The sequence below is a fragment of the Carassius gibelio genome, chromosome A5, assembly GCF_023724105.1.
Source record: "Carassius gibelio isolate Cgi1373 ecotype wild population from Czech Republic chromosome A5, carGib1.2-hapl.c, whole genome shotgun sequence".
Lineage (NCBI taxonomy): Eukaryota > Metazoa > Chordata > Actinopteri > Cypriniformes > Cyprinidae > Carassius > Carassius gibelio.
Window position 1 is genome coordinate 7037862 of NC_068375.1, and position 247680 is coordinate 7285541.

At 37.8% G+C, this 247680-nt stretch overlaps 7 protein-coding genes and 1 long non-coding RNA gene across 16 annotated transcripts; 3 read left to right on the forward strand and 5 right to left on the reverse strand.

Moving 5' to 3' along the window:
* The first annotated feature begins 3039 nt into the window (after window positions 1–3039).
* LOC127990482 (phosphatidylinositol 4,5-bisphosphate 5-phosphatase A) lies at window positions 3040–25303 on the forward strand. 2 transcript variants are annotated; one of them, XM_052591501.1, is made up of 13 exons: window positions 3040–3366; window positions 6116–6549; window positions 9630–9737; window positions 12715–12823; window positions 14080–14196; window positions 17268–17443; window positions 17872–17983; window positions 18199–18308; window positions 18639–18840; window positions 19402–19539; window positions 19656–19739; window positions 19842–19946; window positions 20820–25303. In XM_052591501.1, the coding sequence occupies exons 2-13, from the start codon at window positions 6122–6124 to the stop codon at window positions 21087–21089; spliced, it is 1959 nt and encodes a 652-aa protein (XP_052447461.1). In that variant the 5' UTR covers window positions 3040–3366; window positions 6116–6121; the 3' UTR covers window positions 21090–25303. The 2 variants fall into 2 exon arrangements, with proteins under 2 accessions (XP_052447461.1, XP_052447462.1); XM_052591502.1 differs by lacking the exon at window positions 3040–3366 and adding an exon at window positions 3818–3881.
* A 13002-nt stretch (window positions 25304–38305) lies between these two features.
* On the reverse strand, window positions 38306–42325 carry LOC127990557 (UPF0561 protein C2orf68 homolog). Its single transcript, XM_052591505.1, has 4 exons — window positions 41911–42325; window positions 40651–40772; window positions 40246–40397; window positions 38306–39387 (listed from the first exon to the last, which is right to left on the reverse strand). The coding sequence occupies exons 1-4, from the start codon at window positions 42009–42011 to the stop codon at window positions 39277–39279; spliced, it is 486 nt and encodes a 161-aa protein (XP_052447465.1). The 5' UTR covers window positions 42012–42325; the 3' UTR covers window positions 38306–39276.
* Window positions 42326–42349: 24 nt separating this feature from the next.
* Window positions 42350–50318, forward strand: LOC127990524 (U4/U6.U5 tri-snRNP-associated protein 2). The gene is made up of 13 exons (XM_052591503.1): window positions 42350–42526; window positions 43121–43202; window positions 43275–43369; window positions 43458–43594; window positions 43691–43843; window positions 45025–45250; window positions 45390–45464; window positions 45564–45631; window positions 46630–46818; window positions 48608–48750; window positions 48831–48966; window positions 49054–49140; window positions 50046–50318. Exons 1-13 carry the CDS (start codon window positions 42475–42477, stop codon window positions 50097–50099), a joined length of 1497 nt encoding a protein of 498 aa, XP_052447463.1. The 5' UTR covers window positions 42350–42474; the 3' UTR covers window positions 50100–50318.
* Window positions 50319–50942: 624 nt separating this feature from the next.
* Window positions 50943–56612, reverse strand: LOC127990540 (prosaposin). The gene is made up of 10 exons (XM_052591504.1): window positions 56469–56612; window positions 56181–56224; window positions 55254–55328; window positions 54794–54910; window positions 54466–54603; window positions 53665–53745; window positions 53350–53533; window positions 52167–52300; window positions 51669–51746; window positions 50943–51571 (listed from the first exon to the last, which is right to left on the reverse strand). Exons 1-10 carry the CDS (start codon window positions 56521–56523, stop codon window positions 51542–51544), a joined length of 936 nt encoding a protein of 311 aa, XP_052447464.1. The 5' UTR covers window positions 56524–56612; the 3' UTR covers window positions 50943–51541.
* A 2033-nt stretch (window positions 56613–58645) lies between these two features.
* Window positions 58646–74644, reverse strand: LOC127990573 (NLR family CARD domain-containing protein 3). Of its 2 annotated transcripts, XM_052591506.1 has the most exons (8): window positions 74576–74644; window positions 73621–73802; window positions 68018–68185; window positions 62250–64118; window positions 61795–61977; window positions 60513–60686; window positions 59977–60023; window positions 58646–59890 (listed from the first exon to the last, which is right to left on the reverse strand). In XM_052591506.1, the coding sequence occupies exons 2-8, from the start codon at window positions 73755–73757 to the stop codon at window positions 59355–59357; spliced, it is 3114 nt and encodes a 1037-aa protein (XP_052447466.1). In that variant the 5' UTR covers window positions 73758–73802; window positions 74576–74644; the 3' UTR covers window positions 58646–59354. The 2 variants fall into 2 exon arrangements, with proteins under 2 accessions (XP_052447466.1, XP_052447467.1); XM_052591507.1 differs by lacking the exons at window positions 68018–68185; window positions 73621–73802; window positions 74576–74644 and adding an exon at window positions 65008–67029 and having other exon boundaries at window positions 58647–59890.
* A 14986-nt stretch (window positions 74645–89630) lies between these two features.
* LOC127990599 (uncharacterized) lies at window positions 89631–95238 on the reverse strand. Of its 2 annotated transcripts, XR_008163700.1 has the most exons (6): window positions 93376–95211; window positions 93209–93274; window positions 92855–92923; window positions 92587–92684; window positions 90303–90430; window positions 89631–90150 (listed from the first exon to the last, which is right to left on the reverse strand). It is a non-coding gene; the product is annotated as an uncharacterized LOC127990599 (long non-coding RNA). The 2 variants fall into 2 exon arrangements; XR_008163694.1 differs by having other exon boundaries at window positions 92855–93274; window positions 93376–95238.
* Window positions 95239–96096: 858 nt separating this feature from the next.
* LOC127987688 (nodal homolog) lies at window positions 96097–100186 on the forward strand. Its single transcript, XM_052590040.1, has 3 exons — window positions 96097–96434; window positions 97813–98579; window positions 99493–100186. The coding sequence occupies exons 1-3, from the start codon at window positions 96155–96157 to the stop codon at window positions 99643–99645; spliced, it is 1200 nt and encodes a 399-aa protein (XP_052446000.1). The 5' UTR covers window positions 96097–96154; the 3' UTR covers window positions 99646–100186.
* A 4402-nt stretch (window positions 100187–104588) lies between these two features.
* On the reverse strand, window positions 104589–240168 carry LOC127990615 (ankyrin-1). 6 transcript variants are annotated; one of them, XM_052591509.1, is made up of 45 exons: window positions 239851–240168; window positions 187311–187403; window positions 172862–172963; window positions 169715–169813; window positions 168468–168566; window positions 168119–168217; window positions 167150–167335; window positions 165507–165605; window positions 165331–165429; window positions 165147–165245; window positions 163950–164147; window positions 163737–163835; window positions 162974–163072; window positions 162704–162802; window positions 161416–161613; window positions 161214–161312; window positions 159088–159186; window positions 158801–158998; window positions 157793–157891; window positions 157588–157686; window positions 157245–157343; window positions 157077–157169; window positions 156912–156984; window positions 156773–156793; window positions 155070–155166; window positions 154756–154834; window positions 153462–153577; window positions 153145–153369; window positions 152905–153059; window positions 149558–149769; window positions 147867–148071; window positions 145392–145488; window positions 145022–145250; window positions 144467–144595; window positions 143402–143521; window positions 143200–143284; window positions 142984–143058; window positions 141972–142103; window positions 138783–138944; window positions 126994–127645; window positions 125083–125422; window positions 112425–112508; window positions 108402–108545; window positions 106564–106661; window positions 104589–105088 (listed from the first exon to the last, which is right to left on the reverse strand). In XM_052591509.1, exons 1-44 carry the CDS (start codon window positions 239974–239976, stop codon window positions 106587–106589), a joined length of 6087 nt encoding a protein of 2028 aa, XP_052447469.1. In that variant the 5' UTR covers window positions 239977–240168; the 3' UTR covers window positions 104589–105088; window positions 106564–106586. The 6 variants fall into 6 exon arrangements, with proteins under 6 accessions (XP_052447469.1, XP_052447473.1, XP_052447474.1 ...); XM_052591513.1 differs by lacking the exon at window positions 187311–187403 and having other exon boundaries at window positions 239851–240167; XM_052591514.1 differs by lacking the exon at window positions 156773–156793 and having other exon boundaries at window positions 239851–240167.
* Between the last annotated feature and the right edge of the window lie 7512 nt (window positions 240169–247680).

Below are 247680 nucleotides of genomic sequence, written 5' to 3' on the forward strand. Positions count from 1 at the left end.
ACTCACACATCCATTCACTGCGTGAATACAGACAAACATATCAAACACATTTTATTGGCTATAATTGATTTTAAATGTTAAAAAGGTTTTCATAGGTTTAGAAATGTACAAATAAAGAGTGAAACGCATAACTAGTGTAAACAATGTATAGAGCCTAACTGCATGAATTTTGTGTAGTGGACTAGCAGTGCCTCTGTTTGTGCAGAAGCCGACACAGCTCTGAGACTCAAGTCAACTGTGCACCAAAGTGTGAAATAGGCTACTGAAGAAGACTCATAACCAGTGGCAGTTTCATCTTACATAATCACTCTCACAAATTCACAAACATCTCATCTTATTAAAATGGCTCACTTTCTGATGCTATATATTGTTCAAAACACACTTCAGTCATTTGTCAAAATATGTTTTGCTAAAGCTGGCAAAACCCTAGAGAGATTCAGGGCAAAATACAGATAAACCCATTGCAAATAAACATACCTAACATGCTTCTGGGTATATGCACACATGACATACGTTGGTCTGCTGGGGTGATATTCACACACGGTGGTTTTGAATAGAAGGAGATTTTCTTAAAAAAACATTTAGTGGTCTCTGATTAGATGACCTCAGAGACCTGTAAATGGAGAGCAAATCAGACATATATACAGGTTCTAGACCATTCAAACATTTAAAAACCAATAGCAGCACCAAAACAGATTTGGATCCAGTGCATTAAAACTTGAGTAATATGTTCTCTTTTTCGGTCAGAGATGACTGATTAATGCCCATATAAAGAGAGTTCCAGTAGCCTAATCCTGTTGAGACGAAAACATTAATACGTTTTTCTAAAGTTCTTAAAAGTAAGAAATGGTTTTACCTTGGCTAGGACTGGCTTTAAACCACAGAACAAATCTGATTGTCGGATTGGAGAGAACTATCAAAAAACACACCCAAATTCTTCATTAATGGTTTGGCAAATGGAGACAGCAGACCAAAATCTAAAAAAGAGGAGCTAAAGGCTTATGAAGATTCAAAAACTATAATCTCAGTTTTGTTTTCATTGAGATTAAGAAAATTTACGGATATCCATGACTTCATGTCAGATAGACAAGCCAACAGAGTATCCATGCCCCTCTTATCAGATTCCAGGGGTAGATAATAAAATGAAATATTGTGTTTCTTAAAAATTGACCCCAAAGGAAGCATTTACAGTGGAAAAAAAATCGTAACAAGGATAGAGCCTTGAGGAACGCCGCAAATAAGAGGAGCAGCACCTGTTGTGAATGCTCCAATATTAACAGAAAAGCTTCTGTTCTGTAAATTTTCTGTTGTAATAATAAGACTGAAACCATTTAAAAGCATTGCACAATACCCCAGTCGTGAAATGAGAACTGCATGGTCAGCTGTGTCAAACACTGCACTCCTACAGCACAGAGTCAGCAGTTAATAAAATATCATTTAAAACCTTTACCAGTGCTGTTTCTGAAGAGTGGTATTTTCTAAAACCTATATATTGGAATGCTTCCAAAAAAAGGGAAAAATGATCTCCAGAATTTTAGACATAAAAGAAAGAAACTGTAGAAACTGGCCTAAAATTTGACAAAACTGTTGAATCTTAATCAGGCTTTTTAAAAAGTGGATGAATAATGGCATGTCCTCGGGTATAAAACCATTCACAAGGAAATTGTTCATAATCATTTGAACATAAGATCCATTCATCTCAAAACTTTCTTTAAAAAACTTAGGGGGAAGAACATCAAGGGCCGATCCCGATGGTTTAAGCTGACTTACGATATCTTACAAAAAAGGCAAAGTTACAGGTTCAAACTGGTTCAGAATACTAGTTGTATTGTAATGTACATCTTAGCAGTGGATTATTGAATAAGAAACGTGCCAGTTCTATCAATCAGTTGTCGATTGGATAGAGACAAATCTGAATGTGATTTTGTAGTGGATTGTAAAAAAGGGGTGTGGTTTAAGCAGACTAAATGATTACAAGTATGGCATACATCACCAGAGAAGAGTCTGTCATTTCACTGGAAGACTGAGAATTTTAGATGAAAATGATTCAAAGCATTTGATTGAGAAGCTGAAGGAGTGAATTAAGTAATCTAAACTAATCTGTATCGTCAATAACAAGACTGTAAATTTTTAATGAATCTTCTAAGTGTAAATTTTGTCATTGGGTTGGAACAGCCAATTATATATTATATATTATATATATATTAAAATTATATATTCATTCTGAAAGCCGCAAAACTCACAAATTGTAAAATAATCTAGTCTACAGGAGCAAAGGAACCAAAGTCTTCTCTTGGCTTATATCAAAATCTGACATTTTTCTTAAATTTTTTGGCACATACCGGTGTTTTGTTTTGCTCTCTCCTCTGCGCTTCCGTGTTCATCACTTCACACCGGAGCTTACACTACGTTCTACGTCCTACAACATCCGCTAGAACGCCACTTTCTCATGTACCCGCGTATGACAGTTAGCAGAAGCTAGAGATTATGGTTTATAAAGTTTTAAATATGGGTATTTTTCTTACAAAAACACATTGATTCGCTTCAGGAGGCTTTTATTTACCCCCGGAGCCGTGTGGAGCACTTTTTATGATGGATTGATGCGCTTTATTGGACTTCAAAATCTTAACACCCATTCACTGCCATCATAAAGCTTGGAAGAGCCAGGCCATTTTTTAATATAACTCTGATTGTACTCGTCTGAAAGAAGAAAATCATATACACCTAGGATGTTTGAAGGGTGAGTAAAACCTGGGCTTATTTTCATTTTTGGGTGGACTATGCCTTTATCTGCGCTCGGTATTTCTTTAAATGGCTAAAACAGTGTTGAGAGAACTGAAAAAAATGACGCGCGCTGGTTGTCATTTACACTGAACCACAGCCTGAAACCAATGATAAATGATAAACATAAATCTTTAACCTTTTGGCTGCAAATAAATAATGCAAAAAAAAAAAAAAAAAAGCTGTTTGTGTAGTGGAGCTTCAGTGGAAGCCCATGTGACAAGCGTTACGTCCTCGGTCATAATAATAGTGGATGTATCGAGCAGAAGCACTGGAGGACAGCACGCACGCTCAAACCAGTTCACGTCGAAGAGCATCCGAAGATGACATGCATCTGCCCCCAGCGACCCATTTCCTCCTCTCGCTAAAGCTCAAGGTCCTTCGCCGTTAATGTCACCGGAAGACACACAGTGGATTGGGTGAACGCGCGTTCACGATTATCAGCTCGGACAATATCGTCGCATAATGATGCGCTTCGTTTGATGTCTGCGAAGCTGTCTGAACACGAATATATTTGTCAGTTAGTCTGGTTTCCTGACTACATACCAGCAGCTCTCTTCAGTCTTCCTTGATAGAGGAAATTGGGTAAGAAGACTGATGCACACACTGCAATGACTTACTGTAATATATAATAAAGCAAACGTGTAGAGTGATTGCTCAAACATGATATGATTTATAAATTGTACATAATGTAATAGTATATGTAATGTTATTGTTATTACAATGTGTCTCTGCCATTGCTTCAGTGGTGTTAAATTGATACTGGATTGTTTACTTGTTGTTGTTGTTGTTTTTTTCTGCCAGTTTTTTATTCAATTTTACAATATGTTTTTATGAAAGTATAAATGTTAGGAATCTGTGTGTTTGTTAGTGTTCATTTGAAAGAGAGACATGCATGTGCATCTGTGTGACAGTGGCATTATTCAGAGGCTGAGCAGCCATCACAAACAACCTTGCAGTTTAATTTGCACAATCAAATATCGAAAGATTTCAAAGCTTCTCCATCCGTCCTCTGTTGAAACACACACAGACACAGAAGCAGGTCATAATGCACATTACTGTAAGGTCACCTTCAGCATTTTCTCAGTCTCCAGCCTCAGGTGTGTAACCATGATTCAAAAGTATTGCAATATTTACACTGTTTATATACAACCACTAATAAAACAACAATGCACCATGTGTAGTTAATAAAATCTATTCAAATGCATACACAATGACTCACTGCTGGAACTGTGCATGCATCCATTCAAGTGGGTCTATTTGTGTGTGTATATATGCATATTCAAATACATACACAATGACTCATTGCATCAGGTTCATTGCTAGGTGGAGTCTATATGTTTGTCTCTTTTCTTTTCCTGCTGGTTAGATGTTTTGCATTTTTCCACACTGATAAGCAAATACATGCAGATGTGTGCTTGACTGTAACAATCAATACAGAAAAAAGCAGAGCACAGCGAGATGAAGAGCATGTCGACTGTGCAGAAACATACTATTTGAAAATCTGGCTGTTGTCTCAATATTCTTGTATTAAGTCGGCTTAAGTGTTCTTTTTTCATCTTCACACTGCGCTTGGATAATTGTGTTTGTATTGTTGAGAGTAGTGTGGGGTTTAAGTGATTTTAACCCTGTAAAGCCTGCCAAATGAAATACAAGTCTGATTTTATTTTATTTTATTAATAGAACAGACTATTTGATACATCAGGCATTTATGGCTTCTATAAAACACCACAGTTTTCTTCAGAGGTGCATTTGTGGTTATGACCAAGAAGTACAATGAACTTCTGGTAGTAATGTAAATCAATGATACCTTCATAACAGACTGCTTACACAAAATGCATAAAATATATTAGTTGTCCCTCTATTTCTTTTCTTAAAAAGATGACATTTAAATCCTCAGCATTGTGATACAATGCAATGCAATACAGCGATGACTGAAAGAAGAAATAAATCTATTTGATGCTCACATCTGACCAGGTTCTTTCATGTTTTGATCATGCCGATAATCATACAGAGGTGTTTTTCACGGTGTTTAGCACACTGCAGTCACTTCCCCAAATGTTAACTGTATGCATTTCGTAATTTTGGGCATTTGGTGTATCATGGAGTGTTTCGAAATGAATGAGGAACTATAAGCAGTGTCTCCTGCGGGGAGGGACCTTTCACAGCTGTGTGCCTCTGTCTAGTCTAGATTTTTTGTCCAGCCTGTCATCCGTCATTTCAGAGAGAGTCATTTCAAACTAGAATAGACTTCCCTGAAGCTAGAGATGAAACCCATCACCTTGGAAGAACTTCTGTAGTACATTTAACAATTCATCCAACTGAACAAATATTAACCGAGTGTTTAGTCTACATTGTTTTTGATGTAATCACATACTGAATACTTTACTGCAATTATTAAAAAATGCAATTCTGAACAGAAAAATCATTCAAACCAAAAAAACCTTCATTCTAATGTTGTATTTCTGTTGAAGACGTCTTCAAAGAACTTTCTAAAATTACACAACTCCGTGTTATTATTACTGCTTGTGTGGGTTTGCTTCCTGTTCCTGTTCCTGTTTTAATGGACAAACCTAAACCAAAAGGATTTCAGATATTTAACCCTTTAAGATAAAGCTAGGCAATGCAAAGAATTGCCTTTAATAGTATTAAATGTGCACACACACACACACACACACAAAAAGATTGAATGACATAAAAGACCATTTAAACACTTTCATGACTTTTGAAAAGTACACTTTGTATTAATGTCAAATTAAAAGTTTTGAAGAACAATTTAAATCATTTTTTAAAATAATCTATGAAGTATACTTATTTTGATCAGTTGAATAGTATCCTAAAGCACATGTAAGCACATTTTGCATTTAAAGTTAATATATTTTTAATGTACTAAATTGCAACTTGAATTTAAATCAAGTAGTCTAAACTTATTTACTGAGTGCTTTTTTTTTGTTTGGTATTATGTGCACACTATAAGCGTATTTAAAAGACAAAAATAATAACAAAATTGCATGTGGACTTTGACTGCAAGTGCATTTTCATTTCATTGTAATTAGCATGCAATTAAGTGTCTGGAAGCATTACATTCAGTTTGTACACGGTATTATTTCTCTACTCTTTTGAAAGGTTTGCTAAAGTCCGCTTTTTTTAACAAGGTGTTGCTGTTTACATGAATTCATTCAAACCATTCAGATTTTGCATATGGAAATGAAGGGAGCAGCCTTTGACATGCCCCTTTAGTTTTTAAATGCCACACTGTGAGGAGAAGTTAACAAGTTAAACAAGGTCAAAAAGCATGCGCTGATTCATGGACTGGTGTGCTACTTTTTGCTAGATAAGGATGGATCCAGAGCAGCAGATTCAAAGCCAGTGCCAGACTAATGATCTGGCATCATCTGCACAAGCAGAAGGACCAGCAGATCCATCCTCCACATCTTCTCCGGCTCCAGCCAGGCCACGCCGGCCCCAGAGAAGCCCACGAGTGGAAGGATCTTTTGAGGTATCGGAGCTCAGACCTCCAGAGTCTGCTGAAGCGCAGCCACTGAGCAGCTCCAGTCAGCCCTCGGAGCTCAGTGTTGATCATGGACATGAACACAAGCTTTTAGGACACGCTGCAGTGTCCCGGAGCCACATGGCAATGAGGGCCGCCTCTCTTCCTCAGACCCCGTCTTACAGACCCCCACTGTCTGATGCCCCCCTGCAGCCGCAGAGAGCCCTGTCCGTCGCTGGGACCGCCGACACTCAGACGCAGCTGCTGGAGGATTTCAGGTACCATTTCAACTCTGTGTTGTATTGTGGTTTCAGTTTCTGGCCAAGAGTGGAAATATTACTTTGAAAATGCTGCACAATTAATCTGATTTCTAATCACGATTACAATTACGGATGTTAATCGCTCAAGTTATTCTGTGTGCTTAAGATGCTTTTGCTTCTTTGTACGTGTTATCTTAAGGGGTTTTCCATTGTTTTTATTTTAGTTTTATAATACAATTCATGTTTTTTTTTTGTTTTGTTTTTTTATTTAAAGAAACCAATTCGATGTATCGTTGGCATTTTGAGGCTTATTAACACTATAGAGAAGAACTACGTTTTTCAGTTAAACAGCATTAATGACTTTATGAACTACTTTACTTCTAAGATCAATACTATTATTGGAGTGTTTTCAGCTTATTTTTAGTTGAACGCATCACTAATTTGCATAATGCATCAATATTAGGTAACACTTTATTTTAAGGACCAATTCTTGTTGTTAATTTCTTGCTTATTAACATGCATATTCTAGCATGTTGGCTGATTAAAGCACATATTAAATTCTTATTCTGCATGACCATACTAACTATTAATAAGCAGCAAATTTTGTTAAGAAAAAGTTTGTTCAGGGAAAGCTCTTAGTTAATAAGTCAACATGTGTTCCCTATTTTACTAAACATGTATTGAGTTTTTGTTAGAGTTTTATCACAGCACTATATAAAAATTATATATTGAAATTATTGAAATTATTTAAAAGCAGTTTGAGATTCCATGGAACAAATTCAGTTTCCATGGTAACAGCAGCTGATTGGTGCTGTGATTGGTGGAGCTCTGTGTAGGATTATGGGTAGTGTAGTTCTTAAAAAAAAACATTATCATTAAAACGCAATAACAATAAATTACGTTTTTGACATTAACATGAATTATGATGAATTTTGAATTTGCTTAAATGAATATTTTCCTTTCCAAATGTGGACGCTGAATGAATAAAATACACACTACTGTTCGAATGTTTGGGGTTGGTAAGATTTGGCAATGTTTTATGCATTTATTTGATCAGAAACGGTTAAAAAAGTAATATTGTAAAATACTATTGACATTTAAAATTACTGTTTTCTGTTTTAATATAGTGTCAAATGTAATTTATTTCTGTGATGCTCCGCTGTATTTTCATCATCATTCCTCCAGTCTTCAGTGTCACATGATCTTCAGAAATCATAATAATATGATGATTTACTGCTCTGTTAAACGATTCTTTGATGAATGTAAAAAAAAAAAACTGTATTTATGTATAATAGAAATCTTCTGTAATATTATAAAATAATTGAATGTCACTTTTGATCAATAAAATTAAATATAATCAATAAATATAATATATTATTATGATTATCAGTCCTGAAAACAGTTTAATATTTTTGTGGAAACGGTGATACATTTTTTTCAGGATTCTTTGATGAATAGAAAGCATTGGAATGGAAATATTTTGTGACATTATAAGTGACATTATATAAAAAGCAAAAAAGGAATGGACCCCAAACTGCTGACCAGTGTTTTTCTCCATTAACCTGCAGCAGTCCAGTTAGCTTAATCAAATTTGAAATACATTTGAGATGGTGCAAAGATAAGTGCTTTTCTCCATCAGCTTATAAACAAGACTTGCTTGTGTAAGTGTGTGTGTTGCTTCTCCTATTTCAGACTTTTAAAATCATATGCAACACAATAAAAATGGTTGAATGAGTTCTGCACCAACATTAAAGAATGTTAAACATCATGCAGTTAGTGCATAGTCAATTTCTTTATATAATAGTCTTTATAAAACACTATTTCAGTAATAGTACACATCATTTTAACTTACCTCAGTGAGGTGAGAGATCAAGGCAAGATTAGATCTGAAGCACATACACACTCTCACACACTTATTAACCTTTTGAGATATTTAGGAATATAAACAGATGAAAGGAATAATTCACCCAAAAATTAAAGTCTGCTGAAAATGTGCTCACCCTCAGGCTATTCAAGATCAGGATGAGTTTGTTTCTTCATCAGATTTGGAGAAATGTAGCATTGCATCAGTGTCTCATCAATGGATGCTCTGCAGTGAATGGGTGCCGTCAGAATGAGAGTCAAAACAGATGATAAAAACATCAATTTAATTCACACCACTCCAGACCATAAGTAAATGTCATGTAAAGTAAATTTAAAAGAAAAAAATTGGATTGAGGACAGTTTAAAGTTAGAAACGTCCTAATGATGGATTTGTTTCTTACAAACATGCAGATTTTGGTCTTCTCAAGACAGTAACTGATGGTCTGGAGTGCTGTGGATTATTGTGATGTTTTTATCAGCTGTTTGGACTCTCGTTCTGACGGCACCCATTCACTGCAGAGCATCCATTGATGAGACACTGATGCAATGCAATGCTACATTTCTACAAACCTGATGAAAAAACAAACTCCTCTACATCTTGGATGACATGAGGATGAGGAAATCCTTTTTCTGGAGTAAACTATTCTTTTTAAATAGATGTATATTTTAAAATTAATTCTGTCTCTTTGAAATAAAAGAAGAGTTTTAATAGTCGAGAGATGATGGTGCAATTATTGAAAAATATACTGAATATTTATAAATTGCTAACATTGTTTGGGTTTTCAGTGAGATGATTTACTAATATATTTAACTGCGAAGTGATGTGATGTGACACGACAAAACTAGGTTGCTTTTCGCGACTGTGCAGTGTTGTGTGTAATTGTCCTGATGATGTTCTCACTCCCTTTTCATTTCTTTACCTTGTTTATTCACTAATATGCCGCAAGGCTACTTGTTTGCATACCATCTTTCATGCTGTTTGTTAATTGAACAAATTAATTCTAGGCCAAATCCACAATCTGTCAGCGTCAACAGTCACAGCTTCATTCTTTCAGTGTCCCAATTAAAAGATATCCAACATTTACAAGAGAAAACGCTCACATTTGCCTTGGTACAGTTGCATACTAAATCTGCTGGATACTGTGCCTACTAATAACCAACAGCAGAGACTTGGTGACTGTCAGTGCACACCTAACTCAGAACCGCCGATGTCTAATGTCTCATTCTGCCAACAGGGTGCACATTATCACGTGGAACGTGGGCTCAGCCATGCCTCCGGAAGACATCACTTCATTACTGGGGCTCAATGTTGGCGATGGGAACACAGACATGTATATTATAGGGTGAGATTTCCATTGAGAGCCTTCACTTTTCTAAATGAAAGGTGCTCGGCATGAAAAGTGATCACAGATGCATTTCTGTTGAGTTATGTCACTGTAGAATTTTTAAGAAATTATATTTGTCTTACACTCCTCTAGTATTCGTAGTAGTAGTCAAAAGGCATGGTTTTCATTCAATCCTGTTACTAATGGTTTTCGGTTGGATGTCACAGGGTTGAAGTGTTTAACTGGACAGTAATGGCCTTAATTAATAATTTCAGTGCACCACACAACATGTTAATATTTATTTTTAAAATACCAAGAATCTCTGTGATTTTCTTGAGTTTGGCGAGGTCAGTGTACTTGTAACCATGATGAAATACAAAGGAAGAAACTTATGATTTATCTACACTTCCATTTGAAGGTTTGGAAGATTTGTAAGATGTTCTTGAAAGTTTCTTATGCTCTTTATAGGATCAAAAACAGTAAAAACTGTGTTTTGCAGGTTAAAGTTGCATTTTTTTCTAGGTTAATATATTGTAAAATGTTTTTCTATTTAGTATTTATTAAACTGAATTTACAGCATCATTACTCCAGTCTTCAGTGTCACATGATCCATCAGAAATCATTATAATATGCTAATTTACAGCTCTGTTAAACAATTCTTAAACGAATGTAAAAAAAAAAAAAAAAAAGGTTACGTATGTAACAATGGTTCCCTGAGTAGGGAACGAGACACTGCGTCCTCTAGGGGTCGCTATGGGGAACACCTCGTTGTGACCCATGTCTGAAGGATACATTGAAAAAACACCAACTTGTTGGCCGGCTACAGCCTCTGACGTCACTACCGGCGCGACTATAAACAACCACCGGGAGAACATGTCATTCTCTTCTTCTGAAACTTGTGTCCAAAGCATGGCAGGGAGCTAGAGGACACAGTGTCTCGTTCCCTACTCAGGGAACCATGGTTACATTCCTAACCTCGGATGTTCCCTTTCAAGGTAATTTCGAACTGCATCCTCTAGGGGGCGCTATTGGGGACAGTATACCCACGCCGCCATGCTAAGGGGACTGCAGGCCAGAATCATGGTGAGCACTAAGTACCAACTCTACCTTTTCCGCAGGAGTTGCCCCTGGGACGTTTAGACGGCTGTCTGTGACGGTACCCCTTACGGCCAAAAGCACATACCCAACTTAATTGTTAGGGCCTCGGCCCAGGGTAGAGCTGGAGGCTTGGAATCAGGAAAGATTCCTTTAAAGGGATACGGCTAAGAACCTAGCATTTTATACCAAGTCTCGCCTGTCACACAGGGGCTACCGCTAGCTTTCGCATAAGCTTGCTGAAGGAGCTGTCTCAACAGATCTCTAGTAGCAACACCCTGTTTATATAAGTATCCGAGGATACATGGGTGGAGTGGCACCCAAGATGAACGGGGCTTTAACCAACTCAAGAAAGTGCATGGAGCAACCGCACAAAGCCCTCACCATATATGATTTTAGAAAGAACGCAGAATACTTGCGTGTGATTTTACCACAGTGTGGATTTCAGAAAGTGTGCAAAGACTTCACGTGCACACTTACTTACCATAGCATGGATTTTCAAGGAGGGGCTCTTGTGGCGCTCTGATAGAGCAGCTCATAGATGGAATGATGCATCTCAAAACAGTATGATCAGTCTGATATGCTTGGAGCACCACCATCATGTGTTACAAAGCCACAGCCTGACCTGCTGCTGCGTATGCCTTACCATTTAAGCCAGATTAATTTCTGAAGGGGTTTAGATGGCAAGGAGGGAGATTAAGAGAGGATGTCTCCTCCACAGAAAGAAATTCTTCTTCACCATCCTTAAATATCTCCTGCTTTCCCTGGGTAAAAACCCAGCAGAGCACTAACCTCAGTATCAGAAAGTGTTAAATATATAACATCATCCTCCCGAGACTCTCTCTCGTCCACCGCCATTACGAGCGTGAAAGGAAAATCCCTCTTTAAAACATTCAAACAGATCCAGCTGTATTCTCACAAGCTCATTCTCCTCCGTGCCTCAGCAGCAGCAGGTCCTGAACCGCGGGAAGCAGATGGCTGCCTTTTTTTTCCTTTTTTTTTCGGAAGAACGAGGGCGGAGCTTTTTTCCTTGAAAGAAGGCTCACAATGCACGGCGATTGCCTCCTCAAAGACATCGCGTGCGTGCTCTGCACCCAAACAAATGAAGCAAAGATTGCGTGTCATCAGGTGTCAAATAACGCGACACGGATGCACACATTGTCTAAACACTTGCTAGTAGTCGCCATGATAGACGGAGAAAGATCGCTCTTACCAGTTCTTTCAGATGCTTCAAACAGAACAGTCAGTGAAGATGAAGAAGAGAATGACGTGTTCTCCCCATGCTTGTTTATAGTTTTTCAATGTATGCTTCAGACACGGGTGACGACGAGGTGTTCCCCATAGTGACCCCTAGAGGACGCAGTTCGAAGTTCCCTTGAAAGGGAACAGTATTTATGTGTAATATAAATCTTTTGTAATATTATAAAATAGTTAAATGTCACTTTTGATCAGTTTAATGCATCCTTGCTAAATTAAAGTATTCTTGTCTTTAAAAAGAGACAAAATGTTACCGAGTTTGTGGTTGAGAATACTTCATGTAATGGATTTGAAATTGCATGATTCATTTTAGAAAATATTTTAATTTTAATAACAGCAACATATCAGCTGCATGCGACTTAATGAACTGCTAATAACTGAATCAGCTGAATCTCAGATCCACAGCCTCGAGCAAAGCCATGGTTGTGTGTAGAGCAAGAGTTGATCAGAAGAGACGAGGTTAGTGTGTTATAACGCTGTAATGTGAAGGTCATAATGTAGCACATGACCTACATAAGCACACTAGAGATACAGAAACATCTAGCCTCTGCCTCGAGCTCTGTTCTGCCTCTCCTTTCTGAGATGTTCAGTCCTTGAATGTCAGCTTCATCTCCTGTCTGTGTTTTCTTGCTCCCGCTCTCAGCTTACAGGAAGTGAACTCTATGATCAACAAAAGACTGAAAGATGTTCTTTTCACTGACCAGTGGAGCGAGGTCTGCATAGACGCTCTCAGCCCCTTTGGATATGTACTGGTCAGTAATGTTCCCTTTAAACACACACACACACACACACACACATCCGTGATGTTGTCATTAGAGCCTCAGGGGTCATTATGTAATAGTGGCTGAGTGGCTGCGGATGAAAATCTCTTTGCTGGTATTTGTCTCTGTCATACGGCTCATGTTTCGAGAATCCGAGAATCATTTTATCATGCTTTTTTTTTCTTTGTGGAAAAATAATCTCATATAAACACAGCGTGGCATACTACACATCATGTTGCATGCAGTATTTAGTGTGTATAGAAAAAATAAGAAGATGGTCAAAGTTAGTAGAGATGAATCCCTAAAGACTAAAGCTGGAATTAAAGCAAAGGTTGGTTCAACAAAACGTGTGTGGTTTATCTTTAACTTGGATGTTTGATTATTTTTAAAGGGGGCTGATTCTTTTTTATACAAACTGTGTGTCTGTATATACACACACATATATATATATTTATGTTTTGTGTTTGTGCGTGTGTGAGAGATAATTGAAATCACTTCTGTTTAATCACACTGGAAATTACAGATACTTTATTACAGTTTTTGTTAATGTTTGTCCTGTTATTTTATGTTGTATATATAGTTAATTGTATGTGTATAGGTTTAAATGAATTAATTTAATAGTTTCAGTTTATTTATTTTGGGTTATTTTAGCACTTCAAGATAAAGTAAGCAACAATGAGAAAAGTTGGCTTGGTAATTTAAGTTTTTCATATTTAATTTTATTTTATTTCAGATAACATTTATTTTGTATCAAGTAATGGAATTTATTTTATTTTTTTAGGTTTTACTTTATAATAACCTGATTGTAGAATAACTTCTGATTATCAGTCATTTGAGTTATTATTTTTATGGTCTTTTTTTCTGCTTGTTTATTTTAATTTTTTGTTTTATTTTTATATATTTCAATTTAGCTGTATTTTTTGTTTTAGTTTTACTTTTAGTAAGTGTAGTGCTTTAACTTATTTTATTTCAGTTAAACAGTTTTAAAACTTTTCAACTTTTAAATTTGGTTTTATTCTAATATTCATACTTTTATTTCCGCTTTATTTTAATTAATAAAACAGTCCCTAATGGTTCTAGTTTTCTTTCTTCCTCTGAATTTGAGAGCAAGTGATAGGTTAAGGACATTTTAAGACAATAAATTATCTGGATGCAGGAAATATGTCCATTTCTTCTGATTCACTTCCATTCCTCTCATCTTCTGTGTGTGTGTGTGTGTGTGTGTGTGTGTGTGTGTGTGTGTGTAGGTCACCTCTCAGAGGATGCAGGGAATGCTGCTGCTGGTCTTCTCCAAGTACTTCCACCTGCCGTTCCTGAGAGGCATTCAGACACAGACCACTCGCACCGGCCTCGGTGGGATCTGGGTACGTTATCTCTCCACGGCCAAGCTCACACTTCCCCTTTCTGATGCAAACGTGCGGTTCTCTATCAGAGTCTTCCTCAGCTGATATGTCTGCCAGTGTATGCTGAGCATTGAGTCCTTGTCTGCAGATATGAAAGGTTAAAGGAAGCTGTTAACGAGGTTCTGTCAAATATCTCATGCAGTGCGTTACTGAAATATTAATAACACGCTGATCACCTAATGAATATAAAATGATAAACTCCGCTCTCAAAAGCTGGAATTACAATGTCAAATTTGAAAAAAAGTGAATGATTAAACTACAGAAGCCAGATAGTTTTTTTCCCTGGGTATTAATAAGTTATAAAGAAACCTCCTATTCATCTGAATTCATAGTGCATAAACCTCTATAAGGTTTGATGAAAACTGCATAATATTTAAAGCTGCTTAATAATAATTTGATAAATAACACTTTACCTGAAGCCTTTTTGTATATAAAATGTACTATAAAGGTATTTAGATGCATTAATAGTGCCTTGTAATGCACCTAATAAAGCATTGCATGATCTAATAAGTAACGTCTCGGTTACGTATGGTAACCCTCGTTCCCTGAAGAGGGAACGGAGACGCCACGTCGGTGACCGACGCAAAATGGGATATCGCTTCGATAGACTAATCTACTTTGAGTGTAAGCTAAACGAGCCAATGCACATTGGCATGCAATTATTGCATCCTGCTGCCGCCGATCACTGCGTGAGTATAAGAGGGCAGCAGGTGCAGTGCATACCAGCTTTTCGCTGAGGAGCCGAGCCGGGGACGCAGCAGCTCAATGGCGGTACAGCAACAATGACGACAGGACGTGGCGTCTCTGTTCCCTCCTTCAGGGAACGAGGGTTACCATACATATGGAGGTCTCGGAAGAAAATACACATATAGCATTTAGGTGTATATGGAGAAATTTGAGGTGATTAAAACCCTCTTGGGAAGGCAGAAGTCTGCAATGGAAACATGGGCTCTAAGGCTATACCGTGGACTATACACATACGAGTACCGCTTAGGTCTCAATATGGAACCCACCCTTCCATGGTTCTCACGGATTCATCATGAAGGTCTGGCGGCGGACGTTTCGCCGTGTCCAGCTGCTTAGGGTGATGGAGGATCTCAAGGTCTACAGGACGGACACTCTTGAGCAGTTTAAGCAAGCCGACACTAACCGGGGCCTCTCGGTGCCACTACCCGTTTGAGGTGAGAACACAGGAGGATACCGGCTCTACACGAAGGCTATAGAACCTAGCGAATGTGTTAGGGGTCGCCCAGCTCGCAGCTCTACAAATATCTGTCAGTGAGGTGCCACAAGCCAGCGCCCAGGAGGATGAAACACTTCTAGTTGAGTGAGCTTGTAACCTGAATGGGCAGGGCACACCCTGAGCCTGATAAGCCAGGGTTATGGCATCCACAATCCAGTGGGCCATCCTCTGCTTAGAGACGGCATTCCCCTTCTGCCGGCCTCCATAACAGACAAAGAGCTGGTCTGAGGTCCTGAAGCTTTGTGTCCGGTCTACGTAGCACCTTAATGCTCTGACGGGACAAAGCACAGCCAGGGCTGGATCTGCCTCCTCCAGGGGCAGCGCAGGTTCACCACTTGGTCTTTGAAGGGTGTAGTGGGAACCATGGGCACATAGCCAGGTCGGCGCCTCGGGATTACCTGGGAGTCAGCCAGTCCAAACTGCAGAGTTTTCAATGAAAGAAACTTGAGCTCCACTGAATGCTGTAGCGATTTAAGCACTAGAGTCAGGTCCCAAGAGGGTATAAAGGGGGGCCGGGAAGGATTTAACCTCCTGGCCCCTCTAAGGAACCTGACGATGAGGCCATACTTACCCAAATACTTCCCATTCATGGGGTCATGGTACACAGCAATAGCGGCAACCTGGACTTTGAGAGTGGAGGGAGCCCTTGCTGCAGAAAGGAAGGAAGAACACCACTCGACGATCAGGTTCCACTTCAAAGGCAATAGCGTGTCTCGTAGACGGTGCTCTTGCCGAAGTGATGGTGTTCACTACCTCTTGGGGTAGGTCACCTAGAGATGGTCATGTTCCCGCAGTGAGAACATGACTCATCCACGAAAACCACCTCAGCGACAACGACTGCACCCAGAAACGCACGGGTGAAACGGCATCCTTATAAGGACAATCCGTCGTCTTGACAAAGACGCACCCGTGAAGCTCTTTTAGAGAAATTTCCTCCTTAGGAAATGCTCTTTTAATGCTGAGGCGCACAGGGGAATTGCTGGGGTAGTGCAGCCTGAAGTGTGCAATCCACTCGACACAGGAACGACCGCCGCTGAAGCGCCAAAACACGAAACTTCTGAGAGCGTGCTGAACTCGTAGTTCACAGCAGACACGGCTGAGCAGAACGAAACTAACGCTCGGCTCTGAAGTGAAAAGCTGGTATGCATTGCACCTGCTGCCCTCTTATACTCACGCAGTGATCAGCGGCAGCTGGATGCAATAATTGCATTTCAATGTGCATTGGCTCGTTTAGTTTAGTTTAGATATATCCCATTTTGCATCGGTCACCGACGTGGCGTCGAGAGTGACCGATTGAAAGGGAACTGTAAATACAGTTGTAATACATGATAATCACTCATTGCTGCACCTTTAGAAAGTATAATGCATTAAAAAGATAATGTTTTAAAACTTATGAACACTTGTGGTTGTGAAACGTGATGGAGTATGTTCATAGTTAATGTGATCCTCTATACTTGTGGTTACTGTCATTCACTATAAATCACCAGTTTGTAAAACCTCATTGCAATTAAAAAAAAAAAATAGATAAGTATTATATGGCATTATAACTGTGGTTACTATAATTCATCAGATCATACAATGCATTATAATGTGCATTACAAGACATAATGAATTCATTAAAACTACTTTTATAATGTATTATATTTAAAGGCTTTAAATAAAGTGTTTTAAGTAAATATAATGTCTTCACTCTTATTAGCTTCATGGAAAAACAGTCTTATCAAGAAACATTTTAGAACTGTTTAGAGATGATCAGGACTTCATGAGAAAAATGCTGTGGTCTCTGCAGGGAAATAAAGGAGGCGTCAGCGCTCGCATGAACGTGTTCGGCCACTCGATCTGTTTCTTGAACTGTCATCTGCCCGCACACATGGAGAACTCAGACCAGCGCATGGAGGACTTCGAAAGCATCCTTCAGCAGCAGCAGTTTGAAGTACAAGCTGCTACAGGCGTCCTGGATCACGAGTGAGACACACACACACACACACACGCTCTCTCTCTCTCACACACATTCTCTCTCACACACAATGAATATATTTTGTACGTTTCCTACCATAAATATATTAAAACTTCAGTTTTGATAAGTAATATGCATTGCTAAGAATTAATTTGGCCAACTTTAAAGATGATTTTCTCAATATTTTGATTTTTTTTGCTCCCTCAGATTCCAGATTTTCAAACAGTTGCATCTCAGACAAATATTGTCCTCGTAAAAAACCAGACATCAATGAAAAGATGATATATTCAGCTTTCATCTGATGTATAAATCTCAGTTTCGAGAGATTGACCCTCATAGTTTTCATAGGTCCAGGGTCACATGACCAATCCATGAAATTGATTTGCTATATGACCCGGAAACTGATATTGAAATCTGTAAATATAAATGTTTTCAGTGTGGTTTTCTGGTTTGGAGACCTGAACTTCCGAATCGAGGACCTGGACATGCAAGTTGTGAAAGCAGCCATTGACAGTAACAAACTGTCCACATTATGGGAAAAAGACCAGGTCAGTCTGTCCAAGATCATTTTTTTCACATTATGTCAATATTATAAAAATAGGAAATCCCTTTGAAGAAGGAGCGACTGTCTTGCAATCTTTTAGTTTAGGCCAAGACATTGACAAAACAATGCAATATGCAAATATGTTTGTTTAATCTATATAGATTTCCCTGTGCTGGTATAGTGACACTAAACGTAGATTTGTCCTCTTTTGTCCTGCAGCTGAATATAGCTAAAGACAGTGAGACTGTGCTTGAAGGCTTTCACGAGGGGCCGCTTAAATTCCCTCCCACGTATAAGTTTGATGTGGGCACAGACACGTATGATACCAGGTGAAGGAACATTTCATACTGTTAGATCCATGCATTTTTCAATTGAATCAAATCATGCTTCTAAACAGTTTCAGCTGCAAAGACTTGCAAAGGGTTAATTCTTTAGTGCACTCACGTCAAGTAATATACTGTATACTATGTATCAAATTCACGTCTTATTTTTATTTAAATCACAAAAAGTATCAGAGAGTCCTTTATACTGTAAGTACTAATAAAGAGCCAGTATGCTAGTAATATGCATGCTAATAAGCAACTAGTTAATAGTGAGAATTGGTCCTTAAGTGTTACCACTGTTGCATTGTTACCTAAGAGATAGTTTGTCTTTCTAAGTGGTAAGAAGCGTAAGCCAGCGTGGACGGATCGCATACTCTGGCGGTTGAGGCCGATGGCTCCGGTCAGCACCAGCGCATCGAAGCGCAGCTCCTTCTCAGGTCTAAGCAGCAGAACCAGTGTGTCGCAGCATTTTTACCGCAGTCACACGGAGTACACCATCAGTGACCACAAGCCCGTCTCCTCTATGTTCACTCTGCAGGTCAGCACACAAACATGCTTCCGATTCAAATGACTTGTCCTGTTTTTGGGTGATCTGAAATAGATTGTTTACGGTGGTCAGAAGAGAGAAAGAAGTTTGCCCTCAGCTATCCAAGAAGGAGATGAGTTAGTTTCTTCATCAGATTTGGAGAAATGTAGCATTGCATCACTTGCTCAGCTGTGGAAGTGAATGGGTGCCGTCAGAATGAGAGTCCAAACAGCTGATAAAAACATCACAATAATTCAGCTTTCACTGGAGGAAGCGTTATTAGTCAAGCTTTATTAAGATCTCTTACGGGCAATTTAGATGCTCTCATTCTGACGGCACCCATTCAGAGGATCCATCACTGAGTAATTTCTTCAAATCTGATGAAGAGACAATCTCATCTACATCTTGGAATGGCGTGAGGGTCAGTACATTTTCATCTAACTTTCATTTTTAGGTAAACTAATGAAGTTAAAGCCATGCTGCACAGACTGTAGGTTCATCAATTTTTGCACGTATTGAGAGTAACTTTAATGGTGGGTTTGTGCGATGTGTTTAATGTGATGGCCCTTGCAGTTCCCATGTAAGGCGGACATGCCTTTGGTAATGCTCTCTGTGGAGGACGAATGGAGAGAGGTATCAGATGCAGTGGCCAAATTCAAGGTGGCACCCAACTTTCCCCGAAGCTCTTGGGACTGGATTGGACTTTACAAGGTTATTTCAATCATCTCATCAGTTCTGAGCATCTACATGTCAGAGTAAGATGGTAAATGTAGACATATAGATATAATTTGTGTCATTTGAGTTGTACAAAAAATGTATTTTCACAGGTTGGGTTTAAACATCATAAAGATTATGTGACTTACGTTTGGGCCAAGCAGGAAGAGTCTGATTTCCTGAGACAGGAGCACGAAGTAAGGGCACATCATACATTTAGTCACTCAGAAAGACTTTGACTTGTGTATGTAAGTCACCTAGTGCATTTTAATGAGGCGTTTTTGATTTGGACTCTCCAGGTGATTTTTACCGAGGAAGAATTGCCAAAGGATTCAGGGGACTTCATACTGGGTTATTACAGCAACAATATGAGCTCCATTGTGGGCGTCACCGAGCCATTCCAGGTACACTTTCTCTTTAGCTTTTAACTCCAGCATGCACCATAAAACTCTTCTCACTGAAACTATTCAATGTATTTTCGGAAACTGAAAAACAGCTAAAATAAAATATAAAAATTAGGTTAAAGATTAGGTTAAAATTGTACAAATTGTAAATGACAGCTAACTGAGATAAAATAAGATGAAGCGCATAAATGCAAGAATACCTTTTTTATTATTATTAGTAAATGTCAATTTAAGATGAACACATACACAACTTAGAAACATGAGGAAAGTTTATTTGTTAATATTTGAATCATCATTACATTGCACTGCATATGCTTTGCATTTAAAATAAAAATATAGGTAAGACACATTATTGGGAGATACAGAGTGACAAATTTTAACAAAGTTTCCAGTCACCGCCAGCATTTTTGATCATTTGAACAAACTTCGTGGCCCCCGGAATATGAATATCTGTTGTTTTATGAATATCTGAACATGCAATGTGTCAAAAAGAAAGAACAGAGACTCTGCTAAAAAAAATTCTAGCTTCAATCAACACATATGAATGTGGGTAAGTTTCATGAAAAAACAACCACATTTTAAACAAAAAGCAGAGAATATTTTGACAAAGTCTACGTCCAGATCTGATTCAGAACGATGATGAAAACATGTAGTCGCTAAACCACTAATGTAATGTAAATGTAAACCACTTCCTGGACCGACACTTCATTCTGTAACGTTAGGACGTTTTGAACTATGTGTTGTTTAATGTTTGATGGTCACTTTATTTTACATATGAATGTTCTGAAAATGAGTACATAATATAAATAATACTAAAATAACACATTTATTTATATTAAGTGAATATGTTTCTGGTCTTTAATATCACCTTAGATCCAACTGCCGGTGTCCAGCGCAGCCGGTCTGAGTCCGTCTGACAGCTCTGACTTCACGTCTGATGATGAGCTGAAGAAGAGCGACTCCTGTGACTCTGAAGAGCAGCAGAGCAGCAGCTGGAGCTCCAGACGAGCCCGAGAGCTGACGGCTGACCCCCACGAACCGCACGCCAAACTCTCCTCTGCACCGTCCAGCTCCAGCAGGTCCTCAGACGCCCCCGTCGCTGCGGAGGACACCTCGAACTCAGCCCAACCAGAGGAACCTTAGCTAAGCACAGCACCGTCTCTGGAGGAAGATTGGTGGGGTTTCAGGGTTTCTGCTGGGTCTGTGATGTCGATGTACGTGTGATGTTGTCTTGTATGTTGCAGGGCAGAAATAAGCGTTCCCTTCAACAAACACAAGAGGGCAGACTAAATTGTTTGTGCCTGTTCTGTGTAGTCATTCTATTCATATTCTTCTTCTCCTGATCCTCTCAAACTGCACAAGACTAAACCTGACACACTAAGAAATAATCTTAGGTATACAGTACATGTTAATTGATTCATATGGATTTCTTCCATCTGGTTCTTATTGGATTTATTGGAGCAGATCCCTTTAAGTTTTCCAGTGCTCTGTTGTGAACATTAGTTGAGCTGTAAGCTATGTTTCTATCCAAATTTGCTAATTTAACTTATGTGCAAAATTGGAATATCGCATAAAACATTAATGAATATAGCACTGTTTCCATCCAGCGTGACAAAGAGAACAAAATCGTCACTTCCTGATGAAGTGGAACCAAATATCACTAAGAAAAAAGTAATTTTCTGCAATTCGAGAAGCCTCTGTCTTTTTTTTTATATGATAAAATGTGTCTCAGAGCATGCAGACAGAATGCAATGAATGCAGTCATGCATTTGAAGGCCGATGTCTGCTGTTTGGAAATGCAATTGTGAAAATGTTCTGACGACAGACTTTTTGTGCAAGGTCACATGACTTTTTTGATGCACATCAGTGTATCTAATCTGCAAATTGATCTCAGTCGTAGTTAATATATACAAAAATGTATCTGCTTCAACAGAGCACTTACATTTTTATGCACATTTTTGGAATTTATGCTCATCCTGGCGTTTTTAATGAGATATCCCAAAATGCGCATTAAAAATAGGTGGATGGAAACATAGCTGTAGATTCAGTCCAGACTCCTAGATTTGATGCTGTCTGGAAAGATATCTGTCTTTGGCACAGCAACCCCTCAAAGAAAAGAGAAATCCCTTAATGCACTCTAAAAATATTTTTACAAATCTGAAAAATAGCTCTGTCTCATTGACTATTTCAGGCAATAATTATGTGTGCTACATAATGGTTCTACATCAGAGTAACCTGACCCTGTCTGAGGGAATCAGCTGCATGCATTAGTCAGGCTGCTCTTGTGAAGTGGTGCATTAACAGACTTACATTTGGCTTAGGATGCTGCCTTGTTAGGTAGAGAGTAGAGAGCGAGGCAGTTCACTAGGCTCATGACTTTAAAGTGTGCTGCCATAGAAGACGTCTGCTAAAGGCTGATAACTAGATAATAAGGTGTTTGACAATATTCACATGCTCTGAAAATGCAAATATGTTCTCTCCTCAGGTTCACACATGAAGGGATGACTCTTAGCAAACGCAGCACTCTGTGAAGTACAGTTTGTATATTATTCATGTGGATTACCGTCTTAACCAACTCTTAGCGTTTTACGATATTATAGGACAGTGAAGATATCTGACGCTCTCAAAGTAGTGACTGCTGTGCCGTCATGTTCCTGTGGTAAATGTTCTCGAAAATCATTTCAAAGTTATGACCTGCTTGTTTAAAGTCAACATGAAATGCAGTTCACAAACCAAATTTGCATCATGTATTTCAGAGCAAAACAGGAAAGTCAGCCAAAAGAAATCCAGGACGTTGTCGACTAGTGCTTTGTGACATCAACTGAAAAAGAAACGTATATCAGATGGAAGAATATAAAGACACATTTTTTTATATAACGTTCATGAACCCTGCACTAAAAACGTATTTTGTTTAAAAACTCAAGATGCAGGACAGTGTCATGCATGAGAAGCTGCACAAGGTCAAAAACATCTGTGCATGTTTACATACAAAAACACTGGAAAAGAAACGCAGCGGGATGCTAAAACGCATTCTGTGTGAACAGCCCTCTTTTGGAACTTTCTACAAACTTTTTAATACAATTTGATGGAAGAATAAAAAAAACAAAACCTTTTTTTATGTTGCATTCAACCAGTGACTTTTGCACTATAAGGACTGGTTCAAAGAAAGTGGTTCTGCTTTTTAAAACAGTGGCATGAAAAATAAAAACGCAAGGTCTGGAGACATGAATAACTTCTAACTTCAGTGCTATGTGTTTATGTGAGATGCAGCAAAAAGATGCATTGGTCAGAAATGTCAGTCTAGGGCAGGTTTATGTAGAAAAAACATTGGAAAAGAAGAGCAGAGGAATGCAAAACGCATTCTGTGTGAACAGCCTCTTAAGGGGCATTCATGCTTGAATCGAAGGAGCTGCCAAATCGCTGTGCTGTTAGATGCTAGGCGTTCCTGTATTATCCAATTTTAACAGACATTGCAACATAATGTTGCTGCATATTTGCATAAAGTTAAACTGTGTTCAACTTTGTTGCATAGACAGTGTTTTCGCCAAGACTTTGTCAGTGCAACACTGTCAGTATGAACACCTCTATAAACCAGAATTGTGCTTTGAGAAAGCAAACAGCATCAGTTTCATGACCTCATGTTGACTTTAAACAGAGATTGCATGGTTTCTATCTGATCTCTAGTCTGATTTGTGTCTAGTATTGTATCATGACTGTACTTGTGGTAGCGATCCTAGTGTATGTGTTGTGTAGGGCTTTCTTCTACATGGTAAGATCTCTCGTCCCCTTCTCTTCTCTCATTCCTCATCTTGTCTTTTGTCTTCGGGGTCACAGTATCTGTTTTGACGTCGTCTACAGGGCTCTACTAAGTGCTCCGATATCGTAGTCTATTGGATTAGTAGTTTGTAACCCATAGAAATGTTCGTACAATGACTACTTAGCCTTAGGACACGTGGCGTGCCGTCTCACTGTTTACATGGTTAGCTGAGTGAGAGTAAGCGTGTCAGTGTCAGTTTTCTGCATGAACGTGTCAAGGGTAATCACAGTATCGTGTGGCCTGCCACCTTTCAATATTGTCGAGGAGTCGAGAAGCGATGGGAGACATTCAAGACAGTTGTTCTTTGACATTCAACACTTTTTTTAACAACTCTTTGTAGTTCGCTGTTGGAGTATGTTTGGAAATCACAATCAGGCATTCTGGAATAAGATGCTTTTTATTAGAAAAACTATAAATTAAAAGTCTCTAGCTAGAAAACCGCTTTCTTTTGACTAAACTGGAAGCAGCTCAATTCTTGATATTTGTAATGTGTTTCAGGTATGTGGTCTCTATTTTCTGCACACTTCTCAAGGCTGATCCTGTGTATGTTTTAACATGGTTCATGTAAAGCACAGAAAGCGTGTTTATTAGTGGTGCTTGCTAATGCAATGATCACTTTTAGGGTTGGTATTTTGAACAAACCCTTGTCTTTGGTACAGAACTCTATTCACACTCTTTGAAAACGAATGGCACCACATTAGGATAAGTGCTATTTATTAACAGTTTTTTATGATCAGACTCATTGATTTTCCCTATCAGTGGTAATAGAGCATCATATCAATGGCCAAGCATCCACTAAACAGTGAGTTTTGCACAGAGATGTTTTATTGAAACCTAGTTTCATTAGCAACGCTTAAAGTTGACAAAAGAAACCAAAACCAGGATCAGGCCTGTTGATACTCGTTATATTTTTATACTCCATTAACCATATGAAATTTGAAAGCTAATATGAATAAGATGCAGTATTGGAAAATAAATTCTCATTTCAAAGCCAAATAAATGTTTGGCAAGTGCGAGTGTATGATACTTTGAATCATTTTGGTTGGATAATTAATTTTTAAGATTATTTTATTCTGAAAAATTATTACATAAGCATGCAAAAGGAATGTTACTGGATGAAAAGATTATTATTATTAGATGAAATGTGATGTAGAACAGATGACAATCAGTGCCAAAACAGAGAAGAGGCTTTATTTAAGATTATATTTATTTTCTTATTCATGATATTATGTGCATATTAGATTCTGCTGGTCAGCGTGCTTAGAAATCATCATAAAGAAGGTGATTTATGATTATATTGAAAATATGAATTTATATATTTTTTTTCAGGTCTGTGTCTTTATTGTTCATTAAAGCAAATGTCACTGGCCGTTTGCTTCATATTCACCCTGATTATGATGAAACACTTGTATGGAGCAGAATGCACTGTTTGGTAGGCTTGCGAATCGTTTTTCTCGGTTGTTGTTGTATAATGTGTCTTACCTTAGACCACTGTCAAACATCGGTGTCAAAATGAAAATAAATCCTTTTGAAAGTGGAATATTTGTAATACTGTTTCATAGAGAAAATGTATAACCTACACTTCAGTTCAAAGTTCATCAAAAATGCAGCTTTGGTGAGGATAAGATACTTCATTTAAAAACATCTTAAAGAATAACCTTGTCTTGAAATTCACCCATGTAACTCAATTTTTAGATCTTTTTTATTATTATTAATTGTAAAAAAAAAAAAAAAAAAGAAATGGTGCCTTTAGATTCCAGATTTTTAAATAGTTGCATCAATGGAAAGCATGTTTTTCCAGCTTTTAGAAGATGCATACACCTTATTTTTTTTTTAAATCAACCCTTATGCATGTTTTGTGCTCTAGGATCAGATATATGAGTGAACTCCTGATAGACTGAAGCCTGATTTGTTCACGTTTGTGTATCTGCATGAACAACAGCTATGTAAGTTAACCCTTTCTATCAGCTCAAAGCAGTTTGGCAATTCTCCGCTGGCATCAACAAGGCATTTTCATAACAGGGTTTGCCTCATACAACATTACTGAAGAAAACTTCCCTCTGTGTTATGTAATGCTAATTCACAGGGTGACTGATAAGAAAAACAACATGAACAGTTATCACAGAAGCGTCTGTATATACTGTACAAGTGTGTGATTGTCACCTGTTTCTGATGCAACACTTGCTGGATGGAGAGATGTGGGGTAAATCAGTGCCATTGTGCAGAGATTTGTGTCTATAAATTGCTGTCTCATCCTGACCGTGTCAAGAACACACACACACACACACACCCTAGTTTGTTCATACTGAGTCATATTCAATACAAAAACCTGAGTCATCATCAGTTTAAGATTGCATTTGAGTCTGAATTGCTGCTGCGATATGACACAGCAGATTTTCAAAGTAAAATGTGTGTTGTGTGTCTGTGCTTCATCAGAGATCTTACTAGTGATGGAGTGGTGTAATGTAATTCTCAAATCCCAGACCTGTGCGAATTTCAAGATCATTCTGGGTCACATTTCTCCCCAAAACAAAGATAAAGAAAATATACCTGCTGGAATGCAACAAATATCACTTTAATCTCCGCAATGATAATATATTATTATTATTCAAATGACAAAGTTCTATTAAACATATAGATTTCATCATGGTAGTTTTGAATAAAATTCTACTTTACCTGTATTATTATCCTCTAAAAAGCAATATATGCATGGACTATGTAACTATTAAGGACATAAGCATTGCACTTTGGTATCATCAGGTGTCGGATGAGGTGTCATGCCTTTTCATTTAGTTGCTAAACTTGACTATTGGTAAATAATATTTCATTCAAAATGATCATTTTGAAAAATCAACACGAATACTCATCCTCAGCTTTTTCAATATTGATTTCAGTGCGTTTGTGTGGCTTCAAAAGATTTTGAAGTGATGTTCTGAAAATATCATTATAATTTAAATGATTAAATTATAATTATAAAATAATTTTTATGGGAATATATATTAAAGTGTAATTTATTTCTGTGACGTGCAGCTGTATTTTCAGCATCATTCCTCCAGTCTTCAGTGTCACATGATCTTCTTGAGCAGGTGCCAGGTCGTGCTGAAAAACTAAATCTTCATCTCCATAAAGCTTTTCAGCAGATGGAAGCATGAAGTGCTCCAAAATCTCCTGATAGCTAGCTGCATTGACCCTGCCCTTGATAAAACACAGTGGACCAACACCAGCAGCTGACATGGCACCCCAGACCATCACTGACTGTGGGTACTTGACACTGGACTTCAAGCATTTTGGCATTTCCTTCTCCCCAGTCTTCCTCCAGACTCTGGCACCTTGATTTCCGAATGACATGCAAAATTTGCTTTCATCCGAAAAAAGTACTTTGGACCACTGAGCAACAGTCCAGTGCTGCTTCTCTGTAGCCCATGTCCTGCACACGCCTGTGCACGGTGGCTCTGGATGTTTCTACTCCAGACTCAGTCCACTGCTTCTGCAGGTCCCCCAAGGTCTGGAATCGGTCCTTCTCCACAATCTTCCTCAGGGTCCGGTCACCTCTTCTCGTTGTGCAGCGTTTTTTGCCACACTTTTTCCTTCCCACAGACTTCCCACTGAGGTGCCTTGATACAGCACTCTGGGAACAGCCTATTCGTTCAGAAATTTCTTTCTGTGTCTTACCCTCTCGCTTGAGGGTGTCAATGATGGCCTTCTGGACAGCAGTCAGGTCAGTCTTACCCATGATTGCGGTTTTGAGTAATGAACCAGGCTGGGAGTTTGTAAAAGCCTCAGGAATCTTTTGCAGGTGTTTAGAGTTAATTAGTTGATTCAGATGATTAGGTTAATAGCTCGTTTAGAGAACCTTTTCATGATATGCTAATTTTTTGAGATGGGAATTTTGGGTTTTCATGAGCTGTATGCCAAAATCATCAGTATTAAAACAATAAAAGACCTGAAATATTTCAGGTGGTGTGCAATAAATCTAAAATATATGAAAGTTTATTTTTTTATCATTACATTAAGGAAAATAATGAACTTTTATCACAATATGCTAATTTTTTGAAAAGGACCTGTAGATGTGTTTTGGCAAATCTTAACAAATGTTAGTTACATCAATTGTGTTTGGGTTCAAAGTAGGGAGTGGAGATGTTGTTGACACTAGGGTTCGCTCTTGGGACACCTCTGACATTTATGTTAAGTAAAAATAACAATAAATACTACTTAAACTAGGCACAAAATGTTAGATATTATTTATGCTTAAATTCAGCAATTTGTACCTCTGTGTACACTGAAAAATGTTTTGCTTCGAAGCAACTTTCACTCAGAAATTGCTAAGAAATTTCATTAAAAATAAAACGCAAGTAACGCACAGAATTAAACATTTACAAAGACAGTAGAAAGAGTCCTAGAAATAGTATTTTCATGTAACTCTTTCTCCAATAATCTTTGTTTTAATGACAAATTTGTAGGGGTGGGAAAAATACGTCGACACAAAATATGCGCATCTATTCGTCTATTCTGTTTTTATTTCTCTAAAAAACATTTGCAAAATGTTTACCTTATGTGCGCTGAATATACGCGATGGCCGGATCAACATTCTGTCCAACGTAATATAACCAATCCAGGGTTTTTTTCTGCATGATCTTTTTTTTTTTTTTTGGCGGCTGTCAAAGCCATAGACAGTAAAAGAAATGCACACAGCGACCCCATTGGAACTCAATTGAGACAAGTGAAGCCCTTTTTTTAATCGTTTTTAGCACTTCCGTTTCTGACGCGCAGACTCAAACGAAGCTTGACGACGTCGAACTGTCTGACAGATGTAAATCTTCTAGTAGCTGTGCGTGCAAACTGCCATCGTTAATCTTGCAGAGACGGCGAGCTTGAGCGGGGAGTTCCTTGTCGTGACTGAGCAGGAGTAAGTATTCTGATTAATTATTTTGTATAGTATTTTAAAATGTAACGCCAGTACGCCATATTAAGTTAATTCCCTGCGAGCTTTTCCTCCTGTCTGTACGGTAATGCGACAGAGAGTCAAGTGGTTATGACACAATCGTTAGCCTATTTTTTACAAAAACTGTTTATACGGGGCCATAATGTAACATAGAAGGTAATGGAGCCCTTTATACATTGTCGTGTATCTTTAGAAATAAATAATGGACAAACGGAGTCTTTAAACGCCTCAGATGTAAAGTTATTCGCTGTCAAAGTGACGCCAAAATGAATGGGAGTCAATGGGAATGCTAACGCAAGTGAAGTTCTGCTAAAAGATGGCAGCCCCCACCCGACTTCAACTTCCGGTCGAGTTCCTTGCCGCCTGGTCAAAGCCTTATTTGATCGGTGAGTGATGTAGAATAGAATGACAGGGCGAGTACGAGAGAGAGCCCCGGCTGCACGCGCACTCACAGTCTTCAAACAACACGAGCGCTTCTTGCTCTCTCTCTCCCTTGTGCATATTAATCAAAATCATTAAACACGATAGAAAAAGGGCGAAACGCCAAAGTTTCACGTGCGCTCGCACACTCACAGTCTTCAAAGTACACGAGCGCTTCTTTCTCTCTCTCTCTCTCTCTCTCTTTCTCTCTCTCTCTCTCTCGTGCATATTAACCAAAATCATTAGACACGATAGAAAAAGGGCGGAATGCCAAAGTTTCATGTGGAGCATTCAGAGATTTTTTTTTTCTCCATGACAGGCTGCTGGCTCCCACTGTTCATTTTTTATTTTTTTGGGAAAAGCACTCTCTGTATTAGCTTAATACATCGGAAAAATAATTGCTAGATTAATCGTTCAAAAAATAATCGTTTATCCCAGCCCTACAAATTTGCTAAATCATGTTTTACAGTGAAAAAAAGCATCCAAATTGTTCTTATTTTGTGTCTATGCAGTTAATTACAAAAAATTTAAAATTTGGGTCAAATTGACTCCAAACACAATCAAAAAATACAGTAGAAATAAATTAGTTTTTAGTATCTGACGAGCTACAGTACATGACCTGGATCTTCAGTGTTTGGCAGATTGCATGGAAGCCAATGAGGGCTCAATCTGACTCCAAACAGACTTCTCAGATTTTCAGCACGTATGATTCTCCATTCTCTTAAGCCCCTTTCACACTGCACGTCGGACCCGCAATATTTCCGGAACATTGCCGGGTCGCCTTCTGTGTGAAAGCAACCACGTCCCGGAATTGATTACCGAATTGAAACCGGGTCGGGGACCTAGTAACATTGCGGGGTTCGACCCGGGATGAGCGCTGTGTGAACAAAAGCCAGATCTAATTCCGTGTCGAAGTGATGACGCGCGTTATCGCGCGACTCTTTTATCGGCTGTTTTGAATGAAGATCAACATTCGCGACGAAAACACATGTGCAAACTGTAATGAAGCAGAGATCAGTTAGTTCCTCACTTTCCGCGCTGACGCCGAGACCGTTTGCTTGCTTCAGTGAAAGTATAACGTGCCTAGCGTTTTCGACTCGTACATTACACGTCACGCGCTGATGTCACGTGTCGTTACGGGATCTTCAAGGGTTGTGTGTGAAAGCACGCACATATCCCGGGTCATCACTGGCAGTGTGAAAGTACCAAATCTAGCGACCAGGGACCAATTGCAGGAACACTTTACCCCTGTATTTGCCGGAATGGCAGTGTGAAAGGGGCTTTAGGGTTATGCCGGCCTGACCGGTCGTAAGATTATTGTCAATACCTATGGAGGCTAGGGAGCCCATGGTGGAGGAGCTTTCTCTGGAAAGGACAACACTAAAGTGGACCGTTCTGTGGTGAACGCTGCCCGCTGGGTGGCCAAATCTCTGGTGAAGGCTAGACTCTGCAGGAGAGTTCTGGTGCAGGTAAGCTGGCCACATATTTTGAATTCTGCTGAGAAAGTATAATTCTTTGAATTTGAAGTACATACATGTATCGTCTTCTCCAGGTTTCTTATGCCATCGGAGTGGCCCATCCTCTTTCCATTTCTATCTTCCACTATGGCACATCTCAGAAGAGCGATAAGGAGCTGCTTAAAATCGTCAAGAAAAACTTTGATCTTCGTCCAGGAGTCATTGTGAGGTAGCAGCTGATCTCTTAACACATTACCCTGTGATCGAAGCCTTTCATATTGCTTCGTTTTTCAGTTTGACACAGATTTTCTTCTGCTTCTGTCTTTGCATCCCCTGATTCCATCAGACACACGATAATAGATCTAGCAACCTTTGCCAAATAATTATTCAAGATTCAGTACAGTACAAAAAGAGATTTAAATAAAATACAAAGCAAGAAATGAAATACAGGCATGAAAACAAACAAAGAGTTTATTTAACTTAATTAAAATAACTGTAGTTTGAGATTAATTTAAATAAACAATGACAATTTTTTGCAAATTAATTCTTCAAATATATAGTGAACTACACTACTTCCCTCAAGTATTAAACATTCCGAAACTGAAAAGTAAATGTAAAACTAATTAATTATTGTCATAGTTTCCTCTGCATGATGATCACATAAAGTAATTAAAACTGTGTGCGTATGTTAATACCAAATATTTATTTTGATATTCTTTTAAATACATGCTCTTCTATTTTAACGAGTCAATAATCCACGGCCGATGTGTTCTAGGGAGCTGGAGCTGAAGAAGCCCATTTATCAGAAGACCGCTGCTTACGGCCACTTCGGCCGTGAATCTTTCCCTTGGGAAGTGCCCAAAAAGCTGGACTATTAAACCTTTTGTCAAGGTTGTTCCTCTCTAGACCCTTCTACAGAGAAGCCCACATGGCTTACGAGGAGAAGTCTGGGTATTCTTGTACAAGTCTTGCTGGTCCCATTTCTCCACTATATCGCTTCACCCATTTAACTTCTTAGTCTTTTTTGAGTTTTACATGTGATTATGATTCATCAGCATTATGGTGAAGGAAGTGTACTACACTAAATGACGCACAAATTGCCATCGTAGGAATTGTAAACTGGTTAAATTTGACGTCATGCAGCATTATCAAGCCCTTCACCACTGTATCATAAGCATTCCAAACTGTTTTAGTACTTCTACACCTTGTGTATTAATGAATCGTGCAGTCCTCTTTGCACACGTGTTGGACTCTGTAATCTGCAGGTCATCTCTTATGCAGTATGTCCAGTAACTTCTCTTCTCCAGTGCTCTGTGGTTCCTGCCGTGCCATTTATTTTGGCCAATACTAATGCATTATTAGACACTTATTTGTCTGTGTTCTTTCACATTCTATTCTTTTCTAAAAACAGAGGGATAGCAATTTTGGCTGGTGTTGTACAGAGAAACTAGCCTCGTTTACATGCATCCCTCTCGCTCTCTTTCAATTTCTTTTGCTTTCAACAGTTTTTATTTATTTTTATCCATTTGTATCCGTTTACCCGTTTGTATATTAGGTTTAGGTTTGAATTATATGCAATAAAACAGTATTTACTTTACAACTTTAATATGACCATAAATGAACTGGCAGGTCTGGGAATTTGTGAGTTATAATTCATATTTACTGATATAAGATGCGTTATGTTTACTATATGATCCTTGTTTGATATGACAATCCCACTTAAAAACATTTAATGCATCTTTACCTATTAAATACATAAAGGATAATGCACATCCAGTCAGTTATCTCAGAATAAACCCCGACAGGGTGTTCATGACGCAAAGCAGAAATAACATCTTACTTACAGAGATAACCATACTTATTACACGGCTAAAAAGATTTGTTTTTGCCATATATGTTGAAATAAATGCTGAAGTCTTCCAGTGTTTTTTTGAGACATGTTCTTAGGACTGTGCGTGCACACTGGCTGATCTCTTCTAATAAATCTTTTTATAAAGCTATTGGAGCAAAAGTAACAACATTTGTTGTTGTCAGATTTCTTTGGTGATTTCAGATTTGAAATGTAATCCTAAACTTAGTGGACAGTTTTGGAGAATTTGATGTTTCCCCATTCAAAGATATAGGAACTGCATTAGATGCCGAGAGGTGTTTCAAAGATGACCGCCGAGTGACATGACTGTCTTAAAGAGACTTTGGTAGAGCTGTGTAATGAATACTAGTAATTATTATTAGATATTAGTACTTTTTCCTATAGTGCCCCCCCCCCCCCCCACACACACACATTGTAAAGTGCTTTGAGTGTCTAGAAAAGCACTACATAAATGCAACAAATTATAATTGCGCGCATGCAGAATCATATTCATATTTTGCTCTTCACTAACCCAGTTTACAGTTACACTGTACCAGTGAGACACCATGAAACATATGGGTGTTCATCTTACGTCTAGAGTGTTTATTTTCCAAATTTAAATATTAATTACTAAACATGCCTCTTTTGCCAAAGGAACACCCTGAGTGTGTATCACTTGCTTATATTTATATCTTGCATTTCAGTGGCTTGTACAGTACTGATATGTGCTGACTGATATGAAATAATATATTTTATCTTTTACTAAAAATAAATGTTAACCACATTAAAGGTTAGATCATAAACAATCACACAACCTGTGAGGCCTACAGTACCATTGGGAGGATTCACATACCGGCCATCAAGCCATGGGACAAAAGAGAAGCCAGAACATGCTATGTTACATGCAACAAAAATAATTTGTTAGTAACTGATTAATGGTTTAAGTGAACTGAAAAGTCTTCATGCAGGAACCTCAGACTGAGCTCAATCCAAGTGAAATATCGATAAGATTTACAAGGGTGGTGTTAGCCAATAGAGTAGCACACATGTGCAACTCTATTGGGGTTAGACAACACGTTTCAGGACCTACTCATTGTCGAAATCATACTCTAGATTTAATACTGTCACATGGAATTGATGTTGATAGTGTTGAAATTATTCAGCCAAGTGATGATATCTCAGATCATTATTTCGTTTTGTGCAAAGTTCATATAGCCAAAATTTTTAATTCTACTTCTTGTTACAAGTATGGAAGAACCATCACTTCACCCACCAAAGACTGCTTTTTAAGTTATCTTCCTGATGTATCCAAATTCCTTAGCATATCCAAAAGCTCAGAACAACTTGATGATGTAACAGAAACTATGGACTCTCTCTTTTCAAGCATTTTAAATAAAGTTGCTCATTCACGCTTAAGGAAGGTTAAGGAAACCAGTCTGACACCGTGGTATAATGAGCATACTCGCACCCTAAAGAGAGCAGCCCGAAAATGGAGCACAGCTGGAGGAAAACAAAACTAGAGGTATTTCGTATTGCTTGGTGGGAAAGTAACCTATCCTACAGAAAAGCATCAAAAACTGCTAGATCTGATTACTTTTCTTCTCTTTTAGAAGAAAACAAACATAACCCCAGGTATTTATTCAATGCAGTGGCTAAATTAACGAAAAATTAAGCCTCAACAAGTGTTGACATTTCCCAACACCACAGCAGTAATGACTTTATGAACTACTTTACTTCTAAAATCGATAATATTAGAGATAAAATTGTAACCATTCAGCCGTCAGCTACAGTATCACATCAGACAGTGCACTATAGATCCCCTGAGGAACAGTTCCACTCATTCTCTACTATAGGAGAGGAAGAATTGTATAAACTTGTTAAATCATCTTAACCAACAACATGTATGTTAGACCCTATACCATCTAAGCTCTTAAAAGAGGTGCTTCCAGAAGTCATAGATCCTCTTCTGACTATTATTAATTCCTCATTGTCATTAGGATATGTCCCCAAAACCTTCAAACTGGCTGTTATTAAGCCTCTCATAAAAAACCACAACTTGACCCCAAAGAACTAGTTAATTATAGAACAATCTTGAATCTCCCTTTTCTGTCCAAGATACTAGAAAAGGTGGTATCCTCACAGTTATATTCCTTCTTAGAGAAAAATGGTAAATGTGAGGAATTCCAGTCAGGATTTAAACCGTATCATAGTAGCTTTCACTGTTATGCTGATTATACTCAGCTCTATATTTCTTCGCGAAATTACTGGACGACGAGTAATTTCTTACTGCTAAATTCTGAAAAAAACAGAGGTGTTAATTATAGGACCTAAAAACTCTGCATGTAATAACCTAGAACACTGTCTAAGACTTGATGGTTGCTCTGTCAATTCTTCGTCATCAGTTAGGAACCTAGATGTGCTATTTGATCGCGATCTTTCCTTAGAAAGACACGTTTCTAGCATTTGTAAAACTGCATTTTTCCATCTCAAAATTATATCTAAATTACGGCCTATGCTCTCAATGTCAAATGCAGAAATGTTAAAGGTACCGTTCTTTGTGATCCCATGTTTTAAACTTTAGTTAGCGTGTAATGTTGTTGTTAGAGTATAAATAATATCTGTAAAATTCTAAAGCTAAAAGTTCAATGCCAAGTGAGATATTTTATTTAACAGAATTCGCCTACAAAAAAAGACCCGTTTGGACTACATCCCTCTAGTTCCTGTAGTAATGACGTCACTAAAACAGTTTTTTGACTAACCTCCGCCCACATGAATTCACAAAAAAGGGGGCGTGGCCTTGCGCTTTGACGTAGAAGAGGAAGAGCTGCGTTTTTGCTTGTTGCCATGTCGTCGAAATTATTAAGTTATTTTCATCTCGGAGTCCAATCATCTTTGTTTGGGCTTCCCAGGCACGCTGTACTTAGAGATTAATGGTTACAATGTTTAACTTGGTTCCCGAAAATTATAATCCACATATAAAACTATTTGCAGCAGATTTTGCTGAGGACAGCGAGCTTCCTCAATCTCAATCAGTTTAATGCCGGATTCGCACAAAGATTATTCTTGAAAGATGGAGCAGTTCCCTCTTTGTCTGGAGAAGGCGTTGTTTATGGACCACAACCAGTAAGTGCATTTTATTATTTAAGTTGGTGCGTTTAACAGTTTCTGTAACTTATTACACAAAGGGCAACGCTGTTTAGCTTTGTTAACTAGATGTTAGGGCTGTGCAAAAAAACGAATGCGATTTTCATGAGCATCTTGTCAGTAAAGGTGTTCTGTGATTATAAGTACATCTCCAGCACGTGCGTTCTTTTACTGTCTATGGTTCAGATCAGGATTGCCAGGTTTTCAAAACAAATCCTGCCCACTTGCTTCTCAAAACTACTACGCGTTTCCAGGAGGGCAGCGTGTGCTAAGCTGGTGTCGAATCACAACACATGAATATCCTGTTAATCTTGAGTACCTATAGAGTAGTACTGCATCCTTCATAACTCCAAAAAGTCTTTATTTTTATTATATTTATAAGAGAAAGATAGTCTGTACCGATTTTTCCCGGAAAAACACGAGCGCCTAGAGGTGTGACGTGTGGGCGGAGCTAAAGAATCACGAGCGCCAGTAGGCTTTTGCAGTTGAGAGCATGTGGAAGCTGTGACACAGATCCAGAGGCTGAAATTTAACAAGAGCAGCATCAGCAAAGGCGGTATGCTATGTGGTATGTACTGAAATGGTATATATTTGCTTAGCGGTTTTGGAAATTGACTAAGTTCCACTTTATGGCGTCTTTTTTTTTTTTTTTTTTTTTTAAACTGTACATGTGGAAAGTGCAGTTTGATGACAACATCGCATGTTGTTTACTTGATGTGCTTATGCGCTGAGAGCTAAGTTAACAACACAGAGATATTTGAAGCAGTTTTACTCACCGCATGCGGTTCCAACACACAATCGTGACACTTTTCCATTGGGACTGCATTATCCTTAAGAAATAAACAATGTGCAATCCGAAATGCAGGGAACAAACACAATCACTTGCACAACTCCGTTGATGCTCTGTAAAAATAAACTCCATCCACTGGTCCCTTAATGCTGTTTCTCTTTTGGTAATCTGTGCAGGGTTGTCTTGCCCTGGCAACCAAAAACACACTTCTTTTGTGACTTTTTGCGAGGCTCTCGCTCTGATCAGGCTGTGCTCAGCCTCTCAGTGCTGTGCTATACGGGAGCGCGCGCACTCAGGACCCATATAAGGAAATTCCGCTCCATCTAACGTCACACAGAGCCATACCTTGAAAAAAATTTCCGAAACTTGTGACAAACCGGAAGAGGTTTTTTTGGAACAAAAATACTCCTTTAAACGTACAACTTAATTTTTGAAACTTTTTCCATGTTTAGCATGGGAATCCAACTCTTTAACAGTGTAAAAAACTCAGTATGCATGAAATAGCATTTCACCCCCCCTTCAAGGTTAGATTATTGTAATGCTTTATTGGGTGGTTGTTCTGCACGCTTAGTAAACAAACTACAGCTAGTCCAAAATGCAGCAGCAAGAGTTCTTACTAGAACCAGGAAGTATGACCATATTAGCCCATATTGCTACCTCATTAGAAGATTGGCATCTACGCTAATATTTGTTTGTTTCTCTCTTGTTCCGAGGTCACCGTGGCCACCAGATCCAGTCTGTGTCCAGATCAGAGGGTCACTGCAGTCGCCCGGATCCAGTACGTATCCAGACCAGATGGTGGATCAGCACCTAGAAAGGACCTCTACATCCCTGAAAGACAGCAGAGACCAGGACAACTAGAGCCCCAGATACAGATCCCCTGTAAAGACCTTGTCTCAGAGGACCACCAGGACAAGACCACAGGAAACAGATGATTCTTCTGCACAATCTGACTTTGCTGCAGCCTGGAATTGAACTACTGGTTTCGTCTGGTCAGAGGAGAACTGACCCCCCAACTGAGCCTGGTTTCTCCCAAGGTTTTTTTCTCCATTCTGTCACCGCGGAGGTCATGTGCGACACAGAGGGAGAGAGAGTTAAACACAAGCCCAGAGGGTGGTCCGGACTGCTGAGAGAATCATCGGTACAACCCTGTACTTATCCAGAGTGAGCAAAAGGGCTGGCAAAATCACTCTGGACCCCTCACGTCCAGCACACTCTCACCTTGAACTGTTGCCATCTGGTCGACGCTACAGAGCCCTGAACACCAGAACTACCAGACACAGGACCAGTTTCTTCCCTCAGGCAATCCATCTTATGCACAATTGATATCTAATGAACAATTGATTACTTATGAACAGCTGATAATAACCGTGGAACACACTACACTTTATATTTATGTACACATTCACTTATTTATCTAATAAGTACATACATACATAACTGCTTTTTGTAATATACCTGCCTACAATTGTCAATTTGTATATTGTCATTCACTATCTACTTATTTGTATTTTTTATTCTTTTATTATGTGTTTTATGTTCTGTCGCTGTCCTTCTGTTGTACTGCGGAGCTTCTGTCACGAAAACAAGTTCCTCGTATGTGTAAATATACCTGGCAATAAAGCTCATTCTGAAACCAATATTAGAAATTACAATAATGTTTCACAATATTAATGTTTTTTTTTTGATCAAATAAATACATCCCTGATGAGAATAAGAGAATCCATTAAAAAAACAAGGTAAATTATTAATTAGGTTTATAATATAGGCCTAACATAATAACATATATAACAATATATCAAAACAAACTGAAGCATTTAAACTGAGACCGCCAAATTATATAATATATAGTAAAGGTGAATTCTTAAGACCCCTATGAAGTACAGTTTTCACAAAAGACACAATGTTATATTAGTTAAAAAAACTATTTATGGAATTGATGGGTTTGCAATATACCTTTTATTGAGAGGTGTGTTTAACAAAGCTGTTTAACATAACATAACAACATAACCAAACATGATTATTTGCCTATTGTGCCTTTAGTTTAATGTGAACTCCTTTCCTGTGGTGACATCAATGAATGAAACTCAGAGGCAGCTGAAGAAAAATGTATCTTTTCACTGTTTACATGATGTAAACAGTGCACACTGCTATCATCTGTCTGCATTCATCCTGCAATCTGAACAAGAACATGATTTTCAATAATAAAACAACTACCTGTACAATGAAGAGGTGAAAAAAAAAGACATATCGGCTTTTATGTTTCCACAACATCATGAGCACCAACAGAGGAAAAGGGGATATTTATATCAGTACATCGACATGAATATTTACGGACATAAAAGGACAAGACAGATATCCAACTGCAAGGAAATCAACATCAGAGCCACGAGGACCTCGTCAGCACTCTTTAAACTCAGTTTGAACTTCCTCAGCTGTTTCCACCAGGATCTACATCACAGGAGCGATTCCTTCAAACCTTTGCTTAGACTAAAACAGACCGGACGCATTCGAAGTTTGCTTTAACTTCTGTGGGGATTTAGCCTAAACCATATATAAAAACACTCTTTTCTGGAAGTCTATCAGTCACCTGCGAGCTCTCAACATCTGTTCAGCGTCTTTCCTAAGTGTGAAGTCACAAGGATTTCAGTTTCCAGCTGAAAGAACAATTCAGATCCTGTTTTCTGTAACACAAACTGTTAGATCAAAGAAGATCAGATTCCTGCTTAACAGTGTCATTTCTCTTGAGGTTGGAGTCCACTCTGTTTGGAGAAGGCTACACCTTCACATGTTAGGATTCATGGCATCTCCGAGACATCTGTGAATGCTTTGTGCCGTCTTACAGAAGTGCAGCTCAGCGGTGTCTCAGTGCCTTCTCCTCCACTTTTATCAAAGCTCCTCTCTCTTTCTCTCAGCGCTTGTTGATTTCCTGTCCCACGCGTGCCAACAGCGCCGCCCTCATGGCCGAGTCCAGAGCGTTCTTTTCTGCCACACGCTGCACAATAACTTCTGGCTTGTCCTCCTGCTCGGAAAAAAAATATTTCATTGTTGCTTTTTGCTTCAACACATACAACTAACTTTAAGTCAAGTGCTTTTCACAATACACACTGTTTTCAATCATGAAAATCACAATGTTAGTATTTATCTTCATGCTTTTAAAACTGCATGAAAAAAAAATGTGTGAATGCATTTTATTTATCTTTTTGTAATTGATTAATCAAAATATATAAACTTAAGTAATCCTTTTACTTTTTTTTTTGACCATAACTTTGCCTCCGGCTGTAACATCAAACGTTGAAAATCAAAAACACATGATGATTTATGATTAAGCTACTCAATTTAGCTTGAAAAATCTTTGTAGCCTCTGAATAATATCATACTGGATAAACAACGAGAAAGAAAAAAGGTTATTGCAGCTTATTTCACACTTCAGACTTTTTTTCAGAACCGAAAGACACAAACGTGTAATTGTGAGACATAAATGCAGAATTGCAAAAAATTAAGTAAGAACTGTGAGATATGAACTGGGGATTGTGATATATAAAGATATCAATTCAGAATTGTGAGATAAAAGTCTCAATGACCTTCTTTCTTTTCCTGCAAAAAAACAGAACTGCAAGAAAGAAAATTCTGAATTCAGAGAGAAAAAGCCAGATTTTCAAGAAGAGATTCAGAATTCTGAGTTTATATCACAAAATTCAGAATTTGTTCCTATCTCAGAATTGGAACTCCAAATTATGAGATAAACTTAACATTGCTATATATATATATATATATATATATATATATATATATATATATATATATATATAGTTACATAAGTTGCAATTACAGGAGGAAACGGGCTTTCATAAGAACCTCAGTGCACCTCGACACAAACCTTATGGACAATGAGAGAAGTTATGTGGCCGTTGTCAGCTTGATAGTCGAGCCAGAACAGCTCTGTGCAGGTGTTCTCCTGCTCTGTGCCAGAGCTGCTCTCATTCCAGTCCTCTGCCTCCGCACTCGCACCAGCTCCAGATACAGATCCATCTGAAATCAACCAGAGGTCCATACCTCAAGCTCCAACATATCTCAACATCTCAGAAGTACTCGCTCAGTGTTGATGATTCAAAGACCACTTTATCAGCCTCACTTATAACTTTTAATCCTCAATCAGCTAGTTATTATTTAGATGCATTAGTTAATCTGGATGATTTCTTGTCATATCAGTGCAGCCTGAGCTGGTGGATAATATAAATAGTAATAATAATATAATAGTGAGTTGCACGCTGGTGTATCTTACTCTGGAGGCGAGGGTGATACACCTGTCGGTTGGGTCTGCGAGGACGCTGAGGGGTGCTGCTGCTGCCGTGTCTGCGCCTCTGTTTCTCCTTAGCCTGCTTTACTTCTCTGTCATAATCATCCCTGCAGAAGAACAAATGTTAATGCATCACATAACCTATTGGACACAATCTACTACATGCCTTAGTTTACATTTTCTTAGCAAGTGAAACGTCTTTTCGTATACTTGTAAAAAAGCCCACCTTCAGCTTTACTGATTTTGAACTGAACAAAACACACATATGGAAACATGTTTTTCTGAGACTGTCTTGTATGCTTTGTTTAAAGGTTCTATAAACATTTCCAATAATTTAACCCTCTAGCGTTGTTCGGTCACTTTAGAACAGCATGTTTTTTTTCTCAACGGAATGGTAAGAAACTCAATGACTTTAATGTGACCAAATTTTTTTTTTATATATATATATATATAATTTTTTTTGTGTTGTTTGCACCATTGGAAATAAAAAAAAACTAATAATTAAAGGGGTGACACTTTAAAACATCAAGAGACACACAGTTCAACTGGTGTGGCTGTAACAATATAGCAAAATTGAGCCAGAAGACTCAAATAATTAACCTCTGATAAAGCATTCATGTTCATTTCTGTTACATTTTTTTACTTTGATGCTGTGTTGCAAAATGCCTTTCTGTGTCCAGGTTTGACTGTAGAAAATAAATGTAAAAACTGAAAATTTAAACAAAAAACATTTACAAAAAGTTGTCTTTGAGAATGTCTAAACGATATGTCCAAATCTTAATAATAAAAAAAGGTATTTATGTCTAAAAACAACTATAAAATGTATAAGCCTTTTTACATAGAGCTCTAGGAATCTAGTGGTTAAAACATGAAATTTCAGTTGTTTTTATTTTTTCTTCCGAACAGATGGCACTAAAAATGGCAATGTCTCATTGTATTTTATTTTAACATAATATACTGCCATAATTGAAAAGTAATATAAAATATTATATATATATATATATATATATATATATATATATATATATATATATATATATATATTTCAATTATGGAAAATAAATTATGGAAAATAAATATCACAAATATTGAGAAAATATTGACCAGTACCATAAAAAATTAATTTTAAATACGAAATAAAAATAATATTACCGAACAAAAATATATTACACTGAAGTTACATATGTATAGTTAGATCAGAGCGGCCTCAGAACACACAACAGTCAGCTGGAGACAGACAGAGACCTGGCGATCTGATTCCTCCTGATGTGCCGCAGGAACCCGTGGCTCATGTCCAGACGCCCGCCGGGCTTGTGTTTAACTCTCTCTCCCTCTGTGTCACACATGACCTCCGCGGCTCCTGTTATGTGGCTCTGCGCGATCCTCACAATAAACTAATTTCGGCACAATATTACACACTCCTGCACAACATCTCTCCGAGCACTCATGCGAGCGCTGAACAAAACACGCTGGACAATAAAACGCGAACTCTGAGTTGTCGGAGTTGTTTCCACAAACGACTGCACTTCTATACTGTCCTTCCTACAGCCCAGTAGTGCGTATATCTGTATTAAAAAGTGAAATACATCATACGATAGGTAGTCAGTGGTCTAGAAATTACGTTACACGACAAATCCAGTGATAGCGTTTGCTTCAACCCCGGGTTACTGTGCTCGTGGCCATCTAATTTTAGAGCGGAAGTGGAGGCGGGAGTTTTGTGTTACTCGCATTCGGCGACGTTTGTAGCCTGGTGCGAAGTGTTCATTCAGCAGTGAATTCGCTTGAAATCAACTTGTTTTTAGACGTAAAATGATCGCAGGCGTGAAACGGGAGAGAGACATTGATGAAGACGAAGAGGAAGGTATGTTTGGAGCGCTTATAGTGATAGTTTAGCAGTAACGTTAAATCTGCAGGCCCATGTTTTCAACGCAGTCGCTAAAACACATTAACGTTACTGTTATTATTGTTATCTAGCAGATACTTTGATCTAAAGCAGCTTAGAAATGAGTTTTAAACACGATAGTGATCTGAAGGAGATCGTGAGTAACGATAATTGCTCGGAAAGATATTATGGTATATCTGTTTAATATATTTATGCATAGTATTGTGAGTTTAAGGGGACTAGTTTTCTGAAAAACAGCAACATTTTGTAGTTCTGTCCAAAACACGTCTGAAATCTCGCTTCTTAGTATCCAAGAACGGAGATTATGCTTTTTTTTTTTTATAGAGGCATTACCTCTGCAAATAGAAAATACATTAAAACCGTGTTATAGTATCAGGAAAGGGACTTTACACATTCATAAAGAAGAAATGATGAATAAAACTTTTTGAATGTGTTGTAATAAGTTGTGAATCTACTGTAAACAGTAATTAGAGCTGATCATGTATGGATTGGAGAATGCTATTACTGTAGAATTGGATGTATAGAATTGATAATCTTCTGTGGTGTTTTCAGAGGTGCGTGTGAAAGTTGGTCGCTCTCATGGTGTTGAAGACCGAAGGAGCCGCCACTGTCCATATCTGGACACAATCAACAGGTAAACGAAGGACTGTGAGCGTCTTCATCACTGTGTCTTCTGCTGTAACCCGTCCTCTTCTCTCTTCTGCAGGAGTGTCCTGGATTTCGACTTCGAGAAGCTTTGTTCGATCTCGCTCTCACATATTAACGTCTACGCCTGTCTGATCTGCGGGAAATACTTCCAAGGTGAGTGTGACGGGTAACCTTGTTTTTATGATTGGTTTGTTATTATATTGACTAAAATCTAAATGTGTTTTATTTGTGTCTCTGTCAGGTCGAGGTCAGAAGTCTCACGCGTACATCCACAGCGTTCAGTTCGCACACCACGTGTTCCTCAATCTCCACACGTTAAAGTTTTACTGCCTGCCGGACAATTACGAGATCATCGACTCCTCATTAGAGGACATTACGGTGAGTGCAGTTCACATCTGACGTGGGTTCCCATCAGTGTATTACTGCTCTATTACACTTTAAAGCGCAGTGACATCTCTGGTTTCTTTATTCCAGTATGTGCTGAAACCCACGTTCACCAAACAGCATATCGCTGGTCTGGATAAGCACGGAAAGCTGTACAGAGCCTACGATGGCACGACATATCTGCCAGGAATTGTGGGTCTGAATAATATAAAGGCCAATGACTATGCTAATGTGGTTTTGCAGGTAAGATAAGCAGCCAGTTATTAATGTTATTTTGGTGTTAAAAGGCTTGCTTCTCTCACAGCTTAAATGTGCAGAGGAGCTTTTGACTGAGACATCTGTGGGTCAATGTTTATGGTGTCTTTGTTACAGTGTAATTATACATTTAAGTAGTTCGTAATATTAATTAGCCACATGTGCATACTAGGGATGAACCGATATAAAAAATTTGGCCGATACCGATAACCAATATTTTACTTTTATTTGAAATCTGATAACCGATATGTTGGCCGATAAATCTATATCCAAATTTGTATATACTTTTCTAGAGCCTGATTATAAAAAAAACGCTTCAACATAAGCAGCCTAGTTTGAACAGTTTACATTTTACTCTCCCATTACCAAATTTAATCATAAAAAGTCTTACAACTAAATAAAAAATGCATAAATAATGCAAGCAAGTCATCTCAAGTCAAGTGTTTCTGAAGGAAATAATGCATTATTTATCGCTTGTAAGATATCGGCCACATTTTCTTATTGGGCCGATACCGATAATCATATTTAGCCTTTATCTGCTGATACCGATATGGTGACCGATATATCATGCATCCCTAGTGTGTACTATATAGTTAGGATGAGGGTTAGTTGCATGTAATTATGCATAATTTATTGTTGTTACTATAGCATGTAAGATGTGAAAAGGACAATGGGAAATAAAGTGATAATTTTATTTTTATTTAATATTTTCTAAAACACTCATGCTAGAAATTTGTTTTGGAGACAGTCATTTATATTTTTGGATTAAAATAAGCTTTAATGTTACATGCTCCTTGATTTATTCTAATTTTTAACCGTTTTTATGTGCTCTTTGTTTCTGTTCAATGAAAAAAGTATTTAAGCCTATATATATATATATATGTGTGTGTGTGTGTGTCTGTCTGTGTTTGAATTGCTTATGAAATTTCCATCAATTTGGATCACACAGTTTTAACAAACTTATAACCTTAATGTGATGCATTTTTTCACTCATACATAAAATAAAAGGGTAAGATTTCTGCATTCAGAAAAGTCATGGCATCTGGAAATCTGACCTGTTGCATTCAAGCATTACTGACAAACATACATCACATAAATACAAGTGGATAAATCTTTAAATTAGGAATAAACATGTCACCACATGTTCTTTCTTTCTCTCTCTCTCTCAGGCTTTGTCAAACGTGCCGCCTCTGCGGAACTACTTCCTGGAGGAGGAGAACTACGGCAGGATCCGCCGGCCGCCGGGTGACATCATGTTTCTGTTGGTGCAGCGCTTCGGGGAGCTCATGCGCAAGCTCTGGAACCCGCGTAACTTCAAAGCACACGTGTCGCCGCATGAAATGTTGCAGGCCGTGGTGTTGTGCAGCAAAAAGACCTTTCAGATCACTAAACAAGGTAGAACACCAAGTCATATATTAGTGCACTGAATACTGTCAAATAGTTCTTCCTGAGTATCTGTTGCATGTGTAGTTCAAACGCCAATCAAACAGCATCCTCTGTTATTCTAATTTAACCTGCTGCTCTTTCTCTCTAGGGGACGCTGTTGACTTTCTGTCCTGGTTTCTGAATGCATTGCATGGTGCTCTTGGTGGGACAAAGAAGAAATCATGTGAGTTTGTGTTTTGATGTAGATTTGATAAGAAGCGAGTGTTCCTCCTCCTCAGGTGCAGGGGGAAATCCACTCAGCTGATGTGTTTCTCTTTTATAGCCATCCTCACCAAGGTGTTTCAGGGGTCCATGCGAATCTTCTCAAAGAAGCTTCCCCATCCAGATTTGGTAGGTGTCTGCGGAACAGTTCCTTACATCAGTAATGTCCTAATTCGTTCATCATTTAAAGGGATAGTTAGGGCCCTATGATTTTTCTGATGCAGAAAACGTGGACGGAATCACACAATTCTGTCATAACAATGGAATTTACAGTTTTTAAACAATTTCTAAATTTTTGAATGAATTAATCAAAATTTGGTCATTGCACTTGCATCAAATCAAGATGTGAACTAATATCTGTAAATATTAAGTCTATTTAAATATGAATCCTGCATGTTCTGCGTGTCTGTGTTAATGAATGGCACAGAAGAACAGCTTCGTTTATTATACACACTGAAGCATGCGTCATGCTCACGGTGATCATCACATACACAGAACTATAAAGGTGTTAACGGGAATCCCTTCAAAATAAAAGTCCGGTTTAACTTAAAGACAAGCATTGCCAGAAATGTGTTACTATTGTTGAGCAGAATGCCCACAACTACTACCAAAAAATAAACAAACATTTTTTTTTAAGGTTTAATCACACAACATTTCTTCCATGTTTTATTTTTATCAGTAAATCCCCTTTGTTTACCAAAAATTATGTTTCAATAATTAAAAGAAAAGAAAAGAAAATAGAAATAAATTGTTTAATTAAAATGGAAAACAATTATTTTAAATTGTAATACTATTTCATAATAGTTTTTTGTGTGTTTTTTTTCCCTGTATTTTTTATCAAATAAATGCAGGCTTGACATTCATAAGAGACTTCTTTCAAAAGCATTTAAAACAGTAATGTGTCCAATCTTTTTAAAACATAAATATAAGTAAAAATATACAAAATGTAAAATGAAATGTTGTTTTAAATAAAAAGGTTAGGAATTGTTTCAAGTGCTTTTTATTAGGGTTGGGGGCCTCCATCATGCATTTAGTCTTGGCCGTGTCCAAGGAAAGAAAGAGATCAGTATTTGCAATGTCAGATTGATTTGTCGGGTCTCGTGAGCTTGCGTGCCTGTGTCTCACAGCCTGCAGAAGAGAAAGAAGCCCTCCTCCTGAAGGACGAGTATCAGGAGGAGATGTCCGAGTCCACCTTCCTGTACCTGACCCTGGATCTGCCCACCGCACCCCTCTACAAAGATGAGAAGGAGCAGCTCATCATTCCCCAGGTCCCTCTCTTCAACATCCTGGCCAAGTTCAACGGAAACAACGAGAAGGTGCCCATCCACTTTCACTCTCATTTGTTTGCTGTTGTTTATACTCTGCATCATCCACTAGCCTTAGCATGGTGTGTTGCATCTGCTAACGTTAGATTTCACTGTGGTGTTATTGTTAACTAAAAAACTGAACCTGTTCAGTGGAATGAGCAGAAATATGACTGAAAGACAAGAAAAATACATATAACGTAATGATAATATAGGTTTAAACTAAACTTGAATGTAAAATAAGTGCAAATTCAAAATATTAATCAATACTACAATATTATGGAACTGGAATAGCTGTTTGGCTTTATGACAAAATGTGTTTGTTTATTTGTTTATTTTCCCCTTTTTTGCATTCAGCCACTTCTATAGCTGTAGCAGGAGTATGACGTATATTTTGGAACCATTAGTATGATTAAATTTTTACTGACTTATGTTGTTGCGAGTAAAATACAGCGTCAGCTTTGGAATAGAATTCCTCCAGGAGTCAACACATTGTGAATTGTGACATTGGAGCACAAAACCAGTCAGAAATTGAGATTTATACATCTTCTAAAAGCTGAATAAATAATCTTTCCATTGATGATCGGACAATATTTGACTGAGATACAACTATTTGAAAATCTGGAATCTGAGGGTGAAAAAAAAAAATCTAAATATTGAGAAAATCACGTTTAAAATTGTGCAAATGAATTCGTAGCAATGCAAATTACTACCATATTTTTCGGACTATAAGTCGCACCTGAGTATAAGTCGCATCAGTCCAAAAATACGTCATGATGAGGAAAAAAACATATAAGTCGCACTGGACTAAGTCACATTTATTTAGAACCAAGAACCAAGAGAAAACATTACCGTCTCCAGCCACGAGATGGCGCTCTATGATTTCAGTGTAGACTACAGCAGCACTGAGCAGCATAGAGCGCCCTCTCGCAGCTGTAGACGGTAATGTTTTCTCTTGGTTCATGTCAAATTAATTTTGATAAATAAGTCGCACCTGACTATAAGTTGTTACACATATACCTCAGAGATTTCAGACTGCTTTTGTGCTGCAAGTACACAATTGTTTATGTGAAGTAGGGCTGTCACTTTTGTGAAAAAATCATTTTCGATTTTTAAGATAAGTGTTCATTGAATCGATTGTAAAATCAATTTTCCATGTCTAAAAAAATCTACATTGACCTAACATTGAAATCATTCGCACCTGACGCTCTATTCACGTTTGGTGTGAACGCAGCATAAGAGGTCGCTTTCGACGTCACTGGGTCTTATAGCGCTGGTATTTTCTGTCTAGCTTTCGCAAACGCAGACTGCACTTTCGGAATTCTTTATTTTCTTTTTCTGCTTGGTTGTGAGTTTTGTTACATCGATATTTTTTAATTGTTTACTTAATTTAAAATTAATAGTGTACATATTTGGTTAAAATCGATTTTAGATTTTCATTTTCGAAACTTTTTTTGGGTTGGTCCGATCGATTGTGCAATCGATTTTCGAACTAAAAGTGACAGCCCTAATGTGAAGTGACATTCAGTGAAGTGAAGAACTGAATGTCACTTCACATTAGGGCTGTCACTTTTAGTTCGAAAATCGATTGCACAATCGATCGGACCAACCCAAAAAAAAAAGGGCAAAATGTCTGATATTGAAATGTCTGATATTGAATGTGAAGACAAAAGGGCAAAATGTCTGATATTGAACATACTCATTAAAGTATTTTCATATAAAATGTCATATTATTTTTAGCTGTTTAAAAAAATATATATTATCAATATCTTATAAATGATTTCCTTTGCCTTTGTCCCAGGAGTACAAGACGTACAAGGAGAACTTCCTGAAAAGGTTCCAGCTCACCAAACTTCCTCCGTACCTCATCTTCTGCATCAAGCGCTTCACCAAGAACAACTTCTTTGTGGAGAAGAACCCGACTATTGTCAACTTCCCCATCACGTGTGTGACCGGTGCTCAGGGTACGGGGGGTCCGCTCTCTCAGACCTGTATTTTGAAATGTTGTTGTTGTGTTAACACAGGAACGTTGATTTGCGCGAGTACCTGACGGAAGAGGCGCAGGTCACAGAGAAGGTCACCACCTACGACCTGGTGGCCAATGTAGTCCACGACGGGAAGCCCACTGAAGGATCCTACAGGATTCATGTCCTGCATCACGTGAGTGTGTCGCCGGCGCCTGAATCCGTTCAGAGCTCTGTTGTTGGGATGGTGTGTGTGATCCGGGTGCTTTGTGATGTGTGACAGGGCACAGGGAAGTGGTACGAGCTTCAAGACCTGCAGGTGATCGACATCCTCCCACAGATGATCACGCTCTCAGAGGCTTACATACAGGTTTGCTGCTCATACACTAACAATAGTTGATGGGCTAGGCTCAGTTAAGGTGGATAATACATGAAAACTCATTCACACCGATTTGGTTTGCTTTCGATGTTTTGGTCACGCAGCAGCAATATGATTACATACAGAGTCATTCAGAAGACTGGAAGATTAGCTTCCATATTAAACATCAGACAAACGTTTTTGTGATTCTCAGCACTTGTGGATTATCATGCATCTGCTGAAATGTTATAATTGAAGTACTCTTGTAGACATAATTTTATTAAATCGTAGTGCATCACGTAAGATGATGCTGTAAACATTGTCTTCCAAAAGATTGTTCATTTATAAATCACAGGGTTTTACAGTTAATGAAGGTAAATGTAAGACTCTAGAACTTAAGACCAATTAAGAATAAATTGGAATAAAAGGAATTAAATAAACAATGTTGTAGTTTTTAATTTATATATATTTAGTTTAATGATGTAGTAAAACAAAACATACACTGAAAAAAAATATATACATATATTTATTATTATTATTATTATTATTATATATATATATTTTGTCAGTTTATGTTTTACTACATCATTAAACTAAATGACACTAAAAAAAGTTGCCTAATAAAATATAAATAAAAAATGTGTCTTTAAAAAAAAAAATATTTCAAGAAATGTTTGATGTTTTAAATGTTGATTTCAGGATGTTTTGATTTCTAGATTGGAAAATGACAAAAATAAAAAGTAGGATTAAAAAAATAAAAAAATTGGCAGTGCATGCAACATTTAATGTCATCACTTCATGAATTGAAGACTCTCTGTTCTTTAATTTGTGGAAAGGCAAATAAAGACGTTTTGACCTGCAGAAACCCTCCTGAATCTTCATCACCAGCTTATTTCACCTCATGCTTTTCTTTGCAGATTTGGAAGAGACAAGATAAAGACGATGTCGCAGAGCAGCATACCGGGGCGTAGGAGACCCCGAAACACATCAGTGGAGAGATGTAAAGGAAGGCTTTAAGAGAGGAGATATTAAACTAAAACCCTGATGTGTTTTATTTCATGCAGCTGCTGAAGAATCTGTAACACCGGTGATCTTTTGTAATTATTTCAGTTTGAGTGTGACTGTTCATTTGCCTTTGAAGTGTAGTATGTTTGTAGTATGAGACCTTTTATTAAAGATATCAAGACTAATATACAGTGTCTTTCATCCTTCAGCTCTGAACACGTATAGTGAATAAAAAGCCAGATCGAAGCCTCCAAAATGAAAATACAAGATACATTTTTTGATGTCTGTTGTGTAATTTAAATGCAATGAAAATGGCAAAGAAATATGTGTGGGTTTTTCATGGTGAAATTAATAATAGGACTTAAAGATGACTTTTTTTATTCTACCTTATTTCTTTGAGAGATGCTAAATGTTTTTTTTAGTGATATAAGTTTTATTGATAGGGATGATGATTCACTAATATACTTATAGAGCAGTTGCATATCATTGCTCTTTTGTCGGTTTTGACTGTCCTCATTTATTGCTTTGGATAAAAATGTCTGCTAAATGACTAAATGTAATAGAATATGTAAATGTAAATAACAAAACTAAATAGAAATCTTAAAACAAGCCCCAAATCAAATAAGTAACACAAATAAAATACATCTCTTCATATAAACAAAAAAAGGGTTTTCTCTGTGCTCTTTTCTTTTTTTCAAAGCAACCACTGCATTTTAATCATGATCCAAACAAAGATGCTGCATAAATGCTACATTAATATTTTTTAATTTAAATAATTTCACTGGTTTCCGCAGTAAACAAAGCAGCGCTGCACTTATGAACTTTAATGTGCATTTTACAGAGGCAAGATGAAAATAAAAAAATAGCATTAAACATTTCTAAAGCCAGTAAGTTCCTGTCAGACATGCTTTCATCTAAACTCCTGCCCCTAAATGAACAGCAAATTGTTTAGCATCTCAACCGGTTTGAATCGATTTACAGCCGGCTCACGGTTAATTGTTAAATCATTAATAAGTGAAGATAATTGTAAAAGGCTTTGACAAAAAAAAAAGTCACTGTCAAGAGAGTTTAATAAAAATAAAAATCGTAAAAAAATCACAAGTGCTTTTCTACCAATGAACTGCTTACAATGCCTTAAAATGTTAATCTGTTTAATAGTTTATTTCTGCATCATCCCAACACAAAAATGAGGAAGCAGTGATTTTATATAATGCACACAGTGTTAGGATTTCCTATGTTATTAATTGTAGTAGGTTTGTATTAAATGTTTACCCAGTGTGGCACATTAAGCTCATTTGAGACAGACTGAACAGTGATTGTCTCAAAGTCCTCTCGGAAAGCGCAGAGAAGAAGCTTGATCAAGGAAAGTAAGGTTGTTGGTTTTTGGATCTAGTTTGTTTGATCACTTTCACTTGGGTCCCTGGCAAAGGAAATCTTCCTGTTAAAACACAGAGTTTCTCACGTCAGACTCTCTAGAAACACACAAACTGTTCGACAGCCCAGAAGTGAAGTTAATTCTAGAGAGTAGTTATTACCTCGCATGCAGTGATGGGAGGATGTTTCCCATCGCTCTTCAGGATCCTGTGGCCATGGAGCATCACGAACACTTCGCACTGGAACAGAAAAAGGAGAAACACTTCAAAGAGTCCGACTACTGCTTTTTTAGTAATACATGTGTCACTTTTAAAGATCACCGCAGGTGTATTCTGCACATCTTTGAATTCACTGCTCAATTCGATTTTTAAAAGAATATGCTCTCATTTCATGTGTCTTTAAAACTAAGTACAATGAGAAAAATGTATGTATGCAATAAGTGCATTATACATTTTTATGTTTGCACACAGTAGTTAAAGTTACATTACTTATATTAATTACATTGTTGACCCTTAACCCTAACTATACCACCAAACCTGTCCCTAACCTCAACAGGCATCAAAGTGTTTTACAATGCAATATTAACATTAGTACATTCTACCGAACAAATTTACTTATAGAAGTTAGTTAACGACAACTTATATAGAGTGGGCCATTACTTGAGGAATAGCATTAGGGTGCAGGTGACACATCTTCTGGAGCAGGTCAGAGGTCTGGATCTCAGTTGCATTGTGACCCAAATGAAACTGGGAGAGGATCGCCAGTGTCTTACAGGAATCACAGTCGTTTTGCACTGAAGACACACAAAATACATATTATTCATGATCACATTATTCATGCTCTGGCCTGAAAAAAAACAAACTTTCCACAACATTAGAATATAGTTTGAATTCAATGTTTTGAAGAAGCCCAGATGATGCAGTGTTTGTCATCAGCACAGTGTGCATGCATGTGTTATGTTTTAGGGTTAATGGAAATAAACACAGAATGTAAGGAATAGTTTTTTAGTGATTTATTTACAAAGCAAATCTTGGTTGACCAAAGTGCTGGACAAAATTGCGTATGTCCATCACACAAATTAAAACAGACAATCACCAGATTTTAAAAGCAGGAGTACGGATAGATTTTACACTCAGGCACTGTAGTCGCTGTTCTGATACAGTAGATAATTAGATAAGGGCAGTTTGTTCCACATCTTGGGGCCTGGATACCCAAATAGATGACTAGAAAATGCCTGAATAGATAATGTACTGGTAGCAAATTATCTGTACAAATTATTATTATTATTAGTAGTATTATTATTATTTTTTACATTGCATGTGTTACTGATTTATCTACTTGTTGAACGTTTGTTTTCAAGTACACAAAAAAGTCCTCTTTTGTAAATATCCAACTTTATTTTTTAAATTGTTTATTTATTAAAATTTTTTTGTTGTTGCAATAAGCCTGTGGTCAGTATGGATACCCGTTTCTACCACTGAATAAAAAAATTGAGGCTATATTTATGTTTATTTCTGAGAAAAAAAACAATTTAAATTGAGAGTTCATGTGAGATGTAAATTCGCAATTGCGCAATAAAAAGTCCAATTACTTTTTTTTCTTTCTTTCTTTTTTTAATTCAATGGCTGAAACGGCTTCGATAGGCTATTATCCTGATGTCATGAGAAAACACAACTATTTTATGAGGTGGAGATTTGCATTCATTTGCATGATGTGATTCACATGAAAACAAGCAATTTTTAGAGGAAAAAGAGATCATGAAGCTCCACCTCGAAACCTTACTGTCAGTAGAGTGTAGGCATGATTGTGAGATATGAGTTGATGCTCGTTCCCGTTGCTCACCTGACAGTGGCGTCTGTGGGAAGATACACAGGCCCAGCGCAGTGCAGATGGCATGAGGAGGGAGGGAGGACAACAGCAGGTCAATCAGCTGCTTTCCATACGTCTCTACAAAGTTGTCACACTTGTCCTTGTATTGTGAGGGCAAATAGTCACAGATTTTCTCCAGAAGATTCACTATAGCCGCCTACAAGTCGGGCAAGCAAAATGAACAATAACCCAGGAGCAGTTTATAGTCAGGCATTTTGCTGATCAATGACATTATGAAAATTTTGCTTCTTAAAATGTGAACTAGATTTCCGACAGAAGAGACCTTACTTCAGTTCTCTCTTTTGGCAGCATGCTCTCTATTGTCTTTATGAAGAACATACAGAAGGTACAGAGGGGATTGACTTGAACCTAAGAAAAACAGTACAATTTGAGTCATGTTAAATATGCATGAATTAAACCACCGCAGAAGGGCATTGTCAGGCACGACACACGACAGGGGGCACTTTTTTTAATTGAGATCTAAATGCATTTTATTATTCCAACAGCTCACCCTTACAGACTGATATTCTGGAGAATGAGAGCTTTCATTAGATATGGGACTCGGTTATGTTTTGGTGAGTTTGTGTGATATAAATATGAAACTGAATATGATTTCTATGTTTTTTCATAATTCAGACAACATACATGTAACAAATGCAAAAGTGACTGGGTTTATACAAACCTGAGATTCTAGGCTTTTAAAAGATACCATATATGCCTAGTTTTGTGCTTCACAACTTTTTAACAATAATTATGATGATGCAATATTGAATACAGATGTGGGTCCGATTGAGGGCGCAGGGTTCAATTATCTTGGATTAAGATTTTGGTTGCATCGTCAGCCCTAATAAATGTGATCAAGAAGTCGATTGGAAGTCTTTAGTCCCCAAGTGTTTAAGCAACCCAAGGAATGAGACACTCATTGATGGTGGATAGAGGAGAAAAAATGGTTGCTAGATTTATATTATTTCTTTTTCATGCTTACCTAAAATCAGAGTTTTGACTCAAAACCTTTGATATGTTTTGTTTTTGTTGTTGCAAAGTGATGTTTAATCCAAATCTAAACCCATTAATCTGTCTAACACATACCTCATGACTAGTTCCTCTTGAGGGCTTTGAATAGAGCGAGCCCTGCTCATTCAGGCCAACAGTGAGCTGAGACGGGGCTTTTCTCTCGGACTGACCGCCACACAGTCCCAGCACTGAGCATATGTCATCATTTTGATTCTGCAATGAGGGAAAAAACAAGTGTTTTTCACTGTATGTATTCTATGCAAGAACATATATTACTCATGTTAAGAAATGTTAAGTATTTAGACTTCTCCACTGTAGTCAGTTATATTCTGCCTAATACGTGAATCCCCTGAAATTGTTCTGAATCACTCACTGTCATGATGTTAAACCGAGAAGTACTCACTGCAAATGCACTGAAATGTCTGATAACCAAATGTACGTATGTCTTTGCTCCATTCATACACAAAGGGATGGCGGGGTGTTCATGACAAAACTTGTCCAGAGATTTCTCAATAAGATGCTGTGAAGAGGGAACAATTCAAGATCAATGTATGAACAACTCTGAATCATTCTCATAAAACATGTAGTTTAGCTGAAGTTTCTAATCAAAGCAACTTGTTGTAGCTGCCATTAAAAAGTGAAACTAGCTTTCTTGTTTGAAAATCTTGTTTCGCTTCTCTAAAACAGAAAACAAATATGCCATGAGATTGTATTGCAATGGAGGATTTTACTTGGGTTGGCATATAAAAAAATAGAGCAAATGTGCAATTCAAACTGAAATGGACTGAAATTATTTACCAAGAGGGCTCAAATAACTTTCAATAGAATTGACATGTTAGTAAATATCACAAACACAGTTTCACCTGTGAGTCTTGACTGGAGAGGATCTCTGTCAGCAGCTGGACAGTCTTTTTGCAGTCGGTGCACATGTTGTCCATCTAAAGGAGGAGGACAGTGGAATACCATGTTGACCTACAGTTGTCAAAGTTACATTTATATGCAAGATTTGATGCAATATGAATAAAACCTGACTAGATATTCAAGCAAATTTCAATATTTGTGCATTTCAATGCTTAGGCGGCATGACAATGTGAAACTGTTTCTAACATAAAACCACAAACTCTCACAACCTCTTTTTTAGGGTTGTATGGGTAAAAGAGAAACCCCTCTTTAGAGAACGAAGGAAGTGTGAAAATTTACATATTCTCAGATCTGCTTTTAAGGTTCATATGTTGATGTGATCTATTATTTTACATCTTTAGATATATATAGTGGTTAAGTTGGTGTAGTAAATAAGACCTTTGATAAATCTTAAAAAAAGAAGTTTAGTTGACTTCCACACACCCTAGTCTAGTTCCTCTCTAAATGTTCAATTTCCCTTTTTTTCCATAGGGGAGAAAACAAAGAGTAATCTCTTCAAGTGACTTGGTTTCTCACGAAGTAGTTGAAAGAGAAAACTAGTTATTAAAAGAAGAAGAAAAAGGAGAAATTACCCAGAGTCTCCTGCAGAAACAATAGCAAATGCAATGCGTGCTTGTGTTGTTAAAAGCATGTATGTTTCTATGAAGTAAACTATTAAATATAAATGCACTTAGACCCGGTGTATGCTGCCATGCCAGTTTATAAAATAAATCAAAATGTAGGCAATGTAATGGGATAGTAGTGGTACTCTCATTTTATGAACAATGTACACTTATTTGCTACTGATCCACACAGAATATATATATATATTTTTAATCTGAATTTTACTGTACATGCAAGTAGTAGTTTTTCAATCATCGGTCACTCACCGTTTGCACTTCTGTGAGCTGAAGGTCTACAGTTCTTGCCCATCCTATAGAGGAGCCAGAACATGTGAAGTATTTCTATGTAAATAATATGGAAACTTATGAAATACTTGACTTATATCCCTTGAAAATAGCAGAGAATCGACTGCCTTTGGGAAACCTTGCAGTCTTTAGCTTTGAAGACTAATTTAACTCCGAACTTCTTTTTTTGGTAATATTTTGCATTTAAATTATTTATTGCATGTGCATATGTCATAGCCAGCTTTATTTAATATTTAAACTCTCTCTTACCTGAAGTCAGGGTAGAAGTGAAGAGAAAAAAAGTGATGAAGGCAAACTGCATCATGTTTTAATCAGTGCACCACGGTGAATGTACCACAAACCTGAAGTCTCTGCGTTCAGCTCATAAAGTGGCCGAATGTTTTATAGTATTTGATGAGGAAGTAGTGACAGTAGTGGGGAAGTAGGTTTCCTGATTCATCTGAAGTAGGCTACATGTATATCTATCTGTATAGGAGTCTCACATAGTGTTAAAAACTTAGCATTCATTCTATTGTTATATAAGTCAGTCATAAGTTATGGGCTTTTTAGTATTATTTAACTTGAATGGGGGATTGGAATGGGGGATTGGCTTTGGTCACTGGCTATATTAAGTTTAAGGAAATTGCACTTTAGTTTATTCCAAAAGACATTTTGATGAGTATCAAGACATGAAAGGATATTGAACAACAATAATGAATTGTGTATGGTCAAGTTCATTCAACTGAATCTCTGCTCGGAGATAATTATACCCTTGTGATTTTGGCTAATATACAAAAGATACATTGTTTAGGAATCTGCATACACTTATGCTCAGAAGTTTACATACCCTCCCAGGATCTGGAAAAAGTCTAAATAGCAGCATAAAAGTGGAAGATTACAACAATCCAACTACTTAACCACTTTTTACCAGAAAGATATTTACCAGAGATATATTTACTCTGTTTAAAATTATTTCAGAATCTTTAAAAACTTTTACGATGCATTGCCCTTACTGTACAGGTGCTTCTCAATAAATTAGAATGTCGAGGAAAAGTTCATTTATGGGTGCAGTGAATTTGGTTTTCAAAAAACACAATGGACCAACACCAGCAGATGACATTGCAGCCCAAATCATCACAGACTGTGGAAACTTAACACTGGACTTCAAGCAACTTGGGTTATGAGCTTCTCCACCCTTCCTAGGACCTTGGTTTCCAAATGAAGTACAAAACTTTCTCTCTTCTGAAAAGAGGACTTAGGACCACTGGGGAACAGTCCAGTTCTTCTTCACCTTAGCCTAGGTTAGATGCCTCAGAAGTGGCTTAAAAAGAGGAACATGACAACTGTAGCCAAATTCCTTGACACGTCTGTATGTAGTGGCTCTTGATGTCTTGACCCCAGCCTCAGTCCATTCCTTGTGAAGTTCTCTAAAATTCTTGAATCCAGTTTGCTTGATTGCTTTTTTTGTCCCCCTCAACGTTCTGTTAACATGCTTTGATACAGCACTCTGTGAACAGCCAGCTTCTTTGGCAATTAATGTTTGTGTCTTACCCTCCTTGTGAAGGGTGTGAATGATTGTCTTCTGGACAACTGTCAGATCAGCAGTCTTCCTCATGATTGTGTAGCCTAGTAAATAAAACTGAAAGACCATTTTGAAGGCTCACGAAACCTTTGCAGGTGTTTTGAGTTGATCAGCTGATTGGCACGTCACCATATTCTAATTTGTTGAGTTCGTGAATTTGTGGGTTTTTGTTAAAAATGAGCCAAAATCATCACAACTGTGTGCATTGAATTTATTTAATACATGAGATTAACAATTTGTGTTGAATAACTGAAATAAATGAACTTTTCCTCGGCATTGTTTATATTGAGAAGCACCTGTATGTGGCTTTGCCCTTGCTGTCAAGCCCATAGGTCAATAAAAGTTACATAAGTCATAAACATTATCAGAATAACACTGAACTGAATTCTGAATTCAGCCTTACTGTAGCAGTGGAATCTATAGTTATGGCCACACCCTATATTTTCTAAAAAAAAAATTATTAAAATATATGTGTTGTGTGAGTCTGGGGGGCGGGGGGTGGGGAAAAAAAGACTTTCTTATATTGTCCTCTACTGTCTGATTGAGACATTAGTATTGCAATATTGCAAAATGTGGGCTATTCAAGGGGCAAATCTTGCTTTATAATATAAAGTCAGTAGCATACTGTGTACGTTCAAATATTTATTAAATATATTTTCATGTTCACAATATAATTTAGGATTCAATTAAATTAAAGGTTATTTGTAAAGCGCTTTTCATTACTCATTACTCACAAATCATAAATAAAAAATAAAAAAAATTAAAAAGATAAATATGTTTTTACAGACAAATAAAGCTTCTACATTACATTTAGTAATATCTTATCAATGGTGCCTGGTGATCTCAAGTTGATGTCCATATGGCAGAAATGTATGGTAAAATCAAGCAGTTAGTTAATGTCATGTATTAGAATAGACAGTGAACACTACTAACAGTAATGATTATATGTTGCAAGCAAATCTATTGCTTAAAATTTGTTAATTTATGTGTCTTAAACTGCTTTCCAGTTCAACAGTGTTTTCCAGAAACTCAATCTTTCTCACCAGATTCACTGTAAAACCAATGTGTATTCAACACTTTATCAGTCCTTTAATCAGTTTTCACAGAATGTATTTGATCTTAAGATCAAAGTGATACAATTATAGTGTTAATGAAACTATTTATAAAAATAAAAAAATTGACTGCAGAATGTAACAGATCAGACAAAACAATCAGCATTTTTTTTTAAATGTTTTTATATTGCTTTTTATATATTAATACATGAGTTTCTCACAATATTATTATCCACTGTCTTTCTGTTCAATTAAAAACACTCCAACAATTTATAAATAAATATATATATAGTCTATAAGTATATAATTAAATAATTCAAGCTTCTAAACGTATTACTCCAGAGCTGACATTGTAACCAGTCTCCATTCAGATTACTATACATTTATGAGTTTTATAGACTTTACTGGATCAGTAAAAACATTTATGTATATCATGGATGTGTTTGTGTACAACTTGAAACTCTAAGGTAAGGTGAGACAGAGACGTGGTGTGTGATCTTTGTTGGTCTCTCCTGTAGATTGCTAAATCTGACACAGACATACAGAGCAGTTATTATAAAAAACCCCAATCCCAGCATAGAGGGGTTCAGTGAATGTGGTGTTGAATGTGTGTAAGTGTGTGAGTGTGTGTGTGTCAGAGATGCTGTAGAAGGACAGAGAGCCAGCTGACCAGTCCAGATAGACACCAACTCTGTTAGATTGTGGTAGAGGCACAGGAATATCAATGCTGATTTTATCGTACCAGACAGTGTATCTGCCCTTAATGCAACTCAAACTCCAGGACTTATTATTAAGTCCATAATCACAGTCATCACTTCTTCCTTTCCTGCTGATGCCTTTATACGTCACTGCTATGTCAACCCAGCCGCTCCATTCAGCCTCCCAGTAACAGCGTCCAGTCAGCCTCTCAACACACAGAACCTGCTCGTAGTGCTCAAATCGCTCTTCATGACCAGGATACAGCTGATGATCTTCCACAAGCGTCGCCTTCCTGTTGTCCTCAGACAGGATGAGTTTAGTGTTTGCTGTGTTTGGATCCAGTGTGAGATCACAGGCGTCTGAACACAAGAGGAGAGATCAGAACTGAATCATGGACAGTTTTTAAGTGATGCTGCATACATATGAGTGTTGTGTGAAGACCTACATTTTTGCAGTCCTGGTCTGATCCTGGAACGTTCTCCATGATTCAAACTAGACAAATATTTAAACACAGCAGACATTTAAAAACTGTCAGAGAAACAAAATCACTGGCAATCACATTTCAGATTGATCTAATGACTTATTTATCAATATCTACAACATCCAACCTCTTAATACTGTAGCTACAAAAGTTAATTATTATTATTATTTCGTACAATGTAGACTACCAGTGACATTTGTTTATGTTTTTAAAGAAGTCTCTTCCGCTCACCAAGCATGGATGTAATGATGCTGAAAATACAGCTTTGATCACAGAAATAAATGACATTTTATAATATATTCAAATTGAAAACCCCTATTTTTTATAGTACAAATATTTCACCATATTACTGCTTTTACAGGCTTGGTGAGCAGAAGATGAAGATATATATATATATATATATATATATATATATATATATATATATATATATATATATATATATATATATATATATATATATATATATAAGCATGCACACAAACGTATCATAAACATACTTGAGTATCTGCAGCTGACAGTCTGGATCCTCCAGTTTGTGTTTGAGCAGCTGGTTTCCTGCCAGCCCTGGGTGATTGTAGCTCAGATCCAGCTCTCTCAGGTGTGAGGGGTTTGAACTCAGAGCTAAAGACAGATAACCACAGCCTTCCTCTGTCACCATACAGCCTGACAACCTACGGAGAGAAATATATTATGTTGCATTACAATTACACATTAACATTTAGGAAGCTTTTATATGTCAGTCTCTCCACAGAATGTTGAAGTCAATTGCAAAATAAGAATAAAGAAATAAATAAATATAAATCTGTGTACTGTATGTGCACAATGCCAAAACAAGTGAGTGTTATTGTCCACTGAGCAGCTGACAGAATTGGTGATCAATTTATACTACTGTCTCACTTAAGAAAAAAGCTTTGGATGAATCAATTTAAACTGTGAAAATGTTTTCCTATCTCCAGCCAGGTGCAACCCTGAGTCACGAGAAACGAAAAAACCAAAAGGTATTTTATGTTTTTACAGTACAAATGATTTGAAGATTTTTTTGTTTCTGGTCTGAGTATATAGGCAAAGTGACAAAACACTACTTTGTAATATAATCTATTTTAGTAGATTATAGCATAGTCTGGTGTTTTCGCAAATCTGTGTTCAGGAGAGATCATACTGAAGTACCAATGAGTGGACTATGGGGAACATCATTTTGATTTTTGACAGTCACCGGCTAAACAAGTTACAGTTTTCATGATCATAGAAAAAATGTACACTTTTTGTTATGTGCCAGCATGGTGCAGCCTACTTGTATTAAAATCACCATGTATCCTCTGAGTAAGTACAGAACTGGCATGTTTGTACCGTGCATTCACTGTTGGCCAAGTGAATTGCTAAATGATACTGGTTTCTTAATGAATGAATAATTCAAAGTAATGGATTTCTAGAATAATCAAATATGTAAATGAATAAACAATGAATATTTGTGATCAGTTTTTAATTAGAAATATCACTTATTTTCAATTTAATGATCACTAGAAATGGGAGTCAGATTGAACAAGGAGCCAAACTAAAATTTAAGTAAAAATAAAACAGCTGGCATCACATGTAAAAAAAAACACACACACACACACACACACACACACACACACACACACACACACACACATTATGTTTGAACAGTTTCTAATAAATCATGTGAGAAATAGCAAGAATGGAAAATTATTTGCCACTGTAAAAAAAATATTCCCATATTTGAGTGGTGATGGGTGTGAATGCACCACTGTGTTCACAAACCTCAGTATCTGCAGCTGACAGTTTAGACTCTTCAGTCCATTCGAGAGCAGTTTCACTCCTGAATCCTGCAGGTCATTGTTACTCAGATCCAGCTCTCTCAGGGCTCTCGCAGAGATTTTAGGGGCTTGTAGAGCTGATGAAACAGCTTCACAACATTGAGCAGTTAGATTACAGCCAGCAAGACTGAAAGAGATTAAAACAAAATTTTCAGTGAACAAAATATAAACCTGACTGTACTCTTATCAAAATGTATATGTTATACATGTATATGTTACTGTTGTATTGTGGAAATTATTGTGAACCTCATAAATTATAATTTAGAACTCAGAAAGAGCTTTATTGCCAAGCTTGTTTACACACAAAAGAATTTAAAATATACATGATAATGCAGACAGACCTTTCAGAGAGGATAGTCACTTTGCACAAACATACGATTTTGTCATTGTAACACTCACAGAGCTTTTCTGCAGTTGATCACTGCTGGAATCAGTCTTCTTCTGCCCTCATCTGATGTGTTGTATTTCATGGGGTCCAGCACATCCAGCACCTCCTCTGATATCTGAAGCATGTAGGAGATTGTTGAGCAGTGAGAAGGAGAGAGTTTCTTCTCTAAATGTTTGTCTGATTTCACAAACTCCTGAATCTCTCTAGACAAAGTCTGATCTTTCACTTCCAGCAGACAGAGGAACAGACTGATGGATCTTTCAGTGGAGAGTCCATGACCATCTTTGATCTTCTCTTTAATGTACTGTGTGGTTCTCCAGATGCTCTCTGAGCTGTTCTCTGTGTGCGTCAGTAGATCCTGTAAGAGTCTCTGATTGGACTCCAGTGAGACGCCCAGCAGGAACCGCAGGAACAGATCCAGATGTCCACTCTCACTCTCAAGGGCTTTTTCTACTCCTCTTTTTTGCAGATTATGCAGTGAATCTAAACATGCTTCTGTACTGATGCCAATGTGGTACTTAAACACATGGAAAGCAGCGAGAAACTCCTGAATGCTCAGATGAATGAAGCTATAGACTTTCCTCTGATGAATCACAGATTCCTCCTTAAAGATCTCAGTGCAAATCCCAGAATACACAGAGGCATCAGTGACATCTATACTGCTTTCAATCAGGTCCTCCTCATAGAACATCACATTGCCCTTCATCAGCTGTTTGAAAGCCACTTCAGCAAGTTTCACAATCACTTCTCTGTTGGATTGCAGGAGTTTCTCTGGATCTCTCTCTTCATACTTCTGGTTCTTCATGTTGATCTGAATCAGCAGGAAGTGGATGTACATTTCAGTCAGAGTTTGAGGGATTTCTGCACTCAGATCTTCTTCCAGGAGCTTCTGAAGCACAGTGGATGAGATCCAGCAGAAGACGGGGATGTGGCACATGATGTGGAGGCTTCTTGCTCTTCTGATGTGTGAGATGATTCTGCTGGCTTGGTCCTGGTTACTGATTCTCTTCTTGAAATATTCCTCCTTCTGAGACTCATTGAATCCCTGAATTTCTGTCAGACGGTGGATGTATTCGGAGGGGATCTGATTGGCTGCTGCTGGTCTGGAGGTGATCCAGATGAGAGCAAAGGGAAGCAACTCTCCTTTGATGAGGTTTGCCATCAACACAGACACTGATGAAGTCTCATTCACATCACAAATTTTTTGATCATCTGAAAACATCAGTGTGATTCTGCTTTCATCCAGACCATCAAATATGAACACAACTTTACACTCCTCATAAATCTGTGAGTCCAGATCTTGAAGTTCAGGATGAAAGTCCAGCAAAAGTCTGTGAAGACTGTACTGATGATCTCGGATCAAGTTCAGCTCTCGAAATGGAAGCACAAACATGAAATCTACATCCTGATTGGCTTTTCCCTCGGCCCAGTCCAGAATGAACTTCTGCACAGAGACAGTTTTCCCGATTCCAGCGATGCCTTTAGTAAGAACAGTCTTGATTTGGTCTTTCTCCTCACATTCTTGTTCAGATGAGGCTTTAAAGATGTCATTGCAGTAGATTTGAGTGTCTTGTGAGTGTTGTGTTCTGGCTGTTTTCTCCATCTGTAAAACCTCATGTTCTTCATTCACTCCTTCTCTTTCTCCCTCTATGATGTAGAGCTGTGTGTAGATCCTGTTCAGGAGGCATTCATTCTCCTGGAGTTTCAGTCCCTCAAATAAATTCTCATACTTGTTCTTCATGCTGGTTTTGAATTGGTCTTTGAATCTCTGTAGTTCATCATCTACTGGTTTCTGCAGGTGTTCAGTTTTATTTAGCAGGGCTGTTTGTGTGATGTTGGTCTCATAGTTTACAGATCTGATCCGACTGTCCCTCTTCACTCTTTAAAAAAATAATTAAACAGACAATGAAAACACCATGAACAAAAATGTTTAAATTAGTGCTGTCAATTGATTAAAATGTACTAATTCACTGAACTTTCTTTTTTTTTTTCATTTTAAAAAAAATAATTGTGGTTAATCCCACCTAACAGTACAGTTTTTGATTATTCTTTTATATCGCAATCATTTCACATTCAGTTTTCAAATTAATATACAAACATCATGAAGACAGCATATTTTTTAATATGTATTTACTGATTTATCTTTTTTATGACTGAAGGTGAGTATCACTAACAATACTACTGATATCTCTGTGAAATAGTTTTTCCAAAGACAGAGCCATGAGCACTTCTTTCTATATGTTCTACATTTCATGTATTTGCGTAACTCATATTTTACATTAAAATACATTTAGAATGAACAATAACTGCCGTACTGTACAAAGAGTAAAAAAAAATTGCATAGATGACCACATTTTTTCTTTTATCTCTTCTATCAAGTAGTTTTATGTGTGCTAGATCATAGCCACTTTGTTATTCTCCTCATGACTGAGAAACATATTTCTTGAGTAGCAGAACTACAGCTCTGCATTTCAGCCTGCAGGTCCAACAGTCCCAGATTTTTTTATTTGCTTCTGGACAATTTTCAATTGTGTGTGAATTTTGAGACTCCCCTGACTCCTGCTCAATACACAAATGCTTTTTTTTAAACAGGGAATGATCAGCAACCAATCAGATATCTCCCTTCTTTTAGCCAATCACAAGAACGCACTCCACGTGGGGGATTGTTTACTTATAAGCCAATCAGCGAACAACTCACTTTCCTCAGTGAACAGCTCACTTTCCTCACGCAGCAAATGACTCACTTTCCTCAGTGAATGACTCACTTACCTCACGCGGCCGGCGACTCACTTTGCGCAGGCGGACCACCCACTTTGCGCAGCAGGAGACTCACTTTTTGCAGCCGGATAGTCATTTTCCTCTCGCAGCAAACGACTCACTTTCCTCATCGACGATTCACTTTCCTCACGAGTCACGCAGCGAACGACTCACTTTCCTCAGCGAACGATTCACTTTCCTCACGCAGCGAAGTTGAGCGAACGATTCACTTTCCTCACGCAGCGATCAACTCACTTTCCTCAGCGAACGACTCATTTTCCTCACGCAGCCGGCGACTCACTTTGCACAGTCGGAGACTCACTTTCCTCTGGCAGCAGACCACTGACTCTCTCTTCATGTAGGGACCGAATATTATAATTAAAGTGACTTCTATATTGCAAACAAAATAATATTTAGATATACTTAAATATTCAAAAAGGTGTAAAATGTTTTTTACTTTCATTAAATTATTTCAATAAAATGAAATAATTGCCTATTGCAAATTTATGAAACCATGGTTAACTTTTTTTCTGCAGTCACTGGGCTATATGTATTGAGACATTTTTAAATTTATATTTTGTAAAAAAAATAATAAAAAATAAAGCTGAATTGTAATGTAAACATCTGTATTTTCATATCTGAATTGTGTTTATTTCTGAACTTTGTGTGGATTTCTGAATTTTGTATGCATTTGTGAATCTTCTGTTCTTTTTAAATTTTGTGTGTGCAATTGTAAACTTTGTGTGCATTTGTGTATCCTGTGTGTGTATTTATGAATCATATGATTGCATGTATGAATCCTATGTGCATTATGTGAATGTAGTGTGTGCATTTATCTTTATTGAGACTCTTTTAGCTCCATACAGAAAAAGTAATTACTCAAATGTGTCAGTGGAAAACAGTAAGGAGATTTTTTTTTATTTTTTATTTTATTTTTATTTATTTACTAATAAAGTGTCTTTTGAGACTGTGTGGCAAGGATAAAGTTGCCATTTCCAACTGGCATCTCCTTATTAAACAGAGAGAAGTGCAACTTTCCGATTATGATTACATTTAGGATTATAATGAAAGAGTTTTTGTTTTTGATTTGTATTATTTCGTTAAGTAGTAATTTAAAGCTCTCTATTTCTCACTGAGTTTCAGTTCATTTCTGTGAAGCAGTCCTGTTTTTTTTATATAAAAGCACAATGTTTTGTTGATATTGCGAGTGAACAAAAAAAAGAAGAATCTTCATAGTTACGAATTATGTATTTTGCGAGTCTTACCTTTATAAGGAAAAATTAGGGCATATTCACTGAAAAAAATGCAAGTGATCATGCTAGTACCTCTTTGACCCGCAAAGCATCTCCGCACAAACTTTTAGATATAGTGCACATTTGTCTATGTTTAACGTTTCAACATTGTTATATGCTTGAACTTTTTATACCTATAGATTCTATTTTAGGCAAGTCATGATGATTTGAGAAGGTTAAATTGATCAAACATAGGCTTACTCGTTGCTGGCTGCCTGGTCATTACTTTGAAAAACTAAAACGTATATTTAATGAACAAAATTCTCCAAACGAACGTAATAAAAAACAAAACAAAATACAATAACTTTGCCATTACATACAAAACTGAACCATTTTAATAGCTGAAACAGTAGTATAAGCTGTTTTGAGAAATAAGGGGGATATATACGCTTCATGTGAAAATCACCTGTCCATTCTCAGTCCAGGACTCAGTCCACCACATTTTTATTTGTGGGATTTATTAAAATATACCACGGATTTCAATTATTCAGTTACCTTGCTAAAGCAGGAAAATAATGAAAAGAGAGTCCTCTCATGTAGCCTTTTGAGACAAGTTAAGAATCATGATGACGAGTCACGGCTCGTGCGGATGTAGCTTAAATGTCATAGATATTAATTTATCCCAAAACGTATGCTACTTATTATATACACTAAAATAACATGATAATATAAAAATATGAGAATATTAATTATTTAATTGGTATATTTTATTTATAGCTCAGAAAAAAAATATTATTGGCTCTCTTCTGCCCCCCCTAGACCCCCCCACCCAAACTCCGCCTATGATCTTCACATGTACAAAAATTCAAAATGTTATCAAACACATAAAATCAAACATAAAAATTAAATACACTGCAGACCAACCCTAAAACCTCACAAGTTATTGGTTTCCTCATTTTTCTTTTGTTCTTCAATTAAAAGACATCACAGCAGCTGTTTTTTTTGTGTGTGGCTACTATTACTTTACAAGCTGCCTCTACTAAACATAAATTGATCTGACAAGGATCATATTTTCTCAGAACTCTTTATCTTTTCTGACCAATTTGAGGTCTTAAAGGGTTAGTTCCCCCAAAAATCTAAATTCTCTCATTAATAACTCACCCTCATGTCGTTCCAAACCCATGAGATCTCCGTTCATCTTCGAAACACAGTTTAAGATAATTTAGATTTAGAGAAACTGTGTGTACGGTCTACTGTCAATGTCCAGAAAGGTAAGAAAAACATAATCAAAGTAGTCCATGTGACATCAGAGGGTCAGGTAGAATTTTAGTCCAAAAATAGCAAAAACTACGACTTTATTCAGCATTGTCTTCTCTTCCAGTTCGCGACCGGATCTTATTGAACCAGTACACCAAATCGAACTGAATCGTTTTAAACGGTTCGCGTCTCCAATACGCATTAATCCACAAATGACTTAAGCTGTTAACTTTTTTAATGTGGCTGACACTCCCTCAGAGTTCAAACAAACCAATATCCCGGAGTAATTCATGTACTCAAACAGTACACTGACTGAACTGCTGTGAAGAGAGAGCTGAATATGAACACCGAGCCAAGCCAGATAATGAACAAAACATTGACTCATTCACGAGTATAAAGTATAAGAACTGATATAATTTCTGTCCCCCTCACTTCTGAAAAGATGGCTACGCCCCTGGCTCCTGGCCCTAAGGCGAATTGGAATGCACTTCAGAAAAGTCTCCTGTTAGATGTGGTTTTAAAGACGTTCTTACTTGGGGTCAGAGGTCACTGTTCCATCACTCAGTACAGGGGGTTCCCTCATAGAGTCAGCACTCTTTAAAGACACTGCAGATGCTGCTGTCTGAGTCTGATCATCTCCCTCCTCATAAGGACTGATTGTAGAGGTAGTGCCTCCTGCCTTTCTCTCCAGAATTAGTGATCTGTTTGAGGAAACACAATACACAACATTTTATCACATTAAAAAGTATCTGTAAATTAAAAATTCAATATTTTTAAAGTCAGTAACTCTTGGCTTTTTACTCCATACCACATTGAAAACTCAGATTGAGTTTTTTTTTTTTAAGGTACAGCATGTGTGTAGGAATGTCTTTTCACACAAACACAAAGGGTTGCACTTGTGTTTGTAGCCATGTCGTCGAAACGCTGTTATTTTCATCTCTGAGTCCGATCACCTTTGTTTGGGCTTCCCAGGGATGCTGTACTTGGAGATTAATGGTTACAATTTATGTTTAACTTTGTTCCCGAAAGTTATAATCCACATGTAAATCTATGTGCAGCCCATTTTGCTGAGGACAGCTTCCTCAATCTTAATCAGTTTAATGCCGGATTCGGACAAAGATTATTCTTGAAAGATGAAGCAGTTCCCTCCTTGTCTGGAGAAGGCGTTGTTTATGGACCACAACTGGTAAGTGTATTTTATTATTTAAGTTGGTGCATTTAACAGTTTCTGTAACTTATTACACAAAGGGCAATGCTGTTTAGCTTTGTCAACTAGATGTTGGGGCTGTGAAAAAAAAATCGAATGTCATTTTCATGCGTATCTCATCAGTAAAAATGCTCCTGTGATTATAAGTACATCTCCTCTTGCCCACTTGCTTCTCAAAACTACTCCAAAACTAGTCCAGTCGCGTTTCCAGGAGGTCAGCCTGCTCTAAGCTGCTGTCCAATCACAACACAGGAACCGCTGGCACAATTGTTACGTATTTCTGAAGGAGGGACTTTATAGGACATCAGCCCGTTTTTATTACAGATAGGTGAATTGTGTGAAAAATACTGTGTTTTTTTACACGCGAAACATGAACACGTTATATTGCACACTGTAAACACAATCAAAGCTTCAAAAAAGCGCAAAAAATGGGACCTTTAAGACACTGAGCTAAGTAAGTTTATTTTGAATTCTCTAGCGGAAACATGAATGTCAATAATGTTGATGTTATCACAAACACTGTAATGTGTTGTTGTTATTTTCAAAGGTCTAGCAGAACAATACAGAGGTTCCACATCTACAATATGCATAAATTTCATGGCATGTTATTAGCATGACTTATTGCCATCTAAAACAGTTTTGTTACAAAAAATTCTTATGAATAATACATTATAGTACATCTAGGCATGCACCGAATGTTTGGCAACTGAAATTCGGCATTCAGCCCAGCGTTTCATTTTGTTCCCAATAATTTTTATTTGGGTGCATCCCTAAGTATGTTAATGTACAATGTCGATTTTAATCAGGGCTACAATATATAAGAGAATAAATAAATAGGTAAAATATTTTTATATTCTTAAAGATCTTATAAATAATCCATTCTTTGCAGTATGACTTGAATGCAGACATTTAACAGTGCAACAGATAGATAGAACAAATAAACAGGCAAAATGCTGGTACACTGAAAAAAAAAAACAATAAGTAGATTTACTTAATATTTATTTTGCAGGTTTTTGCACAAATTCAATGTAACGAGGCTGCCTCAAGCGGGGATTGAACCTGGGTCTCTCTCTAAGAGTGTGAATTTACTCACTGAGCTACTCCCAGACTGTTAATCCGAAGAGCGGAAGAGCAAAAGACCAAAAAAGGCCAAGGGGCTTGAATCTTCAAAAAGTAACAATAATCTTTACTAGAGAAAACAAAGTACAAAATAAACGTAGCAAGCTTAGCTACCATTAAACAAAAAAAGACACAAGGGTCCAAAAATACAAGCACAATCAAACTTAACTTAGCAACTGGATACACAGGAAGCATAGGCTCAAGACTGAACACAATAGCAGGGAACAAACAGACTTTAGGGATGTGCACATCGATGCTGCAGTATCAATATATCGATACTCAGAAGCTTCTATTGTGGTATCGATATTTTCTGCAAAGTATCGATACTTAATTATATTTATAATTTCTTTATAACTAAATGTTTTAAGCAGTGTGTGCAGGCCAATCTGGACGGTGTGTGTATGATCTAAAAAGAAAAGGTCTTGCGGTCGCGGTGGTATGACGTTAACACCGATTAGTATGCGGCTTGCGCGCAGTGCAATGTGCCATTAACCATCACAACACGGCATGCACGGTCGCGACCTGCGCGAAAGATGACAGCAGTACCGCCACTCGGTATACGCAGAATACGCAGTCTGCTGCATAGGGCTCCAAATCTCGGAGGGGTTTGGACTGCACCATTCTCCCATCCGCGCCCGCGACCGCTCGCACCTCATGTTTGCGGCTGAATGTTCATAATTGATGGATGGACATCTATGCCTGGGTAAAGGACATCACCAATCCGGTGCAGAGAAAAGAAAACTATGAAAAAATGAAGTTGGCTTGACGTTGGACGTTCGAGAGTCTCAAATTTAGGTATCATCTCTAAAGTTACATGCGATATTGGTATACACTTTTCTAACATCAGTAGCATTTGAGGAGAATGACTTACAGTCATAAAAACACACAATTGAATTGAATGTTTGATATTTATTAAAATAAACTGCAAATCATATGTAAACTGTGCTACTTTTTCACATGGGCTCAAACACGCATTTTTTTTTCTCAGGTTCCCTTACGAAAATTACCCATGGCTTTAACAATAACACCACAAATCATTGTTCTTGTAGCCATGGTAACTGCAAATTTATATATATATATATATATATATATATATATATATATATATATATATATATATATATATATATATATAAATATATATATATAAATATATATATATATAAATATATATATATATACTAAATTAAGATTATTTTGAAATATCACATACACTTTTAAAATTATAAGCAGTATCGGTATTGGTCTCGGTATCGTTAAAATTGTAACAGAAAGTATCGGTATCATATCGCATGAAAAAAATGTGGTATTGCCCATCCCTAACAGACTTATAAAGGGTCAAACACAGGCAGAGATGTATAGTAACGAAGTAGAACTACTTCACTACTGTACTTAAGTACTAAAAGGCGGTATCTGTACTTTACTTACTCGTTACAATTATAATAATGTTATGAATCATTCCATTACAAACCACTGCCAGAACTGTAGATGGCAGGTTTGATGAAGCTGGCACATCATTGAGCGAATCAAGCGATTAAGAAGACTGCGCGTGCTGACTGAACTGCTGTGAAGACAGAAATGAACACCGAGCCGAGCCAGATAATGACTCGTTCACGAGTCAAGAACCGGTTGCATCGATTCTCGGGTGACCAGTAACGTTAGTTCTTTCTGACAGTTCGATTCAATAAACCAGTTAAAGAAAACAGTTCACCGATGCTTTTGCGCTCGACGCAATGGCGTCATTGGCATTGACTGCACCTGGGCTCATAACATTAACACAGAATCAGTTCAGAACCAATCACCAAAAGAATCAGTTCGGTTCAGATGCTCTGTGTGTCGGTTTGCTTCACGCTAAATCACACATGCGCAGTATCATCAGCTCCTCGGTTCACGAATCGGACGCGTCTGACAGAAACGGTTCTTGACTAGTGAACGAGTCATTATCTGGCTCGGCTCGGTGTTCATCTTCAGTTCTCTCTTCACAGCAGTTCAGTCAGTGCACTGTTTGAGTCAATGAAATGATATTGGTTTGTTTTAACTCAGAGGGAGTGTCAGACACATTAAACAAGTTAACAGCTTAATTCATCTGTGGATTAATGCGTATTGGAGACGCGAACCGTTTAAAATGATTCAGTTCGATTTGGTGAACTGTTTCAAAAAGATCCGGTTACATCGAATTATTTGTTTGCGAACCAGATATCACAAACTGCTTTGTTTTTAACAGACAGAGAAGAGAAGACAATGCTGAATAAAGTCGTAGTTTTTGCTATTTTTGGACCAAAATGTATTTTCGATGCTTCAAAAACTTCTAAATGACCCTCTGATGTCTTACGGGTTTGAAACAACATGAGGGTAAGTTATTAATGACATAATAAATTGGGCTAACTAACCCTAGTAACCGTTCTTTGTTTACAAGAAGTTACAGTCAAAGGAATTGTGATTGTCCTTTAGGTTAATCATTTGAAATAGTAAAAACTATATGTTCAAACTTTTGACTACTTTCTTTAATAGCTACATAACACAATACTTCTACTTTTACTTATAGTACTTGAGTAGTAAATTTTAAAATAGACTACTTGCAATACTTAAGTACAAAAAATGTTGAATACTTTAGTACTTCTACTTAAGTGTGGTGCTTAAAGAGCACTTCAACTTCTACTCAAGTCACTTTTTTGATAGAGCACTTGTACTTTTACTCAAGTATGGGTCTCTAGTACTTTATACATCTCTGAACACAGGTGTGAGGAATCAACACTGATGAGCAGAGAACTGAACATGGTACAGGGCGATGACGCCCTCTGGAGGAGCGGAGGGACCATAGGGCTAGAGTTCATAGGGCAAGAGCCAAGGGGCAAGGAACTCGACCGGAAGTTGAAGTCGGGTGGGGGCTGCCATCTTTTAGCAGAACTTCACTTGCGTTAGCATTCCCATTGACTCCCATTCATTTTGGCGTCACTTTGACAGCGAATAACTTTACATCTGAGGCGTTTAAAGACTCTGTTTGTCCATTATTTATTTCTAAAGATACACGACAATGTATAAAGGACTCCATTACCTTCTATGTTACATTATGGCCCCGTATAAACAGTTTTTGTAAAAAATAGGCTAACTATTGCGTCATAACCACTCGGCTCTCTGTCGCATTACCGTACAGACAGGAGGAGAAGCTCGCAGGCAATTAACTTAATATGGCGTACTGGCGTTACATTTTAAAATACTATACAAAATAATTAATCAGAATACTTACTCCTGCTCACTCACGTCAAAGAACTCCCCGCTCAAACTCGCCGTCTCTGCAAGATTAACGATGGCAGTTTTCACGCACAGCTACTAGAAGATTTACATCTGCCAGACAGGTTGCTGACGTCGTCAAGCTTCGTTTGAGTCTGCGCGTCAGAAACGGAAGTGCTAAAAAACGCTAAAACCGGGCTTCATTTGTCTCAATTGAGTTCCAATGGGGTCGCTGTGTCCATTTCTTTTACTGTCTATGGCAAGAGCCCTCTGCAGTTCTGGAGGGAACATGACACAGTACTCATTGAGAGTGACCCCTGCAGGCCAGGATGAAAACTGCAATGCAGATATGAGCCCATTACATTTAAGTTTAAATTTAAGTATTAATTACAGTTTTTCTCAGTCGCTTTTTTAATTAAACATTGTTTCTTTCTGTTCATCTTTTATGAAAGAGCCATTGGAACAGGCATTGTTTAAACTAACAATTCATTGAGCCAAATAATGGATTTCTAGTATATGAATAAAAGTACTATTTAATTAAAATCTCTGTGTTACTGTGTTTGTTTTGTAGCATCTTACTTGGTGTCAGAGGTCACCGTTCCACCACTCAGTACAGGAGGTTCCCTCATGGAGTCAATACTCTTCAAAGACACACAGCTGGACACTGCAGACACTACTGTCTGGGTCTGATCATCTCTCTCCTTGTGAAGACTCATTGTAGAGGCAGTGGCTCCCTCCTTTCTTTACAGAATCAGTGAACTCTTTTGGGAAACACAATGTATAGAATATGCATAACATTTTCACACATTATGAAAAAAACAAAACAATACAGTCCAACAGTGCACATCAATTAGGCCAAAAAAGCTCTACCACGCTTAAATGAGAACAAAACATAAAAGTAAGCACACCACAGCTCTAGAGAGAGAGAGAGAGATTTAACTGTGTTCTCACCACAGGTTACGTTTAGAGTTTAAATGCTCTTCATCTGAATAAAAAAAATCTGTAACTTACACTTGACCAATTTCTTTACCAATTCTCTATTATACACAATTACTTGACAGTTACTGAACTACATAACTATCATCTGGAAGTAAAATGAAGGTAGTAGCTACGAATTATCATTACATATTATATGCAAGCCACAATCCTGAGGACAAATATTTCATTAGATTACAGTAGATGTTTTATCAGTGTCCAAAAGGCCTCTGACTATGGTTTCATATTATTGGGTTGTGTTGTAAAATTATTTAATTTTGCTGCTGTGTTTATAGTTATGTCACAAAGTACAGACTCAAATCAAACTTAAGTGCTTTGATATAATTTAGAAAATTCCTTTCTAGAGAAAGTATTAACTTCATGTAAACTCATTTTTAGGCCGCACGCATGTGTCGGTCTATAACCAATGCATAATAAAAACTATACATTTTTACCATGTAAGGTCTGTAGCTTGAAAAATTATGTAGACATATTTATAGACCACGTCGCTCTCTTTAAACAAAACAATTACTATTTGACAACATTTTAAGGAACTTACGTGATGGCTTTTTAGGTTCTGGTAAAATGTCATCAAAAACGTCGTTTTTATGTGTGCTTTCGCTTTCGGTTTATGGAGGAAATTGAACTCTGCCCACAATGCGTGTCATCGCGGTCTCTCTTGCGTACTAACAAACATTTCTTAAAGTCTTAAATGGTAAATTTAAGGGGGGAAATAATTCAAACTAAAATGCAAGATTCGTTGTTGATTGGTAATATTGGTAATTTAAAAGAATGTGGAATTGTTTTGTTTTCTAGGAGGGGATTTTCAATGCAATATGTGATTCTGAAAAGGATTGTTATCCAGGGTCCGTGTATCATCCGATCATTCAATTATTCCATTAAATCTGGCAAACCAAAAACGAAATAACGAATCAATATTTAGTTGATTCTTTGTTTTTCTGTATGAACCAAATTTGAAAAACTGACGTTTGTTTCGTTGCTTTCAGCTCGAAATGGGAAATATAATAAACAAGGAAACCAAAACGAAATAATGGATCAAATTTACGTTGTCTCATTTTTTCTTTATTTGTTGTTGTAGGTCTAACTATTTCCCACGGTGCCCGCTCTCTTGATTTGCGCATGCGCAGTGGATAGTTTCAAAGTAGGTGGCTGAGCGCCAAAAGCGGAGGGTTAAAAGTTAAAAGTTAATGCAAACAGATTTTAATAGAAAAGTTTCAGTCAAATATTTATGTTTTATGCCTATAATAAAACCCAGTGTTAAAGCAGAGCGCAAACAATTATATCTGGAACATTATATACTGTAGACTATCCAATATGCGCTCACTTCCTTGTATTCATCGCGGGGATAAAGAACACGTTTTTTTTTTTTTTTTTAGCGATCGCAGGCATAGTTACAGTATGTCCAATAACAATACAACACGCTATAATAAAAACCATATATAGTTTAGATGTCCTTTGAAATCAAGCTAGCCAATTCGTTTGGTAGGCTACAGTATGTGAGGCATTATAAGTATATCATTAATTATTAAATACTCTATCTATCTATCTATCTATCTATCTATCTATCTATCTATCTATCTATCTATCTATCTATCTATATATATATATATATATATATATATATATATATATATATATATATATATATATATACACCCACACACACACACACACACACACACACACACACACACACACAACACACATCCATAAATACATACACACATACAATACAAATAAAAAAAATAGATAAAATATAATTAGAATAGACAGTGCTAGAGTTCGAGGGTCAAAGATGAAAGAGATGTGTTTTTAGATGTTTCTTGAAGACGCATGTACTGCATGTAATATATATTTAGCTTTGCAATATAATAATTTTAAAGGTAACAATGTAATTAAAAAGGCAATGGTTGACATACTGTAATAATGTTTGTAATAGTATTCTACCTGACAATTACTGTATCAGTTAAATAGATTACACCCTTTAATTATACTGAATTTATAGAATAGAACACCTTTATTGCACAGATGTACAATACACACTTACAAACGGTTCTAGTGCACATGTAAACAAATACTGTATGCACAGAACTACGAAGTTACATATTTACATTATTTTAGAGTTACATTGCAATCTGTACAAATAAAACAAATTAATTTATTCCTTGTGTTATTTCTAAACTAGCATCAGCTTATCTACTGCTGTGTGCCGTTCTTCAGTTATCAAATTATTGATGTAGTATCAGGGTTGAAGTAACTATACACTTAGTAGGCCTACTGCTTTATCAGATCTCGTCTGAATTGGCAACAAGTGAGTAGAATTCTGCTGCCTATTTCCTTAGGTTGGAAAGGCAGCAAGTGAAAAATTATATTTAGCAGCTATGTAGGAAAATAACTAATTACTTTAAGATAAATGCAGATCTTTGTGCTTTAATGATTTGTATTCTTCCAAATTCTGCCAGCAGATTTTTTTATTCTTAATTCTCACATAAAATAAATGAATAGCCTAAAGAAGACTGTCGTTTTTTTGTGAAGAATCAGCATAGAATCAGGGTTTCATCCCCATCTTTTTTTATTTCATTTTGAAATCTGAAAAATGAAATTAATTTACTTCAAACCTGCACTAACCAAAAATTATTCTATCAGTGTCATTTTCTATCACAAATCATTTTTATTAACCATTTAAACAGAATGTCGTATTAGGCCTAAATATAAAACCCGATTCCAAAAAAAATGTGACAATGTGAATAAAAACAGAATGCCATGATGTGGAAGTTTCAAATTTCTGCATTTTTTTCAGAATACACCATAGATGACATATCCAATGTTGAAACTGAGAAAATGTATAATTTTAAAAGAAAAATAAGTTGATTTTAAATTTCATGGCATCAACATGGGAAAAAAAGTTGGGACAAGGCCATGTTTACCACTGTGTGTTATCCCCTCTTCTTTTTATAACAGTCTGCAAACATCTCGGGACTGAGGAGACAAGTTGCTCAAGTTTAGGAATAGGAAGGTTGTCCCATTCTTGTCTAATACAGGTTTAGTTGCTCAATTAGGTCTTCCTCTTTATGATGCGACAAAAAAGATCTTGACTGCAGGCTGGTCATTTCAGTGATCCTTCTTCTACACAGCCATGATGTTGTAATTGATGCAGTATGTGGTCTGGCATTGTCAAGTTGGAAAAGGCAAGGTCTTCGCTGAAAGAGACGAGGTCTGGATGGGAGTATATGTTGTTCTAGAACTTGGATATACCTTTCAGCATTGATGGTGCCTTTCCAGATGTGTAAGCTGCCCATGCCACACACACTCATGCAACCCCATATCATCAGAGATGCAGGCTTCTGAACTGAGCGCTGATAACAACTTGGGTTGTCTTTGTCCTCTTTAGTCCGGATGACATGAGCCCCTTTTTACACTGCACGTCGGACCGGCAATATTTCCGGAACATTGCTGGGTCGCCTTCTGTGTGAAAGCAACCACGTCCCGGGATTGATTACTGAATTGAACCCGGGTCGGGGACCTAGTAACATTGGGGGGTTCGACCCGGGACGAGCGCTGTGCTCTAAGAAACTCCTTTCTGATATTGCTCCACTATTTTTCCCCGCAGCATTGGGGGAATTGGTGATCCTCTGCCAATCTTGACTTCTGAAAGACACTGAGAGGCTCTTTTCATACCCAATCATGTTGCCAATTGACCTAATAAGTTGCAAATTGGTCCATTTAACTTTTCCGGCCTCTTATTGCTACCTGTCCCAACTTTTTTGGAATGTGTAGCTCTCATTAAACCAAAATGAGCCAATACTTTCAACATTTGATATATTATATATATTCTACTGTGAATAGAATATAAGTTTATCAGATTTGTAAATTATTCCATTCCTGTTTTACTCACAATTTGTACAGCGTCCCAACTTTTTGGGAATCAGGTTTGTATTTATGTCAACCTTAATGTTAAATTGTTAAATGATAATGTTATATTGGAATACATGTAATAATTAAATCAGTATTAATCAAGCCTTCAGAGATAGCTGCGTCTGAAGTTGATTTTAGATGTATAAGGCCTGTTTACAGTTTAATGCTGATCAGAGGTCTGTACATGCCTTTACATAGCAATTACAACTGTATAATGAAATGAGAGAAATGTTTAATACAACATTTTTAACACAGAAATATGTAATGACAAAATGAAATGATAGGCCTACTTTATGATACTTATGAAAGTAATGTCGCCACTAGGTGTCGGTAAGTCATTGTGTAAATAAAAAAGCATTTTATTCAATCTATTCATCCAAGATTCAGATTCTTTCAGGAATAAATTCAAGTGTCTGTGTTTAATAATTTGCCACTGAATTGTCTATAATAATGGGTCTTTCAAAGACTGATTCATATCAGGATTCAGGAATGATACATCACTCTATACGCTTACTGTGACTTTGGTTTGATGACGTCAAGAAAATACCCCCCACCCATTCTCATCTGAAAACTACTACTTCACACAATTTTACTGTAAAAATAATGTAAATATGTAACTTCACATAATTCTGTACATATTTGTTTGAATGTTTGCATTTAAATAAAGAGATCTCTTGACCATATATCTGCTCTCTTTTCGTTTTCTATCTAGGCTGCTTGTTTTTCATTAAAAAAAACACTTTCTTTATATATTCTAAATATTTTCTTGTTTTCTTTGTGTGTGTGTGTGTGTGTGTGTGTGTGTATGTGTGTATACTGTAGTCAACGTTTGAAGTGGATCAAATCCTTTAATCATAGCTGTCCTAAAACCAATACGTTATTTATATAAGGTATATATATATATATATATATATATATATATATATATATATATATATATATATATATATATATATATATATATAGTTTTGATTGCTTTTATTGATCTCATTAATAAAATAATCTGCTAATATGTTTTAATGATCGCTTATAAAGCCTCACATACCAAAACAAGTGGTTAGCGTGATTTCAAAGGACATTTTAAACCATCTATGATTTTTATTTTAGCTTGTTGTATTGTTATTGGACATACTGTAACTGCCTGTGATCGCTAAAAAAAAACGTGTTCTTTATCCCCGCGATGAATACAAGGAAGTGAGCGCATATTGGATAGTCTAATTGTTTGCGCTCTGCTTTAACACTGGGTTTTATTATAGGCATAAATATTTGACTGAAACTTGTCTATTAAAATCTGTTTGAACTTTTTACCCTCCGCTTTTGGCGCTCAACCACTTACTTTGAAACTATCCACTGCGCATGCGCAAATCAAGCAGGAGAAATAGTTATACCTACAACAACAAATAAAGAAAAAATGAGACAACGTAAATTTGATCCATTATTTCGTTTTGGTTTCCTTGTTTATTATATTTCCCGTTTCGAGCTGAAAGCAACGAAACAAACGTCAGTTTTTCATATTTGGTTCATACAGAAAAACAGAAAAACTAAATATTGATTCGTTATTTCGTTTTTGGTTTGCCAGAATTAATGGAATAATTGAATGATCGGATGATACACAATCAGGGTATCTTCCGTCCATTCCAAATCCGTTTCAAATTAAAAAACAGAAAACGAAAAACTCAAGAGGATTCAAGTGAGATAACATGAATTAAATAAGGAGAAATGGAAAGATGGCTCGTTTATTCGTTATTCCATCTAGGTTAACAAACGGAAAATGAGTTTTTAACTTGATTTCTCATTTTGTCGTTTTGGGTTTAAAAAACGGTTTATGGCTTCAATATTTCATTCGCACTTGTGGGCGGTGCTGAAACGCTTCTTTCATCTGATTGGTCGGATCGCTCCGCCTTCTACTCGGGCTCCTCAGTCTTTCAGAATAAGAGTCTTACAAGAGTAATATCTGAAACCAGATGTAGACACATAATTCGCGTTGTTGCGACTTGCAAGTCACCCTTTAAATTATTTCTAGGTTATAGTATTGTATGAATATTGTCCCACTGTAAATACAGTGCAAATAGTTCTGTCTCCTGGGATAAAAGTGAAGAGGAAATAAAAATCAATAATAGACCGAACATTTCCATGATAATATGTCTGTAACATTTACCACTCTCATCTTTTAAGTCTAATGGCACTAGGTAGGTGTGTGTGACATTAATAATTAATTGTGGAAATTAATATAGTTAAATTTATTAAATAAATTAGAATTATTAGTTTTATTACAGACAAAATTGAATGATGTTTCTCTTTTAGTCTTCTTTGTTGGCCTTGACAACGACTAAAATTTTATTGTTTCACCAAATTCAGCTCAGATCTTCAGACTCGTTTGACTCGTTGCTGTAACTGGTCAGACTTTTTCCTTCTCAAAAAATCCTAGTGACTTTCGTTATCTGAGCGATGAAGGTCTTACACTTAAGGTCCACTAGAGGGGGAGACAGGATTTCTGTTTATGTAAGTTTAAATGACAGATAAATACATTAATTTCATGTGTACTACCATGAATATGTCATATCTGTGTAACACAGGTTCTTCAATGATAGATGGGGTGGTAGGGGGGTATACCTTAGCTCAATGATAGCTGTATAACATAAAACAACATTAACTACTGCAGCTGGTACCAAATAAAAATGATTAAGTTTTGGAAAAACTGCAAGTCAAATGTAATTGCACAAATGACTTGCTGTTACATAATACCCCATATGCGTTGTTGGGGACGTTTTCGTCCACTAGGGGGTAAAGTTGAGTCTTATTTTGGCCACAACTTTCTCTGTGTTTCAGCTAATGGAATGATTGGTGACAAATCTTATTTTGACACTTATTTTGGGAAAATGCTTGAAATATTTCAAAAACTCAACAGTATACTGTGGGTAAATTCACTACCCTTTTGTTATGTTCGGGATGAAAACACCCACTAAATTAAAATGCTGTAAAAATGTCTCAGATAAAGATTTTTTTTTTTTGTTGTTTTTTTTTGCATAAATCTATTAATCAAATCAAAATCAAATATTTTAACTCTTTAATTACCAAGTTCATAAATTATGTCACTGATTTGGGAAGAAAAAACACACACAAAATGACATATTTTCAATATAAAAAGTAATTGTGGACTGGATATTTTTTTTACCTTCTTTTATATTTTTTTTAGTCTTGGGCATGTCAAAGATTAATAACTGTAGATTAGCTTTGATGTATTGTTAGTTTTGTGCAGCATTAGATTTTAATTTTTTCTCCCTCATTTATTGTTGGTGGCTGTTTTTGTCCCATTGACTTCCATTATAACGACATTTTTTGATTGCAAAGCCATGACACCATATAATCATGCACTCTTGATTGTTGGTGGTTTTCCCTGTTGGGAAGAGGTAACATTTGTTATTTTTACAGTTGATCACTAGGTGGGACCATTAACCCTTTAGGCTTGTACAAAAAAAGGCTTAGTTTCTGGCCTGTATATAGAGTTATATGGAGTTTAACAGCAAATTATAGTGTGTGTGTCTGTGTGTGTGTGTGTGTGTGTGTGTGTTTGAGAGAGAGAGAGAGAGAGTGTGGGAGAGACCTTTGTTTACTTACCTTGATGTATCTGAAAAAATCCAAATATGCACCTCATGCTCTCAGAACTACATGGACTAAACAATAAAAAAAAGAAGTGTGTTTATGCACCTGCTGACTTTTGATGGTGAAAAGAACGGAGGGCCTATGTGTGAAATACTTGTCTTTTCTTGATGGTGAAGCCAGTTTAAAACCTTTAAATCTTATTAAAAAAAACTACTTTGAACATAATTGATTATGGACCAAAATGCAATACCAACTTCAAATAAGCAGCAACTCGCTGGAGGGGTCAAGCTGCATAATCATTTCTAAAACTCTGGTTCAAGTCAAGCCCTTTCTCGTATTGCTTGCTGCTCTTCTCACCATCAAATGACCAGAAGGATGGCATGCAAGTGTTTAAATCCATGTACTGTTTTTGTTTAGTCTATACTTATCACCACCATTAAAAGGCAGCAGGTGCATAAATACACTTTTGTTTACTCCATGTAGTTCTGAGAGCTGAGGTGTACATTTAGATTTTCTCAAATACATCAAGGTAAGTGAGCAAAAGTCTCTCTCTCTCTCTCTCTCTCTCTCTCTCACTCTCTCTCCTACACACATACACACAATATAATTTGCTGTTATACTCCACATAACTCTATATACAAGTCAGAAACTAAGCTTTTTTTTGCACAGGCCTATCTAAAGGGTTGATGGTCCCACCTAGTGATCAACTGTAAAAAATAACAAATTTTACCTCTTCCCAACAGGGAAAACCACAAACAATCAAGAATGCATGATTATGTTTCATGGCTTTGCAATCAAAAATGTAATTATAATGGAAGTCAGTGAAAAAAAAACATCCACCAACAATAAATTAGGGGGAAAAAAAATTATCTAATGCTTATAGCAGTTTAATTGAGTGAATGTTTTCATCCCGAACATAACGAAAGGGTAGTGAATTTGAATAATGCACAAGGGATACATAATAATTTTTATTTGGCACCAGCCGCAATTAATGTTGACAGCTAGCAGGAGTGTGGTGGGGTGCGAGGTCTGTTTTGACCAATGGATGGAGACCTCAAGGCAGTGGCCTTAAGGCTTATCTGAAGATTTTGTCTTTATAGATTACAGTTTACATTGTACTTACTGAAGTACACCTCTGCATGCAGACACCCAACTGTACAAATTCATTTATAGATTTAAAACCCAGTCCTGAACCGGGAGAACCATGTTCTGCAGAGTTCAGTTCCAACACACTTGCTTGGACATTGCTACTGATCCTGAAGACCTTGCTTAGCTTAGGTGTGTTTATTTGGGGTAGCTAAACTTTGCAGGACACTGGCCATCCAAGAGGAGGACTGAGAGTCCTGACATTAGCATTTACATTCAGTGCATGTGATTTATCAACACTGAGTACATCTTAAAATGAACAGCTCATGAAAAATAAAAGTTCCAGATGGACAAACATTAAATGCATAAACCAGTGTGAATAAAAAATATCTTAAATCATATCTTAAAATAAATTTGGAGGTACGTTGAAAAAGCCAGAATGGAAAGTTTTAAGTACAGCTTGAAGTGTGAAGTTTATTCTTGTACACAGATATGGCATATTCATGGTAATGCACATGAAATTAATGTATTTATTTGCCATTTTACGTAAATAGAAATCCTGTCTCCCCCTCTAGTGGACATGAAGTGTAAGACCTTCATTGCTCAGATAATGAAAGTCACTAGGATTTTTTGAGAAGGAAATTTGGTGAAACATTAAAATTTTAGTCGTTGTCAATTACTCTCATAATAAATGATAATAATGTTCAAATATATGTTGGCTTTCTCAAGGCCAACAAAGAAGACTAAAAGAAAAAACCATTCAATTTAGTATGCAATAAAACGAATATTACTAATTACTTGCGTTAAACTAATTAATTTTACTTTGTTGGATCAGCAGCTATGCTAATTATGTCTCTATTTGTTTATATGTTTTGCCACGGGATTCACACAAGCTCCAGTCTGGATCCAGAACACCTGAGAAGAGATGATGCTGACCCTCAGAGGACCTCAGATGATGCTAACCCTGAATCAACAAACAGAACTAACAATTATTGCTAAATGTGTGACTGAATCATATAATAATTGCGGCTAATAATGTTCATCGTCTGGCTGACTACGTCTTGTATAAATTTTTCTAAAAATCCTGTCATACGCGCACAAACTGACAGTCACCACTTATAAGCTACTACTAAATATTGTAGAAATGTAATTTTCTGTAAAGTTGCTTTGTAACAATTTGTATCGTAAAAATCGCTACACAAATAAACTTGAATTGAATTGAATTGTGTTCATTGTTTTATAAATCACCATACTCTTACAAATAAGAAAATATTGTAATATATTAAAACTGTTGTTATGAATAATCATGAGATGATACAACATATTATAATTTTATTTTTTATTTTTTTATATAATGCATTATGCAGTCAATATAATGCCTTAAGACTATTCTTATAATGTATTATAAATAGAGGCTTCATATAATTGTTACCGAAAGAGTTTTATGAGGAATTATATTCCTATGATAAGAAGTTGAGTAATGCTCATTTTTGGAATCTATTAAAAATGACATTCAAAAGATTCTTCTAGTAAAATGTGTGACCAAGAGAATTCTTTAAATAAAGTATTTCACACTATTAACAAATTAAAAGACAATAAGTCACCTGGAAATTATGGTTTAATTACTGAATTTTGTAAATATTTTCAAGAGGAATTATCACCTTTTTTTGTTAGGTGTATTTAGTGAAGCTATTCAACTCATTGAAACAAGGCTTGATCACTTTATTACGAAAGCTCAATAAAGATTTATTATTTCTAGAAAATTGGCCTCCAATTACACTAATTAATAATGATTTCTGCACATATATTAGCAGAGAGATTGAAGAAATGTTTTAATCCTATAATTGATGATTGTCAATCAGGATTTATGAAAGGTCGATTTATGAAAGGTCATGCATGCTTAATGTTGTAATAACATTAGACTCATTTTAGATTTAATTAACAAATTTATTACAGATAATAGTTCTGTTTTATTTCTTGATTTTTTTTAAGTATTTGATACTATTGCTCATAACTTTATGTTGGAGACTTTCAATTTGTTTGGTTTTGGAGAATATTTTTAAAAAGCTATTCAAACACTTTATAATGGCTGTAACAGTTCAATTAATTTATCATGTGGAACATCATCCAGTTTAAAATCAGAAGTATACGTCAGGGCTGCCCCATTTCTTGTTTGTATTCCTACTTGTAACACAAACCATGGCAATTCATAGATACATTTTGTGAAATAATACTTTTGGAGAAAGAGTTAAAGTGTTCTCAATTAGCAGATGACACTGACATTTAAAAAAAAAGATGAAACTGAAATAAAAAAACTACTGAGTGCCTTAATACTTTTTCGTTTGTAACCGGATTATGTTTAAACATAAAAAATGTGTGTTATTTCCTTTGAAAACATGTAATCATAATAACATACTTTGCATTCCAGAAAACAAGATAGAAGATAAACTATATATATATATATATATATATATATATATATATATATATATATATATATATATATATATATATATATAGATAGATATAGATATATAGATATATCTATATCTATATATATATATATATATATATATATATATATATATATATATATATAGATATATCTATATCTATATATCTATATCTATATCTATATATATCTATATCTATCTATCTATATATATATATATATATATATATATATATATATATATATATATATATATATATATATATATAGTTTATCTTCTCGTTTTCTGGAATGCAAAGTATGTTACTTTCATGTCCTTTGATCATATTTTATAAAAAAACATTTAATTTTGAAAAATTCACACTTTCATAGTTAAATTTACAATGAAAGTAAATTAAAATTAAATTAAATTAAAATTAAATTAATTTAACAATGAAAGTACTTTAGGAACTTTTTGCCAGTAGTCTATAATTATTTTTTCACCTTTTTAAAAATCATTAAACATGCAAACATTGCTGTTTTGTGCTTGTCCCACGCCCAGACTTCTGATCTTCAATAATGAAAAAGAAGTGTAAAAAAATTATTCATCCATTTTTGTTTTTTAATTGATTGAATAAAGTATCAGTAAAGGAATCAACACATAATTGAGGATTTTAAGGTCAGACAACTATTAATGTGATTTTATATACAAAATGTAGTTGTCCCACAGTATTGCCGTCATTTCCACCACAACGCTGTAATGTCCTTTTAAAAAGTTTTTTTGAAATATTGTTTGGGTAGTTTCTATGGAGATGAACAATGACATCACAGCACATGTCTGACATGGAGGAGATTTTAAATTTCTTCAGCAACTTGGAGAAGAAAAACCAAGGTAAATATTGCTTGAAATGAAAATATTTTTTATTGTATGTCATTTCCAAACATGGCGTAACATCAAATGAGTCTATAAATAAATTGATTTTTTAAACACAAATAGATTTATTTTGCATGCATGGAATGCTTGCTACCAATTCATAACTAATCTGTAATACTAGCTTGGATTTTTTTTTACAAAATACTGTAGAACTGTCATTTCCATCACTGTCATTTCCACCACATTACCTTCTTGGGTGGAAATGACAAAGGTGAGGTGGAAATGACATTTATGCTTACAAGGTGCAATTCATAGAATGAGTGGCTACATATGAATATTTTTTTATTGAAATGTACAACGCTTATGTTTTTATTCAAATATATATTTGTTGAAATTTCATTTTATCTAATTTTAAGATGCCGCAGAAGTCAACTGGAGAAAGGTCTCAGTGGGGCTCAAGTGAAAACAATTACCGGTATTGGGATCAATCCACTGATCTATATATATAACTGGATCGCTCATCGCGTTCTAAACTGCCAACAGGCAGTGAAGCCACCGGAAGTGTTCAATCCGCCATTTTACTAATCCCTACCAGCAGAGAGCACCATTGAGTTACATTCAAACCGCTGTCCTAAAATAACTCGATTTGAAGCTAATCAGTCAAATGGGACTCGTTTTAATGTTATGTGTAATAAAGTAATGTTTACTTCAGATGTTATCTGCAGTGTTTACGGTCTTTTGGGACAGGATAAGCGATATATTTAAATCGTGTAGGTGCGCGTGTCTGCTGCGCACTGACGACAACTGGCTTATTTCTTTATGAACAAAATTATTCAGGAATTATTAAACGAGCGTATTAGTATCAGAAATTGATTTTAATATATTACAATGAATAATACAATTATGTTGTTAATATTGCTCTGTAAAACTTTGTATTTATTTCTTAAATCCGTACTGTAGTTAGTTATTTCTCTGAATAAATTCAAATTTCAGAACGAACACTTTGTAGTTTTTTATATGTGTTGAGGTCGTGTCCGTCTGATGTTTATCATGTTCATGATGCTCACTACTGTAATGAACGTAGCTTTTTAATAAGTAGGGGAAATTCCCGACATTTAAAAAATAATCATTCACATGCCTAGGGTTTTGGTATTTTTATAATGTACAGAGATACTTCATATTTATAAACACTGACTTGTTAGGTGATGTTTTCTCATTAAAATCATTAAAATCTTATTAATCTCATTAAATTCCTTTTAATTCAATGGAATGTTTTCGCACACTAGGGATTACCAATATGGCGGCGCAGCGGCTTCACTTTAATGACGTCATGAGCAATCCAGTTCTATATTATAGATCAGTGGATCAATCGCTTTTATTGGCCACTGAGAGATGATGTCATCTGGTACCAACCCATGGATATAATAGGCCTCATCCCTGAGCCCATACCAGTGATAAAACGGCACAAGGAGATTATGGCCCAATCCCAATTCTATTTTATACCCCTTCCCTTATGGTTTAGTGATTTCTAATTATGTCTACGGCAGTAGACACTATCATGTCTGTAATGATATGAAGTTGGCAAATATTAGCGATTTTTTTGTAAACATTTCTTTGAGTAACAAGACCGTTAATATGAACTCACAATTGAATGTAACATAAAACAAATGATTACTTTTCGTTAAAATATTTATTTATGCCAAAAAAGCTTACCTTTATGTGTCTTTTTGTTTGCTGTAGCAGCCATGTTGCCGAGTTAATTCATACCCCTTCGTTTAAAGTGTGGTCCCGAAAAATCTTCATTTGAAGGGCTATCTGGCCCTTCCCCTTACCCCTACCCCTCCAACCAAAAGAGAATCAAGATAACCCTACCCCTTCACGTGAACTAGCCAAACGTTGGGGTTGGGGTAGGGGAAAGGGGAAGGGCTAAGGGGTAAAATTGGGATTGGGCCTAAAACAGAAGTTTGGAAATAAATCTACAAGATTTGGCCTTGAATCACATCTCTCTCTCTCTCTCTCTCACACACTACCTCTCTCATAAACTCTTTCACACACACTACCTCACTTTCATGCACATTATCTCTCACACACATACCCTCTGGTCACCATAATCGCCCTCTGGACAAGCCTCCATATTGCTCTCTCTCTCTCTCTCTCTCTCTCTCTCTCTCACATACACGCACAGCCCTCGTGATCTAGGTGCTTTACAGTTCATGTTATATGATAATTTATATGTTATAGTTTAAAGTGTATTTTAATTGTTCTCTTCAGAGCATTGTTCATCTAAGAGACCGATTAGAATTGTACAATACGAAACTAACTCAAATACAACGTGTGCATGCTCAAGATGCTTAACTTACATTTTTCATGTGATTATTTGTGGTTAGTTGTTTACAGTAAGGTTGTAACTATTCATCTGGTTATGGAACCAGACAGACTAATGACTAATGATTTGTTAAATGTGTTTCAAATATATGTTTTGTGTTTTTCTACATGGACGTCCATTCATTGGGTCTCATTCATGAAACACGAGCAGAACGAATTTTTGTGTAAATCGCGTGTAAAGTGGTTTTGGCGTAAATTTTCGGATTCATTAAAACGTTCGTATTTTCCAAATGTTAGTTGGTACGAAATAAATCTACACCTGCTCCCAGCCACGCGTAAATAGTGTGTTTAACATCTGAATGTTTTGCTCATTAATATGGCTGCATTTTAATTCACCTTAATCGGGTACATATTTACACAGCATTTTGAAAAAAAAAAATATATATATATATATTAATTACATACGGTTTTTCTTTTAACTTTTATTATGAGAGCCAGTAATAGGATCTGTAATGTGCTGCCATACTTCCTTTTTTAGGACCTGATACGCCACTAGTACGCTTGAAAAAAAAAAAGTGGCACTTTGAATGAACTTCTGATAATAAAACTTCAATTTCTGCAGATGAGAAATGTTTCTTTTTCAGTCGCTTTTGAGAAGACATGTTGAAATCCTTCGTTTGGTGTCATGATATGATGCTCACATATAGCCTAGTTGTCAGTCGGATTTAATATGGTAATTGAGAGTGAGCGTGCACGCGCGTCCCATTTACGACTGATTGGAATTCATTAACACACACACACATTTCACTATCACATCTGACGTTTACGAAGTTTTTGTGAATCAGGAGAAGAGTTTTCGGGAAGTTCTCTTTACGTGCAAATCACTCAGATATTTACTCGTATATTTACGAATGTTTCATGAATGAGACCCATACCCAGATAGCAAATGACATGTGGCCCAGTTCTGGCCCACATCTCCCATATTCTTCTGGCCCACATACCGCGCGGAATGACGGCGATGACTCAACCTGAGTCTGGCTGACATATGTCAGCCACAACTGAACCAGATCTGGGCCACATCTCAGAAATGGTGTGGGTGACATCTGGGCCAGATCTGGCCCAGTTTTGTCTGACAGAAGTCAGCCACAACTGTACCAGATCCATGCCGCATCTCCCAAATGGCATGGGCGACACCTGGCCCAGATGTCAACCACGCCATTTCTGGGATGTGGCCCAGATCTGTTCCAGTTGTGGCTGATTTCTGGGTTAGATATGGCCCATATTTACCCTTTCTAGACACAAAAGAATATGTAATTCATCCAGAATAAATAAAACACTCATGTAGTCTAAACTGCTTTATTAAAATATAAAAATTAGACAAATCAATATACATACATGAATACAACTGCATGTATAGATATAAAACACATACATTTACATTATTACAAAATAAAAAATACAGATAAATATTTAAAAATATAGTTAAATACACATTAACATTACATTTACATTTAGCAGACACTTTTATCCAAAGCAACTTACAAATGAGGACAATGGAAGCAATCAAAATCAACAAAAGAGCAATGATATACAGGTGCTGGTCATATAATTAGAATATCATCAAAAAGTTGATTTATTTCACTAATTCCATTCAAAAAGTGAAACTTGTATATTATATTTATTCATTCCACACAGACTGATATATTTCAAATGTTTATTTCTTTTAATTTTGACGTTTATAACTGACAGCTAAGGAAAATCCCAAATTCAGACGCGGCAGAGAGGAGTGAGTATGAGAAACATTCAGATACACAGGCTGATTCAGTCTTCTGAATTGGGAGTAGCGAACATGCATTATAAACTTCTTTCAAATTAGAATCTGTTGGGGAGATAAAATGTGCAAGATAACGTATATGTACTAATAAAAACATCAAACAAAAAAACAATGTATCTGTTACTCTCCAGGACTGAAAGCAGAACTGATAAAGGAGCCCTTGATACTGTGACACAGCTCTTTCAAATTAACATTACCTTTTTTGCAGTGGCGGTAGTTTGTATGTCCATCTATAGTTGCCATCATCTAAGGTCTTTTGAGTACTGGTATCATCTGAAGTCCTCACAAGTCCTGCAAGTCCTGCGCTGTGCAGTTTCTAATAACCCTGGGATGGACATTTGCAGAAACAGGAAGGCAAAGGGAGAAAGATTAGCATAGCTGCTGTTCATATCATTTCAGGCAATGTGCACTTTTTACTATTTCATCAATGGAGTACATTGAGTACTATTTTTAATCTAGTAGGTTTAAACTGAAATAATTTTTCTAGATCCCTTAATAAACATATTATTTGTTGTCTGTTTTTGGGGAACAGACACAGTCTCTATAGAATTGACTGCATATGCCAGAGTAACATTTAATACATTTTAATAAAATTTAACTGGGAGGAACATCATAACTGTAATTTACACAACCATTCAAGAGTTTGGGGTCTGTAAGATATTTTATGCCTTTGATCAAAGCTGAATTTTCAGCATCATTACTCCAGTCTTCAGTGTCACATCTTCAGAAATCATTCTAATATGATGATTTACTGCTCAAGAAACATTTCTGATTATGATCAATGTTAAAATACAGACGTGCTGAAATTTTTTTGGATTCGTTGTTACAGACTCCAAACATTTAATGTTAGTGTTACATGCATCAAATTGTTCGAAATCATCTGTTTGAAACAAATGCAGGTCTTTTGAACTTTGTATTCATCTGTGAATCCTGAAAAATAAAATGCATCACGGTTTCCACAAAAAAAAAAAAAATGAAGCAGCACAACTGTTTCAACGCTGATAATAAGTTTCTTGAGCAGCAAATCAGCATTTCTGAGGGATCCATGTGACACTGAAGACTGGAGAAATGATGCTGAAAATACAGCTGCACATCACAGGAATAAATTAGTTTATAATGTATTCACATAGAAAACAGCTATTTTAAATTGTAATAATATTTCACAATATTACTCTTTTTACATATTTTAATCAAATAATTACTACAGAGGTGAGCAGAAGATAATTATTACAAATTGTATCAACTTCAATCTTTTGAACACTAGTGTAGTGTATATTTGAGGTTTGACTTACTGTTAGGGGTGTAACGATACGCGTATTCGTATTGAACCGTTCGGTACGACGCTTTCGGTTCGGTACGCGGTACGCATTATGTATACCGAACGGTTCGTTGGAGTAATTAATTATATTTGAAAAAAAAAAAAAAAGAGAGAGAAAGAAATATAATGATATGCGTTCAACAAGGTAGCCCAATAACCCAAACAACGTAACAGGCAACGCCCCTGACACTCCCGAAGAAGAAAAAAACACCATCTTATATGTTTATGTTAGGCTACTCAGCAGGCGCTCGCTCACTCAGTACGCGCTGAAGGCTCGTTCCAAAATAGCCAATGCGTTTAACAGACTAGAAATGAGAAGATCCTCCAATAACCAACAGGTCTGGTGTTTGGGTGCACTTTGGATTCCCTTTAAGCTATAATGGTGATGGCAAGAGAGTGGTGGATAAATAAACAACGGTATGTCGCATCTGCAACATGACAGGGTACACCAGCGGGATTACAAAAAAAAAAAAAAAAACACCAGCGGGAATATCTGGGATATATGCGTCAGTACTATCTGGGAAAAGACGAAAAAAAGGAGAAACATGCACGCAGCAAACTATCCCTGCAGCATTTAGACACTATAGCTTACAGGGAATCCAACCCAAACACCAGACCTGTTGGTTATTTTAGGATCTTATATTTCTGGTCTGTTAAATGCATTAGACATTTTGCAACAAGCCTTCAGCGCGTGCTGAGTGAGCGAGCGCCTTAGGGGCCGTTCACATATCGTGCCTAAAAACGCATGGAAAACGCTAAGCGCGTCTTTCTCCTGAGGCGTCTGTCTTTGCTAAGCAACAATGACGTGCTCTCTCCATGAGACGCGGAAATTTCAGCGAAGGATAAATGGATTTGCATCTCTAAAAATCGCTTGCAGTAGCTCTGCTACTGAATTTATTTCAAAATTGCAATCCATATACAACTATGATCAGCTGTTCCTTCATCTTGGCTGAGCTCTCAACGTTGTTACGGGAAAGGATGAAGCTGATTGGTTGGTTCTTGTCACATGACCCGCGGTGCGCTTGCGGCATTCTGAAAAGTTGAGATGTTTTTACATTTTGCTGTATCTAAAACGTATCGAACCGAACCGAACCGAACCGTGACATCAGTGTATCGTATCGAACCGAACCGTGAATTTTGTGAACCGTTACACCCCTACTTACTGTACTAGTCTTGTGGTCAATAGCATCTTGGAGATGTTGTCTTACAGTAGGTTCACTCCGACTCTGCTGGATGCAGCAGGCCATCAGCACTGAAGAATCTAGGAACAAAACAAGCAATTTGACACAGAGCCAACAATATTTAGTCTGCAGTTCCAGGTTTATTAGATGGAAACAAGCTAGAGCAGGTGACATGCAAAAAATAAATAAATAAAGTAACAGATTCATTGCGATATATGTTGTGAAAAAAATGCATATTAGGTTACTTAACCTTTTCAGCGCTTCCTACATCTCTGTCAGCAGCTCCCTTCAGAAATATTGAAATCTTGGAAACTCCCTCCTGTTGTAGAAGGTTTATTTTGTCACTCTTGAAATCGCAGAACAGTTTTATGTTTCCCATAGAAGATCAAAACAACTTTAGTTTTTTGCCAATTTTCGCGCTCCTTGATAACGTGACGTCATCGATAAACAGTAAAGTGTAAATGTTAAGATTAAATAAATTAAGCAATTTCCAATCATCCATTGAAAGATTACCAACAAAACAGTCAAAAGCTATCATCTACAGATGAAGCTTTGATTAAAAGCCCAAACTTTCATAAATAAGAGCACAATAGAGTTATCATACCTGACCATACGTCGTCTGAAAACGGTAGAAATGCTAACGGACTTTTTCGAAGACATTAAACCATTCCTATAAAGTAAATAAACAACAGAATCGAGTCAAATACAAGTAAGAGAAGTGTCAACAACAGTTATAAGTAATATTTGTGTGATTTTATGGACTTCACTCACCTGAAAACAGTGAAATCAGCGAGAAACGGGGTGTTTCCTCGTGACATTTGCAGTGTTGCGCTCCGTTTCCATGGCAACTCCATCCGGTCCGCGCGCACGCCCATGAAAGCACGTCACGAATTAAAAGTCACACGCTTACTTTACATAAATAAAAATATGAATAAACATATATGCCCCTTATTTTTTTTCTGTAAGAGGGGGCGCGGCCATTTGTAAATTTAATGTGTCTGGCTTTCGGTGTCATTCCAGCTATATTAGCTGTACAAACAGCTTGTTTTGCTGTTTACTGTTGCAAACTGCTGTATCTCACCATGTTATTTTTAATGTATTGTCTTAATTATGAACGTACTGGTTTGTAGTGCAAACAGTTTTACCGTTTACTGCACTTTGTTCTTCATTATTTCCCTATAACCATGACCATAAGTCTCACACATTCACATACAATTGTTTGGTGAATAGAATTAGATCACTACATAATTCAAAATGTCATTCAGTTATGATATTGCTAATTTAAAATTAATTTTGTAGTTCTATAGCCCAGTGCAAAATGCCAGGCCTGCACATAATAGTGGGACAAAGTGGCACTTTTATAGTTTAAGATTTTGTATTGTTGCTTTTACGAACACTCATATATGTATGTATGTGTGTGTGTGTGTGTGTGTGTGTGTGTGTGTGTGTATAAGGTGCATCTTGAAGAAATGTGAATATCATGAAAAAAGTTAATTTTTTGTAACTTTTTTTATTAAAAAGTGAAATTTTCATATATTTCATATATTCTAAAGATTCATATTTTTTTTGATGATTAGAGCTTAATTTAATGAATGTAATTATTGCATTTAAAAGTATAAAAAAGGAGTTAAACAAATATTATTTAATTATTTAAAATTATTTTTAAATAAACTTTGTCCTGTGGTGTGACAGTACAGGTGTCACAATGGAGGACTTTTTTTTTTTTTTACACCAAAGGACGTTTCAGCCTTTTCTGTCAATTAATGACCTTGCTATTCCAAGCTAACCTGTCATTAGTGGCAAGCAAGACACATTTGCAAACTTTTCTAGGATTATGTAGCTTAACATGCACTTTTTAATAAAAAACATATATATAATTTAGGGGTGTCATATTAATGCACAAGAGAGCATAAATAATTTGTAGTGGTTCCGAAAAAGTTCAAAGGACATGGTGTCACACCAGAGGACATGGTACAAAAATGTAAAAAAATAGAATAACATTGCAGCTTCATAACAGGTCCGTTTAGGTCAAATAAATGTGTGTATGTATTTATATTACGTGTCCTAAAATATTATGGGCGTCCAGTACTCAAAATAGTTTTAGAACCACTGACCGGTAAAGTAAGGTGATCTGCCAGGACGTGTCTTCAGAAAATGGCACATCTGGTCACCTGGTATAGGCCATATCTTGCCCACATACAACAAGCCAGAACTCAACCTAAAACCGGCTTGTCACACACAGGCCAGATCTGGCCCACACACAGCAAGCCACGACTCAAATTAAAGCCGGTTTGTCACACACGGGCCAGATCTGGCCCACACACAGCAAGCCACGACTCAAATTAAACCCGGTTTGTCGCACACGGGCCAGATCTGGCCCACACACAGCAAGCCACGACTCAAATTAAAGCCGGTTTGTCACACACGGGCCAGATCTGGCCCAGAAACAGCAAGCCACTACTCAAATTAAAGCCGGTTTGTCGCACACGGGCCAGATCTGGCCCACACACAGCAAGCCACGACTCAAACTAAAACCGGCTTGATGTGTGTGGGCCAGAGATGGCCCATATAACCTCTGCTGCTGCCAGAACTGAGCCAGATGTGCCATAGTTGGCCCAGATGAGGCCCGGATATGTATGCTATCTGGGATAGTCATTTCCACAACACCCAGTCATTTCCACCACCTCATAACTCTTTTAAAAAATATGTACAAAATTCTAATCACTCATTAAAAATGTCTGCATAGTTTATGGGATAATCTTCCACTTAATGTAATAACACAAGTAGTAATTTTCAGAAATGTATCTAACCAATGCAATATTATATTTAAGGTTGTGGTGGATGTAAGCTTTGCGTTTGGGCCTCATGACAATTAATTAACTTAATCCACAAATCTATGGTAATTGCAATAGGTATAAATTGGTAAAACTATGTGTGACAGTGGTGTTACACTGTTAAGAAATTATATATATCATATTAATTTTAAATAATAATAGATATTTACATGTGATGGAAATGACATTTGTTTAGTGCGGATCGGAAAATATGTCAAAAAACACCAATTTGTTTTATAATGTAAGTGCGTTCTCTTATGGATCATTAAACTAGACTAACTATATTTAACTATTAGATTGTGACAATTTTGATTTGAACAAATTTTTCTCCGTCAAGTTCACAAGGCCAAAAGTGCCTGTAGTTGAAGAACCACCCATATATATATATATATTTATTTTTTTGAATCAACAAGATGGTTTAACTTTGGGTGGTCCACAATCAAAGGATGTCTCTGTCACGTTGGAGCAGACGAGAGTCACGCCTCGCGCAAATAAAATCCTGCGCAGAGAAGCAGTGAACTTGACAGCTCTGCTCTCCTGTGATGTGCCTCATGGATCAGAGGGATTCCGCGGACAGAGGTCATCAGGGGCCAGCTGCACACTTTAAAAGCCCTGTCCACAGCTCGACCACTCCGATCACTCGGACCTCAGACGAGCCAGGAGCAGGAAGCGGACGCGCTCGATCGCTTCACGATTGAAAACTTCATTGATTCGCAATGGAGACTCAGCCAATCGTCTTGTTCGCCGCTGTCTTGGTGTGTTCTCTGATGCATGCTGTCTGCGTCAAGATCTCTAATCACGGCGCACTCCTGGGAGAACATCGTAAAGCCTTCGTGGGTTCATATTCCGATCTCAGTCTGCAGTCGTATCCCAGGTCCCCGATGTACATGATGCAGTTATACAGAGACTTGAGCGGAAAGATGCCAACTACACCAGCCAGTGTGGACAGCCCAGCTCTGCACCAGTCTGACTTCGTCCTGAGCCTGACTGCACAAGGTAAAACACGCACGACAACACGCATTAACTTTAACCTGCCTAATTTACTTAATGTGCTCAACCTAACAAAAATGTCATGGTACACTGAAAATTGTCATTCAAATTGCATGGTTTTATCTAACCACTGAATCAATTTATATCGATTTATACTTAATTTGGGTTAAATCATGGTGCCACTTTTTGCTGTGCACAACCTTCTCATTTGGACATGTGCTGCGGTGGCACCAGCATCCTATTGAAGAGCCATGCATATTGTCATAACTAATCATTCATCAGCACCATATTTCCTAACCTGTTTAATTACATTTAGCCTATGTATTTGACAGATGATGTTATCCAAAGCGACTTACATTGCATTTTGTAATTTGTCAGGAATATAGGTCCGAAAGCAAGCATGCATTTTCGTGTTAGGAACTATATCTTGATAGATTTATTCAATGAGAGCAAGAAGAGTAAAGCCACAGCATCTGGGGAAGTTGTGGGCTCATTATCAGCTCCGTCGCTCGCTATCTGACCTCGGGTTTTACAACTCTGTAGTGTCACTATGCTTATTCAACTTTAAAGAGCTGGCTGTTTTATGTCCACGGGTGTGTATTAGTCCTTCAGACGTCTGTTCGAGCGCGAGGTTCAATACACATCTCCTGTCAAGCAGCTCGTCCATCCTGACAGCGTGCTGACATCTGGCTCTGACACAACCTCAGCTGCAATACTGCGCGAGACCACGAAACCTGCGCCTTCTTCTTTCTTTCCTTCCTTCCTTCCTTCCTTCCTTCCTTCCTTCCTTCCTTCCTTCCTTCCTTCCTTTCTTTCTTTCTAAATAATGACTGAAACATGTTGAAAGGAAATAAAATGTTTGGCTGTGTTGAAAATAATGTCACAATACAAAATTTAGTTAATATAGGCCTACGCCGTGTTTATTCTTATTTAGTAGACTATAGGCTACTTATTTTACTAACTAATTGAGTCGCTGCAAGCATCTTTAGTGCTTACTATTACGTTTTTTTTTTTCTCATAAAAAATATGTATATTTTTAATTAGTTTCCTCTTTCTTTCTTTTCAGAATATGCTATTTAATATGCTGATATTGTATTACATATAGCCATATGCTACTTGTCTGTTATTAAAAATCATTTTCAATCTGCCTTAAAAGTCCGTGTTTTGGCCTACTTCTTACGCTTTTGATAAAGCATCCTTTAATTATGAAACTTAAAAATAAACGTAAACTTAAAATTTGGAGCGTTTCATTGCGTTTCGTCAGCCTTCGATCTTTTGTGTGAATGCTGCATTGATTTATTTGCTAAGCAGGTTTATTTGATCCACTGTCTAATTAGTAACAAACTGCAAGATGTGACACGAACATTTTCTGTTTATTTTCCAGACTGTCATCAAACTGGCGAGCGATGGAACGTCACTTTTGACATGTCTTCCCTCTCAGAGAGTGACAGCATTCAGCTCTCGGAGCTCCGCGTCCGTCTGCCTGCGTTTTCTGCATCCAGACGCGTCATCGTGGACGTCTTCCACTTCCGCAAACAGGAGTGTGAGTCTGACTCGGTGTTTTGCCGCCATAGGCGACTTTTTATAGGCAGCATCAGGTCAGTGCCCGGCACTCCATCATCCACCTGGAGAGTTTTCAACATCACAGAGCTACTCGAGCACTGGTTGAGTCCGGGAACGGAGACACCTGAAGACGGAGAGGACACCGGGAGCGGGGAAGGCTCACCTGAGCCGGTTACAGATAGCTGGAGACGAAAAATCCAGCATCCCACTGCGGAACGAGTACTGATGGTAGTTTTCTACAAAAACACTGGCCGACGACGTGCCTCCAGCTTGATGAGTACAGTGGCGCACTCCAAACATGTCTCTGTGAACCGGGCACCAGACGCAGCTCAAGCTCGTCGACACAAGAGGAACCGGGTCGAAAGGATGCGCGCGACGGATGATAGAAACGCCACGGGAATAGTAACAGCTCTAGAGCAACACCGAGGGTCACTCTGTCGGCGAGTCGATATGTGGGTGGATTTTGATCAGACCGGATGGGATGAATGGATCGTGCATCCAAAGCGTTATAACGCTTACCGCTGCGAAGGCGAGTGTCCCAGTCCACTGGACGAGTCTCTCAACCCAACAAACCACGCCTACATGCAGGTGAGAGACTGAACTGTACACCTGAATCGATGTCAAAAGAAAAAACTAAAATAAAGATAAATAAATACTAAACCACAATTGAACAGAAGTTTATGTCCATTTCTCATTCCCGAATAGCTAAAAACAAATAAAAAAAAACATTAACAACAAAAATAATAATAATTTAATTCACATTTTATTACACGATAGAGAATGTCCAGAGAACATTTAAAAGTAACATTCCCATAATGATAATAATAATAATAATAATAATGTTGCCTCATCATTCACAGATAGACAGACAGACTGACAGACGGATAGATAGATAGATAGATAGATAGATAGATAGATAGATAGATAGATAGATAGATAGATAGATAGATAGATAGATAGATAGATAGATAGATAGATAGATAGATAGATAGATAGATTAAAAAACAGGAAACATTCTTATTGGGAAAGTTTACAAAATATTCATAAAGAATATTTTTGTAAGCTGGGCTATTTATAGGCTACATATTTGTTGTAATGCATATCATCTTGTGGTTATTTGAATAAAAGCATTGTGTGCTTATTTCAGGATGATGTTTATTACTGTCTTACTGTAATAATAAACTTTTAGGAATAAAGTTTGAGATAAAAATTATAATAAAATAAAAACTGAAGGGGAACGTATTTTCATTGTAAATGAATGTAATGGCAATTCATTTTTTGATGCAATGTATAATTGGTCATTTTTACTGTATATGCAACATGTAATTTATTTATTTATTTATTTTATTTTTGTGGGGTGAAAAATAACCACACTTCGATCAAAACAAAACTTTTTAGCGTTTAATTTGAGGTAATTGAGCATTTAATTGAGGTATAGTTAACGGATATATGGATATATCATATATGGGTGATATATGTTCCGCTTTCTTTCTTGTTCCAGAGTTTACTGAAGCTTTACCACCCGGAGCGCGCGCCCTGTCCGTCCTGCGCGCCCACGCGCCTCAGCCCGCTCTCCATGCTGTACTATGAGGGCGATGGTGTGGTCATGCGCCACCACGAGGACATGATCGTGGAGGAGTGCGGTTGTCAGTGAGGTGCGCTGCTGTGTTGTCATGGAACTCTGACGATGCACTTCCGGTGGACTGCTCTTATGACGCTTACAAGGTTTAAAAACATTCCATAATTCTGTTCCTGAACGAAAACCCTTGAGTTTCGAGAATTTCAAACAAGAACCATTGAAATGCTGTGCAAATTATGTATTTAATATTTAAAAGAAATGAATGTAAATGTTTTGTATTTGGGATTTTTATTTTGTATTTGGGAGTGTAGGCTATATTTTTACTTAATGTGCATTGTGATAAAATGTGATGTGAAATGTGTGTTTTTTATTATCAGCAGGTTTGATACATTTTACATAAAATATAAAGAACTAATGAAGCACAATATAATTTCAGTATTTTTGTTGACTTTGTTATATGTTGTACTTTAGTTTGGGCAATCATCATCTTAGTCTAGCCCCAGGGATTTCTTATTTGTATATCCCTTTACTCAAATGGTGCTTTAAATTAATAAAATACATTTGCTATGTTCTAAAATGTTTTGAGATGCAAAATAAATGTCTATAGTGAGTAAAACTGACATTTCTAATGCTTGATGACATTAGTGACTATTACCTGAACACATATAACTGAAATGCAAAGGAATAGTTTTAGTAGGCTATTCAAGATCAGGATGAGTTTGTTTCTTCATCAGATTTGGAGAAATGTATAGCATTGCATCAGTGTCTCATCAATGGATGCTATACAGTGAATGGGTGCCGTCAGAATGAGAGTCCAAACAGCTGATAAAAACATCACAATAATCCACAGCACTCCAGTCCATCAGTGAACATCTGGAGAAGAGAAAAACTGTGTGTTTGTAAGAAACAAATCCAACATTAAGATGTTTTTAAAAGTGTTAACTTTTTAACTAACTATAAACTGTGGCTTTTAGTTAAAATACAAGTCCATAATATTGCTTTCTCCAGTGGAAAAAGTCTTCTCATCTGAATTAAGAGAGAAATATGCACAGATATGGGATATAAGAGAGATATGCATAGACTGTGGGTGTATTTTGATGTAAGAGGACAACAGAGGATGGACCTTTTAAAATCTGTAAATCTATATTGTTAAATGTTTTAGCTAATTAAAGCACTTCTTCATGTCCCAAAATCCCACCAGGATGTGTGCTGTGAGAATAAGTTTGAATTACTAAAAGCTGTTAAGAAGGAAAAGTATCTGAAGGGTGGGTTTTATGTAGAGGTGTCAGGATCATCACATTTTATGCAGATGCCATTATTAGAGTTGGGTGGTCTGCTAGGTTTGTGTACAATAAAACTACTTTTAGGCTTTGGGTCATAGGCAACCCAAATGTGATCTTAAGCTAATTCAGTTAAAAGGGCTTCGGGATTTTAGACTGTATATGCAACCAAGGAAAAAAAGGAATTTGCAGTTAAATTATACTGTTTTAATAATGCATTGTGAGGCTTGATTTTTTATTTTTTTTATCCTGATAGGAAAGGTTTCAATATGCAAGAGAGGGGCACAAGAATGATTTAAAGTTCATTTACGCAATTGAAAGAATGATTTCCTCATGACACCTTTACATCAATTAAAGTCTTGTGAAGTGAAAAGCTGTATGTTTGAACCACCATTAAGACGTGATATTTTAAATATGAGTCATTTATCCATAATATTGCTTTCTACAGTGAAAAAGTCATCTTTTCTGAATCAGGAGAGAAATATGCACAGATCAAGCACAAGTAAAAACAGTTTAAACAGCTCACTGAAGTCAGTGTTATGATAGATTATGAACACATAGTTTAGCCAGAAGCAATGGTTTAAAGTTAAAAAGTCCCAATGATAGTATTTTTTTATTATTGACAAACAAGCAGCTTTTTACTTCACAAGCTTTTTACTTTACTGTGATGTTTTCATCAGCAGCAGACACTGATGCAATGCTACATTTCTCCAAATCTGATGAAGAAACAAACTCATGTTGGATGGCCTGAAGGTGAGGACATTTCAGTGAACTATTCCTTTAATGCAACATATTTGCCAAGAAAACAGTAAGAAAAAGAAAAAAAGAAATGACCTCAAAAAAGTTTTTATTTCTTTATTAATTCTGTAAATGTATCTTCAGCTGGTGTACAGGGTTGAATATTTCTATATTTCTATAGACATTTAAAATCTTGTCTGATTCAAAGACCTATAGTAGCAATAAAAATAAATCCATAAATGAAACAAAAGAAAGTCTAAAGAAGCACAATGCTTCTATATTCCCACAGGCACCCCCTGAAGTCTGTTTTGCTAAGATACTAGAAGTACATCCATGACATCATAGTATTCCCATATTACTAAATAGCAGGTCATAAATTCCCATTTGCAAGTGCAAAGCATTCTAATTAAATATAATTGTATATATATGTATTAAAAGATGTATTAAAGACATCTTTTCTGTGCAAGTGTGCATTTTGCATTCCTTTTTTGTAATATGCTATTGCGTTTATACTGATTTCAGATCATTCTGTAGTAAATAGGAGTATAAATATTCTGTCATTTTGCAACAGTTCACATTTTTTTGCAAGAGGTTGGTTTAAACCATTGCTTACACATCAAACAACTTGATAGTTTGACGTATCCTTGCTGCCATACTGGAATGGACTGACCCAAATACTTTACTCAGCCACTGTGATCTGTGCAGATTGAGTTTAGTTCAGAGAGGGGGGACACATCAGTGCCAGCAGAGGGGCTGCATTTACCTTTTCCTTGAAATTCAGCCTTAAGTGCTGGAAATCCCAAACCACATAAATGAAAACATCTGAAACCTGATAAAGAAATAAATAATTTATCCAAGAGTTTCAGTGCATGTCTGTGAAGTTATTTTCCAAGTGAGGCAATGCATTTTATTTCCAAGCCCCCCCCCCCCCCCCCCCCAAAAAAAGATAAAATTAAGTAAAAGATAAATAAATAAAATAATTTTAACAATCCATGGACGACATGGATGATTAAAAACAATAATATATTATAAAATAATATTTGTTTAATGGAAGACATGCATTTATAGTTTTTTTTTATCATTAATGTGCATACTTGTATGAGCTGATTATATGAATAATATAAAAAATATTAAAAATTATGCTTAAAAATTTTGATTTTGTGTGTTCATGTGACTTGAATGTGGTGTACAAAGAATAAAAGACAATGAAGCTTTAAAAAAAACAATGCTAAGGGATTGTTTTGTGCTACAATAAATGGCCTATATTTGGTATAATGCTCTTATGACATCAGAAACTGAATTTAATTTCCATACATCAGCGATGTTGATTTGAGGTTTTTGAAATGGTTTTGTTTCACCCTTTAAATTGACAGAATGATTTCAGGTTGAATGCTGTGTGTTGTGTTCAGATGCTACACGAATAAGTGATCTAAAAGAGATTGTTTGCATGGAGGCCATGCAGTCAGGGATGATGGCCAACCAGTTCTGCAGTGATCACTATTTGCATAATATGATATTGTGTTGAGCTGTGCTGTGCATGGAAACAGCAGCTCTACAACTGGACTGTCTGGTGTAGCTACAAAACTCCTGAAGAAAGATACGAGAGGAAAAGAATAATGTCAGTGCAGGTCCAGATAATCCACATTATAATTAGTGTGTGTGTGTATGAAGTCAGGTCTGTTCTGCTGTGGGACAGTGAACAGTCTGATCACAGTGCTCAGTGGCTACGTGTCTTCATCAAGCGTAGGAGAGGCAAAGGTGTCTGCAGTGTTCACACCTTTTTATCAAGCATGTGTTGAGTGCCTAAAACATTATTAAACATCTGTTCTGATCAATGAAAATGTCTGGTTTTAAAAATGAGAAACAAACTCCCTAAAAAAAAGCGCACACCATGAGAATTAGCATCATCTGAAAAGATGAACAGAAAAACATTGAACAAACTACTGTTAAGAAATGTCTATTATGCGGAAAAGGTGAGAAAGAAAATCTAACCTTTCAGTGAAGTTATATTAGTAATAGTAGTAGTACTAATACTAGTATTAAATGTTTTGCAAATAACTGGCAAACCAAGGTCACTAATCAAGCTTTTATATTTTCAAGCTTCAGTATAGTCTGTGTGTACAGCATGCATGCACTCTGCTGATGGTGATATTTAAGCATTAAAGTACACTTTGGGCTTAAGTTATATATGGATATGGGATAAAATTTGTTAAAAATTAACAAATTTAAGATTTATAATGCTTTAGAAGTAGTTTAGTTTCCTTGTTAGTTCATGTTAACCCATGCCAGCAAATTGTGTACCTTATTGTAAACTGTTTTCAAATTTTAAACTTTGCACCATATTTTTTTCTTCTTCCCTTAATACGGAAAATGTTGAATTATTCCCTACACAACAAACCACAAGATCAATTATGAATTATTATTTATCTACATCTCCATACAATTTTACTTCACTGAAAGGTTAGACTTTTTTAAATGTCATATATATATATATATATATATATATATATATATATATATATATATATATATATATATATATATATATATATATATATATATATATATATATATATATATATATATATAAAATGACCACTATAAAGTAAATGCAAACGGTGGATAATGTAAATGTTAATATCAACCTCTGTGCATATGAAGTTATTAAGAGGAAGCTCATATGACACAGAGGTTTGTGATGTATACAGAACAAAAACAGTATTCGTGTACACATAGAGCCCCGCAGTGATGTGAGAGTATGTCCTATCTAGCGTATCCCACTGAAAACATTTAAACTGCACAAATTGTATCCCTTGAGCCTATTCTACCTCAGGCAACACAGGACTTCACAGCTCGTTTGCTACACAATTATACCTTTACAACACACAATGAACAAGAATTCAGGAGCAAGTATTGCGACAGCAGCAGCAGCATCACATAGGTCGTTGTCATTTGTTGTTGTTTTTTGGCTGTGTAAAAGAACACACACACACACACACCGAGGGTACATTCACATCATATTTGAGTGCATATTATGTATAATACCAGTACAAGAGGGTCAGACTAGTACTGTGTTCTGGAAGACTAAATATCAGGAAACTCTAGCTTTTGTGTCCCACGTGCCCCAAACCACATCCAGTTGGCCAGAGTCCTTCCCCCCAGCAGGTAACAGCCCTTGCGTTACGACAGTATTTTCTCACCTCATCATTGCTTGCAGTCAGTGCTGTTTGTAAAGGCAGGCCATGCGACAGCACTTTCACATGCTGATATTGAGATTACAGGAAGAACTTCTCAAATGCTTGCTTTTTTTTTACGATGTGGTTTCATTTTTATAAGAAATCATGCCTCTAGCCACTAGTGTTTGTTTTGCTTGTTAAAAAAGTCCTAAAATCTCTTTTTCGTAGTTGATATCCTATCACCAGCGCTCTAGTTTGGTTTTCTTCTTTATTTGACGCCCATCATGTGCCAGTGAAGGATGGTTTGGGTGTAGATGTCAAGTCCTAAGTTGGAAAAATAAAAAGCAAGGTTATAAAAATCTGTGATTTTACAAGAACTCATGACATGTAGAACAAAATAGCATGTTTTAGCTGGTTTGTTGTTGGTCCAAGTCGGTCTCCCAGCTCTTAACAGTATTATTTACCATGTCAAAACCAGATCTACCAGCTGTTAGTCCAACTTATCAACCACTTAGACCAGACAGTGACCATAAATCACCTAACTATACAAACTACACCTTAACATAAGAATAAATACAGCATGCTTTCATACAGGTCTGACACCAATTACCAGTTAACAAAACCCAAGGGAAGGAATGTGTACAGGAACTTTAGGTCACATTACACAGCATCTAACCAGAATCAAAAATTCAGCAATTTCATTTCTAATATGATTCATAGAGGATTCTTATTAGATCCCACTGGGATTGTGAGAGGACAGGGATAGGATCCTGTATACATTCCTATAGGATCATTAACATGGATTATAATCAAGAGAAATTCTCTAACTGAAAGGGAAGGATATTATTACAATATTAGTTGGAAATGGACAAGATGTCAAGGGAATTTAGGAGTTAATGCAGTGAGGTGAAACGTGGGTTAAGAAAATACAACATCCAACAGCATAACTGAAGAAGGAACACATTATACGCAATTAATATATGCACCTCCATGCTTAAATAGTTAATTTTTATTTTAAAATCCAGCTTTTATCATAGCCTTTTGTTATAGATCATGTGACACTGAAGACTGGAGTAATGATGCTGAAAATACGGGTTTGATCACAGAAATAAATTACATTTTAAAGCATTAAAACAGAAAACAGTTATTTTGCATTGTAATAATAATTCACAGTATTACTGTTTTACTGTGTATTTATCAAACGAATACAGCCTTGGTGAACTTAAAAGGATAGTTAAAATTTCTGACATTTACTGTATGAATTTCTTTCTTCTGCTGAACAGAAAAGAAGATGTTTTGAAGAATGTTGGTAACCAGTCATTTGCTGGTAGCCATTGACTTCCATAGTATGAAAAAACAAAAAAAATATATAGAAGACGATGGCTACCAGCAACTGTTAGTTACCAACTTTCTTTCAAATGTCTTTTTTTTTTCCAAAGAAGAAAAGAAATTCATACAGGTTTGGAACAATTTCAGGGTGAGTAAATGACAATAATTTCTTTATTTTGGGTGAACTATCCCTTTAAGAGGCTTTTAAAAAAACATTAACAACTCTTAAAAACCACAAACATTTAACAGTAATTTAGAATCAGGCTTAGGAATGCTAAATAACTATTAGTACTTAGAAAGACTGTAACAACATATTTAGGATTGAGGATTATAGTTTAAAAACCGGCAACTTTATTGATCAGTTATGGTGTTTAAATTACATCGGGCCTGAGCTGGAAAAATAAGATTTTTTAACTGATCCCATTGGTTAGCAGGATTACATTAGCACAAAGTGGAGCAATGTCCTGTACCTGCAGGGAGGAGCGAGTCAGACTCACTGCTTTACTCTCCGCAGACTCGCACATTTGACTATTTGAGCACCACCCCTCTTCACATCCACAACATCCGGCTGTGGCGGAGAGCAGGTGGGGAGGGAGAGGAGAGGAGAAGAGCGGCATCCAGGGGAGCACGGAGAAATGAAGGGCCGGGAGTGTGAATGAGTGACAGAGTAACAGATGGAAGAGGGTAAAGTGAAACAATTACGTGATGTGTTAACAGAAAAGAGATCAAGTTCAATAAGCAAAACGTGCAAAAACAAACAAAATACGATAATAGCATGGAGGACAAAAGACATGGTTCAGGAGAACATTTATGGGAGAGGATAAAGAGAACAGGATAGAAAGAGAAAAGCAAATAGTGTCAGAAGAAGAATAGGCCAGCACAGAAGGACGGGCACATTCAAAGTCGAGTTTAATTCAAGTCGAGCGTATACAGGGAAACTTGACATGAACCATATAGAAACAAATGATAATAAGCACATCAAATAAAGTTATCAGTGAGGGTTAACTGGGATCAACCTTAATCAACCCGGTGATGTCATTTCCTCTACAAGATCTATAAGTCTCATTCCTAAAAGTCACAAGCCCCATAGGCTTTGTTCAGAATGAATACTAATGCATTGCTTACCACACTGTTAAAACCTGCAATTATTACCTTGAATATACTTTATTTAACCCATAAAAAGGTTTTTTTTTTTTTTTTTTTTTTTTTTTTATAAATGTATATAGGTTGGTTTAGTGATGTTGCATAACATTTTTGACTTTACCTTTTTTTTTTTTTCACCGTATTTAAAAATACAATGTGAAATAAGACACTCTAAAAAATGCTGGGTTGCTTCAACCTAACTTTGGGTCAAATATGGACTTACCCAACCATTCAGTAAAAAAAAATTATATATAAATTTTAACCCAAAGGTTGGGTTAGTCCATAATTGTCCCAAAGATGTTTTGAAACACACCAGTATTTTTTAGCATGTATGCAGTATTCAGTGCTTTAAACAGTAGTATGCGATACAAGACCTCAGTATGTTTAATGTAGTGAGTGATTTCCAGTCATGTTCTTGGAAATACATTTTTAACTAAATTATTAATACAATCAATACATTTAATTTAAATAAAATATTCCATTTTTTATTCAAAATATCTCACCTTTTATCAGTCAGATTAAGTAACGTGTAATGAAAAAGATGTTAAATTTGGGTTGATGATTTTGGAAATGGATACTTCTGTATACTGCAAATAGTCATTATTCCATGCATACAAGTAGTATGCCCAGTACATACTGCATACTGCAGAAATATGAGTATGAGTAGTGTTGCATGGTAGAATATAACAAGTTATATCCAGTCCTATTAAATGATTACTTAAAACTCTAATATTAAGGATGATTTAATTAAAAGTTTTTAAAGTTTAAAGTGCATTTATCCCGGGTTACAAGCTTCACACATTCTTCGGAGTGATTATTGTTCTCCCATTTCAGTAACTTGGAACATTTTTTCTTACAAATGTCCTCAATAACCAGAAGAAATCTTGTTGTGTTTCTTAAAGTCGAACTGTTTAATTTCCTTTAAAGGATTCATGGAGCATTCTTGCAGATACATTATAATCTTCAGTCTTACGTGGAGCACATCTATAGGCTGCACCGTCTATAAGATCTATAATGCAAAAAAACAACAAACAATAAAACTAAGATTTGGTGTTTCCTGGTCTAAGCCTTTACTATATTTAAGCATCTAGCAAACACATTCCTCCTCAAACCACCACATCCTGTCAATCCTGGTGTAACAAGCCCATCTAACTCAAAAGCCCACCTTGCTGTCACGGCCAAGGACGGCATAGCTCATGTACTGTTCTCCATCAACATCTGGCTCATTGATATCCTGCGGCAGCCCTTCTATGATGAGCTCCTGACCCCCTTCCTCCCCTTTTCCTCTCCGGACCACCTTCCTCACAATCTACGTCACAGATTGGTGAGAACATTGACAATCGGTGGATGAGCCAAGGGTGCATGAGAAGGAATGAAGGAGAAGATGAAAAACAATGTAAGAAACATGCAAAAGTAATGTCTTAGGATGTGTGACAAAAATTGCACTTAAAGTCAACATGAAAAGTTGCGGGTCAGGTTAACCTAGGGTGACCACACATGCCAATTTTTCCAGACACGACCTGGCCAGGATTTCTATATTACCCAATATATCCAGGGTTTGACTTTGTTTTGCTGTTTCGAAAAGTAGTTTGACCAATAACATGCAGGAATTATACATGATCGTCTAATCGTAGTGCGTGAGAAGGTGTGATCTATGGAGAATGGTCGAAGTGATACAAATACATATCCGATGTGTTCGACATGAAGCAGTGCTGCGCAGACTGATTGGTTTATGACATCAAAGTACAGCGAGAGAGATTCAGAAGCATGAGGAGTGTCTGCTGGAGTTGGTCTGCACAGCGTAAACAAAGCCAAAATCAGGATATTTTAGGGAATGTAAAAATCTTGGCCAGGACGTGTCCAGGAAAAATTACATGTACTGTATAGTTACCCTAGGTTTACCCTCAGGTGTATCTAAACATAAAGGTGTGCTTGTTTGTCAATCCCTATTGAATTATTCTGTACATTTTTTACTTAAAGTTGACTTTAAAAACTGTTTCAAGATTTAGTGAGCTGCCTTGCTGTCTGCTACCTATACAGACACCTTCCTAACCCCATTTGGCACATTAAGTGCTTTACTTCGACACACAAACAGTTTAATATAATGCATAATATGTATAAAATAATGCATTTTGATTACACTGTTTTCACATAAAGTAACTAATAAACTTTATGTGATGCATATTTGTCAATTCATACATTTCTGTAATACTGATAATATAGCGTTTCTATGAATTTTCAAAAGAGGAACAATTATTTAGAGGTTGGTGGTAAGAAGAAAGAACGATGTCACATTTACGGTCACTCCCTAATCAGTTTATTAGATACACTCTGGTAGCAGCAGACTAGTTTTCTGTAATTTAAATGAGGTGTATATGAACCCTGCCCGCACAGCACAAGTGCAATAGTACATTCAGTTATTTGATGTGGATCCAAGCCAGTGTGTCCCAGCTGTTCAGTCTGTGGTACAGCAACTGTGGCGAAGAGACAAAATGTATCCGTTCCCTCCACATAATACTCTGGATAACAGAGGGTGGTGCAGCGTCACACACTACCTTCTGTGCCCTCCTGGGACCCAGAGAAAGAGGAAACTGCTCTTTTCATTAAATTTTGGGTACCACCAGCTGTGGGGCCAGCTGCAGAATAGAACTTAAACTGAATAAAAAAATCTCCACCATGCCTTAAAGAGAAAGATCCTTTATCTCTAGGTTACCATTTCAGGGACACTGCTTTTTTTGACGCTTTATGGGCCTGGCAGGGGCAGAGATGGGCTGCGCCACTTTCCTGCAGCCAGCTCCACGATGTGGCTTGGGTGGCAGCTGCTGCTGTGGCCTTTCGTGGGTGCAGAGGTGGGGGCCACAGGAGGACATCCACAGTGACAAACAGATGAAGGGGCTGCAGCTGGCAGGGTGTGCTTGACTGCCTCCATCTGCTTTTTTCTGCAGCCAAGAACTGTGTCAAAGTTCTCGGCTGCGTTGCCAAAGAGACTAGCCTGCGAGAAATTTGTATTTTACGGCCTCCCTCATATCTGCCAGGTTCAGCCATAGGAGGCGTTCCTGGACCACCAAGTTGAACATTACCTGACCCAGGGACCACGCAGTAACTTTATCGCTCGTAGGGCAAGACCCATTGTTGTGTGCAGCTCCTGCATCTAGCCTGGGTCATAACTAACCTCATGCATTTGTTTGACTGCCTTGGCCTGATAAACTTGCAGGAGGGACATGGCAGACGTGTCCTGTCCAGCAGCTCCATAAGACTTGGCAGTAAGAGCAGACAAGAACTTACAGGCCTTGGATAGGAGATGCAGATTACCCAACCAGGCGGCAGTACTCTGCGGATACAACTGCAATGCAATAGCATGCTCAACTTGTGTCTTCTCAACCGATCCAGCCCCTTTCACACTGCATGTCAGACCCTAAATATTGCCGGAACATTGTCGGGTCGCCTCTTGTGTGAATTGTGTGAATTCAATGCCGGATTGCTTCCGGCATTGAAACCCGGGTCGAGAACCTAGTAACATTGCGGTATTCAACCAGGGACGAGCGCCGTGTGAACAAAAGCCAGATCTAATGCCGTGTCGAAGTGATGACGCGTGTTATCGCGCGACTCTTTTACCGCTGTTTTGAAGGAAGATCAACGTTCGCGACGAAAAGATATGTACAAACTGTAATGAATAAGAGATCAGTTAGTTCCTCACTTTCTGCGTTGACACCGAGATCATTCGCTTGCTTCAGTGAAAGTATAATGTGCCTAACGTTTTCGACTCGTACATTACACGGCACGCCCTGATGTCACGTGTCGTTACGGGATCTTCAAGGGTTGTGTGTGAAAGCACGCACATATTCCGGGTAATCACTGGCAGTGTGAAAGTGCCAAATCTAGCGACCCGGGAACAATTGCCGGAACACTTTACCCGTGTATTTTCTGGAATGGCAGTGTGAAAGGGGCTTTAGTGACCTCTACATGCACATACAGAAAGAAAGGTGGTGATGGTCAGTGTGTGGCACCAACAAGGACCAATCACCCAGCCTAAAATGTGGAGGCTTCCACACGAGCCTAACTCTCACAGCGGCCCAGAAAAGCATAGCTGTCAGCTCGGAGTCTAAATCTGTTAATGCTACCTTCCCCAAGTCTTCATGCCTGAAGGAATCTAGTTCACCCTCTGATGCCAACATTCGGTTCTCTGCTAGAGCAACGAATGACATGCTATGCCCCCCATGAAAAGTACCAGCACCGTCATCTGTTAGCTCCACAGCTTGCAATGTGTTAAAGGATTGAGGGGCCCATGGAGACATACTAGGCAGGGTAATGAACCTCAGGCCACCCTGGCTATTTGCCAAAACAGTCCTGCCCCGTAAGGAGGAACTAGATGAGGATATAGCAGAGGGGACTGTGCCTCATTTGAGGTACTCGAACCTTGATCACAATATCACAATGGTCCTTTTCCCATTATGGGAAATTGACTCATCCACAAAAGCCAGCTCAGAGTGCCTTGAGCCAGGCACGTGAGACAGTGATTGTGACTGTCAGACAATCTAGAAACACATGGGTGGAATAACATCTTTAAAAAGACGCAATATCACAATCGTGTCACTCTTTTAGGGAAATTGTTCTTTCCTAGTGCTGAAGCACTCAGGGGAAGGTCATAGCACAACTGACAGAACGTTTCAAATCTGCAGCGTGCAGAAGGCTATTTTAGAAAGCTGCAGCAGCAGCAGGAAATATCAATGATCGCGACCACTGCTGATGTGCCTTCACACCAACACCATTTGACATTCATGCTGCACAGTTTCAGATGATTGCTTTAGAACACTAACGCTCGGCTCCGAAACAAAAAGCTAAATGTGTTATTGCATGCGCTTTTCCTCGGGTAGGGTGCATGATGTAAATCTTGCATGCCAATATCCATTGACTTGTTACAATCAGAGGTGATTGGGCTCTCAGGCAAGATCCCTATTCATCAGTAATTCTTCTGTAACATTGAACATTGACTGTAAGGCAAAAACACCCTGAGTCCTACGTCTATGAGGGCAGCTCATTAAGTTTTTGGAACAGAGCAAGAAACACAACAATTTTCATTTGCAAAGATTAACAAAATGATTACTGAGAAGCATTTGAGATGGATTTCACATGTGAATGAGAGAAAATGATTTTGCTGCAGGCAAAGAAGCAGGATGAGACTGCTGACCTTCTTGGTGACGATGTTGCCATGCTCATCTGTAAATTGCTCCTCGCTCACTTGCTCTCCTGGAAGATCTTCAGCCTCATCACCCTATATGAGATATGATAAAAGCAACTTAAATAGGTGACATGGTCCTTTGTGTGCTTCACTCACTCTTTGGTTTGACATGTTGAAATAGTCTATTCATAAAATGTTGGCTAAAGTTCAAAACGATCCATATTTAAAATCTGACTCTAAAATTAGCAGTGTATCACAATTTAAATATAACACTCCTGTGCAAACAAGGACTCCAGAGAGTGAGCATCAGCTGGCTGCTGGTTAGGTCAGATGGCAACCTTGCTCTCCTTGTGTTTGGATGATTATCTGAATTCTCCTGGGTTTGAGATTTCACACCTTCACTGCCTGAAGCTGCTGTTAAGGAGCTTTTGCCATTGCAATCTGAGTAAATAACAGCTGCACTTTACAGACTTATAAACACAACATAAATGATTTTAAATGAGACACTGACAAACCATCCATGCAAAAGCTAAGGCTTTGATACCGAGGTCCATGTATCTATCATGAGTGGCTTACATCACTGTTTACCAGTGTTTCCAGGTGGTATTGTGGATTTGTAGTGCAGGGTGATAGAAAGGCCAATACCAAATTAAAATAATGAAAAAGCACAATTTAATGATTTAAGGCATAAAATGAAAACATTACGAAATAAAAAGTCTTAAATTCATTATATTAATTAGAACATCTACAAAGTAATTTAAGGGTGCTTTCACACTAGCACTTTTGGTGCGCATCCGGGTTCGATTGATGTCAGAATTCGGTTAGTTTGGATGATGTGAACGCTGTCTTCCATACTCGGATGGACACCCACGAACCGTACCGGAGTCTGCTTAAAAACGGTGGTCTGGGGTACGCTTGATGGGAACTCTGGTACGGTTCGCTGCTTATGTAAACGCAATCGTACCAAATCGCGGAAGTGAACCGCTTTTAATGACAAATTATTTGATGAAAATGTGTGTTTGTGTTTCACTCACTTTCCTGATGATCCTGACTGACACACTGCAAGCAGAGAGCTGTACATCTCATTTATGTTCACCTTCAATGTTCTTTAGAGCATTTTCAGTAAATTCGTAAGACAGACGCGAGTGCCGTCATGTACCGAAGCTTTATAAACAAAATGAACAGTTCAAAAACGTAATACATAAAAGCTCAGAGAGTAATGATATGCATTTGCCGCCTTCTCGGGGTAAACAGCTGCTTGCTTGATGATGCAAGCGAACCGCGGTTCGGCCTCAAATATTATAATATGAGCACAGTCCAGCGGGCACAGGTTCGGGTTCGGGTGTGGACCAGCCAAGTGAACCAAGTGTGAAAGCACCCTAACTTTGTTACTCTATTTAAGTACTTTTTTAAGTATCTGTTAAATAAGAGTATTTTCTCATTTGGTAAATGTTTACTCTTTTACATTCCAAAGCATCATTTCATATTTTTTACTCCATTATATTTCATTAAAAAATATTTCTCCTTGTTATGTCAAACTGAATAAACTGACATCTGCTCCCAAATTCACAAAAAAAAAAAAAAGATTATTTTCATTGAACCTTGCAAATTGAAATTAATGATACATGAAATGAGCTGATATGATTGCAGTTGTTGATATAAATCAATTGCATTTATATATTCATCACACATTTTTAACACATTTTGTTTATATTTATTTTAAAATAATAAATAGTATATTTTATGTTCACTTGTCTGCACACTTGAATTATCAGTAACTTAATTTTTAGTATATTTAAGTTTAATATTTTGAAAATGTTTGTTTTGGTATTAAAATTAAATTCTTTGCTTATTTGCAGATCAATACATAGGTGTTGAATATATATTAAATATATCTAGCGGGCGTAAAAATAATGACAGTATCGCTTTGAGTCTGTCGTCATGAAATGATGTAAAACGTCATTACCAATCAAAACGCATTTTATTTAAATGCAACCTGTGGGCTTTTTACACCGATCTCACAGTAATTCGTACATATTTAACTAGGTGGCTTATTCGTTCGATTGACCACACCTAACCCCACCCCTAAACCTAACCCTCACAGAAATCATGCTATTTATGATTTATTGAGCATATACATTTTCATGCACGTCCGTTCCCTGGGATCGAAACCCATGATAGCATGATTACATATCAAGGTATAACGCAACAATCTACCAACTGAGCTACACGAAACGCAAATCATAGTGCAAATAAAGGAGTACAAAACATTAATATGAAAACGACCTTTTGCCAATAGGGGCGCAATTGTAGTATATGCTCTGATGGATCGTATTTCAGGTATTTGGACAAACTACCTATACGAGCTTATTGGTTGGAGGACAGGTTGCATTGACTAGACTAATCTCTAATACAGAGCCTGTAACATCCAGTGTTTAGTACCACATGGCTGCTTTAACATTCACAATACTGTTATATAAGAATTATTCTTTACTCACAAGGAAGCAATTAGTTGTGCACTGTACTACTGTTCTTACAGACCATTGGCATTTCATCCTTGTTTGCAGCGGTCCACTAAAATGAGGTCAAATGAAACTTAAACCAACCACCCAAGTATGTATGTAATCCCATAGATTTACAACCTCATGCATTTTACTATAGATGAAATCTCTCTTTTAGGGCAGTGACTTTAAGAAATATTTTGCATTAAATATCGACAACAATGGTCTGTACCTTCAATATAACTCTGCGGCGCACAACTCGAGTGGTGAAATTTTCCTCTTCATCAGCCACACTTTCATTCTCACCCAGTTCACGATCCAGTTGAGTGTGAATGTAAGCAAGCACCGATCGGACAGAGCTGCTGGCGATATGCAAGACGTTTTGGCAGCTGATGACCATGAAGGCCAACAGCACGAAGCTGAACAGCAGCTCAGTCACCAGTGTCCACATAATGTGGTAGTCACTCTCTCACAAGCACACAGAAACACGCTCCAACAGCGAGGTGAGGTCTAAAGATTTGGGGAAGGATATTATCTTCCCCCAGTTTCCCCTAGTCTTCCACTCTTTCCACAGCTTTCATTTGAAGAAAGCAGGCAGTTCTTAATCCGAGCCCATTCCTTCCTCTGCCATTTCTTTATTCAGCTGTGTTGGGAATGTGGTTGGCTTTAGCTTCCTTTTTTGACTGCTCTCTCTCTCTCTCTCTCTCTCTCTCAGCTTTCCAAAAACATCTCCCTTCTGTCCAGTGTCTGATTGCACATGTGATCTATATGCTTTAAATACCCACTATGTGAGGACAACTCTCTTGTTGTGTCTCTTAGTTTGTGTGTGAACAAACAGCTGCTAACATTTCAACAACAGCATTTTAACACCAGGTGCCTCCTTTGGTTTACATGTAGTATTACAGAGAGAAACTGAGCAGACATTTGCATCAGTTACACAATATACATTTTCACCAGAATGTCTGTGTAATTATATATATATATATATATATATATATATATATATATATATATATATATATATATATATATATATATATTAATCTTGATACTTTTTTAATCTTTAAATACAAACCCGATTCCCAAAAAGTTGGGACACTGTACAAATTGTGAATAAAAACAATTGCAATGACGTATCATTTTAAGGGAAAAATAAGTTGATTTTAAATTTAATGGCTCAACACATCTCAAAAAAGTTGGGACAAGGCCATGTTTACCACTGTGTGTCATCCCCTCTTCTTTTTATAAGAGTCTGCAAACGTCTGGGGACTGAGAAGAAAAGTTTAGGAATAGGAATGTTGTCCCATTCTTGTCTAATACAGGCTTCTAGTTGGTCAACTGTCTTAGGTCTTCTTTGTCACATCTTCCTCTTTATGATGCACCAAATTTTTCTATGAGTGAAAGATCTGGACTGCAGGCTGGTCATTTCAGTATCCAGATCCTTCTTCTACGCAGCCATGATGTTGTAATGGATGCAGTATGTGGTCTGGCATTATGGTGTTGGAGAATGCAAGGTCTGGATGGGTCTGGAGCATATGTTGTTCTAGAACTTGGATATACCTTTCCGCATTGATGGTGCATTTCCAGATGTGTAAGCTGCCAATGCCACACGCACTCATGCAACCCCATACCATCAGAGATGCAGGCTTCTGAACTGAGCGCTGATCACAACTTGGGTTGTCCTTGTCCTCTTTAGTCTGGATGACATAGCATCCCAGTTTTCCAAAAAGAACTTCACATTTTGATTCGTCTGACCACAGAACAGTTTTCCACTTTGCCACAGTCCATTTTAAATGAGCCTGGGCCCAGAGAAAACTCCTTCATTTCTGGGTTATGTTTAGATATGGCTTCTTTTTTGACCTATAGAGTTTTAGCCAGCAACGGAGAATGGCACGGTGGATTGTGTTCATCGACAATGTTTTCTGGAGGTATTCCTGAGCCCATGTTGTGATTTCCATTACAGTATCATTCCTGTATGTGATGCAGTGCCGTCTAAGGGCCCAAAGATCACGGGCATCCAGTATGGTTTTCCAGCCTTGACCCTTAAACACAGAGATTGTTCCAGATTCTCTGAATCTTTGGATGATATTATGCACTGTAGTTGATGATAACTTCAAACTCTTTGGAAGTTTTTTCTGAGAAAATCCTTTCTGATATTGCTCCACTATTTTTCGCCACAGCATTGGGGGAATTGGTGATCCTCTGCCCATCTTGACTTCTGATAGACACTGCCACTCCGAGAGGCTCTTTTTATACCCAATCATGTTGCCAATTGACCTAATAAGTTGCAAATTGGTCCTCCAGCTGTTTCTTATATGTACATTTAACTTTTACAGCCTCTTATTGCTACCTGTCCCAACTTTTTTGGAATGTGTAGCTCTCATAAAATCAAAAATGAGCCAATATTTGGCATTACACTTCAAAATGTCTATTTTTCAACATTTGATATGTTATCTATATTCTATTAATTCTATTAAGATTTGTGAATTATTCCATTCCTTTTTTACTCACAATTTGTACAGTGTCCCAAGGTTTTTTGAATCAGGTTTGTAAACAGAAAGATCAAAAGAACAATTTATTTAACATAATTTAATGTAACATTATGAATGTCTTTACTATCACTTTTAATCAGCTTAATGTGATTTTGATTACATGTGTTAATTTCTTTCAATAAATAAATGAAATAAACATAAATATATATATATATATATATATATATATATATATATATATATATATATATATATATATATATATATAATGTAAATGATAAAAAAAATCTGTTATTTTCACAGCTAATAAAAGCACTATGTCTGTGTCTTTGAGAAACCATTGTAGTTTATGACCTTACTGTCCATGCTTTCCAAATCCATATATAACATTCCTCCCCCCACTAGCTAGTGGAGCAGGAGCAGGACTTTAGATGACAGAAGACGACAAGATCTATATTAAGAAACCAATGGGTTGAGTCCATCTAGGGGATGGCTGTACTTTCTCTCTCTCTCTCTCTCTCTCTCTCCCTCTCTATGTGTGTGTGTGTGTGCGACACCACAAAAGAGGGCAAACAATTGTGTCTACTTAAGTTTTTAACAGCCTTAGGGAAATAGATGCTTTTCTAAGAATAAACTTGATTGATATTTGTTAGAGTTAATTTTACTAATGTCTATTTAAGCTAATGTCTATTTATTATAAGCCACTTTGGGTTTGTTTTTTTAATAGAGTCACTTGTAATATGGTCTGTCACAGATAGCATTTTGGGCTTGCTGGTGCTTGATCTACATCGCACAATACAGTCAGACTGACCACTATGAATGTTTTATTTAAAATTGCACAGCAGTAATATTGATTGAAATTAAGTGCCATTTAAAATCTGCATTTACTTTTACTATAAAATTTTACTATTTTTTATTACATTGATGAACACAAAATACTCACTCGAGTTTATTTCTCCTATGAACTAAGGAGCTATGGACATTGAATACTTTCCTGAGGTAAATGCTTGGTTTGTGAGGTGTTGAACACTGCTACTAAAGGTTACTTTTATGCAGAGATATTTTTGTTCCATTATTCCAAATGAAATATTCCAAATATTTTGCCATTTAAAGCACTGTGTGGTGACAAATATAGGACATTATAACAGGTATAATATCAAATATGGGCCCAAATAACCATTTGGGTACCAGATCAGCATCACTGATTCATATGAAATATTGTTTGTGTGATAAGGTGTTTTAACCAATAAATATCTTGACTTAAATTTATATGCATTTATATTCAACACACATGGTGTATGAATTCCTGCATATTTTTTCTATTCAAACATATATATATATATATATATATATATATATATATATATATATATATATATATATATATATAATACTGCACAAATGCAGATGAATGAGTAAGGTTATTTCAGGGTAAGACCCCCCTGATTTATAAATAAAAATGTGATTGACTATTGCGAGAATGTGCTACGACTACTCAGTAAAGTGTGGCTGTTATCTGATTGGTGATTGGTTTGAGTAGCCTTACCATGTAGTGGAAAAGTGCCATTATATTATGGACTTGACAAACTGGACCCAGGTCAGGAAGCAGACAGACTGGCATAAGTGATTCAAGTGATTATTATATTTTGAATATGGATATTTTTCTTACAAAAATGCATCGATTCACTACAGGAGGCCTTTGTTCACCCCCATGAGCTGTGGAAGACATTTATTTTTTATTTTTATGGAAGGGCATTTTTTATTTCACGTCTTTTGGACTGAAGCAATGCAACAACCGTTAACTGCAATGATAGAGATTGAAAGATCAAAGAAAATTTTTTGAGTAATGCTTCATTAACACGTTTGTACTGGCTACTGTATACATGGCACCAGTGCACCATATAGACTTTATCAAAAAACTTGTTGATTTTTTAAATCTGAGTCAGTGCTGGTTGAAGATGAAGTCTTAATCATTGGTGATTTTAATATTGAGGTTAACAATGAAAAGGATGCATTGGGATCAGCATTTATAGACTCTATAAATCTACTGGGGTCAGACAACACATGTCAGGGCCTACTCATTGTTGTAATCATCCTTTAAATGGTATCTGTGAGGATTTCCAGTCAGGATTTAAAATGTATCATAGTACAGAGACTGCTCTGGTCAGAATTACAAATGACCTGCTTTTATCAACTGATCATGACGATCATCAATGTGTTACAGTGAATAAAGAGGTATCATATCACAAATGAACTATGGAGTACCACAAGGCTCAGTACCAGGACCGCTGCTTTTCACTATTTTCAGTTTACCCTTGGGAGAAATAATCAGGAAACATGGTGTTAGCTTTCACTTTCACCAGACCTTGCTGATGATACTTAGCTCTATATTTATTTTCAGCCTGACGAAACCATACCAATTAGCAAATCTAACTGAATGCTTAGTTGATATAAAAAACTATAATAATAATAGTTGTAATGTTACAAGTAGTTTTGTTGTTATTACAGTTATTACAGTAGAAGTTGTTAATTATTGGACCAAACACCTCTGCATGTAATCATTTAGAGCACCGTCTAACACTTGATGGCTGCTCTGTCAATTCTTCTTCATCAATTAGGAATGTAGGTGTGATATTTGATAGCAATCTTTCTTTTGAAAACAATGTTTCCTCTTCAGAATCTCGAGCTGCGTCAAGAATGTTTGGGAAATGCCTCCAGTGTGACATCTCTGAATAACATGGGTAATCGGTCCAATGGAAGGGCAAGACATCATAGGCGGGTGACGTCAGAGACCATGAAGCATAAAAGCATGAGCGGCGAAGCCAGTAATCAGCATTCTGTTTTCAGGAAGCACTCTCTGTGTGTGAGTCTTATTTAGTGTAATTTGTTCACTGATAAACTCCCTTTATCAAAGCTTCAGTCAAGAGAAGTTTTGGGCGAGTGCAGGCAGTGTTCATGCTGTGTGGTTTCCCTGGCAAAAAAAAAAAAAAAAAGAGGATAGGGACACACGCAGCTCCTGTGTTGTCTGCTTGACAGTGTCAGCTCTCGAGGGAGTTGACGGCTGCGATGCAAGCCTTTTGCTCTCTTTGAGGAGGGAGCTTTCACTGGTGTTTCTCGAGGTGTCAGCCCTTCTTTTGCTGAGGTGGAGCTGTGGTTGTGCTCACGGGTTTCGCTTTCGGAATCGCTGGAAGGAACCTAGACGGGCAAGTCCCTATCTTCTTCCTTAAAGGGGGGGGGGGGGGGGTGAAATGCTCGTTTTCACTCAATATACTGTTAATCTTCAGTACCTATAGAGTAGTACTGCATCCTTCATAACTCCAAAAAGTCTTTAGTTTTATTATATTCATAAGAGAAAGATAGTCTGTACCGATTTTTCCCGGAAAAACACGACCGGCTGGAGGCGTGACATGTGGGCGGAGCTAAAGAATCACGAGCGCCAGTAGGCTTTTGCGTTGAGAGCATGTGGAAGCTGTGACATTACCGTGAGGGAAAAACCATCATCCAAAACAAACCATGGCTTACAGTCAGATTCAGCCGTTTATTTATGATCCAGAATCAGATCCCGAGGCTGAAACTGACGAGAGCAGTAGCAGCAACGACTCGCTCCGAGCGGGGCTCAAACCCGGGTCTCCGGCATGGGAGGGGACGCACTAACAAGGAGGCAGAGATATTTTAAGCAGTTTTACTCACCGCCTGCAGTTCCAACACACGATCGTGACCCTTTTTCGTTGGGATTGCTCTGATCAGTGAAATGTCTGTGCTCAGCCTCGCTATACGGGAGCGCGCACTTTTCCGGCAGAAGTCTTAGGACCCATATAAGGAAATTCCGCTCCATCTAACGTCACACAGAGCCATACTCGAAAAAAACGTTCCGAAACTTGTGACAAACCGGAAGGAGTTTTTTGGGAACAAAAATACTCCTTCAAACGTACAACTTAATTTTTGAAACTTTGTCCATGTTTAGCATGGTAATCCAACTCTTTAACAGTGTAAAAAACTCAGTATGCATGAAATAGCATTTCACCCCACCTGTAACCACCAGATCCGGCGTCCGCTCTCGTTGGTTCGGAAGCCCGCATTTGCGGTACTTTCTCCCCGGTGAGAGGGCACGATGCACTGCCTGTCTTTCTATGAGGAGATTGATGTGGAAGGCATCACTGAGCTCACCAGTTGCACAGGCACCAGTTGAACAAACACCAGTTACACAAGCATATTATGCCTAATATTATAATAAGCAGCATTAATGAGGAGTGGAGCTCACGAAGTTGGCTCTTGGGGGGGCTGATCTTGAAGTTGTGGTCGTGCTGCTGCTGAGGCAGGCGGCAACTGCGATAGCGAATCGCACATGATCTGGCGAACGGGTTGGAGATGGCTCATCTTATCTCCACCCGTGTTCACTAGATCTAGGGCTCGTTCTCGGGACTTGGAAAACCAGCACTGCGGTTTCTTCGGCTTCTGAGACAGCTCGCTGCTGCATGCTCTCTCGCCGTGCATGCTCTGAGAAGTGTGTCCGTGCATGCGATATAGCGGTTGTGGTCGTGCTGCTGCTGAGGCACGGCGGCGACCGTGATAGCGAATTGCACATGATCTGGTGAATGGGTTGGAGACGGCTCGTCCTATCTCCACCCATGATCACTAGATCTAGAGCTCATTCTCAAGGCTTGGAAACTCGCGATGCGGTTTCTTCGTCCTTGGAGGCAGAGCTCGCTGCAGCATTCATCTTTCTCTGAGGAGATTGATGTTGTTTGTGTGATTGAGTAGCAAAAAATAATAGTAATAAAATAAAAAAGACATGTCCGCTGCCGAGGCAACGCATGTATTATATTGTTGCGTTTTTATCCAAGTTTTTCTACACCAGACTGTGTTGACTCGTCTGGCGGTTGACTATATTTAATTCTAAGGAATAAAATGCCATATTTATCTGACTATGTGAAGTTAGATGTAACCCGTAACCCGTTACGTATGTAACCCTGGTTCCTCGAAGGAACGAGACACTGCATCGCAGTGCCACACTTCAGGCTTCTCTGGCCGGCACTTGCTTCATCCATTGAGACTGATTACTGGCTTCGCCGCTCATGCTTTTATGCTTCCTGGTCTCTGACGTCACCCGCCTATGACGTCTGGCCCTTCCTTTGGACTGATTACACATTTTATTCAGAGACGTCACGCTGGAGGCATTTCCCAAACTTTATCGACGCAGCATCTCGTTCCTTTGAGGAACCAGTAACCCTGGTTACACGAACCTTAGACGTTCTAGCATATGTAAAAATGCATTTTACAGCTTACAAATACATGTAAATTACAAACTATACTCAAATGCAGAAATGTTATTTCAAAGGTTCGTGAACTCAAGCTCAGATTACTGTAATGCTTTATTGGGTGGTTGCTCTGTACCCTCAATAAACACCAGCTGGTCAAATTCAAATGTTTTTACTAGAACAAGGAAGTATGATCATATTAGCCTGGTTCTGTCAACCCTGCACTTGTTTGTCTTGGCAGCTGCACTCGTGGGGTTCGCAAGTGGATTTGGCAGAGGGAATGGAGACGGGCGACCCTTTTTCCTTCCACTTCCACTAGATCTGGCACCCAATCTCTGGAGTTGGAAGCACGCTCTGGGGTTCCTTCCACCCAGGGAGAGGGATCGACACTCCGCCTCTCTTCCTCCAAGGAGGTTGATGTGGAATCTGTCGACAGGGATTCGCCACCTCACTCGCCGCAGTATGAGGAGCTCTTAGAGGTGGTGACTCGTGCGGTGCCAAAACTAAGCATTGAATGGCCCGCCAAGAAATCAACTGAACTGCAGCGAAGCAAGCACAATGAACGATTCCTAAGGGCGAGGCAATCTGCATGAAGAGATCGCCAGATTGTGGAAACGCCCATTTTCAGCCCACCTCTACATCCCCTCGTCAGATTACTATGGCAATGTAGTGGGCATGGGAGAGCACAGCTACAAAGTGGGACAGGGTCTGCCTTATGGACGCCCCAATCCAACCTTCTGGCCTGTTCGGCGATGCAGTCAGTACTGTCATCGACAGGTTTCAGGAGGCCCGCAAACAGGTGGTGTTCCATAAGTTCCTCCCTCATCGCTCTCTTGGGGCATCTGTGCGGGAGGTCCCCCAGCTGCATGCTAGCCCCTCGTACCGTGAGGTTCAAAAACAGAGCGTCGTCGATGATCTCAGCCGAGGTCTTCTAGGCCCAAACAAGATCTAAGGGCAGTTATTGAAGCCAAGAAGTCCTCGGCCAAGAAGCCCTGACGCCAGAAGCTCAGGGCTTCAGAGGGCAGCCTCTGCTGGGGTAGAGCGGCATACACAACAATACACGGTGCCCGTCTCGCCTCAGCGCCCTCTGGGTGCCGATCTGCCAACCCTGCCAGTGTTCTAGGGCGCAGTGGTCCCCAGCGAGCCTTGTTCTCAGTATCTTCCGCCCGTGCACGTAGCGGGGCTGATACGCTCACCACCCCTGCGGGGGCCTCTTACTCTGGTGTAAGAGGCCCCCGCAGGGGTGGCGAGCGTTCTCACACATATGGGGAGCTGGGTTTGAGACTGAACGCCAAGAAGAGTTTACTTTCTCCAGTTCAGAGAACCACCTATCTAGACGTAGTATGGGATTCGACCGCGATGCAGGCACAATTGTCCCCTGCTCGTATTGAGTCAATCCTCATCTCAGTCGAGAGTGTCAAAGAAGGCCAGCCATTCACTGTCAAACAATTTCAGAGATTGTTGGGTCTGATGGCAGCTGCGTCCAACGTGATACCTCTTGGCCTGCTGTACATGAGACCCCTACAGTGGTGGCTCAAGACCAAGGGATTTTCCCAGTGGGGCAATCCACTTCGAACTATCAAGGTCACGCGGCGCTGCCTCCGTGCCTTAGATATGTGGAAGAAACCTTGGTTCTTGAATCAGGGCCCGGTGCTGGGAGCTCCTTGTCACCGTGTAATACTAGCGACGGATGCATCCCTCACTGGTTGAGGTGCGGTCATGAGTGGCCACCCTGTCCGTGGTTTGTGGAGTGGTCACCATCTGACATGGCATATCAATTGTCTAGAAATGCTAGTAGTTTATTGTGCATTGAAGCACTTCTTCCCAGACCTAGGGGGTCACCATGTGTTGGTGCGCACCGACAACACATTGGTGGTCTCTTACATCAACCACCAGGGAGGTCTGACATTCGGTCTCTAGTTCATCCAGCTCCTCTGGGACTGGACACTATGGTACAGACCCGGCCGAGGCTTCGACTGTACGCCTTTCCCCCTATTGCTCTGCTCCCGGGAGTTCTGGTGAGAGTACACCGGGACGGGGTCCGTCTGTTATTAGTCTGTTATAGCCTTGATAAGCAATCACAAAGCACTGAGGTCATTGAATTGCTGTGAGAGTTGTACCACCGTCATTACCACAGGACACCGTATAAATTAATGGAAGTGCCATAACCCAAATCCAACCTTTGTCTGTGACTTCTCTTATAAAATAGCTTTTGTTGTTGTTGTTGTATACTCCAGAGATAGACAATTCAAAATTAATATTTACACCACTGTTCAAGATGTGGTAAGAGTCTTGAAGTCAACCCATCTTTTCATTGCAGGACACAGTATAAACAGATAGTACCTGATATATGACAACACAAATTAAATTAGATAAAATGAAGATAATATGAATCAAGGTCTTTCCCAACTCTTACCTGTCCTCTTAGACGCATGTCCTCCCAACCACGAATGTTAGCTGTTCTGTGCGGGAAGCCTAGTCCTTTCTCAAAAGGCTGAGTTCCCTGATAATGCCCATGGATGATCTCAGAATGCCCCATGTCCCGCACTGGTTCAATTAGGGCTTCCTGGGCTAGGCAAGACTGCTTAGAATCACAGTCCACCGTGGCTTGTACTGATGACATCATAGACTCCATTGCCTGTCTAGGCAGGGAGCATTGTAGAGACCCCACTCTATTCTGGGTTGATTCTGGGGCCGAGTGCCAACCAGGAGCCCCCTGATCCTGTAGATAAGACAGGAAGGACCCACCACTTAACCTGAGAAATGAGACAGAAAATTACAAAGAGGTAATGACAATGCAGTCTGCAATAATCTGTTAGTTGAAGAAGATATATTTCTGTTACAGAGAACCACAGACAATGAAAAGAGGTAATTATATAAACAAATGCCATCCAATTAATCTTTTCCATAAATACTCTATGAAATTATCTGACGGGAGCAGAGTTTAGCTCCAGACTGCTCCAAAACTTGGTAGAAGTTTCTGGTAATCCTGGAGCCCTTAATCAGTAGGTTCAGGTGTGATCAATTAGGGTTGAATTTAAACCAGTCTTGTGTTCAAAATTATCCCCTATATCCTGATTCACTATTCCCTACATTAGTCAACTAATATAGCCCACTTGAAAGCATGAATGAAAATGAGTAAGCAAATTCTGACACTGAGTGCGCTTACAGAGTTGCCACTTTTGCATAGATTGTACTTGCTGTTTGACAATCATTAGAAAACTTAACAAACTGGCAGCTCCAGGTAGCAATGAAAAGTCAAACTTTGTCATTTAAAATTTTTTGTTATATTCAACTGCCTAAAACAAAACAGGGTTCAAAACTTGTCTAAATATGTTTACCTTGGTCCAATTTTGTACACAATAAAGTGTAAATCAACGGTTGAACCACATTTTGAGTATATATATATATATATATATATATATATATATATATATATATTTACATTTTTATCATGAGATTTATATTATACAATAATATTAGATTACTTAAGTAATTATAACCTAATACTTACATTTAAAAGCATAATTTGGCAATTTCTTACCAAAAAATGTTTTTGTCACTGGCGCTCCAGTCCCAATTAAACAGACATGAACCAGCTCATCAAGTTCTTCAGGATTACTAGAACCTTCCAGACCATTCTGTTGGAGCTAAATTCTGCAAGAAAGTGTCCCTCCATGAGCAGGATTGAACATGCCTGGTTTAGACCTTACAACTTTCAAATAGTTTTTGTCTAATTAAAGGCTTTTGAAAAGATGTTTCATCAGCTAAAAAAATGGCATGTTGTTAAATAACAGAACTATTCATTCAACAAACTGTACTTCTATCCTTCACAGCCTGGTATTCATTCTTGCCAAAACTGTATCATGACACTACCCAGACTAAAGTCTGCTTGTAGTTTAGAATGATGGGCTGTTCTCATTCTAGAGGCCAAAACTTTTTGAAGTGGGAGATCATTAGTCATTGATATTTTCAGTCCATTTTCCTAAAAGAATAGACTAAACTCTGTGGCACTATTTAAACATTGCCTTGTCTGTTTTCGACCAGCTCTACACAACAATGGGTGGGCTGGTTACATCGATTTGGGACAAACCTAGTGTAACATGGAGATAATTTGGGAAACCAGTTTCACAATAGTGTAGATTTTTGCAACCGTGTTCAGTGATGCTAGCTATCAGCATGTAAATAACCAGATGGCCTCAGAAACATTTTCTAAGGTCTTTAAAATCAAGATTTGAGAATGATTACCTGATGTTACTTCCTGAGGAATATATAGCAGAGTCCCTACTGGTCAACAAAGTAATTCTAAGCCTAATGGGCAACTCACCTGTCATCACCAGGATCTGCCCGTCTTCTTAGCCCAGGTGAATCACTCATTCGAGTATAAACTCGCTGTTGCCCTGAAATGAGAGATATGCTATCTTCTAAGATTGTGCCGTCACCTCCTCCTTCTCCCAAACCTGCACTGGAACTGTCTTTAGTGTTGCTGACTTCTTGACCTACAGCCCCTTCTGACCTCTCCAAACCCTGACCTCTGTCCAGAGCATTGATGTTGACTCCTTCACTCAGACACAGCATCCCAGCAGGACTGTAATCTGAATCTGCCCCAATGGATTGATCCTCAAGCAACTCGATGGAACCACTTAACCCTCCCTGAGCAGAAAGTCCCACTGGTCCGTTTGCACCGGGAGTCCCACTCCTCGAGGGGCCCAGACTCCTGTTCAGTAGCGCCTCAGAGTCATCAGCATTGCTGCACTCCAGTGAAGAGTCCTCTACAGCCACAATGGAAGGACTATTGCCTGAGGGCCAAACCTGTACCTCAGACATCTCCATGAGTGTGTCCTCTTCAGTGGTAGCGATGGGTGCACACTCCATGCTTGAGACTTCTTGCCAGTAGGGATCATTGCCCAGTGGCGAAGGTAGACTGTACTGCATGGAGGCCGGTGAAACTAGTTCTTCCTGTATCACCAGCCCGTAACCTGGATTGACACAGAGAGAGGCAAACTGATACAGGCCCCCCACTGTGCCCCCCAGTCAGCCCCCCACACAAGTGAACCCAGGAGGGATGTGCTCCAGACCAGGGGGTTAGGGAAGGGAGATTGGAGAGCAAGTCCACTGACTTGGTGGAAAGCAAACAGGGATTAATGTAAAGAACTTAGAGAGGTTGTTGCAAGACGGCTAAAGCTGCTGTAAGCCATTTCTTGTCCCAAGTACCTGATATCAGATATCACAGAAGCAGATGCCCTTTAATAGTCTCTGGGCACTTGAGTGCATCTTTGCACATGGTAGCCAATCAGAGAACCCTCCGCCTGTCAAAGATTTTGCGTGTTTGTTTTGGCCAACATTGGATTTGATGCTAACAGTGATGATTAAAACTGCATTTCAGTTCTGACTGTGTGGCTTTTAATATAAAGCAGAAATACAGCATCACACAACATATCATTTCAAGTCTAGAGAAAGTAGGCAAGGTGGCTTACATAGCTTACAGCAGCTTTGGGTCAGCAGCAAGAGCACAGGCAATTGTTGTAGCATCAAGTATGCAATTGTATAAGACTGTCGCTGCCCCCACTTGTCGTCACAAGAGATAACAGGGATAAGTCAAACCTTTTGACTGTCACCAACCAGGAGGTAAAAGACACCCCTTCAGAACTGTGGAGTTGGGGCAGAGCACCCTGTACACACATGCTTCATCTTTCATGCTCTCATTCTCTGTGTCATAACATTTTGGCTTCCATCAGGCTAAAGAACATGCATGCGAGCAACCAGCAACAATTAATAACCATTGGTCTCATAAGGAATGGCAAGGTCTTACACGTACACATTTGTAAACAGTACTAAACAAATACAGCTGAAATTAACTCATTACATTCATGTAACCTTGATTCAAGTAAAATAATAAATTACATGCAGAAAAACTGTAGTAAAGTGTGAAAACCCGTCCTCTCAAACTACAATCCAATAAGTACTTTGCACCAATATTGGAATTTACATAGACTCAAGCCTTAAAGGGGAAGTGTGTATTTACTGTGTTATTGCATTATATTTATATTATATAGCAAAGTTAGCTCAACCAATGACAGAAGGTTAGGGCGGGACAATCTGGTTCCCTGATCAAAGGCAATGGAAACTTTTTTATTTATTTATTTATTGCTATTCCCTTTGGTGACTATAGTCTTGCGGTAATTATACACTTCTCCTTTAAATGACAACAAGTCAGCAAACAAACAATAGCTATACATATAGTGATATGCCTAGGACCAAATACCAATAAAAATAATTGTGGCTTTAAAGAAAACAAAAAACAAAAACATATATATCCTTAATTGTTCACAATGAGCGTGTTTTCATTTTTTCTTAAACAACATGTATTATTTCATAAGTCAACAATATGTAAGGTCATGTAAGCACCTTAGTACTCTTGTATTATTCATAGTCTATTTTTAAATAGAAGCACATTTTAAACACACTCATTGAGAGAAATGCCAATAAACTCAAGTTTCACTATACAATAAAGAAAGTGATGTGTATTGTCAGAGAGGGAGAATGATGTGTATTGTCCAAAATAACATTCTTACTCTGAGAAAAAAAATGGAACTTATTGACCAGTCTGTTTCCTCTCCTCAGTTTATGACCCTCGTACAGATAAGACCTCTCACACAGAGCACACTACACACACCAAAGAGATATATGAACCACATGGCCCTGGAATGGCAGTTCATTGGGTGGATACACTCAATCATGTGACCTCATGCCTGTGTAGTTCCTTTGAAAATCACTAACACTTTTCAGTAAGGTGCCATTTGTTCTCTACATTAGTTAATATGAAGTAACAATTAAAACTACTTCTAATGCATTCATTAATCTTGTTAAATGGTAATTTCAACATACCTTATTACATTATTAAAATCAAAAGTTGTATAGGTCAATATTATTAGACCTTAGCAACTGTAACATATGTATTGCTTGCTATTTGTTAATATTAGTTAATGCATTGACTAATGGGACTTCATTTGTAGTTACCAAAAAAAAAAAAATTAAGGTTAAATGGATGTTAGCTGGAATCTAATATTGTTACATATCTGAAAGAACCGGTTTAGTGAGAATTAAAAATATATAAACAGTTATGTTTAGTCGTCAATGATTTAGGAAACTCATTTTGTATGTGCACCTAAAGTAGTATGAAGATAAAATATGCAGAAAAATTGGAATACAAAGTTTTGAGAAAAAACTAAAATGAAATATAATGCTGTGAACAGAATAGAATAGAATAGAATGTTCTGCATGGTGTCAGTATACAATAAAAAGATCAGAACAAAAGAGATTGAATAAAAATTGAATTTAAAAACACAAAGTGGTCAAAATGTATTTATGTATTTAATGCACTTAAAATTACTAATTTGATCTCCTTAAGAATCTTAATGAGTTCATATGCATCTTCTTCCTGATACACTTTTACTACAGTAATTATAACTATAGACACCATGGTGTTTTGGCAGAAACCATGATTTCCCTCTTTAATTTGTTTATGACATAAAAGACTCACAATATAATTTGTATAGAAGTGACAAAGGGTGCATGAGTGTAGTGAAAATGTAGTATGTATACTGTATAAAGGACAGCATCCATTTGATACATACACTTCACTTCATTAGCTCTTGTGCCTTTGGTGTGTATCATAGGCCTTTTATTACAGGCAGAGTGGGAAACAGACATAGACTCACAAAATACACACACAAAAAGACAAACAAATAAGGCACAAGTCACAAGCTCATGAGAATAAAGTAAAAAATAAATAAAGTGAAAAAAAAGGAGAATAAAGTTTTCAAATAGAAAACACAAGCCAATCCATAATATGTTATGTATAAACAGAAACATAACATCAACTTACACAGAAAAAGCATAATTGTGAACAAATACTTATTTGTATAAGTGCTTAAAACTGATAGTAAGGAGTTGAACAGGATCCAAGAATTCACAGGTAATAGACAGACATGAGGAAAATGACAACATTGAGTATAATTAAGTGATTGTACAGTGACCAAAAAAGGTTAAAAAAAGAAAAGTAACAGAAACATTTTTCTGTGCTCCTCAAGCAAAGAGCTTAACGATAATCAAAGCAACTATCACAAATAGCACTAGCAAGGCCTTCATGCAGCTCTAACATGCCAAGCAAGATCCACTGACATCATGCTAAAAAGTGATTTATATATATATATATATATATATATATATATATAATTTTATACATTTTTTTCCCATTTGAAGGGCAACACATGGGACGATAACAAAATGTGCCAATAAGACAGTTAAGTGATAACAGAATATAATTACTCCCTGAATCAAACTTTTTTTGGTTAGATGAAGTTGACTTTACGTAGACTTTATTTTGTTTTACTTATCTTTATGCTAATGCACACGCACTCCATGAATTGTCATTGTGTCCTGTTTTAGAGCCGTTCAAGCTAAAGTTTTATCAAAATCTCCAAGGAGAAGCATTCATGCCTTATGCCCTCCAGTGATACATGCAGACAGGGTCCAAAATTAACATTTAATTTTAAGAATAATAATGTGAATCTTGCTAATATATGTGATATATATGTTGGTTATACAAGTGCTGTAGTCAATTTATCTAAGATGGCTAAAATTATGTGTGTTTTTTTCTCTATGTGGCAATACGACACCAAAGCCTAAAATAATATATTATATATATATAACCTTTTTATATATAATATATATTTTTCACCCGCCACTGGCAGATGTGGCATGAAGTTACTTTTGGACCCTGCATGCAGAGATTATGGAATGAGGTACATCCAGGAGAGTGCCACAAGAGCATGTCAACAGGCCTCATAGCAGAAAGACAAGAAAGGGTTGTTTGGGTAGAAGGAGACAGAGCGAAAGAGAGAGAGAGAGAGAGAGAGAGAGAGAGAGAGAGAGACAGAGAGACAGAAAGAAAAGGAGACAGGTGAGTCAGAAACACCTCCCTCCTGTAGGGGGCGCTAAGCATACAACTGGTGATGGAGGGGATTGATCACAGAACAGAGCAATAACTTTCCTTTTTTTGGAGAGGGGAAGGTGGCTTGGAGGGGAAAAGAAAACACACGACTTGTCTGAGGACAGAGAGATAAATGAGGGCCAGAGGTCAACATGATGTCTGTATGAGGTCAAAGGTCAGAGAGGAGGTGCATAAGAGGAGGAGGAGAAGGAGAGGAAGAAGGCTGGGCTGCATGTGACATATCAAGAAAAACACAAAGCATGGCGTAAAGGGAACAGGTTTAATGCTCTGCCTGAATAAACAGAAAACTCCCGCCATTTTGCCCACTATTTCAAGATGTTGCACACACACAAACCATGGCTGTCCCTTTTAAATTTACTTGGCTTTTATTCTTGTTATTCATAGTAGGCCATTAAAATTATGTGAAATCTAGACTGTTAGCATTCAGTTGAGTATCTCACTATGGATGCAAGCTTTCATTGTATTCCTCAGAAGCCCTGTTTCATTGATGCTTGTGTCTAGAGGACAGTACGCGTACGCTTTTAATACATAAAAAGAAAACAGATACTGTAGAATAGAAAAAAATAGAGCAAGCTAGTGTCAGAGGTCTTTTTTGCTTTTGTTAACTGTATAATAAGTGAAAAAAAAACAGATAGAATACAAAAAGATCATAAAGCATTATAATATATATATATATATATATATATATATATATATATATATATATATATATATATATATATATATATTAATATATATATATATATATATATATATATATATATATATATATATATATATATATATATATTAATATATATATATATATATATATATATATATATATATATATATAAAGCCAAGTTTATATATCATATATTTATATATATTATAAGAATATAATTAGAATAGAGAGTGCTAGAGTTAGAGAGTCAAATAAAGATGGAAGAGATGTGTCGATTCTTGATGATGGTTAAGGACTCAGATTGAGTTGACCAGGAGGGAACATTTCATTAAAAAGTCCGTAAAAGTGACTTTTCAATCAAGCGACGTTCACTTGCAGAACACAAGCTTCTAGAGGGCACATAAGTCTGAAGTAATACATTTAGGTAAAGGGGTGCAGAGCCAGTGGTAGTTTAGTAGGCAAAAATCAATGCCTTGAATTTTATTCAGGGTTGAATTTTTAGTTCAGTTGTGTTTGTTCTAGTCTGAAACAAAGTGTCATTTTTAACACCGAAACTATAAGGATATGGTCACAATGTCTTGGACTGTGGACTGAGACCCCCTGAAATGTTGGGTCTCAGTCCATTTGTTTGGTGTGCACCAAGGTGTGCGGATAACCACACTAACAGAGCAATCACACCAGAGTTTGTTTAAATCGAACTAAGGTGTCTTAGAAAAGACGCTCTTAGACAAACACTCACAAACTTCCTTAAGCACTTTCTCTCGGGGAAATCCACACTACCATTCTGAAGTGCGTTCAACTTCATCAAGTGGACGAGAGATGTTTATATGGACAGAACATCAGCCAATCGATTTTTGGTGAGAGTCTACTTATATGTTCACTTATTTTGAGACTATCTGCTTAATACTTGTAGATAACCAATAGGATGTGTTTATCTCCAACCCTAATCAAACACGCTTTATCCAGCTAATCAAAGCCTTTAGGAGTGCTAGAAACTTGCAGGCCTTCTATCTTGTCTCCTATCTCCATGCATCATCCTGTTTGGCTTTTCTGATAAAATGATATAGGCTGGATATTGTGGACTAATTATAATTATGGACCACACAACTTTTCAACAACTGGATTTTAGAGTAAACAAATGACCATTGACCGTAACTCGTAATGACTGGTACATCAAGCTGATTCTTCGAAATTCACTGCCTGTTCTCAGGCTCAGACTCTTCTGATATGGTGATTTACTACTCATCACTGGATCTCTGTAGCCATGTTGATATAGTGCCATATCGCACTCCTGTCCTTGTTCATTCATTGCATGGCTGGTCTCCCACAAACTAAATTACCACATTCACAGCTGCTCCAAAATGCTGAAGCCAGGCTTTTATTCGGTTAAGGAAAGTTGATTTTAAAAATAAGTCACTGTCAGGTTTAGCACTCCAAAATATGATTGACCGTCTTCACCTATACTCTACCCATAACTCAGGTTATCTGATTAATTACTGTTGACTGTACTCCACTGTCACTTTAAACCTAATGGTGACCAAGCCTTTTCTATAGTAGTCTACAATAGTCTTCCTTACTATGTGAGGTCACCTCCACCAAATAGCCATTTTTAAGTAAATTATTGAAAACGCTACTTTCAAGGTATTAAATATGATGGTTGTCCTTGTACTGATATTTCTCCATTTGTACAGCACTTAGGGTCAGCTTCTGTTGTTTCAAAATGGTTAAATAATTAAACATGCCTACATAGTGATAGTGTCTTGGTTTTTGTAAGCACTGTGTGTGGTACATAATGAAAAGCATCCACCTCTTGCCAAGCTTGACAAGTACATTATGTCCCTAGTCTTCCTTTTCTGCTCAGCATATGCTCAGCAATTTATCTCTCTTTCCTTTGCTCGACCGAAACAAAAAAACTACCTGCAGCAGGAGCCATCGAGGAGGCGAGTGAGGTACCACTTCCCCACTTTTTTTAGTGTTGATCTACAGGATTTGTGTAAGTGCTGCCATCACAGCAGAAACTGCAAAGTCTCACTACAAAAGGAAGAGATTGCAGACTGAAAAACAGCAGGTAAGAAAGTGCTCCCAAAATTGGTTTTGCAGTCACGTGCAAAAACAAACCTTTCACAAGCAATTGCTCATCCAAGGGAGATCAGTGCTTAGGGTAAAAGGGATTCTCCACATGTCTTCTACAGGGACTTTATTGAACAGCTCACATCAAGTGTACAGGCGCCACAAGCTTTACATTCCCATCAAAAGCAGACAGTTTGAAGTGAAGCATAGCTAAATGGGCTTCCAATGCATTTACTGTTTTTCAGGGACTTGAACTCCACTTTAGTGCTCACCAATTACCAGTTATCTGGGACAAGGTATCTGTCATTCCAGAAAAGACTGGGTGTTGTCAAAGATCTCTTCACTTTAGAGATGCACTGAGCCATGGAAATGTCCAGAGCCTAATGGTCATACAGAAGAGAAGGAGAGAAGGTAATGGCTAAATCTCCCCAGTCAGAAAAAGGAATAATCAAACCTGGATGCACCAGTGATACCAGCTGGGATTTTCGGCACAGTTCTCTCCAAAGACTTGTTTACCTGAGGGACTAACCAGCAACTCTCCCTACTAAAGAAGAGAGGAAAAAGAAGAGGGTATCTTTATGGTTTCCCTCTGCAGGGCAATAGTCAAATAAGCAGCACAAATGGCGCTCCTATGAATTCTCTCAAGCACTTCACATTCTCACAGTTCCACATACCTTTCACAGTTTTATCCTCCAAATAACACTGCATAACAAAAGAATCTACAAAGTGGGAGAACATGTGGAGAGCTACTGCTTCCTTCGAAATGGTGAGTCACTCAGTAGCTGTCCTAACACAGACCATTTGCACATGCACAATGCAGTGCACAAACTCACTTGCAGCTCCACCACTAGATGCCACCACGGTGCTGTGCATAAACAAATTGCCAGCATGCACAAAGTCTCAGGCTAGGGTCAGGTCTCTCTCTCACATGCACAAGGTGTGGACCTGCTCTCTGGAAGCAATCATCTTTGTTTTTTGTTTTTGTTTTTTACAGGGAATGGAAACTGAGTATGATTAATGTATACTGGCCAAAGCCGAATCCAGGGAAGTCATCAACATTTGCACAGTATAGTGGAAGTGATCCCTCTACCATATTTCAGACGAGAAATCTAGCACTAATCTTAGCTTTCAGTTAAGGCACTAACTCGTTTATTGAGCACATTCAACAAGGGGATGACTCCGTGGGCTCTGTTTTAGGGGTTGCAATATGGGATGCCTGTGCAGGGCTGTGGTGTCTACACAATACATACTCAACAAGGCTTTTTGAATGAAGAATGAAGCGAGGAAGAGGTACTCTTTTTTAATTTAATAAATACAATGATGATAACCCCATTACTTAGAGTTAAGGGGTGACTAGACACAAGCATTGTATTTGCCAGTAAAAGGGACTGGCGTAATGAAACAGGCATTTCTGAGAAATTCACAGAAGGGGCATATCCAGTATATAGTGAGACACCCAGTAAAGTAAAGCTCTCTCTCTAATCTATTCATAAACAAGTGCGAGCCAGTGTCTAATGAAATGCAGCCTGTTATTAGTCATTATTGTGCATTGTACTTTTGCTACAGACTGTGACTTTTTTTTTTAAAGCTTTGCTTAAGCTTTGCCTAAAGCTGCCCCATTACAATTAATATCTTAACGTACTGTACCCTTGAACAAGAACTAAATCCTATCGGATATCATCAGACTACTGTCTAATATCACTTAAATAGATCATGACGTTGAGTAAAGATTTTCCTGACCTGTTGAAACTCATACCCCAATGAAGAGTGTGAATTGAAACAAAGCTGCAAAAACAACTTGTTTTCTGCTTTCACAACTTTATGACATCAAATGAATGGATAAAATGCATGACTGTTTCCTGCATATTTGTTTACATCATAACCTCAATGGTTTGCCATAGTACTGTACTAAAGGAAAAAGTGAGACAGACGCCAGTATTTTAGTTATATCAAAGGTGCTTCAGGCAGGATTTTTGATTTTTATTTTTATGCTATAGATTGATATCTTTTACCACTGCAAACACATCTCATGCCATGACTGGTGAATTTTGTATGTGCTGTTTAACAGTTTAACTGTTAAAAGTATATCTTGAGAAACCTGAATGTCATGGATTTGTAGCAGTTATATGGAATGCCAAACCTGACAAAATTATAAATAAATACATAATTAAATATACAAATACATTTTTAAAAAATAACAAAAAATACGTCTTTAAAAATACATCAGGAATAGCAACACCTTCCATTGAGCCCATATGAAAAACAAGTTTAACCTACATGATGTGCCTGTTGATAGTAGGACGAATGACTTAAATGGGCAATATGGACAAAACCTTATGCGGTAGCATATTGGGTTCATATTCTGGCATATTCTGCTTGTCTGTAAGTATTTTATTAATGGTAAATGATTTTCAAATCAACAATAAAGGAGAAGCTTGATGATGCTGTAAAGGAGGGTGGAGCGATAGGAGATGTTGTTTTCACCATTCAGAGATGCCTAATCACGGAAGTAATGATTTTTAAAAAAAAGTTTTAACCTATACCTTCAAAAGTTATTCACACAGCGAATAAATTATACAGAGAAAGCGAGAAAAGAACATTTTATAACAGTATATGACTGACTTCAGTCTAGCTTGAGTTTAAGCACTCTTAAAATAATCCTCTTATAATCAATAAAACTGTCTATACTCTGTTTGAAGAAATTAATATTCTACTTACATCATATGTACATCTGCATCATGTTGTTTATGATGCAAGAATTCGCCAGAGAGCAGAAAAACAGCTCAGAATTTTTAAATTACAAATGCAAAATTATCTTGTTTACTCTTTTCTTTTCTTACTTTTTTGTATGTAGATTTATATATTACTTTTTTTTATTTTATTTATTTATTTATTTATTTATTTATTTATAATTTTGTCAGGTTTGGCTTTCCATACAGTTTCAGATTTGTATGCTTCACATAATTTCATCTTTCAGTGAATGCCTTGGATATTTACGGATTAATTATCTATTGTAGGGGTATTGATACTTATTTCCGATTGTTACCCAGTCATGACATTGGGGGTTTACAGTAAAATCTTGAAAGAAAAGAAGCACAATAACAGCACCTTTAAATGTATTACTAAAATATGACTACTGTATTATACATTATAAATGAACCTCTGGTAATACTATAAAAAGTTATGTCATGACCCTTTTAATGTCCCTTCAGGGTGATATTAATGTATATTTTGCACTGTCTTTACCCTTTGCATCTGAAGAACTACTGTAATATACCTGTATTTCACATTAGCCTAAGGCTTTCAAGCATAAAAAGTGCATCTCTCTGCACAAGAACAATGTGTGGTAAATGTTACCACAAAAGCACAGGAAGCATGCTACTAAATCAACTGATATCTTAATAAGGTTACCTTTGTCAATGGTAAAAAGGAACCAAATTTCATCACACATCAGGTAGACAATGCACAGAAATGTGACAGACTACTGTGTGTTACTGGGGTTAAGTGCAACTTAAGCTGTATTGACAAGATCTGTTGCATGCTGTTGAAAATGTTATTTAAGTTATTTAAGTTGTCCGAATTGTCATAGTGAGGTGGGATGACTTTTCATGATATGATAACCAAAATAATTCTAATAGGCATTTTTAAATTTAAACAGTGTATTATGGCTAGTTACAGCAGAGACCGTCTTCCAGGGGAAGACACCAATCTCTAGCTACAATATGTTGTAAACATGGAATTCATATTCAGGTAAACCAGAGGCTTCTGTGCCTGATTGTAAGTGAAAAAATTATATCTGTATGATTAGATCATGTCTCTTCCTGGACTTTTTGCGTGTATATCAAGCAAAAGTAGTCATGCCACTTAAATTTGGACTTAAAATTGGACAGACAGTAATGGTAAACTGCAAGCCACAGATATAGTCAGAGCTTAATTTGTATTATACTCAGTAACATACATTTATCTGAATGAGTAACTTAGAATCTGTCAAGAGTGGTTTGTTCATTCAAACACACAAGCACATTTCCTTAATCTCAAATATTTCCCAATTTCAATGGGTACGAGGACCTTTGAGGCATTTTAAAACATTTCCCTGCAAAATAGTCAAAACATTTGGACAGTCTACAAAGAATAGCAACATAGCATAGTTCTGGAGGGGTGTCTTCAGTTCTGGTCCTGGTGACAGCAGAACTGAAAGAGCAAATGTTAGGTTAATGGCCAAAATATAGGGGGGGAAAGGGTCAGAGCAGAAGATACAGCAGCAGATATCAGCTGGATGAGAGGAACAGCCAGATTTTGGAAAGAAGGATTATGTGGGACAAGTGAGAAAAGTGTAGAATGCCACAAAGTGGTGTCTCTCACTTACCATTTGTGATGCCAGGGGATAGATGGTCTCTCTCTTGATGCCTAGACCTGGAAGTATCTTGCTCCCAGCCCCCCTGCTGACCTGTGGGTGGTCCCTGGCCCTCCAACATGTTCACAATGTCCATTCGGTCAATGCTCTTGAGGGCCATGTACAGGCTGTCCACTACAGCGGTGAGAGACACACAGATGGTGGAGAAATGGAGAAGGGGAAGACAGGGTAGTTGGACATAAAGGATGAGGACAGAGACACACCACTGACAAAACCAAAGGATTTCAAGAAACTATTAGCAAAGACATCCAAATAACAATAATCTCAAAACGACATTAGGATTAATTGTTAAATTTGTTTTGTTATTCAAAATAAGTAGATTCTGTATATAAATCTGTCTCAGTCACGTGAACTTTTCTTTACAGCCACCATATTTATCACCATCAGGGGGAAAGCAATGGTAGAGAATTCAAAAATATCCCACAAGTCAGTCATACATAGGATGTCTTGAGCAGACTATCATGGGACCAATGAGGTTCTCGTTTTCACCAAAGAAGATTGGGGAGCCCCAGACATTTGCATCATTGAAAGTTGGCCATTTTTTAAGCAGGCTCTCCACATTAAGAACCCAGAGGTAGGATGCACACCAGTTTGACAATATTCATGTTTTGGGAAGTTTTATTTTGACAAACTAAAACAGGGCGATGGGACAGGGCCTATATTACCTCAATGAACTTTGGAAGGGAGGAGCCAGGGCAAGCTATCACTGGCCTCACTCCTATTAAATCAGTGCAGGGCATACCAATGGCTCCCCATGTCTCTTAATCTTAGGCGGCTGTTTACACCCATTAATCTCTGAGGTGCTGGAGAATGGTGAGATGGATTCCTGGCCCAGAGCAGGTGACAACTGAAAGCCCTATACTAATTTAGCTTTTAGCTTTGACTTCCATCCTGCTGCTTCCTCAAATCCATTCCACTTGGCTCATTGAACTCCATTCTGTAACAAAGCATCTTAGCATCTATGCCGCTCAAGTGGGTCTGGCTGTGTGCTCACGTATTCTCATTAAACAAGCTGTTATTTAACTGAATGTTCATCAATTGTTTGCCTGTTGTTTAAAAGCATCATGTAGTCTTTGTTGCAGCTTTGAATTGCATCTGTGTCGGTGTAATTTGCTGCATGTCACTGGATTTTAACTACTGTACTTAGTGCCTTTGAGGTGCAACATTTAATCCCATGGCATGACCCACAGCTTGGTTGGCGCTTTGTGTTGTCTCCATGACAAGATCCAATGCTGTGTGTTTCTCAGTCCATAAGTCTTTAAATAGCTTCCCTTCCTCAATGGCTGTGCTCACCTCAACCCAGAGCTCTGCAACATACAGTAGCAAGCTGCAGAGACACTGATTAAGTTCTGTGCTCTGAACAGGTATGCCTTGGCTTTATAGAACCTGTACAGGAGCTGGACTTACATAATTGGCTGTTCGTGGATAGCTGAGGTGCCAAATTCAACCCCAAATTTGGTCAAGGGGGCCAGACAGGCGTCCAGAGATTGCTTCACCTTCCCTTCCCCTGTTTTCTGCTCTCTCCTTTACCAAGAATGCTTTAAAAAACACAAACTTGAAATGGCATAGTTGCCGGCCATTCAGCTTCTAGGTGCTCAGCAGTTTGGCGACAGACGGGAATAAACAAGTCTCCAGATGTGAAGAAGAGAAACCACCCTCCTCTAATCCATTGACATCATCTTCAGGAAGACTAGGGAAGAATATGCCATGATTGAGGTGGCTGTGCATTACATTCATCTGACTGAGCCTAGTCCTCTATAGCCAACATCAAAGCAGAGAGGTAAGGATTTGATTGGGGCAGTTCAGAGGCTCAAAACTCAATTGGAATTGCACCAGTTTTGAAGCAATAATTGTCTGGGTACATCAAATGGCTCCAAAACTTGTTTCTAGAATCCCCCAACATTGCAAATGATGAATGTCTCATTCGTCTGACCCATTTCAGGTTTTGAAGTCTCCACTAATGATATGATGACCTGGATCAAGTGTGTTTGATTACGGAGAAGTACAAAGACTTCTTCCGAAATTGCATTCTCTCTTGAGTGGGTAACTGTTCTGAATAAGTAATTACTTTCGCGACCGCAAAATTAGTTAGTTCTATATAGCATGAATGTAATCTGGACTTACTTACTTTTTTGCCTACTATATAGTAAGGAAGTATGCGATTTCGGATGCAGCCCTTTTAAGGAAATTCCAGGTACAGTGGCCCACTGCTCGTGTCCGAAGCAATAAGTCCTTCCTCTCAATATGATTGGCACATGCATTTGGGCAAGGCTGTGTTCTGCGGTTGTGCAGTGGCACTCATATTTTGTTCTAGATAGAGCACAGTGCTGAAGTGGCTGAGGCACTCAAAACTATTTTTGTTTCATGCAACTTCCCAATAACTTGTTGGCTAGCTGCGACTGTAATGGACCGAAATGGAAGTAGTTCACAAACATCACAATTTCCTGAAATGAACTTGAAGAGACAGTCTTGAAGAGCGACATTCTGAATGAGAATTGGGCTGCTGGCCAGCTTCATACAGAAGTGCCTAAAGGCATGCGTAAAGGTCTTCAAGTGCGGCCGTGCAAAGACACAATTCTCATAGAGTGGTCTATGTGACAATTACTTGACTGATAGAGAACTGACAGACCATTGTCCTGCTCAGATCTTAGCCACAGTTCTTCCTCAAGAAAACACAGATCACAAAAGCAGATTGTTCTCCATGGTGACTGTGCAACCAAGCTTTTTTCTGGGGTTTTCCAACTATACATTCATATACAAATCACTGATAAAATTATTTTTAGATAGATGAACATCCCGAGTATATTGAATGTATATCATATTTTCATATCCATAAATGGTTATTTCTACCTCTGATTTGAAAAGGGTTCAGAAATGGGGGGGGGGGGGGGTAGAGGGGTGGTGAGAGGGAAAAGACTGCATGATAAGGGAAAGGCCTGAAGCACAGCAATTCAAAGGTTTCAGAACCTTTGTTGGATCCTGCAGCATTGCAAGTTGAAGGCATGCTGATACTTATTGCAACAAATATGGCGGCACGTTCATACAGTTAACGTCACTTGAGACAGATTAATAATGTTAAATTTGCTCGCAAATAGTTTAGGTATTCATAGGATCAAAGTGAATGGACACTATGGCACTCACTTTTGGCTCTCTTCCCCTCTCGAGCGGCCCACAGGTTGAGCAGTGTCGAGCTCTGCTCTAAAAGGGAGTTGGGATTCTCCACACGGATCTTATTTATTTCATCTACATTAAACTGCAGTTCACGTCCCAACTCTGCACATGAATTAGATATGATACATTATGCCCCAGCAAGAGTGAATGTTTCTTCAGAATTATGAGACTCATTTCAGACTAAATCATATTTACCAAAGTATAAGTGCTGATTTTGTGCCACTCGATAAAAATACTGTGTTACTAATAAATTGAGTCAATAATCAAACAAATATAAATTGTATAAAAAATTGAAAAAATATGAAAGTTAAAAACAGCTGTTTACATTTCCATGTGTAAATTGTGTGTAGACAGGATTGGGAGTATTGACAAAAAACCAGCAGGCAATGGAATTGCAGTGAAATAAGATTCATGTGCATTTATTTGCATATATGATATGAAAGTTTATGACAGGATCTGACATGTCTCCTTCAAATTCTCATATAATTGCCACATTTTGGACAACTAAACTGACTATATCTGTTTAAATCCGTATATTCTCGTGTATAAGTTTTCAATTAATAATGACATTGAATTCAGCAAATCTTTAAATAATCAATTAATCTGCTTCAATTCAATAATTAAAATCAATAACTGTTTTCAATTGATTATTGAGTTGTCAATTAATTCATCAACTCATTATTACATTGCATGAATGGGCCCCCATATGAAGTCCCTAGCATGAAAACGTTTAGCTTGTGCAAAATGCTCTTTTGTAAAGCCAAAGAATTAAGCCAATGGTCAAAATTTAATCTCATCTGCACATGCTAGACAATGTGAAATGTTCTTGAGCTTTGGTAAATTTGGACCTTAAAGAAAATGACTTGTCAAAACATTTTATATTCTGTACATGTATGTGGCAGAGAAATAACATCCAGATATGCCTTGACAAGACATGAGCAGTTAAGCATTATGCTTGGTGCATCCAAACCCACACACTCACCAGCCCAGCTCAGGCCTAGCTGTTCAGCTATTAAAGCCATCTTTAACTCCGTCCTTTCCATGGCGCTCAGTGATGCTGCAGAAACCAGACCATCATTGGCTCAAGAATTCAGCAATCTGATGCTGCAGCTCACATCTTATTCAAAGCAGGGTCAGGCAAAGGTTGAATGAGATTTGGGGGCTTAACATGCAGATGTCAGTGTGGGAGTAATCTTACCCATGGCTGGTTCATTTAGAGCACTGTATCTTTCCCTCAGAGCCAAAGGAGTCAGCGTTCTCCTTCGCTCATCACTTCCTATAATCTGTTATAAAGAAATAAACACACTGTAAGAGATCGCTTGAGGATTTAACTCTTTATGTTAGCATCTGTTTGTGTAGGAGATGTGAGAACCGTGATTATCAACATTTTGCCGTATTACCTTAATGCATGGCGGCATGGTAACGTTGAGGTTGCACAACACATGCTGATTATCTTCATATTTGGTTGATTTGCGCAGGAAAGACAAAAAGCCAGAGGGATCTTTGCTGCTGTCCCTCACCTGGGGAAATAAGAAACGGGTGGATATACCAATAACATGTGACGATACACTGATGCTCATAAATATTAAATGGCGAAGAAAACTGTCATGCAGTGCCTTCTTCTTTTTTTTTTTTTTTTTTAGCCAAGCATGGGTTCCTGTTTCAAGTCATAATATTACATTTTGTGCGTTTTTGTCATATTTAGTTTTTAGGGTGGGTGCTCTCATGGCCCCTCCCCCTTTACGGCACTGCCTGTCAATGTTGAGTGAACTAATTTGTATTCCTTTTAAACATTTGTACATTGTGCCGTCAGAATGAGAGTCTGATAAGGATCACAATAATCCACAAGTAATCCACAAACATCTTAAAGCTACAAGAAATGTATCCATCATTAAGACATTTTAACTTCAATCTTCCTGCTAAAAAAAACAAGTCCTCGATCCATAATATTGCTTTCGTGAGAGGACACTGGAGGAAGCTTTATTTTAGATTGTGGACTGCTGTTTTGCTATATTGCTATATTGGCCAGAATTGATGTTTGATGTTAAAAATGCTTTTATAGATTTGCTTCTTACAAGCACACAGCTTTTGTCTTTTCAAGACATTAACTGATGGACTGGAATGGTGTGGATTATTGTTGTTTTAATCGGCTGTTTGGACTCTTATTCTGACGGCACCCATTCACCACAGAGCATCCATTGATGAGACACTGATGCAATGCTACATTTCTCCAAATCTGATGAAGAAACAAACACATCCACATCTTGGCTGTCTGGAGAGTTAGGACATTTTCAGCTAATTTGACCCATTCTTTTAACCATTGAAACACTCACACAATAACCAGTACAAATGATCTAAACCTATATTTTATGACCTAGTTCACAATGGCTGAAAGAATCTAATTTGGAGGAAATGACAAGGTAAACATGTAAAGGTACTGTAAAAACGGGCAGTGAGGACTTTACTTTGACAGACACAGGCAGTCTGTTGTCTTTGAAGGCTTGGAAGTTAAAACAGCGGGGCTGCTGGGCCGCCTTCCTAATGGGAACCAAGTTTCCTGAACACTCCAAATACAGCGGCATTCCCTCCATGACCTACAGAACAAACGGCAGCCAGGGGATTTAGGCTTACAGCAGATGCATCTTAAATTAAACATTCATCAATCACATGATAATATATAGATGATATATAGCAAAGTCAACATGAAACATCATCAGCAACACATTAACTTCTGTAATGTCACATATTTAAGAATATTTTATAATAGTTTAATATTTCTTTGAGTTGGATTGTATTGTGAAAATTGGGTGTTTTATTCCAGAAGTAGTCAAATGCAAGTTTGTGGTGGATTATGAATAGTCGATTTGTAGTTCATACTGACTTTGACAGCATTTCTTTCCCTGTTATTTTTTTTTTTTAAGTATAAATGTAAATTATACTTTATTGTAGAAATAATGGCACAACTGATGCATTGTTATGTACTGTCTATATGAAGTATGTAGCACACTATATCATATGACCTCTATGTCTCTGCTGCGAGCCACTTCAGTAAAGTTCTCGTGCTGCTCCAGGGTTTTGTCCATTTTGTCATCAGTCATGCAGTAACAGCGGAGTCGGCCCTCTCGGGCTTCATTCATCTTTGCAAAAACTACAAATTTGGCCATGTATGGCACGGCTGTCAGCTCGCGGTACAGGAGGTTAGCAAAGGTCACGGCCTCTGCGGTCCGAGGACAGTCTGCCAGCCAGAAACTGTGGGAGAGCAAAACAGACTTTGAGTCAGATTTTGAATATGATATATACAAAGTTGAATAATAAAACACTGTTGTGAAGACGAAACTCATATTTCATCTTCTGAAATAACCTAACGTGATGTGGAGGTATGGTGCTTACCGGGCAGAGACATTAGTGGTGAAATTGGCACAGTCATTGGCATACAGAAGTTTGGTGGTACCAGTTATATCTTCCCACTGGGCAGGAGCTGTGCCACCTATGACATGTCCAGAAGTGCAGATCAAAATAAATATGCAGTAGACATGTCTTAATCAACATGTATTGCTTACAAACCTAATCCTTGCATAGATTCACTCCTGCATCTTTGTTGAGCAGTGCAACTTCTGTGCCACCCAAAAATATTTTGCTTTTTTTTTTTTCAACATTTTTAACATTTCTATATCTTTCTCGTTTTTAGGCTCTGCTATCTCTTTAAAGGTCAGTAGATTTCTTGCTATTTTTAATATCTTCTGGACAAAAATCTTAGTATCTTCGCATCAAAAGCCGCAGGCAAAAATGCCTGACTGCTTATCAAAGTAGCAGCACACTCTCTTCAACAAGCTGTCATTCATCTCTAAAAATGATTGTTTTATACACCACCACCTCACTATTTACTAGTCCAGTTATGAATGGCTTCCTTAGTTGTGCACATTAAACATGGATATATATAGAAATTTGCCCCATCAGTATTTTTGTCTTTTCCAGTAAAAACCTCTAAACACCCTTACAATTAGATAATGGAGAAGCAAAATTGTCATGCATTTGCAGTATTATTTATATACTATTATAGCATTTCTTTATTTTAGCTTTTCATTTTTATGTAGTTTTGTTATGTGCTTAGTAATTTGTTGTTGTACTTTAACATTCGGTCAATTTTTGTAGTTCTCATTTCAAGTTTTTTCAGCATTATTCCAATTGTTTTAGTTAACAACAACATTTATTTGCAATTGCATGAATCTGACAGGAGAAAAAAAAAATTGTCACAGTTCTTTTTTTTGTGTTTTCGTTTAGTTTTTGTCTTTATGCCCAATTTAAGTTTGATCAAGGCTGCATCCGAAAACATCGCTGCAATATCAGGCAGTGACTTTGCAGGCAGCGTTTTTGCACGAAAGCACCTCATGAAACAGATTTCGGACAGGCTTCTGAGGCAGAGTAATGGTTTAATGATCTACAGCAAAATACAGTATAGAGAGCTTTGGTAATAACTAATTAGATATTTAATTACTGCAATATTAATTTCTCGGTTAGAAATGACATCAAAAGTGGAAAAAGTTGATCAAAAATGTACATTTACACACAAACTGACCACTGACCGCAACTTTCAGACGCCATATTTATTTTTTGGCTTAACTGTCACAGAATGGAGCGCACAGGATTGTGGGATATCAAAGGCAGCAAAGAATACATCTATGCTGCCTTCAAAAACCGGCCAGATGAAGGCATCTCAGGATACAGGAAGTGAAGCTAACATTGAATTCAGACATGACTTGATGCATTCCTACCTTGGAACGCTTCCTCTGAAGGCATCATTTTTCAGTTTTTGGATGCAGCCCTAAGGCGTTTCTCAATGTCAAGGATGCTTCCTTGGTAGGACTGATCCTTCCAAGTCACTTCCTTCAGAGGCTAGGTGAGACTCCTCTTTAGCATTCGGAGAACACGTGAATGGAACAGGCTAGCAAGTGCACGTAATTGCGTCATTACGTCAGTGAAAAGGTCCGTTTGAATAACGCTGTGAATGGTATCATTAAATTAGTTTGGACAACTTAACTAGTTATTTATAAAATAAATGCCGTTGACGCAACCAATTGTTAAATGACCGGTCCGGTTCAGTTAACCATTTGTATTTGTATAATTTACAATATCAATAACTTGTACTGGCATTTAAACGTCAAACTTTACTTATATTTACTACAGTTATAACAAATGTTTGGTAACGTAAATAAAAACCGTTAATGCTCCGACTACGTTAATGTTCGACATTTTTTAATTTTTAAACTAAAGTTAGATAGCAAAGCTGCGCGCATAGGATTGTGGGTGATTTGAGAGCGCGAAGGATACACATATGCATCCTTTGCTGTGCATGGGATATTCTTCGAACGAAGGACTCAGTTCTTGGTTGAAATTCCGAGGATCCTCGACATTGGAACAGTCCTTCGACGGATGTCGATGACGTAGCATCCTCGAAATACTGGCTTCCGAGGATCCTTCCTTGACATTGAGAAACACCTCTAGTTTCTGTTTCTCTTGTTGATTAGTTCATTCAGTTCATCTGTGTTTGGTAATCATCTCATTAGTTCCCTCGTTTAGTATCTGTATAAGCTCTCCTTGTTCTGTCCGTTATTAGTTTACATGGAATTGCTTTTGCTCTGCTCTGTTGGATTTATTAAAATATTGTGGATTGAACTGCTCTTTGTTGTGCGATTAACTAGCTTAAGCGAACCGTGACAGAAATATTATCAAATGAGATAAGAAAGCTAAACATGCTTCAAGCAAATTTATCAAGGATTTATCAAATGTATTCAGGATGATTAGATCTCTGTAATAATGATGCAGAAACAAGACTTTGCAATGTAGAAGTGTTTGGCAGATTTTTACCGATGACGCTGCAGAGCAGGCGGAGGCTGGTGGTGTCGCCCTCGCCTGCGTCCCGCGGACTCTCCCTCCAGGAGGGAGGCAGAGGGATCCTCAGGCCGATGGGACGGTGAAACTTGCGCCGACGAGGCTCTACTGTCACCACAGGGCCGAAAGTGGCTTGGTTCCCCAGAAGTTTGGCCACCAGCTCATCAGGGACTGGCTGGGCCTGAGTGCCCAGGATGGAGCGAGAGAAGAGAGCGTAACAAAAGGGTAGAACGCAAAGTAAAAGACAGGGGTGGTGAAAGAGAAGAAGAGGGGATGAGAGTCAGAATAAATAGATTCGGTAGTGTGAGCAAAAGTGTATTCACGTATGAATGTATGACGATGGGATTTCGTTCAGATTTTCACGAGAGAAATCAGGGAAAAGAGTAGACAGAAAAGCTATCAATATACTTGCATTGTCATTGCAATTATTGCACAATGTAATTCAAGACACCAAATTTAGCTCATCAATCAGTCTTATTTATTAATGGAAAAACAGTTACAAACATTATTGAACCAAAGCTGGTGCAAAATGAATTCACTTGTAGTAGAAACTAAAGACACAGACACAACAAAATGACCCTGTATCGCTGTAAAGCTTTTAAAGATCTCTGATTGCGTAATTCAATATAATCATATTCTTATTTGTTTACAATGAATTACCATTTGAAATCATGAGTCAGGTGTGCTATATTACTGATCCCTAAATGTTTAACGACATCAAATTCAAAGTATTCAAAGTGATTTTAAAGAATTATAAATAAAATGTATATTTATAAATCTGTTTAAGTCCAAGTTTGTCAATACATGTAGATGATTAGAATATTAGACCACGTTTCTTAAAGAAGAAAAAGTAAAAATGAAGCAAAACAGAAGAAAAATTATATAACAGATGACATAAATGATTAAACAAACGATGGGTTAAAAACAAGTAAAAAAAAAAAACAGCTTTGGTATGAGCAAGAAAACAGAAATAAACACATGTGTGAGTCCTGAACAATCAAGTTCTAGGTTTTGACATTTAAAATATAAAACATACAAAAAATTGTTATCTAATAAAGTAAAGAAAAAAATTCTAAAGATTTTTTTACAGTAACTCAGTAAGATGTTTTATCTAATGAAAGTTTCCTTTTATAAGGTGCTTTAGATATTTGTAACAGTACAGAAAATTCTAATGAGCTTCAACATCCTTTCGTGTCTTTGATTCTCTTCAACGTACAATTCCATCAATCAAAACCTGCCATTACCCTGATACATTCAAACAAACTTCCATCCATCCTCAACTTTTGCTATGTTTTATTCACTGCAAAGGAAGAAATAAGCTATGTTTTATCTAAGCAGGAAGTAGAAAGATACCATGCCATACTACACCAGACTTCATCATTCATTTTTACCATCATCAACTTCACCCACACAGTTCTAAGCAACTTACAAAATCCCATTCATTCTCATTCCAATGGAACAATGTTAAAATAGTTGATCCCAAAAAGAATTCATTTTGAGTGATGAAAGATGAGATGTTTCATCATGTTCGGTGTCTCATGACCAAACAGGAAAACAATGACAAAAAAAATCTAAAAGCTGTCAGATACATTATGGTAATATGCAGGAGATAAGCTTCCTCCATTTTCCATCACTTCTTCCTCCTCCTCATCATCCTCCCATCTCACCTGCAGTCCGAGACGGACTCGCTTGGTGACGGCAGTCTCAGGAAAACTGGCCTGGACCATGGGCACCAGCTTACTGGCGAGAAAACCCCCTTCTGGGCCAATCAGATCGTTCTCCTGCTGGATACGGGACACCACCGCAAAGTAGAGAGGGAAGTCAGTCGAGATGATGCGCCTGATCCTCTTCTTCCCAAGTTCCTCCTGACTCTCAAGATCTAAAGTGCACAGCCAACAGAGAAAAGATCAAATTATCACAGTTGGCCGGCTACACAGACATCGGAAATACTTTACATTAGACACTGCAAAGCCTGTTAAAGGAATAGTTGACAAAAAAAAAAAAAAGAAAATTTGCTGAAAATGTGCTCACCCCAGGCCATCCAAAATGTAGATGAGCAGTGTTGGGAAAAATTACTTTTTAAAGTAATGCATTACAATTAGAGATGTTCTGATACCCTTTTTCTCTTCCGGATACCGATTCCGATACCTGGGCTCAGGGTATTGGCCGATACCGAGTACTGATCCGATACCTGGGTGTGTATATATAGCTGTATATACTACTAGCCCTGTGTAAATTGCTAGAATTATTTTATGGTGTGCTTCAGATTGATCCCTTAATAAAACATGAACAAATACATGGTGAACTACTGTATTTATTACAGTATTTTTATTATCTGACATGAATTTGACAGTAATATTATTTATTTTCTTAAGCGAAAAATAACTTCAAATGCAGCCAAAAATCTAACACCGCAAACTAAAAAAGGTATTTTAGTTTTACAATATAACTGTATAAAAGAAAGCAACAAATAAGTTTAGGAATATAAAAAAAATTATATATCAACAGTTGCTTAATATATTGTCAATTTACTCACGCTAAACTGAACATTTATTTTGATGGGTTGCCATGAAGATCTTTGAGTGTCTGTGCTTATGATATGACTGTTTCTCAAATGAAACGGTAAATTCTCATGAAGTGACGGTTTATGCGTTTGTGTCCTCACACACGACAGAGATTACAAAACAGCGAGCTCCCGCTCATCTGCGCCCGTCACCCACAGATATGTAGAATATGCAGGAGTAATATTTAGATATTATTTTGCAGTTTAATATTCACAGACACAATATTCGGCTACAGTGTGGAGCCCCGCGCTTAGACTAACACGGACACGACTGAACGCAGCTTCGGGGACCGAATATACTCGGGAGTCGGTAACTTACTACCGGTGCTACAGAGACGCTGGTATCATCACATTTTTAGATTTTCAGCACCGATTTGGTAGTGAAGTGCCAGTACTTGTGGCATCCCTAGTCACCGTTTTACTGTCTGGTTGGTCCAGCCTGAAATACTGCTAAACAGCGGACATACTGCTCACCACTGATCTATAATATAGAAGCGGCTTCACTGTCTGTTGGCAGTTTAGAATGCGATGAGCGATCCAGTCATATATAGATCATTGCTGCTAACGCGTCTTCATTTCTTCTCCGCTGCTCTAAACAGGGGTTGCTTGTGGCAACCATAGACTGTATAAAAACACAGCACAACTGTGCATTCTGAGCAGCGAAGAAGAACCGTGCAGCGGTTAGGCAAAGCTAGCGGTCATAACTAGGTCTTGTTTAAGAAAATGGTATCAGATCGGTATAGGGGTTCATGTACTCGCTGATGCCAATGCCAGAATTTGTTGTGGTATCGGTGATATTTCCGATACTAGTATCGGAATCGGAACAACTCTAATTACAATATTGCATTACTTATAAAAAAAATAACTATTTATGTTACTTAGTTACTTTTTATTGAAAGTAATGTGTTATGTTACTATTGCATTACTTTTTAAATCTGGGCTGGATGTGGTTTTTTGATTTTAATATAAAAAGATCTATTTTTGGAAAATGTAAAAGCCCTTTCACACCCAAAGCCTCAGGCTGAAAGAAATGTAAATTCACATTTGTACAGTAGAATTCAGAAGAAGAAAGTTCAACACTCTTTAGCAATAAAAAAGAAGAAATGTTAGTTTATTTCATTAGTTTGGTTGAATTAGATCATCGAAGTTCAGTAGCAAACTGGTGCTGTGAAATACGAATGCAAAATGGGCTTGAATACAAAGTATATCTGTAGTAAATAACATTTAATTATTGCAGCTTTGAGAGATATTCTTAATTGCTTTTAACTGTTTTTATTAATTTTGAGGAGAACTAAATCAGATTTTTTGTGTTTGTGAATGAGATGAATTAATGCATGTTCACATTTATTCTAGAAATAAAGTAACATCTTACTCCTGATTTCTCTCAACCCTGACACAGGAGAGGTTTCAATCAAAAATTGGGGAAAAAAAAGTAACTGGTGTTACTTATTTGAAAAAGTAACTTGTATATTTTCTTGTAAATTAAAAAGTAATGCGTTACTTTACTAGTTAATTGAAAAAAGTAATCTGATTACTTAATTCGTGTTACTTGTAATTAATTACCCCCAACACTGATGTGTTTGTTCATGGGAACAGATTTAGAGAAATGTAGCAGCATATAACTTGCTCACCAGTGCATCCTCTGCAGTGAATGGGTGCCGTCAGAGAGAGTCATAATGAATTTGTTTCTTACAATCGTGCGGCTTTTGTCTTCACAAGATGTTAACTGATGGACTGGAGTGGATTAATTGTGGATTATTGTGATTCTGACGGCACCCATTCGCTGCAGAGCATCCATTACTGAGCAAGTGACATACTGCTAAATTTCTCCAAATCTGATGAAGAAACATCTCATCTTTATCTTGGATAGCCTGAGGGTGTGCACATTTTCACCAAATTCTCATTCTTGTAATATAAATGAAATAATTTTAATTGGTTAAACTTTATTTTCAGTGTTCCTGTGACAGGGTAATTTTTACGTATGGAGTCATATTAATTAACTACATGTATGAACTGTATGGTTAAAGTGAGGATGAGGGTTTGGTTTAGTTAGTTGCATGTATTTATGCATGAGTTGTTGTTATTACTATAATTAGTATATGTAACATGTAACGTGTAACGATGACACTGTAAAATAAAGACCTGGTTTCACAGTCAGGCCACAGATTAAGCCAGGATTAGGCCATAGTTCAATTAGGATTTAATAATTGTTATTTATTTATAGTACATTGTTTAAATTAATTTAATTTAATCAGATTTTTTGGCATAATGATTCACATTACTGTAGTGTGTTTTTTCCAGTAAAGAGACTCAACAGTTTTTCTTTATTTTGAAACAGGACCTACTTCAAAATCTATAATAGATAAGAAGCTTGTTCTATAGTTCTATAATTCTATAACAGAAATTGTTTCTACAGTGTAACTTGTCAATACAGTAAGAATGAGTACAGACCTTCATCCATGCCATTGAGGATGGTCTCCAGGACCTCGTCACCATAACGATTGCGATGCTCCTTCCAGACCGATCCGTTCTCACTTCTCAAGACCACCAGCTCACGATCTCCCCGACCGAGGGCCGCGAAATGGGGAATCTCCACAATCACAGGCCTTCAGGAGCAATGTGGGTCGGGTCAGTCTGTCATTTAAGTTTGTCAAAAGAAATCGAGTTTTCTAGCAAATCTGGTTTCCTCACCCTAAGAACTGCATGCCTGCTGGACCGAGAGAGATGATACGGCTGGAAAGACCCTCACCCTCCACCAGAGGAGGTGGAGTGGCAAGTTTCTGCGGCTTCACCAGGCGGCAGGTGATGCGTGTCGGAGCGGCACAGGTACGAGGAGGAATGATGACACGCAGGCCATTGTGTCTGCTGCCTCTCATCGAGCCGCCACGAGCATCCACCATGAAGCTCACAAGGAAGCTGCAGAACCAGAAGCACAAAGACCATGCACGATTCATTCGTGATATTTCAATTTCAAGCCAGAATATTTCAGCCAGAGGTAGGAAACTAACCCGGTGTGGATGGGGCTCGCCACCGGACTGACATTGTCTGACGTCTCTGTGGCCGGACTGCTGGGGATCAGCGAATCCTCATCGTAATCCTTGAGCAGAGGAAGAGGAGTGTGCTGCTGTATATACAGAAAACAAAAATATACATATATACACTGTACAGAGCCAACATGTGCAGTTCTTACCTTAAGGAGTTAAGTCAAGTTATCTGATTTGACCCCTAAAATTACTTATATATATATATATATATATATATATATATATATATATAAATGTAAATTTAATAGTAACTTAATTTAATTTACATATGTTAATATGTAATGATAAAGTGTACATCTGCAGTCTATTATTACTCCTATAAGCATTTGTTTTTATAGTTCTTAAAGCTTTTTTTTTAAAATGACAAAACAATAATAAAAATGATAGTAATAGTAAACATATATGCATATGGTTAATAGCCGTTAAAAAGTGTTTTGGCGGCAATATTTTACAATAATGCTTTAATAATCCCATTGTATCTGTTTATACTTTTCTATATACAGTGCAAACTACAGTACCACGGTAAAAGTAATAGTAATAAAAATTATCAAATGTATGGGTATGGTATTACAACTCCAATTTCTGAAAAATGGTGGGACATTTTGTGAAATGCCATAAAATTCAAAATGTGTGATATGATTGTTCTCTTTAACCTCTTTGACTAGAAAAAAAAAAAAAAAAAAATCCAATGTTTTTTACTGGCCAACTTAAAAAAAAAAGTAAAATGAACACATTTAGATTTTGATGGCTGCAACACATTTTTACATTTTCAAACAAATTGTCTATGTGAATATCTGTTAAAATATAATTTATTCCTGTGATGCACAGCTGTATTTTCAGCATCATTCCTCCAGTCTTCAGAGTCACATGATCTTCAGAAATCAGAATAATATGATGATTTACTGCTCAAGAAACATTTCTGATTATTATCAGTGTTGAAAACGGCTGCTGCTTCATAGTTTTGTGGAAACAGTGATGCAGTGATTTCTTTCTTCGGGATTCTTTGATGAATGGAATGTTCAAAAGAACAGCATTTATTCAAAAAGTAACTATTCTGTGAATTTTAAATCGGTCTTGATCAATTTAACGTGTCCTTGCTCAGTAAAACTATATAAAAAATATCTGTGAGCCCAAACTTTAGAAATGTAAAAATGTACGTATATAGGAGTCAAAGACACTTAATATAAAGTAAGTCCTATAACACTACCAGGGTACTTGTTAAAATCACTCAATCACTCGATCGATCGATCACATTTACCTGCTCCATCTCGTGTTCTTTCAGTATGACTGTTTCAGGAGACACACATGGGATTCTTGGAAGAGCAGGGGAATGATTCCTAAAAAACACAAGTTAGAAATAAGTCTGACACAAAGGAGTCTGTAAGTAACAGTTCTGCGGTCCGTCATAATTCATCTCGGTGGCCTTTCCTTAGTTTGGGCTCTACTCTTTTCTCTTCAAACTAGTTTAAAGGACATTTCTTCCACCATCTCTCCTCTACATTATTATACATGTGTCTCTTCTTGTTCAATCTGAATCATCTTCAACAACATCACTGCAACTCTCCCTCGTACTCTAGAACATTCTTGGGGGAAAGGAAATCCTCATCATGGTCCTTTATGTCCTCCATCTTCAAATACCTGGCACCATCGTTCCCCAGCAGCTCCTCGCCTGCCGCGACGAGGGATGAGAAGAGAGAAAAGAGAAGAAGAAGAGTGTTAAACAGGCTGTCGAGAGGAACTGAGCACTGAATGAATACTGGCTGGACGATATGGAAAGGATATCAATGGATTGAGAGCTGCGGAGTGAGTTTAATATGTTATGATGACAGTAACAAAGAAGTACCATGGTACTAACACTGTCCTTTTTGAAGTACCTGAGTACTAAACACCACGGTAATCAATCAGTACCATGGTATAACCATCACTGTACCATGGTACTGCCACAATACTTTTTTTTGAAAGGTAATGGAGTGATGCAATCAGATCACTATTTCCTGTGAATGAGCATGAAGCAAAGGGAAAGATTTGTGATGGACATACTGCAGAAATGTTCTTGTTATTATTTTAAAAATGCCATTCATTTTAATTGTGTCTATTAAGGTCTTTTTATAAATCATCCTCTTGGGAAGTTGTTTGGCAAACAAACACAACATAACTGGTGACGCAGAATTTTTTTTTTTTTTTTTTTTCATCAACACACATGCATAAAAAAAAAAAAATAAAAAAAAAATAAAAAAAATAAAAAAAATAGGTCAAGCAGGCTTTAATGGGAATTTAAAGTACCTACATGTATATATATATGCATATAGATGGTATGTGTGTGTGTGTAGTATAAATAACGCATATACTTTATGGCAAATGCACAGTATATACTCAAACTGTATATACTGAAAGATGAAACTTCAGTTTAGCATTGGATTTGCACGAGGCAGCCAAGTGATGCACATCCTCGAGAGAGTCGATGATGAATATGAAACATTTTCAGGACATAAACACACCTGTAATATCTGTAATTACACCAGGAGCTGAAATACAGTGCTCTCTGATTTTATATGATGCATTGATTCTACAACACACCTTTAAAAAAGGTGAGACACTTTGAACATCACCGATTTTGCAAGTCATAATTCTGAAGAAATTAAGTTCTTAAGTTCTTAATCAGTATTTTTAACTTGTACATTTATTTCATTAACAAAACTGCACAAGAAAACACTTTAAGGGTCTATATCTGTAGTGAAACTTGTTTCTCACAACGTATTGGGTACAGTGGGGACAGAAAAACACATTTCATTTAAGATATTCTCTGTATGTCTTAACGAATCATGCAAGTAACTAGAGTTACCAGACAATAAAACAAACACACTACATATTTAAAATCTTTTCTTTTTTTTTTCTAATATTGATCATGAACCACCTATTTTTGTTCCTGGCAAACTGGAATTTTAATCACACAAGTTTGCAAGTTCACATGTATACCATAGTGCAAGATAACGGTGAGAGAACTTAATCTGTGCCGCTTTAGAACAAAAAACAAAAAAACAAAAGGAAATGTAGCAGGTTAGTGTGAGTATTAAGTGTTTTGCAACAGTTAGATACCTTCAGGAATAAAAGCAGGCTTATCAACGTCAGTGCACACATGCTAATGTCACATCCATCATAATTTCAAAAGTGCACCAGGGAATGACAATGTGTTTGTGTGTGTGTGTGTGTGTGTTTGCAATGAAGTCACTGACAATGGCCGTCACACAAAGAAGAAGAAAGAGGGAAATTCATACCTAATGTTAGCTGTGCAATTCCTAGAAAACCAAGAGCAGGATGCTCTTTAAATGCCCGCTCATGTAAAGAAATGATTCTATATCTTGTTTTTCCAAATGGAAATAAAGCTAAACCTCTAAAACAAAGAGCTGGATTTACCTTCATCTTCAGACACATCCAGGATCTCATCAACTGTCTCCGGGAAACTCATGCGATGTTTTTCAGTGGTGGTCTTACAGGAAAAAGATTATTAGAAGACGTGGCTCCATACATTCAGTCTTCATGTCGTTTATCGCAGTCATAGCATGAGCAGCTGTAACTCACCATTGTAACGGTGTCTTCGGTGACCAGTTTGAGCACATCAATGACTGAGATGTATCCAAGACGCTTTGCGATGGCCAGAGCTGATGTTCCATTCTGTAGGAGACGGAAATGTTCATTTGACAATATTTTAAAACGATGGCAATCAGTTAAAAGAGGCCAGGCTCTTACAGTCGTCATTTCATTCGGCTGGGCGCCGTGTTTCAGGAGAAGTGTCACAATGTCCGTATGGCCCTGCTGAGCAGCCTGATGTAGCGGGGTGTACCCCATCTAATAGTCCCAAAAACAGGACAGATACAGAGTCAGACATCAAATCAACACTTTGCTCCTCACATTTTTCTTCTGAGACAAAGAGTTTCAGATCTTACATAGTCACAGACTGTACACAAATATCAACTAATTGATTCTATTCCTATTCTTAGAATCCAAGGCAGAAGATTTCAGACAAAGATGAAAGTTTGAAAACCGATACCATTTACAAAGCTGATCAAAGCAAAGGTATTATTTCATTTACCCTGGTCTTGCAGTCTACATTGGCCTGTTGCTGTAAGAGGAATTTAACCATCTTGACATTGCCGTAATGACAAGCTACATGGAGCGGAGTGTAACCCATCTGAAGAGAAATCAACAATGGCAGTCATATTCATCATTATCAATTATAATATGACTCATTATGTAGAAAAGCAACACATTGCACTGTGAGAGATGTGAGTCTTCACCCGTGTGGCAGCGTAGACGGACGCCCCGTGTTTCACTAGTATATCAGCAATGCCAACATGCCCCTCCTGAGCCACGAGGTGAAGAGGAGTCAGACCACTCTGAGGACCGACAAGACATCAGGCCATTATATCCACTATTCACCATGTGTGTGTGTGTGTGTGTGTGTGTGTGTGTGTGTGTGTCATATCAGGACACAACTCTGTATAATGACATGGGTATGACACAGGTATTACAAGGAGAGGGTGACTTATGAGGACATAAGCCATGTCCCCATTTTTCTAAACGCTTATAAATCATACAGAATGAGTTTTTTGAGAAAGTAAAAATGCACAAAGTTTCCTGTGAGGGTTAGGGTTAGGTGTAGGGTTGGAGAAGGGACATAGAATATACAGTTTGTACAGAATAAAAACCATTACACCTATGGGATGAACACACTTTTCACAAAAACAAACGTGTGTGTGTGTGTGTGTGTGTGTGTGTATAATGTTGAGAGATAAATGTAAACAGGTAAACATGTTCAGCTTGAAAAGAGGTGCTCTTGCTTGTTCATCTTAACAAATGCCTTAAATGCCTTAACAAATGTAAAAAAAAATAATAATAATAATAAATAAATTATTAAATGTTAACATTAACAAAAATGAACTCTAAACAGATGTTGTTTATTTTTAGTTTGTGGTAAATAATGAACTTTAAGATATTAATGTTAAGAAATGCATGTAAGTGCTGCATATATTGCATAATGCTGTATTAAGATGAATACAAATACACAAATTAACGTTAAAAATACAACCTTACTGTTGTGTATTTTGTATGACATCATTGTAATATCCGCATACTGATGTGTGATGTTCTCACATCTAGTTTTTAAATGAATTTTCTTCGACAGGTGTACAGTATTCAAGGAAAAAGCAGTGAGGAAAAATAGCTCTTTTCATTAGTGAAAATGCTTCTGGAAGAGGGAAAACTTTTTAAAAAAGGATGCAAAAGCTGAAGTGCAGTAATCTAACCTTGTTGCCCAGATTGACATTGGCTTGTTTTGAGATAAGCAGCAGCACCATGTCTGCTTGGCCCTCCTGGGAGGCTAGGTGTAGCGGTGTGACCCCTTGCAATGACTCAGCATTGGCAGAAGCTCCGTGCTGCAGTAAGCTGCTCGCTGCCTCCACCTGGTTCTGTTTGGAAGCAATGTGCAGCGGAGCATAGCCATTCTGTGGAGAACACACAGCAGAGCAATGGGTTAATGCACTTTGTGGATGGAACAACAGTGTGTTGAGCAAGGCGATAAACAGTGTCATACCCGAGCCGTACTGTGTGGTGAGCCTCCTTTACTGAGCAAGAGATTGACCACGTCCAGGTTGTTATGATGGATGGCCACATGCAGCGGAGTGAGTCCAGCCTACAGAGGAGAAGACATCTTACTTCACTGTCATCAGTCATACCAGATGAAACAATACTACAACCCTTGTAAAACATAAGCGTTTGATGGGACTGAATGTGCACTTGTGTTGTACTGTATATTTAAAAAAATGCACTTTTAGGTAATATATTAAATGATATAAAAAAGCAACTTAAGAGTATTTACAGACAGACACTTTCATGACTGGTTATTAACACACTTAAACAGATTTTTGAGGTGAGTTTTAATAATCTTTTGTTGTGCTTTAAAGAAGGACACTTATTTTGACCTGTTGGGTAATATTTAAAATTACAGAAATTTTACTGTAATATGTGATAGCATTTTTTTTTTTTACTGTAGTAGTAATATTACATTAATATTAAATGTAGTAAATTGCAACTCCATTATTATAAATGCATAATTACAAATATTTAATACTAGTATTTTCCAAATATTTTTAATATTTGTATTTTTATATTTTATAATTTATTTAATTAAATGTATTATATATTCTATAAAAATAAAAAATATAGATTATTTATTATGCATTTTTATATTTATTTATATTTTAATATGATATTTGTAATATTTTATATAGAATAATATTTAATATGCACCATAAATATTTGTCAGTACAATCAGAAGTACACTTTAATCACAGTTCAAAGACAATAGAGGTAATTACTAGATTGCACGTAATATAATATTTAACTTTAAAGGGGGGGTGAAATACTATTTCATGCATACTGAGTTTTTTACACTGTTAAAGAGTTGGATTCCCATGCTAAACATGGACAAAGTTTCAAAAATTAAGTTGTACGTTTGAAGGAGTATTTTTGTTCCAAAAAAACCTCTTCCGGTTTGTCACAAGTTTCGGAAAGTTTTTTTCGAGTATGACTCTGTGTGACGTTAGATGGAGCGGAGCACAGCCTGATCAGAGCGAGAGCGTCGCGAAAAGTCACAAAAGAAGTGTGTTTTTGGTTGCCAGGGCAAGACAACCCTGCACAGATTACCAAAAGAGAAACAGCATTAAGGGACCAGTGGATGGAGTTTATTTTTACAGAGCATCAACGGAGTTGTGCAAGTGTTTTTGTTTGTTCCCTGCATTTCGGATTGCACATCGTTTATTTCTTAAGGATAATGCAGTCCCAACGGAAAAGGGTCACGATTGTGTGTTGGAACCACATGCGGTGAGTAAAACTGCTTCAAATATCTCTGTGTTGTTAACTTAGCTATCAGCGTGTAAGCACATCAAGTAAACAACATGCGATGTTGTCATCAAACTGCACTTTCCACATGTAACGTTACAGCTTAAAAAAAAAAAAAAAAAAAAAGACGACATAAAGTGGAACTTAGTCATTTTCCAAAACCGCTAAGCAAATATATACAGTTTCAGTACATACCACATAGAGAAGCCTTTGCTGATGCTTCTCTTGTTAAATTTCAGCCTCTGGATCTGTGTCACAGCTTCCAGACGCTCTCAACGCAAAAGCCTACTGCCGCTCGTGATTCTTTAGCTCCGCCCACACGTCACGCCTCTAGGCGCTCGTGTTTTTCCGGGAAAAATCGGTACTATCTTTCTCTTATAAATATAATAAAAATAAAGACTTTTTGGAGTTATGAAGGATGCAGTACTACTCTATAGGTACTCAAGATTAACAGGATATTGAGTGAAAACGAGCATTTCACCCCCCCTTTAATACATTTTCATTTCAGTGAAATTAACAATGAATTAAGTGTCTTAAAACTACATTCATTTCACTCTTAAGTATTATTTCCATAAGAAGTACTCTTTTAAAAGTATGTTAAAGTGTACTTTTTCACAAGGGTAGTGACTGATCATCTGGACATTTTAAGATGTTGTTTTGAAGCATGTATAGTAATGGGTTACATGTTAAATTGTAATTAGATTGCAGTTGCTGACTTAATTTCAATTAATTGGTTGTGTCTGTTTAATCATATGTCGACACATGGTCTCATCAAACAGAATAACATTCTATAAAAACATAAATACAGCTGATTCATACTTTGCCTGCAGCATTTGGGTTGGCTCCTCTCTCCAAAAGCAGCACTGCTAGATCCACCTTCCCGTATTTGGCTGCTACATGAAGAGGAGTGAAGCCTTTCTGCATGGCACCAATTAAACAGCATTGAGGTTTCAAGAGAGAGATTTATACAGTTAACCATTTGAATACAACAGGCTGGTGATCTTGGTCTTGGTCACCGTACCTTGGTCATTTTGGTGAGCTGGGCGTTCATGTCCAGTAGGATGCTGGCAGTCTGTGTGTGTCCCTCACGGGAGGCGATGTGCAGTGGAGTGTGTCCTGCTGTTGTGGTGGAGTTGGGGTTTGCCTTGTGCTCCAACAGCAGCTTCACCATCTCGTTGTGGCCCATGCGGGCGGCACAGTGTAGCGGCGTCTGGTCATCCTGATGGAGATGAAGGTTGATATCACGCTTTCCATAAGTGATGCTTTTTTAACAAATAACAGTGGCACTGAAACAAATTACACTATTGACCAACTTATATAAAAAACAAACAAAAAAAAAAAAACACTTGATACAGACAAATTTATTTGTTTTTCTAAAATGATATTTCTGAGTTGGCACAAACCCATAAATATCACAATTTAATAGCAATCAAACATTTTATTTCCCCAATGACAAAAACATTGATAAAAAAATAAAATAATTGTTTTTATTATTTTTTATAAAGACCTTATACCATACAGTATTTAATATATTTTCTTTAGACATAAGCCAAAATGTTATTTAATGAAGGTCAGTATAGTAGTTCTTTTGTTTGGCTTCGTACAACTTCATTTGACCATAAACAAAAGCTTATAATTAGCTATAATATGAAATCAGGAAACAAAAAATTTTGTTAATTACAATTTAAAAACAAAACTGTTTGTTTTAATTGTTTATACTCTATAGAGAGTGTTATTTGCTTTTGGACAAACTGAACAAAATAGCTTGCATGGAAACCATGATTTTCCATTATTTTTCGATGCTTTTTAAATAAACCGTCATTCCACTTTTTTCAGTAAACTATTATATTGTTTAAATAACACAGTTTCTTATTATCCTCAGCTAAGCCTCAATTAAAACATTTTTTTAAAAGCATAAAAACCCAAAATACAAAAAAAATTAAACTAAACCAACACAAAATGTAATCAAAGGTCTTTAATATCCCTTATGAAAAAGAAGTTTATTATTAATATACTTCTTTTAAACTAAATATAGGTAAGTATACTTTGTCTACTTTTTATGTACTTCTCAGAAATTTGCTTAAAATGACATTCAAGTATGCTTGACCAATACTTAGAAAAAGTCTATATATGTTTGCGCTTAAGCTACTTGTGCGTTGGGCAATCATGTTTTCATTGTTATAAGGTAGGGGGCGCTATTACACATCTTCTGTACAGAAACAAGCCAAGAAGAAACTAAACCAACCCAAAATGTAACTAAAGGTCATAACCTGAAATACATCAAAATATTAGCATAACATGAAACGCACCTTGGCTTTGGCGTCCACTGGGGCTGCGTTTTGCAACAGGAACTCAGCAACTTCACAGTGACCCGCTCGAGACGCCATGTGCAGAGGTGTTTCCACTTTCTACAAATACACGTTAATGTACAGGAACATGATCACATACTGAACAGTCAAGACATCTCAAATCACCTAGAGGTAACCTGCGATCACTTTGCTTTCAGAAGTGAAGCTCCATGTGTACGTGGCCTCACTGTGACATACTTCAGTGTAGATTTAGCTGCTGATATTGCTCACCACGTTTGAGGCATGTGGTGAAGCTCCTTTTTGCATCAGTATCTTCACTATATTCAGATGACCCATGAAGGAGGACACATGCAGCGGGGTCAATCCTGACTGTTGGACAGAGAGCATACAGACACAGAGAAATATGGCAGCATCAAATGCTTTCACCGATCTCTGTACTAGACCCTGCTCTAATCAAACCGTTTATGATAATTAAAGGAAAATCTGATCAAATTTGATCCACATCCAGTCCAGTTCATCAATTAACTTAGTCGCTCTCACATCAAAATCCACTGACATGTTTGTTAAGAGCTGTTTTGGCTTGTAAATGGTGCTTGATCTGTGGATATTACTCTCCTTATTCAGGGGAAACAATAATATGTAGATGTCTCATATTTTAGGTGAAGTTAAAATGTCTTAATGTTGGATTTTTTTCTGCTCCAGATGTTAACTGATGGACTGGTGCTGTGGATTACTTGTGGATTATTGTGATGTTTTTATCAGCTGTTTGGACTCTCATTCTGACGGCACCCATTCACTGCAGAGCATCCATTGATGAGCAAGTGATGCAATGCTACATTTCACCAAATCTTGTGAATCTGATTATCATTGTCTTATTTTTTTTATTGAAATGGATTCCCATTCTGTTAAATGAGCACTGCATCTCTTTTATGTTTTGGGACACTTTGATTGTGAACTGGTTTCTTGTGTCCTGTCTTAAGCGTCCTTTTTCCATGTTATTTGTATTATACAATGAAATGATCCTGTGTCTCACCTCTGTTACAGCCTCCAGGGATGCAGAATGCTTTAACAGCAGGTCCATTACACGCACGTGGTTCTTCTTACAGGCAATGTGGAGCGGTGTGAAGCCATTCTATGCATGTCGTGAGTGGAGAGATATTTCTATGTAAGTGAACAGATTCTGGACGTTTCAGAACAGCAGGGTATACATTATCATGTGCATTAGTTGTGTCCCGTGTGTACGAACCAGAGCACGGGTGTTTGGCTTGGCTCCTTTATCCAGGAGAACCTTGGCCATGCGATGATGTCCACAGTGTGCTGCCACATGCAGTGGGGTCAGGTGGTCTAGAGTGATGTCATCAATCTCGGCATTGTACTGTAACAGCTGTCTGATACAGTCCAGATGATCACCCTGGGCTGCCATGTGTATTGGAGACAGGCCATTCTGTGCAGTGAACATAAGGGAACATTTAGAGCTGCCAATGGCAATTTCTTTCTTTCTATTTCAACTCTTCATTTGTATTACACGTTTCGTCTTACGCAACCTTTTTGTTTTTTTAAGGTTATTGAATGTATTACTACATTTAAGATGTATGCATTGTTTTATTTGAATTGCATATAAAGTCTCCATCCATTTAGTTTAAAATAAGCAAAACTAATAAACCTAATGTAATGCATATTTGTCAATCATGCATAAATGAAACAGGTCGTATTTTTGTTAAAGTACTAATAAACTGAGTGTTTTTATTTGCATTAACCAGGTTTTACATTTTCAATCAATTATTTTAATTAATTTCACAGCTAGAAATATTTTAACCATGTTCATACAACTGAATAAATTTAAAACATATTTATACCGACTCAGTTTCTTACCTGTTTCCTTTATGACTCTGTGACTGAAAAATATGCATTACATTGAGTTTATTAATACACCTGTGTAATCCAAATGTGTTATTCAATCTTTTTTTTTCTCTTTTTCTTTTTGAGTGGATTCATGTTTTTAATTAAAGCATTTGATTACATTTGCACTGCTGACACACTGTATTGAGAAACACTGTGTCGATAATAAGAACATTTTAAGACTTTTGATCTTCATAGCAAATATTTAGTCAAGATATTTGACACATTTAAGAGTTTGTCTAATTTGAAACATTACTTTTTAAAAGATAAACATTTCATAAAACATACAAATCAAAGCCTTTGGGGGGGGGTCTTACTGTACATCATAACCTCATAATAACAACAGCTTGACCATTGTTCATGTCATTGACCTGAGTGAACCAAATCACAGAGATAAATACACTATCAAATTCTTCTTCACATTGCCAATGCCTCTTTTTGCAACTATGCATCTACTCATTTGTGGCAGATGAAATAAAAGAAAATCTGAAGGTCTCCATGTCAACTGTTTTTATGGCTGTATGTAATTTGGGTGCACCCCTACCTTGGTCTTGGCATGTATTGGAGCTCCTTGGTCCAGAAGGATCTCGATTATTCTCACATGACCATTTCTGGCAGCACAGTGAAGAGGAGTCAACTCATCCTGTGTTAGAAGAGGAAAGAAGAAGAACAGATGTCATACACATTCCCTGTCATTAAAGTTTAGAATTGTAGCTTTTTTAACTTACTTTTGTCTTGGCGTCAATCTTAGCTCCTCGGTCCAGCAGAAGTCTGACCATGATGACATTTCCTCTCCTGGATGCAATATGAAGAGGTGTGATCCCATTCTGAAAGAAAGCCACACTGGTTTGAACACAGGTGTGAACTGACAGGGGACCACTGTAGAAATATTTAAGAGACAGACCTTGGGTGTGAAGTTCACATCAGCTCCTCTGTTCAGAAGAAGCTGGGCAACATTCAGGTTTTCATAGTGGGCTGCGATATGGAGCGACGTGAAGCCTGTCTGCAGAGGATCATGGGAAACTGAGTTAGCAACCAGCACACTTTGCCTTGTCTAAGTACAATATAGTTGTTATTCTCACTGCTTCATTATCATTGCAAAAATTAATCAACCGTATTCACTACTGTTTAAAAGTTTGGGGTCAGTAAGAAAGGAGTCTTTTCTGCTTGCCAAAGATGCATTTATTTGATTAAAAATACTGTAATAGTATTATGAAATATTATTACCACTTGGAATGATTGTGGTCTATTTTATTATATTGTAAAATATAACTTGATTATGACTTAACTGTAAGGGGTGAAAATAAACAAAACTACATACAGTTGCTTTAATATCCTTAATGAAAAAGAAGTTTATCAAGTGTGCTATTAGTATACTTCTTTTAAACTAAAAATAGGTAAGTATACTGTGTTTACTTTTTATGTGCTTCTCAGAAATTTGCTTAAAATGACATTCAAGTATGCTTGACCAATACTTAAATATGTTTGCGCTAAAGCTTCTTGTGCTCTGGGAATTCATGTTTTCATTGTTATAAGGTAGGGGGCGCTATTACACATCTTCTGTACAGAAACAAGCCAAGAAGAAACAAACAACAGATGCTTCCGCATGTAATGTAACACCACCAGACATAAAACAACATCGGAACTGTGTAACGTTATGGAATAAAATGTTGACTCCATCTATATTTTAAAAAAAAATTAAAAAAAAAATAATGATTTTGATTATCATTCTGAATCCAATTCATAGTTTTTTTGTTCAAAATGTTGTTTATTTATTCCTTTGTTTTGCATTTATGAAACTTACCCACATTCATGTGTTTCTAAAAAAGAATACATGACGCTAGAATAAAATGTGTATGTTTAGAAGAAGATACCCTGTTCTTTCTTTTAATGTTTAGATATTCATATAACAAAACATATACAAATGAATACTTAAATAGGAACATAGTAGTATTCTTAAAATATTATGTTAATTTAAAGAAAAAGTATACTTAAAGTATAAAATTATTATAATTCAAAGTGTACTAATAATGTTACAAGTATTTAGTTAGTAAACTATCAGTACACCTATAAGTTCACTTTTAGTAAAGTTGCATTACAAACTAAAATCATAGATGTAAACTGGTTAAAGTTTACTACTGTTACACTTGAAGTATACTTAAAATTATACTTTTATATGCTAGAAAGTGGGCCCATTTAGTTCCAAGGAGTATTGAATAGTACACTTACAAGTATATTATTTGTAGACTGATATTTGTATACTTACTACATAAAGTATTATTTATTTAAGTATACTTTATAAAATAAAATACTTAATAAAATAAACTTGAAGTATACTTAAAGTACACTTGTTTTTGGTAACCTTTCTGAATAAAAATTCTGATTAAAAATAAAATAAAATAAAATAAAATAAAATACTACTGACCCCAAATTTTTTAACTATAGAGTGCTTAAATAGATTTATATTATTTGTTATTATACATTACTAAATGTCCAGCTGAATAGAAAAAGAGCAAGGAAAGAGGTTTTCCATCCGGTTACACAAACCTTGCTCAAGACATCAGGATTTGGGTCATTCTGTAAAAGCACAGCGGCAGTTCTGGTGTCATCGTTTCGGGCAGCGATATGCAGTGCAGGAAGGCGGACCTTGCCCTTGGTACCGTGGTTGATGAGCAGGGCCACAATATTCTCATGGCCCTGCTGAAGAGCCACAGCAAGAGGGGTAAAGCCATCCTGCCAGAAAGACAAACACATTTTCAGAATTTTACATGAACACCCATATTTCTCTCAATAACCTGATTGGAAATGGCAGGTTAAGGTGAAGTGTGCATCCCCTGTTGGCTTAACATGCTGAAAGTTTCCTTTGATCTGACCCAAGTAAGCACGCTTAATTGTACTGAATGTGCACTTGTTGTGTACTTCATATCTTAAGGTTAATGTTCAAGTACTGTACTTGAAATCATGTCACAACAAATTGAAGTAACTTGATTATAAGTTTAAATGCAGTGCTATTCAATATAATATTAATATATGATTCAAAAGTTAATAAATGTACTAAATTGTAATTTTATCATTGCAAATGTGTAAATACAAATATATTTACATGCATGCCATACAATACAGTAATTATGAATATGATTAATCATGACAGGTAAAGATATTCCTAAGTGGGTAAAATGAAAATAAAATAAAAAAATGTATCTTAAATTCAGATAATTGCATCTAATATAAATTGAATATTTTCATTTAATTGCAATTAACATGCATTAAAGTGTCCAAAAACATTACATTTGGTTAACTGATTGGTTTTCAAATATTACAAAATATCTCCTTTTGTGTTCAACAAAAGAAAGAAACCCGTACAAGTTTGGAAGGATGAGTAAATGACGGCAGAATTTCATTTTTGAGTGAACTATCCCATCAGAGTATTCTTTTAAAGTATATTATTCCAAAAATACATACTCTTTTTATAGTGATGCTAAAGTGTGCTGCTTTATTCCCCGAGCGCAGCATTACCTCGGTTGGAATGGTCTGATTGGCTCCATTATCCAGGAGAAACTTCACAACCTCCAGGTGATTCTCTTGTGCAGCCATGTAGAGAGGAGTGAAGCCCTTCTGTTACAGACAGACACAAACACCCATATGCAGATACAATACCAAACTAACAAGCACACAAATACACAGATGACAATACAGGCAGACAGATTTGAGTTCGGACAGCAATGCTGCATACATTTAAAAACACTCAACTGTGCAAATGAACTACAAAACATCCAACTGGGGAGAAGAAAAGACAGAAACCCCTATTATATAATGTGTTTTAGGTCAACATTAGGTGAGATTATACAGTTACACAGTAGTTCACCTGAGACTGAGCGTTGACATTGGCTCCATAGTTCACCAGCTCGGTGACCACCTGCTCCTGTCCAGCTAACGCAGCTATGTGAAGGGCAGTGTTTCCTTTCTACAAGAGAAATATCTTATTTAATGACACGGTCAATGTTTTTTGCTTTTTTCTAATCACATGCATTGGTTTGAAAATCAAGCAATCCCTTGAGCACTGGATTGTATGAAATATGCACAAGTTTACTTCCAATGACAAACACATATTTGCTTTTCTAAAAATGTACTTGCAGATTACATTGTAACTTGCATTTTTTTTTTTTTTAAATGTGCTCATACACAGTTTCTGAAGCTACTGTATGGCTCCTTTTCTCTCACCTGTACACACAAAACATGCAAAATAACACATCTCTTGCAACTTCTTCAACACTTCTTTCAAAACTCTCTACACACAAACACTGAATGATTAGCCATATACACGCCAACAGTTCAGAAAAGAAAGAAATGTCTAATGCATTGGCGTTAAAACATTTGTTAAGTATTCTTCAATAATTCTTTTAATAATCTTGCTGCACTCTAAAGAAGTACTGTACACTTATTTTGATGTGCTGGTTAACATATTATTAAATATGACATTTAAAGTTCATCTTTTTTTAATGCACTAAATTGCAACTTCATTCTCACAAAGATACTGAAAGACGTGCAAGCTTCAACAGAAATGGCATTAAAGTATAGCTGGCCATAAATGCTTGGCAGCACACTTTAAACATAATTCAAAGTCAACAGAACTAAATATGAAAATACATATTAAGATATAATGTCCTACTTAAGCAGGTAAAAAAACAACATTTACATTTACATTTAAACTATAAACTAGCAAGCACTTAAATGCCCAAAACTCAAAAAATCACATTATGTTCAGACTTCAGTATATTCTTTTAAAGTATATTATTTAATGATAAGTACTATTTTTAAACGAATTCTAAAGCATATACAATGTTTTTTTTGTTTGTTTTTTTTTAAGGTACAAGTTTGGAGGTTGTAAAATGTGTAAGATGTCTAAAAACAGCACAAGCACACTTTTCAAACAAAACATTTCCCCCCAAAAAATGCAATATTTATCTAAATATATTTGAATGTGTTCAAAGTAACTTGTGATTCAAAAGTGAAAAATGAAGTTCTGCTAAAAGCTCTAGCATCAAATGCAAAGACATTCACTCTATACTTCTGTTAACGTTTAATTACTTTTACTCGAGCTCTAAGTCTTACCTTTGTGGTGGTCTCTAGAACAATGCCGTGGTGCAGTAGCTCCAGCACCATTTTAACATGGCCTTCCTTCGAGGCCAAGTGCAGCCCGTTGAGTCCATTCTGTGAAGGGAAAGAGACAGCAGAGAAAACTCACTTTCACAAAAGACACAGAGCACTGTCAAATAACATCAACTGATGATGATGATGATGATGGGGTGATTAAGGTGGATGGCAGGCCGGTGGTCTCTCTGCTGGGAAGAATACGGGCCATGTGGGATAGGTCTAACCTCACACAGCCTTCCTTCAGCCTCACAGGACATGTGAGGTTGGACCTTTCTCACATTGCTGATATTATCCCCTCTGAGTGTAGAGACCACTCACCTCATCTCAGAGTGACTCAAAGAAAGACACGAATGGATGGATGAAGAAGAAATACTCAACAGTTCTAAAGCTGCGTCTGCAGAACAAACGTTTGCACACCTTATACACCAATCAAATACATACAGTAAGACCCTGACGTCACCGGAAACTGTGTTTTTCACCAGTCTGTAAATGTTAATAGACATTTACAGTACGTCTCATTTCACTCGCTATAGTCTCCTGTGATGGAATCAATACAGACAGAACAGCCACTGCTCTCTCTGTATGTGCAGCTGAAATCAAATCAAATACAAATATTAGGTGAAAAAACTAAATGAAACTAGAGACTAAAACTAATCTAAAATTAAAAAAAAAAAAAAAATTAATCTGACATTTTTTAAAGTAAATTGAAATTAAGCCTAAACAGTAATATTTAATAATAATAATAATAATAATAATAATAATAATAATGCAATAACAAAGTCAAAAACATGAAAACTGAAAATATAAAAACAGAAGCTAATTCAAAATATTAATAAAACTATAATAGTATAGTATTGTGATACTAAAAATAATATAATAGAAACACTGTGGTAGAGTACATTGAATAATGCATTATATAATATTTTTCACATTATTCATATTTTTGTCATTATACAGTAAGTAGAATGCTGTATTCTAATCCAAGCAAACACAAATATTCATACAAAAACACTTTCGTAATTGGTATACAAATCAATAAATGTACCTTTAATTTATTATGTGTGTATACAGTGAAACATTAGAGGTTAAAAAACATATTTCAGTTATATTCACAAAAATAAAGTCTTTTTTTCTTATACAATTTTGTCAAGTAAAGCCTGATTAGGATGTAATTGTTTCTCTTGGCGATGTAAGCTATTCTCAAAATTTACATTGGTTAGTTTGTGATTTTATTGCCGTCCGAATCCAGAACGTCTGTGTTTTTCTCTCACCACCCGTGTAGAAATACCCCCATGAATTACCTACTGTTTTCATTTATTTATTTATTTATTGATAAACTCCGAAAAGAAATCGATTAAAAATTCAATGTATAAATTGTTTTTGACTTCTGCCATACAGCTTTTGCAAACATGTTTAATACTGAAAGAAATAATAAGTCAGTATTTCATAAATGCTCCACTACAGCGAGTGGGAACTGTTAATGAAAAGAAAAAACACACAAACAACTGAAATGGATCATTATTATTTTAGCAACATGTATGCAATACCATTTTAAAATATGTATTATATACTATTATAAACAGGCCAATATAAACCGCACAGCTTTATGTTCACCTCAGTGTAAATAAGAGGTTGAAGTAACTTATGTCTGCTAATCTCCACATTTAGTGACATCCATTATTTTGAGAGATAAAATTCAAGACAGAAAACCATTTCAACTAAAGCACATTTATTGTTTAAACAATCAAATAATAAATAGGATATTATTAAATAATAGCCTACGTGTGTGCTAGCTCAAGGTTCAGTAGACCTGCTCACACGTTAGCTTCAGTATGATGACTAAATGGAGCAAAGCGCTGAAGTCATCGCTCACAACTCATGCAGTAATCAAAGGGCATCGACACGTCAGTGTACAAGCAGGCAATTTAAAAACACATTAAATCTGTGCGCAATTCAGACATGGAAACAGAAATGTATTTCCAGTCAGGTCCACCAATGTAAAGAAGCTAGTTTAGCACAAATATCAGGTGAAAAGACTCCAAACTCACACCGTGGACACACACACCCTTGGACGGCACTGCAAGCAATTTGAGTTGAACCGGACGGACATAATTATGAAATCTGAACACTTAGCTACTCTCCTGATCTTCATTACCCAGGTATACTGTAGCTTTCTAAAGACACTGAAAGCCTCTCAAGGCTTGGCTGGGAATAGCATTCAATACCAAGGCTTTTCATGACAACCGGCACATCCGGAAACGTAACTGTCAATTTGGTTACCGCCCCTTTTTAGGGGAAAATAAACTAGATTTCCCATAGACTTCCATACAAAAAAGCGGCAAAAACCACCGTTCGTACACAACCGGCAGGTGTGAATATCTTGAAAAACCCTAAAACTAAACATGTCAAGTAATGATATGTCCAGCCTGCCTGCCACAGAGCGTGAAAGATATATCCATAAACTTAATTTGGTCAATTTAAAAACACGTCCCTTCATTCTCCAAGTGTCAAATTGGTGTAACAACCCCAGCCAGTGGCCAGAGTCTTACCGGGACATTTACTCGTACCTCATCGAGACACCAGGTGAGCCAGATAATCATTTTACTTCGTATTCGAAAGTAAACATCTTTACTGGGTGCACTTTTCTGTACAGCCATGCAACTAGCTTGGCTTAGTTTTAGTAATTCATGATATTTCCACAACAGCAAGCTATTGGTGATGAAGGCAGGTAGCCATGAATTTCAAATGTGGGGTTTTACAAACATTATTGGTGCACCCAACCACACAACAACTCTCAAGGCAAGGCTAGTCAGCTTACTCTATCCAATACTGTATGGAGGTTTGAGAAACCAAAAATGGTTCTTCTATGGCATTGCTGCAAAAGAAAACCTCTTTTGGAAGCTTTATTTTTATGAGTTTAAGGACTGATGACACATCATGGAAATAATGGAGTGTGTGTGTGACCCTCTGTGCTCTAGATTTATCCTCTAGAGATCACACATCTTTCACACTTTGTCTTCTAGAGCGTCCCTCAAGATCGAGCAAGAAGATTGACCTGGCTGTGACTCAGTCAGACAGTGAATCAGACATCTGAGGAGGTCTCACCTGATTGGCTGTGTTGATGTCGATGCCATTCTTGATGTGGTCCAGAGCCTTCTCCAGGTTACCTGAGCGAGCTGCACGGAGGAAACTGGTGCCAGCATCAGTCTGAGAAAAACATACAGGGAGTAATACAGGAGGGTAGAGTTTAAAAGAGTTAACATGTTAATGGTTTAATTGCATTGTGAAAACTTTATGCTTTTTGCCAGCCACCTGTATTTCCATGACGTCATCGAATCTAACATGTGAGGAGTGTTAAATAAGACAACAAATGTGACAAAACAACTGGTTAACAACCTTTTTTTTTTTCTTTTAAGATTGATGTTGAAGTACAAGAACAACAACAACCGTAACAAAATGGTGCAACAGCAGAAAACACTGTAAATGAAAACAGGTTTTCAACATTAGATGCATACACAAATACATATTTACCACGCACACACAGGGGTATAAAGATAACATGCTGTCTTTGTTATTATTATTATTATTTTTTTCCTGTGTGAGAAAGATGAATGTACACATACTGTATATTTTGTCGACCTTAGGTGCACAAACATTCAGATTATCTCAAAGAACAGACATACTGCAAAAGAAAAGAGTAAAAAGGATCAGAGCAGCAGTTAAAAGACTGGGAAAAGTTCATTCATAGTTTGTACTCCATTAAAACTATCAAATGATTCTCAACAAAACCAAAACCAAAGCAGTCAGACACAAAGATAGAAAAGTGCCCTTCCTAACCTTATGACATTCATCTAACTATTGAACGTTAGAAGCAGTGTGTGTTTTCTCTTATTAGCATTGCATCTGCAAAATCCTATTACTGTAAGATATTTGGTTAACATACTTTAATTTTCATCATAAAATATGCTGGTAACTGGGGTTAGTCCTAAATCCTAAAATACTTCATTGAGTGAGAAATGAACCCTTCCATGGTTTCTTCTGTCTGATAAACACACTCAAGTGAAGAAAGAGGCTTTCACACTTTCAGCCAAAGATCAAATTATAAAAAAAGCCAGTTTATATGGAGTACGTCCACATTTGCATGATTCCAGAACAACTCCCTTAGATTTTAATCTCACATCTGGATTCAATCGCTTCTGTGGCTCAAGTGAATTTGAACAGATTTTCACGTCCTTGAGACTGAGCTGCAGTATGTGTGTGTGTGTGTGTGTGTGTGTGTTGCTGTGGTGGCGGCAGAAGGAATGTGTGTGTGTGTGTGTGTGTGTGCACCTTCACGAGCAGCAGGGCTGGTCTACTGATCAAATACACAAGACAAGTACATGGACACACACGCACAACAACAAAAGTGTGAGTTGGCATGGGGACGACTTCGTGACCTCCTAAGAATTAGGAGCACAATCTTTCTCCCTCATCTGTCTGGCTGGGTCAGAATACTACACTGAAGCGGTTTGGGGTCGGCAAGGCTTTTGCTTTCTGTCTTTCTTTCTTTCTTTTATACAAATTAACACTTTTATTGAACAAGGACTAGTTAAATTGACCAAAAGTGAGAGTTAACACATTTATAATGTTACATAAGATGGATATTTCACTTAAATGCTGCTCTTTTGAACTTTCTATTCATCAAAGAATCCTGAATAATAAAATGCATTACAGTTTCCACAAAAATATTGGGCAAAGCATCATATGTTCATGATTTCTGAAGGTCATGTGACACTGAAGAACATTCAGCTGTGATCATAGGAATAAATTACATTTTACTTTATAATTTAAATATTTTATATAGTTTAAATTATATTCATATAGAAAACTGTTATTTTAATTTATAATACTATTTTTTTATTAAGAGGCTTCTTAAAAAAATAATAATAATAATAAAAATAAAATCTTACCCATACCCAAAACATTTGTATAAAGTATTCTAAACATTTCTATTTTTTTCTGTTTTCTGTTATTTTACCTAAACAACATGCTATTTTAGACAGTTGAAAAAGGTCTTATACTGTATAATTTTTTTTTCTAATTTGGTATTTAAAAAATAAAAGTAAAAGTAAATAAGACTAAAATCTGTCACACTTCCTTATTTTTTTATCAGTTACTCAGGAAAACGTTTTCATGACTTTGATTTTGATTATATTATTATTATTATTTTTAATTTTTTTCAGTTTAGATTTTTCAGTTTAGATTTTTATTACCTTTTTCAGCAATGCATTTTTTAACCCTGAACCATTTTTGGGAGTCCCCTCCATGTGTAAAATGTGAGGTCACTGTACATGAGCGAGTGTTAGCAGCAGATAAGGCTCTGGAGATGGTCGTGTAGACCACACCTAATTCTTTGCCTCTGGTTTCTCCACACCTACACAACATACACTGTATGCCAAGAGAACCAACCAAACACAGTCTTGAACCCTTACGCTTCAAAAAGGAAAATAAAGCATAAATAAAGAATGAATGTCCACCGATATCTAAACCTCCTCATAGACTAGTTATTTTCTTTCATAAAGGTCATTTAGAACAAAACAAGCATTATCGTTTATTAGAGTTATGCCATCCTGTTGATACCTCTATAAAGGATTATAAAGACTTCAATTAATAATCTCTGAAAAAGAAAATAATAGTTAACATACCAGCTAATAAAACCTCATATAATGTTATGAAAAAAGATAAATAAAACATGTCAGCACCCAACCCCGGCTTTCCTCCCGTCTAGAAGAGCAGAAGTACTGCAGCAGACCGGATGACATCACCACCGAGACGCAACACTGCAGTGTGTGTGTGTTTATGACTGCATCCGAGAGAGAGAGAGAGAGACGGAGCGAGTCTTAAACTCACCTCTACTGAGAAACATACACACAGATGAAGTCGAACACACAGAGAGAATGCCATCCCTCATCATAACTGTGCTTGCATAGCATACGAGAGCAGGTGGTGATGTGTGTTTCCCACGGAGGGAAAATGAATGAGATTATACGTCACAGCGGCCTCAGATTCACGTACATTCATGTACACCACTAAATCACTGAGACATTAACTGCATTGTTGCATTAAATGCATGTTCTCTCGCTTCTCTATTTCCTTCTCCACATCAGTAGTTCATAGGATGCATTCTGTGCATCTGGGGCTCATTATTCAGCATCACTATCGTATGATGTCAGTGTGCATTGCACTCATTTGTGGAGAGCTAAACTATCACTAAACATATGAACCAACTGAGAAATCTGCAAAATGCATAACTATTTTTATGCATGCAGAGTAATACAAGAAGACATGTTTCACTGCATTATGGCGCACAGATACTTATATTAAACAAGGTATGCTTGCAGTGATGTTTGCAACTGAATGTTAAATCAACCCTGACTTATATATTATTGGAAAAACAGCTGAAAATATAGTTAGCTGTATATATTGTGACTACAGTATGATAGGTTACACTTTATTTTAAGTTGTCCTTGTTACAGTGTAATTATACATTTAAGTACTGAATAATATTAATAAGCTACATTATTATATGGTCAGGGTTAGGGCTTGGCCTAGGGTTACTTGCATATAATTATGCATCATTTATTGTTGTTATTATAATAGTAAGTACATGTGACATGTAACAAAGACACATTAACAAAAAGTGTTTAATGTGTCTTGTTACTCACGTTCCAAAGTAATAACTGTAAGGTATGCATAACTATAAGAAACTAATCCCTGTAGCAAAATATCAAACCAAGTAACATTCATTGTGAGGATCAATATTACAAGCACACTTAACAGAGAAAACATTTAATTAAGTAAAAAGGTTGTGCATTTTTTAAAACTGACCAGTGGAATTTGCATCAGAGGACATTTCTAATGTCCATTTTCCTGTAAATCTTGTAAAAATGAAGGTGAAACTTTTAATATCTCTTTTAGAGGTTCCCTGTGCCCTGATCAGAAATTAATAAACCAAGTGCAAAGGTGTTTCTGTTTGTAACACAGCTATATAACTCACAAAACAAAGAGCTTCTTAAATTCACAATGCAAAAAAAAAAAAAAAAAAAAAAAAAAAAAAATCTCCTTTGTAGTCTTTAGTCTTTTTAGCCCAATGCATATTCTTTACATTTCCCATGCTTTGCCCTCCCATGCACATTACGTAAAGAATGAAAATATACATCTTCTGTTTATACTGTACCTGATCCGATCCTTATGATTGACTTTTGTACCTTAATTCTATCATATTACTTTTAAAACCAGTTTAAGTTACGTCAAGATATGAAGCATATTTTTAAGCGACTTAAGGCTTCTTCCGACAATATAGTTTCTTCTCTTTCTCTCAGCTACGTATTTTTATTTATTTTTAGGACTCAATTTAAAACCAGTTAAATTTCATGTTACAACATGAACTTTATAGAATACTTAGCAACTGTACAATTTCATCTCTATGTAATCTTTCTGTCTATAACAAATTAGAAAAAAATACGAAGAGTTTGACTGGGTTTCAAAGCCAAGATTCTCCCACGAACAGAGCTCAATACATTTGAAAATACAGCTGACTGGATGGGTGCCACACATTTAGAAGTGTAGTCACATTTTGTTGTGACTAAATGTGTCCTTCTTTCACTTGTTACACATTTATTGTAGTAATAACAGTACATTATGGATAATTTCAGCAACTAACACTCAAAGCAAACCCTATCTGTATGGTAAATATATGGTGTCCTTTTGTAAATGCAGTGAATCAAGGACACATTAAAATAGAGGTTACACTTTATTTCACAGCATGCTTGTCTAAGTACTGAGAATATGAATTAATAACATGTATTTACTATAGGGTTAGGATGAGGGTTTGGTTTAGGGTTAGTATATTATCATGCATAATTTCCTGTTGTTACTATAGACAAGTACATGTAACATGTAACAAGGACACTACAAAATAAAGTGTTACCGAAATAGCATTAAGAATATATTTAGTTGTCCCAAAATGTATTTTCAGACAGTATTTTGTGATGAAGATCAACTGGAAACATGAGCAAGTTTCCAGAATTTTCAGTCTGCATCATGTAACAAAAACAACAAAGAAGATGAAGGAATCTTCAGGAAAGTTGTACTTACTGCACAAATGGTGTTTTTGGTTGGCATCCCAGTACACCGTCTCTCTCTCTCTCTCTCTCTACGTCTTTGCTTCACTGTTTTCCAGTGTTACACTATCTGGCTGTAGGGGTCCGGGCACTGCCCCTTTCCCCCTGCACACACACACATGCACACTTGTGAGGGGCTGGGTGGGGCTGGGGGCTCTGAGGCCAGAGGGTTTATCTCCAGAGGAATGCTGTCAATATCGACACACAAACACACACACACACACACACACACACACACTTCTAACCAAAACTAGATAATGGAATAAGTCTCTCCCCATTTTTCCATTCGGTTGAGCGTTCTCGATCTGCGCGGACCTGCTCGATGCATTCTGACAAGCAAAAGGCCTTTCTGAATGAGCCTTTGGGAAAAGGACACATTGTGTGTGTGTGTGTGTGTGTGTGAGGTTTGGCACTGTTTCAGTCTGCAGAAGGACTTACAGTGACAAAGACCCTTGGAGCGGTGGGAAGGGGTTGGGGTGGGGTACTTCAGGAGTTCCAAGCCTGGTGACAATGGCCCAGACACGGATGGGGAGGGCATGGTGTATGTGTGTGTGTGTGTGTGAGGGGGGCCCAGTCTCTTTCAATAAAAGATCTGTCACTCCCTGCTTGAAAGGCCCTCCGTCTTCTCTCTCCTAGACCCATGCTGGGAAAAGCACATCTATGCCAACAGTATGCACCCAAATACATGTGTGTTGCAGAAGTGGACAGAGCAAGACTTCATCTAGAGCTCAGTTAAACCAATTAAAATGAGGGAGTTCTCTAGTGAGCAGCTTGGCATGGAGGAATTGGGCTTTATATTGGCGATTCCCTCTCTAGGGGATTTATTGCACAGGCAGTGAATCACACAACCCTTTGAGGAGACTCGGGAATCAAGAGGTGATTCAAAGCACTCGTCTTTGATTCATTCAAACAATCAACAAGAGCTACTCCTGCTCTGCAGTACATTTTTATGACTCAGTCATACATTATAAAAAATAAATAAACAAATCTAAGTCATTCTAATTCAGAATTTCACATTTAATTAATTTTTAAGAGAAAACTGTTTCTAGTTTTTAAAAGTAAAAATAAGTAGTTACATGGTCACATGAGTTGGTCACAGGAATGCACTGTGCTGACTAACAGAAAGCTGCTTGGTTTGAGAGTGACTTCAGTGTGAGCTGTACTTTATGCATTATTGCAGTGCTATTGATAACAGAATATAATGCAAAATATAGGTATAAACTAGGAAGTTAGTTTACTTGCGATCTCTCACCGAGCAGTGGCAAGCGTTTTAGGCCCCATCCTTCTAGGCATCCTGTTCATCTTCTTGTCATTTTGAAAAGAATCAAATTATGAGTAATGTCCCACAGAAAAAAAATATATAACAATTCACAGGTTTGGAACAACATGAGGGTGAGTAAATGACAGAATCTTTATTTTCTGAGTGAACTATCCCATTAATAGTTACAGTGAGAAAAACATTCTATTGAAATACTCTTGAACAAAAATGTCTCGACTCTCTAGTGTTGTTACTTAAATTGCGTGTTACTGTAACAAGTAAAAGCCAGCAAGGACACATGGCAACTCATTGGTGAAAAACACTGAGCAGCACACGCCACTAGAGGGAAATAGATTTGTTATTCATAATAGTGCAAGCAGCAGTCGATGAGGCCATGAGCATTCTGTGTAGTGTTGTGCATGACTGCTGCAGTGTCCTCATCTTCTGTTTCATCTAAAAGCACCCTGACCGAGTTAAACCAGGAAAACTAATGTTTCCATAGTCCCTGTTTCGTGATCGATTGCAAAGCTAGATACATTCATATTCATGTCTAAATAATCTTCAATGTAGCAGATTTTTCTGTTGTCTCATTCATTAAGGCTTAATACACATCACAGATAAACACATCAATGAGAAATCTTTAGATAGTCTTAATAATGTGATAAAAATGTAATTCTATTTATTCTCACATTAACACATCAGTAAATGACACCAATCTAACTGCGATGTAATTCACAGCCCCCAATTTGTGAAAGCATTTGTGATGAAAGTTACTTTTGTGGACCATTGATAAGTCACCTCCATCATTTCTGTCTATATGTAAGTCATTCATTTTAACCTTGTTTGAGAAGTTTCTTTAAAGCTTGCGGTAATTACACTGAATAACATGCTAATTACAGCCAAAACAGCAAACCTGTCATCAATCCTGTTAGATCCACCAGCAGCATTCACCACTCTGAACCACCAAATCCTTCCCCATACTCTCAATGAAGTCGACATTACAGGCTAAGAGCAGAAATAAGCAGTTAACATGAAAAGGATCTGTGTCACCTTCACACCAACTACCCATTCATTTTCTACAGGATCTGTGGTAAGTGTTTTCTGACTTCACACCAAATCAAATAGTGAAGTTATCACCTGGAAATGCATTTGTGCATGGAAAAATGCCCATCATCTGAAGCGGAATTTACTCAAAAACACACTGCTGTTCATCCCGGCCAAGAAACATCCTTGCCAAGACCTCGTCATAGACAACATGGTCATTTCCCCACATAAAGCCAAGAACCTTGGCGCCACACTGGACAACGGTCTGTCTATGCATCCCACACGCTAAGCATATTCAGTGTGCAAAAATAACGCTTCAGGGGAACAACATCTCATCACTGGGGCAGTTCCCCGTAGAAGGACATCTTTATTCCTTATTTAACCCTTAAAGGTTCATAGTAATACTGAGTGCAGTCCACAACCCCAAGTTACTAACATGCAGCTTTTAGGGGCAAATAAGGTCACTTTAAGGCACTAACAGAACCAGTGCCAAACTGTTATACCTCTAAAAGTAAAATTTTTGCAATTTTTTTTTTTTCGGCACTACACAGTCGATACACTACTTCTGCATTTTTGTAGGCAAGCTCCAATAGTACAAGTCCTAGTAAATAGTATCTCATTCCTGGAATCAGGCATTAATATGTGCTTTTTAAGTCCTAATAAACAGCCAGTATGCCAGTAATATGCATGCTAATAAGCAACTAGCTAATAGTGTTCCCTAACCTTAAGTGTTACCTCTTTTCCTATTGGATAATTTTGCTGAATTGCATTCTTACCATCTGTTGATCACAAAGGTCGTACACACAGCAAATCATGAGCCACTTGTCAACATGCTCTGAGGTTCCAGTAAGGAGTTATTAGTGGTTAATGGTAAGACCAAAAATTGTGAATCCCAATATCCAGATGTTACTTGTCATGCATGGTGATGACTTCCTCTGTGTTAATCTTTACATTTGTTGAGCAGAAACATGAATACCGAGTCCAGAATGCAACAACTGATCAGTTTAATCCTCCTTGGGATTGCCTGGTGTCTTCAAAGTTGCAAAAACCAAGCAAACGTGCAGTTCTCTCTTCAGTTGAGTGTCTTGATCAGCTGTTGGTCACCTAACCCTGTTGGTCCTGGAGGTCCTCATCCCAACATATCTGCCTTGAAGTAATCCTGAAGGCTCTTGATTACCTTGCTTCATGTGTGTGTAATTATGTTTGGAGCTAAACTCTATAGGACAGTGTCCTTCCAAGAGCAGGACTCGACACCTCTTGATATAGATGTCCTCTTCAATGCTTCTTTTATCATTTGTTTCTATCTAACATCCATATACTGTTTCTTAAATGAGTGGTATTTCCATCTTTGGGACACAAGTTTACAACAGAATCTATTCCAGATTTTGGGCCCACTTGGAACCATGAAAGGCTTGAGCTGTGAGTTGGAAATGAAGTGTACTTTCTCCTTTCAAGTACTCTGAGGACATCTTGATCCATCTCTTTAGAGCAGGGTTCCTCGAATCTTGTCCTGGAGGGCCAATGCCCTGCGAAGTTTAGCTGCAACCCTAATCAAACATATGTAAAAAGGTAAGTGAGATTGATCAGGGTTTGATCTGAACTGTGCAGGGCCATGACCCTCTAGAGCCAGATTTGAGGAGCCCTGTTTTAGAGGCTGTGAGGCCAACATAGTGCCTGAACATGGTCTTCCACTCCAAGAGAATAAGGTAAGCAAGGCTTAAAGTGATAAATCAATAAGGGCATGACTAGAGGCAGGAATCTTCCTTGGTCCTGCTGTATTCTCATCCTTAATTTACTTTGTTTAGACATTTTACAACATGCTGCTCTGACATACAGATCACCTTAAAATACTCCTTAAAACTTGACTACAGTAACAACCTCATTTACTAGGTTACCCTGGGAGAGGTTCTGCAGAATGAAAGCAGTAAAAGTGACCAATGCATAAATAAACATCACATGAGGTGCATCAGAAGCACGCAAGGCTGAGGCCCACACATAGCAACCACCTCTGCCAAGTATCCTGCTAGTCCTTGGAAGGCAAATGGGGCCTATTCAAAACCAGGGTTAAATGATGGGATGTTATAGACAACAGCATTGTCTTCCTGATCATGGCTGACTTCTTTAATCTGGCTTCTTTGATGCTGGATTTTAAGTAGGACATGTATCCTGGATCAGCCTCCTTTGTTATTACTGGTACAACATTCCGATCAATCAGTAACTCAGACCCTTTCCTTTTACTCAATTAAAACCACAACCAGCCCCTAAAATCTGAGATGAAATTATCGTTAGTGGATAATATTGATAATATTCCAGTCACTAACCTAATACCTTAACCCTGTAATATAATAGCAGAAATCTAATCTTGTTTCCGCAACGACAAGTATGATCATGTGGGAATACTTACGGTCATTCTTTATTCATCACAATAACAGAACAGCAAAATTAATCAAACTGAAGATAAGTTTGTTTCAACTTTGCCTTCTCCATTTGTGCTTGAGGTTGGAAGACAGTGCTGTACATTCACTTCTCTACAATACCTGCCGGAACCAAGACTCGAACCTGTGACCTTTGGGTTACATACAGTGACAAAGACCCTTTGGGTTACACAACAGTAAATTCATTTTTGAGAAAACATTCGAAACAATTGGTGAATAACTTTGTATCCCACTATATCTTTTCATTTCAAATAAATACATTTATTTGTTTTCTTGACTGTTTGGACTATTGTAGAATGTTTGTACACAATAGAATAATTGCTAGAATGTTATAATTATGATTCAGATGATAAAATAAGAAGGCCAGAAACTGGCTATGATGTCACAGTAAAAAAAAAAAAAACTGAAATTAATAATAATCAACCCATTTAATAAATGCAGCTAATATAACTTATGTGGCTCAACAAAAATGTTGTCTATTAAGTGCAATTTTGAAGCAATTTTGAGAAGTTAACACATCCTATGCTATATATGCAAAAGTCCAAAGTCAGAAAGAGCTTTATTGCCAAGTATGTTTGCACATTTATTTTGTGGTGACAGAAGCTTCCAGTACACAGGGACAGCTACAACACACATATAATAAAAAAATAAATCAAAATATATGAATAAAATATAAATAAACAAAAACTGTATGTACAGATGTGCTACAGATGGAATAGAGACAAAGGAAATCAACTTTTTTGTGCCTGGCTGTCCCAAGAGGGTCTGGCTGCAGACTTGCACTTGTACTCTCAGACACTTGCACTTCCGCTAGTGACATCACTTGCAGTCTTTATTTTTTATTTTGTTGAATTTTTTGATTACTTTTTGTTTGAATTTCCCAACATTCTTGCAGGACCCTGTACGTTATAGCACCAAATTAGTTTCAATCATTTAATCACCACCACAGCGTCTTGTCTCCATTGGTAACACGCACGATTTGTGTTGATTGCAAGTGACGTCACAGGTAGTGGAGAGTGCAAGTAGCGATTGCAAGTGACATTGTAATTTAGTTTATTTTTTTCTTGTGTTCGCCACCTGGCTACTGTTGTAAAATGTTGAGAGATTCAAACAAACAGTTAATCAATAAATAGAACAAAATAATAAAAAATAAAGACTGCAAGTTTTGTCACTAGCGGTAATGCAAGTCTGAGAGTGCAAGTGCAGGTGTGCAGCCAGACCCTTCTGTCCTGGTGTTCGATGCTCTGTAGCACTGGCCAGACGGCAGAAGTCCAAGAAGGAGATGGCTTGGATGTGAGGGATCCACAGTGATTTTCTGCACCACTCTCCTCACACTGGATATATACAGACCTTAAAGGGTGGGCAGGGAAGCTCCAGTAATCCAATAAAAGAAGTACAAAAGAAGTAAAACCTCTGTTGGGCCTTTTTCACAACGGAGCCAATGTGAGTGTCTCACTTCAGGTCCTGAGAGATGTTGGTGCCCAGGAACCTGAATGACTCCACTGCAGTCACAGTGCTGTTCATGATGATGAGTCAGGGGAGATCGGGGGGGTTTCTCCTCAAGTCTACAATCATCTCCACTGTTTTGAGCGTGTTGAGCTCCAGGTTGATAAGACTGCAGCAGATAGCCAGCTCTTTAACCTCCTGTCTGTAAGCAAACTCGCCACCATCCTGGATGAGGCTGATGACTATGGTGTCACCTGCAAACTTTAGGAGCTTGACAGAGGGGTCAGTAGAGGTGCAGTCGTTGGTGTAGAAGAAGAAAAGCAGTCGCTAAAGAACACATCCCTGAGGAGCACCCGTGCTGATGGTGTGGCTGTTTGATATGAATTTCCTCAGTCTCACTAACTTTTGCCTATCTTTCAAAAAGCTGGTGATCCATTGACAGATAGAGCTGGGAACAGAGATCAGTTTGGTCTGGAGGAGTGTTGGGATGATGGTGTTGAAGGCCAAACTGAAGTCCATAGAAAGGATCCTCACATAAATCCCAGATTTGTCCAGATGCTGCAGGATGTAGTGCAGCCCCATGTTTACCGCATCATCCATGGACCTGTTTGCTTGGTAAGCCTAATGTAAGTCCTAATGCATGGTGAGGAGGTCAGTTTGAGTGGCTAAAGACTCTCCAGGGACCACAGCTGGAGAATTGCAGAAAATAGTTGAGTCTCGGGGTCAGAAAACCTTGAAAAAAATTGTCAAACAGCACCTCCATCACCAGATGTTGTTTAGGAGGGTTTCAAGAAAAATGATCCTAGCTCATCCAAAAACAAACTAAAGCATATTAATTTATCAGACACGACTGGAACTTCAAATGACTGGCTTCTATGATCAGATGAAACTAAAAAAACACTCAAGATGGGTTTGGTGAACACAGATATAAAATGAAAATATGAAATATACTGCTGTATTTTTGATGTTGTGGGCCTATATTTCTGCTGAAGGTCCTTGACATCTTGTTTAGATGCATGGCATCTTTGAAATCTCCAGCACGTGTTAGTTTGCCATTGGCTGTAGTCTGTGCAGTGTGTTCGAGCGCAGCTTTTTGGTCCGACGCTGCCAATGGGAGGTGACAACTTTGTTAGCTTTTGTCGCCGTTAGTTCTTTGAAACTGGCTTGGTGTGTCCCATCCTTTACAGTCCTTACTACAGGCTTAGCAGATTTAAGTTTTTGCTTGTATGTTGAACCAGATAGTGGTCAGAGAGCACTAAAGCTGCTCTAGGGACGGAGCGATATCTATCTTTTAATGTGTTGTAATAGGGGTACAAAATATTTTAGTCTCTGGTGGGGCATGTAATATGTTGTCTCTATTTTGGCAGTTCACGTGTGAGGTTTGCTTTATTAAAGTCCCATTCTATATATTGTGATTTTATAATATGCAATAGCAACAAAAACGTTGTTACATAAAAGTCACAATTACCTTGTTTTATTTTTTATTCAGTGGTGGAAATGTAATTTAATTTCCTTATTTATATATGCAGCTTTTATAATAATATATTTACTGACAGATTGCATGCAATATTTGAACTTCCAAAAATGTCAAATGTGAATTGTGGAAAAACCTCAAAACAATGGTGACCAGTTACAGAAAAATATACACTTCCCATCACACTCCCATTCAGAAGTTAATCCAATAGTCTTGATGTTGATTTAGAAAAAAAAAAAAGTACACAGACATGCTATGTGTCAACTACTAACATCACTTGCTGTGTGAACACCTTTGTGAATAATAAAAAAGTCTGGTTTATTTCTATCGCTTCACTCACTTCCATTGTAGACATCTTTAAGTCTCTAAATATCATTTACTTATACAAATCCTAGTCTACTTTTGCTACACATTATTCACATTTCCTGTCAGAATCAGTCAGAAATACTTCAAAATAGTCATAATAATGTGTGTAGAAATTAGAATTTCTATTACTAATTCAAATTCTAATAGTATTTCCAACACTGCATTTAGAGGCTATGGAGCTCTTGAGAGGACAAGGTGATTTAAAAAAAAATTTTAAAAAAATAAAAACAAAATAATATTTTGATGCTTGTGACTTTGCTAGCAACATTTGTGTTGACCCCACGTTCAGTCATAAAAGCACCTCATCACAATGTCCGATTAGGAGCTCCATAAGAGGCAAAACATACAATTGCTGTATTTGACTTGTTAATTAAACCAAAAAGATTAATAAATGGAGTTTACTTTGACATGAAATTAATTTGAATGCAAAAATGCAATCAAAAATCCCACCATGGTTTAGAATTATGATAAGAAGATGACTTGGAAATCGGACTTACCTGAGGCACAGATAGTCTTTAAACAGAAACACTAACACTACACTAAACATCAAATCCACAACAAACACAACACCCACACACACACTATGAAATGATCACTATCACAGCACAAAAACACGTACAGCACAAACACAGATGAAAAAAAACTGAACCTCTCTCACCGCTCAGATTCAGCTCTCACAGCACAACATGGACAGATGTGACAGATAGTGTATAAACATCAACACGCGTCAGTGCATGCAGAGGTGTCTGATACAGATGTGTTCACATGGTGAAGTGTTTGTGAGCAACACATCAAAACATGTGAAAGGTACACTGAAGAACCCACAGGTAAAACAGGTTCATTTGACTTCAGCCTTAGTATATCCTACCCATACTGTGTATGCAGTTTATGTCATGTTAAAGTGATTTGTTGGTTATATGATATTAGTTTTTTCCCGTGGACTCTTTTATGCTGTGAGTACACTAATAAACGCAAAAATAATCCACACATCACAAAAACGGAACTCAAAAACTGAACGCAACCAAAAAAAAAAAAATCGCATAAACCAAAGAAAACAAAAAGAAAAAAAAGTGTCCAGCCTGGACTACTACAACATCTACTGTTACTTAAAAAAAGCCAGCACAACACCAAACAGTAATACGAAACTCTCAAATAAAACCACAGTTTAGTATAACTGAATGTTACACAAAAACCTTACGTGTCAAAATCAAATTGACAAGAGAACAATGTGGATGAAATTAGAACCACTACATCAAAAACACTAACAACAATGAGCATATCTAGTGACATATAACGTCCATATACACTATGTATATGTATATAGATCAGTATGAGAGTAAAACTTTAGATATATGTTGCAGATATTTACTGTTTCATCACAGAGCCACACTCCCTGGCCATCCGGCAGCTCAGAGCTCACACTATTGTCCTGATCGATTAGCCAGCGATGAACGACGTGGGCCTGAAAGGACACACCACATAAACACAAGAAGCCATTAAATCTTCACACTCTTGAGGTAAAGGGAGAGAACGAGAGACAGGTACAGAGAGAGAGAGAGAGAGACCTAGCAGCAAGAGAAAAGAGTCCCATCTATGGCTTCACATGAATGAAAGCCATAAGAATGAAAGTCTACGCTTGACTTAGTCAGTTCACGTTACGAGAGAAGGCAGACAAACATGAAAAAGAGAAGCAGAATGAGAGGAAAGTGCAGAAGAACAAAGAGACAAAAACAAACCCACGGGGAAATTGATAGATTACAGCACATTTCAGATTCTCAGGTTGGTCTTGGATCATGTATTGTTGTAAGAAAAAATTCTTAAAAGGAATAAGTTCTCTGAGAATCCGCTGTAGGGATATATATATATATATATATATGTTATAATAATCTTCCAACTATTATGCAATATTAAGTCTTACTTAACCCATCAATGTTATGAATGGACTTATTTCATTAAGTATTTGATGATTCTATTGAGAACAATCAGATTTATTACTGGCTCAGTTTAAGGATCACATCATTTTATTGCAATCTTAAAATCTTAAAATGATTTGAATATGAATAAATTAATAAATCGCTCAGCCTTTGCCTTTGTAGTATATTAATTTTATTTAGCCTAATGACTTTTTTCCCTCCTTGCAGAAGCAAATGCGAAACATGGAAGAAACTTTAGCCGCAAAATGCAGAGATGAAGCACATTAAGGATCATGAGAAAAAAGAAAAACTCTCTGATCACTTGCAATTTAACCGATTTTACAAATGAATAAATGACAAAATAGGTTAACTAACCTTTAAACACAAACCTCTTCACAGCACCAGAGAGGCATTATAGGATGTGTGAATAAAAGTAGCTAGTGTGACATTTATTTGTTTAGTTTTTCTGTTGAAAGTGAGATGTTTCCAATGCCTTTAATCATGCAAAAAGTGCATATTTAGCTTCTGCTAATAAAGGCTCCATTCTATGACTTGTGTAACCTTCAGTAACGATATGTCTGCATGATATGCAACACATTCACACACAATAAATCAACGAGAGAACAGATCATGAGGAAGGGAGAGTTGATGTGCTGCAATAAAAGACGGTGGCAGATTCACATTCAGTGAGAGTAGGAGCATTTTCTCTGTTTAATTAGTTCAATAGCCCTAAATAAAAGTAATCAGCATATTTAACACAGATATTAACATGAATGCTAAGAAGTCTGCAATATCTCCAGGTAGTTTAAGCATCCCAAAATCCCAATAACCCCAAATTCACACCATTAGTCAAGCCAGAAGTTGACAGTTTTCAATTCAACAAATTATATATTATAGTTGTCTCTGCTGGGAGAGAAGAAAACAATTCACTAAAAGCATTGGAAAATTAATATATATATTATTTTCTTTTTTTTTTTTTTCTTTTTTTTTTAAATGTGTATTTATGGGCTTTTAATGTCTTTAATGGGAGAGGACAGTAGAGAGCTGACAGGAAAGGTTGGGTGGAAAGAAGGGATCAGAAAAGGACCTCGAGACGGTAATCAAACTCGAGTCACAGTGAATGCAGTTGTGTATAAATGTTGTGAATTTTTTCAAATAATGAGAAGGGTTTTGATATTGCTCAAGTTCAGTCAAGTGCTATGCATTACATCATAGGATACAGGTTGCTTTTTTTCATTTTAATGTTCTCTTTCCTTCTCTGACTCCTGATGAGAGGCAAGCACAACCCACAGAGCTAATAATCGTTATGAGCTAATGTCTTATCCTTTCTTTTTCATTCATACAAACACACCTGCTGTTCTACAAGTTAAACCTGAACCACTCCAAATCAGCACTTTTGTAAAGAGACAAGAAAAGCAAAACAAAAGTAATTTAGTGTCTCGACTCCAGACGGGGACTATAACTATCATGTGAGCTATTTAGGGAAAGAGAAACAGAGTCAGCAGCACCTGCCCTGCAGAGGACAATACCAATAGCCCTCTGACTCTTTTGAACTACAACTAACACTGTAACAAAGACTTCATGAATCAATTAATGCAGTTCTCTAATCAGCTGCTGTGTGGTGATGGGAACTCCACTTCACAGGTTGTTTCAATGATACGTTTATATAATCACACAATGGCATCACATATAAACTATTGTAAATAAATAAGTCTTCATCAGCTCACCTTTTTATACAAACAATGAGAAACCATAAAAACACTCATCCTTGGAGGAACTGGAGCACTGAATGAGTTCATTCATCACTGGATCATATACTGTATGCCGGTATTTCGGCTCATTTCCAGTCGCAGTGACTGTGAGGCATCTGAAAGTGAGAAACTTGTAGATCTGAAGTGCTTTAGCCACAAACTGTTTCAGATGCTTCAGTCAATCATTTGGTGAACCAGATCCGATTCTTCTGACTCACTAAAAAGCACCAGTTCAAAAGAATGATTTATTCATGAACCAGACATCACTAGTGATGCACCATGGATTTGGGTGGTGTGATGGTAAACAGGATCGACTATATGATAAATCAAAACCTTACTTACATCACTATTTTACTGGAATTAAGAATCACCCCAGTTCTGTAGGGATATTTCACTCAAAAAAATTAATAAATATATAAAATAAAATTATAATAATTCTGCTGTTATTTACACTATATGACTTGTATATATGACTATATATGACTATATGACTTGTATATATGTATATATGACTATATAACTGTCCTGGTCTTGCTATTATCAGTAGTTCAAATGGTTGAAGACTAAAGCTTTGAAGCTTTAAATAGGATGCAAAAGCATCATTAAAAGTGGTCCATATGACTTTGTATTGGATTTCAGGTCTTCAGAAATATCTTCTAATGCTTTCTGTAAATCCATTATAATAAATCAACAATATGATAGATAGATAGATAGATAGATAGATAGATAGATAGATAGATAGATAGATAGATAGATAGATAGATAGATAGATAGATAGATAGATAGATAGATAGATAGATAGATAGATGCAAAGTGAATACTAGTGAAAGAGTTGATGAAGATGCAAAAGGTTTATAATAAGGGGAGGGGCTCGGCAGATTTCTCCCTAATGAATAATTCAGCAGGAAAAGCTGCCAGCTCCATGCAGAAATACTGCATCAGCAAACAGTTCAGAGGTACAGCGAGCTCACTAAAAGACAGCAGAGGAGAATGCAGAGATTCAAACTTACAAGATATCAAGCAGAGCCATATTTAACAAGAGATTTTCAAAGGGGACACCGGATGTCTATTTTCCAAAAGTTGGTATGAGTCTTTAGGCTCTTCATGAAATGTCTGTAACACACTTTGGTTAAAATTCCTCAATGGTCAGGTAAAACAACACTTTTTACCTTGTCAAGAACAGCTCTGTTCACAGTGAAGCGTTTCGGTGCATGTCTCTTTAAATTATAATGAGCTACTGCTAACCCCGCCCCTGTCTTCTGTGGGGCGTGTCAACACAAGACATGAATTGCTGCCTTGGACTCCATATATGGCTCGGAGTGTGTCTTATTTAAAGGGAGTCTGTCTTTATTTAAAAGTGCTCGTTTTCACTCAATATAGAGTAGTACTGCATCCTTCATAACTCCAAAAAGTCTTTAGTTTTATTATATTCATATGAGAAAGATAGTCTGTACCGATTTTTCCCGGAAAAACACGAGTGGCTGGAGGCGTGACATGTGGGCGGAGCTAAAGAATCACGAGCGCGAGTAGGCTTTTGCGTTGAGAGCGTTTGGAAGCTGTGATATTACCGCGAGGAAAAAACATCCAAAACAAACCATGGCTAACAGTCAGATTCAGCCGTATATTTATTGTCCAGAATCAGATCCAGAGGCTGAAATTTAACAAGAGCAGCATCAGCAACGACGTCTCTATATGGTATGTACTGAAACTGTATATATTTGCTTAGCGGTTTTGGAAAATGACTAAGTTCCACTTTATGTCGTTTTTTTTTTTTTAAGCTGTACATGTGGAAAGTGCAGTTTGATGACAACATCGCATGTTGTTTACTTGATGTGCTTACGCGCCGATAGCTAAGTTAACAACACTGAGATATTTGAAGCAGTTTTACTCACTGCATGCGGTTCCAACACACGATCGTGACCCTTTTTCGTTGGGACTGCATTATCCTTAAGAAATAAACGATGTGCAAATCCGGTGTCAAAATGGACCTTGTTTGTAAAACAAGCATCTTCGAAATGCAGGGAACAAACAAAAACACTTGCACAACTCCGTTGATGCTCTGTAAAAATAAACTCCATCCACTGGTCCCTTAATGCTGTTTTTTATTTTTTTGGTAATCTGTGCAGGGTTGTCTTGCCCTGGCAACCAAAAACACACATCTTTTGTGACAATTCGGTCTCTCGCTCTGATCAGTGAATGTCTCTGCTCTCAGTGCTCTGCTATACGGGAGCGTGCGCTCTTCCGGGAGAAGTGCCCTTAGGACCCATATGAGGAAATTCCGCTCCATCTAACGTCACCGATTTTTCCCGGACAAACACGAGTGGCTGGAGGTGTGACGTGTGGGCGGAGCTAAAGAATCACGAGCGCGAGTAGGCTTTCGCGTTGCACTAGCCTCCATCAACCCCTCTCTCTTCCTATTCCGATACGTCACTTCCTGTTTGTTGTTGACGGCTGTACTGCGTTTGAGCTCTGTCACTATATTCTTTTCATTGACTATTTTTAACTTAAAAATCAATTTTATACATCATTGTTTCCGTTTATATAACGCGTGAATATATCCTCTATTGTATTCTACAACAAAAACAATCAGAGCGCCTCGCTATCACTAGTTTTATTTTGATCTCCCGGGTCCGCTATTAGCTTTTAGCCAGTTAGCATCAGCAAGCGTGGTTGCTGCTAACTGCGCTTACATTGCTAATACTCTATTCTCACACATTACCACTGCTGTACTCACTGTTACTTGCTTTAATGGCGGATGAATGTCTCCACTCTGTGCAGCTCGAGCTCGAGGCCGTGGGGAAGCAGATTCGCGACCTGGAACATAGGCAGGCCCAGCTGAGAGAGCGGAGAGCCGCGCTGGAATCATCCCGGGCTGACGCTCACAAGTCCGGGGTAAGTATACAGCGTGCTGTTAACAGTCCCACCACGTCTACTCCGTGTGTTTCTCTGCGCAGGCCCGGTGCACCCAGGACGCGATCTTCCCAGATGTCCTTCACTGCGACGCCGGGACACCACGGACCCTGGGTGCATCCACAGCGGAGGACGCGAGCTGGGTCCCGGGCGACTACTTCTCCCCCTCCTGCCTTCGAGATCTCCATCCAGAACCGCTTCGCTCCCCTCCGCGAGACAGGACGCGACGCTGTGATCATCGGAGACTCCATCGTCCGACACGTAAGTGCTACGTTAGCCGAAGGTAAAGTGCACACTCATTGTTTGCCTGGTGCTCGTGTTCTCGATGTTTCTGCGCAGATACCCGCGATCCTGAAGGACGGCGAGAGCCCCAGAGCTGTCGTGCTTCATGCCGGGGTTAACGACACCACGCTGCGGCAGACGGAGACGCTGAAGAGGGACTTCAGCAGCCTGAATGAATGGTTGTTGTCATGGTGTAAAGAACAGAAACTGCTATTTGTTAATAACTGGAATCTTTTCTGGGAGCGTCCTAGACTGTTTCGCGCTGATGGATTACACCCCAGCAGAATTGGAGTGGAGCTTCTCTCTGACAACATCTCCAGGACACTTCGCTCCATGTGACTAGTAAGACAATTCTCAAATAACCATTATGATGAGTTTTGTTCCAACCGCTTAAATGCTAAAGGTACTTGCGCTGTAAAACCTATTAAGACTGTGTCTGTTCCCCGAATAGTGAGGTCAAAATATAAATATAAATATAATGTAGGATCTAGAAAAAATCTTATCGTAATTAAACCAGAAAAATGTAAAGTAAATGAACAAAAACAATTTTTAAAGTTTGGGCTCATAAATATTAGATCACTCGCACCAAAAGCTGTTATTGTAAATGAAATGATCACAGATAATAGTTTTGATTTACTCTGCTTGACTGAAACCTGGCTAAAACCAAATTATTATTTTGGTCTAAATGAGTCTACTCCACCAAACTACTGTTATAAGCATGAGCCCCGTCAGACTGGTCGTGGCGGGGGTGTTGCAACAATATATAGTGATATTCTCAATGTTACCCAGAAAACAGGATACAGGTTTAACTCTTTTGAAATACTTCTGCTAAATGTTACTCTGTCAGACATGCAAAAGAAATCTAATGTATCTCTTGCTCTGGCTACTGTGTATAGACCACCAGGGCCGTATACAGAATTCCTAAAAGAATTCGCAGATTTCCTCTCAGACCTTCTAGTTACAGTTGATAAGGCGCTAATCATGGGAGATTTTAATATTCACGTTGATAATGCAAATGATACATTAGGACTTGCGTTTACTGACCTAATAAACTCCTTTGGAGTCAAGCAAAATGTCACCGGGCCCACTCATCGTTTTAATCATACACTAGATTTAATTATATCGCATGGAATCGATCTTACTGCTATAGATATTGTATCTCAAAGTGATGATATTACAGACCATTTCCTTGTATCGTGCATGCTGCGTATAACTGATATTAACTATATGTCGCAGCGATACCGTCTGGGCAGAACTATTGTTCCAGCCACCAAAGAAAGATTCGCAAATAACCTGCCTGATCTATCTCAACTGATAATTGTACCCAAAAATACACACGAATTAGACGAAATTACTGACAACATGGGCACTATTTTCTCTAATACATTAGAAGCTGTTGCCCCAATCAAATTGAAAAAAGTTAGAGAAAAACGTACTGTACCATGGTATAACAGTAATACTCACTCTCTCAAGAAATTAACTCGTAGTCTTGAACGCAAATGGAGAAAAACTAACTTAGAAGTTTTTAGAATTGCATGGAAAAACAGTATGTCCAGCTATAGACAGGCTCTAAAAACTGCTAGGGCAGAGCATATACACAAACTCATTGAAAATAACCAAAACAATCCAAGGTTTTTATTTAGCACAGTGGCTAAGTTAACAAATTACCAGATGCCACCTGATTCAAATATTCCACCAACGTTAAATAGTAATGACTTTATGAATTTCTTCTCTGATAAAATAGATAACATTAGAAATACAATAGCGAATGTAGATTCTACAACACCTAACACTTCAGTTTCATCCATCGCACCCAAAGATAAACTGCAGTGCTTTACAACCATAGGACAGGAAGAGCTAAATAAACGTATCACTGTATCTAAACCAACAACATGTTTATTAGATCCTGTACCCTCTAAATTACTGAAAGAGCTGTTACCTGTAGCCGAAGAACCGCTTCTCAATATCATAAACTCGTCGTTATCTTTAGGACACGTCCCAAAACCATTCAAGCTGGCGGTTATCAAGCCTCTTATTAAGAAACCAAAACTAGATCCTAGTGTACTGGCAAATTATAGGCCTATTTCAAATCTTCCATTTATTTCTAAAATTTTAGAGAAAGTTGTGTCTGCTCAATTGAGCACCTTCCTACATAAAAATGATCTGTATGAAGAATTTCAGTCAGGTTTTAGGCCCCACCATAGCACAGAAACTGCACTTGTTAAAATTACAAATGACCTGCTCCTTGCGTCAGACCAAGGCTGCATCTCATTTCTAGTCTTACTTGATCTTAGTGCTGCGTTCGACACCATAGATCATGACATACTCGTAGATCGATTACAAAACTATACAGGTATTCAAGGGCAGGCTCTAAGATGGTTTAGATCCTACCTGTCCGATCGCTACCATTTTGTTTACTTAAATGGGGAGTCATCTCATTTATCATCAGTAAAATATGGAGTGCCACAAGGATCCGTCCTAGGTCCCCTTCTATTTTCAATATATATGTTGCCCCTTGGTAATATTATTAGAAAATACGGAATTAGCTTCCACTGTTATGCTGATGATACTCAGCTATATATCTCAACGAGACCAGATGAAACTTCCCAATTATCTAAGCTAACAGAGTGTGTTAAAAATGTAAAAGATTGGATGACACACAATTTTCTCCAATTAAATTCGGATAAGACAGAGATACTAATTATTGGACCAAAAAACACTACACAGAATCTTGTAGATTACAATCTGCAACTAGACGGATGTACTGTTACTTCTTCTACAGTCAGAAATCTGGGTGTTATATTAGACAGCAATTTGTCTTTTGAAAATCATATTTCCAATGTTACAAAAACTGCATTCTTCCATCTTAGAAACATTGCCAAGCTACGAAACATGTTATCTGTTTCTGATGCAGAAAAGCTAGTTCATGCATTCATGACCTCTAGACTGGACTATTGTAATGCACTTCTAGGTGGTTGTCCTGCTTCTTCAATAAACAAGCTACAGGTAGTCCAAAATGCAGCAGCTAGAGTCCTTACGAGGTCAAGAAAATATGATCATATTACCCCAATTTTACAGTCTCTGCACTGGCTACCTATTAAGTTCCGTATCAGTTACAAATTATCATTACTTACCTATAAGGCCCTAAATGGTTTAGCTCCTGCATACCTAACTAGCCTTCTACCACGCTACAACCCATCACGCACCCTAAGGTCGCAAAACGCTGGACTTTTGGTCGTTCCTAGGATAGCAAAGTCCACTAAAGGAGGTAGAGCTTTCTCTCATTTGGCTCCCAAACTCTGGAATAGCCTTCCTGATAATGTTCGGGGTTCAGACATACTCTCTCTGTTTAAATCTAGATTAAAAACACATCTCTTTCGCCAAGCATTCGAATAATGTATCTTTTTAATTGTGAGTGTAGTTGCATCTGTTCAAAGGTGCATTTTTATTAATTAGCTTGGGTTAAACTAATTTTACTTTGTTGGATCAGCAGCTATGCTAATGATGTCTGTATTTTGTTTCTATGTTTCGCCACGGAATTTACATCCCGTGGTAACTAGGATTTACACAAGCTCCAGTCTGGATCCAGAACACCTGAGAAGAGATGATGCTGACCCTCAGAGGACCTCAGATGATGCTAACCTTGAATCAACAAACAGAACTAACAATTATTGCTAAATGTGTGACTGAATCATATAATAACTTAATTAATAACATTGATAGTTCATCGTCTAGCTGACTACGTCTTGTATTATTATTATTATTTTTAATTTTTTAAAAAATCCTGTCAAATGTGCACAAACTACTAGCTACTACTAAATATTGTTGAAACATAATTTTCTGTAAAGTTGCTTTGTAACGATTTATTTTGTAAAAAGCGCTATACAAATAAACTTGAATCAAGAGGGTAGGGGACTTGTATGCATTTTCAGTCGACGGTTCGTGCCTAGAGTTTGGGCCGGCTAACTCCTAGGTAATCCTGAGGCCCTGGCCTGGCTACGTGCCCAAGGTTCACACTACATCCTTCAAATACCAAGTGGTGAACCTGCGCTGCCCCTGGAGGAGGCAGACCCAGCCCTGGCTGTGCTTTGTCCCTTCCGAGCATTAAGGTGCTACGTAGACCGGACACAAAGCTTCAGGACCTCAGACCAGCTCTTTGTCTGTTATGGAGGCCGGCAGAAGGGGAGTGCCATCTCTAAGCAGAGGATGGCCCACTGGATTGTGGATGCCATAACCCTGGCTTATCAGGCTCAGGGTGTGCCCTGCCCATTGAGGTTACAAGCTCACTCAACTAGAAGTGTTTCATCCTCCTGGGCGCTGGCTTGTGGCACCTCACTGACAGATATTTGTAGAGCTGCGAGCTGGGCGACCCCTAACACGTTCGCTAGCCCTTGCTGCAGAAAGTTTCCAAAGGTCTGGACACGGGTGCCAAATGGTGCCCCATCTCTGAGTCAGTAAATCCCTCCTCAGAGGAACCGGCCAAGGAGGGGCTGTTGAGAGGAACACTAGTTCGGGAAACCAGGTCCGAGTAGACCAATATGGCGCTACTAGCAAGACTTGCTCCTCGTCCTCCCGGACTTTGCACAGTGTCTGTGCGAAAATGCTCACTGGGGGAAACACATACTTGCGTAGGTCCCACAGCCAGCTGTGTGCCAGTGCGTCTGTGCCGAGAGTTCCCTCGGTCAGGGAGTAGAACAACTGGCAGTGAAAGGTCTCTGGAGAAGCAAACAGGTCTACCTGAGCGGCTCCAAACCGTCTTTAAATCAGTTGGACCATCAGGGGATGGAGTCGCCATTCTCCCGGCAGCATTGCTCGAGACAGTTCGTCGGCTGTACGATTGAGCAGGCCTGGAATGTGAACGGCACAAAGTGACCTCAGAACCTTCTGACTCCAAAGGAGGAGGTGGCGAGCGAGTTGCGACATGCGACGGGAGAGCAGACCACCTTGTTGGTTGATGTACACAATGGTCGCAGTGTTGTCCGTTCGGACCAGCACATGGTTGCCTTGTAAGAGACCTTTGAGATGCTCAAGGCAAGGTGTACTGCTAGCAACTCTAGGCAACTGATGTGCCACTGCAGCTGCGGTTCCCGTCCAAACCCCTGAGACTGCATGCACGTTGTACGTGGCCCCGCCAGCCGGTGGTGGAGGCATCCGTATAAACCACAGCATGCCTGGAGATCAGCTCTAGGGGCACCCCTGCCCAGAGAAATGCAAGATCTGACCACGGGGTGAAGTTTTGGCAACAGGCCGGTGTAACTTGGACCCGGTGAGGGCCACGCTTCCACGCCCACCTCGGGACTCTGCCATAAATCAGTGCTGGAGCTGTCTCATATGTAATAAGCCGATCGGTGTAAGTGCCGCCACCATATACCCCAGGAGCCACTGAAAGAGTTTCAGTGGGACCGCTGTCCTGCCCTTGAACGTATTCAAGCAGGCTAGAACTGACCGCACACGTTTCTCTGTGAGGCGTGCTGTCTGTTCGACCGAATCCAACTACATACCAAGAAAAGAGATCTTCTACCTAGGCGAGATTTTGCTCTTTTCCCAGTTGACCCGAAGGCCCAGCAGGCTCTGGTGCCGGAGCACCACATCCCTGTGCTCGCACAACTGATCCCGAGACTGTGCTAGTATCAGCCAATCGTCTAAGTAGTTGAGTATGCGAACATCTTGCTCTCTGAGGGGAACGAGAGCTGCCTCCGTGATCTTTGTTAAGACATGGGGAGACAGGGGAGGCCTGAAGGGCAGGACCTTTTACTGATATGCCCGTCCTTTGAACGCAAACCGCGGAAAAGGTCTGTGAGGAAAGGGAATCAATGTTTCAAAAACATAGTGCAGTGTTGATGGTAGCAACATATAGTGCATTATACATCCATAGAAATGTGTCCATAAAATAAAAAATAGGTGTAACAAGTTGCATAAAACTAAATTGCAAAGTAAAATTAAAAATTAAAAACCATAATGACCTTAATGGGGTTTAAATCTCATGTGAATGTACATTATTTTAAACATGTTTGTTTGTTTGTGTTTGTATGAGGGGCCTGTTAATAACCCTGCAATTAAGCACCACAAATTATTATACTATTTAAGAAAATGCTGACTTTTGTAGACAAACAATAACAATGTGCAGAATACATATAGAGACTACTATACGATTTCTATTAAAAGAAAGTGTTTACACAGAATTAGCTGTATAATCCAAATGGAGCAGATGGTTCTGTTAGAAGAAGAAGAAAAAAAGAGTTGCTGACAGAGGATGAGAGGAATTTCCTACATCATTTATTTATGGGTTATCAGTGACTTACAGAGGTGTGTTCACCATCCTAACACCCTAATCGAGCTCTCACGCCTTTTATTTATTTTTTATTTTATTTTTTTTACATGAGGGAAGCCCGTCTTTCCCAAACTATTTTTATCAGGGCAGAGTATTAGCATGACAAAACATTGGCAGAAGAATAGACAGTAACAAAGAACATCTTCAGAGCCTATTTTCATCTTTCCTTCCCTTTTTGCATGAGAGGCCTGGGTATTATTCATGTCAGAGCATCATAATTGCCTTTCAGACCATCTCTTTTGTGCTCACTCTTGAGTCTTAGAAAACACTTTTCAGCCTCGCTCTCTCTCACACACACACATGCACTCGCTCTCTTTCTTTTATAGTCACACATTGTACACACACACACATTTAAAAATACTCCATAAAATGGCATTATATATATATATATATATATATATATATATATATATATATATATATACATATATATATATATATATATATATATATATATATATATATATATATTGTGGCGAGTGGGGCGGGGCCGAGAGGCGTGGGAACGAGGAGTGAGGCCAGGTGTAGTGATTGGAGATGAGCTACACCTGAGCCCCACCGCTAGTATCGAGTCCCACGTAGGAGATGGAAGGATATAAAACTGGAGCGACGACCGTGAAGGACGAGAGAGGACCAGGCCTGGGATATTATTTTATGTTTTGGTTTTTATTTGCGTGCACCAGTCGTCCGCGAGGGGCTGGTGCGCGCAAATAAAAACCAAAACATAAAATAATATCCCAGGCCTGGTCCTCTCTCGTCCTTCACGGTCGTCGCTCCAGTTTTATATCCTTCCATCTCCTACGTGGGACTCGATACTAGCGGTGGGGCTCAGGTGTAGCTCATCTCCAATCACTACACCTGGCCTCACTCCTCGTTCCCACGCCTCTCGGCCCCGCCCCACTCGCCACATATATATATATATATATATATATATATATATTTGTTTTTTTTTTTGTTGTTTTTTTTTAATACATTGACATGACTTGAATGACTAAAATGACATTGGCATTTTAACGGGTCTAACCCTTTTGAAAAAGAAGTATGTTTGTATTGAAGTGTGTGTGAATTGAATGTGCACTTGTTGTTTACTTCAAGTCATACAAATGTAATAAAAAAACTTTATTGCACTTTGTGCACCTTATTGTGAAGTGCAGTTCACAATAATGTCAAATCAAAAGTTTTACCTTAATCTACATTTTAATTAGCAATATTTTAATAAGTAAAGAAGTGCAGTAATTTTGATGCATGCTTAATGTAAAGCACTGGATTATAATTGTTATTGTAGTGTGTTGTTCAATATTATATTTATGTTTAACAGTAATATATTTTTAAAACAAGACACACAAGTTTCATCAGATATTACATTAAAAACCAAAAATGTTAGTTTATTATAAATGCTTGTCTGTTCAATCAGCAGTAGACTTTAACCATATTTCAAAGACAAACATAATTATTTATGAAATTATGACATATAGTCCTACATACTGTAAGTGAGTCAAAAGGGGACTATTATGTTCAACTAATTGTTTTTATTTAACATTTAATGAATAATACATTTGCAAGTAATTGTAAATAAAATGCAATGAAAGGTCTGAAAAAAATTACATTCAGTTAAGATCATTTACTTAGAAATTATATTTTGTCTGTATCAGTTTCTTTTAAGTATGTTTCTTCTTTCTCACAAGGGAGACTTGCAGTATAGTTCAAAATTTATTAAAATGTCTTTAAATGTCACAATACACTGATATTTTGTGAAGATTTTGTGCAGTGATAAAAACAAATTATTTTGAAGTTACTTGATCTAAAATTTAATTGTGTTTTATAATGGCACATTAAATTTCTATAGCTACATGTCTGGATGTCTGAACTGCAATACATCACAAGGAAAGCAAAAGAAGCACACAGTGGACCCACACAGACTGCTTCCATCACAATGGAGATCCATTTACCAAATACACTTGGACTGCTCTAACTGTGCACCATTCATTTACTGAAAGCAGATTAATGCAAAATTTCATGTGAAATACATAGTTCTGAAATATGACATTTGGTCTGCTGTTGAATTGATCAAGACAAAAATGCTCATCCAGAATATAAGATATTCTGATATGTAGGGCTTGAGCTCCTCCTTTATTGCACATTTATGAGATTTTTTCAGCCACTGTGTCACACACCAAGTGTAAAGTCTGATCACTTAATATCACAATATCACAAGGCAAGCATATGACATATGTAATATATGAGTTACACCACAGTATAGATTTTGTATTCAAGATAAACAGCAACATAGGCAATAATACATGCATATTAATTATAATAATGCATATATATATATATATATATATATATAAATAATCTTTCAGCCAAACACATATCTATAAGAATTCTCCTGCAGTTCTGTTGACCTTGCTAACATGACCTGTATGTGTTAGAAGAGCATTTCTAGCCATCCATCAGAGGTTCTCCTCTTACAGTTACTTCCTCCATGGATTACACACACAACACACACACACACACACACACACACACACACCCAAACACACGCACATGCGTGCACACACACACACATAGTCAAGTCAAGTCTGCTTTATTGTCAATTCTTCCATATGCACAGTACATACATACAGAGAATTGAAATTGCGTTACTCTCAGACCCCCGGTGCATACAGATAACATTAACAGTAGAGCCTAAAAATCTAGATCAAATATAAAATATAAGAAACAACTATACAATAAGGGAATGTAAAAAAGACATAATAAAATTAAGAACAAAGTTAAATAAAGCAGTGCAAGGCACATGGCAGATAGAGTGCAAATCTGTGAAGTGAACAAACAGTGCAGATAAAAGGTTTTTAGCTTTCACTAAAATTAACTGTACACACAAGCATACAATAATTAGCCACATACACGCCACACTACACAAAGATGTGAAAAATTTAAAACACTACTCTTGTGTGTCTTTTGCTTGTTCAGAGTGCAGTGGAGCACAGTAGTGTGTCACAGCACTCACTCATACATGCATATCCACATATACACTGTACAGTATATACAGTATGCATGTACAACTAATGTATTTTACAGTCATGTAACTGAACTGAATCAAAGCTGGACTGACTTTAGCTCTATAATGACACTGTTGATTTGCTGCTTTACAGCTGAATTTGAATTTGAATTTGAAAAAAAAATCTATATTGTGTAAAGCACTTTAGAAATAAAGTTGACTTGGCTTGCATGCATATTCAGTGTGTGTGTTTACAGGTGCATCACAATAAATTGGAATGTTGTGGAAAAGTTCATTTATTTCAGTAATTCAACTCAAATTGTGAAACCTTTGTATTAAATAAATACACTGCACACAGACTGATGTAGTTGAAGTCTTTGGTTCTTTTAATTGTGATGATTTTGGCTCACATTTAATAAAAACCCACCAATTCACTCTCAACAAATTAGAATACTTCATAAAACCAATAAAAAAATAGTGAATTGTTGGCATTCTGGAAAGTATGTTAATTTACTTCAGCTCATCTCATTGTTTGGTCTCGTTTCTCCTCTTCCTCTTGACAACAGCCCATAGATTCTCTGTTGGGTTCAGGTCTGGTGAGTTTGCTGGCCAGTCAAGCACACCAACACCATGGTCATTTAACCAACTTTTAGTGCTTTGGCAGTATGGGCAGGTGCCAAATCCTGCTGGAAAATGAAATATGCATCTTCAAAAAGCTGGTCAGCCGAAAGGAAGAATGAAGTGCTTCAAGATTTCTTGGTAAACGGGTGCAGTGAATTTGGTTTTCAAAAAACACAATGGACCAACACCATAAGATGACATTGCACCCCAAATCATCACAGACTGTGGAAACTTAACACTGGACTTCAAGCAACTTGGGCTATGAGCTTCTCCACCCTTCCTCCAGACTCTAGGACCTTGGTTTCCAAATAAAATAAAAAACTTGCTCTCATCTGAAAAGAGGACTTTGGACAACTGGGCAACAGTCCAGTTCTTCTTCTCCTGAGCCCAGGTAAGATGCCTCTAACGTTGTCTGTGATTCAGCTTGACACGTCTGTGTGTGGTGGCTCTTGATGCTTTGAGCCCAGACTTAGTCCATTCCTTGTGAAGTTCACTCAAATTCTTGAACAGATTTTGCTTGACAATCCTCATAAGGCTGCGGTTCTCTCAGTTGGTTGTGCTTTTTATTTCTTCCACACTTTTTCCTTCCACTCAACTTTCTGTTAACATGCTTAGATACAGCACTCTGTGAACAGCCAGCTTCTTTGGCAATGAATGTTTGTGTCTTACCCTCCTTGTGAAGGGTGTCAATGATTGTCTTCTGGTCAACTGTCAGATCAGCAGTCTTCCTCATGATTGTGTGGCCTAGTGAACCAAACTGAGAGAACATTTTGAAAGATGAGGAAACCTTTGCAGGTGTTTTGAGTTGATCAGCTGATTGGCATGTCATCATAGTATTATTTGTTGAGAGTGAATTGGTGGGTTTTTGTTAAATGTGAGCCAAAATCATCACAATTAAAAGAATAAAAGACTTAAACTACTTCAGTCTGTGCGCATTGATTTTAATACGAGTTTCACAATTTGAGTTGAATTATTGAAATAACTTTTCCATGACATTCTAATTTATTGAGATGCACCTGTGTGTGTGTGTGTTTATATATATATATACACACACACACACACACACACACACACAGAAATGCAAGGGGGTAAAATATTGTTTCACAAAACACAAAGTTTTTTGACACAAATGTGTGTCATTGTTTACACTCATGTTGTGAATGTTTTCACTGAGTGCACCTCAAGTGTCAGGGTTTTGGTAAGGGAGGAACTCAGGTGCAGACAGGAAGTAACTAAACAGGATTTATTTAACAAAAAGGGAAAACAAAAACCCACGAGGGGGAAAACAAGGGCTAGGGTTGACACTGAATAATTCTACAAAACACAATAAACAAGGTAAACAAAGACTCTGGACACTAACTACTAACAAACACTCACTGCAAGACAAAAGACTTCTTAGAGGGGTTTCAAGGACAAGATACCTCTGGAGGCTGACAGGTAGGAACACATAAGTTGAACAATCACAGAGTGGAACAATCACAATCACAAATGTGGTACAATCACAAGTGATGAACAATGAACCGACGCAAGACAGAGCACACTAGGAGATCTAAATAGGGGAACAATTAAGACACGACAGGTGGCACAGATAGCAATCACGACACGACTAGGTTAACAAGGGGGGCGGGGCAAGGGAACGAGACAACACAAGCACATGGCCCAAAGACAAGGCCATGTGCTTGAACACAAAACACGGGTCTGCCATGATCCTGCCTCAAGACTAGGAAAAATCAAGGACACGAGGGCAGAATCATGACAGAACCCCTCCCTTAAGGAGCGGCTTCCAGACGCTCCTCAAGGGAACATCAAACACGGGACATGACTGACATGACAGACTGGGACACAGACACAAACCAACAAGACATGACAAATAACAACAACGGCAAACATGAATACACAATGGCAGGGTTAGGGTGGCAAATCAAAAAAAACAAACAGGGAAGGGGAGGAGGCGGGAGCACAAAGTTCATGGGGGACAGACCAGGGTGGGTGGGAGGGGTAGGGATCTTAGGAGGACAGGACGAAGGCTGACAACGGGGGGTACGGGCAGGTCTGGGTGGTGAGGGGTCTCGGGACAACTGACAGAAGACATGACAGGAGCAGACACGGGACGCGGGGCAACACTTACGGGACGCGGGGATACGACAGCTGGACACGGGGGAACAACATCTACTGGACACGGGGAGACAACAGGACACGGGGCAACACTCACGGGACACGGGGCAACACTTACGGGACGCGGGGAGACAACAGGACACATGACAACATCAGCTGGACATGGGGGGACCACAGGACACGGGGGGACAACATCTACTGGGCTCGGGGAGACAACATCTACTGGGCTCGGAGAGACAACATCTACTGGGCTCGGGGAGACAACATCTACTGGGCTCGGGGAGACAACATCTACTGGGCTCGGGGAGACAACATCTACTGGGCTCGGGGAGACAACATCTACGGGACACGGGGGGATAACAGGACACGGGGAGACAACGGCTGGACACTCGGGACTTCTGGGGACAGGGTCAGGGGACAAGACAGGACTGACGGGGACTTCTAGGATCTGGACAAGACGAGACAAATACTCTGAGAAGGCTTTAGCAGCTAGGATAACTGGCATCTCCTTACGAGATGAGACAGATTGTACTAGAGTCTTTGCTGCAGAGTCGGCCGCGGCTCTCTCCTCCGCTCTCACGACTGCAGACTTGCATACAGCTCTCTTCTTTGCCGGCTCGGGCACGCCAGCGCTCACCGCTGCTGGCTCGGGCACGCTCACCGCTGCTGGCTCGGGCAAGCCAGCGCTCTCCGCTGCTGGCTCGGGCACGCTCACCGCTGCTGGCTCGGGCACGCCAGCGCTCACCGCTGCTGGCACGGGCACGCCAGCGCTCTCCGCTGCTGGCACGGGCACGCCAGCTCTCTCCGCTGCTGGCACGGGCACGCCAGCGCTCACCGCTGCTGGCTCGGGAGGAGACAGGGTCACAGGACCGGCAGGCCCCTTTTTCTTCCTCTTCCTCCTTGGGCGCGGTGCAGAGGCCACAGCTGGGTCAGAGGCGGGTTGGGGGAGTTTGGTCTTGGGCAGGGCAGACTCGGACGCCGAAGACTCTGAGGCTGACTCCCACGACAATCGTCTCCCTCGCTTCATGGGGAGACTGCTGGCTGTGGAAGGCGCCTCAGGACTCTGGGGGGGACTTGCCTGATCCCCCAGGGTTGCCACGGCCAGGACACGACCCTCTGGGATAGCTGGCAGCTGGGCTGACATCGAGGGGAAAACCTGCGGCTCTCCCTGGGATATACCCTCCCATAGCCGGGCATAGTTTTGAAGGATCCACACCCCCTCGGGCGAGTATGGGAGGGTGACCCCCTTCCTGTCGGTGGGGGATGACGTCCAGCACTGCCTCCGGAACTCCGCCTGACGCTGAAGCTCAGAGGCCCTCCTGCCTGCTGAGTTCCTTGACGGTCGGTTCATTCTGTCAGGGTTTTGGTAAGGGAGGAACTCAGGTGCAGACAGGAAGTAACTAAACAGGATTTATTTAACAAAAAGGGAAAACAAAAACCCACGAGGGGGAAAACAAGGGCTAGGGTTGACACTGAATAATTCTACAAAACACAATAAACAAGGTAAACAAAGACTCTGGACACTAACTACTAACAAACACTCACTGCAAGACAAGACTTCTTAGAGGGGTTTCAAGGACAAGATACCTCTGGAGGCTGACAGGTAGGAACACATAAGTTGAACAATCACAGAGTGGAACAATCACAATCACAAATGTGGTACAATCACAAGTGATGAACAATGAACCGACGCAAGACAGAGCACACTAGGAGATCTAAATAGGGGAACAATTAAGACACGACAGGTGGCACAGATAGCAATCACGACACGACTAGGTTAACAAGGGGGGCGGGGCAAGGGAACGAGACAACACAAGCACATGGCCCAAAGACAAGGCCATGTGCTTGAACACAAAACACGGGTCTGCCATGATCCTGCCTCAAGACTAGGAAAAATCAAGGACACGAGGGCAGAATCATGACACTCAAGTACCACTGTTAGTTTCTAATTCTTTTTATTTACACCCGTGTGTGATGATAAATATGTGTGATGCGCTTTCATGACACATGAAAAAATTATACATGATTCATTGCTTAAAGGGTTAGTTCACCCAAAAAGAAAAATTATGTCATTAATAACTCACCCTTATGCTGTTCCTAACATGTAAGACCTCCGTTTATCTTCTGAACACAGTTTAAGATATTTTAGATTTAGTCCGAGAGCTCTCAGTCCATCCATTGAAACTGTGTGCACGGTATACTGTCCATGTCCAGAAAGGTAAGAAAAACATCATCAAAGTAGTCCATGTGACATCAGAGGGTCAGTTAGAATATTTTGAAGTATCGAAAATACATTTTGGTCCAAAAATGGCAAAAACGACGCTTTCGATGCTTCACATCAGTTCAGTCAGTGTACTATTTAGGTAAATGAATTACTCCGGGATATTGGTTTGTTTGAACTCAGAGGGAGTGTCAGACACATTAAAAAAGTTAACAGCTTAAGTCGTTTGTGGTTTAATGCGTATTAGAGATGTGAACCGTTTAAAACGATTCAGTTCGATTTGGTGAACTGAATGATTCGTTCATGAACCGGATATCAGAAACTGCTTTGATTTGAACCCCCTCACACAACAGACACGAAAGAGAAGACAATGCTGAATAAAGTGGTAGTTTTTGCTATTTTTGGACCAAAATGTATTTTCGATGTTTCAAAATATTCCAACAGACCCTCTGATTTCACATGGACTACTTTGATGATGTTTTTCTTACCTTTCTGGACATGGACAGTAGACCGTACACACAGTTTCAATGGAGGGACTGAGAGCTCTCCGACTAAATCTAAAATATCTTAAACTGTGTCCCGAAGATAAAAGGAGGTCTTACATGTTTGGAACAACATAAGGGTGAGTTATTAATGACATAATTTTCATTTTTGGGTGAACTAACCCTTTAACGAAACACTCTGTCCCCGTCTATTGACAGAATTATACGGAATGTTTTCACTGTTATACAGTAGATTGGCATTATTGCACAACTTATGAAAGAGTACTGAACGTCTGAATCAAAACACAGTAAAGAAGACGCAGAAACACGCAATTGCGTATGTTAGCAGATGCATATGTAAAATAATCTACACCATCTATGTTTTGATCATTGCACTGAATCTGTTCCGGATGGAGTCTTTAACAAAAATGCAATTTTCTCAGTTTTTGTTCAAAATTATGTTGTTGTTTTTGAAAATTTGAAAATGAAAATTTATGGTGAAAATGATAAAAAATGCTAGCAGTGTCTGGCAAAAAATAAAAATAAAATTGTAAATAAAAAAATTTAAAGCTGGTGGGAAAAGAGTTAAAGGTTTATAAGTCATCATTAAAAATCTATTCCCTATGGAGAAAATGAATTTAATTTTTACTCTTGGAACCCTACTTACAGCACAATAGAGAAATAAAGATCCGTCACTACTTCCGTAACATAACAATTTTAATCATACATTTGTACCTTTTTAAATCCTTATCATGACAAATATGCAACTCGGGCTCAGTGGAATATTTTCTTGTCTCAAAATAGTATTTGTTTCTACAAAAGGAAAAGGAAAACCTTACTCTAGTGTTCATTTCAGATGCAAACTGCAGTGAATTGCATGCATCTGTTTTTGGAGTTTATGTTTGTCTGAATGAAATATTTCAACTCATTCAATTAATGCTCTTTTTAATGCATTTATAATGTTTAAATGCATTCAGCATTCTGTGACTGGTAGATAAGTAGAAGATGAAAATAATCTGGATTTAGAAGCTGTTCTGAAGCAGATACAGCAGGCATGGAGTCACATACATTCTCTCTCTTGTTACATACTGATGCATATTAATGTCCTGTGCGCTGCAGCTATTTTAGACCACTGCAGTGAACACAAACTACATACATGCTTATCAGCATTTTTCTGGTCTCCACTGAGACCATTCTCACATAGACACTCATGCACATGTGTGTGAAACCCTGCACACACCTAAACATGATACAATACCAATAAATATTTACTTCCTGACATATCGAGCATTTCATGACACTGTCCAGTCAGAGGCATGGATCTGATTACCATGCTAAAAAACACAATCAGCAACTTTCAGTGAGCAACCTCCCCCACCACACACACACACACAAACACACACACACACACACACAAACACACACGCACGTACACACACTGCAGATAAAATTCTGTCCGAGTTACCAATGTGACTTCAGATCCATAGATCCACTGTAGTAGCCAAGCTTGTTTTTCTAGTAGGCAATTCTGATGATAGTTAATATACAGTACAGTCATAATATGTTATTATGTAAATGATTTGTTTCATTAAAGCGATTCTTTTGTATATGGATAAAACTTTAAGAAATGCCAGTATTACTTGTGACAATTAAGGATCCTTAAATTCATCCTGAAGATCTCATAACTAATATAATGAATTCACTAATTGATGAGGATGATGATTACTAAAAAAATTAATATCCTAAAATAAATATACTGTAATACAAGGTTTTTGAAATTACAGTAATGCGGCTTTTTTGCATTATGACCATGTGAAGTTTGTAAACTGTAAATATAAATAAATAATAATAATAATAAAAAGAATAATAGTGAATAGCATAGAGTATCACATATAATTTGATTTCAGATTAATGTGACACTTCCTTGTGAAAAAAAAGGGATAGCATTTTTTTTTTCATGGAAATTAAAGATGCTCTGAGAAAATCTTCATGACAGGGTAGTGTTCAGATGACCAGCGCTGCCAGCTTTAAAGCAAGAACTGCTGACAGTGTTGAAGTCCAGGTGAAGTGAGTGAGGAAGTCCACTGTGAGTGAGTTTAGCCGTGAATTAATAATAAATCAGCACTATCGCTCTCCCTTTCCTCCCTCTCAAAATGGCATCTGAAAAATTCATGTGCCAGTCAGATCCGCTTATTTGAGACACAGCAGATTTACACTGAAGACTGTAAAAGTAGTTATTTCTCCAATCAAAACTATATTCATTTTAATTTAAGACTCAAATAAGTGTCTGGTTGTATATTTTAGAACTGTTGAAGTCTCTAGTATCTTTAGCAGTAATCCTTCGTCACTTTCCCTCATCTGTTTTATTTAGTTATCAGCTATCTACTCTGAAAAGTAATTCAGAGACCTGATAAAACAGCCTAATTAAAAACACGGCTTCAACACCACATTTAATTAAACCATCAAAGTTCCAAACCTTATTCTTGATGAGTTCTGTTGATACAATGTTTAAAAAAAAAAAATAATAATTATCATTATTATTATTTTAAAGTATGTTGAGTTATGCTTTTCTAATTAATAACGCATACAACTATCCCTTTGGGGCAATAACTTTTTTTTTTTTTTTGTAAGTCATTACAAGGTCCATCTTTTTAACTCTTGGTTTCATGCTAGTGTTACCATTCCTGTCAAATCTCTGTAGATGCACTTATATGCTAACTAACATCTTCTGTCATCGAACAGGGTTGGGTTAATACACGTCCAAGAACAGTGTTGATTTTTAACCATTGGGAAGTAATTTGAAAAAAGTTGCACAGAGGTCCTAAGAGGACAAAAAAATAAATAATAAAAATGGTCATTAAAATATTATAAATTATTAATTGTTTTCACTAGCATAGATTTTTTAACCAATATCAATCTTGATAAAATTAAAGTGCATGGCAAAGGAGTCCAAGAAGTCCTATTTAATAAATCCACATGGAGAAACCAATACTGTCCATCTATCTGTGCTGTTTTTGAGGGTTTACCTTTACATTACAACAATCTGTTTGTGATCATGTCAAGAATAATCCACTCTAGATCTACAATCTCCTGATATTTGATGGAAGCTCTGGTGCTTACTAATGCTGCCTTCAAGATTTGGGAGAATAATAACACACGTGTATATACACTGATTCTAAACTTAATTGACATAATTTGCTCTTTGCTTTGTTATTTTAAACCAAAAATCTAAAGATGTTTTTGTTGAGTAACATTATGTCCTAAAAGTGGTATAATGAAATAAACATGATAATAAAGACCACTTTATATTAGGGGTGTAACGGTACGTGTATTCATACCGGACCGTTTCGCTACAGGGCTTTCGGTACGGTGCAACATATACATTTTCGTGTTTCCAAACGAACATATTAAGCAAATCCCGTCCTGCAGCTGATTCTGAGGCCGGTGACACACTGGCTGCATGGCGTGAGCGTGGCGTTTCTGCTGCGTGTCAGTTGCGTGACGGCCTCTTTGCGTTTTCTGTGTCTTTACACACCAGAATCGTGCCTGACTGCTGCTGCTGTAGGTGACAGAGGGAGACCGCCGACAGACCAGGATCTTGACTTCACGACAACAATATCTATACTTCATGTTGAGCATAAATATAAAGCCTACTGACAGGGCCGGCCCGAGGCATAAGCAAACTAAGCGGCTTTTTTTTTACAATTAAATAATTTAAACAAGTGATATAAATGAATGGATAATGAACGAATAAATGAATAATTCAAGACAAGAAAATTCTTATTTACCGACAACTGCTGCTGTGTCTGCTAGCGTTTGAGTCATACGCAATTGCGCATAGACTCCTCGCGTGCATTGACGTTTCGCGCCGGCGCGCAAGTGCGCGTCACTGTAATAAATGATAAGTCATGTCACAAAAAGGATGCATCTCTCTGGTGCCGAAAAGAGAAAGAAGAAAAGGACATAAAGGTGGCTTGACGTTGGACGTTTGAGAGTCTAAAAATTTAAGGACCGTCTCTAAAGTTACATGTGATATTGTTATACACTTTTCTAACGTCAGTAGCATTTGAGGAGAATGACTTACAGTCATAAAAACAACTGTAATTGTTCATCTAGGTGTCAGCTATAATGCACAATTGAATATAATGTTGAATATTTATTAAAATAAACTGTAAATCATATGTAAATTATGCTACTTTTTCACATGGGCTCAAACGCAAATTTGAAGCTCAGTAGCATTTGAGGAGAAAGACTTGCAGTCACCTTATACATTTTTTATATATATTAAAATAAATTATAAATCATTTAGGTAAAAACAAGGCCCGTTTATCACTTTCAGGCACATTTCTGTTAAAGTTTTTTTTTTTTTTTCAGGTTCCCTTTAAAACATAAAATTACCCATGGTTTTATCAATAGCACCACATATTGTAGCCATGGCAACTGCAAATTAACCATGGTTTTATTACTTCAAATAATAATTTACAAGGAAGTATTAATATACTTGTAACAAGGTTCAACACAGTCTCAATAGGAAGGAAGAAGGCAGGGGTCGGCTTGTTGCTGGGACACTCGTTTATTCAACAAAACAAAATAAAACACGATGCCCTCTGGGCGTAGACAGCAAACGATTGCTTAAACACGGTCAATAACTTCAATAACTTCAAAGCACTGTTGTAGCTTTCCCTAGTGCAGAACGAGGTCCCAGCGTGTCTCTCTCTCCTTCTCTCTGCGGTGACTCGGCTTATATCCGGTCTCTCCACGCCAATTACTGCAATCAAACACACGTGTTAGTTAATTGCATTTGACCTACTTACGCCTCGCTCTGCTCCCTCCGTCTCTCTCCCGTTGCGGATTCCGCTAAACCACGCCCCCCTCGCCACATACCCCCACCGCCCGACTCAGGCCGGGGAGCCGTCCGGCCTGCAGCCTCCCCCCCCCCCCTCCTGGAGAGGAAGTCAGCCACAGCCATCTGTACACCCGGCCTGTGGATCACCTGAAATTTAAACGGTTGTAAAGCGAGATACCACCGGGTGATCCGCGCGTTGGTATCTTTCATGCGGTGGAGCCACTGCAGAGGAGCGTGGTCCGAACAGAGGGTGAACTCCCGCCCCAGGAGGTAATAACGGAGGGTAAGAACAGCCCACCTGATCGCCAGACATTCTTTTTCTATGGTGCTGTACATCGTCTCTCTCTTAGAGAGCTTCCGACTGATGTACAGCACCGGCCGTTCTTCCCCCTCCACCTCCTGGGACAGGACTGCGCCCAACCCTCTGTTCGACGCGTCTGTCTGAAAGATAAAGGGGAGAGAAAAGTTAGGTGCATTCAGGAGCGGTCCGCCACACAGGGCAGCTTTTAACTGGGTGAAAGCCTGCTGGCACTGCTCCGTCCACTGGACTGTATCTGGTGCCTCCTTTTTAGTTAAATCAGTCAGCGGGCTAGCAGTATCCGAAAAATTAGGTACAAACCTTCTATAATACCCTGCCAGCCCCAGGAACTGTCTAACCTCCTTTTTGGTCTTAGGCCTTGGACACGTTGCAACTGCTGCCGTCTTATCAATTTGGGGACGCACCTGTCCATGACCCAAGTGGAAACCCAGATATCTTACTTCCACCCGCCCAATTGCACACTTCCTCGGATTAGCCGTGAGCCCAGCCCTCCTCAGCGTCTTCAGGACCGCTCGCAAATGCTGCATATGTCGCTGCCAATCCCCACTGTAGATGATGATGTCATCCAGGTAGGCGGCGGCATATGCAGCATGCGGACGGAGAATTTTGTCCATGAGACGCTGAAATGTGGCTGGAGCCCCGAATAGCCCGAACGGAAGAGTGACAAATTGGTGTAAACCGAACGGCGTGGTGAAAGCTGTTTTTTCTTTGGTCATGGGAGACAAGGGGATCTGCCAATAACCTTTAGTTAAGTCCAGCGTCGAGTAAAAGCGAGCCGAGCCTAGTCGATCAAGCAATTCGTCCACCCGGGGCATTGGATATGCGTCAAATTTTGACACAGCATTCACCTTCCTATAATCCACACAGAACCGCACGGAGCCGTCTGTTTTAGGTACCAAGACTATCGGGCTCGCCCAGTCACTGTTGGATTCTTCTATTACTCCCATCTCTAGCATTGCCTCTAACTCCCCTTGAACCACCTTTTTTTTATGTTCAGGTAATCTATACGGCCGGCTGCGAACTACCACGCCCGGCTCGGTCTCAACATGGTGCTGAATGAGATCCGTTCGACCAGGCAGGGGCGAGAACACATCAGCAAAGGCTGCTTGAATGGACTTGATATCAGTGAGCTGCGAGGGTGAGAGGTGGTCTCCTCCAGGGGCCAGAGCGAAAGATTGGGATTTTGAACTCACTTCTGGACCGAGATCCTCCTCCCCACTCACTACCGTCGCCAGCAACACTGATTCCGCCTCAGACCATTTTTTTAATAGGTTGAGGTGGTATATTTGATGTGCCCCGCCCCTATCCGTTCGAGCTACCTCATAGTTAAGATCCCCAACCCGCCGTGTGACCTCAAAGGGTCCTTGCCACTTCGCGAGTAACTTTGAACTAGAGGTAGGGAGTAATACAAGCACTTTATCTCCCGGTGTAAATTGACGTAGCCTAGCCCCCCTGTTGTACAACCGACTCTGTTTGTCTTGAGCCTGCAACAAATTCTCCATGGATAGCCGCCCCAACGTGTGGAGTTTTGTTCTCAAGTCCATGACATATTGAATTTCGTTTTTACTAGCAGAAGGTCCGTCCTCCCAAGTTTCTTTAAGGACGTCAAGGACCCCGCGGGGCTGGCGCCCATAAAGAAGCTCGAAGGGGGAAAACCCCGTGGAGGCTTGCGGGACCTCCCGTACAGCGAACAAGAGGGGTTCTAGCCACCTATCCCAATTTTTGGCGTCTTCCTGAACGAACTTACGAATCATGGATTTTAATGTGCGATTAAATCGCTCGACCAGCCCGTCTGTTTGTGGGTGATAGACGCTTGTTCGAATCGATCTAATGCCCAATAATTCATAAAGCTCGCGAATAGTACGTGACATAAACGCCGTGCCCTGATCGGTGAGGATCTCCTTTGGGATCCCCACCCGGGAGATTAATTGAAACAGTGCACTCGCCACACTCTTCGCGGAAATAGAGCGGAGAGGCACTGCCTCAGGATATCGCATTGCATAGTCCACCAGAACTAATGCAAAGCGGTGTCCTCGTGCTGACCGCTCTAATGGCCCGATGAGGTCCATGCCAATTCGTTCGAAGGGGACCTGTATTAATGGAAGGGGGCACAATGGTGCTTTTGGGGTGGCCGGTGGATTCACCAGCTGGCATTCACGACAAGCCGCGCACCACCTGCGCACATTCTCGTGAATGCCCGGCCAGAAGAAGCGGGCCATGAGACGGTTTAGTGTAGCCGCTTGCCCTAAATGCCCGGCCATTGGATTACAATGAGCCGCCTGGAAAAGCATTTCCCGACGGCTTCTAGGTATCAACAACTGGGTTGTATCTTGCTTTGTCTGGGCGTCTTGGGTCACCCGATACAACCTATCTTTTAAAATTGAAAAGTAAGGATAAGAGAGCGGTTGGTCAGGGAGGAGAAGCTGTCCGTCGATCGAGCGAACCTGGTCAAAAGCATTTTTCAGCGTCTCATCGCGGGACTGTTCCAGGGGAAAATCATCGCGCTCCGGGAGGATGTTCCGCTCGGGAGCACTCGGTTCCCCTGCAACAGGTTCCGGTGGTTCCGGTTCAGCCTCTCCCACCTGCGCAACCGCTACTCCATCCCTCCCTTGTTTCCCCCAAGAGCCATCAGAACATAAATACCCCAATAATTCATTAAACGCGGGCCAATTCGTACCCAAAATTATCGGATGCCTGAGGTGCGGATTAAAGGCCACCTCTACTCTATGTTTTCCTCCCCTAAATTTAATATCCACAGGCAAAATAGGGTAATTCACCACTTCCCCGTGTACACACCGAACCCTAACCATGTGGCTACTATCCAATGCCTTCGGATGAATCAGGCTTTGATGGATGGAGGATTGGTTACATCCCGAATCCACCAAAGCCTGATATGTACCCCCCCTGATACTCACTGGTATTTGTTATAAGCCAGCCTGATCGAGGGCAGCCTTTGGCGCGTCGGGGACCCGGATCAACGTCCCCACTTCCATCAACGGACACTTATCGATAAAATGCCCTGGGTCCCCGCAACGCCAACAGGCCGGCCCAGACTTTACCGCCACCCTGGCGGCAGGAAGTAGGTCAAGCGATTGGCGAGGAGAGAGCGGAGAGGCCGGGGCCTGGGGAACGGATCCCATGGGCGAAGTCCCACCCCTGGGAGGAGCCCTGGGACCTGCTGGTGGTTCAGCCCCGTAACTCGTCCTCCACCTCGGGGCTAGCTTCGACGGAAGCCCCCCACGGGACCTGGGGAGAGGGACAGATTTAGGGAGAGAGAGGGGAGGGGAGGAGAGAGAGAAGCAGATGGTAAGGGGTCGCCGACCCCTGGACACGCCACCATTTGGTCTTCCGCCAGCTGGATGGCCTGGTTCAGCGACGTCGGGCGGTGGCACTGGACCCACTGCGCTGTCTTCCTTGGCAGCTTGGCCACGAACTGCTCCAGTACCACACGACCGATCACGTCCTCGACGTCGCTACTGTCGGCCATCAACCACTTGCGGCAGGAATCCCGGAGCTGCTGTGCCATCACGAAGGGCCGGCCGGACTCTTCCAGGGTTAGAGTCCTGAACCTCTGGCGATGTTGCTCCGGAGTCCGACCGACCCGCTGGAGGATGGCACGCTTGAGGTCCTGGTAGACCAGGAGGTTTTGGACTGGCAATTGGTGAGCGGCCACCTGCACTTCCCCGGACAGCAGGGGAATGAGCCGCAGGGGCCAGTCCGCAGGGGGCCACCCTCGAGCCTCTGCCGATTTTTCGAACAGGTCCAGGAAGGCCTCCGGATCATCCTGAGGCCCCATCTTGTTGAGCGGCAGAGGAGATGTCTGGTCTTTAAACGAAGGGGTGGCCCGGGCCTCCCGGTCTACCCAGCTCCGGAATAGCTCGCGGTCTTCATGCTGGGCCCGGAGGAGCGCCTCAAAGCGTTTGTCCTGCTCCTCCTTGATCGCCAGCATGTGTTGATGTTGTTCCTGGTGAAGACCGGCGAGCGACTGGATGATGTCCGCAAATGGCGTACCTGACGGAGATTGCATGGCGGCGATGCTCTTCTTCCTTCCCGGGTTTGGCACCACTGTAACAAGGTTCAACACAGTCTCAATAGGAAGGAAGAAGGCAGGGGTCGGCTTGTTGCTGGGACACTCGTTTATTCAACAAAACAAAATAAAACACGATGCCCTCTGGGCGTAGACAGCAAACGATTGCTTAAACACGGTCAATAACTTCAATAACTTCAAAGCACTGTTGTAGCTTTCCCTAGTGCAGAACGAGGTCCCAGCGTGTCTCTCTCTCCTTCTCTCTGCGGTGACTCGGCTTATATCCGGTCTCTCCACGCCAATTACTGCAATCAAACACACGTGTTCGTTAATTGCATTTGACCTACTTACGCCTCGCTCTGCTCCCTCCGTCTCTCTCCCGTTGCGGATTCCGCTAAACCACGCCCCCCTCGCCACAATACTGTAATCTTTTTTGTTGTTGTTGTTGCTATAAAAACAGACCTAAGCCATCAATAGCCTTTAAAATGACTATATAAATTATTGCATTATATAAAAAAAACTATGAGGAAATAATGATTGGTTAATAATAACAGTGTTAAAATACACAATGTAGGCACATACAAAATAAACAATTTATGTACATGTTATTACAAATGCCTGCACAGGGAGCCAAATGCCATGTCATTGTTGAATCCTAGCTGTTCTTATGTTTGCTTTCATTATTTAAGTTTTTAACTATTTTTTTGTAGCATTTTATTTTTTATTATATTCATTTTTGTTTATTTTGGTTTCATTTAAAAGATTTCACCTTTAATGCATATTTGCATTTGGACATTTGCAAATTATTTATTTCATATTTTGTGACAGTTTGTATTCAGAAGTTTAAGAGTGAAGTATGTTGAGTATTTATTTTTATTTATTTATTTTGTATTAATACATAACCTCAATGTATTCATTTATAATGTAACATTTTAGCGTGACATTTGTGTCAATAATCTTGAAGCACAGGTGACTCCGCGTGGTGGGAGGGGGGGCCCCCAAATCAAATTCTGCTTAGGGCCCCCAAGAAGCTGGGGCCGGCACTGCCTACTGATAAAGGACACCGTCAACAGTATTGACGGCAAAATAGACTATGTTTGACAGGTGCAATATGCCAGTGTGTCACCGGCCTAAGGTTTGAAAAGGCATCACGCGAGTGTGAACATCACTACAACTAGGAAAAAAATGATTGTAATTCAAACGCAGCTCCCGTCGGCATTTAAACAGACCTTTGCTCTTTGGAATATATATATAAAAAATATATATATATGAGCAGGCCTACAAGCTGGGATTGGTAATGCTGCACTGTAATCATAGTTATTTATTTATATTTTTCCTTATATTTTATCACATGATATTGGTTTGAGACTGAGAGTATTTTATTTAGTGGAGACCTTTGCAGCAGTATTTTATTTCTTATTCTTTTTTATATATATATATATATATATATATATATATATATATATATATATATTATCAAAAAGGATTTTTAAAAAATTTTAAACAAAAAAGCTTATAGTAATAAAAAAACCTGCAGTTTATTGTTTGCATTTCTTTCCCTTACTGTACTGAAAATGAACCGAACCGTGACTTTAAAACCGAGGTATATACTGAACCGTGATTTTTGCGTACCGTTGCACCCTTACTTTATATGGTACTTTTAAAAACAAAAATTGCTTTATGTCTAAAAATGGCTTTACTCGTGTCATTAACTCGCGAATATTAATTTTACAAATATTCTTTGTGTAATTACATTATGCATTAATTTCTAATTACTGAATTGACATCCACTTGAAACTCTTCACTGAGAAGTTAAAGCTGTAATAGTCACGAGTTACTAAGAGAAGAGGACAGGAAAAGAGTGAAGAGGACAGAGACAAAGTTTTTCACATTTCAGCAACTCAGCAGAAAATGAATTCACATAGAGGCAGCAAAAATGAAGATGTGGGGAGAGTAAAACAGCCAAATATAGACAATGCATGTGTTCAGTTTATATTTAGAATCAAATGTAGCTTATAGTGAGAAGAGAAAAATCTAAATCTAGTAAAAGAAAAAAGATAAAGTGAACAAAGAGGCAAAAATAGCAGCTACAAGTGGCTGGTTTCTAGGCCTATAAAGGTGTGTGTGTGTGTGTGTATATATATATATATATATATATATATATATATATACTGTATATATACATATATATATATATATATATATATATATATATATATATATATATATATATATATATGGTACTGTTGTTCTCCACTGCTTTTATAAAAAATAAAAAAACATGAACAAGACAACAAAAAAAAAGATTACTCAAGTTGTGATTTTACATTTAAAAATAGCAGCAATTTTAAATAATTGCTCTAGAAAAAAAAAACATTTGGACAGAATAATTCAGTGCACACAAACACTCTTAATTACCAATATCTCATATTAAAGATGACTAATTATTGGAAGGCCGGGCTCAGAGAACAACTTAATTGTGGCAACAGAAAAGCATAGTTTATATTTTACAAAGCAGTATCAGAAACACACACACTCAAAATAAAATAAAATAAAGTTTTTCCCGCCTATTTATTTCTCACTTTGTAAAATATAATGAATATGAAATGCACCAACACTCATATCTATAAAAAAAAAGACTCTAACCTTCATGCAGGTTACTGTTCATGCTGAGCCAGATGCTCAGTCTGAGGGGGTGAATGACTCCGGCATGCCAAATTGTCATGGTACAAGGGCACAGGAGAACTTTTACAGATCCTAATGCATAAAAATATTATCTTTAAGAGACATGTTGTGCAGTAGGCTGAGCACACATCAAGCATGTCTAATATATACACACATACACGCACAAGCATGCAACAAGAAACAGATCCATCAGGTTGCATCGTCTCTCTCCAGTCCCTGCATGAATCCACCTGTGAGGCAGCAGCACGCCTGACGCAAGCTAGCGTCCAGCACCGATCGAAAGCAGTGTGAGGCACAGAGATATCCCCAGGACCATCTGGAGACAGACCTACTACTCCTATAAATGGACACAGAAGATCTGTAGAGCTGGAGCTGGTTCATTTACTGAAGCCGGCAGGAAATGAAGGAATGTGTCTGGGGCTCAAGCCATACCAAAAAGACACTGGACTTGTCACAGGGAATAAAAACATAATTTTAATTGTTAGTATACATGTTTTTCTTCTCCCTGTACCAAAAATGTAATCATTAAAATGACTGTACGTTGAGAACTTGGGAGGCAATTTAGATTATTTTGGATTATTCCTGCACCTACTGCTGCAAATCTTGCTTTCCCATGATCACTGATGGATATAGGACTGGGCATTATAACATATACGGATCTACGTCTTTGCATCTTTACAGTTAGAATATTTATTTTTATTTTTTTTAAATGTTGCATTGACACCGGACACCGACATTCCTACCCTCCCTCGCGTTACTTCTGTTGACTCCTTCCTCACATCTATCCATATTATATATGGTATTATTCCATATTTTTTCATAGTATTACATTTTGCACCTTGTAATTTAACTGCAGTTTGTTCTGTTATTATTTGATTTTCCCCTTCCTTTTATTTCACGTGGAATGCTGTTAATTCATAATTTGCATAATATGATGGTTCCTTTATTGCATATCTCTCCTTTATTTTCCTTTTAGAATTAAACATGTTCTGTTTGCTGCATGGACCTTTTTATTAAAAAGAGAGATGTAATTCATGAACATGATATCAATCAATGGCATTTGTAGCTGTATGAATTATTCTGTTTATGTGGAGAAAATATTTTTATAGTTGGCGATCTCTATTTCAAATAAATGCTGTTCTTCTGAACGTTCAAGGAATACAGGAAAAAAATAACAGTTTCCCAAAAATATGAAGCAACACGACTGTTTCCAACATTAATAATAATCAGAAATGTTTCCTGAGTAAAAACAGTTTCTTTTCTCTTACTGATCATAAACATAAACATCTTTATTAAAATTAAACATTGTTTTTAAGTAAAGTGACACTGAAGACTAGAATAATTATGCTGAAAATTCAGCAGTAAATTACACAGCAATAAATTTCATTTGAACATATATTCACATAGAAAACAGCTATTTTAAATTATACTAAAATTACTGTTTATACTGTGTATGGTCACACTTTATTTTAAGGTCCAATTATCATATTAACAGACCATTAACTACGACTTTTGCCTCAATAAACTCCTAATTTGATGCTTATCAAAAGTTAGTAGTAAAGGTACAGAGATTTTGTGGGTGGCCAATAAGCCCAACCTAGCAACAATTCAGTACACCTTAGCAACTGCATGTTAACGTCCTGGCAACCACCCAGAAAACCCTGGCATTGTGCACAGACAAGCACATGAAAATCTAGTTATTGTGTATTTTCTTTTATTTTCAACCACCTAATGCATTTTCGGTGCATATTGCTGTTCAGCGTATTTTGAATTTAATTAAAAGAGCATTTTGCGTTAAATACATCTCAAGCTATTTCATGTCGAAATCATTTTGAGGCTATTTCTGTGCATTTCTGGGGACGTCTTGTATGTTCATTTATCAGCAAATGGAAGATACATTGCCAGTTCAACTCATATTTTAACACACAGCAGGAGGCAGACTTGTTAAGTGTCAACCTCGTGTACAAGCAGCAGATCAATTTCACTGCAGACACAGCAGCTGGAGAGGAAAGCACTGCGTTTACCTCGAGGGAATCCATTATCTGCATCATATGTTAGGATAAGGCAGGGTGGAGAAATCTGAGAGAATTCAGTGAAGCACTAGCATGAATCAAGCCTTTCTGTAATAATGTTTTCTGTAGATACTGAATTCATAAAGACAACGAGAGCATCGAGGGACATTTCTTATTTTGTCTACAACCAAAATAAAAATGTGTTAGCCTCTGTGTGCTTTGTTTAACTTGTTATGTTTGAATGCACTTCCAACTTAGGAACTTGGCGTTACATTTAGAACTTCACTTTTCTGGGATTAGTGCAAAGGATGTTTCCATCATGAATATGGATGTGGATTTTTTTTTTTTCACTTTTATGCAAATAAAATTAAACAATGGCATAATTCCAATGTTAATTCCAAAGTTCACAGAGATAAATTTCAAGGAGTAGTCAAGGAGAAATATGCCCCATCCGACCTCAATGGAATGAAATGCATTTAGGGGTCATATGATGTGATTTCAATTATTCCTTTCTCTTTGGAGTGTAACAAGCTTTTGGTGCATAATGAAGAAATGTAAATTTTGCAAAGACTAATTTCTTCAAATCCAAAGCAAGTTTCTTTATAAAAGTAAACGGTCAACCACGCCCTCCTAAAATGGCTTGTTCTACCACACCCCACATCTCTACGTCACAATGTGGGAAGATTTGCATAACACCGCCCAAATGTTTCCACAAAGAAAGAAGGCGTACCTTTTATTCTCTCTGTTTCCGCCTATGCCATGTCGTGGAGTCGCTGTGAGTTTCCTTTGAGCTAAACTACTTGTTTGGTCTTCCAAAAAAGGACACGACCATAAATCAGTGGTTAATTAAGTTTTATTTCAACACTGTTCCAGAACAGTACAACCCAAATATTCAGATGCATGCTGCGCATTTAATGGAGGATGAGGACAGTTTCCTGAACCAGTAGCTTGCATTGCGTCTGTGGCACAACGGCTGTTTCTATAAAGTTGGGCAGGTTTGCAAGGACAGCCTTGCTCTTCTGACTCATAGCTTGTAAGTACGTTATTTATAATTAAATAATTAGCCAATGATGATTCAAACGTGAGTTTTGAGGAGTGTAGGGTAGCCTTGTTGTTTGTAAGATCACAAATGCAGACATGGTTTTATGTTTGCACGGCACGATACACAACACAACGCGTAAAAATACAGTATAAATCATTATAATCAGTAATTATGTCCCCACTGGATGCAACAAATGCCTCATTAGTAATGTGTTTTATTGGTTTTGTCTCGTATAGTGATATCGGGATCGCGAACTAATCTTTCTATTTAACCGGATGTTCTTAATGAACCGGTCGAACCAGGTCACCAAATCGAACTTAATCATTTGAAACGGTTCGTTTCTCCAGTACACATTAATCCACAATTTACTTAAATTATTCAGTTTAGAAACGTGCCTTACACTCCCTCTGATGTGAAATAAACCAATGTCCCGAGTTATTCAGTTATTCCTAACAGTACATTGAACTGCTGAAAGAGAGCTGATGATGGGATGTGTACGAGCAGAGCAGACTGAGTCTCGTGCTGCTGGCATCACAATATATTAAGAGGCGTAACATTTGCATCACATGCTTGAGGCATTCGGTCAATCGCAACACATTGATAGCTGGCCAATCAGAGCACACCTCGTTTTTTTTTTTCAGAATGATGAGCTTTGTAATAATCGTCGCGTTTCAGAAAGGCGGGGCATAGAGGAGAAACAATAAACTTACATTATATGGAAATTTTTTTATTTTTTACCTTAAACCACATAAGCACATTGCATTACACCAAATGCACAAAATAATGTTCTTTTTAGCAACTTCATATGACCCCTTTAATAGTCTTTAAGTATAGCAAATCTGACATTTGTTTTTTTGTTTTTAATGGGCCTCCTATAGAATGTGACAGACATTGATCATGATATGAATCACAAAACAACTAAAACTAGCCTAACAATTTTTTTTTCTTACTAAATACAAGTAAACATTCAGTAATTAAATCAGAACATAGAAACTATTTACAAGCATTAGGACAAAAAAATATGCAAAAGAACAAAGAAATTAATGCAATAGACCTAAAAACTGAAGAAATACTACTAGCAGCAAGACTTTTTCGGTTTACGTTGATTAACATTAATGAAAGACATCAGCAAGTTTATTAGGCTGCGATCACTAAACTTAAGACTGAACGCAGTGATCTAATAAACTGATATACGCATGCGTAAAGCAAAGATACAAAGCTATACAAACATAAGTGTGTATATTTGAGCCTGTCCTCCAACAAAAAACGACCATATAGGTCGTTTGTGCAAGCACCTTATTACGACCTATATTTACGTTTTAAAGTTAAGCGCCCTCTAGCGGGCCTAAAAATAATGACAGTATCGCGTTGCGTCTGTCGTCATGAATTGACGTATAACGTCATTACCAATCAAAACGCACGTTTATTTAAATTCAATGTGTGGGCGTTTTACACCGATCTCACAGTATTTCCTTCATATTTTACTACTGTAGGTGGCTTATTCGTTCGAATGACCACACCTAACCCCACCCCTAAACCTAACCCTCACAGAAATCATGCTAAATTATGATTTATTGAGCATATACATTTTCGTGCACGTCCATTCCTGGGATCGAACCCACGATAGCATGATGACATATCAAGGTATAACGCAATAATCTACTAACTGAGCTACACGAAACGCAAACCAGAGGGCAAATATAAGAGTACAAAACATTAATATGAAAACGACCTTTTGCCTATAGGAGCGCAATTGTAGTATACGCTCTGATGGGTCGTATTTCAGGGACTTGGACAAACGACCTATACAAGCGTATTGGTTGGAGGACAGGTTGGTATATTTGACCGTTCAAGCCCAAAAAGAGCTTGGTTCAGTACACACATACTGTGTTTCATGTGTCTCAGGTGCGTGTGCTTAAACCGTCTCTGCGCAGACATATAGTAAAACTTTCGCTGTATATTGCATTTGAATGATTTAAAATCACTAGTTCTTAAAGCACTTCACAAGGCTTAAAAACACATTCAAATGACAAGCTCTCCTGGTGGTGCAGCAGGGAAAAATCACAAAAACATTAGGGAGAGCCTCAACCACTTGTCAAATTTCTAACAGTATTTTCCTCACCCCCTAACATACATTACTGGTGGTTTCAGTAAGCCCTTGTCATTTATTCCCCTCTGTGCTTCAGACAGTAACTACACTGTGGGGACCATCTGAAGGGCAACCAAAAGTCACTTTCACTAAGAGTTGGCAATTTTAGACGACATGAGCAGCACAGACCACTGGTGATGTGACAAAGTTAAGTAGAGGTTAACTATATGCACTGTTCCACAGAATTGGTGTTCTCTTCGAAGAGAGACAAATTACTTGACAGTGTAAACTTGTTGCATTGTGTCTATTTAAAATAAAAAGTTTCAATATAAGCATGCATATTACTAGCATTTTGGGTGTTTATTAGTACCTATAAAGCACATATGACCCTACTTTAGATCCCTTAATTCATTCATTCTCATGAATAAATTTAACGTTTGATGTTTGCACATTACCAATGTGCCATTGCATCACATATGGAAATATAGTCAAATTAAGGTCGGACAAAGACTGTGTGTTGATATGGTAAAATTTCACATTTAAAGACTTTTGGCCCCATCCACTTTCCATAGCAGTCAGATATATTTTTAAGTGAAGTGACATTCAGCCAAGTATGGTGACCCATACTCAGAAATCGTGCTCTGCATTTAACCCATCCTAAGTGCACACACACACACACTGTGAACACACACACACACACACACACACTGTGAACACACACCCGGAGCAGTGGGCAGCCATTTCTGCTGCGGCACCCGGGGAGCAGTTTGGGGTTTGGTGTCTTGCTCGAGGGCACCTAAGTCGTGGTATTGCCAGCCCGAGACTCGAACCCACAACCTTAGGGTTAGGAGTAAAACTCTCTAACCACTAGGCCACGACTTCCCCAATTTAAGCCCAGCTTGTACACTCAGCTCACACATGCCCCTTTTGCACTCATCAGTTCATCCACAGGGCAACACCGACCCAAACTGTGAACAAAAACGATTAAAAGTGTTTGCTGTTTTACTTCCTCTCTGCCTTCATGTTGGAAACTGCAGAGATATACAGTACACTCACTGGCCACTTTATTAGGTACACCTGTTCAATTGCTTGGTAACACAAATTGCTAATTCGCCAATCACATGGCAGCAACTCAATGCATTTAGGCATCTAGACGACTTGCTGAAGTTCAAACCGAGCATCAGAATGGGGAAGAAAGGGGATCTAAGTGACTTTGAACGTGGAGTGGTTGTTGGTGTCAGACAAGCTGGTCTGAGTATTTCAGAAACTGCTGATCTACTGGGATTTTCACTCACAACCATTTCTAGGGTTTACAGAGAATAGTCCAAAAAATAGGAAATATCTATTGAGCAGCAGATGTGTGGATGAAAATGCCTTGTTGATGTCAGAGGTCAGAATGGTTTTAATCAATTTAGGCAATGATAGGCAGTGAGCTTAGTTGTATGCAAAAGAAGTAGACGTTGGGCTTTACAGTAAAGCAACTTAAAGGCAGGGTAGGTAAAAAATGTATAAAAACACTTTTTTCCATATTTGTTTAAACTTTATTTATATATCAATACATAATTAAAATGTATGTACTCTGAAAAAGAAAGTATAAAAATCGAGTGTCTGTAGACCTCTCACGACTGTTTTAAAGACAGCTCATTATTTCCATTCACTCCACCCCCTCCCTTCTGGGCTCCTTCCAAAGCCACGCCCCAAAACACATGAATGCGCGACTCCGACCACTGAGCTGGAAGACGCATTATTTACCTGAGACGAGCGGAGAGGAAGGAGCACAGTGCATGTAGTGACATCGTGTCAGAATCACATGTAATAACTTTATAATTATGAAGATAAACAAACAAGATGTATTTTAGTACTCACTATCAAGCTAGCATATTGATATTGGTAAAGTTTAAAATATATATTTTTTGATTCGCTAACGAGCTAGTTGTCTATAAGGCCAAGCTAAAAACAGGTTGCATGATACACGTTTTTCCATTATCATCATTTACACTGTGATGAAGATGAATTTCGTGTAAGATTCATAACGTTGTTCTGCATGTAAGAGTTTCCATGATGAAAGCATTGTTGACTCTGATGAGGACTACACTCCAGAGACAAGTACCGCATCGTCAGCTCGAGGACAGGTCCGGGGTCGAGGGCGAAGCAGAGGAGGTCGTGCAAGAGGCCGTGCAACTAGGGTCCGAGGAAGTAGACGCCGAGGACGGGGTGGTCGAAGTGCAGGGCAAGGAGCACTTGAGTTCCCTCAGTTCTCGCCATCGCTGGAAAGCCACGCCGATATTAACTCGCGTTTTATTTCTTTGTTTATCCAAATACTTTTTGTTCATTGCCTTTTCTTGTACTGTTACTGTCTTCCTTTTTTTGCCTGGTTTGCCTTCACTAACTGCATAGGCCGGTACTGTGAATTTTGCTTGCTGTTTCTCTGCCATTGTTTTGGTATTCCTAGGATCCGTGCCTCTTAAATTTCCTCAAATCAAACGTGCGTGCACAAGTGGGCAGGTCATGTGTGGCAAAAGGGTGGTTGCCATGGTTGCGAGAGAGTGACAGTCGCCTAAGCCAATCCTATGTTTCGTCCCGAATGGAAATAATAAATACAGATTAAACGGTCTAGAGTCACTCGATTTTTATACTCTTTTTTTATCAGAGTACTTACATTTTAATTATGCATTGATATATATAGAAAGTTTAAACAAATTTGGAAGAAAGTTGTTTATAAATTTCTTACCTACCCTGCCTTTAAGCCACCAGTTCCAAAGTGTCATTACATTAACAAAAACATTATATTAACAAAAGAAATACAGCTTTGTGGTCAGAATAATGCAGATGTTGGAAGTAAAAAAAACACTGAAGAGGAATTCTTCAGCATTATTATCTGCTCCCCTCCTCCACCATGCCTTCTCCCGTTAGCGTCAGATCCACGACAGTCTGTTTTGGCCAGTCTAATCTCTGTGTTCTTAATGCAGAGCTTTATGAAAGGACAGGCATATCACAATACAATTTCTAAGGAGGGATTATCACTCCCTGGCAGATGGAGTCAGAGGGGGTTAAGAGGGAGACTGATACCAGACGACATGGGTGAAATTTTCATGATGTACCATATAAAAGTGGATCCAGACAATGTTAACGAATCTACTTTATAAAGAGGCCTAGCAAAGCTACAAGCTACTCATAATTTCAAGTAGCTGTTCTTATAAAAATGCAGCTTTTATACTACAAGCTAAAAGATGCTTAAAGTCTTGAGATGCTCAAATGCACTGAAGAACTACTGAGGTATGTTCTTGTGCATCAAAAAAAGTATGTTATTTTGTTATGGCTTTACAAACAGCACAAGAGTCCGTAATTATTGCCAGAATTTTTATTTTTGGTTGAATCATCAATTTAATAATGAGATATTTTCACCACTGTTCCCACAAAATAAAATAATGAAGCAAACGTAATGATTGTTGCAAACTGATTTTACAGAGCACTCCCTCATCTGATCAGCAATATATATAATATAAACTCGATATAATAGATATAGTTATTTATGTGAAGACTGGGCTGAAACAAACATCCGGGATGTAGCGCAGTAATTATATCAATAAAAAGTGAATTCAAATAAAAAATAATCATATATTCTCAGATCAATTGTGAAGTGCATTAAGGCCTTCCAGAGGAAAGTATGACATCAGAAAACTAATAATACTACGTGACGCTAAGATCAGATCCAAGCAATCAGAGAAACCGGTTCCCCCTGACGGCTGCCATACTGAGCTTTGATTACATTTCTCTGATATTTAATCGACCCAGTATGACGGTTTGTGTTTTGAACAAGGGAACTGATTTTCTTAAAGGTACAGTTCACCTTAATATGAAAACCGACTACTTTCAAAACATAGCTTAGCAAGGGGAATATACCAAAGTAGTTTTTTATTGATTAGACTGACTTGACCTGAATTCTCGATACAAATCTTTTAAACATTCAGATCTGGTATATTCATGAAAACAGTATATTCATGAAATGTTTGTGTGCAGTGTCTCTCTTCCCCCTGTTTCTTTATATATTCCACCTCCATATGCAAAAGCCTACCTGGTCTCACAGTATATGACTGCAGTTTCCAAAATAAATCAATACTAAAGGCAGAACAACTTTTATTCCTTTTCAAACAAATTTACAGAGTTTTGATTAATAAAACTTGATTTTCACAAAATTACTTGAAGAAAATCATGTAATGACTTCAAAACAATATTAATATGCTGGGAGATTTGAAAACTGATGCTCTTGAACGTTTTTGAATGATTTATACTTCTATACTTTAATTTTAGTTAATGCATTTATTAATAGGACCTCATGTAAAGTTCTATTGTTTTGTTTTTTGGTAACACCTTGCAATAAGTTCTTAATTGTTGACATTAGTTAATGCATTGACTAACAATGACTAATATATTTTTACTGAATTTATCAACCTTTGTTAATGTTCATTATTTAAAATGTTCATGTTCAGGATAATTCATAGTGTATTAACTAGTTTTAAAAGACACAACTTTTGATTTGAAAAATGCATTAGTACATGTTAAGGTTAATTAAGATTAATAAATGCTGTAGAAGTATTGTTTATTGTTAGTTTGTGTTAACTAATGCAGTTAACTAATGTTAAAAAATCAAACCTGGTAACACTTTGGTTTAAGGACCAGTTCTCACTGTTAACTAGTTGCTTATTAGCATGAATATTACTAGCATATTGTCTGTTTAATACTAATAAAGCACATATTAAAAATATTTTATATCACTTAATCTCTACCCAATACCGAAACTTAACAACTACCTTACTTACAATTAATAAGCAGCAAATAAGGAGCTTATTGAGGAAAAACGCTTAGTTAATAGTGAGAATTGAACTCTAAAATATATAGTATCAATAAAATCTTATTGTAAAGTGTTACCTTTTTTATCTGAGTGAATAAACGCAATCTTTTCCATTTCGATTCTGATATAATAACTGATAGTCAACACACACAGAGGCACAAACCCCACTAATACACCCTTCACTCATTTAAAATGTGTGAAAGGTGGGTTTTGAAAGAGGCCTGCACTCAGCTATAAATATGAGTGAGTGATGCTCACAATGTGCTGCTGAGTCATGTGTCTGCAGGCCGAGCCGGACTCCCACTGGACCACTAACAGAGTTACAGAAACCGGCAATCAACACTGATATATAGAAGCTGTGCACCACTAATCAATCAATCAGTCTGTCTATCTATGCATGCATGGAAATCCTAAACCATTTTCAGGCAGCTCTATTAGAAAAGACTCCCATTTCCTGATAACATAGTCTGTTAGTGCATTACAAAGACCCTAAATGTTTACCTTAACTGAACGTATACCTTTTCTAGGTGTTTTCCTCGAACCATATCTTAGTAGGTTGGTTAAAATATACCTTCTCATGTGCAACGTTACCAGGCGCTGTCTATTGCGTCTTGCGTTCGAACTTCTGGAACAAAAACAGATCTTCTGAGAAAATGTGCTCTGGACAGATGATTTAAAAGTGGAGCCGCTTGGCCATGTTTTCATTGACAAAAAGATCCTCACCCTAACTGTAGTGGGACCAAGTTGTGATTTGGGAATACTTTGCTGCTTTAGGGGCAGAAGAACTTTCCACCGTAGTGTCAGCTATGGATTCTACATTTTACCAAAGAGTGCTTGTTGTGAAACTTTGTACCAAAGTTGTGGAGCCGACAGTGCATGTTAGATAAAGTTATTATCTGTAAAAAAAAAAAAAGAAAAAAAGAAAAAAAGAGTCAGCTCGCAATCACTGAAACTTGTCGTCTGGAATTTGAATCTTATTCTGTTATGGCTCTACATGTACATCACAAAGTAACAAATTTGCATAATGTCTGCCCACGTTTTAGGTCGCCAGGCTGCCTGCCCACAAACACAGTAAAATGTCTCTGTGGTTAATATAATTTCGAGAAGACACTGTATCCTACGCTGTGAGAGTAAATTTGATTGATCACATCTCATAATTACCACAAACTTGTCATCACTTGCCACTTGCCACGGAGAAACGTCCTGCTCCAGTCGTGCTTGTGAATCAGTCTCAGGTCAATCAACCACTTCCACCGTTTCATCATCAGACTCTGGCTCAAACTGGATAGCTACAATCCATGAAATCTTTTCTATGTATTGACAAGTCTACAGGGCTGTCATTCAGTCATGGCAATTGAGGTTTCATTTCTGACATGCGCTGTATGCTGTAGACTAGTCCAGAGCTGTAGAGAGATCGCTCCATGGCTCTGGACCAGTCACAGCACTGAGGACTCACCAAAAGGAGTGGTTAAGAGAGACTGACTCTTAGAACTGCTTCGCTCGAGCCGTTTATGAATAATTTAAAAATGAGGTAAAATAAAAAAATTTTTCTGAGAAATCTGACATGTTTCTTGACCTTGCATGCATGTACACCTGTTTTAGGAGACTAATAAAACAATATTAGCAACCTTAAAAATAGCTTAATAGGGCCACTTTAAAGGTGCAGTATGTAATATTCACATATGCACAGTATTGTGGTTAAAATGGGTACTGCAGTCCAAATTCAAAATATTGGAGAATGTAGTTTTTTTCTCAGATACTGATTACGTGCTTTATTTAATGTTGAAAATGTCTACATTTATTTACACAGTTCAATACCAGCTTCTAAATGTAGTTTATTTTATTTTCTTTTGTCAAAGCCCTTGTTATTCGTTAATTCATATCAACTTCACCTATCAATACTGTCCAAATAAAGTATTTTTACAGCACTGCATGCAGTAGTGATCTGGTCCAATTGAAGGGGGAAGCTGGGTGAATGAATTACTTTATTGTTCCGTCTATCCATCCATCCATCTGTCCAGATATAGTAATCAGCACATGATGTAGTATTCAAAGGTGGGCTATTTATTTTTTCAAAAACGTTTTAGAAAACTGAGTCAGGTCTAATATCAAAACAAACCTGTGGCCAATCAGCAGTAAGGGGCGTGTCTACTCGTGATGTGGAGGAGAGAGCGCTCAGTGCACCGGACAGACATCAGCCGAGCCGAGAAACGACAAAAGACAGAGTTGCCGGATAAAACCAAAAGAGGAAAACATTGGACAACATAAATATTGGATCAGTTTTACAGCACTGGAGAGAACTCAAGGAGCGGGTAGGCCTGCGATCTGATGCCGAGGTTTTGTTTCTTCTCAATAGGTGAAAACACCAAAACCAAGACATTGGTTTTGCTTTGTTTCACAGAACTTATATATGCTAGCTTTTGCTTCAAAATGCTTCTGTGTCATGTCTTTTTTCATCTTAATTCATATTATTGTTCCCTTCAGCTATAAAGACACATTTATTTCCACACCCGATAAGCCTGGAGCATCTAAACCTCCTCCACTGTCTGTTTCAAGCGTCAGCTCCCAAAGTGTGTCCTAAAAGTAAGATAATGTTAGTATAATAGAGCAGATAATAATACAGCAGTTTCCACCATAATCGTTGTCTGGGTTGTGTACATATGTGTGGGGCGGAGCTATCAAAATAGGGGCGAGACCCTTTTGGGGTCGGCACATGTTTGTTTAGGCAATTTGAGATATCTATATTGACTGCCATAAATGACCCCACCTTTAAGCTACATATTATTGACCGGTCCACCGGCTGCAGTAAGCATTATCTGCTTCAGGATTGATGATTGGGATGCTTAGCTCAGCACTGAGGTCTCCTGGACTGCTCTATGCTGCTCAACTACTTCAGTGGCATGAAGAGAACGACTAAGAAGTGGTAAATGTCAAGTTTCATCCATTTAAATGAGCTGAATCATCATTCCTGCGAAAGATCTAAACAATTCCTCAATGAGCTTAGATGATTTAGTCTTGATAAAATGCAAACCAAATCTACATCTATAAAAACACTGAGAAGTCGGAGATGAGGCTGATTGAAAAGGTTAAAAATCTCTTACGATGTAAAACGTGACTTGCCTGGCAAATATAAGAACACCAGGGACTTGACTTTGACTTAAGTTGCAATTTTTAATGTGCAGAGACTGTGAGTACTGTAAGTATGCCTCCAGGAAAAAAAAAGGTACAAAAGCTGTCTCTGGGGCAGTATCCTTGCAAAAGGTACTAATATGTACACTTTAGGCACAAAAATTACCCTTTAGGAGTAAATAAGGTACAAAGGTGTGCCTTTTGAAAAGATACAGGCACAGGGACAGCCTTTGTACCTCTTTTTCTGTAGGCTGACTCGTTGAACATTCAAAGCATTTGATTTTATACACTTTTGTTCAACCAATGGTGTGAGTTTGAGATTGTTTAGAAGAATAAAAGAATAAACACAGAATAGCTAAATCTAAATCTGGAGGATAATTTATTTCATTGTTAACACCATACTGTATCGCCCAGCCCTTAAATCTGCTCTAAGTTAAAGCATTAAGCAATTATAGACATAACAGTATGACTTTCGGTAAAGTTGCTTTGAAATTATGTGCATTGTGAAAAGCGCTAAAATAAATTTGACTGATTTTGAGAAACCTCTTGAAAGTCATTATTTTTGGTGCCAATTGTAGCAGTTACACATTTTTATGTGTCAGTAAGCATCAACTAGTGTATACAAAAATGTGCTCACACTGTTAGAAATGTCTGTAAATTCAACAGTATTTAACTGTAAAATGAACTGTATTTTACTGTAGGACAGTTATACAGCATATTACTGTATTTTAAAGTTACATTTTGGGGAATACCCTCTTGGCGACACTAAATTACAGTATTTTTAATTTACTGTAAATCTAAATACAGTAAAGAAAAAATGAGCGCGAAACCTGACCAATCACAGATCAAGTTTTATTTCCCACTTGGAGAAAGAAGAAAACAAGACACACAGATGCGAAAAGAACCAGTCAGATGCAAAGGTGGGTACAAATATTACTTCTTTTACTTTAAATATATTATATCTTTGGTTTAACTAAAACAAAAATATAAATAAAAAAACGCTGCCACTGAACGGCGCGCAGTCACCTCACATTTATGCTCAATATGCTGTGAAGTGTGAAGAGGGCTAGAGAGAGTTGTGGTGACACTGTGCAAACATTCATATTTCTTTCCTTTCTTTCCCTTTTCTGAACGTTTCACCGTCAAAATATGGACATTAACGGGTCTCTGCCTTGGGTTTGACCCCACTCCAGGAGCTGGTGAGTGTTCATGTGAACTGTTAGCCGAACAACAAAGCTTTCGTGGATTTAGCTTAAAGTCAGTCGGATTTTTTCCCGCTATTATCGCTTGCTGTTAACTGATTACCCCATATAAATGCACGTCATGCTTGTAGTGCTAGAGTAAAACCCGCAATGTTCGTGTCGTGTGCAAACACTGGTGTCTCTGTGGAGACATTATACGCCTTTATTAATAATGCCAAAGGGCATAAAAACACGGCGAATTTAAGGTTTTCGTGTGCAGTTCCTGAATGCTCATACACTTTCCAAAGCCTCTCCGCCCCTCAGTCTAACATTTAACGTTACCGCAAACACATAAAGTTAAGGAAACTAAACAACCAAGAGAAAAATATGTCTACTTCAAATGTAACATTTGTTCTGTACATCAGCATCGGGAGAATAACATAATCTCGTTCGCGAAAATGCGCCGCAAATGGCACAGAACATAATGGAAATGTTTTCAGGGGACCCCAGTAAGTGACGAACCCGACTGTGTACATCCAATGCGCGATCAACGGCTGTCCGAATTCATTCACAGCTTCAAGTGAACCGTATTAGTGGACTAATGTAGAAATGAGTGAATGAGTGTTAAGGGGGCGATTTCGGATTTAGCCAACGTAATTTCCTCATTATTTTAACCTGGGATGTTCTCGTGACAAAGCAGCATGGTGTCTATCAGCTTAATAGCTGTACTTAGGACATAAATGTCTTATTTTTGCTGTTAACATAACTGTTGCAAATAAATACATTTTATACAAAAAAAGTTTTCGTAATATGCTTTATTTATCTGTGTGTGTCTCAACTTTAAAAGTAGCTGTTTCATCTTTGGATCCTACATTACCTTACATTTCCTACCTATGAAACTTATTTAAACATAACATTACAATTTTTTTTACAATGTTACTAATGTATAGATTAATATCTCACCCTCATGTTCTTTTTACATTTTTTATATTGTATATAAAGTTGTATGTCATAAATATGTAATCTCTGTATTTTTTGCAAGAAAATAAAAGTAGACGTTGAGTACTAAACATGCTCCATCCGGGTTCGTCACATATTGGGTCCCCTGGAAATATTTCCGTTGTGTTCTGTGCCATTTGCAGTGCATTTCTGTATTTGGTTGTGTTGTGAGTATTTGGTTGTTTTGTTAGACATTTTTCACATCAAATGATCTAACTTTTTTTCTGTTATGTAAAGGTTAAATGTTAACCCTGACAACAGCAAGTGCTCCTCAAAGTTCCACGTCATCAAAAGAAGTGGGAAGATGGTGCAAAGGAAGAACTCTGGTCTGAACCCTCATGTATCCTCCTTCATTAAAGGGATAGTTCACCCAAAAAATTAATTCACCCATTAATAACTCACCCTCATGTCGTTCCAAACCCGTGAGACCTCCATTTATCTCCTCTGTCCCTCCATTGAAGCTGTGTGTTCGGTCTGCTGTCCATGTCCAGAAAGGTAAGAAACACATCATCAAAGTAGTCCATGTGACATCAGAGGGTCAGTTAGAATTTTTTGAAGCATCGAAAATACGTTTTGGTCCAAAAATAGCAAAGACTACGACTTTATTCAGCATTGTCTTCTCTTCCGTGTCTGTTGTGAGAGAGAGTTCAAAACAAAGCAGTTTGTGATATCTGGTTCGCGAACGAATCACTCCATGTAATTGGATCCTTTTGAACCAGTTCACCAAATCGAACTGAATCATTTTAAACAGTTCGCATCTCCAATACGCATTAATCCACAAATTACTTAAACTGATAACTTTTTTTAATGTGGCTGACACTTCTGAGTTCAAACAAACCAATATCCCGGAGTAATTCATTTACTCAAAAAGTACACTGACTGAACTGCTGTGAGGAGAGAACTGAAGATGAACACCGAGCTGAGCCAGATAACGAACAAAATACTGACTCGTTCACGAGTCAGCCACATTAAAAAAGTTAACAGCTTAAGTAATTTGTGAATTAATGCGTATTGGAGACGCGAACAGTATAAAACGATTCAGTTTGATTTGGTGAACTGGTTCAAAAAGATCCGGTTACATCGAATGATTCATGAACTGGATATCACAAACTGCTTTGTTTTGAACTGTCTCACAACAGACCCGGAAGAGAAGACAATGCTGAATAAAGTCGTAGTTTTTGCTATTTTTGGACCAAAATGTATTTTCGACGCTTCAAAAAATTCTAACCGACCCTGTGATGTCACATGGACTACTTTGATGATGGAACTCTGAGAGCTCTCGGACTAAATCTAAAATATCTTAAACTGTGTTCTGAAGATAAACGGAAGTCTCACGGGTTTGGAACGACATGAGGGTAAGTTATTAATGACCTAATTCAGATTTTTGGGTGAACTATCCCTTTAAGGAGTTTCTGGATTTCAGCTGGCAAAACTATAAGCTACTAAGAGCAAATACATTCTACACAGGAGTTTTCTGAATTTGTAAATTTTTAAGATTGTTCTTATGACTGAATCTGTTCATGTCTGTTGTTTTAAAATGCTCTTAATATGAAACTTTTATGTATAAATGAAATGTATTCAAGTTTTTGGAAAACTGAAAGTACAATCTGCAAGAATATTAAAATGTTATTTCAAGTATTACAATTTAAATGTTAAACCAATAAAAGAAGTTAAACAGTCTTTTGTTTCTTTTTATAGTTTTTACTACTGAGACATGAGACCTGTTGAAATACAATAATTTGTAAAGTTTTACAATACATAAAAGTGAACCAATTACAGTAAATTTCACAGTGTAAAGTAATATTTTATTGTATTAAAATATATAAAAGGAGAAAAAAACATAATTGTGTTTTACAGTAAAAAAATATATTACTGCAAATACATTTACAGCAAGTTAAATGGTACTGTAAATATGAATACAGTATTTTTACTGTAAGTTTAATTTACAGTAAGTTACTGGCAAACTGCTGCCAGTAAGTTACTGTAATTTCTACAGGAAATTTTTTACAGTGCAGATATTAATGAAAACAACAGTTTACTTAACAGCTTTTTCAAGCTGGATCTGTTCCAGAAACAACTGCCTTCAAGGAGCTGCCCTTGCAAAAATGTCATTTAAGGCAACATGCGCTTCATTTCTGGCAAATCTGCTGCAAACCGTTTACCATCATTTCTATTGGAAAAAAGAAACTTGCTGCAAATTTTGCCCAGTGTTCCCTCTAAGCTAACAACAGGAGTTTCCAGAACACTGTATGTTTCTAACATTGAAAACGGCAGCCTGCAAAGACCTGAGCAACATTCACTGCGTATACATCAATGCGCAGCCAGTCGCAACATCCGGCTTCATACATCATTTACAATCCTGAAGTTCTATAAAGTTAATTGGTAGCTGGAAACTGTCAAAACTGAAATGTGATCTACAGTACTGTGAGAAGCCAGCTGGCTAACTGGACTCAACCACACTGGTTGCATCAACAAATGCAATCCAACAAATGTATAATAAATAACAATGCATTTTTATTTGAATGCTTGTAATTGTCATCCTAAACCAAAAATAAAAAATATAAATAAAACACATATAAATAATAATAATAAAAATAAAACATGCATGTTTGCATTAGAAAATGTCACCATGATATTGTATCACATTACATTTTTGTGTGTGCACTATATGCACTGAAGATTGAAGAGGAACAGTCTATACAGTGATAGACATGACAAATAGATGTGGAAAATGTCTTGCCCAAGGGAAGCACAAAGCAATAAAACTCCATCACGTAGTATATAAATCATGCTTAAATAGCATGGAAAGATGAATCGCATAAGTGCTGGCTCAACACAAAAAATAAATAAAAAATTAAATAAATTAAAATAAAACAAAGATCAAGAACAAGACCAATTTTGAATGTTACTGAATATAATACATATATGTGAGAGAATGAGTGTCTTTCTAGGATCTCAAAGCACAATATTATTGCAAACTGCACAGAACCACAAAGAACAATGCTGTATATTATGATTGAAATTTGCTTTAAACACTATGATCTCACCTGTATCCAAGGGGTTTGTCTCAGCTGTACTCAGATTCAGAGAAAACTGTGAACATTTACATTTTAAAACCCCTTTGAAGCCATTTCTCTCAGTTGCAGTATCCTTGTAGATATTGGATTGTAGTTTAAAAGCCACTTTAAATGCACAGATTCTTGAATCAATCACAACAAGTGTGTATGAGTATGAGAGAGGATAGCGCACAGGATTTCAGTAGCCTTGTTTAAGAAGAATTTGCTGGGAACTTATGTAAGTAACACAAGATATCCTCAAAACTGAGCAAACACTGCAATAAAGTCCTTGATGAGACTTCATTTTGAAGGAGAGAACCCACTAACACCTTTTGGAAGAGATAGCATTTGATTGCTGCAATTCATAATGACTCTCAAGGCATCTGCATGGCTCAGAGCTGGGATGAGATACGCCTAACCATAAATATTAAAATGATGCAAGGAAAAGAAATGTGCGTGGCAAACGGAAACCATTCACTGGAGGTATCAAACGCTCTAGACACTTTACATTCTGTCCCATCAAGTACATAATGGCTATATGTATGTGGTTATATTATGTTAGCATGTTAACTACATGTTATTAAGAGAATATGTATGAAAATAAAGTTTTTCATCAGGAACAAATCTGTTGGCCTATAGATATTTTCTTTAAAATTCTTCTGCACATTTTTAATTTTAACAGCTCATAATGAAAACTGACAACCTGAAATAAGTGATTTCTACAGTGAACACATGGAGGAATCCAGGGAGAAAGAGGGGTTAGTGATCTGGGCACACAAGCACCTCCTCAGCAAGGTGCTGTAATATGAAACTGCAGTGAAAATGGTTTAAGTGTTAGAGCTAAACAACGGCACGTCTCCATGTAGATGAGCAAAGTGTAAGTGCAACAAACTCTATTGACGTAAAAGTCTGTTACTGTGCCTCACAAGTCTAAAATGCTTCTCAGTGAAGCACTGTATGATTTTAAAAGAGAAAACATTTAGTTTCTATACATGTGATTGTTACAATAGACTGGTTTCTTGCTCTTCTTTGAGTAAACAAGACTATCAATACTGTATGTGTACTCAATGTACTAAAGATCCAAACCCATAAACATCTCCTTGTTTTGAGCTGTAATAGTTGATATGCATTACTTTTGAGATAGACTGCATTTTATTTCATATCTATTTAATTTTGCATTTCATTTACTAATTCATATGCTTTTTTAAATAAATACAAGCTATAAAACATTTGCATATTTTTATGCAAAAAAAAAAAATTCTATGCATATGAGATCTTTCATGCATCTTTATATCTTAAAATCGAAAATGCATTATTGCACAAGTCCCTGCTGACACATTAGATAATATAAATTACATTTCATCTGAATATACAAAATATTGAATCTGATTTTATGTCAATTGAACATTGATTGTGCATCCTATTATTTTCTATGCACAAAATTCTGTCATCATCTTCAAGTTGTTTCAAACCTGTATGAATTTCTTTCTTCTGTTAAACACAAAAGAAGATATTTTGAAGAATGTGTGCAACCAAACAGTCAATGATTCTACAGCATGAAAAATATACAGTAGAAGTCAATGGAGACCAGCAACTGTTTGGTTAATGAAATGTAAGAAATTCATACATGTTTAGAACGAATTGAGGATGAGCAGCCTAAATGATGATTTTTGGATGAACTATCCCATTAACCCAGCGGTGAGGTTGACTTCTTTGAATTGGAATAGAGGTATACATTACACATCTGCACCTTCTCACTTTTCATGCCCATCACAGTACGCAGAGAATAAATGCAGTTTAAATTCTTTAATAAATTCCTGAAATCTTTTTATATGAAAATATGCTACACATAGAAGCCATTGTTTAGTGTACAGCTCTGATGATTCTGCCAGACTCTGGTGTTGGGCTGTTTTGTGCAGCGGACCCTCGGGAGGGGAGCTCCTCACCTGTCCATGCACGTGTAAACAGCAGTGGATGTCCTGCTGCTGTCCAGCATTAATACCTCCCCTCCCTTCATCCGCTCTCAACTTATCTCTCTTCCCTACCTTGCGCTTTTTATCCCGCGAGCGGCTCCTTTTCTTCGCCTTCTCCTCCTCTTTCTCCTTCCGCTCCTGTTCGGCGAGCGCCTCTAAATCCTTATTCTTGCGCAGATGTTTGGCGGCTTGTGCCATAGTGCCGTGACCAGCCGGGCTGAGATGGCTCTTTAGCTCCTGTGATGGATGCTGGTGGTGTGGATATTATCTCAGTTCCTCTCATGCAGTCCTGCAGCACTGGAGTGAGCGTGTGCGCCTCGTCTCTCTCTCTCTTTCTCTTCTCTGTCTCTCTCCTCTGCTGCAGCACTAGTTAGCAAGGCAGACAGACCTGAGAAGGCTTCACTCAGAGGAATACTGCTGCAGTATTGCGCACCTCTCTCTCTCTTTCTCTCTCTCTCTCACACACACGCGCTAATATTCTCTTGTGTCTATTTTACGTCGATCTCTCACTCTCACACCACTCCTCTTGTGGAATTCAATGCGTGCACTTTTTCCCTCTTACATGCACCTCCTTGTGTTATATCCTCTCTGGCGTCCCATCATCTGCAGCAATTAACAAACAAATGGAACGACAAATGCTGAAGCTTTTTCTGGTGGGCTGCTTCCATTTTTGGGACCTTCATAAATCAATTCTGACAGTAGCAAACCCATATGGCTTTACCAGCAACACAGGGCACCTATAGAACAGCTTGTTATTCACTCTAGTGGGTTTGGGATGGACTTCACAAATGAACTGAATACATCATTTAATCTAACTTGAATAATGTATTCCATACACTCTTAATAATACAGGTAAAGAGGGGTTTCATAGTGATGAAGAACCCTTTCTGGTTCCACAAAGAACCTTTTAGTGAACAGGTCCAGAAATTACATTTTTTCATCATGTGAAGAACATTTTAAGAACCCTTTTCCCTCCTTATTTTGCAATTTGTATTGGAAGCGAATTACACCAGAATCCAGTTCTCACATTAAAAATACTTGGATAAAGAATCTCTTGTAAGATGAATTGGTATAATGGATGTTAAAGGTTCTTTTTGGAACCATATAAAGAACCAATTTATTATTATTATTATTTTTTTAATAACAAAACTGATTTGACATGCTTAAGACTGTTGACCTCGAAGCCGCCTTATTCTCTGCACACAACAGTCTCAAAACAGAGGAGAAAAAGCATGTTTAAAACACACTCATCAAAGAACGCTCCCTCATTCCTGCCCCCTCCCTTTATCCAATAATGCAGCGAGAAGAAACCATGTGGAGTCTTGTGTGGACACGGATACAGGATTTGTGTATGTGTGTGCAGATATGGACATTTTGTGCCGGAATGGAACAAAATCATGTTAAAGATCCCATACTAAGAGCTGTAAGCCAGTGGAAAGGTTTCCTTTGGGATAGTCACGCGTGGAGGGGAGGGATCTTCTTTTGTTTTTCGATTAAAAACAGCATCTGCAGTGTGTATCCTGGAAAGCCTGCACCTGTTCATTCCTTACTCTCGCTCTCTCCCATAAAAATAGCTCTACATCTCTCTCCGATCTTACTGCAATCCTGCTGATGCAAGCAAAAAGAGACTTTACTGACTCACACTCCGTTCCAAATGTTCAAAGCTCATAAATAGCCTCTACGTAAAGGAATGCAAGCAAAAACCACTAATGTGATAATGGTTCTAAATAGTACCAGAAACCCAAGAGCAGAACCCTTTTCACTGCTAAATAGAACCCTTTTTATAGGGTTCCATAAGGAAGCATGCTTTGAAAGTGCTGCATAGGACCTTAATCGTGTTATAATAAAAAAGATAATTAATTCACATGCTGCTTAAAATGAGGCAAATACAGCCATTTATCAAGACAGATTTTAAGGGCGTGAAAACATATTAGTGTAAGACACATTGTTTGTATTTTGCTATTAAACTCACAGAATTTGAAAGTTGAGACTGTTTTATAATAAGCACAAAATTTTTTGCTATTATTCGGTGGCTGGCGCAACACAGTGCATTCAAAAACGTTATATATTATTTCCATAGTATATGACACATATGGTTTGATTTCTGATAATAGAGCCACATTTATTCAATTCAGTTGCCATACCACCAGAATTTATCCGCGGTGCTCCCAATCTGGGCCATTTGCAAGATATTATAACTTAACCCTTTAAAAGGAGCTAATGAAAAAAATTGGTCATATTGTGCGATTTAAATGTTTCATTTCTCTTTGGAGTGTTATAAGCTCTTGTTGCATAATGAAGATCTATAAAGGTGCAAAAACTAAAGTCTCAAATCCATTAAGATATAAAAAGTTATAAAAGTTGAGTCAACCACGTCCTCCTAAAATGGCCCATTCCAATGTCTACATCACAATGTGGGAAGATTTGCATAACGCCACACACAATTTGTGGAATGTGGAATGTTTATTACAGAGGTGGGAGGGTCTGATTGTGCATCTGGGCGTCACAGAGATCACGCACTCTGTATGCGTGCATTGCATTCATTCAGAATGATTGCCTTAGTATTATTACACAATAAATACTAAATGGCTAGTATAACAAAACCATGTTAATGTGTGGTTCCTTTAGTTTAACTTGTTTTCAGTTTTTTTTTTTTTTTATTATTAAATTTAATTAAAACATTCTGTAACTGAGTACATAAATAAACGTGAGTAATCTTACCTGATGCTGATATTATAATAGCCGGTATTAAGAGTTTACGTGATCTTGCTCTTGATTTTATTATTAGTTTTTGTATTATTTATTTGCTGCTAAGCAAATCTATCAAACATCCGCGCGGTCCGAGCATCTACAGTAATTCACTTTGGCCAAAACACACAAGGAAACGCGTTGTGAAATAAAATATCAACGGCAATCACAGACATTCGCATTCAGACGGGATTAGTTTTCTCAGAGGATCACTAAATTTGCTGAAAAACGGTAGGTAATTTGCTCTGGAATTATCACAGAGGTTGTGTGAGAAAAACACAGACGTGGCAGATTCGGACGGGATTAAAATCACCAAGTACGTCTGTGAAACGCAGATTTCTCTAACGACCCCCTGTAAAACTAGTCCCGTCCGAATAGGGCTTAAGGTGTATTTCAACACTGTTACAGAACAAAACAACCCAAATATTCAGATGTGTGCAGCATATTTTACGGAGGACGAGGAGTGTTTCCTGGGTGAAAGACTTCAATGTTGGTGTCTGTTTTAATAAAATTGGGGAAATTCCAGCTTTGCAAGGACAGTCTGGCGCTTCTGACTCACAGTCTGTAAGTACGTTTACATATTTAAAGAATTCATCTCTGATGATCCAAACTTGAGTTTTGAGTAGTGTAGAGTGATGCTTGTTGTGTGTCGTTTCTCTGATCACAAATGCAGACATGGTGTTATATGGCGTAAAAAGACAGCATAAGTCATTATAATCAGAAATTGTGTGTCACGGAGCACACAGGGAACAAAAACACAACAAAATTAGTCCAGGAGCATGACAATATAGAGATTCTTATATATATATATATATATATATATATATATATATATATATATATATATATATATATATATATATATATATATATATATATATATATATATATAGATAGATAGATAGATAGATAGATAGATAGATAGATAGATATTAGTGGTGGGCTGTTAACGTGACTCTTATCTGGTGATAAAAAAAAATGTACGCTATTAATCTATTCTCAAAGTTGGGTTGGGAGCTGGGTCTATACTACGTGAGCTATGATGACTTTCACCTTGATATTTTAGCGCGAATGTATACCTAGCCGAATCTGTAGGGGGCGAGAATGAGTTTTTAAACCTGTGTGTATGCCTACTGTGAAATTACCACATCAAACGTAATGTGCTAAGATGGATGCAGCTAGTTAGAAGGTTCCTAATGGAAACCTCGACATGACTCACGCCTGTTTCACACATACTCCGTCTGCAGTGCGGATACAGTCCGCGTGTGTTACGTATGTGGTGCAGAAGCAGCACGGACTCATACTCATTGAGCTTTCACACAGGACGCGTTTACAGTCCGCTACAGGAGATGAGCCCCTGGCCTAATGCACCACCTGTCTTGAGAAACCCGTTCTCAAAGACTTAACGTTATTTTTAGTCATTATTTTATTTGGGTAGCACACATACTCTGAATGCCTTCGGCAGAATTCAAATTAGCCATTTTAATCTAGATTAATTCCAAGATTACAGTCAGAGCCATATAGAGTGAGAGTTGCTACAACTCCATTGACTCCAATGGATCGCTTTTTTTACAGCAATGGCGTCTCGTGGAGCCTCTAAATAGTTCCCGGAAGTAGCAGCAAACCGATGCCGCGCCGTAGAGATGCAGCAGAACAAACCATTTGCGACGCACTTTTAAAAGGTAAGACGTTAAAATAATACGATTGTACATTACCAGTACATCTAAATAAGAATAAATTGTAAGTTAAAACCTTCTAGTAGATTATTACTAAACATTATTTACATTAAATGAGTAGATTTAAGGGATGTTATCAGATAACTAACAGATTAGGCTAGGATTGGAGCTGAATAAAGTTAGTAACAAACACCCTATTAATTGTAAAATCTGTTCTCTTAATTCAGTTTCATCCATCGTGTTTGGAATTAGGAAAAAAAGGAGTATAAAATTTTTTTTGAAGGGTGGGGAAAGTTAGCTAACGTTACATAGCCTATTACGTTAGTTCAATATAACGTGTGACAGTGGTGAGTGGAAGTGGTAAAAATGAGGCTATAACGTTTGTTATTACACGTATTAAATTCCTTAATAATAAAATACACCCTATTGATATAAATTACAGTGAATTGAGTTTGCAAAAACATGGGTGGAATGTTTTTAGTCATTGAGATTAATTGACTATTACCTGTCTATATTATATAATAATACTGTATTATATACTTAAACTTGTTAGTGTATAAAAGTAACATACTGTGGGTGCTGGTGGGGTGGACTGTTCTGGGATGGAACATCAGTGATGATCTTTCTTTTTCTTAGTGCTGCCTTTGCATTGTTTGATTTTTTTTTTCTTGTCTCTTTAATTTTTTTAATAGACCCAGGTAACTGGCTGATGGTTCACTGGAATGCTGACTGGCTGCTGGTTGACTGGGCAGTGTCACCTGTCCCTGTCTCTCCTCTCTAGCCATGTCCTTTTTCTTCACTGTCACTTTACCTTCTCTGAGTGTCCTCGTTCTTTTTTCCTTCTTTACTTTGAAACTGATAGAGGCAGAATACATGGTATTGCTAATTTTAAATATTGAAAATATAACTTTACTTCAACTAGTACGAGTTTGTACATATTATATATGAATCACCTGAAATAACATAGCTGTAATCAGCAGCCATTTCTTGTATGTTCACAGGTCTAGGGGTGCATCGTGGAGCAGGGCCCTCCTCTTTTTGACCACAGGACGATGTACAAAGATTGTGGGAATAGCATCTGGTCTCATCCTACTCTTGAATTTTTTGGTCATGACAAATTGCTTTGCCTCAGTTTGTCTGCAGAGTGACTTCAGTTTAGTTTCCACAGACAACTTTTTTTTTTTTTTGTCTACTCACATACAGTACATATCACATGGTGGTTAAATGCACAGTTATAGGTAACACTGATGACTCCCTGCAATGTCTCACCCTGAGTCTCAGCTCCCTGGGTTTTGCAAGGCTTTGCTTGTTCCTTATTTCTAGTAAATCATTTTCAATGTAAAAAAGTGCAAATAAATTTAAGTATAATTACCTAACAATTTTTTGTTGTTGTAATTTTTATTTATATTTAGATTGCTCCTGCTGACTTGAGCCAACCATTATTTTCTCCTCTCTATGTCAGCTGGGGAGACATACATTCGCACACCTTTCTCTGACCGAGTGGAGCATCCCCATGCAGCACAGTAAACCACGGTGGAGACTATGCAAGGACAACATAAGGACACATACAAAATGCTTGTCATGCTATTAAATTTATTAGAAATGTATTCATGAATTGCTGTAAATAGTTAATTGTATTTATTTGAATAAAAATACAAAGTAATCTCATAATATATAATTACAATTTAAAATAACTGTTTTCTATTTTAAAATGTAATATACTCCTGTGATGCCAACCTGAATTTTCAGCATCATTACTTTTGAATGGCAGTGTACATGTTTATATACGAGTATGCTTAAGTTGTTTTAAACCTGAATATATTGTGTACATGAATAAGTATTGTAAGAATTATACTAGATATATTATTTATAATACATAATTATATTACTATATGTAATTGTAAGAATTATAAACAGTAGTAAGCTTCATTTTACATTTATTTAACATGCTAATTACTGCTGCTAAATTAATTGACCCATAGTGCGGTGCGAGCTGAAAACCACCGGTCACCAGCCTGTCTCTGTACTACCTGAAAGTCATCAATATGACATTAGTTAACATGAGATCAATGGAAAAAAAAGGACAATATGTAACGTAAAAAGGCAACAGCAACCCGTGTTTATACAACTTAACGTTAGCATGAAATACGCTTTTAAAATAACGGCACTTGAACACATCCTCAAATATTACCCGGTTTGATATTTTATAAACAACATTGCTGTAACTACATACTCATGCTACATACATATGTCAGTGTGTTGTATAAATATATAAAATAAATGCATTTATTGACTCCTTATTACCAGAAATCGCAGTTCTGTCACTCTATCAGTTTGAATGGCCGCCAACGCACTTCCTGGAACTATTTGAAGTCTACACGAATCACGTGACAACCAAAGCTTTCGAACCTCTCTATATGGCTCTGATTACAGTGAGATTAATCTAGATTAAAAAAAAAAGTATCTATGCCCACCTCTAATATATATATATATATCACAACTGATGGTCCCAACCCCATTTATAAGGCAAGAAATCACAATTATTAAACCTGACAGGGCACACATGTGAAGTGAAAACCAATTTCAGGAAACTACCTCTTGAAGCTCATCAAGAGAATGCCAAGAGTGTGCAAAGCAGTAATCAAAGCAAAAGATGGCTACTTTGAAGAACCTAGAATATGACATATTTTCAGTTGTTTCACACTTTTTTGTTATGTATATAATTCCAGATATAATTCCACATCTGTATGTATACACACACACACACACAGTATTGTTCAAAATAATAGCAGTACAATGTGACTAACCAGAATAATCAAGGTTTTTAGTATATTTTTTTATTGCTACGTGGCAAACAAGTTACCAGTAGGTTCAGTAGATTCTCAGAAAACAAACAAGACCCAGCATTCATGATATGCACGCTCTTAAGGCTGTGCAATTGGGCAATTAGTTGAAAGGGGTGTGTTCAAAAAAATAGCAGTGTGGCATTCGATCACCGAGGTCATCAATTTTGTGAAAAAAAAAAACAGGTGTGAATCAGGTGGTCTCTATTTAAGAGTGAAGCCAGCACTTGTTGAACATGCATTTGAAAGCCTGAGGGAAATTTGTCATTCAAGACATTGTTCAGAAGAACAGCATACTTTGATTAAAAAGTTGATTAGAGAGGGGAAAACCTATAAAGAGGTGCAAAAAATTATAGGCTCTTCAGCTAAAATGATCTCCAATGCCTTAAAATGGAGAGCAAAACCAGAGAGACGTGGAAGAAAACGGAAGACAACCATCAAAATGGATAGAAGAATAACCAGAATGGCAAAGGCTCAGCCAATGATCACCTCCAGGATGATCAAAGACAGTCTGGAGTTACCTGTAAGTACTGTGACAGTTAGAAGACGTCTGTGTGAAGCTAATCTATTTTCAAGAATCCCCCGCAAAGTCCCTCTGTTAAAAAAAAGGCATGTGCAGAAGAGGTTACAATTTG

Coding starts and splice junctions, on each gene's coding strand:
- LOC127990482 (XM_052591501.1), top strand. CDS start 6,122: ATGGATCCAGAGCAGCAGATTCAAAGCCAGTGCCAGACTAATGATCTG. Junction 17,984..18,198: donor CATTATGGGAAAAAGACCAG/GTCAGTCTGTCC, acceptor TTTGTCCTGCAG/CTGAATATAGCTAAAGACAG. Junction 19,947..20,819: donor GCGTCACCGAGCCATTCCAG/GTACACTTTCTC, acceptor ATATCACCTTAG/ATCCAACTGCCGGTGTCCAG.
- LOC127990557 (XM_052591505.1), bottom strand. CDS start 42,011: ATGTGTGACACAGAGGGAGAGAGAGTTAAACACAAGCCCGGCGGGCGT. Junction 40,773..41,910: donor AGGAGGAATCAGATCGCCAG/GTCTCTGTCTGT, acceptor GTTCTTCTGCAG/GGATGATTATGACAGAGAAG. Junction 39,388..40,245: donor CTTCTCTCATTGTCCATAAG/GTTTGTGTCGAG, acceptor TTTTCCGAGCAG/GAGGACAAGCCAGAAGTTAT.
- LOC127990524 (XM_052591503.1), top strand. CDS start 42,475: ATGATCGCAGGCGTGAAACGGGAGAGAGACATTGATGAAGACGAAGAG. Junction 42,527..43,120: donor TGATGAAGACGAAGAGGAAG/GTATGTTTGGAG, acceptor TGGTGTTTTCAG/AGGTGCGTGTGAAAGTTGGT. Junction 43,595..43,690: donor CCTCATTAGAGGACATTACG/GTGAGTGCAGTT, acceptor TCTTTATTCCAG/TATGTGCTGAAACCCACGTT.
- LOC127990540 (XM_052591504.1), bottom strand. CDS start 56,523: ATGATGCAGTTTGCCTTCATCACTTTTTTTCTCTTCACTTCTACCCTG. Junction 56,225..56,468: donor CACTTCTACCCTGACTTCAG/GTAAGAGAGAGT, acceptor GCTCCTCTATAG/GATGGGCAAGAACTGTAGAC. Junction 52,301..53,349: donor CCCACAGACGCCACTGTCAG/GTGAGCAACGGG, acceptor GTGTGTCTTCAG/TGCAAAACGACTGTGATTCC.
- LOC127990573 (XM_052591506.1), bottom strand. CDS start 73,757: ATGAGTCTTCACAAGGAGAGAGATGATCAGACCCAGACAGTAGTGTCT. Junction 68,186..73,620: donor ACGGTGACCTCTGACACCAA/GTAAGATGCTAC, acceptor TTCCTCAAACAG/ATCACTAATTCTGGAGAGAA. Junction 60,024..60,512: donor TGTCAGCTGCAGATACTCAA/GTATGTTTATGA, acceptor ATATTTGTCTAG/TTTGAATCATGGAGAACGTT.
- LOC127987688 (XM_052590040.1), top strand. CDS start 96,155: ATGGAGACTCAGCCAATCGTCTTGTTCGCCGCTGTCTTGGTGTGTTCT. Junction 96,435..97,812: donor CCTGAGCCTGACTGCACAAG/GTAAAACACGCA, acceptor TTTATTTTCCAG/ACTGTCATCAAACTGGCGAG. Junction 98,580..99,492: donor CAAACCACGCCTACATGCAG/GTGAGAGACTGA, acceptor TTCTTGTTCCAG/AGTTTACTGAAGCTTTACCA.
- LOC127990615 (XM_052591509.1), bottom strand. CDS start 239,976: ATGGCACAAGCCGCCAAACATCTGCGCAAGAATAAGGATTTAGAGGCG. Junction 167,336..168,118: donor ATCAGACCATTCCAACCGAG/GTAATGCTGCGC, acceptor TCTTTCTGGCAG/GATGGCTTTACCCCTCTTGC. Junction 156,794..156,911: donor GGATGTGTCTGAAGATGAAG/GTAAATCCAGCT, acceptor TTGGTTTTCTAG/GAATTGCACAGCTAACATTA.